This window comes from Sus scrofa, chromosome 12 (assembly GCF_000003025.6).
Source record: "Sus scrofa isolate TJ Tabasco breed Duroc chromosome 12, Sscrofa11.1, whole genome shotgun sequence".
Lineage (NCBI taxonomy): Eukaryota > Metazoa > Chordata > Mammalia > Artiodactyla > Suidae > Sus > Sus scrofa.
Genome location: NC_010454.4, coordinates 55,328,960 through 55,615,558, shown reverse-complemented (window position 1 = coordinate 55,615,558; position 286,599 = coordinate 55,328,960). Strand labels below are relative to the sequence as shown.

The window sequence follows — 286,599 nt, the reverse complement described above, 5'->3', positions numbered from 1 at the left end:
CCAAGGAGCCTGGTGCCTCCAGCTGGCTTGTCCGCCATGAGAGCCTTCTCCCACCTGCAGGCATCTGGAGCGTGTGAGAGACAGAGCCCAGCAGACAGTGTGGGTTTGTGCCTGTGAGTCGGCTGTGTCAAAATACATTGTCTTCACGCCTTTATGCCTCCTAGCGCTGAGACACACAGTTCCTTCCTGGCAACTTGCTCAAAGCTTTTGCTTTTGTTCTTTCCCAAATATGGATTTCATCCAGGAATGAGGAGTTTCTCGTGACCCATGGGACACCAGCCGGCTCTGTTCCAAGTATGTGTCTGAGGAGCGATGCTGTTCTTGTTTACCGTTCCAGAGTCTGCATCCCGTGATGCAGTCGAGCAAACCATCCAAGGACCAGAGCCCTTGACTGTGGCCATGCGTGTGAGACACGGATCCAGGTGTCGGTCCAAGAAGTGGCTCTGAGCAAGGGGTGGGCCGAAGGCCGGCGCTCCAAGCCCAGCCAACCCACTCAAGACCATGTGGCTCAGACTCCGAGCACCAAGTGGAGGTGGGAAGGATTGGAAAGTTCTGCAGTCCTGCCTCCTGCACTTTGCACAAACCCTCCCATCCTCCCACCCCCATGAAGCTGTCGGCCAGCTTCGGCTGGACCACTGCAGTGATAACAAACGTCTCTGAGGCCAGCAGACGTCAGCATCACCTTCCATACCGTGTGCTGCCTCACAGGGAGCCCTGCCTCGAAGCCCCATCACACAGGAACGCCTCCTCCGTGCCCAGCACTGTCCTAAACATTCTGCTTCTGTTAACTGATTTCATCCTTAGAATAATTTGGGGAGGTGGATGCTAAGATTACCCCAATTGACAGATGAGGACACTGAGTCCAGATCATTTAAGCAACCTGTCCGAGGTCAAGGTCAACAGCTGCTAAGAGGGATACTGGGACTCCATCCCAGCCTGCCTGACTCCAGGGGCTGAGCTCTTAGCCCTGCTGTGCTGCCCACTGAGTTTACACCCACCCATAAGACCCGCTTCTGCCTTCTGGAGTCAGACCAAAAAAGGTGGCGTGACTCCCCCTCTACACGCAAAGTATTCAAATATCTGAATGTTGTCTTTCTACCTTCCTTCCCTAAGCCCTCAGCACACCAAACCCTCATCTGCTCGGTCTCCCCACGTCACGGCTCAAATGGGCTCCACCAATCAGAATCTCATTTGTTTTCATACCTAGAATTATTTCACCTGGGGGCCTCTGCCGGCCAGGTCTGCGGAGGATCAACCAGATGTATGTTTCTCTGTCCCCTTTATTTTGAGCCCTCCACAGGGGATCGGAGGGTCTGACATCATCCAGAAAGGATGTTAGTGCCTTAGAACAGAATTTCTCAATCTGATTTTCAGAGAAGACTGGCTTTTTCATTTCCCCAGAGACTTAACAGAACTACTGAGTGAGGAGCGGAAAAAACTGAGTAATAATTTGTACAGCTCCCAGGCAGGAAAGAAGCCACTGCAGTCTCTACCTTCCCCATCACCTTGTTAAGCCCTGGCTCTTGACAGAAGCAGAAGGGGTGGCTGCATTGACTGCACAGATTGCCAGATGCTGCTGATAAACCTCTGACCTACTAGGAGGAGTGTCTCTGCGAGAACTGAGTTTATATTACCCATGGCGAGAAACAACGTGAAGGAAAATAAAAGCCAGCAACCAATCAGGATGGACAGTTGGCTCATCAGGAAGGATGCTGGCCAAGAGGATGCAGTGTTTCTCCCAACTTAATGCTAGCCAGCACAGACCTTCTAATGAGGGAGTTTGGTCAACACTTGGAGAAATGACGCTTAGTAGAATTTTAAATTTCCACAATTTTTCACACACAATGAGAAAAGAAAATAGAGTTCACATCAAAAATATTGTTTTGGTATTGCTCTCTTTTCTCCCTTCTTCTGTCTCATCTTATAGCATCCTTTCCGTTTCCCCTGTGCTCTAAACTTACATGATGATAGGTCTTTTTGTCTTTAAGATCCATTGAGATAGATACTGAGTGTGCCTTTTCAGTCTGGAAACGAATACACCTCAGATGTGGGAAATGTTACTGAAATATTTCTTCCAGAAATTCCTTCATCCATTTTTCCTGTCCTCTGTTATTCTTTCTTTCTTTTTTTTTTTTTTTGGTGGGTGGGGCAAGACCATGGGATGTGGAAGTTCCCCGGCCAGGGATCGAACCTGTGCCACAGCAGTGACAACGCCAGATCCTCTAACTCCCTGTCCTCCATTGTTCTTAACCCTATCAGACTGATTCCCCATATTTCTGGTTTATTTTTTTCTCTCTTTGTGAGGAGTCTCTCAACATCATCTTCCAAAAACCTATGCTGAGTTTTTCTTCTTCCGGCATATTGGTAACTCCCCCAAACTTTCGCTTTCTCATCTAATACTGCTTTTTCAGCATCCTGTTTCTGCTTCCCAGTACAGTATTTTCTCTTGTGTCTCTACGGACATAAATAACAGGGTTTTTCAGGTGCGCCTCTCCTGCCAGGGCTGTTTCGGCTTCCTCGGAGAGTTTTCTTTCTGCTCATCCTCATGGGACAGGATGTCTTCAGGTCTTTTTTGATCCCTGGCACTGAGGTCCCACTAAGCTAACGGGAATCTGTATGTCTGGGTAGAGGGTTTGACGGAGGCGATCTGGCTAGGTCGTTTTGTTTAGAGAGTCCCAATGACTGACTTCAGGATACCTTTCCTCCTGGTCAATCCATGTTCCTGAGACATGACCTTGCTCCCTGCTTCCTGGAAGTGCAGCCTGACTCAGCCTTCCGCAAGCCAAGAGGAGGAAGGAAGCTAAGGGGTCTGATCATTCAACAGATGGTCCTATTCCGTCCCCTATTTTCAGTAAGCTACCCTCTCCACAGCTGTTTCTAGACTCTCTGAGTCCAGAATCTCTCTGGTTCATCTCTCCGAGAAGGAGACCTCTACCCTTCTTCCAGGATGTTGGATGATGTCACCCGGCAGCAGAGATTGGGGCGGGGGATGGGGGGAGTCTTGTCTGCCTCTTTTTTTTTTTTTTTTTTTTTTTTTGGTCATACCCATGGCATGCAGAAGTTCCCAGGCCAGGGATCAAACCCTCATCACAGCAGTGACGTGAGCCATAGCAGTAATAATGCCAGATCCTTAACTGCTGGGCCACCGAGGAACGCCTTTAACCGAACCTTATACAGAACTTTCAACTCTATCTCCCATTTTCAGCTTCCCCTGCATTCCAACTTTCAGGTGGGTCTGGAACCTCCAATTCTGAGATGCTGAAGCTTCTCAGGGCTAATGGTCCTTCTCCTAGGCTTCCTCCAGTTGTGAGCTCAGGGTTCGGAGGTCTCTGCCCTGGCAAAACTGCTACCACCCATTTGCTCTCCAGCTTTTAAAAGTGTTAGTACGGCTACTTCCTCTCCCAGTCTCTTTGTTCTTCAGGTTCCTGCCTTTCTGACCCTTGGGTTTTTGTTTCTGAGGGGGCTCAGGAGGAAAATGTGATTTAAAAACACGTTCCACCTGACTATGTAACAAGAAGCATCAAGCATCCAGTCAAGCCTTTGCTTCCTCCTTCCCGTGGACAACTCACAGGAAGAAAACGGCACTGGTGGTAGCCCGCAGGCAAGGGAATTGGAAGGAGAGGCACTCAGACCTTTCTCTGTATATCCCCTTGGATGTTTTTCGCCATGTGCAAAAACTACCTTTGCAAAACCAATTAACCAATATAACAAAAACAAAACAAAAAACCTTCTGTGGACATCTTCTCTCTATGGCTAGCATACGTTAGGAAAGAGTATTATTGTCACTGCCCAGCTTGCTGCAAAGACATAACTTCAAATCACATGATTTACAGCATGCATAATGTGTACAGTTTCCTCAACCTTGAATCGAGGTTAGGGGGAACGTTATTGATCACCAAGGGCTGTCAGTGGTCAGCATCCGAGCGTGGCCAACATCTTGGTTGATATGCAAGTGCGACCTCTCTTAGTTGAGGACCAGTGTCTGACCTGGCGGCAGCCACTCCTGAGCCTCCCTGAGGCGGATTGCACCACACTCTGTGGTCCCTAGCAGGGCTCACCAAGTAATGACTGGGTCAATAAAAGTGGTATCTTCCATGACAAGAGTTCTCAGTAATCAACTGGGGGAAATGTTAAGCACATCTTTCTCCTACATGACACACACTGGCCAAGGCTTAACTGATACTCAGCATCTCAGATGGTCTCACGCCATGATGAGGTCAAGGTCACCTGACTTACTAATGAGAGAACACTTACAGATGAGTGGCCCCATGAGTTGTCCACCAAGAACCTACAAACACAGGAGTGTCTTCTAAGGAAGGAATCTTGCCAGTAGTTTGTTTTGCTTTCTCTTGGTGAGCATGAGATTTGTCATTACTTTTGCATCTGGTTTTACAAGATTCTCAGCAATGGTGTGACTTGTACCTGCTTTTTTTTTGCTATCAGAGAAGCAGCCTCTGTACTGTCAGCCTTCCCTCCACCAACACACACTTTTAGAAATAAGATCCACATACCACCAGACGGGAATATATTCATCTGTGCTTGTTCTTTGAAATTTCAACCCGTTTAGTGAAAGGTCATAGGCTTTGCCTGCAAATGACACAAAAGCTTTGATGGCTTCACACCACTCCTTGGGACAGACCTCAGAGCACAGGAGATTGGAGTCCAGTGGCTGCCGGGCCAATAAAACTCTGCTTTCAGAGAGTCACCATCAATCATACTTCCTGCCCACCTTTTCCTTTTTCAGTGGCCTGCCCTAAATTAGTGAATTCCTAGAGTTTGGTTACGACTTATTTTTCTAACATTATGTTGAGACCTATAGTATTTCTCTCATAAGTTTCATTCCTGTTTTTAAATAACCTTTTCTAAGAATAGCTTGAGATTTACAGAAAATTTGTGAAGATTATACAGTTTCCATATACTGCACACCCAATTTCCCCTACTGCCAACATCTTACGTCGCTGTGGTACATTTGGCACAGCTAATGAACCAGTATTGACTCATAATTGTTAACTAAAGTACACACTTTATTCAGACTTCCTTGTGTAATTTGCCACATCACACTTAGCTGTCATCTCTCCTTAGGCTCCTCTTGTCTGTAGCAAGTTTCTCCGACTTGGCTTGTCTTTGGTGACCTTGACAATTCGAAGGCGCGCCAATCAGGTATTTCGTAGAACGTCCCTCCGCCAATCAGGTATTTCGTAGAACGTCCCTCCGCCAATCAGGTATTTCGTAGAACGTCCCTCCGTTGGAGATTGTTTGATGTGATGGGTTTGCGGGAAGAAGGCCACAGAGGGCAAGTACTATTCTCATCATACCATACAAAGACTTCATGCTTTTGACGTGACTTACGACTGAGCTGTTAACCTTGATCATCTAGCCGAGGCAGCGTTTCCCTTGTAAAGAGAGGTTCCTTCCCTTTCCATACTGTACTCTTTAGAAGGAAGGCACGAAGCACAGCCCAGGCCTAAAATGTGGGAACTTGTGCGCCATCTCCTTTTATGTAAGTTATCCGCATAAATTTTTTTCTGCACAAAAGATCGTCTGTCCCCTCCTAATTATCTATTTCTTCAACCGCTTACTTACATCAGAACCAACTCATGGATATTTGTTTTATACTTTGAGTGATAACGCAATAATCCTTTAATTATTTTTCACTCAAATTGTTCCAGCTTTGGCCATGGGGAGCTCTTTTATTTGGCTCCTGTCCCTTTGACATACCCAATGTCATTGTGGTTTCTTTGAGCAATTCCTTATTTTCTGGCTCTGCAAGATACTGCAGGATCAGTGTGTGTGTGTGTGTGTGTGTGTGTGTGTAGCAAAAGCATATGTGCTGCAGCTTAGAGCAGCCATTTCTTCAAGGAGCCTTCATTCCTTGTGTCGGGTAGTGGTATTAGAAACCAAGATATGGGTACTGAGAGTGCTCAAGGTTTCCAGGATTCCAGTGTCGTCATTTCCAGGATTCTCACCTGGCAGAGAGGGGAAAAACATGTCTGCACACTAAATTACGCATATATATAACTATTTCTATATGAATCCAAATGTCAACATATCAAACTAAACATGATGTCTCAAACTCTAATCAATGCCACGTGGATCATTCTAGCACCTTCCTCTTGCTTGTCTATAGTCTCCCATTCCAGAGGGGAAAATCTTGGCTCCCACCATCCACCATCCATTTACTTAACTGTTCAGTTCCAGTGTACATGTATAATGGTTACAGAATTGTGTGTCTGTACCCTTTACCAACGAGAATACAGCGTTTATATACGTCTTTTGCCTTTAATCTTACAGATTCCACTAATTCTCAGTTACTTAAGTGAGCACCCATTCCCCTCACCTGACCTTCAAACTCACTGACATGTCCATCTGTTGTGTCAGGTTCACTGATGAACTTATCATTCCTATTAGAGTGCTTTTTACTTCCAGCCTTTTCCTTCTATTTGTTCCTTAAAATTTCCAATTAGAGCTGTTTTAGATTCCTTATCTGATAATTCATTCCAGAGCCTGGTTTTCATGATCATTTTGTCTCTTCAGACAGTATTTTTTCGTGTCCTTTGGCGTTTTTGAAAGCCAGACATGTCATATCAGGTAGTTTCAGCCAAGGTGAACAGACTTTGTAGGTTTTGTTAACCTGGATTGGAGTGTTGGGCTATGTGCAGTGTTTAGTTTTAGGCACTGGAGGCTTAAAACTCCTCTAGGGTTCTTGTTTGTCATCTCTGCTCTTGGCTATGTACAGTCTGTGTCTTGTGGTGGTAACCCATGTCTTGTTTTTCATCTCCACTTCTGGGTCTTGTGGCTCTAAGCCATGGCTACTGTGCTGGAGCCCTACTGTGGTGGGCAGAAGGATGGAGGGAGAGGAGAAGGCACTGTGTTGTCTCCCAGTGAAATCTCTGCCTCTCGGGGGGCCTGCCTGGGGGTGTGGTCTTCACAGGTTTCTCTATTCCTCTTCCTATAGCATAGCATCCCCTCCACCCCCGCTCCTCCCCTTCTGCCCACATATGAAAGTTGCTCTGTCTCCCTGGACATGTGACTCTCTAAGGCTTCAGGATGCCAGTTTGCCCTGGAGACCTCAGCTCCTTGATGGATCCAAGGAAAGGCACCCATCCCTTTATTTGTCAATCTTTTTCTTATTTTAAGGATGACAGTGACAATTTCCAGACTCTTTATATATGAGAGCTAAAACTGGAAGCCCCTTTGTACTATTTTTATACCTCAATGAATCACCATGAGTCACTAACCCACTTTTGTGTGTCTGGGATAAACACAACATAACGTGACTGCGGAAGGCAAAGCAATGAATGTAAACACAGTTGTCCCTCAGCATTTGTGGAGGATTGGCTCCAGGACCCCTCACCCCCAGCCCCCACCAGGACACCCAAATCTGCGGGTGTTCAGGTCTCTTATGTGAGATGGCATAATATTTGATATAACCTACGCCTACCTTCCCATACACTTTAAATCATCTCTAGATCCTTTCTTTGTTTTTGGCATTTGGAGTCCATGGGCAAGGGATTAGACCGAGCCACAGTTGTAACCTATGCCACAGCTGCAGCAACACTGAATACTTAACCCCTGTGCCAGGCTGGGGATTGAACCTGTGTCCCAGAGCTCTGGAGGCACTGCCGACCCCACTGCCACCGCGGGACTCCACATCTTCTCTAGATTCTTATGACACCTTCTACAATGTAAAAGTTAGGTAAATAGTTGCTGGCATGCAGCAAATTCAAGTTTTGCTTTTTGGAAGTTTCTGGAATATTTTTTCAAGTATTTTCGATCTGTGGTTGGTTGACTCTGCAGCTGCAGAAGCTGTGAATACAGAAAGCTGACTGTAATCACAAACGCTCTGAAATTATAGTGGTGAGATAACTTTGTGATTGGCGTTTTAGCCAAGATGGACCAAAGCACATGGTCCTTGTGGTGCTCATGTGGCCTTCAAGGTTGTAATGACTTATGAAGGAACAGGATTTCTAGGAAAAAAACATAAATCACACATTTCCTTCTTGTGAAATACATGTTTTTCACAAGTCAAAAGGAGGTTTCCCCCTCACTAATTTTGCCTCTGAAAGTGCCAAAGCATCTGGGGACTACCTGATACAATCCTGGAAATTACACCGAGAAAGTCCTCATTGGGTAGTCTGTGCAGTTCTCCTCAAAGTGCGTATTCTTGTAAGCAAAGATTGCATTAAGGGGTTAGTCCAAGGAGGCCAGGGGGTAGAAAATGAAGTGTTCATTCATATAGTCATTCATTTATTATTATTATAAAACAGAATATTTTCCAGATACTCTGTGGCCCAGATACACACCCCTTTGGAGGGCACTTCACCTTATAGTAATTATGACATTCGCTCTATAGGCACAGGGCTTACTGTTCAAAGGTCAAATGAACATTCTCTTTGCCTTCAAACAGGATCACTTCTCTCTCCGGTTAAGCATCAAAAAGTCATAATTGTGCCAATTATGGGGTCACCCTTGGCCCCAAATCCACCCATCAACCAGCTCTTTCTTTACCACCGTTTGTAGGAATCACATATAATTTGAAAAAAAAAAAAAAAATCAACACATAGTCGCCACCTTCATTCCCTATCTGACCATAGGAGGAAGGGTCATTTCCTTCACTAAATCTGGGCTCAAGTGTTTTGGGAGAGCAGTAGAGAAACAGAGTCCATGGTCACTGCTCAGTGCTGTGTTGGACACACTCTGCTCCATAGGAGAGGGCTATTTCCAAAGCCGCCCACGTTAGAAGCTCCATGCTGGCCCCTGCCATCCTACCTCCACATTCGAGCCTTCTTTTCATCTAACCCTGCTCTGCTCTTTTCTTTCTTTATGGCAAAATGATGTTGCTTGTATAAATCTCTTTTTCTCTGGCTCTCGACTTCCTGGAGGGAAGGGGTATAACTCTTTCTTATAACTCAAGTCCTTTCGTGTCAAGGTGGGAAGGCATTTTTAAGCTTGCCTGTTAGTATACCAGGAATTATCCGGTCCTGATTCATTTACTGAGAAGTTTAGCTGTATTTGTCTCAGCACATACCTACATACTACATACCCAGCCGTTCTGACTGACCTTGTATCTTATACACACGATGTGGGTCTTCATTAAGTTGTGCCCTTTGCGAAGCCACGGGGCAGAGTGAATGAGTCCAGTCTTTCTGTTCTGCTCACCAAACTGTGGGCCAGAGGCTAGACCAGCCTGAGGGAAGCAGATCCTTTTTGTAATGTATCTTCCCAGAAAACAACAGACACAGCTGATGACATGTGGCCCTTAATGAACTGGTGACATCAAGGAAACAAGAGCTGTAAATAGACCTCAACCACTACGATTAGGAGGAATGGGTTCTGGAAAAACCAGATAGTGGTTTCAAATAATAAGAATGGGGGGGGGTGCTTGTTTTTCAATTTTATCTATAAACATAGATAGGCTGGATGCATATCTACTCACCACTGACCACCAGAGGTAAGGATACCTCTCTAAACACCGATCTTGTTATCTGTCAACCACTAAGACTGGTCTCCGTGGACAGTCTGGTAATCTAATCATTGCCACATCAAAAACGAAAGCTTGACATCCAATGCTTTCCAATCAAAATCATCATCTTTGACAGATTTGCTTCCACTTATTTGGATTATCGGCAACACTTCCATTCAAAATTCCAAGAGCGATTGACCTGTGTGTGTGATTTACAACTAATTTATCCCAGAGGCTCAGCATAAAGCTACATTGCTAAATATTAGACTGCTTTGCAGGAAACATATATTAGCAGTAGGGAAAAAATCAGCTTTATAAGGACTTAGGATAAAGCTACGATCATTCAGACAGATGGATATTTCCATAGAATACTTGGCTAGAATAATGGGATGGAACAGAAGGACCAGAAATAAATCTACACATGGAAGGAAATGTTATACGTAATAGTCTTAGATTTGTGAATTAATGTTGATTATTAACTAATAAATGGGGCTGGGTCTATTGATTTTTCATAGTTAAAAAATGAAACTGGAACCCAACTCACATCATTCACATGGACTGACAGAAAGCCGATGATGCCAAGTGCTGGCAAGGCTGTGGAACAACAAATAGGACCTCTAAAACACCGCTGGTGGCATGATTTTTTTAAACTGCTATAAAAAATAATTTGTTTTTTTCCTAGTAAATTTGCAGACGTGCGTGTACTATAGACAGAAATTCCATTCCCAACCATCTGTCCTGGAACAGTGGTCCTATCAGGCCAAATGTGTTCTTTCAATAATAAATAGTTTCTAACACTCTCCTTACTATCCTTATGAAATTCACAATAATATAACTCATCTACACACATAATTTCAAAAAGTCAACAAAAAACAGAAAATCAAGGACCTGCTGTGAGGGAAAGTAAATTGTGGCAGGATATTTAGCAGAAGGAACTATATCCAGTCACTTGTTTTTTTTTTGTTTTTTGTTTTTTGTCTTTTTGCTATTTCTTGGGCCGCTCCTGCGGCATATGGAGATTCCCAGGCTAGGGGTCTAATCGGAGCTGTAGCCACCGGCCGACACCAGAGCCACAGCAACGCGGGATCCGAGCCACGTCTGCGACCTACACCACAGCTCACGGCGACGCCGGATCGTTAACCCACTGAGCAAGGGCAGGGACCAAACCCGAAACCTCATGGTTCCTAGTCGGATTCGTTAACCACTGCGCCACGACGGGAACTCCTATCCAGTCACTTGTGATGGACCATGATGGAGGATAATATGAGAAAAAAATAGATATGATGGGTCACTTTGCTGTACAGTAGAAATTGACAGAACACTGTAAATCAACTATAATGGAAAAAATAAAAATACAAAAATAAAAATAAATTTTGGCATGATTTTGAGCAATCTATGGAGAATAAGAAAGTAATTTTACTTTCCCTTATAGACAGAAACGTTCTCCTTTGAGGGGCATTAAATCCATGAAGAAGGAAAGAAAATTCTAGAACACTACTTGCTTCTTCAATTAAAGATATTCACGAAGTCATAAAGACATCAACCCAATATCTAACTGTAATTTTAAAAGGAAATGAAGTATAGTAAAATAATACTATTTCAGTGTGTAAGCACTTTTTAAAAAAGAAAATGTAAATTTCTTGTGGTATAATATACGTAACATACGATGTGCCATTTTAACCATGTTCAGTGGCATTAAGTAATTTCACACTGTCAGGCAACCATCACCAAGGTCCATCTCCAGAACTTTTTTTTCCCCTAGGGCCGCACCTGCAGCATATGGAGGTTCCCAGGCCAGGGGTCTAATCGGAGCTGTAGCCACCAGCCTATCCCAGAGCCACAGCAACATGAGATCCGAGCCACGTCTGCCACCTACACCACAGTTTATGGCAACGGTGGATCCTTACCCACTGAGCAAGGCCAGGGATTGAACCTGCAACCTTATGGTTCCTAGTTGGATTCGTTAACCACTGAGTCACAACGGGAACTCCATCTCCAGAACTTTTTCATCTCCACACTCTGACCCTCCATACCTATTAAACAATAATCCCGCATTCCTCCCTCCCCCTGCCCCTGGCAATCACTGTTCTACTCTCCTGGCTCTATGAATTTGACTACTATAGGCATCGTATGTAAGTGGAGCCATACAGTGTTTATCCACTTGAGACCGGGCTATTTCATTAGCACAATGCTTCGAGGTTCATCCATATTGGAGCTTGTCAGAATTTCCTTACTGTTTAAGTCTGAATCCTATTCCATTGTATGTCCATTCATCTATCAATAAACATCTGAGCTGCTTTGACGTGTTGGCTTTGTGAATAATGCTGCTGCTGTGAATGTGAATGTATTAATGTCTGTTTGAGTCCCAGCTTTTAATTCTTTTAGGTACATACTCAGGAGTGGAATTGCTGGATTATTTGGCAATTCTGTTTTATATTTTGAGGAACCAACACACCATGTTCTACCGTGGCTATATCACTTTACATTCCCATGAGCAATGCACGAGGGTTCCAATTTCTCCACATTCTCACCCACACTTATTTTCTGCCTTTTTGATAATAGCCATCCTAATGGATTTATGCGATAGGTCATTGTGGTTGGATTTCTAGTTCCCTAAAGACTAATAATGCTCAGCATCTTTTCATGGGCTTGTTGGTCTCTTCTTTGGAGAAATGTGGATATAATTGTCCTCTTCCCATTTTCAATAGAGTTTTCCAGTTATTATTGTTATTGAACTGTATACGTTCTTTTTTCTTTTTCTTTTCTTCTTCTTTTTTTTTTTTTTTTTTTTTGGTTGCACCTGTGACATACAGAAGTTCCCAGGTCAGGGATCAAACCCGTGCCACAGCAGTGACCCAAGCCACAGCAGTGACAACACCAGATCCTTAACTGACTGAGCCACCAAGGAACTCCAGGGAAATGTTTAAAACCCTGACTAAACTAGCAGAATTACCACAAATGCAGCAGTTGCCAAGGCAGATTGATACTGGCATGTTGAATGGGCAACTTACGTATCACCAGGGGAACTACTGTTGGTGACATGATTTTCCAAAATGGTGAATACTTGGTAAATGTTCTTAACCGAAGTACTTTAAAAAAAAACACACCTCCATGGCAGTTACAGTCTTGTAAAATTCATTAAACCATGCAAAATGTTTTGTGTTTTATGTATGATAGAGTGATATCTATCATTTCTCACCTGAAGCTCGGGCAGGACATGCCAAAGTCACAGGAGATGTCAAGACAAGTCTTTGTTTATGAGAGAGAAAGAAGAAATGACCAAATCATGCGTGGGGATGATGCCAACTTCAGGAATGGTGGCTATCTGCACAGGGAACCATATCCAGTCTTTTGGGACAAATCATGATGGAAGATAATATAAGAAAGGAAATATATGTATATACATAGACACACACACACACACACACACATATGTATGACTGGGTCACTTTGCTGTGCAGCGGACATTGGCACAACATCGTCAATCAACTATACTGTAAACAAAGAATAGTGGCTCTCATTGGGGGTGGGGATGGGCAAGAGGAGAAGGAGACCAGGTAAGAGTGAGCAGGTGTAAACTTCGTTCCTCATGTTCTGTATCATAAGTTGGGCAAGAGCCAACGTGGGAGTTTAATATAGAACCTGCATCCTTTGTGTCTTAACTGTTTTTAAACAAAAAACAAGAACAGAGACTCATGCAGTCTCCGCTTCCAGAGGGACCTGGTTTTGAATCCTGGCTCTGTTACCTACAAGGTGTGCAAGACTGAGTAAATCACGGAACTCTCCTAAATGTTCATTTGCTTTTCTGTAAAATGGGTCTAAACAGAGATGCTACAACACAGGGATGCTGTAGAGTACTGGACTGGCGGGATGCATTTAAAGCTCTGAGCATACCGCCTTGTTCTAGACTAAGAGCCCTATGGTGCCCAAGTGGAGTCCCCTCCATTTAAACATGCCTGATACAGTCTCTTTACAACAGAGCTGATATAGGCTCTGTGATTTTTAGTAAGCCATCCTAGCCAACTGTCTGTCTGTCTCATCCGTGTCAAAATGCACACATCAGCCCTCAATGAAAACACGGCATAGATATACTCCACGTACTTGTCAGATCGCTCTCTGTGGTCCAAATCCTATCAAAACCCTGTTCACGAGAATAGATATTTAGGAAGGATTGCCTGAAGGACATGCTATTCATCTATTCTCTAGGAATGATCAGTTTTACCCTTGGATCAAATTGCACCGTCTGAGAGCTGCATCTCTGGATGGCATCATTCTGACTGTTGTCAAATTTACTTGACAGAATTGAGCTCCTCTTGCTGTTCTGATCCTGGCTTGCACTTGAGGGGCAGCAAGCCAGCAAACTTTGCTCTTCTGTTTCTTGCTGGGATGAAGTCCATGATGTTATTCTCTGGATCAAAAAGTGTTCTCTTTACGAAGACCCAAGAGAGGAAATTTTTCTCAGGGCAGCAAGATGAAAACCTTAAAGAACAGGTTTGTCTTTATCTCATGGACAATACGGCTCTTTTAACGAGTCTATTTCTCTATTTACTTTAGTCTCCAAAAACTGTGCAGCCAATCTGCAGCCCATCTCTGGTATCTCTATAAAGACCATTTGGCATACGTTCCTGAGAAGTAGATAAAATTACCTCTGGACTGTTTGTTCACCCAGAGTATCCCGTTGCCCTAACATTTTCAATGATTTATTTCTCATGCATTTTTGGAAGTTGTCTTTTGTTTATGAAACTCAATAGGAAGGGAGAAAATGGAAAAATGAGAGGCTAGAATAAAGGAACAGCAGAGATATAAATAAGTAATAAATCAAGAAGATAAAACGATGTGCTGTTTATTTTTTCATATTTCCAGAGCACCTTGTCTTGAACTTTACAACTAGTATATAGTTAGTAAATGTTAGAGTTAAAAAAAAGATAAAATCTCTCAGCCTCCAGACCACTCTATTTTCTGCTTGTGGATAGCTAAGTTTGGGTGAGATATAAGAAAAGCTTGATTAACCTCTGAGAAGCAAAAGAGAGCACTTTGATAACTTCCGAGTGACGTCTGACATTTATTTCCTAAATCAATGTCCTAGCCACTCCCCAAACCTCACTGCAATGTCGTCTAACTTATGAAAACACCTCCAGGTGTAAAATATGTAAAATAAATGATTGTAAAACCACACAAGCATCATATATAGAAAGAGAGAGATCTCGCTCTCCTCTGAATTCCTTCAGAACCTACTGTCTTTAAACCTTCATATAACTGCTTGAGATAAAAAAAAAAATAGAGGACAGATAGATAGGTAGATAAATATTTGGAAAGGGAAAAGACCATGCTTATTGATATTTCTTTGCATTCACAAGCATATTAATAATCATGTATTCTCTAGTAAATATTTAAATAGGTAAATGGAAAAAAGATGTTTTTTTTAACAAACTTGCATTCAAACTCTAATTCACAGGCAGCAATGTGAATGACCCTCAAAGGCATTTGCTAAGGGAAAAAAGCCAGGCTCAAAAGGCCACATGCGTGTGCTTCCATTTGTAGAAGATTCTTGCAAAAGCGAAACTCTAAGGATGGAAAGCAGATCGATGGTTACCAAGGGCTGGGAGTGAGACAAGGAGCTGACTGCAGAAGGGCACAGGGGAATTTGAGGGGTAATGGAACACTCGCGAATCCTGAGAGTGTGGTAGGGTTACATGACAACGTACAATGTATTCAAAACATCCACAACCCAATCACCGAAAGTGTGGGTTTTACTGCTTGCAAATTATGCAGAAATTTAAAATAATGAGGAAAAATGTTTGTTTAGCATCTGCTAAAAATACGAAGTCGGTTTATCCTTTTCCTACAGCTAGCGAGTTAATCCAATTCCTAGGCCATCTACCCGAAGGTGCTGCCTCTCCTCTCCAGGCCCCCAGGAGATATGGCGAATCAATTATGACATTTTTCTTTCCCTCTGAAGCAACACAAGGCCTCATGCAGAATCTTCAACAGACCGCCCAGGCAGCCACCAACAGTCCTTCAGAAGTGACTTGAGATAAAAACCCATCTTCTGCCCAGGACCCACGTCATCGCAAACTGGTCTTATCATTTGCTTAGTTACGTCTACTGAGCAAGTGCAGGCATAATGCTTTCAGAGAGTTACCTTATCTTCAGGTGACTAACTTTGTCTTCATCTTAATTTAGCATCTATTTTTTAAAAAAAGACAACCATTTATATTTGTCTATTTCTAAGTATCAGCACAGAATCGCATTTTGTAGGCTACATCCAGATGTGATTTTCTGAAAATGTGTGTGCAGCCCTAAAGATGGAAGAGCAAATGATTTCAGGATGTGACTGTGACACGAGGCAGGAGACCTGGGGACCCAAGAAAGTTCTTTTTTAAGAAGCAACTTTTAATTGGAAGGCCATAGGAAGCAGCAGGGTGAGCCGAGTGGGCTGGACAAAGACATTCCAGATAGAGGCCAGTGCTCAGATCTTGAAGTGGTTGAAAGAATCAGACTTGGCCTAATGAAAGACCACCAGTGTGGGAAGAGAAACTGTCTTAGGAATAGGGAAGCTCAAGCCCAGAAGAGGAGGTAGGTGGGGACCAGGCCCCATAGTCCACTCTGAGGATTTTAAATTTATCCTATAAACTCTGGAGAGCCATGAAGTCAAGTCAAGTTGTCATTAATACTCTGGACCCACAGCCACGATGAGACCACAAGAAAAAAGGACCCCCAAGATGCTCTCTAAAGTGAAATAAAATGAGCAGCATAAGCACCCCTAGCATTCGGGGCCTGTCACTGGCATATCGCTGGTCACCGCGTGTTAATGAGGGATCTGCATGTGTCTTCTCTGGCTTGACCAAGAGCTTCCGACAGTCAGCAACTACCTGTTATGAAGTATTATATCCCCAGGGCTGGAAACACAGTAGGTGCTCAATAAACAACAGTTGAATTGAAATAAAGTAAACAGATGTAGAGCATTCCAAAGCCAATGGCATCTATGAATTCCCTGCGATGTCCAAAAATACTGAGAGAGTCAAAGCTACAGATACATCTACCTGAGGGTAAACAGCTTTTTTGGAGCTGTCATAAGGATATGCTGATTGGAATACGCTAAAGGATCTCTCTGTCATGGTTCCAGCAATGTGGAGAAAAACAAAAGACAACATGGAGATAAAATTACAGGTTACAAAGGATTATTTTTGGAATTCATTCAAAAGCCAAGACAGATACAGCAAGAACATAGGAACAGCCAACTAGTGATAAAATTTCCTCTCGGTGGATCAAAAAAGAATCAGAAAAGGTAACTGAAGCCCAAGAGCAGAGAATAAACCAAACTTCTGAGAAAGGAAAGGGGGTGGGGAATTAGGGACTGAGTTTTAGTGAATCTGGAGACCATTTAAACACAGCATTAGCAGAGAGCAAAATGGGACAGAAGTCGCAACAGAAAGAAGTCCCTGGCAGGCAAGGTAACTGTTACGGGGTGAATTGCGTCCTTCCCAAACTCACATTTCTTTTAAAAAGGGGAAGTTGAGACACAGTGATTCTCACGAAGGGAAGGTGCCACATGAAGAGAAATAAAGAGAAGACATCCATCTGCAAGCCAAGGAGAGCAGCAGGTCCTTCCCTCGCAGCCCCCAGAGGGAACCAACTGGGCTGACGCCTTGATCTTGGACCTCTAGCCTCTAGAACTATGAGAAAATGAGTGTATGTGGTTCAAGCAACTGACAGCCTTGGCAAAGTAACACAGTAATCAGCCAGAAAAATCCTTATTTACTGGAGGATTTAAAAAGTAAAGAAAAAAAGGTAGCTGTCTTAGTAGATCAAGGGGATAAAAAAGGTCTCCCTAGACTCCTATTTGCATGAAGTAGGTTTTTCTGGTGGAACCCCGCTCATCAGAAAACAACAAAGTCGGGGTCTGGAGGGACAATGCAGACTAATAACGATGAATGACAATAAGAGGTCTTATCACAGGTCAGGCACAGCATCGTGTGTTTTATACACAAATTGTCCTTTTTTTTTTTTTTTTTTTTTTGGGCCACAGCATGAGGATGTTCCTGGGCCAGGTATCGAACCTGTGCCAAAGCAGTCACCCAAGACACAGCAGTGACAATGCTGGATCCTTAACCCACTGAGCCAGCAGGAAACTCTCATAGGTTGTCTTATTTGATCCTTACGCCCACGCTCTGAGTAGGGTAGGGTGAATTACTTTACAGAAGAGACTCCGGAGACTCAGAGTGCCCTCCTCTTTAAAACGCCCTGTTACTGGGCGTTTGGAACACCTCACTGGTTGGTCTTCTCAGCCTTCTTTGCTGGCTCTTCTCTGCTCTCTGGCCTCTGCATACTGAAGAGTTCCAGGGTTCAGGTCTGGGTCCTCCTGTCTTCCCTATCTGTACCCACTCCCGAATCGGGGTCCTAGAGTACCAAGGTTTACAAAACTCATCTATGCTGAATTTCAAATTTGTATCTTCAGCGAGATCCCTCTTCTGAACTCCAAATCCATATATTCTAACTGCAGCCTCAGCATCTCCACTGGGAGGTCTAATAGACATCTCACATTCACCATGTCCCAAACTCAGTTCTGATCTTCCTACCCCCAACACTAAAAACAAAAACAAAAACAACCCTGCTTCATCCACAAACAAGTGCCCTGTCTAGATAAATAAGAACTGCATCCTTCCAATTTCGCAGGCCAGAAATGTGAAGTCATCCCTGGCTCGACTCTCCGAAAACCACTATCCCACCCGTCCCTCTGCTTGTGATGCTCTAGCCTAAGACACCCACTTAGCTAATCCTCTTTCTTCCTTGGAGTCCTTCCTCAAATTGCCTTCCCAGTGAGCCCGTCTGACCAGCCCTGTGTAATACTGCATCTGCTCACCCCACATCCCCGAGCACCGCTGATCTCTACACTTCTGGTTCTTTCTTTTCCTTCTTCTCAAGGCACTTACTAACCTCCAACATACATATAACTTTCTCATTGAAGTATTTTCACAGTCTGTCTCCGCTGGGCAGAGCTCTTCATCGGTTTTACGCCCTGATATAGCCCAAGCACATAATACAGCAACTGGTGCCTAGGAAACATCCCACAAATAATTATACATGTTAAATGACTGGAATTATTTGTTTTTCGAGTTAAATAATAAACTGCAATGTCACTGATAAATGATGAACCGGAGTCCTGGATATGCTTGATTTCCAAATCTAGGTGCTTCCTATCACTGCATTTTCTCCTCTCTTTATTCCATGCACCCCCAAACTGGCTGTACATCAAAATCACCTGAGAAGCTTTAATGAAACACTGGATTCCACTCTAAGTTTCATTCAATCAGAGGCGGGGTCTAGATGTCTGTGTTTTTACTCCCCTAAGTGATACTGATGAGCATCCAGGTTTCTGGACCACTGCTGCAGACGTCACCCCCTCGTTGTGGCATGTCTTCCTCCCAGAATTCTTCAAGCACCAGATGGGTGTGTCTGGGAAGAGTTTACTCATCAGCACAGCCACAGTTATGAGGCATCATGAAGGAATAAGCTGCTCCATGTTTATCAGTTTATAAAATTGAAGTCTCCTTTTCTGAACAAGAAAGTTTGTTGTTGTTGTTGTTGTTGTTAGTTTTTTGTTTTTTGTTTTGTCTTTTTGCCTTTTCTAGGGCCGCTCCCGCAGCATATAGAGATTCCCAGGCTAGGCGTCTAATCGGAGCTGTGGCCACCAGCCTACGCCAGAGCCACAGCAGTGCCAGATCCGAGCCACATCTGTGACCTACACCACAGCTCACGGCAATGCGGGATCCTTAACCACTGAGCAAGGCCAGGGATCGAACCTGCAACCTCATGGTTTCTAGTCAGATTTGTTAACCACTGCACCACGATGGGAACTCTGAAAGTTTTGTTTTTTTTTTTAAGTAAATCATTAAAGATCCAACTCTTTCTGAATTGTAATGCCACTTTTTAAAAAACAGCGCATTCAATGTATTTTAGCTTGTTGTTAATCCAGGTTTTTCCTTTTTCCGAGTGTCCCACCTTCCTGGATAATTCCCACCTATCCTTTATTTTTTATTTTTTTATTTTTATTTTTTGGCCATGCCTACGGCTTGCTGAAGTCCTGGGCCAGGGATTGAACCCAAGTCACAGCTGTAATCCAAGCCACAGCAGTGACAACACTGAATCCTTAATCCCTAGGTCACAGCAGACTCCCCTACTCATCCTTTGTGCCTAAGCCCAGGTAGTCCCTTCTTTCGAAATATTTCCCCCAAATCCCACAGACTGGGTGAGGCCCCCCTCCCTCCACTCCCACATTTCTGTGCCTTTTTGTCAACACAACATGTTATAACAAATAACCAGCTCATCTTGCTCCCTACTTTACTGAAGTATCATTAATAGAGACTATTTTTATTTCAAAAGAAAGAAATCCATCTCTAATTGGTTTAAGGAAAAGAGAGAATCAATCAGCTTGTATAACTGCAAAATTCCTGGGTAGATCTGTCACTCCGGGGTTCTAGGCGCCCAAATGACACATTGAGAAATCTGACTCATCTCAACACTGCTGTTCTTCTGCGTTCTGGCTTCATTCTCAAGGAGGCCCCTCCCAGAAGGTAGCAAGAAGCTCCATGCGTTCCAGGCTTCCATCCTGCTTCTTAGCGAGGCTGGCAGAAGAACTCCTCGGCATCAAGAACTCCAGCCAAAGTTCTAGGACGGACTCCCCGGGACTGACCTGGGTCACGCCCCCCCCCCACCCCTGCCCTGCCCAGAACCAAACCCTGGAAAAAGTGAAAATGTACTCTGGCCAGTCTCTGCTCCCCTGCCCAGCGCTGGAGCCAGGGAGTGGGATGAGCCTCTTCCTCCAGAATCCCTGTGGGTAGAGGATGGGAGGCGGGGCGTCCCTTAAGAGGAAACTAACGTGTGATCCTCAAAAGGAGAAATAGATAGGAACAACCGAGGTCCAGTACCCCTGGGCGCCTTGAGAGCAGGGACCTCCCTTCTTGCTCATCCAGACACCTCCACCTCCAAACACGGTACCAACCCACACACAGACAGCTCAGGTTTCCTAACTCCATCAGGGAACAAGGGGATGCACTCAGAGTCATCCTGAAAACCACCCACCATTACCCTGCTTCATCACACACGGGATGGGAACTACGTTATTATGTGGGATACAGGCCCCCGGGATGGAAACAAAGATGCTCTTTTTTGGGGGGTGGGGGGAGGGCACGGAGACATAACCTTCAGCTCCAAACAGGACTATTGATAAAACGACTGTCAGTCTTTTAATTAGGTGTCCCTGGAGACCAGGCCCGGGAAGTTGCAGGATGACAAAGCCAACAGGAGGGGAGTGGAAATGTCACCCTCGTTAGTGGGGTTGTTCACAGGAGGAAGGGCCCACCCAGGGCCCTGGTGAGTGTCAGCGGCAGCAGCTGCAGGGCCCTGGGGGGAGGGGGAGTGCGTTCAACTGAGAAGTAAGACGGGGGAGGGAGCAACAGCTCTGGGCAGAACCAGGCCTCACCTCCCTCCACAAGCCCTGGGGATCCTAAGGACTTTTTTCCAAGGTGATCCTGGAATGGGCACTTTCTGGTTATTGCTTATTTATTTCCCATTTATATTAATGGACTCCTATTATGTGCAACCTCAAACTATTACAGACGCGAGCCCTCTGACCAGGCAGAAGGGCAGGTGAAGGTGCCTTCTGAAATGCTATTCCCTCCCCTGGCCCCAAAATCCTGCCAAGGCTCTCCCCCGCCTCTGCACACACGCCCCAACCAGCCCATGCTGCGGGGGCCAGACTGTCCACCCAGGCTCCCCTCACTGCTCCCGGCCTCAGAGCAAAGGGCCTGCCTGGCCACAGAGCCGCCAGGTTGTTCAAGCTGAGAAATATGTGGCTGTAGCGGGAAGAACACGGTCTCCACCAAAGTCCTGGGTTGGAGTCCCTGCTTTGTCACGAATCAGCCACCGGGTCCAATCAACCCAAGTCTCACCTCTTGGTTTCCCCTCTGTTAAAAAATCAAACAAAAAACAAAACCATGAAGGCTTCTGTATCTATAGAGTCCCTGCCCCAGCACTGATAAAACCTGTGATAAATGAATAAGAGCCCTCAGCGACAGGACCAGAGCCAGACCTGCTGGGTGATCAACTTCCCTAGTTGTGGGAAACAGGATCCAGTTCTGGCTAAGTTAAGCTCAAGGGACACTGGGGTCATATAGGATTAAAGGGGGTTTGGAGAGCCAGGCGTGAGAGAGGCAGAAACCAAAGCAGATCCAGAGCAGCGTCTGGCACCACGCTTGTCCCAAAACGGCAGTGTCTGGCCAGGTCCCCGCCGCTGGCCCTTTCCAGAGTCCCGTCTCTTGGCCAGAGTCATTCATCATCTACTTGCCTAGGCTGGGCCATGGGATAGCTAGACCCCGGTGACCTTTCCACTGGACCCTATCCAACGAGGAGACAACCATTCCTCTAAAGAAATCAGAGGACCCTTGGGGATGGAAATGGGGGTCAAGAATCCAGAAAACACTAGTGAAGGTGGGAGACAAAGTCCGCCTTTATAGGAAGAACTCTTTCTCCATGGATCCCAAGAGGCCCGGCCCCCCAAGGGCACCCATGGAGAGCTTCCAAGGTCACAGCCTGCCAGCTCAGCCCGCAAACAACAGCTCTACCTCCACCTGGCTCTTCACTGCCGTTTGCAGTTTTTCCATGAAAATCAAGAATCCTGTGGCATCAACCGCAGGCCCGTCCCGCCCCGCCCCCGCCCCGTCAAGTAACTTAAGGAGGAATCTTCTGCACAGCTGATGAGCTAAGCAGGCACACAGATAAAACTGTGATGGCAAGGGGTCTATCAAGCTACACTGACAAATAATACATGAAAACGGTGATCTGTGCTGACGAGGGACAGCCTCTCTGGAATTTACAGCAGGTGCACTGGGTATAAGATCAAGGATCTGAGTCTTCATGGGGGGCCTTTGCTGCTTAGCCCCCAAACCAGGTAGCAGCTCTCTGCCACCCCCGTGGCTGCTCCACTCCCTCCATCCCCCCCCCCGCCCCCGCTCACTCCCAAACTATCCCCCACTCCCCCTACACACACACCCCTTCACCCGCCACAGTATTTTTCAGCCTCCCTGTGTGAACACAGCCTCGGTCTCTGAGGCTGCGCCAAGGACCTGCATCTCCGGGTTGAGGAGAACAGACACTCTCCACCCCCCTGGTCTCCGAGGCTGCCCGGGGCCCCTGCAGGTTAAGCGGAGAGAAGATTAGAAATTATCTAAATCACAACAATTCTCCGGCAGCTTTTGTGTGATTGCAGGCTCTGGTGAACCAAACTGTCCAGCTGGGTAATTGAAGGAAACATATTTATTGAAATTCACATGCTTACAGTTATACTTAGCCCCTGGATATCAGCAAAGCTGACCTGAAAGAGAATAAAAAGGCCCTTGCAGCATTCCAAGTAATCATTCCATACAGGCCCTTTGGGGTTTAACTCTCTGGTGGCAAGGGGCAGCTTTGATTTTCCACGTTCCTGGTGCCTCTCAGCTGCTGCCAGCTGCCAGCTGGGCTGCCAGGGCTCAGGCAGGAGATGAAAATAAGAGCCACCACCACTGACATGTCCCCCTCGCGATGCCCGAAAGGTGTCAGCAACATGGCCTTACTTTTCAGATTTCATTTTCTGCTCAGGAAGAAGAGAACTTTGATCAGCGGATGGGTTCGCTCTGAGTGACAGCTGCAGCTAGCAGCAGATGGGTCTCTAGTATAAGCATCTAATACAGAAGAGCCGACCAGGGCAAGGTCACCCCGGGCTCCACACAGCTTCACTGAGACAAGCTGGGGGGAAAAAAAAAAAAAACCTGCGGCTCAGGCAGAGTGCGGGACAGAGGACACAGCACATACAAATCGATGTGCGTTCTTTTCATGTAAACCAGGACTCACCAGCCTACTCACCAAAACACTCAAGGTCATCAGAACGTATCTCCTGGGAGTTCCCAGCGTGGCTCAGCAGGTTAAGAACCTGACTACTATCCAGGAGAATGCGAGCTCAATCCCTGGCCTCACTCGTGGGTTAAGGATCCAGCGCTGCCACAAGCTGGGTCCTAGGTCTCAGATGCAGCTTGGTTCTGGGGTTGCTGTGGCTGTGGTGTAGGCCAGCAGTTGCAGCTCCAATTCAACCCCTTAGCCTGGGAACTTCCATATGCCGTGGGTGCGGCCCTAAAAAAGAAAAAAAAAAAAAAAGACCCTGTCTCCTGCTAGATGTTGGAATCCTTTCCCTAAGCCTCATGCTCTCACCCACAGATGAACTAAGTTTTAATCCATAGACTGACCCATAATCAGGGGGGCTCCCTGTCGTTGGGGTGTAGGAAGCCACATTCGGGGGCTTCAAGAAAGAAGGTCCTGTGATGTCCATCAAGGGCCTTGACAGGAGCAACCGAAACATTTCTGCAGGATAGGTGCTCTCTCTGAGTTCAGCCGTCAGCAGTGTCGCATGATGAGACCTCTTCCTGCTAAAGGAGCCTGGCCCCTGAAGCCACAAAGATGACACCTGACAGGCAGAACCCAACCTGAACAGAGAGTTGTTAAGGCTCTGTGGCACCTTGGTTGGCAACTTAGAAGTCAGTGATGGGATGCCTCAAGTCCAACAGTCAAAAATATATCTTATGGAGTTCCTGTCGTGGCTCAGCGGTTAATGAACCTGACTAGCATCCATGAGGATGCGGGTTCAATCTCTGGCCTCACTCAGTGGGTTAAGGATCCTGCGTTGCCATGAGCTGTGGTGTAGGTCACAGACACAGCTTAGATTTGGTGTTGCTGTGGCTGTGGCGTAGGCGGGTAGCTGCAGCTCTGACTGGCCACTTAGCCTGGGAACCTCCATATGCTGTGGGTGTGGCCATAAAAAAAAATAAATATATCTTGACAACAGTTTATGTAGGTCCTCCGTCCCAAATTTGGAGATTTTTTTTTTTCCTGAATGCCGTGCAGTAATCTCATCTTCCTGTTATGGGTTTTTTAAGCACTGTGCAGCACATTAGGGCTGTAAGCTCTGAAAAAGTCGGGATGCATCCAGAAGCTTGGCACTGAGACTGTTTTCTGGAGCCACACATAATCCTCCCAAACAGGCAACAAAAGACAAGACAAACGCCCAATGACACAAATCCTACTTATTAGGGGACAGTGAAAGTAAATATTGTGACATCGAAAGGAAGGCAGGCCAGAATCACTACAGAGAGCTCGTCTACACACAGGAAACGCAGAATCGCCTTGAGCAGCAACGGGATCTAACCCAGCGTCGGAAAAGGAATGAAGTAGTAGCCAAGGAAGACTTGACTTCAGACACCTACCCCTTAAGGGGAGCCCAGACCCAGTGGTCCCCAAGAAGCAGCACGGGCCTGGGACCGGAAAGGTACTAGATGGAGCTTCGACCTTAACCTTAGCCTGGTTAATCAGGCCTCTCAACTGGTAGTAAAGCTCGTGCTTGCATTCCTTGCAGCAAAAGGGTTTGCAAAGTAAAACAGATCGCATAAATCCTATTTAAGGGACTTACAAGGACAAACTGACTTTAAGGACTTTAGAACATTAATTGTTGGAGTAAAGATGGATACAACCAATTACCAATGGGTTTCAGCAAGTTTTCAGAGCGGGCCTCCAGGGCCTCTACTCAAGAAACATGTTGTCAGCAATTACTGCTGTACAGATCTGAAATTTGGTATGAGAAGTTCAGAGCTTTTTTAAAAAGTAATTCAGGGACTTCCCTGGTGGCTTAGCAGATTAAGGTTCTGGCATTGTCACTGCAGTGGCACGGGTTCGATCCCTGGCCAGGGAACTTCTGCACGCCGCCGGCATGGCCAAGAAAATAAATAGAATAGAATCAATAAACAAATGAGGTTAATAAATAAACAAATAAATAAAAAGTAACGCTGATTAGCCTATTCCCCAACAGAGGGTTTATTCTGATTTAAAGAAGGCGCAGTGGTTAACGAATCCAACTAGGAACCATGAGGTTGCGGGTTCGGTTCCCTGGCCTTGCTCAGTGGGTCAAGGATCCGGCGTTGCCGATAGCTGTGGTGTAGGTTGCAGACGCGGCTCGGATCCTGCGTTGCTGTGGCTCTGGCGTAGGCTGGTGGCTATGGCTCCGATTAGACCCCTAGGCTGGGAACCTCCATATGCCACGGGAGCGGCCCAAGAAATGGCAAAAAGACCAAAAAAAAAAAAAAAATTGCTGTGAGATACCTATAAGCAGTTAAGTTCCCTCTTGAATTGAAAATTTGACTCTTTCCAAAAAACAGGCCTAGGACATCTTCTTAGAGAGTTACATGGGTGACCTGTAGCTATGGGGCAGATTTGTGTCAGCAAGTTTGGGATATCTTATAAGCTCTCTTGTGGGACCAGCCCAGTGAAGCCTGAGTCTGTGGATTTTCGTGGGCAGCAGTTGCCCCTCATTTGCAGGGAATAACAGCTCATCCTGCTGGATGCCAACTGAATGTGTGCCTGGTAGGAGCGCCGATTCATTTACACACCCAACAAGTTCGCGTTGAGCACCTACTATGCGCATAAGCTATTCATGTAAGTGTCCATGAACATGTGTCTATGGCATGTGGAGAGTCCTGGAGGTGAGGGTCCATCTTTAGGGACTGAGAGTGGAATTTAACTAATGTTCTTGGTGGACGGGTATCAATTTCCGCTTCCTGGCAACACCCTAGTTTCCTTGTGGGGAGGCCCTTCTCTCCTCCTGGACGCAGCAGGAAGGGCTGTAACCAGAACCCCACCCTGCCCTAGTCAGGTACTGGCCCAGCCAGTCAGCCTTTGCCTCCTAATTTAACTGAAAGTGTTGGCAATTCCATGCCATCTGTGGACGGCTGTTTTGACCAGACTCCCTCTGAAACAAAACGGTAGCCATACTTCTGCTCTCTACCTGCCAGTACTGATGGGGCCAGCTCCCAGCCTTCCTTCTTCTGTGAATCCCCAGGAGCCTTTCAACACAGTCCCTCCTGCTAAAGTCAGCTACGGCCATGCTCTAGAGCGGGGCCAAATCACCACATGCTACATTCGGCCTCAAGAACCTCCTCCAGCTGAGAAGCAAGTCCCCCCCTGCAAACTCTGTGCATTTTCTAGCAGCCATAAGTCACCTCATTCAGGTCTCCTTCCCTACAATTTTTGCTTTTGGCCACGCCCACCCCCTGAAGAAATTCCTAAGTCAGGGATCAAACCTGCACCACAGCAGAGACAACAGCAGACCCTCAACCCACGGAGCCCCCAGGGAACTCCCCCTTCCCTACAATTTTAGAGGAAACAGGGTTCCCTCCATCCCCCCGTCTAGAAAGCCACCCCTTCACTCAGGAAGGTGATTGATTCATCCAGGTTTTCCTGGTACCCACCCAGTTTTTAAATTGAAAGCCCTGTGTTGTGGGAACTCCCTCAGTCTCAGCAAAGCAGGATGGTGGATCAACCTAACTCAGAGGCTTTCTTCCATCACTTTCCACCTAACAGTGGAAGTTTTCTCCTGCCACCAAATCAGTGGGTCTTTTGCTCTGGTTATGCCCTACTCTTCCCACTCCCTCAAAGATATTAAGGGGTTGTTGCTGCTGAAACTCTGCATCTACAGCCTTAAACCTTCACCCCGTCTTCTCTGCAACACTCACCAGGGATTCAAGGACATCCCCTCTGGGCCGATGTCAGACTCCACACATTCCGACCGAATCCACCCTCTGCTCACTGCTTTCCCATGCAGGTGGGCACTGCCATTTTGGAGGCCACATGCCCACATGGCCGTGTGACAGTAAATACTGAAATGTTCAATATGCCCGCTCCATTCAGAGAACCCCTTGAACGTGTGTACAGGAAGCAGGTTCAGGGGGGTTCATTAGGGCATTATTGACGGGGGCAAAAATGGAAACCACCCAACAGCATGTCAGTGGAGGTGAAGATAGAAAGGAACTGTGGTAGACCTACCGTGGGATCTCGCGCTGCAACTAAAAGAACAGTAACAATGAACTCACACAGCGCTCACTATGTCAGGCCACTGTTCTCAATGCTTACGTGTCAAGAGAAAGGCCTAGAAAAATGCATATCAAAATAGTAACAGTGTGTATCTCTAAGAAGAGAACTGGGAGGTAATCAATAATGATGATAAAGTTTTTATGTATTCGGCAAGATAATATTTGCATCTATTATTTGAGCAATACAAATATATATATATATATATTTTTTTTCTTTTGCCTTTTCTAGGCCGCACCTGAGGCATATGGAGGTTCCCAGGCTAGGGGCTGAATCAGAGCTGTAGCCACTGACCTACACCACAGCCGCAGCAACATGGGATCCGAGCTGTGTCTGCAACCTACACCACAGCTCACGGCAATGCCGGATCCTTAACCCACTGAGCAAGGCCAGGGATCGAACCCCCGATCTCATGGTTCCTAGTCGGATTCGTTAACCACTGAGCCACGTCGAGAACTCCCAAATATATTTTTTTAAAAAGTGATTCTCCCACTCAGTTCCCCACAGCAGCTAACATTGCCATTCTTCTGCAGTCGCTCAGACTCAAATCCATGGCATGAGTCCTGACACGACCCTTCCTTTTATTTTTTCCCTGTAATCAAAACGTTTTCAAGCACCGTCAAATCCTTCTTGAGATGGATGTGGCGATCAGTGTGCTGGGAACGGCTGTTAACAGGCAGATGTTCCCTGAGAGGGAGACTAGATCAGGTGTGTCAGCCTGCACATGGAGAACACACACCTTGTGGCTGGAATCCGTCTGTTCCATCAGCACCCACAGGCTCGGCAGTGGCGCGAAGGAAAGGCAGTCGGCGGGAGACGCTCCCTGGGGATCGGATGGGGTAGGGCGGGGCTTCAGAGGATAGAGAATAAGGCACTGGGGCTAAGCATCTGCAGAGAGGGGGTACCTGCTCAGAATAAGGAAGGTTTTCAAATGTCAGAACAGAGCCAATAGGTCTTTGAGGCCGTCTCACCTGACCCATCACTGGGAGCACGACTTGAAGCCAAGAGCTGTGCCCTATTTTCAGGTGCCCCTAACACTTGGCAAGGCCTGCAAAGACAAGGGGCTCGATAAACACCGGCTGAATGGATAAAGCACACACTAGGAGACCAGAGCCCAAGAGTCACTGGCCTCTGCTATCAGAGCAACGGAAGGTAGAGCCCGGAGTCCCGCCTAGGTGTCCCCATTCCCTGATCCAAGCCCCACCCGTACCCCCACACTGATGCACTCAGCCACTTCGCCTGGAGCCACCAGCCTCGCTTCTACATACAAATCCTTGGCAGGCTCATGCAGGCAATTTTCTCCCATTCCCGTCTTAAGATTCATTTGCAAAGCATGAGTGTTCTCCACCCATCTCAGCAGCCAAATACCAGGGCTGCAGCTGCTCCCCCGCTCCTAGCAGAGGACAGGGCTGTGTGCTCTGTTATGCTTCATCAGCATCGCGTGCAGACTCCATGCGACCCCCTCTGACTGCCTGCAAGGTTCCCCAAGGGCCCCAGGAAGGCAGGAAAGGAGAACAACGCATGCTCATTCGATGACACAACACCGTTCCTCCCACCTTCCCTTCAGCTCTGAACTCCAGGTAGCGAGAAGAATAGAAGCTCAGTTTCTGGACCAGAGGCTCTGGTTGGGGGTGAGGGGCGAGGGTCACACAGACTCTCAAACAAAATACAGTGTGCTCAGCTGTGCTCTCTGGTTCTGAACCCCACAAAGTCTCTCCTTTCTGAGACCACGGAGAGGTTATCATTCAGCCCTAGGATTTCTCCTGTCCTAAGAAGCCCCCTTCCTGCTTCCCCCCCAAAGCCAAGTGCACCGCTCTGTCCAGGCACTGCCAAAGAAAATCTGATTTTTCCACAGGTAGGACCTATATCCCGCATTGCTCAGGGTTCATCAGACAACATACTTGTGTTTTTCCTAAGGTGCAAGTGGGCACAAGTTTTTAAAACTCTCCCATGAGAGGAGAGCGGGAATTTCTACGTTAGATTGAATTATGAAGAAAGGCTGGAAGAGGCGGCTTAGACCCAGAGTCTACTCTTTGGCCTGCAGAGGGCAGCTTCCCCTCCCACGGACAGAGCACGAGCCCCCAGGCCCCTCCCCACGGACAAGAGGCTTCCATCCTGCCCACTCTCACCTTTGCCTCAGGGCTGGGCTTGAGCTGAAGAGTGGGGAAGGCAAAGGGAGTAAGCTCCAGGCAGAACCCAGCAGACCAGTGCTGGCACCCCACTCCTGGCCCTAGGTCACAAAATTCAGTTCTCCGCTGCGGCCCCCAAAGCTCTCACACCTGGGCCCCCCAAAACTCCAGCATCACCCCTCCTGCTTCCTCAACACCCCCACCCTCCAGGGAGAAACTCAGCAGTCTGGAGGCACTAATTAAGAAATACCTGTGAACAGTCTCGCAGACACAGAGAACAGACTTGTGGTTGCCGAGGGGGAGGGGGCGGGGAAGGGAAGGTTTGGGAGTTGGGGGTTAGTAGATGCAAACTTTTCTATGTAGGATGGGTAAACGACTAGGTTCCACTGCATAGCACAGGGAACTAGAGTCATTATCCAGGGACAAGCCGTAATGCAAAAGAATATGAAACTGAATCGTTTTGCTGTACAGCAGAAATTAACATGGCATTATAAATCAACTACACTTCAGTAACACACATTTTAGCAAAAGAAATGTTTGTGTTGCAAAGGCAGCTTGGATACCGACTTAACTGATATTTCAAGAATCCCAGGCTTTGGGGTTCCTGCTGTGGCACAGTGGGTTAAGAATCTGACTGCAGAAGTTCCTGTGGTGGCTCAGCAGTCACAAATCCAACTAGCATCCATGAGGATACGGGTTCAATCCTTGGCCTTGCTCAGTGGGTTAAGGATCCAGAGTTGCCATGAGCTGTGGTGTAGGTCGCAGACGCAGCTCCATATTTGACCCCTAGTCTGGGAACCTCCATATGCTGTGAGTGTGGCAAGTAAAAAAGCGAGAAAGCAAGAGAGAAAGAAAGCAAGAGAGAAAGCAAGAAAGAAAGAAAGAAAGAAAGAAGGAATGAATCCTGGGCTTTATTATGCACAAGGAAGGAAGGAAGAAAGGAAGGGAGGGAGGAGGAAAGGAACTTTCTTAAATTCTAGAGCTGTCTTTGTTTAATTCCTGGTGCTGAGCAGCGCCCCCAGTCCTCCCTGGAGCAGGTTAAAAAAATATATATATAGTTCAGAGTTTTTATACTCCAACAAGATTTTTTAAATTTTTTAAATGATCATTAACTCATTCCCAGTCTGATTTAAAACTCTAACAAAGCCACTCCTCTCTGTATTTGAATATCCCTGCTGCGTGGCTCTGGGGCCCGACGACAGTGATCCCTGGCAAATGTGACAGACTCCACTCTCAGTGGCCCTTATAGAGTTGTCTTAGCTGTTCTTATATTTTTATGTTTCCATACAGCGTATATGGTGCTGGTCCTTGAATGGACAGGAAAACCAAAGCAGTGGAGGTGGAGAGTCCGCGTGTTCTGGAGGGAACCCTCATGGGTGGTTATGCCCACGGACAGCTTTGCAAATCAGCCCCTTTTTCCCTGGAGCTGGATTTCTGCCCTCCTGTGGCAGGGCTTGAAGTGGGAACGGAGGCGTTGAACGCTATGAAAACCCTCAGACTTGAACGATCCTAACCCTCTTGTTTTATTTTTTTATTATTTCTTTTTGGCTGCATCTGCGGCACATGGAAGTTCTCAGGCCAGGGGTCGCACTAGATCCGAGCCACATCTGTGATCTACGCCACAGCTTGCAGCAATGTTGGATCCTTAACCCACTGAGCGAGGCCAGGGATGGACCTGTATCCTCACAGAGACAAGGTTGGGTCCTTAACCCACTAATCCCCTCATTTTAGAGAGGAGTCAACTGAGATCCAGAGATGGGAAGAGGTTTAGTCCTCTTTCCATGACTATTGGTGGAAAGATGACATTTCAAAGTATTTGACAATATTCCACTTACTCACGTATGCCAGTCACCTGCTAGAGACCCGCCTCGGTCAGGTTTTTCTTTTTCAGAATTTCCCGGGCTATTCTTATGTGTTTTACTTTTTTCCACATGAACTTTTTTTTCTTTTTAAAGATCAAATTTATTTATTTATTTATTTATTTATTTATTTATTTATTTATTTTTGTCTTTTTGCCATTTCTTTGGGCCGCTCCCACGACATATGGAGGTTCCCAGGCTAGGGGTCCAATCGGAGCTGTAGCCACCGGCCCACGCCAGAGCCACAGCAACGCAGGATCCGAGCCGTGTCTGCGACCTACACCACAGCTCACGGCAACGCCGGATCCTTAACCCACTGAGCAAGGCCAGGGATGGAACCTGCAACCTCATGGTTCCTAGTCAGATTCGTTAACCACTGAGCCACGACGGGAACTCCCAATCTTTTTTTTTTTTTTTTTTTGTCTTTTTGCTATTTCTTTGGGCGGCTCCCGCGGCATATGGAGGTTCCCAGGCTAGGGGTCGAATCGGAGCTGCAGCCACTGGCCTACACCAGAGCCACAGCAACTCGGGAACCGAGCCGCGTCTGCAACCTATACCACAGCTCATGGCAACGCCGGATCGTTAACCCACTGAGCAAGGGCAGGGACCGAACCCGCAACCTCATGGTTCCTAGTCGGATTCGTTAACCACTGCGCCACGACGGGAACTCCTCCACATGAACTTTTTTTAATTTTTTTTGTCTTTTCTAGGGCCACTCCTGCAGCATATGGAGATTCCCAGGCTAGGGGTCTAATTGGAGCTGTAGCCTCCCGCCTACACCAGAGCCACAGCAGCGCAGAATCCAAGCCGCATCTGCAACCTACGACACAGCTCACGGCAACGCCGGATCCTTAACCCACTGAGCAAGGCCAGGGATCGAACCCACAACCTCATGGTTCCTAATCGGATCTGTTACCACTGCGCCACGATGGGAACTCTGAACTTTTTTTTATCAGACGAGTTTAATACATTGATTGACTTAGTTTCAGTTCCCATCTGAGCCTGAAACCCCCTTAACAGTGACTTACCGCCTCTAAACTGAGAACATATGTTCATCTCGCAAGATTTTTGTGAGATTTACACGAACCAGGGCAGTGATGGGTCCTGCCCAGAACCTACCACATGTGAGATGCTCAATAAACAAAAGCTATCATGATTCTTTCTTTGATGTCCAAATAAACAGCGCCAAAACCATCAAACCTGCCATTACAATTTCACCTAAAAGCAGGGCATTTCTAAGATATGGTTTCCACATCTGCACTCTATCTCAAAGTGGGACTTCCTGTACCCCCAAAGGTGGATAAGTAGGATGGCCCGGGAGAAACACTGAAGAAACTTTCGGCGGATGTGGTTGAAATTCTAGGCGCGGGAGGAAGAGGCAGAAAATTGTCCATACATTTCCTCTTATTCAGAAAAATATGAGCTAAAGCAGGAAGCCCAACTCCTATTGTTGGGCGCAGCAGGGAATATCAGGGGCTGTGTGTGCTGAATACATTTTGTGCGTATTATCTTGTAAAGAGTGGCGAATGTGGCTTCATAACAGTGAGATCAAGCATAGCAAATTTACTTAAATTCTTGGAGTGCATTACGGAGTCACACAGCCTTTCTCTGTATTTCACCTCCAGAAAAGGATTTAATAACCTCTCTGCTTCATTCTTTGAGTAAAAAGCAATGGAAAATGCGTATGAGTGGGTGTTGGGCGAAGGACAAGCTCATTCGGATGCCATAAAAGCAGACAATTGGCACCTCCTGTGAGTGAAAAGACTGGCGTGACTCACGAAAAAAGACCAGTTTGCCCTCTTGCCCTACAAGCCTTATAACCACCCTGCCCGTGAGCTCTGTGCTCACCTGGACAGGTGCCCGCCGGACTGGAGAGTGGGGTGTGTCCTGTCTGAACAGAAGGAGTAAAGACAAACGTCTGAACCTTGACTTTGAATGACTTTAGGGCATAGGCGAGGGCCCGACCCATTGGCAGAGCTTAACAGTTCTTTGATTCACTGGGGCTCAGAACCGGTTAGCTTGCTCCCCTGAAATCTTCTCCCACCATAACTGAAGCAGAGTCACAATACCCAGCAGCCACTCTGACCTCTCTCCGAACAAAGACAGGGTCTAAGTATGGGAGAGCCAGATGCAGGCAGATGTGACCTACACCACAGCTCAGATCCTTAACCCCCTGAGCAAGGCTGGGGACCCAACCTGCATCCTCACAGAGACAACATCAGGCTCTTAACCTGCTGAGCCACAGCGGGAACGCCATGAGTTCCTCTTTTCTGATGAAAGGTCAGCTTATCCTACGGCTGGAAGACTCTGGGATAAAAATTTAAAAAAGAGAGGAAATCACTTTCTCAAACACTGTTGACAGCGTCTTCAGATTTGCAGGAATTTTCCATTTAGGCAGGACTGGTTATTTAACTTGGTGAAGGTTAATGGCTCAGGGGCCCTGAGTCTGCCTAGATCAGTAGTTCAGTCCTGACTACCCATTAGAAAATCCTGGGGAGCTTTTAAAAAACATCAATGCCTGCAGTGGTCCCCCACTGGAGATGCTGATTTAGATGGACTGGGGCGAGGCCCAAAGCATCCATAGCTTCTGAAAGCTCGGCAGGTGCTCCCATGTGCAGTGACTGAGGACAGAAAGGGCGGGGGAGTGCCTTTAGAAGGAGAGGGAGGGCGGATTTCTCACCGCAGGTGTAAACACCGGCCCAGCAGCCCCTGAGCTGCAGGGCCATGGAAATTTATTTATTCTGCAGCTAATGAAGGAAAACAGACATTTCCTGACATTTTCAGTTAGAAGCCCTGAGTGTCCTCATTCACTTAGAATCAACGAGTGCTATTTAAGGTACGACCTAAAGTAAAGGCTGAACCCAGAGGAAGGGGGATCAGAAAGGAGAGCAGCAGACGGCTGGGAGGAGAGTCTCCGTTACTAACCTGCATATCCAGCCCATCGACCTCAATGGACTCGAAATGCAAACAGTGCCTCAGTCTTTACCAAGAACCCACCCATGCCCCCTTGAGCAGCACGTTTCCCTACTGTCCACGCAGACTAGTTCAAGCAGCTTCCGCTGGTTTTCCTTTGGTCTTTTTTGGAGCTGCACCCACAGCCTATGGAGGTTCCCAGGCTAGGGGTTGAATCGGAGCTGCAGCTCCCAGCCTACAGCACAGCCACAGCAATGCAGGATCTGAGCCGTGTCTGCAACCTACACCACAGTTCATGGCAACACCAGATCCTTAATCCACTGAGCGAGGCCAGGGATCGAACCCATGTGCTCATGGATGCTAGTCGGGTTGTTACTGCTGCGCCACAATGGGAACTCCTTCCTGGTTTTCCTTCTCATCCTTGTCCATACTTTCTCTGACTCTGTCACTTCCCTTTTCTCTTTCTGAAATTTCAATGTTGTGTTCCCCTTTCTTTCTAGGTCTGAATCAATTCAGACAAAAATCAGATTGGAACTGCAACATTAACCTATTGTAGATTAGTAAGTCACATTGGGGAAAGAAGCTTTGTCCTTAATAATAAGCCCCCCACCCCCGCCATGGAAAATTCCTTCCAGTTCAAATCTGGGTCTTCTCCCCTCCTCCTGCACTGGGGAGGGAGGCGGGGCATTTATTGCACGGAGAGAAAAAGGATGCACATAAGCCAGGAACCAAGAGAGAAGCAAGGAGACCCAACGACACGTGCAAACTTTCTCCACTTTCAGCATTTGGAGAAGAAACAGCAACGGCGTTGGAAACAAGGATGGAAGTATTCTTCCGAGGAGAAGACAGAGAAAACAGTTCCCTCCTCCCGCAGCCACTACGTTCCCTGTGGTTTGTCTGGAGGATGGTGTGGGGGCACAAGGGAGAGACCTCAAAGCGTTCGCTGGGTGAGAGCAGCTACTCGCCAAGGGCTCTGCCAGAGAAGGAAAGCCCCTCGTGCTCTTCTTCCCAGGACGCGAGGGCAGTCCCCCCCAGGTGGAGAGAATGCATGAAGCTTGCTAATAAATCACGCAGCTACTGCGTCTGGAGACGTGGTTCTCACGAGGGGAGCCAATGCAGTCTGTGCTTTGAGTTCAGTAGCCAGGGAAACGCACGGCCCCTATTCATTCAGCTCCCGAAGCATTGATGCTGGGGAGCTGCAGCAACTCCCAGGAACCCAAGTCCACCGCCAGGAAGACAAGCCGCCTTCCCCGCAACCACAGGCTGGCTATTCACCGTGACTGCGTGACAAGCGGTTCTGCCCTTTCCTCCCCGTTTCAGAGCAGGCGTAATCTTAGCTAAACCCTTAATATGATCATTTGGGGCTTTAAATGGTATGATCATTCTTAAAGAAACGCTTCATTTTTCTGTTCCTAAATGATTTCTCTGGCTCAGAATTGAAACTGCCACATTACCAAAACCACTTCTTTCCAGGTGGCAGGGAAATGATGGACTTTAACAGAATGGAAATGGCCTAATTGCTCAGCAATTAAAAAAAAAAATACAATTCTGTGCAGGCTTCCCCGTCCCCCTTTCTCGGTGTTTTGGGATAAGAGAAGGGCCTCAGCTGGTATTCAACACCCTCCCTCTCAGAACGAAGTAGTCTTTGTCATACTCTTTACAAGGCTTCACGTCCAGGGTCAGCTCCCACAGACACCCCCTATTCTGCTTCCCTCCCTTGCCCCCTCCCCCTCTTCCTTCCATCCTTCTTTCTGTCTTCCTCTGACCCATCAACAGGATTTTTGAACCCCTACGATGTGCCGGCCACTGCTGACCCTAAGGATTTCACAGAGAATATTCCCCGATCTCATGGGGGTTCCGTTCAGAGATCAGAGACTCTGTTCTCAGCAAATTTGTCAAGACCTTCCTGTTCTCTTTCCTTAAAAGAGAAGAGCACTTTGGAGACAGTGTGTACCTGGCCCCTGAACTCAAACCAAGCAAACAGGCAAACAGTGCCCTCCCACAGATAAAAGCAAACTCCGGGGCACACTGCGTCAGGACCACAGCTGGTGCGGTGGTGACAGGGCAGTGGTGGAGGCGTGGAGGGAAACTGCCCTCTCCAAAGCCCCCCAAGTTCAAGCCAGGAGGTAGGCCTCTCTGGATTCCCTCATTGGCTAGGGTGGCCTAGCTTCTTTCTCCTCATGTGAAAAATGAAGCATAATCATAACCCCTTCAAAAAGTTGTTATAAGAATAAATGCAGGAATAATGAATGTAAAAACTTGGCACACTCGAAGGCTCTGATGGTTCTCCCTCCTCTCGCTCACAACTCCATAAAAAAAAAAAAAAGCTCTGAACTGACGGAAGAGTTATGTTTAGCGAGGACAATGTAGAGATGAGGGGTCCTGGGCTAAATGCCCACTTTTTAAGGTACGCGTTTGGAAGGCCTAACAGCTGGCCTCCATCCACAGGCTCCGTTCTCCAAATGGAAGCGAATCGAAGTGCCCAGGAGGAATTAATCAGTCTCTGTAGGACGGGTCTAGGAACCCACACTTTTTAAGTGACATAAATTCCAACTGGTGGCTTACTAAATCTTGTTGATTGATTGGGAAGGCAGTGAGGGGCTGGAGCCTGGCTGGTGGTTCTTTATTGATTGTGGCTTTTAGCCAAGTTATTAAGTGGTTGGAGACCAGGGGGGTTGGATGGAAGTCCCACACTCCCCTCCACCCTCTCCCTCCTCGACATTTCAGCTTAAATCACAGCATTTCCCCAAAGGGTATTAGCTTCTTGCAGACAAAGGGGCCGACTGCATTAAGCAAGACAGTCTTTAGTGCACAGATCAAATTTTCATGAGCTGCGTGGGGTGCCTGGGTTCATACTCAGAGCAGCTCAACCCTCACTTCTAGAAATCCGAGAGGCGCACAGGAGCCTGTGTGGCGTGGGCATTTTGAGAAAGGGCGAGGAAGTCACCTTCAGAAAGGACTCAGTAGATCTTTGGCCTCCGGGGATGGAAAAGTTAAGAGGTACAAAATGCAGCACCCAGAAAGCTTCTGGGTCAGGAGGAAATCAGCTTATCCATACGGGATTTCCCCCTGAACAGAGCCAGCTTCTGTCTGCTTAGCACTGACAAAAGCAATCCATCTATCGGGAAATAAACAAGGGGACCACTGAGTGGGAACTGAAGGCTAGGACGCTCTCATGCAGCATCTGTCGGGCCAGGTCTCTGCCCTGCTTTATGACACCAGGACAGTCTGACACTCTTGTCCTGATGAACCGTCAGTTTTTCACCTGGTCTAATCAGAGTTTCTGGTTTATGCGGACAGGAGGACATATCCAGACCCTCTTCTGTAATTATGGTGGGTCAGATGACCTAGACTGGAGGCGTTAGAAAGCATCTTGCCATGGGGTCTCTCCTTGGACAGCGAGGTTCACACTGCCGGAAGATTCCCCCTTCACTGAGTGTGCGCACAGGGGGAAGATGAAAATGGCACACACACTCACACACATACACACTCACACACACACACACTCACGACCATGGATGGGACCCTGCCCGTCTGGGAGAGGGAGCCAAGGGCCCAGGCACAAAGGGGCACCCCTGCCTCCTGGCTCCAGCGGGAAGACTCGACCTTCAAAGGCAGAATTCTCCAAGGGGAAGACTCCTCCCTCCTCATGCCGAGTCTAGCCCTGGGGACAACGTCACAGCCCCAGAGGACAGAGTGGAAGGGACATGATCCTCACTCAGGAAAACCCAGCCTGAATAAGGGGGGAATGAGTTGGCACTGAACAGAGGGTGGGACTTGGTGATAAAGCCTTAACCATTTCAACGGCACAGTCTGCCCTGTTTGCCTCCATTCTGAAGGATTCCCAGCTATGTATAGCCTCCCAAGGCTCCAGGAGTTAAGGGCACTGGGGACAAAAATCCTGAAGGATTAAGTAACTGAGCCCAAAAGGGAAGAGAGGGCAACAAAAGCCGTGAGGACAGCATTGAGCAGTGGCTGTCCACTGCTGAGCCAATATCCACTAACCATCTCTCATGGCAGGCAGCTTAATTTCAGAGGTAATCTTTCAGTTCTTACAAAGGAATAAGGATTAGAAGACCACCTGCTGACAGGAGAGAGCCTTCCAGCTGCTGAGGAGAGATTTAGGCTTGGAGGGTGTGGCAGAGCCCAGGCCTATTGGGAAGGACTGGGGGAGGGTGGCAGAGACTGTCCAATTGGGTAGGGTTGTCAGTGGGGCGTGGCAGAGCCCTGTCCTATTGGGTAGGGTTGTCAGTGGGGCGTGGCAGAGCCCTGTCCTATTGGGTAGGGTTGTCAGTGGGGCGTGGCAGAGCCCTGTCCTATTGGGTAGGGTTGGGGGGGGGGCATGGCAGAGCCTTGTCCTATTGGGTAGGGTTGTCAGGGGGCTGTGGCAGAGCCTTGTCCTATTGGGTAGGGTTGTCAGGGGGCTGTGGCAGAGCCTTGTCCTATTGGGTAGGGTTGTCAGGGGGCTGTGGCAGAGCCTTGTCCTATTGGGTAGGGTTGTCAGGGGGCCGTGGCAGAGCCCTGTCCTATAGGGCAGGGTTAAGGCCAAAGCCTGAAGCAGCCTGAGTCTCTGTGTGCCTGGTACTGTCAAGCCAGCACAGCGGGATGGCGACCAGCCTGAGCACCTTGTCACCAGGAACGAGAAGGGCGCTGGTGCAGCTTAGATTTGCAGAGCTCACCTGCACCCAGTGGCTCAGCCCAAGCAGAGGGGAAAACCAGTAAAGTGCAGGAAAGGAGGCAGAGAGAGGACTGTGTCCTTCATTTCTGTATTTTCTGTATTCTCAGCACTTAGCACACAACTGGCCAGACCAACTGGATCGCATTAATCCGAGCTCAGATGCACTCTCTGTGTGAACCTGGATTAAGTCTTTATATATCTGAGACTCAGTTTTCCCACCTGTGCAATGGGGTTGATATCATGCGTGTGTGATAAAATACACATGGCATAATATTCACCATTTTAACCATTTTAAAGTATGCATACAATCCAGTGGCATTTAGTACATTGCACAGTTGTCACCACTGTTTAGTTCCAGAACATTTCCTGGAAACCCCACATCCTCTGAGCGGTCCTGCAGCATCCCCTCCCGAGTCCCTGCAAACTCTAATCTGCCGTCTCTCTCTAGGATTTGCCTCTTCCTGATATTTCAAGCAGACTGAGTCATACACTACGCAGCCATTTGCGCCTGGCGTCTTTCACTTAGCACGATGTTTTCTGTTCCTCGGTGCCCTTTGTCAGATCCTTTATAACACACTGGCAAACATAAATAAGTGTTTCCCTGAGTTCTGTGATCCATTCTAGCAGATTGTTAAACCCAAGGAGAAGGTTGTAGGAACCCCTGATTTACAGCTGGCTGGTTAGAAGTGTGAGGGACAACCTGGGACTTGCAATTGGTGTCTGACGTGGGGGACAACCTTGCGGCACCGAGTCCTCCAGAGTCCACACTAACTCTGGGCTGTTGGTGTCAGAACTGCTTACTGGACGGGAGAACCCAGCCGTTTGGTATCAGAGGTATTCTGTGGGTAGAGGGAGAGTGTTCTTTTTTTTTTTTTTTGTCTTTTTGTTGTGGTTGTTGTTGTTGTTGTTGTTATTGTTGCTATTTCTTGGGCCGCTCCCGCGGCATATGGAGGTTCCCAGGCTAGGGGTCTAATCGGAGATGTAGCCACCGGCCTACGACAGAGCCACAGCAACGCGGGATCCGAGCCACGTCTGCAACCTACACCACAGCTCACGGCAACGCCGGATCGTTAACCCACTGAGCAAGGGCAGGGACCGAACCCGCAACCTCCTGGTTCCTAGTCGGATTCGTTAACCACTGCGCCACGACGGAAACTCCGAGAGTGTTCTTTTTTAAGTAGCACCCCACAATAAAAAATTCTGTGGACTAGGACTCAGCAGTAAAGAGAAGAAACCCCTAATATATGCAATCATGTGGGTGAGCAAAAGAAACCGAACACAAAGGGTCAGCCAGTGGATGATTACAATGGATGAGTGCACGTACGGGAAACTCTAGAACCAGCATCACGGACGTCTGGTGACAGAAATCAGAGCCATGACTGCCTGTGAGGCACAGACTGACTGGATGGGGCACAAAGAACCCATTGGCATGAAGGAGAAGGTCTGTCTTGTCTTGCTGGGGTGTGAGTTACATGAGTAGAGACAGTTGCCAAAACACCTCAAAGTATGAGGCTAAGATCTGTGCATTCATGTCTGTAAATTTGATCTGAGTGAAAAATAAAATGCAGTGGAAAAGAAAAGATTGTGAAAGGCCTGATAGGGAAAGGTCTGACACTTCCTGGAAGAAATGTCAGGTTTCCGGTTGGTTCCAAAGGATGAAAGAGGCAGAGATATCATGAAAAGTTTTCCTGCCTGTCCGCCTCGTGTGTTTCCCTCCCATATCCACGTAAGACTATGCGACCTCTGTGGGTTTAAGAGCTGCTCTCCGTGAAAGCAGGACCTGGGAGTCATCTCCCATTCATTAGCAGAGATGTAAGAGGCTTATGCAAATTCGGTTCACAGGACATCAACCAACTCCTGAGACACATCCGCAAGCATCGCTCTGTAACGATAGCAGATGGTGTTCTGCTGATAAAAGTGCAAGACGTGGAGAAAGAAACTGCCAGATCTTACATAATCCATCTAGGAAGGTGTAGAGTAAATAAGCGAATAACAATAATATCAATGGGAGCAAAGCTGAAGTAAACATGCATTGATTGCACATAAATTCCCCAACAGCAGAAAAGTGAGATTAGAAAGAGCATCATTTAAAAGGCAGCATAAATGCACCTCCATAGCCGCACATCACGGCAGGGCCTCGCACCGTGGCCGTGCGGGGAATGGCGATGCCTCATTCCTATTCTCTGATGGTTCCGAAGTGGCTCAGGAAGAGGCTGAAACAAACACCAGCTGCTCGGGCTCTGCTCCCCACCCTCCTGTCCTCATCCCTGTGCTCTGCTCAAAAGCTGGAGTCGAGATAATGATATCACGACCCTGTCTGTGAGAAAAGCTCCCATGGAAGTTACTCTTACTTCAAAACAAAAAGACCGTTTAAATAGAAATGCAAAAGTGAACTTTTTCACCTGAAACCTATACAACGCGTAAGCCTACTCATTGAAAGGGCCAGGGCAAAGCATCTGAAGAGAGACCACACGGGTGGGGGCTGGTCCTGAGCAAGAATCCCAGCCTCCTCGAGACCAATTCTGACTCGCTTCCCTGTGGTCCATGCCCCCCTGCAGGCGTCTCCACGACATTCCAAGATGGCGCCATCACTTGCTGATTCCTGAAACGTCTACACAGGTATACAGATACCTGGTGCGCATAAAATATGATGTCTACTTCCAGGGCTACCAGAAAATACACACGGAGGAATGTCCAAGAATCAGGGCAACTTGAGCACAAACATCCCATCCCCGACCTCCCAAATCACAATGACAATGATCAAGGAAATATAAAAGCACATGGAAATTACACCTGGAGGCTGAGAAAGAATACCACCCGCACACCACACACTCAGTAAGCTGCAGGCTCTGGACGAGGTGCTGGGTATCGTAAATGTTCAGATATTTCTGCTGGATGGAGGGAAGGCCCCAGCCTCCAGACATGCCTTGGAACGGCTATGCTCTTCCCGGGACCTGCTAATGATCAATGATTCAGACATCCTTTCATCCGCTGTGAGCACACACAGTCTCCAATAATTTTTTACTGTCTCACTTTTGAAAATGCATGAAAATAAGGAGTTCCCGGGTGGCTTAGCAGGTTAAAGATCTGGTGTTGTCACTGCTGTGGTTCAGGTCACTGCTGTGGCACAGGTTCCATCTCTGGCCTGAGGAACTTCCACATGCTGTGGGTACAGCCAAATAAATAAATAAAAATAGATACAAAACAATTGAAAGCAGGGACTCAGATATGTGTACACCCATCTTCACAGCAGCTTCACTCACAGTAGTAAAACATGGAAGCCACCCAGGTGTCCAGGATGGATGGAGAAACAAAATGCAGTGTAGACAAATAATGGATTATTATTGAGCCTTTACAAGGTATGAAATCTGGCAACTGCTACAACATGGATGATCCTTAAAATCATTATGCTGAGTGAAATAAGTCACATACAAAAGGACGAACATTGTGTGATTCCATTTATATGAAATACTTAGAATAGTCAAATTCATTGAAAAACCAAGTCAAATAATGGTTACCAGGGGCTGGGGGAGGGGGAAGGAAATAGAGAGTTACGGTTTAATAGGTACAGAATTTCAATCTGGGATGTTGGAAACATTCTAGAGATGGATAGTAGTGACAGTCACCCAACAATCTGAATTTACTTAATTCCACTGAATTATATACAGAAAAAAAGATAGTTAAAATGGCAAATTTTATATTAGGTGTATTTTGCCACAATTAAAAAAAAATGGCTGGCAAAGGATAAATAGATAGTTGAGAAAGACCTCTAAAAGAAAAAGAGCAAAACAAATAAATGTAAATAAGAAACCTGGATGATACAGAGACAACTCAAGAAACAGAAGAAAAATCTATAAATAGTATCTTTAGTGGGGTAAAAGGAGATATCACCCCTATAAAATGCATATTACAAAAAGAATAGTATATTACCAAAATCATTTCAAACACAAAGAAAGGAACTGTTGAAAATTAAAACATTTAATAACAAAAATTCAATAACAGAATATAAAGTTGGGGAAACAGTCTAGAAATGGACCAAAAGATCAAGAGGTAGAAAATAATGCAGGAAGGAAAAGAGTATTTTTCAGAAATTACAACATCAAAATAATTAGACTTCCAAACAAGAGAGAAAATAAAAGGAAATCATCAAAGGAAACAATAGGAAAGTATTTTTCAGAACTGAAAGCCGTAAGTGTCCAGATTAAAAGGGACGCATAAAGTACTCTGCAAGATGAATAGTAAAAAGCCAAATAAGGCACAGTGTTTTGAAATTTCAGAATCCCGGGAATAAAGGAAAGATTCTTAAAATACCCAGAAGGGAAAAAAATAGTACATCATATACTAAGGATAAAAAATCAGAAACACAACAGGCCTCTCACAAGCAACATCAGTTGCTATTACAACATTATAGATAACAGCATTAGAATGTAACAGAGCAAAACCTCAGAATTCTGGAGGGAAGCTTACTGCCAACCTGGAATTTTATACCCATCCAATTTATAAACTGAATATAAGAAAGAGTACAGATGTTCTAAGACCTATACAAGGACTCAAAATTTTCCTTTGGTTGTCAGTCTTTCTTAGGAATCTACCCAGAATAAAAGGAAAGCACTAAACATATCATAGGAAGTGAAGCAGTTCCAGGATAACAGCTGTGCTTTATAGCCCAATGTAAGCTTACATTCTGCAATTAGACTTTTATGTCTCTATTTTTCTTGACAGCTAAGCAGAAATCATTTGCATTATCTCATCTAATCTTCACAATGAACCCTATAAAGACAGGAATTTGCGATCCACATAGTTTAAAGAATGGATAAACTATATGTCAGGGGAAGAAATAAGTTTTAAGAAGATGAGAGCTTCTTTTTGAGATACATGCACCCCAATGTTCATAGCATCACTATTCACAATAGCTAAGACATGGAAGCAACCTAAATGTTCATCAGTAGATGAATGGATAAAGATGTGGTACATATATACAATGGAATACTACTCAGCCGTAGAAAGAATGAAATAATGCCATCTGCTGCAACATGAATGCAACTAGACAGAATCAAACTAAATAAAGTCAGAAGAGAAAGACAAATACCATATGTGTGGTATTCCATTTATATGTGGAATCTAAAAAACAGTGCAAATGAACTTATTTACAAAACAGAAACAGACTCACAGACATAGAAAACAAACTTATGGTTACCAAAAGGGAAGGCATTAGGGATGAACTGGGAGTATGGGATTAATAGATGCACATTATCATATATAAAATAGATAAACAAGGATTTACTCTACAGCACAGGGAACTATATTCAGTATCTTGTAATAAAATATAATGGAAAAGAATCCAGAAAAAGAATATATATATATGTGAATCACTTTGTTGTACACCTGAAACTAACAACATTGTAAATCAATCACACTTAATTTTTAAAATAAATTAGATAATTTTAAAAAGAACTTTTTGATATAGTGAACTTGACAACAATTGGATATATGGACCTGAAGCTTAGGACAGAAATCTAGGCTGAAAACATGAATTTTACGAGGAAAATAAAGGCATGAGAGGGGATGAAACAACCTATGGCAGTCAACATATTTTAAAAATAAAGAGTTGAAAATGGTAAGAAAAATGGTAATGAGTAAGAGAATAGATTGAAACTAATAGAATAGAAACAGTAATCAAGGTATATCAGGAGAAAGAATCCATGACTTGCAGAAATATCAAAAGCTAGCAATGGGGGAGTTCCCATCGTGGCGCAGTGGTTAACGAATCCGACTAGGAACCATGAAGTTGCAGGTTCGGTCCCTGCCCTTGCTCAGTGGGTTAACGATCCGGCGTTGCCGTGAGCTGTGGTGTAGGTTGCAGACGCGGCTCGGATCCCGCGTTGCTGTGGCTCTGGCGTAGGCCGGTGGCTACAGCTCCAATTCAACCCCTAGCCTGGGAACCTCCATATGCCGCGGGAGCGGCCCAAGAAATAGCAACAACAACAACAACAACAACAAAAAGACAAAAGACAAAAAAAAAAAAAAAAAAAAGCTAGCAATGAAAAGATTTTTTTCCATGTAGCTGGAAAATTTAATGAAAGGAAACCAAGACCAAGAGTTGTCTTAGAGAGAGTTGTCTTATGAGAGAAAGAGAAGAAGAAGGAGAAGGAGGAAGGGGAGGAGAGAGGGGAGGAGAAGAAGGAAGGAGAAGAAGAAGCTTCCAGAGAGAAAATGCTATTCAGGGAACCAACCTCCCTGCTAGTCTCAGGCTTTCCACCTCTCCTAATTTCGTCTCACAAGAGGAGCAGGGATTTATCTGACATTTGCATTTGAGAGAAGGAACTAGGCGTCCGGCCCCTACTCCTGTCCATCTGGTCAAATTCATCAGCTATAAAAAGTATTCACCCTGTCTCCTTACCTGCCGGGTGGAAGGATTCCAGCCTTAGGAGGAGATGTGCATAATAAGTAGGCAGCCACCATAACTGATTATAACACATCTTTTTCCAGGGCTGCCTCACATTTAGGTGCCTGCATTACCTCTGTAACTCTTGAGATTGCTACCCCTGTAATAAAGCAATGATGACAGAATCTGAAGTTAAAGAGAATGGCTGTAGATCTGTAAGTACCCATATGGCTAGACCTCAAAGCCAGCTGCTGACTGAAAAAGCAAGGCACAGAATAATGCATACAGTAGGGACTATTGATGTGTGTTTAAACACAATATATTTTCTGATTTACTGTTATGATTCATATGACAGTTTTTCCCCCTTTTCTCTCTAGAACTTTGTAGACTCTTTTCTATACACCTATGTTCTGAATTTCGTGATGATATTACATATGAACACGAGAGACAAACACACTGACCTCACTGAGCTTACACTCTAGGTAAATAAATTACAAATAGATGACTGCATATGCAATATGACAGGACTTTATAACTTACAAAGAATAAATAAATCCTAGCAAAGGCTTCCCCCTTTTTTGGTGATTTGGGTGGGGCAAAACCATCACATATGTGAAGAGGAGGGGTACATTGATGAGGGGAATGTGACACTTCCAAAATGCCTTTCCAAATGGCCCTGTTGATTTATAATCCCACCAACAGTAGGATTATCTTGCCCCCCATTTAATGGAAACACACTATATTCTCATTTCCTCGATTAAGTTGTGACTTGCCTCTCGGTATTGTTTTTCTATTAGGTTGACCAGCTGATTTGTGTTTCTCCTCCAAAGACCCAGTTTCCGGTTCCAAGTTCATCAGTGTCCTCAGGGTGCACTGACCACAGGGCCCTTACTGTAAAGTGCACTTGAAGCTCTCCTCACGCTTGAGTCAATCACCCAAGTTGTAAGTCATGGCTGCTCTGGGCCGGAGCAGGTGACTCACCACCAATAGCTTATTTAAGCCTCACCAATGCTGAAAGGTAAGCGGTAAGTGTCCTTACTGCCCAGATAAGCCAACAGACTCAAATATGATAAATTATTTATTTCAAGGTCCCACAGCAAATAACTGCAAGAGCCAGGATTCAAAAACCTTGTTTATTTATCTCTAAAACCTGTGTTCACCTCCCTTAAACACTCTCCTTGTCAGACTTCAGGAGAAAAAACTATTCTGCTATAGCATTGACTATTTCAAACTTCAACTAAACTCAGATTGGCACTTGACATAGTTCATGTAAATAAAGCCTTTGCAGCTGTCAACAGATCTCAGCTGATCTCCCGGGCTCAATCCACTGCCAAAGCGGTTTGGTCCCTGGCAAGCAAGGTCTTCCTTACTCTCCAGGTTCTAGGTTCACCCTCTGAATCTTAGGCCTTAAATTGCTCTCCATACTAGTTGACAGTAGCCCAGAATATTCCCATAAAGTTTTCTTAAACTGTTGATTCTTTTAAATGCTATAAAACCAGGAAACGTGTCTAAGGGGGACTTTTCTAGCTTCCAACATCATTTTCTTCTACACAAATACTGATGTAAACATCAACCTGTCTAAAACCAAATTACTTGTCAGTTACTCAGGTCCCAGATAAATGGTGATTACCTTTAAATCATGAAAAATGTAAGATGACACAATTATAAAACATTGAAGTTGGAAGGAATCACAGTATCACCCAGTCCAAGGATGACCAATAAAATCCTTAACTGGCAGTGGTGGCAAGGAAGCTGGAATCCCACCTGGGCGCTGCAGGAAGGAGTGCTGTGATTCATTAGCAGTGTCTGCCCTGGACAGTTGCAGGAGCTCCAGCCCCTTGGGGAGCCGTTGGGAAATGCTGATCCACCAGGAACACTAAACCATTGCTGAAATCCACCGGTTACAAGTGATTTCTCCCACTCCCCCCAAAGGAGACAGCACCTTGAAACCAAAATTTTAAAAGCCTATCTCTGCTGAAGCCTCTCACAACTTTCTTAGGCTGTCCTGGTGAACTTAAAATCCCAGTCTATACTTCCCATGATACAGTGCCTTTTTCTCAGAAGAAATTTATTTTATTATACACACTTGATTTTATTTTTGTCTGTTTTTTTAAGGGCACACCCACAGCATATGGTAGTTCCCAGGCCATGGTCAGATTGGAGCTGCAGCTGCTGGCCTATGCCGCAGCCACAGCAACGAGGGATCTGAGCCTTGTCTATGCCTACACCACAGCTCGTGGCAAAGGTGGATCTCTAACCCACTGAGCAAGGCCAGGGACTGAACCCACGTCCTCATGGATCCTGGTTGGGTTTGTTACCACTGAGCCACAGTGGGATCTCCTATTACATACATTTTAAAGCAGACTAAAGAAATCTGAAGAGAAAACAAGAACACATACACAAAGGGAATATTTTAAACAATTTCTCAGTGATTCTGCCTTGCCTTGTTGAAATATATTTGTAAATCCAATTTTTATCAGAACAACAACAATAGAAGATCAGTTGCTTTTACCTCTTCCACCTCTCCAGACAAGTAAATATTGATAAAAGGAAAAAAAAAAAAAAAGGAGGAATTTTAGCTTGGAGGAGGATCAATTAGGCCTGGGGTGCCCACTGCCAGACATGTGAAAAGGAATATGTGTTTCCCTAATCTTGTCCAAAGCATATGTTTTATGGAGGAGGAATCTGAAGCCCAGGTAGACTGAGCTCTATATCCATAAGCATGCAACTAGTTAACCGTGGACCTAGTTAACGGTGGACCTAGGAAAAGAATCCGTTTCTCCTGCTTGCTGGTTTAGCACTGTTAACCTACACAGTTCCACACGTAAATGGCTCCTGGACCATCTACTTAATCACGCTCGTCAAATCCAAGTGTAGGAGGCAGAGAATTCACACGGTACCACCTTGGGCAGCAGCAAGATGTTCACAACCAGACGGGAGGCTGGACCTGCAAACCACAGCTGCAGAGGACGCTCTGCCTTCTTGAGGAATGCCTTCGAGGACCTCTGCGAGTCCCCACACTTGCCACACCACGGCCCTCAAACCTCTCCACTACCCCTGCCAGCCCTGATTATCGACGTCCTTTCTCAAGGGCTGTTTTTTTAAACAAAGAAACATGTCTTCAACACTTCGAGATCATCACCAGGCACAGAGCAACAGAGAACCGAAACTAATTCGGGCTCTTTCCTGCCCCGAAGTCTTTGCCCTTGATGTTCCCTCCAGCGGGAATGTCCCCCTCACCGTTCCCCGCCATCTGTATATGGCAGCTCCTCTCGTCACTGCAAGTCTCCCTTCTTCTTTGTTTAAAAATTGTCGTAAAACAGAACATAAAACTTTCCATTTTTAAGGGTACGATCAGTGCACTAAATACACAACGTTGTGCAACCCTCACTGCGGTCTCTTTCTAGAACTTTTCATTCCTCCCAAATAGAAACTCAGCCAGGGTGGTTCCATGGCGTAACGGTGAGCACTCTGGACTCCGAATCCAGAAACTCATCAAGCAACAAGTTCCCATCCCATGCCCCGCCTGCCCCCACCTCTGGTAACCTCTAATCACTTTCCACTTTCTGTCTCTGAATTTGCCTATTCTAGGCATTTCATGTAAGTGGCATAATTAAATATTTAGCCTTTGGTATTGGCTTGTTTCATGCGGCATAGTGTTTTCAAGATTCACCCACAGCATAATATGTACCAGAACTTCATTCTTGGAGCTCCCCTCGTGGCGCAGTGGTTAACAAATCTGACTAGGAACCATGAGGTTGCGGGTTCGATCCCTGGCTTGCTCAGTGGGTTAAGGATCCTGCGTTGCTGTGGCTCTGGTGCAGGCCAGTGACTACAGCTCCGATTAGACCCCTAGCCTGGGAACCTCCATATGCCGTGGGAAGTGGCCCCAGAAAAGGCAAAAAGACGATGACAACAACAACAACAACAAAAAGAACTTCATTCTTTTTGGCTGAATAATATTCCATGTTATGAAAATACCACATTTTATTTGTCCCTCCATCCCTGATGGACACTTGCCTTGCTTCCGCCTCTGGGCTGCAAATAACCTGCAGCGAGCGATGCAGTGGTACGAACCTCCGCTATCTGGGCCAGTATCCTGAGGTTCCACAGCCTGCAGGACTCGCCGGCTCTCACCCTGGGAGGTGACCGCATTCACAGATGACAGTGACATTCTGTGTCCTTGACTACAGACCAGGCTGAAATACCACCCAAGGAGGAAACGGGGGAATATCAGGATGTGCTAAGGGGGAGGGGAGGGGCACGCAGCACACACACATTTGGTGAGAGTTTGTTGCTGACCTCTGGAAGGGGACCACCAGTCGCAAGGAGAGACGTCACCATGGAGGATGTGAGTGTTTCTCTAGATATGACGAGATGCAAGAATAGGGCACGTAAAATGTTCTCCTAAAAATAGCTGGCTCTCTGAAGGTCAGCGCTTCCAGTTTTCGCAGAACACAGAGGGCCTCACTCCTGATATTCCCCCTCAGCTCTGCTCAGCGGGGACGGGGCTGCTGCGAGTCAGCATCGGCAGTGGCTCATAATTTACTCCATGGAGAGGCTGACGGCAGGTGCCAAACTTCACTTCACAGGGCTCCTCCACGGTCATAAAGTCAACCATCGTTTTGGGAGGCATTTCATGACCCTTTTGTCCCATGGTGCTAGGAATGCTCATTCCCAGGTCTGGCAAAGATTTTGTTGGTAGGCCAGTCGATGTGCTTTTCACTGGACGAGGCCTTTTAGCTTAACAGCAGCTAAAAGTCTCTGGACCACCTGTCTTACTAGTCTGTTATGGTCCGGAAAAATATTCCCTCTTGAGGTATCTTTCCATATCTAGAGTTACTCTATTATAACCATTGATCTAGCATAGAATTATGTATTTAATTGTTAACTGTTTCAAATCTCTCAGTCATCATGATTTTGTGGGAGGCTCAGTTACACATTTGATGATACAAGAAACAATAACCAGATTACACATTTGATAATACAAACGATATAGCCAATAACATCACGAGTTGTAGGTAAATATTCAAGCCAAGGGCATCTCACAGCAAACCCGTTCCTGAAGACGTCATCGACATAGGAAGTGGGTCACTTAAAGCAGCAGGTAGACCTCAGAGTTCACTGTACTAAGACTCGAGTTGCTATCATTTAAACCTGTTGGGTAAATTTTGGTCAGGCTTCGATATGACTGCACACATTCCAATCCTATCGCAGCCCCTCTCTCACTCGCATCATGGTTTTATGTTCTTCGCAGAACACATCACTACATGAAACTGACCGTTTTATTTATTTTTCTTCCCTCCTCTCATCCTCCTCCCCAAAGTACAGTCTGTGGTAGCAGAGAAATTTTCATTATCCACTTGATCTCCAACCCAGCCTCCTAACGTAGGGGCTGGCATAGAGCAGGTGCTCAGAAAATATCTGTTGAATGAATGAACAAAAAGGCAATAACGAAATGCATAGACGGGGCAGGTGGCCAGACTCACTAACTTGCTAACTCCTGCCCCATCCCCTCACCACAGAGCAGGTCACACAGACTCAGGCTTCAGCAACGGGACAAATGACTACGTGCCATGGCTCTTTAGGATATGATGCAGAGTAGAAGTCAGCAGTGTTAAATCCTCAGGGCCCAATATCTACTACATGACATGGCTAAAAGTTGCTCTAACGGCAATGTGAGCAAAAAAACCCAAGAGAAGTACCAGGGAGTTAAAAAGAAGTGGGGAAAAAAAAAAAGGAAGAGAACCTTTGTGTCCTAAAGAAAGGGCTGCTAACGTCCCTCTTACGCCAGAAGAGAATCGCACGTGGGGAAGGGGTCCAGCCTGGGAGGCTCTGGTACCTCCTTCGGCCCCCGATTTAACACGTCTCTCTTTATCCCCAAGGTCAAGGCCCACACACCCTCTTCCGGAGAGAGGATGCTTCCCACGGCTCTCTTCCCTGGGAGGTTGCAGAGAAGTTCAGCTCGTGCACATTCATCCCATCAGTGCTCACGACGTGGCGGCTACTTCCCGGGGCAGGGAGATAATCCGGTTCTGTTCCTTCCCGGCACACAAGCACAAACCATAATACACCACATATGATGTCAGACACAGGCCCCACCCAGCTCAGCATCCTGTCCCTGACACCGGGAGCAAGGAAGGCTTTGTGAGCATGGCCAGTATTTGCTTCACGTGACACAGATGCCAAGTCCTGCTCTGCTCAAAGCTGCATCGTGTCCCGGCTTCCTGCTCTTCCTTTCTCTTGGGACCACCTGCACTGCACCCTTCCTGGTTCCACCCAGATGCCCAGGGGCCTCTTGCAGTGTTCCAGGATGTATGTTGGGAACCGGAAATAAAAAGATGAATCACTTTGCTGTACACCTGAAACTAGCACAACACTGTAAATCAACTATACTTCAGTTTTCTTAATTTGAAAAAAAAAAAAGATGAATGAGTCATGTCCCCCACCCCCTCCCACCCCCCTGTATGATTCCACTGGCAGCAAAGGCAAAGGACCACTTGACAAGAGCAAGTGAAAACTACTCAGGCAGTGGGAAGAGAGTCCCCAGGGCAGATCTTGAAAGAGAAGCAACGTAGAAAGGGAAGAGCATAGACTTGTGGTTGCCAAGGGGGAGGGGGAGGGAGTGGGATGGATGAGGAGCTTGGGCTTCATAGATGCAGACTCTTGCCTTTGGAATGGATGAGCAATGAGATCCTGCTGTGTAGCACTGGGAACTATGTCTGGTCACTTATGATGGAGCCTGATAATGTGAGAAAAAAGAATGTATACGTGTATGTGTAACTGTGTCACCACGCTGTACAGTAGAAAAAAAAATTGTATTGGGGAAATACCAATTAAAAGAAAAAAGGAAAGAGAAGAGCAAAGGATGAGGAAGAGGAAATATGGACACCTTTGTCTATCGGGGAGAAAAGCCTCGGGGTGGAAAGAGAGAGAGGGAGGGAGGGAGGGGGAGAGAGAATATATGAAAGAGGGAATTAACTTTTTCCTAGAGGAGAAAAAAAACCAGGAAGGAAAGGAGTCAGCAGTCACTGCTACAAAGGTTAACTTTGGCGATGAGTAATACCGCCTTCGGATAGAATCGCGAAGGAAGCAAACATAGGTTAGAACAGAGACACATTTCGAAGAACGGGGCGTGCGTGAGATGGGTCACCTCTGATGGTCTCCGTTACCTCCGCAGAGCCCCAGCTGCCCCAAGAGCTGGCGACGAGGAGGCTGACGGCAGTTTGGGTGGAGAGAGTGGAGGTCGGGCGGCTGCTGAACGGGAAGTAAGAGAAGGTCAGCTAGAGGTAATTAAAAGATGACCGAGCAGCAGCAGCAGCCCAGCGGAGGCCGCGCGGCTCATAAATGTGTAATGGAAGCCATTCAGCGTGGTGATGTGATTTCCCCAAGCAGCGTCCAGCAGCCCAGGGCCAGGGAGAGAGAAATCAGGCAGGAGGACTGACAGAGAGCGGGGGGCGGAGGCGCAGCTGTGGAAGGAGGGCGAGCAGAGGAGGGACGAGGGCTCGGATGAGAGAGCCCTTGAAGGGATGGGTGATTAAATCTAGCCTAAGAAGGGAGCTGGGCAAAGCCAAGAGAGGTCTGACAGCCTGCAAAATCAGGTGTCAAATATATACAGCACATATTAAACCATAAGGCTTTGTATTAGTCAAGGTCCTCTAGAGAAACAGAACCAATTCCTTGTAATAAGTCCCATTATAAGGAATTGATTCATGCAATTATAGAAGCTAAGAAGTCCCATGACCTGCCATCTTTGAGCTGGAGATTCAGAAAACTGGTGCTGTAGTTTCATCCCTAGTTCCAAAGCCAGTAAGCCAGGAGGGCCAGTGCCAGAAGTCCCAGTCCATTGACAGGAGAAAGCCAATATCTCAGTCTAAGTATCAGGCAGAGAGAAAAAAGGTAGCTTTCCTCTGCTTTTTTGTTCTGTTCAGACCCATGAATCAATGCCCTCGGGCGCTAGATGGCGCCAACCCACACCAAGGAGGGGCCATCTGCTCTGCCTGGTCCACAGATTCAAACGTCAGTCTCTTCTGGAAACACCCTCACAGACAGCAATGATATTTAACTTGGTATCTGGGCATCCCATGGCCCAGTCAAGTTGGCACATAAAGTTACCCATCACAACCTTGAGAATAGGAGCTCTTATTGTAATCCCTGGAGTGTATGCACCAGGCATTAACTAAGAGCTTTAGGTGTCTGGTTTCATAGAGTCCTCTCTCACTTTACAGAGCAGCAACTACTGCTCCAGGAAGTTAAGTCGCCCTAGACGTCACTCACCCCAAAGCTCATGCTCTTAAACAGCTGGCCCAGGGGGGCTGTGGTGCCAGGTTTCTGAGCATATGGTTTTGCAGGTTTCTGAGCATGTGGTTTTGCAGGCTGAGCCGTGGGATGACAAGGCATAAGAGGGGGGAGTGGGTGTGAATTGCTGAAGTGAATGGAAGTTGAGCCACTGAGGCTGAAGATGTCACAGCAACCTGTGACTGATGAGCTGAACGGCTCAACAGCACAGATGCTGAGGTTGTGCCAGGAATCAGGGACTGCAGAGTCACAGGAAAATGTAACTGCCCAGAAGGGTTCAGGTGAGGAAGAACCAGCCTGAAGCCAACTGGAAAAAGATTTTGCAAGGGCCATGGAAATTCTGAAACTTAGCGAGAAGTGGCACCTCGCTTCGAAGGGTTCCTAGTTGGGTCAGGGGTCCCCAAGATCATCCTCAGGTTCAATGATTCGCCAGACTGGCTCACAGAACTCAGGAAAGCTCTTATGCTCTTGGTTGTGGTTTATGACAGTGAAAGGATACAGACTCAAATCTGCAAAGGAAAGAGGTACACAGGGCAGAGTCCCGGAGAAACCAGATGTGGCCTCCTGATTGTCCCCTCTCAGTAGAGCAGCACAGAAAGGACACAGCCCTCCCTGTAATGACGTGTGAGAGCACATGTGAAGTACTGCCAGCCAGGGGAGCTGACCTGAGCCTTTGCATTCAAGGTTTTTCTTGGAGGTCAATCACACAGGCATGAAACACCTGCATAACTGACCTTGGCTACTCTGTCTCCAGCATTCCCAGAGGTCTCACTGATACAGGGCAGCCCAGGGCCACAGGCAAACAAAGGCACACTTTCACAGTAAGTCACATTGTAGCCACAATCCATCTGGGTGGCCCAAGGCCCCAGGTGTACAAAACACTCTTACCAAGCAGAACACTCCAAAGACTTAGAAAGTCTCCCTGGTCAAGAGCCAGTCCTTTCCTTGGAAGGTGCAGAGTTGAAGCATCCCAAGCCCTCTGGGTTAACCCCTTAGAGCACACCAGAACCAGAGACCAATAAACCAGATTTGTGATGTAAGAGGCCCATTCTGGCCTGGAACACCACAGAGACCTCCAGGGGTCAAGGATGACCCGAGCACTTGGAGGTGACAATTCATTTAAAGCTAGAATGCCATCCTCTGAGTTTTGGGTTCATGTTCAACTGGCTCAATCACTGAGGCTGATCCAAGGACTTTCCTACTTTAGACCATCCTATGTTCTCTCTGATGAAGGCTCAACTCTACCAGTTGACAGTAAAAGAAGCAAGCGAATAAATTACCAGACAACCCTAACGCCCAACCTTGGAAAACAAGAGATAAAGAAGTCCCTAACATCCATGAGGCCTCTGCAAACACCCTGCAGTGAGGACCAGGAGATATCTTCTCTACGCGGTGTGCTGGGATCAAGTTCCTGGGAGCCCTGTGGACAAAACTCTCCCAGACCCAAACGCCAGGCTGAGGAAGCAGCTGCTGTGCTTTGGTCTAACTGTGCAGCGGGTCCACTGGACACAACTGGGATGGCCATCCTTTCGCATCTAGAGGGCACAGCCACCACCACGTTCTCCTGGGCACACAGGCTTGTAAAGAAGTGAAATGGGGATGAGTCAGAGATAGAATCAGAGGTCTGAGTGGATGTTTCTGTTAGCATAGAATTTCTATCATTTCCCTGCACTCTGATATGCCTTTCTTTTTCATTTATGTGAAATTTTACTCTTTTTATTGAAGCATAATGGCTTTACAATATTGTGTTAGTTTCAAGTGCATAGCATGGTGATTCAGGGTTTTCTGCAGGTGATGTTGCATTGTGGGTCATTACAAGGTGTTGGTATGATTCCCTGTGCTATAAGGGACATCCCGCTTGCTTATCTATTTTATGTATAGTAGTTTGAAGGAAGAAAGTAAATGGATCCATGGCTCCTGGCATTCCAGACCATGGACAGCGCTCGGCTCGTCCTCTTCCTGCTGCAGTCCACTCTCAGACTTCGAATCAGATCCCCGCTCCCTGTTTATTGCATACAATGGGTAACGCTTTCGTGGAAGGATAATCCAGGAGAGTTCTGCTGCTTACTCCTTTATCTCTATTTTCCACTGACTCTTCTGTTCCCAAAGCCCCTGAGGGAGGTCGTCACACCAGTGAAGAAGGAAAAAAATAAAATAAATTCGGGCTTAACCTTCACGTTTCAAAATGAACATCTGAACCCAAGGCGGAAGCAAAAGTCTGAGAGAAAGGGCTACTGGAGAGCCAAAGCAGAGCCCATAAAGACCCAGCACAGAACGTTTATTTCCGAAAAAAACGTGGGCAAAAAGAATGCATGGTCAGTTAGAGCCAGTTTTACTACCATTCATATTATACTAAAACCCCCTAAAGTGGAAAAAGGGGGGACTTATGAGTGGTTCCGAGGTGGGGCTTCTGTCCTGCCCCTTTGAGGTTAAGTCTTTGGGACGGAGGAGAACCACAAGGCCAGGAGCAGAAGGAGCCAGCGCTTCCCTGGTTCCTTCTGTTCTTGTGAACAGGGTCCTGGGATGCTAAGATTTCCACCCTTCCATGGAGCCACCGTGATAGCGAAATTGACTGCAGGGTCCAGGGAAGTGGGCCTGCGAGGTAAGGTGAGAGGCTTCATGATTCTCACTCAACCTTTAGGGCTGATGGCCCTCGCGGGTCCTGATCAGCTCATGGAGACGCAGAGTGACCCTTATGTGCCAACCATCAGGGAAAAGAGGAGGGCTCAGACATTCCGAAGGAGCCCTGCGTGGATGGGCAGTGACAGTCAGGACCAATGAGGGCGAGGCTGTGGTAGCAGATACAGAAGAGGAGACGGGATGGCTTAGACCCAGACTCCTGGAAATTAGATGCAATCAGGAAGGAAGGGGGGGGGGCTGTGAACCGAGAAAACCTTGAATGGGTTGAGTTTGTCCTGGAATGACTACAGCTGAGTTGCCACAGAGGGCTGCAGGGAGCTGGAGAGAGACAAAATTCAGTTACGGAAAAATAAAGAGCTTTACCCTTTATTTGGCAACCCTGAGTTGGAAGTCTGTGGAATGAACAACTTACACTATTTTAAACTCCTGAGAGCTCAGAGACGTGAGGAAAGGTAGGTCAGTGATAAGAGCAGGAGCTGTGGGCCGTGTGTAAACTTGACATATAAATATATATAAGTTTTCAATGTGGTCTGTATAAATTCTAGCTTGTCCAGACCCAAATGTAACATCATTCTGACCACAGAAAATGTATAAAAGCGACTGCCCCCAAAAGCGTGACCTGTGGGTATCTGGGTCATCTTTCTGCATCAGGAGTGCAGCCACCCCCCGACCAGAAGACAGACAGGGGGACTGTACCTTTCACAAGGGGAGCTACGTGTGTGCCACTTCCGGGTATATGAAGCCGTCTCAGAGGTGTAGACCGGGCCCCAGATGGTGAGATAGCTACTAGAACAACTCAAGGATCAAGTTCAGACTCCTCAGGATGACAAACGTAGCCTTTCACAGTGGGCCACGCCTCCCTGATCAGCCCCTAGGACTGCCCAGCAGCCCTGGAGCCATGGGGACCCCGCAGGCCTCTAAACCTGCCATGCTGTCCTGCCCCTGGGCCTTTGCACAAGCTTCTCCCTCTGCCTGACGGACCCGGCTACCCCTATGTCTGCTTCATGTCTCAGCTTGAACTTAGCTCTTCCAGAGAGTCTTCCTGAATTTTCCCCAATTGACTTCACTGCCCTTCCATGACCTCCCGTGGCATCCCGAGCTTCCCCTAACACGGCGCTTATCAGGCAATATTTAATTGTCAGGTTACTTACTGCTCCATCTCCTCCACTAGACCGTCTGTGATTTAAGGGCAAAGGCGTGTCTCGGTCATCCCTGTATCCCCAGAACCTCAAGCAGCGCCTGGCGGTGGAAGGCTGTCCATAAAGACTTATTACTTCAACAAGGTGGATGACTAACAGGGAAGGAGTGAGCTGGACTGTTTTAGAAAATCCAAGCTGATTGGCCCACCTCCCAAGGGGAAATGGCCCAAGCACACAGGCATCAGAGTCAGAGTGTTGTGGCCAAAGAATTTGTCTTCCCTTGTTCCCCAGGGGAAATGACTGCTTTGAGCAGCAATGTTATGAACCTGGCTCTTAAAGGAGGAGCAGCCTCCTGGGGCTGGTAACTAAAATCAGCAGATGAATAGACACCTTTTCTGTCCATAAGGCAGACCCTCAGCCTCCCTCTCCCAGAGACCACTGCTCTGAGTCTGGGCTTTGGGGGATTTATTGTCTTGGCATCCCCTGGGATTCCCACGCTGCTCAGTCTTCTCCTGTGAATGCCCTGAATGCAAAGATGCACCTAGAACCTTCTCAACGGGAGACTCTGGCCCAGTCACATCTACATGGAACGTCTGATTTAATCCTCACAAAAGCATTGTGAGATAAAACTGTTGCTCTCAGATTTACAGAGGTGAAAACTGAGGTTCAGAGAGGTTAAATAACTCGCTCAAGATCCCAGCTGGTCAGGGGCTGAGTTGTTCTTGGGGGAGAAAAATAACCTCTGTTAGGAGACTGTTCAGTTTTTCACACTGCTGTCACACACACAAAAAAATGCAACATTCCACTAGCTGTTTCCAAAAGCTCTGGGTGACAAGACACACACACTCACTACGAAAAGTCCAGCAGGTGCCAATTGGTGTTGCTGCAGCAAGAAAGAATAACAACGAGAGCTGTGAAAGTCTCCACTATTCTGGGAAAGAATCGGGCATCTCCCTACTTGGATAACCACAGTATTCTCTCAAACACAAGGTAAGGATTTGAGCCGTCGTTTCCCAAGCTTCTAATTTGAGCTTAAGTTTTCCAGGAAGAGCAGAATATGTCAGTTCGTTAGGTCTTTCCTTAAAAAGAGAGAGAGCGATTATGTAAGTTGTTTACTCTCACAAATCGCCAGCAAGAGTCGGGGCTCTGCTCACCCGCCTGCGCGTCAATATTCCACGACCTCGCTCATCAATCACACATTACTTCACACTCTGCACATGCCCTCAGGTGGCCCTGTGCCCAGGTTGGGTAGCTCACGTTATAAACGCCAGAAGCCGACCCACAATGCCAGTGTCAGAGCCCAAGGAGCACACAGGGAGGAGCTTCTAATGACTCAGAGCACATGGGCTCTGTCTGCAGGGGGCGCCATGACTCAACTGCAGCCAGCGCTTACCCTGTAGGACCCAGAGTCCTTGTGGCTGGGTCTTCTGGCTTTTTGTTTGTTTGTTTGTTTGTTTGTTTTAAGCCAGAAGTCTGGAATTTTACATGAAATTTCCTCATCACTGTGGGAGCCAAATAGCACATGCCTATGGGTAATTTTGCACCCAGTCTGTGACTCCTGGATTACTGCCTGCTGCCATGCTGGCCCCTAGGACCCAGGACTTCTGTGAGCTGAATGGCACAGCCCAGAACCCAAGAGCAGGCAGCCATAGCAGGTGAGGCTGGGCAGCCACGGGGGCAGGGGCAGTAGAAGAGTTTCATGTCTGACGCAACTCGGAGCACAGAGCCAAGGAAAACAGGACCCATCTGCCCCATAAGAAAACTACGATGCTCAACAAGTCCTCATGGTCCCTAGTGTAACATCTTTGGTGATTCTGCTGAAGGAGCATCTGCTTGGGCCACGAGAGAGACACGGCTTTGGAACATCACGACACCTTTTCTCTCAACTCTGGGGGAGGCCAACTACAAGCACAGGTCTTCACGGCGAGACCATGTCAGGTGCAGAGCGAAGCCAGGAGGCCGGGTGCAACTCGGAGGAAATCTGACCGAGGGGTCAGGCCGGCTTCCGAGAGGGTAGCGTGAGGTTTTAGGAGAGGCCGGGCTGACGGGAGAGCGCATGTGTTGATCTCCAGAAGCATCTTTGGTTTCTCGAGCAAGGACGTAGGGGCTCTCCTTGCACCAAGCACTGAGCTGGACACGAGGGACAGAGCCATGGGCCAGGCTAACAATGGCCGCTGGCAGAAAAGAAGAGGGAGCCCCTGAGTTCTGTGCTGTCCGGCAATACTGCCCTTCGGCCAGCCTCGCCCTTCCCCGGGATTCCGCAGGACACCCCAGGGCTCCCTGCCCCCGGAACAGGCCCCCCGCTCCCTTCTTGCCTGAGACACCAACAGGACCGATTCCATCACGCTTCTGCTCTCTGCTCACTTCGGGATGGGAAGCCCTCTTCTCCTAAACTCCTCCCTCACCATCCTTTAAACCTCTGCCCACCGAGTGGCCTGACTTCCCCTACTCCCCCGGTCCTCTTGTTGGCTCTAGAACTCAAGGACCATTATCAGCAAAATCCCTGCAGCTTCAGTTGTGCCTCTAAACACTTTTTCCCCACCTTTCTGTCCTAACAGAACAAGAAGCCTGTTCCAGAACAAGGAACAGAGCAGAAAATTAATTCTAAAAATAATCATATTATTAGCAAAAACCAGTGTTCACATTTACCACATTCTAGGCACCCTTCCAAGTGCTGTACCTGTATCGATCCCATTAATCTTCACAACAACCCCATAATTAAACCCATTACCACCTCTGTTTTCTGACCAGGAAACTTAGGTACAGAAAGGTCAATCAATTAGGTGAAGGTCACAGAGTTAATAAGTCACGGAGCAAGAACAGAGGATTTGAATCAAGGCAGCTGAACGCCAAAGCCTGCACGTGGAACCACTGTGACACACAGCATCACAGAACGGCCTTCGGTCAACGAGAAGCCAGTTCCAAAAAGAAGCAACATGGGCCACGCCAAGGAGGCAGCACTTGGGAAGAGTCCAAAGCCATCTGGGTCTAGAATCCGCCCCTAAGAAAATCTCCATATTCCCCCTAAGGACACAGCTCCCTCTGCAGTCCTCTCAAGAAGGGGCTGTTGTTGTCATCCCCCGACCCCTCGACCCACGGGGCTGGGAGGTGGGATCCTCCCCGCTCTTTATGGGTCTTCTCTACCACCGTCCTCCAACAGGCTGGCTTTAGGATGATCCACCACCAGCCATCCTGAGACCCCGGGCTCGTTCCCGCCACTCTACAAGAGCTGAGCTCCTGGCTCCTCGTGACCGTCTCCAATACCACTTCAGACTTATCGCAGGAATTTCGCTTTCCATCGAGAAAATCCTTGCAGTGCCCTGGACTTCCGTCTGACGACCTCCTCCTCGCTTCCCCTTCCAGCTTCTCCGGATCAGCCACTCCCTCCCACAGCCAAAGCCCTGAGCTTTCCAGGCAGGCCACTCACTCCTCCGTTACCTGATGTGTAAGGGCCCTGCTTTCCATCCACCAGCTCTCACCTTTCGTTTGCCAGATCCAGAAACGACGGACTCCTCTCTACCCTAAGTACCCTGGTCACCACCACCTTTTTCCTAACTCTCTATCCCTGCGTAGCCTCACCTTTTCTTACCCTGCTTATGTTCAAATATGTCTGGTTGTCAGGACTCTCTGGCAAACACTCCAAATCCTTTCTTCCTCTCCAATGCTCACCTGGAAAACACAATCCTGATTAAACTTCCCTGAATCTTCGTCCAATCAGCTGAGCGTGTCCTGAAGAGAAGTTCACAGTCTTCTACCAACACATTGACCAGCCTCAGGGCCTCTGGCCCATACATCGGCCTTCCCCTGAGTTACGGCAGATGAATGGAAAGACTCCTAAGGCAGCCCCTCCGTCTGAAGCCTATAGCCCCGATCTCTTTTCGGCACCAGCGTCACCGATCACCCCCTCTCCTGCATGGCTGGGTTTCCTGTCTTCCTGATCTCTTCCATCAACCACCTTAAAGTGTCTTCCCGCCCCCGGTCCCTTTCAGCGCCCACCCCGTTTCTCTGACCCCGCTTTCCCTTCTCCCTTCCTCTTGAACCCCATCTTCCCTGATTTCCTTATTTCCCCATCACTCAGCAAAGCGGCTCTTACTCAGGTCATCAGTAACCTGCAAGGTGACAAATCCAACGGTCAGCTCTCCGTCTTCACCTTGCTTAAGCTCGGGGGCATTTGAGAGTGTGTCCCTCCCTTCTCCCCAGAACCCTTCTACGACCGGCTCCCAAGATGCTCTCCTCTCTAGGTTCCCTTCTGCACCACCGACGACTCCTTCTTGGTCTTCTGCCCTGGTCCTTGCCCATATCCCAGACCTTGAAACTTCGGAGGGCCCTGGGCTCTGCCCTCGGCTTTCTTTCATCCGTCTACCCTCCTGTCTGGGGACCTCATGCACTCTCGTGGTATTTACACTGATGGCTTCCAAATTTCTATCTCCAGCTAGACCTCTCCCCTGAATTTCAGACATTGCAACTCAACTCTACCTCTCAGACGGATTTCTAACAGGCACCTCAAGCTTTGCATGAACAAAACCCAACTCCTGATTCACCCTCAACACACACACACACACACACACACACACCCATCCTGCATGATCTTCAGTAACTAGTACCTCGGTTCTTCCATCCAAAACCCTGAAGTCATTCTTCCCTCCTCTCTTTTCCTCACTCCCAGCACTCAAACCATAAATCCTGGAGGAAAGGTCTCGTGCACACACTTATTTTAACTCCTACCTGGCCACATAAGAATGAGCCTTGGACCCAGAACACGTCCCTACTCGGAGACTAAGCTCACACAGCCTGTGCCAGGCTTACCAGCTGGAGCAGGAATACCTTTTCCTTTTCCCCACCCCTCCATCACATCACGCCCAATGACTGCTCCCTTGTTCCACCTAAGCATGTACATCAATGGCCCTCAGGCACACCTCCAGCTCTCAGTGCTTCAGAAAACATGGGGGAGAGGTTGTGGTCCTTTCCCTGTGGCACGGGAGGGGTGTGTACAGGTCAACTGCCCTGTGTCAAGGTCTTGGGGGCACTTGAGAGCCATGAAGGATCAACACATACAACTGGATCTGATCTTGCTCTGTCTCCTCTCTACGTAAGTCAAACATTATTCCACCCAGCGCTTGGCGATGTTGTGTTTTCCTTGGTGACTCCAACAACAAGTTCAGTGGGGAGAAGTGTTTGGAGTCCCCCCAGGTGGGACGGTTGCTGGTACTTTGCTCAACACTCTACATCATCTGCTTCTTACCACCTTAGTCTAAGCCACTCTTACTCAGACTGTGACATAAAGCATCCCTGACTCCATCTTTGCCCCTATGACAGTTTGATCACGTGGCAACCAGGAGAATACTCAAATTCTGCTCAAAAGTATAGCCACCCACCATGCTCAGGGTAATAGCCAGGGCTACCAGCTACCTCTCTGATTTCATTTCTACCACTGGAGAACTCGACCATTTTGCATCAGCAACACTGGTCTCCTTGCTCTTTCTTGGATCTACTAAGCATGTTACAGCTTCAAGGTCACTGCACTTTCTGTTCTCTCTTCCCCAAATGCTCTTTCACCAGGTAGCTTCATGACATGGCCCCTCCCTTTTTTCAGGCCTCTGTTTGAATGCCACCCAAACACCGTATTAAGCAGTATTTTTATTCCCAACCCTGGGACAAGAACGGAAGCTCTAGGAGACAGGCTGTGTCTGCAGGACTCAGAACTGCCTGGAATGTGTCCAGGTGAGTTACCGTTATGTGTGATATGAATGGTCCCTGTCCTTGCGGCGTTTACACCCTCGTAGGCAGACAACCACTGAGGAACTGATGACATATAGCTAATCACATTGCTGATAGGTGTTGGAAAGGGTAAGTACAGGACGAGTTAATGGTGTATAACTAGCAGGTTCAAGGTCCTGAGGTAAAAAGGACCATGGTTTCCAGATCCCAAGTTATGTTGACTCCTTAAGGATCAGATTTTTCCCTTATTTATCTCTGTTTTTTAAAAAATTATGGCATAGCCGTGCCCAAATTAATTTGCCCTAGGAATTTCCATATTTGCAAGTATTCACTTAACTAAATAGTTCTGCCTCTGCTTTCAGCTACATCCTCAGGGAGGATGGAAAAAGAAAGAGGAGACTCTGTGTCCAATCCTTTAGCTCACAGCACTTTCAGTTTTCCCCATGGTACACTCAGGCCCAGGAAAAGATGGATAGGAAGGCCTCCAGCACCCTGTCCCCGGAATAAGCCTTCTCTATGTCAGCTTGAGGGTACCAGTAGACACATGGAACAAGAGGAATGGGCTCATTCCATTTGCAACATCAAAACCTCAAGAGTAAGAAGCGTGACTTCTGTACAGTATAGCTCCTAGTGAGAGCTTGATCAAGGGTGGGTGGATGGGTGGATGGATGGATGGATGGATGGATGGGTGGATGGATGGATGGATGGATGGATGGATGGGTGGATGGATGGATGGATGGATGGATGGATGGGTGGATGGATGGATGGATGGATGGGTGGATGGATGGATGGATGGATGGGTAGGTGGGTGGATGGGTGGATGGATGGGTGGATGGATGGGTGGATGGATGGGTGGATGGATGGATGGATGGATGGGTAGGTGGGTGGATGGGTGGATGGATGGGTGGATGGATGGGTGGATGGATGGATGGATGGATGGATGGATGGGTAGGTGGGTGGATGGGTGGGTGGCAAATTGGGAAGGTGTCGGAGGGTCTGCTTTTTTCCCACTCTGGGTCCTTGCCACGCCCCGAGGGACGGAAGGAAACAAGAAGCATCTACTTCAGCCTAGTGATTAGATTCTTGATCCCATATCTCAGAGGTGGGATGCTGGAGAAGAGGACTTTCCACCTGCTCCCAGCAAGCATCATTCAGCCTCTTCTTGGACCTCCTTCATCTTGGATTGACGTCCAAAGATCGTGGGGCTCAGACTAGCTTGTTATGCGACAGTCATCGCCATCACTTGGGCAAAACGGATGCTCAGGGAGCACTCACTCTGTGCCACAGGGTTGATGTTCACGTAACACAGGTCACCTCATTGAATTTCGCCTTCCTCCCACCTTAAAAAATAGATATTTAGGGGGAGGGAGTGGGAGGGATCGGGAGCTTGGGCTTATCAGACACAACTTAGAATAGATTTACAAGGAGGTCCTGCTGAATATCATTGAGAACTATGTCTAGATACTCATGTTGCAACAGAAGAAAGGGTGGGGGAAAAACTGTAATTGTAATGTATACATGTAAGGATAACCTGACCCCCTTGCTGTACAGTGGGAAAAAAAAAATAGATATTTATCATTTCTGTTAGGAAACAGAGACTCAACAGAGACAAACAACATGGCCAAGGTCACAGCTGAAATTTGACAGGACCCAGATTCCCGCCCAGTCTGACCACATCACCACACTATTGCGCCAGTGAGCCCTTCCCCTGTGCCTGATACCGTCGTCTTAAGGGGTCTAATCCTGTCAAGTCTCAGCTCCTTTCTCCAGATGAAAAAACGGAGTCTCAAGGGAGTTATGTATAAATCGCCTGCTCAAGGTCATAGTGCGCGTGAGTGGCACAAGTGGGTTTCATCCAGGGCTGTCTGCAGCATCGCACTTCCTCGCTTTATGGAAGAAGAAAGAGAAGGAAAGAGGCCCAGGAGGAGGAGGAGGAGGCAAACTGAAACGCTGCAGATCACTAATTACTAATCAGTGAGAATGGTGGGACTTGAATCAACACTGCCACCTTCACGAGAGCGTCACGGTGCCTCCGAGAAGTGTCCTGTGTCCCACCCCCACTCTGTGCACCGAGTGCAAAGCAGATTAGGGAGAGTTCCTTTTTTTTTTTTTTTTTTTTTTTTTTTAAATATCTATTTGGCTGCACCCATGGCATGCAGAAGTTCCAGGGCCAGGGATCGAACCCGAGCCACAGCAGTGACAACGCCAGACTCTTAATCCGCTGAGCCACCAGGGAACTCCAAGATTTCCCTTTCCGATGCTGCCTGGGGCTGAGCAAGGTTCCTACTGAGCAAGGACCCTGGGCTGGTCTTTTTCCTAGGGCTGGGCTCACGTCAGGCAGCCTGGGAGCCAGGAAAGGGTGGGGGTTCTGCTCTGCTTCTGGGTCCCGCTCATCCCCAGCAAGAAAAGGATGCCGCCTAAGGCAGCCCCCATTGCCAAACACCTGACCCAGCAGTGGTGATGCTGGCCTGGGGGTGGCCGTCAAACATGGGCAGGCTGGGCATCACATTGACCTTGTTCTCTGTGCTCCAGAGTGTGCTGTTTACGTTCTCACCGGAGGTGCAACTATTCAACGAGGTGTGGAAGCCTGGGGAAGACTGCACATTTTAATCAAAGCACCAAAGGAGCAAGTCTAGATGACTTTACAAAATGTATCTGAGGAGAATTTTGCACAGCAAAGTCTGGGTATCAGGTAATTAAGTGAAAAGGGAAATAACTTCCCAAGGGGTGTAAACAAACACACCAAGTCCGTCTCCTTTCAGTGTTGTGCTGAGTGGGGAAAATGGATTTCTGAGTGGACTGCAAACCAGGGCTCCTCCTTCAATGTCAAGTCAGGCTTTGTGGGGCCCGAGAGCCCCGGGGGGCTAAGCTGTGGGGCCATGGCGCCTCCTGCAGGTTGAGGAGGGACAAAACCACCCTTGGAGAGACCCTTGTCCCAGGCCCTCCAGTTAAAGAGGAAGGGGAAGCCTGCAGCCCTGGTAGGCAAAGTAACATTGTCAAGGTCACAGGGCACCCAGGGGCAGAGCTAAGGCCAGGCACTGGCTTTCTGATTCCCAGTCCTGCGTTACTTGCTGTACACTGGCCCAGTGCTACCCAGAGGCCAGCTATTCATAACACAAACAATAACAGTAACAACGAGCACAGCGATGGCCGACATGGATGCACGTTCACGCCCTGTGCTCTGCTTCACGCGCTGTGTCCATTACCTCACTACACTCTCCAGAGATCTTACGGAGACACTGCCAGTCCCCCAGCTCAGAGGTGAAAAAACAGAAGCAGAAGGAATGTAAGAAGTCGGCCCACAGCTGCACAAGCAGAGAGTGTCACAGGCGGAGATTAGACACAGGGTCCCCGACCTGCCGCCTAGCGGAGCCTGGGCCAGGCCTGGGTTCCACCGTCTCTGGTTCCTGAGAGGAGCCTGGGCACCTCTGCCTCTGGGGCAATGCTTCCAAATCTGCTGTCTGTGTCTGGGACCACACCAATCCCAGTGAGTACTGCTCCCCGAGTTTCCACAAAAGCATAACAAAGACAAACCACCAAACCAGAACCAACAAAACGCGGGATGCATTTAAGCCTGCTGGCAACACCAGGGTCACCAGCACAGGCCACCTCCCCGCGAGCCACTGAAAACCGCTCATTAGACATTTTCTGCAGAGGCCCAGGGATTTGTTTGTTTGTTTTAACTGGTCATCTTACGGGGACTTGTCCCGCGCTTCCCCTGCATGGACTGCGCTGTGGTTTGCCGCCCCAGGTCCCAGCTCCGCCCCCGCACCTCCCTCAAGTCCCTCCGCCCCCTCCTGCCCGCGTGAGGTGAAAACAAACAATTCATTTCCTTGGACATCGAGGCCCTGGGGTCTTGCCTTCTGCCCTGAGCAGCTTTTCAAGATATTTTTTTGGACCGAGGCAATTTCCTTCTCTGAGAGGGATGCTGGAACTAGCTGCTAAGAGAATTCATTATTCACCGTGTGACACCAATAAAGATGAGGTCTCCGCTGGCATTTTTTTTTTTTTTGAGCCCACATATATGGTTATTTGCACATGTGGTTTCTACATGATAACCCACCCAGGAACCAGGGAGTCAAGCGTATTCATTTGTTGTGTCTCCTCTAGAGCTTATTCTTCCCTGGCTTTTACCCCCAAGACCTCAGCAAGATGTAAACTAGATGCTGGCTGAGGCCAAGGCTGACCCTGGCCCCGGGACCCCCTGCCTCTGAGCAGCAGCTCTCTCAGGGCAAAGACAGCGGCAGCCCCGTGCGGGAGAAGCCTCCTCACGTCGATTCTGCCTCCTGAGGATCTAGCACAGAGACTGCAGACAGAAGGCAAGCATTCCTTCATCTGTTCATTCATTCAACAAATATTTGCTGAGTACCTGCCTGCTGTGCTCCAGGTCCTAATCCAGGCTTTAAGAGTAAAGAAGACGTAGCCCCTGAACTCAAGCAGGAGTATGTATCGGAGGTTCTTGGAATGTGGGGTATGTGGGTTGCAGTGAGAAATTGGCCTCAGATCATCTTTCGAGAAAGTACACATACTTTGGCGTATAGTCCTTGGCAGGTAGCTGCACTGGCCTCGAGGCTTCAGGTTTTTCTGCATAACACCCTTGGCCGTGTAGCTTGGCAGGGCCTTCCGCTGTGGGTGGGGTGGGGTGACCTGCCCCAACACTTGGTTTTGAGCTCATCCCCAGACCTAGCTTTGGCCAAGGGGATGTCAGTGAGAATGACACAAACAGGGCTTGCCCTTTGGGCTGGGTCATCGTGCACTTCCACTGCCCCCATGAGAAAGACAAGCCTGGACCAGACCTCTGACCCAAAAGGGAGATGAGAAACATGTGAACAGAGCCCAGATGCCCCAGCAAAGACTGAGCCAGATCAGCCAGTGGCCAGGCATCCCCAGAGATTTAAACAAGCCCATTCAAGATAAGCGGAACTCTAGCTGACTCCAGACACTTAAGTAACAGTCGCTTCCTGTGGGAGCCCATGGAGGTGCTGTGATTGTTTGCAACCTGTTTATTGCCGTGGTTGGTGAGTAACTCAAAAGTTTGAGGGCTTTCTGAAGAGCCTAAAGGTCAGCAGACCCCAAGTTGAGAGCCCCTGGTCTTCCAAAGGACACAGTGAGGGACACAAGCTTTACAAACGAGTAAATCTAAGTGCTTTAAGAGCATCTAACTAGCGCTTGCTTTACCAAGGAGCTGATTTCCAACCTAGGATCTGAAGAAGAGGCAGAAGTGAATCAACCGAAGGGGAAGAGGAGAGGGTCCCAAGAGTGGGATTAGCACAAGAACCTTAAGATGAGGGAGACCATGGCCAGTTGGCCATTCTGGTGGGAACACAAGCATTTCAGCTGAGGTTCTTCCAAAACTGAAAGAGGAGCCCTGAACATTCTCAGTGTTTGCGGATGCTGACGTGCTAAAAGATAAGGATATGCTAAAAGAGGATACAAGAATAGTGGTATAGTTTACGTGCTCTTTGCGGAGCAAACGAACGGTTTTAACACCGGGAGGAAGACGCATTCGTACGGAGAGCTTTTTCTGGGTATAACATGAAATATGCCTAAACACGCCGCTCACGCATGTGAGAGCTGGGCCCAACAGGCTTCCCGCCCCTGACCCCAACCTCATCTAAAATAGAGGGCGTGACGACAAAGAGGGTGTTGGCAAGAGCTGAGACTCAATAATTGCTTGTTAAACTGAATTAAAATGAAGCGAATCATTTTCAGATGTCAACAAGGAGAAAATGAAGCCGGCCTGGTGAGGACCCTCTCAGAAGGCCCCTCATGGCTGTAAACCGGAAAGCCCTCAACCCGAACTACAGGGCGTGGTCCACGGGCCCCATTTTGGTCACCAAGAGGCCCCCAGCCATCCTGCCAGCCTTTCAGAATTGGTCCCAGGTGCTCACTCGCCCGCCTCGAGGTACGGAGGTGACCATGGTATCGCACCGCCACCTAGTGGCCACACCCGAGAAGCCATATTCTCCACCCCTGGGACTCACGAGCCCATCCAGGTAGGTGGGGTCTTCTTGGGAAAAGTCTGCTAGTGACTGACAGCGCTTCAAGTTTACATATATGCGTGTAATATATATATTACATAAGCTATGCTATATATAGATTAGCGTCCATATGAACTACTGGCCCAGAGACGGGCACATTATGCTGATCACATAGGAAGTGCAGTTATTAATATCTTCATTATCATTGCCGTGATGCTGTATAAACACCTGATTCTGAAATTAACTGGGCTGTGGGAACACGGAATTCCTGAAGACAGCTAAGAATCCATCTAGCGGTTACCAGTGGGGACAGGGGAGAGGGGAGGGGCGGGATAGGGGCAGGGAACTCAGAGGCACCGAGTACTATGTATAGAAGAAACAAGCCACAAGGATATATGCTACAGCACAGGGAACACAGCCAGCATTTTATAGCTATAAGTGGAGGATAACCTTTAAAATTGTGAGCCTCTCTGCTGTACACCTGCGACTTACAAATGCTATTATGCATCAACCAACACCTCCTAACCAAAAGAACGCATCTCCCCCTTTAAACATCCAATAAACACATACTAGACACTTAATACACACGAGTTCTATGCCATGTAACTGGGACAGTGTGGAGAATATAGAAAGACAGCTAAGATGGGGTCCCTACGGCAACACACTTCCAGTCCTGAAGGAGAGGTAGGAGGCACATAAACAGCCAGCTCCCACGTGCTACAGGTGCAGCCGGAGAGCTGGCTATGACCCCCGGAAGTGGCAGCGATTCATTCTGACACCCATGGTTCCCTGTAACTCTTACAATAAAGCGGTGATTCTAACCATAATTCCGGCCACGGCTGCCGTCCGCGCTGCCTCTGGGCCTCTCTCCAGCACCTTGGAGAGCTCCTGGCCTCGCAGGTTAATGGTTAACGGTTAAAGCTGGTGAAGTTGGGGTGTAGGTGGAAGGCCAAGGAGGCTTCGGGGCATCGTTTCTGGAGGCAAGGTTCAAGCTGCATGTCCCTGGCCAAGTTAGTTAACCTCACTGTGTCTTAATTCCCTGTTATTAATAGGGAAAAGGAGTCTGTTAATAACAGCACCTGCCTCATGGGGTTGTTGTGAGGGTTGAATGAGTTTATATAGGCCCTTATTTAATTTCTGACATGTATTAAAGCCTTCACATTCTTGTTTTTGTTCTTTTGGCTGCAGTGTGCAGTGGCTTGACGTCAGATCTCAGTTCCCAGGCCAGGGGTTAAACCTGGGTCACGGCAGTATAAGAACCAAGTCTACTAAACCACCAGGGAACTCCCTAAATCCTCATGTTTTTATTACCAACTGTGGTGTGCAGAAATCCTCAACTTTTCAGGAGAGCTGGGTCCAATTTTATAGTCTTTTAGGTACTTTCCATTATTAAAGTTGGGTCCAGCCCCATTTAAAACTTCACTCTCGGAATTCCCTTCGTGGCTCAGTGGTTAACAAACTCGACTAGGTTCCATGAGGATAAGGGCTTGATCCCTGGCCTCACTCAGTGGTCTAGGATCCTGTGTTGCTGTGAGCTGTGGTGTAGGTCGCAGACATGGCTCGGATCCCATGGCTGTGGTGCAGGCCGACAGCTGTAGCTCCGATTGGACCCCTAGCCTGGGAACGTCCATATGCCGTGGGTGTGGCCTTAAAAAGGCAAAAATTAAAAAATAAAAATAAAAATAAAACTTCGTTCCCATATGATTCAGCTCCCCTACCCAACCACTTACAGCACTAGGAACTGGGGGTGCAAGGAGGAGCCTCTCCCTGGCCTGTGACTCAGCAGCAAGGGCAGGAGGAAGGCTCCACCCGTGTTACATTTGACCCCAGGCGTGGACTGACCGGAGGAGATGTGTCTGATGCCGGTGGTCTCTGCGGGGGCAGGATCTTGGCAGAGCAGTGTCCCCGGCTCCCATGGAGAGCTGTCTGGCCTCACAGGACCCACCCCGACGCCTTCTCAGAGGGTGTCTCTGAAGGCAAACCCCGCAGCCCTTCAGCCTCCAGCTGGTGCCTCGCCTCCTTCTCCCGGGTGCCCTCCCATCACCTGGCCTGCCAGGCCAGGAGATGCCCTGCGGCAGGGGCCATCTCGGTCACCACTGTCACATCAGTTCTGGCACATGTAAGGCTTGTCATATTTCACCCTTCTCAGAACAGGAAACAAGCGGCATTACTGTCTCTGGGCAAAGTAAGGAAAGGGACCTTCGCATCTCCCTAAAGGTGCACGTGTGTCGGGTGGGGGGGGTGAGGGGAGGAGCACCCACCACCTGCGGGGTCCTGTTTGGGCCTCGGTGCTCAGAGAGGCTGCTCACCTGCCTGCCCTTCCACTGTGTCTCCAAAACTGTGCTGGGGGGAATGCATTTCTTTGTACCTCGATGAAGCAGTGATGTGGAACAGGTTATTAAAATGAGGCCTTTCCTGCCTCAGGCTTTCGGCCCCCAAAGCTGAGAGCAACGGGGGCCCAGGCGACCCGCGGGTGCTGGGCCATCCCCTCAGGCCTGGCAAAGGACATCCCTGCCCAAAGTTACTTCTGCTGTCACCGGGCCACCGTCCATCTGCAGGCCACACAGAAGGAAGCCGGGAACGAGAGGGAAGCGAGGAAGGCTTTGCAGAGAGGGAGCGGCGTCCCGTGGGGGTGGCTCCCCGCCACAGGGGAGGCCAAGGAGAAAGGCAGTTCACGCACCTCCTCAGGACAAAGGCTGGGGGCTTTGGAAGAACTACGGGGGCGAGGGGACCGCTGGAGACACGCTTCCTGAGGGAAGGTGGGAGCCAGACTCAGGCTTCAGGAGGCCACCGTAAAGAGGCCAAGGCTGAATAAAGGGGCTGCCGGGCTGCCGTGGGCACAGAGGGCACTTCCACTGCAAGTGGGACAAAGATTCAGTGATCAGCCGGACCGAAGCCTGGAAGAAGGAGCCAGCCAGGAACCTTCTAGAAAAAGACCCCGTCTGAAAGTCGGATGGCAAGAATTTTTTAATTGCTTTATTGAGATACAACTGACAGTAGGTGTGTCAATTACATCTCAGGAAAACAATTTTTGAAATTTAATACTCTCAACACATACTTACCGGCAATCATATGTCCCTTATTACTGCACGTATTTAAAGGGTACAAGCGGATAGGCTCACGAAACCCCAAGCAAGATAATGAACGAGTCCACCCCCCCATGTTTCCTCCTGCTCCACTGCCATGAGCCTCTCCTCCCCCCATTAAAAGGCCGTCACTGACCTGCTTTCAGTCACCGTGACTTAGTTTGTGCATTCGGGTATTTCATATAAATGGAATCCTACAGTGTGTACACTCTTTTCTTCAGTCTGCCTCCTTTCACTGGGCGTAATTATTCTGGGATTCATCCACAGTGCTGTGTGGAACAACGGCTCGCTATTTTTTTTTAACTGCAGAGTGTGTGTGAATGTCCCCCCATTTGCTTCTTTGTCCATCTCTTGATGGATGTTTGGGTCGGAGGTGGCAGGAGTTTGACTAAGTGTCCTCTGCTCCATTATTTTTAGAAATATTCTGCTGTCGCGTGTAGTGTTTTATAATCAGGATGTGCGGTAACATTTTTCCAAGGAGGAGGAAGAAAAGGAGACTGGCCATGAGGACTTCCTAGCAGGTGATCTGGGGGGAGGCGTTGAGGGGATGCCACCGGGCGCAGAGGTGTTGAGAGAGGGCACAACCCCAAGGTGGCCTCACCAGCTTCAGGGCCCCCAGAGGAACTCCAGGGAGTGCCACATGGAGAGCGGCATCTGTGCCACCCCACACCCCTGTCACATCTGTCCTAAGGGACCTGTTCTGTCCTTCTCCTCCCGCCTGCAGCCCTAACACAAGAAGGTCCTAAAACACCCGCTGGGGTCGGGGGAGGCGAGTGGGAACGAGAGCAGCAGAAACCCCAGCGCCTTCCCCCACGGCTCACTTCTGAACCAGGAAGAGGCCAAAGTGGCAGAAAGGGAGCCTGGACTGTGTTCATCAGACTGGTTCTCTTTTCCACGACCTGAATGTAACTAAGTAACTTTTTTCCCCCTTATTGTTGTCTAAGAGGGACAAGAAAAGCTATTGGATTGACCCAAAATGTTATCCAGGGGCAAAGAGCCGGTAAAAGTGAGCAGAGGTGAGAAAGAGTGACGTTGTTTTCTGCCTGCGTCTGGCTCATTCATTGAGCCAGTTGCTGAAGGTGGACTGAACGGCACCAGGAGGCTGCAAAGATTTCTGCTCTGGGGAAGATCCAACAGTGGGCATCCGCATAGGGCTCAGAGCCTTAAAAACAAATTTTCTTTGCTAGGTGTCACCTCTTGGTATCTTTGGGGACTCAACTCAAGGCCACAGGCAATGTCACTCTGCTAAGCATTTTGTGGAAGCTCAAGATTGCGGATTTTCAAACCTCAAACAGGCCAGCGTGATGGGAGAAGAGTCTTGGAGTTTATAAATCAGACTGAATTTGATTTCACACATGACAGAGTCCCAGAACATCATGGGACAAAAGCTCCCTCCTTTGTCACTGTTTCCCATCTGATGGTCTCTCCAAGGGCACATGACAATTGCAGCTACTTTCGCCCTTACGAGAGCCCTGTGAGGTGTCCCATTTTACGGACGGAGAAACTGCGGTTCGGAAACGTTCAATGACATGCCCAAGCACACGCAGACACGAAGCAGCAGAGATGAAACCCAGCCCAGGCCCGTCTGACTCCAAATTCCTCACGGAGGCCTGGCTCGATGCTCAGGGCTTTTAATCGGCACAACTATCCTGGGAGATAACTCTTAGCATGCCTACTTTATTTTATTTATTTTATTTTTTTTTTTTATTGGGAGAAATTTAGGTACGAGCAACTATGGCATTTCTTTTTTTTTTTTTTTTTTTTGTCTTTTTGCTATTTCTTGGGCCGCTCCCATGGCATATGGAGGTTTCCAGGCTAGGGGTTGAATCGGAGCTGTAGCCACTAGCCTACGCCAGAGCCACAGCAACGCGGGATCCGAGCCGCGTCTGCAACCTACACCACAGTTCACGGCAACGCCGGATCCTTAACCCACTGAGCAAGGGCAGGGACCGAACCCGCAACCTCATGGTTCCCAGTCGGATTCGTTAACCACTGCGCCACGATGGGAACTCCCAGCATGCCTATTTTACCGCCGAGAAAACTGAAACCTAGGTTTAAGTCACTAATAGTTTCAGCAGAGCTGGGATTTCTACAGTGGCCTGACTCTGAGATTCCACTGGAAACACAAGTGTTAAAAACAAAAACCAAAAAAACCTGCTACGTATGTGAGGGTGTTTTGGGAGCTGCCAATGAGGTTACGTGGGTGCCGTGTCTGAAACTGGAAGGGAAAGACGGTTAAGAATGAACCGTGCTTTCCAATTAGCACACCGCTTTTTCAGCAAAAACCGGAGCCACTTTCTAGAACGTTTTGCAAAGAGCCCCTGATATCTGAACTGGTTACGTCTCCTTGGGGGCATCATTTAAATCCGGCCAGACCGACAAGCTCAGCACTTAATTCCCTCCTGAATCACCAAGGCAGTGATGAGGGGAAGACTCCCAAACTCCTTGAACCATAAAAGGAAGAAAAAGCGTTTCCATCAGAAGCCCAGGGCTGTGGTCACAGCCGAACCCGGAGCTCGCCCTCCCCCGTAGACAGCAAATCCTTTAAAGGAACAATCGGCTGCTCCAAGGGACAGGGGCAAGGCTTGCTGTAGGTCACGGCAGGGACAAAGTTCCCTGGGAATGCTCCAGTCCCTCCCATCACTCAGGCCCTGAAAATCACTGTCCTGGCAGCTCCTCCTTGGCCGACCCCCAGCTTCCCGTACTTGGCTCCCTGGCCCTTATCATTTTACGCAGTGAGAAAAGACAGACAGAAGGAGACCCTGGGGTGATGCCCACTTTAAGAAACAAAAAGACCCAGAAGGTTGGGAAGAAGACACAAGAGAAGATTATGTATTGTCATCATGGCGTAAGGCTTGTTTCTGATCCCTGGTGGGAGGGCACGTCTGCCGCCAAGACCCAGGAAGCCCTCCCTCGCTTAGAGGCATTCTGGGTGCATTTGGGTCATGGTTCCAGGCTACCAAGATCTGGAAGGAAAGGAGGAAAAGTCAGGATGGAAAGTAAGAAAATAGGCATTTGGCACGTTTTAAAAAAATATATCTGGAGTTCCCGTTGTGGCTCAGAGGGTAAGAACCCGTCGATGCAGGGTCAATGGCTGGCCTTGCTCAGTGGGTTAAGGATTCGGGGTGGACGCAAGCTGTGGCGTAAGTCACAGATGCGGCTTGGACAGTGGCTGTGGGGTCGACCGTGGTGGCAGCTCTGATTTCCTAGCCCAGGAACATCCGTATGTCACAAGCACGGCCATAAAAAAGAAACAGAAAAGTATATCTGATTTCACATACTCCTCCAAACAACACCATTATATTTCTGGATGTTACGAAGAAGGAAAGCGAGGTACAGAGAAGCTCCGTACGCGCCCCGGTCGCAGACCCGGGCCTGGAGGATGCCACGCCCACGCTCCTCTCACGGAGGCACAGACTCGGACGCTCCCTCTGTGCTCCTCAGAGAAGGAAGTTTACAAGTTCACTCATTTAGCACCGAAGCCCAAACGAGTATTTGGAAAGAAAGGTAAATGCTGATATGTCGCCTTTTGTCCCCCTTTTGTCAGGCTACATCTAGTGGGCAGAATCATGGCCTCCTCAAAGACAGCTATGCCCTGAACATTAGAACCTGCGACTCTTTAGGTTCCATGCACAAGAGGAATTAAGGATGGAGAAGGAAGGGCAGTGTTGCAGTCACTTGGCCTGGAGATGGTGAGGGCAGCCTGATTCCTCCAGGTGGACCCAATGTCATCACCAGAGGCAGAGAGAGTCAGGGGCAGACATACGACAACAGAAGCTGGGGCCAAAAGCTGCCGCCTTGCTGGCTTCGAAGATGGAGAAAGAAGCCAGGAGATGAGGAAGAAGGACAACCTCTAGAAGATAGAAAAGGACCAGACAATGGATTCCTTCCTGGAGCCGCCAGATACAGCCCAGCCAACCCGTCAGTCTTAGCTCAGTGAGACCCGTGTTGATTTGACTGTCCAACCTTCAGAACTACAAGTAATCAAATCACATTGCTTTGCACCACTAAGTGTTGTAATTTGCTTCAGCAGCAACAGAAAACTCAGACAGCACACGGAAGCCAAATGAGTACGTAAGAAGGTGCCAGCTTTCATGGTGCCGACTATGACGCTTAGAAGATGCCCCGGGCTTGAAGGCTCCCTGACCGCGTCTGTCCGAGACGGCCTGATTGATTATCCATCTCACAGGCTACAAAGGCGTGCTGCATCCGAGGGGTGATCTTGCCGAAGCAAACTGAAACGGTTGTGTCTGTTAGCCGAAAGTCCATCCTAGGTACGAGTGGTTTGGTTTCAGGACACAGAACCCTAGTCACGGAAGCCTTCATTAAAAAGGAATGTTATTTACCTGATGGAAGATAATATAAGAAAAGGAATGTATCTGTGTGTGTGACTGGGTCACTTTACTGCACCGCAGAGACGGGCACGACGTTGGAAATCAACTATAATTTAAAATAAATAAGTAAATAAATAAGGAATGTTCTTTAGAAGCAGAGCGAGACCTAAGGAACCAGAAAACCCCGTGGCTCTCTCTCTCCGGCCTCCCCCTCCTCCCCGCTCTTCTGTGCGTATCTTAATCCTTCTTCTCCTCCGGCCCGCACTTAGCTGCTTACTCCTCTGTCTGTACAAGGCTTCGGCATGGCCACATCCCAAGATGCCGGCTTCCATCCCAGGGACCATCCAATGTGGTTTTTCCCCCACAGCCAACCGATTCGGTCTCCCATCCCTGATCCCAAAGCTCGGAACACAGAAAAACGGATACACCCAGCTCTGATCTGGTACCGGGTTGTATTCAATCCAACTGGTATTCAACCGGAACACGAGTCTGGTATCCTTTCTCGACTCTCGGGCACGACCAGCAGGGAAGAGGTGGCTTGATGTCAAGGCCGGCTGCATCCGAGGCCACGGGTCCAGCAGGACCTTTACGAAGGCATCGGGAGCAGGGAGGAAATGACTGGCATCTTCCGTTTGTCCGCTGACTCTAGGGATGGCCTTATCTTTGGAAGCAGAAATGCATCCTTTCTGCGGCTGAGCTGCCCTCCTCCCTGCTCAGGCCAAATCGAGCCCCATGTGCGTCTGTGACAAGGGTTCCTGTCCCTCCATTCCGTGATTGACATCCTGTCTTTTAATATGTTAATCTATTCAGCCAAGTTACATTCAAAGGTTGCGGGTCTGGGAACTGTTCTGTATCTTCCTGGTGACTTTGCATATTTCACAATTTAACTCTCAAAGGAAATGAATGGCTGCCTGGTTCTTGAAAGAAGGGGCGCCTCACTGTGGGCCCCAAGTTCTGGAAGATTATAATCATTAATAATAATAATCTGAATAACAACAAGCTTATTTAAGGTTTCAGAGTCCTTATGGTAATATAATACCGTAGAGAAGATAAGTGACAACACAGATCTTGAAAATGAGGCTCAGAGAGTGGGAATGATTCAGGCAAGGCCCCAGAGCATCGTGGGATGCTTGGAGTGAAACAAGATCATAAGAAAGAAGTGCCAGCTACTCTATATTTGCCATTTCTCATCCCCACACGGGCCCTTCCAGGTAAGACTTTGCCCAAAGGCCCACAGTTACAGAAGCATCTGACTTGAAAGCCCGGGCTCATCACCAAGGACCCCATCCGTGTCCCTAAATTCCTGGAAGTGCCTTAGATAAGATCCGCCTGTCCATGCTTTGAAGCTCAGCTCAGACACCACCTCCTGCACCAAACCTCCCTTGGCTCTCCTCCTCCACGCAATCAGTTCATCCACAGGTGTCTGCTGAGGGCTGTCCATGTGCCAGGCATGACTCAGACGGCTGAGCATGCAGCTTGGAAGAAACCAGACGTGACTCCTGCCCTGGCGAAGCTCAAGTGTGGTAAGGGAGGCAGGATTAAGTACAGACTGCCAAGGGGGTCCCGCTGCAGAGGGACCGAGGCCCAGCCTGGGTGGCCAAGACACCTGGCCTCCTGAGGAACCGGCACTGATGCTGAGACCAGAAGGGAGAGCACGTGTACATAGGAGGAGAGGGGGTGACGACCCCAACTTCTAATTGTTTGGGTGGAGAAAAAAGACGCCAACAATGAAGCCAAAGAAGAGCAGCCTGAGAGATGGAGAGAAACCAGGAGAGTCAACGCCAAGAGGATGCTTCCAAAAGAATGGAAATGCTGCCTCTGACCCCTCGGGGCCAGGGGAAATGAGTGCATTAAAACAACTGCACTGGGTTATAGTTTTTAATAGTGTCCAGTGCTCCCCTAAACCAGAAGCTCCTTCAGCAATGCTGTTTTCAGACCTTTATTCCCAGCAGTTAGCCCAGATGCCTGGTGCAAAGTAAAGTTTTAGTGAGCGCTGAGCAAACGAAGCAGTATGTCACAGGCAGTCAAAACATTAAAAATTTCTTCTGGATGAGAGAGAAAACATATCGCGGGTCTTGGGTAATTTACAACAAATGAGCAGGGGAGGTGACGGGACCTTTGGAAGGAAATGCAGTCTCACTGCTGTCCTCCGTGGGAATAACTCAGGGTCGGCTCACAGGGACTGTCTCTCTATAACTGCAATGACTTCAGGGACCGCCATCTAAAGAGCATCTTGGGCGCTTGAAAACAATGTTATGTATGTGCCTTTGGTCTTCAAATTGTATTTGCATAATTAAATCTAATTATCTCCAAAGTCAAGGTCTTCTGCAGTCTAATCCTTGCCTGAAATCATCCAGGCTGGGACTTTCTTCTGTTGGTGAAATCTGAGTGCAACTGTATATCAGTAGACATGGCCGGGGATCAATGCTTGACCCTAGCTGGCTAACAACAAAGAGAAAGAAGACTCTTAAAAAAATCACTTTTTTTCTGTTTGCTGGAAATGGAAACAGCCACTAATTCACGAGTAATGCTCTTCCCTAAGCACATGGCTACCATCAGGGGTAATACTTAAAGTATTTAGCCATGGGCAAGTCAGAGGTACAGATGCTCAAAATTAGGGCCTGCCGATGATGCTATGTCAGGGGCCCCCTGCTGGACATTAAAAAACTTAGCTGATGAATGATGGGGGACCCAGGTGAGCAAACCTGCCGCTAGAGCAACAGAAAGGCACCCAGGCCAGGGGTGTGGGCAGGGAGGCAGGTGGCTATTTGCCAGTCAGTACAGAAGCATTTCAGCATTTTAGTAACTGCAATGGCTATACCTTTTCGTACCTGCTTACAGCCAGCTGCGGGGAGCAGCCCAAGGCATGCCAGCCCAGGCTTACACAGAAAGAGGGAACTCTACCCAATATCCTTTGATGATCTATAGGTGAAAAGAATCTGAAAAAGAATGCATGTGTGCACACGTATAACTGAATCACTTTGTTGTACAGCAGAAACCATCACAACCTTACAAATCAACTTACTTCAATAAAACTTTAAAAAATGAAAGAGAAAGAAAGAAACAAACAAACAAACTGTGGTTGGATGAGAAAAGGTTTGGATAAAAGCCCGTAAGCCAGTGGCAGGAGAACTGGCCTTAGACCTCAAGTCTCTCTAGTCCCAAGCCTGATGTTCGATGCTATGCTCTCACCCCTGAATTCTCCCTAGAGCTGTTACGATACACAGATACTTGTCACGAGCGAGTAGACACAACCTGGATTGGTTCAGCCACTGCACGGGTACAACAGCGGCCAGATGGTTAAAAAGAGATGCTTTCCTCCATGGAAAAGCCGTACTGCTGTATTATGGGATCGTTCATTCGAAAGAAAGTTGTTTCAAGGTTCTCCCATCGGACAAGCTCTGAAATGTTCTCCCAGGTGAACCCCACCGTGAGTGATCTGTTTCAGGACCAGGGGGACGCATCGCCGTGCCTTCTGCACACACCTGACGTTCTAGGCATGAGACGTGATAATTAATCGCAAGTTCTGACGAACTCTGATTACAGCAGAGGTTGCTAAGGTGAGAAGGCTCACCTTACAGGAAGCAGTCTTCCTATCTGGTGACAATGCTTGGAGAGAGCAGCACACGATGCCTCCCTGTGCATGAGGCCCCTGCTGGTTATGTTTCCATTGTTAACCCGATTATATGGGTGGAGCAATAGGTGGTCATTTCGTTTCCCGCTCCCTCGGCCACCAGACTCGGGGGCTCTTCGGACGCAATGCAAGGAGTTTGTTCTAGAAAACGTCCAGCTACAACAGAGTCTCCCCTCCTGGGTCCCTAACCACATGTCCCTGAAACCCTGAAGCAGGAAGAGGTTGGGGGGTTGGCTGAGAGCACAGTGAGCCAGAGTAAGGCATGCCACAGAAAGGGGCGTCAGTGCGACCCGGGTTCTCAAAGGATAGCACGGGGTCCAGCAGGCAACTCACCTGGCCTGTCCAGAGGACTTTAGAACTCTTTACCCATGAAGTATTTTAACTCTGCTAATCACAAACATTTCAAATATTTGCCCCTTTTGGATGATCTGCCTTCTGCTTAAACGATGCACTAGTCCCAAGGTTGATATTTCCTTTCAAAGGCAAGAACGAAATCTCTATGGAATCTCGTTACGTTTTAGCCATGGAACTCTCGACTATTTGAGAACCTAGTGAAGGCCAGTGTCTTCTAACAGAAAAAAAAAAAAAGAAAAAAAATTCCTGCCAGCATCTTCATTCAAATTACTGGAAACTACATCCTCTGCCAGAGCTCAATGGCAGAACTATTTTAAGGAAGTGGAGGAAGCGCCCTTTGCATACACGTCTTAAATCATGTGATGTGACGGCCACCTGCCTCACCTGCACAGGTGAGCATCTGGTTCACCATTTCATTGTCCATAAAATGGTACATCTGTCCATTCCTCTCAGAGGGATGAGAGAGATCAGGCGAGCACCCTACATCGTCCAGTGTGGTAGCCACAGCTATTTCCTGTTAAATTAACTAGAATGAAACAAAATTAAAAATGCAGTTCTCTGATCCCATGAGCCACCCTGTCCATGCTCCTAACCACATGAGGTTCGTGGCCGTGACAAGCACACATAGTGAGCACATCTCCGTGACTGGAGAAAGTTCTACTGACATCCCTGTTCTCAATGATACAACCTGGTACAGACAAACAACAAGTTATAGTCCTGGTGCTGCTTCTGGAGGTTGGACTTTTCACACACACACACACACACAGAGGCATCCATTCACACAGGGCCACACACGGAGCACCAGTGCCCAGGAGCTAAGCGCTGGTATTGCAGCACTGCCTCAAAAGCAGTCACGGAAGCAATGAAAACATAATGAAAGCCTTGAAAAGTAGGAGTAAGGGTCAAATAATTATGGGTATACCGCTTTCAAGAAATGTCATCATCTGGACACAAATAGAGAGTTTCATGAACCTTTTAATTACAGTGGCAAAAAGGGATCTGTACTATTTTCCTATAAAATTACCAGCTCTGTTTAGCCATTTATAAAAAGGCATGTTGTCTTCTGGATCCTAGTATCCTCTACGCCTGTTTGGCAGGATGAGGACTCACGGCTGCCAGCGCAGAGGCAGGGGGAGCAGCTACAGGAGAGCTGGACCCCTGCTCACAGGGCCCCGGTGCTCTGGTGTCACACAAGGAAAGGACAGCCATGGAGTTCCCGTCGTGGCGCAGCGGAAACGAATCCGACCAGGAACCATGAGGTTTCGGGTTCGATCCGTAGCCTCGATCAGTGGGGTTAAGAATCTGGCGTTGCCGTGAGCTGTGGTGTAGGTCACAGATACGGATCGGATCCTGCACTGCTGTGGCTGTGGTGTAGGCTGGCAGCTGTAGCTCCAATTCAATCCCCAGCCTGGGAACCTCCATATACCACAGCTGTGGCCCTAAAAAGCAAAAAACAAAAAACAAACAAACAAAAAAAAAAACAGAGAGAGAAGGAAAGGACAGTTATGAATAACGTATCGCTCTTGGGGCTTAATAAAACAGTAATCGATAACAAGAATAATCATATCCAATATTTATCATGTGCCACGACTTACACTAAATGCTTAACATAACTTAGAAACATCAGTGCAGTAGGTGACTGGCAGCATTTACAGATTTTATAGATTGAGAGACTAGGCCCAAAGAGGCTAAGTAACTTGCCTGAGGTCACTCAGTAAAAAAGGATCAGAGTCAAGAATCAGATGTAATTTCAGCCTCCTAATTGCTCAATGCCCAATCACTACGGCCCTCAATGCAGGAAGCCACCAGGGAAGAAGGGGGGGCTCACCCTCGCATTCCTCCCAACCTCAGCTCCATCCAGAGTTGCTAGGGCTCCCCCATGTGGGGGTCGACCCCCAGCCTTTGCATCCAATTCCGCGCATTCTTTTTTCCATTCACATGAACAGATCCCATGCAGGTCCTGGAAGCTGGTTCAAGGCTGCCTGGACAAGACAATTCTGGGACCCCAGGTACCCAGCGTTTGATCTAGGAGCAGAGATAAGCCTTGAACCCCATGGACGGCTTCCCTTTGGGGACAGCGCACAGCTGGAAGCGGGCCATGGAGGGCCCTCCAGCAGCGGCAACCCCTGAGAGCTGGTTAGAAAGGCAAATTATCAGGTCCCACCCCAGACCAACCGACTCACAAACTCGGAGCACAGCCTGTGTTTTAACCAGCTTTCCATGGACTCTGAGGCTCAACTCAGGATCCTCGCTACCGTACAGCACAGGGAACTCTACTCAATACTCTAGAATAACCTATATGGGAAATGAATCTGAAAAAGAACAGATGCGCCTCCACTAGAGCTGAATCACGGCGCTGCGCACCTGAAACTCACACGACGCTGTAAGTCAACTATGCTCCAGTATCAAATAACAACCAAACTTCAAAGAGATTTAAAATTAAACATTAAGATGTTATTTGTAAAAGTGAGCAGCTAAGAAGAGCAGGGAAATTTTAAGAAAGATAGCTTTTAAATCACCAGGGAAATGATAAGTAAGTGATATTTAGATATGCAGTAGGTACCGTTATTATTCCACTTACACGGTTATATACTGAGCTATAAAGAAGTTAAATAAGGTCATGTAGCTTCCATGTGGTGAAACCCAGGATGCCAACCATCATGCTATATGGTCCCTGGCAAAAATGTGTGTGTACATCTATTAGACATCAAGTCAATATCCATCGTATACCAAGAATTCCCATCAATCAATATGAAAAACACAAGCAACTGAAGAGTAACAGTCAATATGAGAAAAGTATATAGAAGCAATTTTCAAAAGAACAAATTACATAAATCAGGAATAAATACATGAAAAAAATGTTCACGCTCCCAAATGAGGAAATGCAATTAAAAACAACTACTAAAGTCCATGAGGTTCACGAAGATTTAAGAGTTCTGACAGCCGACTTGGGTAGTTGTGACAAAGACATTAGGGCCCACAAAGCCTAAAAGCCTAAAATATTTACAGAAAAAGTCTGCTGAGCCCTACTTTCATGCATGGGGCCCAGGACAAGGACCCCTCTTGCTCAGATGTAAGTGAATGACACACAACTTATGGGCCGTCACACTCTGCTCATTCGAGGGCAGGAAAGCCAGTGGTTTTCATACCCAACCACGGTGCATACCACATATACGTGCATTTGTGTACACACATACGTAAATGTGGGCATACACTGGCATACACATATACGTACACATATAAACAAGTAGGACATACTATTAAATATACACATGAAGCATCCCTTTACGTTCAATCCATTTCCTACTGCAGATTGATACAGCAATATTTGAAACACTTTACGTACCATCCCTGGAGTACAGATTCCTAACTAGGGGGCATGGCATAATAAGAAATAGACATTTTGTCTTTGTCCGCAGTTCCTGGCTCGCAGCTCCTGAAAACTTTGAAATTTCTGGAGTGAACAGAGTGTCTTTTGTATGCTAATAAGGTGACTGGGGACCCCCCACCCCCACGTCGACTCAGGTTGGTGGCAGTCTCCAGAAAGATCCAGACAAGATTAGAGGGTTGAAACTTTCAGCCCCATTCCCTGTTCCCCCTTTTGGGGTCAGGGGCTAGAGACTGAGCCCCAAATCAATTGTCAATCACCAATGGCCAGTGATTTAATTCAAATGGAACAGCCATAAAAACCCTGAAATGAAAAGGTTCAGAGAGCTTCTGGGCTAGTGAAGATACTGAGAGGCTGGGAGGGAGGTTTGCTAGAGAGGACACAGAAACTCTGCCCCCACCCCCATCCCTCTACCTGGCCCTGTGCATCTCATCCATGTAGCTGTGCCTTCGCTGCATCCTTTACGGGGAACTGATAAACGGAAGTCAGGTGCTTCTGTGAGTTCTGGCACCCACGCTAAAAAATTATTGAACCCGAGGAGGGAGGCGTGGGGTAATTTGTGTCAGAATCAAACTGAACCGTTAGACACCCAGGTGAGTATCCAGAGACTTGGAGAACATCTCAGAGGGTGCCTCAAATATTCATTTAATCTACATCATTCCAGGAGAAATTACCGCGTAACCTATCTAGATCACACTGTTAATTCAGATGTATTTGGAGATTAGTTCTCGCCGCAATAACAGTAGCCAAAGACCCTGCAAGAATGATCAGAAGTTGCTGACCTTGCTGAAGTCTCCACGAAGTCCTTCTTTAGGTGGGAGATTTGTGGGCACTCAGGGGACAGCCAAGTGTCCCGGCAGAGCTGGGGCAGAGCGGCTCAGAGCCCACCTATAAGACAAACGTTCGACTTAGCACTGATTCGGCAGTTACTCTTTCAAGGCTCATCTTTGCCACCACCTGCTTCAAGAAGCCTCTCCCTTCCTTCCCGGTTTCTACTCTAGGCCAGTCTATTTTAAGACGATCTGCTTTTATATTCTCAAAGCACAGCACATACATATCTGTGTTAAAGTGTGTTTCCCTCTGTACTGGAATTGTTAGTTTCATTGCCTTTCTTTGCTACAGTTCATAGAGGTCACCACTTTATTTCCAGCGCCAAGCCTAAAACATGCCTGGCATATAATGCAAAATAAATATTTGAGGAAGGGATGAATACATGAATACTTTAAATTATTCAAAACCCAGGAAGCCATAATTCGTTCAAATTTTGAAATTGTGGTGACTCTTTTTGGGAGATTGTATTCATCGGCAAACACTGTAATGTTGACTTTTCCAACGTCAAGTCCAGAATTAACTACAAGGCCAGAGGCATTGCTGGGCAAGGACCAATTGAACTTCAGATAGCAACACTACCTAAGCCTCACCACTAGATGGCAGCCGCACCCAAGGAGCAGACGGCTCCTGCCCCCGACCACGCCCGTCCCAGGCTGTCCGGGTCCCAGTCTTAGTCCTTCCAAGGACTCAGACCACCGAGAAGGAGGGCGGTCTTGGCAGGTATTGATGGCTCTAAGAAACACACCCCCCAAAAGACTTTCCTTCCTGCCCCGCTCCACTTTCACTTGTTCTTATAAATGCACCGATCACTTCACGCCCTGGGCTGATGCCCCCATCCCCCATCTCCCATCCCCCTTCATTAAATTCCCACTGCCCACGTGGCTTCCGGATTCCCCACGCAGGGCCAGGCCATGCTGTCTCCACACCACCCGCTCAGTCAATATGTACTGAGAAGGAAAGGGGCAGTACCTCCTTGAGCCCCCAAGGAAATAAGGCGTCTTGAGAACTGTCATGTATGAGAAACAGAAGCAGTGGAGGAGCAAGACAGACAGATAGACAAGGAAAAGGGGTTTCTGGAGAGAAGGAGAGAAAAAAAGATGGAGGTGCTGGAGGAAATGGCCTTAAGAGCATCGCTCTGAGCCCGGAGTGGCTAAGAGAGGGGGGATGCTTGACCAGCCACATGCTGGTTAGGGAGACACTTGACTTAACTGAATTTCTCTAGAGGACAAAGGGGTCAGACCAGCAGCGACTGAGGGCCAGAGTCCCCTCTCTTTGGCCATGACGCCCCTGAGGGGAATGGAAGGCAGGCAGAGATTAATGGGGGGAGAGGGGGCAATGGCTTCTCCCTGGGGCTGCCAGAGCTGAGCAGTTGCTTTGTGTGTCTGTCCCGGGCCCTGGAAAACTAAAAGGTCTCTCCCATCTTGGTGACCTGTCCCAAGCACACACAAAACGCGGCCCTACCTGGTCACGGGGCTACTTCCAGGATGCAGTGGCATGCAGGCAAAAGGGCTCTGTAAATCATAAGGTGTCTGGGGAATGTGCACTTGGCCGTTTATTCCACACCAACTACCCCGTCCTGTCCTAGGATCTTGGGTGATGGCAGACATCAAGACCTAGCCCTCGTAGAAAAGAGGAAAATGCTAAATGGCACCATCTAAGACCTGCTCTTCAGTCTAGGGTCCGGTTTCTATTTCCCTCACAGGAAGGCTCCAGTCATCTGAAGCAGCCAGCCGGGCCCAGGGTGTGGGGGCTCCAAGTCAGAGCCTGGAAGCTTCCGTAGCTAAATGGTGTGAACAGAGGTGGGAACAGCTGCTACAGATGAAACCAAGCTCGGGACTAAGGGTCGGGCCGGCACTTGCGAGGACTCTGCCTTCTGGAGGCCTGACCCTGAAAAGGTGATCCTGAGACAGTAAAGGGTCTGCGAGTGTGGACAGGCATTAACTGGCCTTACGGAACGCTGACATTTCAAGGAAGATCGTGATGGCATTGTGGCTATTGTTTTAAAAAAGAGGAAGGAAGGGAGGGGAAGAGAAGGAGGCAGGGAGGAAGTCCTTATCTTGTACAGACTTCCCTGCATGCAAGGATCCACTAAAGAAGAGACCGACCATGGGTGTGCCGTTGGTGCCATGGACCACTGGGCCAACCGGATAGGGGGCAGAGCTGAGCCGGAGCAGCTGTGAGCTACAGGAGGGGGAATTCGGGTGCTCTGAATTCAGGCAGGTGGGGCCCATGCCTGCTCTCTGCCCCCTCAATACCACAACTGCAGCAGCCCTGCCTCCTGGCACATTCGGGGTCGACTGTCCAGGGCCCAAGCTGGCGTCTCACAACCTCCTCCTCTGTCCTGCTAGGGAGGAGCCTGCAGACCGCACAGCTTCTAACCTGGACACCTTACCCTGACCCGGATCCCCCTAATGTGCATATATCCTTACATGTGTGTGTCTGTGTATACACATATGTACACGGATATCATATACATACACATACATCTATTACATAGGCATGATAGCCAATGTAATCTACTAATTATATATCATATATTGCACTATCATATTAATATGATATTATATGGGAGTACCCATCGTGGCGCAGTGGTTAACGAATCCGACTAGGAACCATGAGGTTGCGGGTTCAATCCCTGGCCTTGCTCAGTGGGTCGAGGATCCGGTGTTGCCGTGAGCTGTGGTGTAGGTTGCAGAAGCGGCTGGGATCCCGTGTTGCGGTGGCTCTGGCATAGGCTGGTGGCTCCAGCTCTGATTCGACCCCTAGCCTGGGAACCTCCATATGCCACGGAAGTGGCCCTAGAAAAGGCAAAAAGGCAAAAATAAAATAAAATAAAATAATATGATATTATATGATAATATATTTATGTTATGATTATGTAATATGTGAATTATATATTCACGTATGATATGTGAATATTTTAAATAAATACGTAGGTGTATCAAGCACTTGCTATATGCATGTTCTTATTCAAGCCTCACAAAAACTCTCTAGCTAGGAATTACCACATCTACTTAACAAATGAAGAAATTAAGGCTCAGAGAAGTTAAGTAACTTGTGCAAAGCCAAATGTGAGGATAGCAGTCTACCAGCTCCCCAGCTGATAGGGCGATGCGGGGGGACCAGTGAATCACAGCACCTGTAAAGGACTTGGACTCTGTCTCCTGCAGAGGAAATGCGGCTGTGGCTACACCACCCGCCTCGCCCTGCAGAGGGTGGGGGGAGGACGCGCAGAAATCTGACCGGAGGGAAAAATGGATGATCTAATTCTTTGCATTGCAAAATAATTCACCCTAGGGTTGCTTCATGAGCCAGGCCATTTGGGTAGGAAGGCAGGGGCACCAACAGCAGAGCAAGTGACAGCTTCAGAGGCCTTCAAGTCATGTTCCCCTGGGCACCCATGCCCTGAGCAGAGAAGGCTCGGCTTCCACCGAGGAAGAAGGAGGAAAAGCCCCCTCAGCTCCACCCTCAGGCAGCCCGGGGCCTGGCCCGGGCCCTCCCGCCCGGCTCTCTGCTCCTCTAGCCCTTTCTCACCATCAGCCTCTGCAGAGCCTTCCCAGGCTGGAAAGCTCAAGTTCATTTCCCAAGATGCCAGGGATGGTAGATGCCCACTCCTGCCCTGACCTTCCGCTTCCGGGGGTCACTCCTGGGAGAGCCCCCTTACAGGCCAGCAGAAGCCCCTCAGGCACTGTTCCGATAGCAGGAACCTGAGACCTCGCTGGCCTCAGGGCACACTCCCTCCAGTCTGGAGACTGGGCAACGCCACACCTGACACCAGCCTCCGGAGCTCCACGGTAACTGGTCATAGAGGTGGAAACCCACCCGCCAGGGCAGTGCTCTTCCTCCTGCCCTTCCTCTCACCTTGATAAGCAACGAGCAACGGCACAGGGCAGGGCCAGGAAGGAAGGGGTGGGCACATGGCCTCACCCCCAGTGCGCAGATGTCTGGGCCTGGGGCCGGGAGACCCTGTGTGCTCACTGGACACCTGGCTGTGGGTTCCTGGCATTTGCCACATAGGGTGCCCACCCATCGGCCTTGGGAAGTTCCCGAGGTAGCCCTGCCATCTCGGAACCGAGGATGTGAAGCGAGTCTACACGTGCCCTCGCCGATGTCCAGAACAAACGGGGCTCCCAGGTTGCACCGCCAAGGCCTGCACTGGACACAGCAGGTGCAGTCACTGAGTGACCCATTTGGGGGGACCATCACCATCACCATCACCATCACACATGCCACCGACCCCGGGATCCCAGGTCTCCCAGCCTGGGGCAGGAGAACCCGCCTAATGCACCTCTCACCAAAACGTGAAGACGGGCTGCAGGGAAAGCCTCATTAATTTTTCATAAGATTCATCTAATAGGGGCTGAGCAGAGCTGAGATAAAGCCCTCTCACAAGTGCCTGTGCCAGCAGCCCGCAAAGGGTTAACCCATTAGCCCACATCCTGGTGAGCTCATCCCCGCGGAGCCTGCTCAGTGGCTGGGATCCGCTGCACACGGGCTCCTGGATGGGGCCAGGGAGCCTTCCTCTGGCTGGGATGAAGAACTTGAGCAGAAACTCATTGCCGGCTTCCTCCCAGGGTGAGCTGTGCGCCATCCCCAGGTCCCCCATCACCCCTGGGGACGTCGAGGACAGTGAGTAAGGAGGGGTCTGTCCCCTCTGCCCTTCCCTCCCTTTCCCCGGAGGAATGAGCTGATTTTCACTTTGCTCTAGAGCGTGTCGAGTCTGCGAACTGGAGTTGGGAGGCAAACCTGCCCAGTCTGCAAAGAGGAGGGGTCTGTGCCTTCGGAGGGCCGGGGGTGAGCCAGCCGCAGGGGCCTGTGGGGGCTGCCCACTGAGAATCATGCCTCAGCCCTGCTGTACAGCATCGAGCCTTCACCCATCAGCTATGGGCAGAAAGGGCTGGGCAGGGACCACCCTCCACAGAGGCAGGAACCAAAAAGCCAGCTGGCCAAGTGCAGGCCATCCTCGGCTCCCAGAGTGCTGGGCGGGACCTCAGACCTAGACGGCCCTCCAGGGGCTCTCATCTGAGAGCTCGGTGTCTGCGGATCCACCTCTCCGGGCAGCAGGTGTAGCAGGTACCCAGGACAGGTGCCAGGAAAACAGGTCTCAGCACGTGGGCTGGGGCAGGCTCCATGTTATAAAGGGGAAACAGGGCAGGCACGTAAACACATGGACAAAACATGCAGGGCAGACGCGTGCCGTGGGGACCACACACCCGGGATGTCACCTGAGCTACTCTGCCCCCTGTTGCTGGGAAGGGCCTGGGCGCCGCCGCATGGCGTGAAGGGGAGGTGAGCGGCCCTGTCTAGGTGGAGTCTGACTTTTGGAGAACATCCCTTCCTAAAGCACTGGGAGCAGGTGACAGACAGCGGCCATGCCCTGGAGACAGCGGCGGCCGTTCAACAATGCTCTGGCCTCTGCTTTATCAGCCAGGCACTAGGCGCCACTCGCCTTATCAGAGGGCTGGGGTCACCAAGTGAATGTCGTGTTGGGGGGAGGCCATCGACTAGCAGGGACAGCTGGGTGGGGCATCGTAGGGATGCCAGTGGGGAAAGAGCATGGAGGCCTCCACATCTCAGGAGTTCCAAACGCAAACCCATGCTTGGGTCTTTTTCAGGAATACTCCTTCGCGTTGTTATCCTCACTTGCATTTTGCCACCTGACCCCTCCACCCCCCGGCCAGACCCTCCCTCTGGGCCGCCCTCCTGGCTGTGAGCCAGGTGCTCTCTCTCCCCTGCTTCCGGTTCTGGCAATTCCCAGAATAGTCCAGCTCCTATCAAGAGGCGAACGCTTGGGAAGGGGCAGTTAACTCCAGCCCCAAGCACAGTGGGGCCGCTTATACCATCAGGGTTGCCAGATACATTACAAAGATGCCAGTTTTGCATTTGCATCTCTCATAAACGACAAATGTGTCTTTGGTATAACGACATCCCAGGGAGTATCTGGAACAATCTTACAAGAAAGGAGCGTCGTTGCTTATCGGAAATGCAAATGTAACTTAGTCATTTTATTGGCTAAATCTGACAACCTATTAACGTGGACGGTGCTAAGTAACGGGAAAAGGCAGGCTCCATCCTTGAGCAAGCACCGAGCAGTATAAAGACCAGGACTGGGGCTCAGGCAGCTCTGAGGCTCAGTTTCCTGATCTGTAAAATGGGAAGGATCATTTGTACCATCTAGTAGAGCTATTAAAAGAGACACTCCAGGTGAAGGAGGTGCCAGGTAGCAGGCATTGTGTGCTCCACTTGGATGCTGGTGGTGGTGGCTTTGTGGCCACTCTGTCACAGGCCTCTTGCTACTCCGCTGGTTGCAGCTCAGGGCCCTCAGCTTCAGCCCCCACGTCCTCAGCAGCTCCACCCAGCGGTGCCAGGCCTTCTGTTCACAGCCACTGTCCCCATTTCAAATGTCCTCCCACTCACTGTTCCCTCAGTGTGCAAAGAAAACCAAAACTCAAAATCATCCCAAAGAGGGCAGGATAGACCCGAACTAGGGTCTGAGCCAGACAGGCTTCAAAATCCCCCTTTTCCTTTTCTTCTCTTTGGCTGCACCCGCAGCATATAGAAGTTCCCGGGCCAGGGATGGAACCTGAACCACAGCCGCAACCCGAGCTGCAGCAGTGACAATGCAGGATCCTTAACCCACTGAGCCACAAGGGAACTCCCCAAATTCCCCTTTTCTATCCAGCTGCTGAGTTACTCTGGGCAAGTCACTTAATCTCTTTGATCCTCAGTTTCCTCCCCTGCAAAATGGGGTAACTACTGTCCCTTTCTCAGCAACTTGTCGGATGAAACGAAGCAATGCAGACAAAGCCCAAAGCATGGTTCCCAACCCACAATGAGTCTGAGAAACAGCAGTTCTGGCTATTGCACAAAAAATGCCAACCCTTTCCCGTCACACACTGGATGCTGCTTCTGCTTTGGAGAAGCTGCCTGGAGTCCCGTGGAGAATTCAGGAAGGCCAGCCAGCAGAAGGCAACCAGTCTTGGCAAGGTGTCCATCCATCAGAGACTGGGAAGGGGAAGCAGTCCTCAGGGCTGCCTCCACCCGGTCCTCATGGCTGCCTCTCGTGCCCCCTAGTTGGGCAGCCCCCCTCTGACCTCCCTAAGAACAAAGGGGATGGTTGACGGTCGGATGAGGAGGAACTGCAACGACGACCTGACGGTGCAATGCTGAAGCCTCCTGCCGCAGCTCCCCTGTTCACGGAAGCATTTTAGGAATGACTGCCCAGTCCTGAGCAAGGCACTCAGCCACCTGCCGGAGCACATAGGAAGCTGAGGAGGAGGCCCCAGGCCCGGCCCAGCCAGGAGCCGGGGAGGGAACGAAGAGCTCCCAGCCTGGTAAGGACAGACACGCATCTGGTCACCTCCAGGGCAACAACCCACTTATTTCACTTGCAACTGCGGCCCATTAAGTGGTGCATTTCAGACACTCGAGAATCTACTGGAGGAAAACTATTTGGCCCTCATTATCCTGGACACTCACTGCTGCCAGCCAGCTCGCAAGATCCTCCCAGCCCTCCCCACCACACCCTGGGAGACAAACATGAGTGCGTGAGAAAAAGCCAGAAAGTTCCCTCCCTCTTATCTGAGACACCGCTTTACCTCATGTGTCAGGGGCCACTGAGCCAGGAAAGGCGGACACCTGGAGCTCCTTGGTGTCTTAGTTGCGTCTGTACCTCCACCTGGCAGAGGGTGGCCCTCAGGGGCTGCTCTGAGAGTGTTTGCTGCAGGATTGGTGAGCGCTGGGAGCTGAGCACTGCGCAGCAACCTGGGAAACACAAGGTCAAAGGCCAAAGGTTGAAAAGATACCTGCAGGCAGGGTCTCCAAATACTTGGCCAATCACAAATACCAGACAAATAGGGAGACCAGCTCTGACAAGACTAAGAGACAGTCCCTTCTGGATTCACTTGTTTGGCCAACCAAACGCAGTCTTTGCTTTGTCCAGGGCCTCTTGGCTCCCTGAAAATCTGTTTTCCTGCAAGAGATGGTGTCTTCCTGAAGATAAGGTGATAACAGTGAAATTATTGTTCTCTCTCCACTCTCTCTCCCTCCCTCACTCTCTCTTCTCCACTTCCGCCTCCATCTCCATCCCTAATCTCCACCTCCACCTATCCTCTCTACCTCCATCTCTCATCTCCACCCCCATCTCCATCTCTCATCCTCACCTCCATCTCCAATCTCCATCTCTTACCTTCACCTCCATCTCTCATCGCCACCTCCATCTCTCGTCCTCACCTCCATCTCTCATCTCCATCTCTCATCTCCACCCCCATCTCCACCTCCAATCTCCATCTCTTACCTTCACCTCCATCTCTCATCTCCATCTCTCATCCTCACCTCCATCTCCAATCTCCATCTCTTACCTTCACCTCCATCTCTCATCGCCACCTCCATCTCTCGTCCTCACCTCCATCTCTCATCTCCATCTCTCATCTCCATCTCTCATCTCCACCTCCATCTCTCATCTCCATCTCTCATCTCCATCTGCAATCTCCATCTCTCATCTCCACCTCCATCTCTCATCTCCACCCCCATCTCCATCTCTCATCCTCACCTCCATCTCCAATCTCCATCTCTTACCTTCACCTCCATCTCTCATCGCCACCTCCATCTCTCGTCCTCACCTCCATCTCTCATCTCCATCTCTCATCTCCACCCCCATCTCCACCTCCAATCTCCATCTCTTACCTTCACCTCCATCTCTCATCTCCATCTCTCATCCTCACCTCCATCTCCAATCTCCATCTCTTACCTTCACCTCCATCTCTCATCCTCACCTCCATCTCTCATCTCCATCTCTCATCTTCACCTCCATCTCTCATCTCCACCTCCATATCCATCTCTCATCTCCATCTCTCTTCCTCACCTTCATCTCTCATCTTACCTCCATCTCTCATCTCCACCTCCAATTCTCTTATCTACCTCCATCTCTCATCTTCGCCTTCAACTTCTGTCCCAAAACCCCGATTTCTCCAAGAAGCACCTTCTCTTCCTTTCAAGATCTCCTCTTCCTCACAACCAGCCCACAGTGCTTCCCCTAAGAGCCAGGTGACTCTCTCACCTCACAGACTTCCCTTTAATATCCCTGACCTATTCTGGGGTCACTTGGCCCCTGGCCCCTCCTTTTCTGGGGTAGTGTGTTTCCTGCCTATACCCCTATCCTAAATCCTCACGTACTCTCACACAGCTTCAGCCATTATCAACATTCTGCTATTCTTGGTTTAACTATAATTTCACCTGCTCCCCAGTCTGACCCACCTGGTGGGTAAGATTAATTAATAATCTTAATTATTATTAAGATTTTTATAGTTCTTTTTTGCAGGTTATGACTCACACACATGGCAATGCATGAATCTTAGTGTACCATATTGCAAAGGGATCCCCAATAACACACACTGATAACAAGTGCTAGAATAGTTCCATCCACCCCAGAAAATCCCAGTTAGCTCCTCCCCACCTCTGCAACCACTGTTTTGAGATTTTTCACCTTAGATTAACTCATAGAAGGTTCTAGAATGTCATCATATAAATGGAAACATACACTCTATGTACTCATTTGTATCTGACTTCTTTCACCCACCCTGTCTATGAGACTCATCCATGCTGTGTGTGTATCAGAAGTGTGTTCCTTTGTATTGTTTCATAGTATTCTACTGTGTGAATATACAAAATGTGTTTATCTTTGCTCTGTCTGTTCACGGACATTTGGGTCATTTCCTGGTTTGGGCTATAATGAACAAAAACCTTCTGTGAATATTCTTAGATAAGTCTTTGGTGAACATAGGTTTTCATTTATCTCGGACAAATAAAAATATCTAGGAGTGGAACTGCTGGCTCAGAGGGAAAGTGTATGTTTAACTTTGTAAGAAACTACTGAGCCTTTTTGCAAAGTGGCTGTTCCATTTTACATCCCACCGGCAGTGCCCGAGAGCTCTGGCTGGTCCCCATTCCCCCTGACACCTGGTGTTGCGAAAGGTTCCAAGTTTCGCCGTTCTAGTGAGTGTGTGGCTGTATCTACCTCCTTGTGGTTTTAATTTGCATTTTCCTATTGAATTTTCATCTCAAGCCCTTTTTCATGGGTTTCTTCTTCATTTATTTGTCTTGCTTTGTAGTGAGTCTGTTGAAATCTTTTGCCCGTTTTTCAAAGGGGGCTGTTTGTGTTGTGATTAATTACATGCAGTAGTTCTTTATACATTTCAGATGTGAATCTTTTGACAAATAGGTATTTTGCTAAAATTTTTCCCAGTCCATAGCTTACTTATTCATTTTCTTCCTAGTAGCTTTTAATGAGCAGGAGTTTTAAATGATGATGAAACTAATTTATTGATTTTTTTTTTTTCCTTCCTTGGTTACTGCCTTCTCCGTCCTAAGAAATTCTACCAACGTCCAGGTCACTAAGATAGTCTCCTTTATCTTCTCCCAAGAGCTTTATGGTTTTAACTTTTATGCTCGGGTTATATGATCCATCTTGAATTCACTGTTTGTAGATGGTACGAGGTGGGGCCAAGTTTCGTTTTTGTCCATATGAATATTCAGGTCTTCCAGCACCATTTGTGCAATGATTTTCCTTTCCCCGTGGAATTGTTTTGGTGTCTTTGTCAAAAATCAGTTGTCTTCAGTTATTGTTTGGCTGGCCGGGCTGGTCACTAGGGATAGTGGTTTGTCTTCCTGGAAGGGCTGGTTTCCGGGGCTGGTGACTGCAGATCACATGTTCTTGGGCTGGTTGCTACAGGTTGAGGGTCAGAGTGTTATTTTTATGCATAGCCTGGCCATTGTCCACTTGTACACTGATTTCCTCATTTGCTAAAACAGTTGCAAGCACACATAAAAGTAGCGAGAGTAATGTAATAAATCCAGACATCCATCACCTGGATTTAATAACCTTCAGCATTTTGTCCTATTTGATCTGGAGCTGGATGTTTTCATGTGAGTCGTGGCATCACAACATTCCACCCCCCTGTGTTGTTTCAAGATGGAGCTCCGTGTGGATAAAGACATTTTCTTCTGTGTCCCCAACACCATACACATTCTAAATCCTTAGTGTCATCTACAATCCAAATCCAAACTTCCCTGAAATAATCCTGAAATCTCCTTGTACAATTGGTTTCTTCTAGTCAGAATCTCGAGGAGGAACCCATTGCATTTAATTATATTTTAAAATTAGCTGTATGTAAACATGTTATTAATCTTTAACCTGCATGCAGAAAAGTAATCACATCATAGTTTATAGCTTGAATAGTACACACCCAGAGAACCGGCTGGAGCCAGGGAGTCAGAGCCTGGCAGCACCCCAAAGTCTCCATCATGCCCCACCCCAGTCACCACCCCCACCAAAGGTAAGTGCCCTCCTAACCTTTAATGGCACAGACTGTCTTACGTGGTTTTGAGTTTGTGTAAATGTCCAGCTTCTCTTGGTCAGTGTCCTGCTTGGGCGCCTGCAGGTCCAGGCATGAGGTTCATTCTTTCCTCCTCAGGGCTGTGTCCCAGACCCGTGTCCCCTCACGGTGCCAGTCTGCAGCCTGTCCCCCGCCCTCAGTGCTGAGCTATAAATACCTCTCCACCCAGGACATCTGCCTCCCACACACCGAGCGTGGCCTCCGGGGGAGAAGGACCCCATTTCCCCTCTAAGTTGCCGCTCTGGGGGCTGAGCCAACATTCAAACTCGGGTGAGTCCAGCAGGTCCTTTGCCCCAGGCCTTCGGCTGTCTCCTCCTTGGGGCTTAGTCCTTGGCCACCTCTGAGGTGCTGGGGACATTAAAACAAGGCGCATGCATTCATTTTGTTAGGTTTCTAAAGCAAACGGCCACAGATGTAGCCACTTGAAACAGTGGACGTTTGTTCTCTCACCAGCAAAAAAATCAAGGTGTGGTCCAAGTTGGTTCCCGGAGGCGCCGACAGGGTTTCGGGATCCACAGGGAAGCGGGGACACCTCTGAGCTGGACTTACGAAAGCCCCAGTCTTCACAAGCAGAGACCCACATGTCCTCCCTCGGGATGAGCATACATGAATGTGAATGTCCACATTCTTTCTTCCTTTATTTTTCTAGGGCTGCGCCCAGGCATATGGAGCTTCCCAGGCTAGGGGGCGAGTCAGAGCTGCAGCTGCCGGCCTACACCACTGCGACAGCAACGCTGGATCCGAGCCACTTCTGTGACCTACACCACAGCTCACGGCAGTGCCGGATCCTTCACCCACTGAGCGAGGCCAGGGATCGAACCGGCGTCTTCATGGATAGTAATCAGGTTCGTTACCACCGAGCCAAAACAGGAACTCCTGGACGCCCACATTATGAAAGTGCGGGATTCCCAATCCCATTTCCTCCCAGGAGACGCGGGAGGGTCTGCAACCGCTTGTTTTGCAGAGTGGGTCCTTGCGTCCAGCGGTCCGGCCTCAGCTGCTGCGAGGGGCGGAGGGGGCAGGGGTGGAGGAAACTAGTTTGACATGAACACTGCAGGAAGCCGCGAAGGCGGCGGACTCGCTCAAGGGCCCTACAACGTGCAGCCGAGTCTTGATGGCGAGGAGGCGGTAGGTTCCAGGGCTGGGCTCGGGAGCACCCGCTTCACCCACCATCTCCTTTATCCCCAACGACGACCTTTCACCCAGGGGCTGATACCCTGCTTTGCAAAAATGCAGCCCTTCCCCCTGACTCTCACCCCAGGCGGGGTGGAGAGGGGAACCCGCTGTGGCCGGAATCAGTAGCCCACTTTCTCAGTCAGCTTGTTGCTGTGGAAGGAATCCCTCTCGTCCCCCTCACGGAGAGGGGTGTTAGTAAAGGGCCTGAGGTGGCCAGCAGGAAACACAAAAGAAGAGGAAGAACCTGGGGTCCTGGGAGGAGGGGCTGAGGGGAAGCCAAGGACCAAAGAGCAGAGAGGGGCCGGGGAGGGCGCTGCCTGCGGAAAGGTACCCCAGCAGGCAGGCAGGGGTCCCCCAGAGCTTGTGGATTCAGGATCCAGGAGGACAGAGCGGCCAGCACCATCCCAAAGAGCAGCGACCGCTGACCTTACTGCCGGGGAGCCACCGGGTCCCCAGGAAGAAGTGAGACTGCATAAGCGGCTCTGGAAAGTGAGGGGGGCGGAAAGGGAAAGGGAAGCGGGGGCAGAGAGGAAGCTGTTCATCTACTCCTGCATTGGATTAAAGACCCACGGACTCCCAGGGAGCAGAGCGCTGTCCTAGAGCCCCTGCAGGCAAGTCAAAGGTGAATCCGGAAGATGCCCTCCAGGAAGGGCAGCTGGGCTCTCCCCCCTCCCCTCCCACCCAAAGAACAAAAAGTGTCCAGCATCAGAAATTCCTTTCCTAACGCCTTGTTGTAAATACATAAGCACTGGCACGCAAACCCGGGTTTCCGACTGCGGAGCGAGAGGTGTTAGGGCCACCCGAAAAGAACCAGCCCCCACGGCTCTCTCTGGCGAAGAAGTATTTCGCAGGTGGGCGGTGCCTCTCAGCAGCTCTGAAATTGCTCCGCACAGGGACCAGGTACCTCCCCGGTGTGGGGACCGGGGATGGGTGAGCTCTGGAGACCGGTGGGTGCGCAGACGGGCTCTGGATGGGAAATCAGAACAGGCAGCCGGGCACCTCTCCAGGCCTCAGAGGGGGAAGGTGGAACTTGGACTCGATGCCATTCATGTGAGGCGGGGGGAGGCGGCATATGGCTACTAGAAGGTCACACTCTAGTGTGACCACAGAGATATCACCGTCTGTGTAAACCCCAGGGTGCACGAACCGGTTCTCCACATGTGGCAGCCAGATGTTTCGAGAGCAAGAACCCTTGCCTCGTGATGGGCTGCCTGGCCTTCTCATCTGTGAAATAGTGTCTTATCGTGAGGTTTCAGTCTGATGAAGGAAGTGTTAAGTGCGGTGTCCGGTGTGTGTGCACACACGCACTTAGGTGTAAGGGATCGCCAGTCACCACTCCAGCAGGCAATGGCACCACACCAGACATCGTCCCACGGCTTTCCATGTCTTAGCTCCTTTAACCCTTTCGAAAACCCTACAAGTAGTATTCCTGTCCCCATTTTATAGAGCAGAAAACCGACGCACAGAGCATTAAGTGACCCGCTCAAGATCACATAGCTAGATAGTGGTCGAGTCTGAAAATAAGACGCTATTTTATAAACTGTAGCTTTTTTTTTTTTTTTTAAGGGCACCAGTGCTCCCAGGTTTAATAAAAGCAGTTGAGTAGGTTAATTAGAGTGATATAAGCCTCTCACCAAAAAAAAAAAAAAAAAATACCAGCTTGAGTGGTTTCTTATTTATGTGGATCTCACATGACTGTCTTTTGGCTTCAGCACAAGACCCCTGAGCCACCCTCCACTGAGAGGCACGCTGGAGACGGAGGTCGAGAACAGGAAGGGGGTGTGAGGACTCCCCTGGCCTGGCCCTCGCTTCTAGCTGGTGCGGGTACCAGGTGTCCAGCCCACAGGAGCCGTGACGATGGAGGATGTCCCCAAGGCTGTGGAGGTTGACGAGAAGTCTCCAGAATCCAAGGACCTGCTGCCCAGCCAGACGGCCAGCTCGCTGTGCATCAGCTCCAGAAGCGAGTCTGTCTGGACCACCGCCCCCAGGAGTAGCTGGGAGATCTACCGCAAGCCCGCCGTCATCATGTCTGTGGGCGGCGCCATCCTCCTCTTCGGCGTGGTCCTCACCTGCTTGGCCTACACCCTGACACTGGGTAACAAGAGCCTGGAGGTCCTGAAGATGACAGGGCCTGCCTTCCTGTCTCTGGGACTCATGATGCTGGTGTGCGGGCTGGTGTGGGTGCCCATCATCAAAAAGAAACAGAAGCAGAGACAGAAGTCAGTTTTCTTCCAGAGCCTCAAGTCCTTCTTTCTGAATCGCTAATGGTGGCCTCCCCCTCTGGCCTCCCATCCGCCCTCTAACCTCAATCAGGAGAAGATCTGATGGCCAACGTCCAACGTCCAACGTCCCCGGCTCCCTGGGGGGTGGGGTTTGCCATAAAACTGATGCAGGCAAGCCCTCTTCCTGGCCCCCTGGGAAAGAGCGAGCTCCCTCTGTGCCGCGGGGGGACACCGCTGGACGATCTCATTTAGTCTCTCTGTTCGCACCGATGCTTCCCCAGATCCTGGCCGCCATCGCCATTCAGGGCTCTTGCCTGGGCCTCTGCAGTCGGGTGGGCCTCATCCGATGCTCTCTGCCAAGTGCTATGCATGATGGGAAATTCCCTGGGCTGGGCGCTGCCCCGAGAAGAAGAATCTCCTGTTTACGTATCTGAGTGCCTGAGCTCAATTCTGCATTTGCTTCCTTCTAGAACCCAGACTGACCAACAGAGGTCCTTCATGGAGGGAAGGAAGCTCTGACCACGGGGTTCGCGCTCCCTGTGGGCAAGACTTGCATTTCAAGAGAGCAGACAATTCACAGTATCAAACATTCCAAGGAGTGAGCAGTGAAGGGGCCGGGGGAAGAAACACTTCCTGGAAGGCACATTTCCCCTGGAGTCAGCTCGAGAAGGTGCTTAACTCTCAGTTGTGCAGCATTCACCCAGAGACAGTGGGGTGCGCGGGGGTGTCAGTCCCCCCCTGACCTCCTAACTCCTTCCCCGTGAATACTCTCCCCTCTAAACTTGACACTTAGAGGAGGACAAGTGCCCATTGCCGCGGCTCCCTCTTTCCCCGGCCCCTGCCTCTACCCCATGATTCCAGAAGAGCCAGATGGAGAGCAGCTGCGGAGGGCCGGAGAAGCTTCTCCCTCCCTCACCACCTCGCAGAGTCAACACCAAGACCCAGGTCTGCACCTGAGTGTCTGAGGTCTCCAGAGATGGGGGTTACTTGAGAAAATCCCACTTCTGCTCTCCCCGCCTCCGCCCACCAACAGGCAAATATTCGGTGAGGACCCTGCTCTGGGCCAGGCCCCAGGGGACAGGGATGAACACCAGATGGTGCCTGCGCTCCCCTTCCTTCCACAATGAGCGACACAGCCAGGCCCACAGGTGGCAGGAACACCTGGGGAGGGGGACATGGAGGGGCAGCTGCCGCAGCCTTGGGCAAGAACAAAGGGAGTGCTGGAGTCTGTGCCACCCAACAGAACCCAAGGAAAGAGGGGAGCTGGCCAGAGGGAAGAAGAGTGGGCAGGCAGGAACCACCGGAGCAGCGCTGGGGCGGGAGGGAGCAGGATAACGTCAGGGAACTGCCGTCAGTCACCTGAGTCCTCTCTCTTGGCTCTGCTTCCCCAAGTGCCTTAGTGCCGCTTCTCGGGCTCCTCCAGGGCCTCCAGGGGTGTGTGGCAGAGACTGGAAGGGGGGTTTCAGAGAGCCCACCAGGCAGAGAGCCCCCGTGAGGGAAGTGCTCTGCAAACCTCGGGCTTCCTGCAGCCCCCAAAGGCTCTCGGGTGACAGACCAGGAGGCTACTGTGAGAAAGCTGGCCAGGCTGCCCAGTGGAGAGCATCTGATAAGGAGGCGAAGGTGTGAGCTGACTCTCGGCTCCTCGCCTTCTGCCCCTGCCCCACTCACCACGACGCCACTATGGCAACCTCTCGCTCTAACCGGCCTCCAGGTAGCTCCATCCTTGAAGGTGATTCCACACCTGGAGTCAGAGCTGCATCTTGTTCCCTCTGCATCATGGGAAACTCCATGGAGGAAAGCACCAGTGACATGGGGACACCCCCTGCCCCACCCACCTAAGGACCCAGAGTCTGTCTGGGGAGCCTGTGGCCTTTCAGCGTCACCCAGAATGATTGCGTCTCTCATTCAGACAGCATGGCCATGTCCTCTAGCCCACCTGTCCCCTGCACCCAGGCGGTCAGAACCAATTATGGGGCCGTTGCAAGCCCTGTGCCATGCACCTGTAGTTCCAGTGCCTCAAGTGACCAGGCTTACAGACTGTTTTCTTTTCTTTGGCATGAACGCAGATTCGGCTTCAGCCCTGCAATGTCACTCTCACACCCTGGATGCTTTCTTACCGGGAAGCAGACAGGGAGGGCTCCCAGCTGGCTCCCCGGGAACCCACACTCCCGCATCCCAGTTCCTCTGCCCACAAGCTTGGCATCTGGGCACAGCTGTGGGAGGAGGGCCCAGGCAGCCACTGGTACCACGTGTGTCTCGGTGGAGCACAGTCTGGGGCTGACTTGACTCTAGCAGGCGTCCAGGGGCTGGGCTCACCTTGGGAGTCCCCAGCAGTCTTGCCCACGTCCCCTGCTCCCTATGCTAGTTCTTCAGACAGAAAGATGAGGAGAGATCCCCCAGTGCATCATTCACCCCCTCTGGGGGCCCCATGGGAATGTGGACCAAGGCACAGGCTGGGGTCATGGTGAGGGGCTTCCGCCAAAGACCATCACCACACAGAAGCCTGAGGAGCAGGCCCAGCCCAGGTCAGATGCGTGTTTGTGGGGAAGAGCATCCCCAGCACGACTCCTCTCGTGCCCCTGGACGGGAGGTCATGACCGGCACCCGTGCGTCCTGCTAACTGGATCGTTATCCCACCCAGAGCTGTTCTGTTTAATCTGAGCGCTAAACGAAGCAACGGGATGTTGAACCGTATTCTGTTTAACAGTGTCTGCTGTGTTTTCATTCTGTTCCATCAGGAATTCCAGACGCCAACGCTAATTTATTCCCCTAAAAGGACCCCCTCGCCTTGGAGCATCCCCGCACGCCCTTCCCCAAAAGTGCCCTATGGGAGAGAGGGGACAGTGTGGGTCTCGTGCGCGGTTCCCTGGGCACCTCCAGGAGCTGATGGCCCTACTGGGAGATGCTACAGAGCACCAGCTCCTGACTCCTTCCCTCCCCACAAGCCCAGTACGAGGCCAGAAAAGAGATACAGAGAAAAAACATTTCCGAAAGAACCCGTGGTCTGGGGCGAGGCAGGCAGCCCCAGGAACCCAGGAGAGCAAGATCAAGAAGGGACGGCAGCCCCAGGACCTCGGTGGCCCCTTCTCCCTTCGGGGCCCTTCTTCCCTCCCCTGGCCCGGGCTCCTCCACGCCTCTGGGTCTTTAGTCCAGACCCTCTCCTACCTGGCTCCCCACCAGACTCACCGTGTCCTTGACTTGCCGCCTGCTCCAGCCCACCCGGGCCCCAAAGGAGAAAGAGAGGATGGTTCTGGGTCTGGACTAGCCACCCTCCTTGGACTCCTGCCCTGAGGCAGAGCCACGACGCCCCCTTCCCGCCTATCCGCCACACCCATCCCTTCGTCACTATCTCCAGCCCTTAGAGATCAGAGGTCCCCAGAAAAATCAAACTCAGAGCCCCAAATGTGTCTGATGTTAAATAGTGCAAGAGAATTGCCTGGGCACGCACTTGGTCGAGTTTCTGGGTAACACCAACTGGGGCCCTAGGGGCTTTGGGGGGAGGAGGAGGGCAGGGGAGGGAACGGGAAGAGGGGGGATAAGTGGCAGCTGGCAAGGACCTCCTGCTGTGGTGTCTGAAGAGCAGAGGAAGCCCGGGAGCTGATTCAGGCACCCAAGTAACTCACTTATCCTTCCCAAACCCCATTGGAGGTACCACTGCCACCTTCTCCCTCTCACAGATACGCCAGACACGGGAACACAGAGCAGGGACATCAAACCACGACGGAGCTCACAGGGGCCACACCAGTGACCCCCACCCAGTTCCTTCTCCCAAGTCTCTGAGGGGCAGCAGAAGGCACGAGGGGTGTTGTACAGAGCTGGGGTCAGCAGACAGGCGGGGCACAAAGCAATCAGGGGCTCGGAATGCCAACCGAAAATGCAGCCAGGCGCTGGAGGTGGGGGCGAGGAAGAAGCTGGCATCCTAAACACCAGGCACCATGCTCAGGAAGATCACAAGGGGGGCAGGGGGGTCAGAGGCAGGAATGGGGTCCCTCGCCGCAGGGTGGTCTGTCAGAGTGGGTGGCCTTGGCAGAGGGAGCCTTCATCCCAGAGGCCAGGCTCCTCTGGGGACCAGCAGGAGCATTTGGAACCAGCTGCCTCTGGAGTGAACTGACCTTGAGAATGGAAGCCACTGCCAAGGACAGCAGAGCAGAAAGTCAGACGAGCTGGCCAACACTGATGACACCCAGGGAGCTACTGGACTGCCGGGTGGCTCTTACAGGAGACCCATATGAAATCGTATCTTACTTTAGTCACCATGTGGGGGTCCGTTACTTGCAGCCAAATAGAATTCCAATGTCCACAAGTGACAAGCCTGGGGAAAGCATTCTTTTCTTCCTCGAAGCCTGAACACTATGCGATGAGAGCCCGAACCCATGTATTTAGAAGAAAAGACTATCACAAATGAATTCCAAATCAGTGCAGTGTGTTTGTCCTCCACCCACAGGAGTCTCTAAGTCCCTAAGGAGAGAGAAGGGAGGGAAAAGCCAGCGAAGCATCTCAATGGGCCCGGACTTCCTGCCCTCTGACCTCTGAGGCGGCAGGGACCTCCCCAAGACTGGGCCGGGAAGGGTGGGGTTCACACAGGGCGCCTGTCAGACTCTGTGATCTGTCAGGCTGTCCCCCCAACTCTAAGAGCTGAGGCAGGGTGGGTGGGAGAGGGCGGTAGGTGTATAGAGGCTTCTATAAAATGAGAACCAGAGTTCCCTGGTGGCCTAGCAGTTAAGGATCTTGTCATTGCTGTGGTGCGGGTTCAATCCCTGGCCCAGGAACTGCCACATGATAGAGGTGCGGTCAAAACAAAACGAGACAACACTAGAGCCATGAATAGGAAGAAACATCTAGCCTCAGTTTTCCTTCTCCCAGGTTTCAATCTCTGCAACTGTCAAAATGAAAGTAACCTAAATTCACAAACATAGAGGATTCCGTACTGGTTATCAGCACAGACTCCAGAGACCGCCCACCTGGGCCCACATCCCAGCTGGTCTTACCAGGTCTTTGACCCTGGACAACTTACCTGATTTCTGTGTGTCTCCATCTGTGTGGGGGGGTGGTAATTAATTTACTTTTAATTAAATTAAGGTAACACTGACTTATTATATACATTCCATGTGTGCAACCTTGTATTTCTATCTCTGTATACACTACAGCTGACTGAGCACCAAAAATTTAGTTGATCTGCAAACAGTTGGTCTCCTTTATCCATTTTTCTATCCTCACCCACTTCTGCTCTGGCAGCCACAACTGTGTTCTCCGTATCCATGCGTTTGTTTTGCTTTGGTTTGGTTTGGTTTGTTCATTTATTTTGTTTTGTTCACTTGTTTATGAGTTTTTTATTTCCCACATGAGAGAAATAATTCTCTACTTATTTTTCTCTTTCCGACTTTTTTTCAATTAGCGTAATACCTTCAAGGTCCATCCATGTTGTCAAAAATGGTAAGACTTCCTTTTTCATGACTGAGTAGTATTCCACTGTGTGTATATGTATATATATATACACACACACACACACACACACACACACACACACACACACATACGCCACGTTTTCTTTATCCATTCATTCACTGACGGGCACTTAGGTTGTCTCCATATCTTGGTTATTGTAAATAATGACAATGATGAACACCAGGGTGTAGCTATCTTTTCGCATTAGTGTTTTTGTCTACACTGCCATCTTTACAACTGCAAACAGTTTCATAAAACTCTTCCTGATCATTAAGTGGAATAACCCACATAAGGCTTTTATGTATTAAGCCCTGAATATTAGTTAGTATTAATGTTTACCAAACTACACAAAGCAGTATATTCTCCTGAATGGTTTTACATAAGGAAAGAATCCAAGTCTATACAACAGGTGTGAGTTACTAGGAAAAAGAGAATTGTACTCTGCACTGTGCTGTCTGGCAAATGGGGGCTTGATGCCAACCAGCAGTTTCATCTCATCTTTTTGACTCCCCTCCGCCTCTGCCTCACAATCAGTCCCAATCAATCATCAAGGCCTAGAATCTCTATCTCCTCAATATCTCCCAAGGACGGTCATTTGTCTTGAGGCCAAGATAAATCACTGTCCAGAAAAATGTATGTTTCCCTTCTTCGTGAGGAGTGAGGTAGCTGTCCCAGCAGGTCCTCATGTCCCAGGGCCCCCTGTGTCCAGGTGTGACCACGAGACAGGCTCACAGGAGCAGAAGTGGCACGTGACTCTGCCGGGCTGCACCTTGCAGGCAGGGGGCCTGTTCTCCTCCAGGCCTGTGTGGAGACGCCAGCATGGGCCAGGAGCCTGAGTCTGAGCCACTGAGGGAAGTGATGGACTGAATGCCTATGTGTCTCCAAAATTCATGTGTCGACCCTTAAACCCCAGAGTGACAGTATTTGGAGGTGGGGTCTTTGGCAGGTAATTAGTTCAGATGAGGTCAGGAGGGTGGAGCCCTCCTACGGGGTTAGTGCCCTTATAAGAAGAAGAAGAAACAGGAGATATTTCTCTCTCTCCCTCCCTACCCCCCACCCCCTGCCACTGCCCCCACCATGTACCCGGGAAAGGCCATATGAGCACACGGCGAGAGGCGGTCATCTGCAAACCAGGAACTGAATCTGCAGCACCTTGATCTTGGACTCCCCCCACCCCAGTCTCCAGAACTGGGAGAAGTAAGTATCTGTAGTTTTTAAGCCACCGTCTATGATATTTTGTTATAGCAGCCTGAGTGACTGTGACAGTAAGGAAAGCTCCAGGAAGACCGGGGCATCCCATGGGACTAGTCTATAATTAGAAGTAAACATCTATTTTCTTTACCTACTGAAATGTCAGGGTTTGCTTGTTGCAGCAGCTAGCACTGCCCACTGGCAGACTCTCCTTGTCGCTGCTTCCACTGGAGCCGGTGTGATCCTTCTGATTACTTTACCAGCAAACTCACTTCCCCACTTTGCCTTGATCTCTAAGCCATTCTGCATCCTTCACCAGGATGATCTTTTTCCCGAATGCAAAATCTTAGCGAGCATCTTCCTTCCATATCATCTCTCGGCAGAGGCTGAGCTCCCCGCTTGCCTTCCGCGGCCTCATCTCCTCCTACCCCTCCCCAAGCCAAGCTCACGCCCACGGAATGTCTGTCAGATCCTCAGCCTCACCTTGCTCCTGTCATCTCCTCTTTGCTCAGTGCTGTCTCTCTGCCTGGAAGGTTCTCCCTCTCCCCGCATCTCAGGGTGTCTGGCTCCCTCTCGCTCCCTCTTCCTTTTTCCCATCACACCTTCTCCTGCCACCAAACTGCTTAGATCCCATGTCACAACAGCCCAAGTCAAATCCAGCTTGAAAAGCAACCACTTATCTAGTAAGAAGCAGTTATAGTCATGGAGAAATCAGAGGGTCTGGCACTAAACCAACCTGAGTTCAAAATCTGATTCCACAATCAAAGGTCTATACTCTGGCTTACAGCACCTCTATCTCTGATTTCCAGTTGTGTGTGAGGAGGATAATTACCCCATCAGGCCCTTATCAGGATTGAATAAGGCAACAGAAAGTGCTGACATGGCACAGCCACAGAGTAGGTGCTCAGTAAAAGGCAGTTATCCTGATCTCTGTCACAAGAAGAGAGGATTTCAGACTAGGAACTTAATGCAGGAATTTCCAAATTCTTGATTAGACTAGACTTGTGCTTGAGCTTGTAAAGCCCTACAAGCGTCCAGGTGGGATTGAGGCATCTGATTTCAAACCAAGAAACACAGCATTTTTGCAACCGAGTGCAGGACTCTCCCTGTAGAATGACTGTAATTATCAGGAAACCTCTTCCCAGACGAATTCACATGTGCACATTTTCACTTAGAATCCATGTAAGAACCTCATCAAATCCAGGTAAGAACCCCAACTCTGAGGACAGGTGCCAAACACTCCACAGGTGCCCACTCACTGGGAGAAGGAAGAAAATCTCCATGTAATTGCTCCTCCCAGGGGAGAGGGCGTGTTCCGGTCCCGGACTGTGCGGAGGAGCCAGACGAGGTAGTGGTGCCAAGGTGTGTGCCCCACGGTCAAGGTCAGAGCAGCTGCTTTCAGGTTCAGCCCAACAAAAGGATGAAAGGGAGCGAGGCTGGTTCCAGGTGAGAAGAGCCGGTCTGGGGTGGGTGTGGCCACCGGAGGCCGGATGGGCTGCTGGAGCCTGAACTGGGGGGAGGAAGGGGAGGCAGGACCAGGGAAGGGCGTGGGGATGGCTCGCGAAGCCTTTTCCCACACGGGTGGGTCTGAAAAGGCAACCTTGTTCCATCCATCCATCCAACAAATACCTCCCGAGCACCTCGGGAAGGCTGCCAGGGCGCCCAGGCACAGGAGGTGAACAAAACAGACAAAAAGTCCTGCTTTCTGGAACTTTCCCCCGTGGAGGCAGGCAGGCCGTAACGAGGACAGCGACAAATGGCCAAGGTGGTGCCAGAGGGTGAGGAGGACGGTGAAGTCAGGAGACAGGGGAGGGGGCGGTGTGGACGCCCCTGCGGGGAGGACGTCTCTGCTGAGACCCGAAGGAGAAAAGGGAGCCGCTGCCTGGCGAGGGTCTGGGGCAGCCGCTTCCGGCCGAGGGAGGAGGTGTGGGCGTGGACGTGCCTGCCCTGGCTCCTCTCCCCCGCGTCCCTCTCGCCTCCCCACTGCGGTGGGACAGCCACACCGACCCCGTCCTGAAGAGGACTTGGTGAGGACACCACGTGCCACCTTGTGGGCTGGTGGCTTTCGTTCTGCTTGTCCTGCTACTCCGGCCGCCCCTTCATCGCACAGAGCCTTCCGCGCACCTGTTTCCTCCTGTCCCCATTCGGCCTCCGTCCCTCTGGGCTGGACAGGGCCTCCCCCAAACACCCCACACCAGCCAGCGCTGCTGAAAACCACGCCGAGCTCTGGCCGACCCATCCCAGCCTGGATGGTCCTGGCATCTCCGCGGGGCTCTCCCTCGACTCGCACACAGCCCGAGTCAAAAGAAATTCACTGTGTTCCCCACACTGTCGCCTCCAAATCCAGTCCCAGGTCCCCTCTGTCAGCGACAGGTAACACCACCAATCAACCCAGACCACTGGGCCAGCCTCCTCCTCCGCAACCTCTGCGTCCAGTCTGTCTCCTGAACACCTGGCACAATCCTCCCACTTTCCATCCCCAGAATCCCTGGGGTGGGTCACCAGCCTTGGACTTGTTCTGCTCCAATCCATTCTCTGTTTATTTTAGCCAGCGCATCTCTCTAAGAGGCATGTGCGATCCTGCCGCCACTCATGGTCCTGCCCCTGAATCACCAGCTGCTCTCATCCCATAGCAAGAGGGAGTTCCTGCTCCTGCACTCAGCACAGCCCCATCCCCCCAGAGCGCCACTCTACCCCAGCTTCCCCACACCCCCACTACTCCCCCTTCACCCCAGACCTACACTGGAGAACAACCTGGTACATCATGCCTCTGCATCTTTCCACATGCTCTGTCCTGCACCTGCACTAGGTGATGCTCTTCTTCTGTCTAGCTGACTCCTAACTCAAGTACCACCTCTTCCAGGAAGTCTTCCTTGAAAGCACCCTGTGGTTGTGTCCTGCCACAGGCCCCACTGATTCTCTCTGCCTTACAGTTAGTGTGTCCTCTCACTAAGAGCTCTGGGCTCCACAGTGTTTGGTAAGTGAATTCATGCTGAGAGTCTGTCCTTAAAACCACCGCGTGTGGGAGTAATAAGGGTCGATAGTACGGCTCTCATTTCTCAGTGAAGAAACTGAGAATCGGAGGCACTTAGGGACGTGCCCAAGGTTATAAACAACCATGTAAGAGGGAAAATGGACCCAGGGGAAAGTCTGCTCCAACCTCCACCCTCACCCCAGCCCCAGCCCCATCCTCCTTCCTTCTCCAGAGTACAAGCGGCTGGGGAAGGACACAGCTCTCGGGGCCTGAGATGCCACAGTTCCTTGTGGGCTGAGAGCAGGTCCCAGGGAACTCAGTGCAAGGCCGGGTGCTCTGAGCTCTGCCCAGGGCCTGGCCCAGATGCCCAGGGAAGCTGAGGATCAGCTGCTGGCTGGGTGGGAAGCAGCTGCTCCGTAGATGCTGCCATAGGTGGGTCTGAGCAAAGGCCCCGTGCCCTTCTGCTCCCCTGTTCCCCAGCTTCCTCCTTGAGGAACTGTCTGTCTGCTCTTAGGCAGCATCACTGGGGAAGAGCCCGGTGGCTGCTCAGAGCCCACAGGCACCGGTGTAGCATAAGCCTCAGGGCTGAACACTGGTCCCTCAGCTAAGAGGGGGGAGATTTGGGCTGGAAGCTGGGTCTCTAGATCCTAAGGCCACAGCACCCTCTCTGGAGGGCCAGGGCACTCGGGAGAGTCAGTCTGGACCTGACCAAAGACAGAAGGTCCAGGTCTTTCAAGAGACAGATGGTACTGTCCGATATGGTAGCCATATCTGGCTACTTACACTTAAATTTAAATTAAATTAAATTAAATATAACTAAACTTCAGTTCCTCAGCCACACTAGCCACATTTCAGATGCTCAAGAGCCACATGTGCCTGACTGCTGCCATGCTGGACAGCACAGATTAGATAGCATTTCCATCACTGCAGAAGTTTCCACTGGACCCTGCTCATCTCTGAAGACACCGCTGAGAACCCACGGGAATTCTTCGGACTGGCTCTACTCCTTTATTACACACATAGTGCACCATACACCATATACCACATACCGTATTCCGTACATGGCTCCGATGCTAGATTCTTCTCATCGCCTCCCTAAATTTGGAAAAGTAAAATTCTTGTCCGTTCCATTTTTTTTAATTTCAGCATTTACCTTTATGTAGCTTTTCCCTTTTCCTACTTTCTTTGATTTATATTGTTTATTGTTTGGTAATTTCTTATGATACATATTAGCTTTTAAATAAATTTTGTAAAAGGACATATTTTAAGTTTCCATTGTGCAAGATGAGTAAGTTCCAGAGAGCTGCTGTGCCACATCGGGTCTGTAGTTAACAGGACCACACTGTATATGTCAACATGTGTTAAAAGGGTAGATCACCACAATAAAAATAAAATGAATAATTTATCTTTTGATTAGTTAAAATATTGTTCGGCCCAAGTCCTTAAATAACTATGCTTTGGCTATCATATGTGAAATTCTGAACTTTCAGTGGGATTTTAAATATTCCACTATAATGGCTTTTTTTTTTTTTTAATCCTCTAGTTAAGGCATTAGCTCACCTGTTGGGTCCCCTCCCCCAGCACATCGGGGACCTTCCCTCAAGGCCAGCACCTCAGATCTGTGAGTCGGGCTCTTGTCAGGGCCCCTGGTGTTTTGATGCTTGCTCCAGACTCTCCATCATTAGCTTCCCTGCTCTCATTCATCCTACAGGTGAGAAACTTCGGGGCCACTCCTCCGGCCAGGCTCAAGGTACTTGCTCAACGCCTCTGGGCCCACCTGCCTGCAGCCCCAGTGGCCGTGGGCTGAGGAGAACAGCCAGCAGGTACACTGCAGGACAGAGGGGAGGCCAAAGCCATTCACTCTCTCGGAGCCCCAGCTGCTGGGAAGATGCGTCAGCAGACTTAACCCTCCAACAGCGCCCAACACAACTGACCGCTCCTTTTCTTCTTGAAACGTTTTCTGCCTTTGGATTCAAGACACAACCAGCCCATGGTTTCCTCCTGTCCCTAAAGATACTCTGCTCTCTCTCTTTTGCTGGCACATCCTCGCCCACCCAGCCAACCACCGGGAGAGCCGCGGCACCCACCCCGGGTCCTCCTCTCTTACTGAGCTCTAACTCAAGGGGTCTTGCGCAGTCTCAGCCCTACCGCCAATGTGTCGCTGACTCACAGATTCATGTCTCCAGCCCGGAGGGAGAGCCCCCAACCCTTGTACCCAAGGCCGTCGTGTCCTAAACAGACCCCCTAACGCCTCAAGCACACCTGGCCCTCTTCCTGGATCTGCCATCTCGGGAGGCACCAGTAGCATCCACTTCACAAAACAGAAGCCTGGTTTTCAACCCTTCCTTTCCCTCATGCCCCTGTTGAGTCTGTCACCTGTGCCATCGACTTCAGTCCCTGGTTATCACTCAAACTGACCCACTTCTAGGCACCCCCGCTGGCATCGGCTTCACCTCTTCCCTGTGCAATGCAACCATGCTCGCCACTTGCCACGTGCCCACTCCTGGCCCCTCCACCCCCTCTGCCCACAGCAGCACGAGTCCTCTTTAAACACACGGATCACACCACCTTCTGCTTCACACGCTCCAACAGCAGCGTCCCAAGGCTCTTGGGAGAAAGACGTTAACATGGCTCCTTATGGCCTTTCCTCCTTTGTCTCAGCCACACTGGTAGTGCCACCCACCTCCACACAGTTTTGCACAGGCTCCTGCTCTGCCCAGAAGGCCCTCACCCCTCCACACGGAGCTGGCCTGCTCATCCTTGGAGCTCAGCTCAAACATCAGTTCCCTGGGGAAGCCGCGGCCCACATCTTTGGCCTGTTCTCAGAGGATGGGGGTCCTCCCCCTCAGACCGCTGGTCTCTTGTCATACTGCCACACGGATGTACCTGCCTGACTGACACCTGCTCTCCCAGCCCTCTTTCCTCTCTCCCCTCTCACGACTTTAAGCTCCCTGAAGACAGGCACTGTACTCTCTTGCGCATCTCTAGTCGACTTTGCACTTATAAAGATGTCTCAGCAGCTCAAGAGAGCTGAGCCCAGCCCCAGCGGAGCCGGCGGTGGAGAGGCATTTTAGACCTGGACACCGGGAGCTTGGCCCTGGGCCTGGCTGTGAGGTGGGGGGGTCATGGACAGCCAAGCCCCGTGCAGCTGCTCCCTGGAACCCTGCAAACAGGCTTTGCAGCTGACTGCTCAAGAGGCCGGCCCGTGACAGCCAGAAAAATGAGGACAGCAGTTTCGAGCACCAAACCCTGCAGATATCTTGGTGGCAATGCTTTTGGATTTACATGACGGGCCCAGCACTTAATTCAGAGCCGAGTGCCAGCAGAAACAGATGGCAACACTGAAGGGTGGAGAAGGAGAAACTAGGAGCCCACCAGACCACTTCCCCTGAGTGCTAAGACTTCAAGGATTATCGTGGAAGCCTCTTGCTTTGGAAGGATTGTGGGGACATTACTTCTGCAGAAACAGAGAGGAAGCAAGAGATGAAAGCCACAAAGGGGCATTGAAGGCACCTGGGCAGAGCTGGAGGAACTCCGGGGAATCACTCTGAGCTTTCCCAATGCCAGGAGTGCCAGGACTTATAACAGACGCTGGGCCGTAAGCAGTGGGTGTTGGGTTACAAGGAGAAGGCAGAGCCACGCCCTGACTGGAAGGAATGCCCAGCCTGGCGAGGGGGTGGAAAACTCCACAAACTACCTCGATACACGTAGCAGGTGCTATTATAAAAGTCAGTGTCCAATTAAAGAGGAACCTGCTTCTTACCCATTAGGAGAAACAGCAAGGGCGGGTGAGGCTGTGGAGAGATGGGAAACTTGCGCACTGCTGGTGGGAACGGAAAACGGTGTGGCGGTATCTCACAAAGTTAAAGAGTTACTATGTGATCCAGCAATTTCACCTGTAAGTACACACCGAAAAGAATTGAAGGCAGGGAGTCATACAGATATTTGTACGTGCCCATTCCTAACGGCATTATTCATGACAGCCAAAAGGTGAAAGAACACAAGTGTCCGTCAACAGATGGATGGCTAAACAAAATGTGGCCCATACATGCAATGGAATATTACTCAGTCTTCAAAAGGAAGGAAATTCCGACACATGCTACAATATGGATGAAACCTGAAGACATTATACTAGTGAAATAAGCCAATTACAAAGAGGTAAATATATCATCAATAAATGAATATATTCCACTCATATGAGGTTCCTAGAGTAGTTAAATTCAGAGATAGAAAGCGGACTGGTGGTTGCCAAGGGCTGGGGAGAGGGGAAGGGGGAGTTTCTGTTTAACGGAGACAGAGTTCCGTTTGAGGAAGACGAAGTTTCTGCAGGTGGATGGTGGTGATGGTTGCACAATGGGAAAGTACTTAATGCCACTGAACTGCACAGTTAAAAATAGTTGAAACGATCGATCTGTGTCGCACATACTTCACTACAACTAAATAACTTCTAGAAATAATTTCTAGAGCTCCTGCTATGGCACAGCGGATTAAGGATCCGGCATTGCCTCAGCTGTGCCTTAGGTCACGGGTGTGGCTCGGGTTCTATCTCTAGCTCCAGGAACTTCCGTAAGTCCTGAATGTGGCAGAAAAGAATAATAACAGTAATTTTTAAGTAAATAGGATTAAGAAAGGAACTAACGTGATCATCCAAAGATGCTCGGGAAAGAGCTGGCAGGGGGGCTGGGAGCAGAAGAAGGAGAAGTGGTGTCCGTATTTAGTGTGTCTCCACCAACAGGACCGGGTTGTAGCCACAGCTCCAGTACTTTCTGGGTGAATGCAGGCATATCTCTCAACGCTGGAGCAGGGACAGGGCTGCTGGCAAGACAAGCCGATGACGGATGTGGATGGGCACTTGTTGGAGATGCATGTGCAGCACAGACATGGAGATATGATTCTCTGTAACAGGGGGAAAGGTCGTCAACCTGCCGGGAGTGATGCTGATGGGCAAGGGGGGAGGATGATGCAGGATGCTCCTGTGGTCTGAGAAGAGTGATGAAGCGTTAGATCAGCCCTGCGAGCAGTAAGACAGACCAGGGGAGAGAGCCAAAGGGTTGCCGTGCAGCACGAAGGGCCCCAGGTTGCAAGTAGATGGATGCTAGAGGCCACTCCGTAGCCCAAGAGGAAGAAGAAAGCGCTCTGAAAATTGTGGGACGCTCCTAAAATAAGAGTGAATGTCCTTCTGAAGATACGGACTCTAGGCTCCAGCTCCGGAGAAAGGAGAACTACACAAAGACTGACCGGAGGTCACTGATTAGCAGCAACATTTTTCTGCATTCTGGCTCTGTACCCCCAGGGCCATGGGAAGTGATTCAGGCTGGCACACAGGCTCATGTTAAAAAGCATGGCTGTCTTAATTCTTATCCAGTCTTTCCTACGGCTTCCAGGACTAAATCTCCAATGGGTGCTGTGAATCTAATCCCCTCTGAAATCCGTGCATCAAGCCCTTTATTTGAGAAAGAGAACAGGCTTCGGGTTCAGCAACTTCAACATATGACAGTGTCTAGTTCAGGAACTGAGGAGTCTGGCCCACAGCCTGGTTTTGTAAATAAAGTTTTATTGGAACACAGCCACACCTTTCATTTATATCATCTATGGCCCCTTGTTACAATGGCAGAATTGAGTGGTTGTAACAGAGACCTTATGGGCCACAAAGGCTAAAATGTTTCCTATTTGGCCCATTAAAGAAAAAGCTTGGGGACCTCTGGGCTGGATTAATTACTTTGTTTTCAAAATATATATTCTTGAATACTTGTTATCTATTATAAGTGATATCAGTTTTCCCCTGATGGTGACAAAAATCAGTTGAAGTAAAAAATCCATTTAAATAAGAAATTCACAAAACATTGTAATATTAACAAATTAAGATGATATTCTATATAATAAATAATAGAAATAGACTAGTATACTACGAGGGGCTGTGGCAGAACCCTGGAGAGAGCATATACATAAGGCTGGAGACACACTCGGTTACGAGCATAGGGGCAGTGCAGAGACTTGAACTTGATGGAGATAAAGAACAGCTGCAGCAGAGACGAGAGGCCGGGGACCCGGAAAGCATCTCATGTGACCGAGGGATCCATCCAGGGTGGATCTGCAGTCATCTAGGATGGGGGAGGGCTCTGCCTGGATCTAGTGGGGCCAGGGGATGGGGGACAGGCTCCTGCAACCAGGTGAAGCCAAGACTGATAAAGGGGAGAGGATGGTGGTGCAGGAGGGTTGGTGATGGGTCCCTTCCCACCTGGGGTTTTCTCTACAGAAACACTGTGGCAGAAAGAATGTACTAAAAGACATCACGGCAACCACACAGTAACGCTTGTCTGTTTCACTGTGCAGGTTCTAAGCACTTTACACTTAAGGACCCACTCAATCTTCACAGTAACCCTGTGAAATAAGGAATTATTTTATACTGAGGACGTTGAGGCACAGAGAGGTCAAGTGACTTTTCCAAGGTCACACAGCTAATGAGTGGCACAGCCTGGTGTGGTTAGACCGGCTCCATATCTGAGCCCTGCCAATCAGGAGATGACTGAGCCGTGGTTATTGTCATTCAAACAGCCAGGCTGGCACTATGACTCTGGGTCAGCTGAGCACCTGGCTGGTCTGTTTCTCTCTCGATCTCAGCCTATCTGTTAGAAGCCTGGTCCTGGAGAAGCTGTCATACTTGTGACATCACAGAGAGATGACAGACCGTGATGACGGTGCCATGGGAGTGACAAGGTCTCAACTAACGCCAGGAGGAGGCAGACGCACAGACCTCTCTGAGCCAAGGGGCAGCTGCCGAGGAGCAGAGATGGAGGAACAGAGGGGCTCCAAGGGACCAGCCCTGGGAGTCACCGATCAATGGTCTGGGCTTCCAGCTGTGCCCTACACACCCCATATATGGTTCAGAAAGCATAACAGCGTACGGTCTCACATTTTCATAATTTTTTCCATTGTATTTATCACTTTCTGAAATGATATCATTTACATACTTTTTTTGGCCTCACCTGCGGCACCAGGAGTTCTGGGGCTAGAGACGGAACCCAAGCCTCAGCAGCAATGATGCTGGATCCTTAACTCACAGCACCACCAGGGGAGCTCCTGTATTGTGTATTATTCATTCTTTGTCTCCCCCACTTTGAATGTTAACTCGATGATGGCAGGTTCTGACTTGAAGCTGCCTGACACACAGCAGGTGCTCAACAATGTCTGTCTAATTCAAGTCCCCCTCGGGCTTCAGCCCAAGCTTCTAAGTGTGTTGGGGTCCGCTGGGGTTATCCACCTGGGGAGGAGGCTGAGCTCCTTGGTGAAGGGGACAGGGAGGTGGGTAGCCTGGCCCCCTGCAGCAAGAAGGCCTGTGTCCTTGGCTTCTCTTCCAGTGATCCAGGCACAACCAAGGCCATCTTGATGTCCCAGGGGCCGAAGCACGCTTCCTGGGACAGTGCACCTGGTCGGTCACCTTTAATATGGTGCTGACTTCCTAATTCTGTTTCTCAAAGCTTGGTTTGAAAGTCTAAACTTTCTTTCTAAGCTACAGCTAAAGTCAAAGGCTAACCCCAAACAAACAACACTTTTTGCTATTGTTACGGGTTGAATTCTGCCCCCTCTGAATTCATATGTTGAAATCCTAACTCCTAATACCTCAGATGAGAACTCACTGGAAATAGGTCCAAACTGAAGGTGCAAAGCGTTAGGATGAGGTCTTACTGGAGCAGGGTAGGTCCCTAAGCCAATACAGTGGGTGTCCTTTTATCACAGCGACCGCACACAAGGAGAATGATGCTTGAACACAAAGGCAATGCACCTGCAAGCTAAAGAATGACAGCGGTGGCCAGGAAACCACTAGAAGCGCAGAGAGTAGCCTGGAACAGAGTCTCGCTCACAAGCCTCAGAAAGAACCCACCCCCTACCCCAGTCCCGCCAACACCTGCATCTCAGACTCGTGGCCTCCAGCACTGGCGGACATCAATCTCCATTGTTCAAGCCACCCAGTTTGGGGTCTCTGTCACGGCGGCCCCAGGACCCCCTCTGCCCTAATCTCCCTGGTGGGGACAGGAAGTTTTACGTAAAAGATACAGCAGAAGGTCAGCATCAATAGATTATTTTGAAACTGTGCTGTAAGGAGTGGTAGGTATCAGCAGCAGGAAGAGTCTGTATGTCTTGCAGGTTCTTCCGCTCTGAGGCCCCCAGGACCCAGACTTGGTACTATGAGTCTCAGGACAGTCCTTCAGGATAAAGGCAGCCTTTGGAAAAGGGCAGCGATGAAAGAGAAGGACAGAGGGGGAACAACAGGGAGGGAAGGGGCCTCTGGCTGGGTAGGCTGGGCCTGAAGGCAACTCGAGCAAAAGTCAAGAAGTGTTTACCTGGTTCCCTGGCTGTGCTTTCCAGACTGACTCTCACCCCATTCGCCTTCGGACTCGGGACATTGCACACAATCCCGAGGGGTTAAGTGTGAATCAGTGTGGTCTCAGCTCCCGACCACTTCCAAGGCAACTGAGAAAAACACGCAGCCAGCGGCCCTCTGTTCCCACTCGCTGCGGGGCCCTGAGCAGGGCACGCGGCCTCCCTGGGCCTCCTTTCCCACACAACTGGGAGGCATCACCTCTCCTTCTCCCTGCAGGCGAGAACATACAGGGGGTTCGAAGTCAGTGCCCTACCTGTGAAATAAGCAGGATGAGTGAGAAACTTTCGGGAAAAAAGCATCGGGGAGGGGGAGAATTTATATGTTATGGATTTTAGGGCTGAAACACGCAAGATGTGGGCGAAGCCAGGTGGCACGGTAACAGGAGGAGGATGCCGATGAGCCCCAGATGTAGAAATTGATAGCCCCCCAGTTCCGGAGGCCCACGCCTGGGCCCCACCCCAACACACATCTCAGGGGTCCAGGAGGCCCTGCCCAGGACCTGAGAGGCAGAACAGGGCAGGACAGCCCCTCCTCCAGACCCCCAGGTCCCCGGGCCCCTGACATTACAAATCCACCAAGGCCACCCTGACTCCTCCCCAGTCATGTCACTCGCCTGACCCAGCGACAACCTGTCCCACCGGCAGTGATGTCATGTTGCTTTGGTCAGGATCATTCCTGAGCTGTGAAACAGGTAAGAAACATCCTGTCTCACTGGCTGCCGCGCTCATAAAGGAGACCCACGTGTACTTCCGTGTGGCTCCAGACGCCGGCTCACTCATTTGCTCACACCCAGCGGGGAGAGGAGGCAGCCTCCTGCCAGCACTGCCACCTGCCCATGCAAATCAGCCCCAGGAGAGCAGCTGGGCCCCTCCCGCTCCTGCCTCCCGGCGATGCTCCTGGGGAGGCCTTGGGGAAGATGCCACCTCGGGCGCTGCGCCCTCCTCCTCGGCGTGGCCCTTCTGTTCGACGCCGTGGGCCTGGTCCTTTTGCTCCTGGGCATCCTCGCCCCTCTCGACTACTGGGACTTCTTGGTCTATACGGGGTCCCTGATCCTGGCCTTCAGCCTTCTCTTCTGGGTCACCTGGTATTCCCTCAACATCGAGGTGCCGCTTGAGAAACTGGACTTGTAGTTCGCTGTGGGCAGAGGAGGAGGGACGCAGGCTTCCTGGGCCGGCAGAGGAGCCGGGGCACGCCGCTGCTCCTGCCCAAAACGCCCCGCCGGGGACCAGGTGAGTGCACATGAGTCCTGACTGGAGGGGTGGCCAGGAGGCTGGGACGAGCAGGGACAGGCCGGGACCGTCTGGGGCTACACGGGCAAGCAGCCCGAACACGGCTCCCCAGCTGGGGCGCCTGTGCCCCTGGGCTCCGGCCAGGGTCCCTCTTCCTCGTGGAAGCTGAAAAGAGGGTCTTCCACAGACCCTGTTACTTCTGAGCCACCACGGACGGTCCCGCCATACAGAACAGGAAGTTACCCCTTCAGCTTAGAGCCTGGAGAAAGGAGCCCGTCTTGGTTCTCTTTTGGGGGGAATCCTTGCTGGGGAGAAAAGCCTTTAGCCCTAGAAGAGGGCGGAAAGTTCCCTGACGGCTGCTCATGCCCTGGCCTTGCATGCTGGCGGCTGCAGGAGGAAACTGAGCAGAACCACCCAGAAGGGCCCTTCTGGTTTGCTTCCTCCCTGCACCTGCCGGGATGGGACACACCGGAGGGGGTCGGGACCTGCCTCCACATCCCCTCTCAGAGCACCTGCCTCCTCTCTCGGCGGCACCCCCAACCCCAGCCTCCTCACTCGCGCCCCCACACAGCCAGCAGCCCCGGGCCCGCCTGGGGGCAGGAAGTCGAGAACATGGCTGACCATTTCGTCCCAACTGGGCCAGCAGTCGTGACTGTGTGTTTCCACAGGGGCAGGTAACTCTAAGATTTTTCACGTGGACGTGGAACCCTGAAGGGTAGAGCTGGTCTGGCCCCCACGACCCTGGATTAGAGATGGCCGGCTCCCCCCAGGGGACCGCAGTTGGAGTCCTGGCAGGTTTGGTCATCGTCCCCTCCTCCCAGCTGGGCAGGGACCTGCACTCAGGCGCAGCCGGGCACTCCCTTTAGAGAGCTGCGGGTGAGAGCAAAGGTCGCTGCCGAGTGGGAAAGAGGAAAGAAATAACCACCCTCGGCCTTTCTGGGGGATTCGTCCCTTGGAAGTGAGGGTCGGAGCAGCGATTTGAAGAGGTTTCAGCAGGGGAGGCCGAGTTCGTCTCTGGCAAGTGAAGGGCAAGAGATGAGAAATCTGAGCACCTGGTCCTGCACCACTTGTGCGCTGGTGACACTGCACAGGGTGCATCATGCCTTGAGCCTCAGGACTCCTATCTGTAAAATGGGCACATGACCTGCCCTTGTTGTTGCGATGGTCACAAAGAGGTAAGGCAGGAAAAAGGCTCTTTGCACACAATGTGGTTCTTACACGTGCCAAGTATTAGGAACGTACAATAGAGGGGAGCAAACGGACCCAGAATTCCAACCGGGGGTAGTAGCCTGCTGTGTCTTAGGAGGCGGGGGCCAGCTTATACTTTGCTTCAGGAAACTTCAAAGCAAGAAGGGGCCCTGGAGTTCCCTTGTGGCACAGTGGGTTAAGGATCTGGTGCTGTCACCGAAGTGGCAAGGGTTTGATCCCTGGCCCGGGGAACTTCCACCTACCATGGGCTCAACCAAAAAAATAAAAGAAGGGACCCCAAATTCATTGGCTCCTTATGAGGCTGCATCCAGCACTGTGCAAGGCACTGGGGACACCGTGCAGAGTAGGACACATGCGGGATCTCCCCTGGGGGCTCCTGTCAGGTGAGAGACAGATGTGAACCAAGTAATTGCCTGATAATAACGTCTGATAACAGTCAGGCGAGGACTAAGCAGAAAGGGAACATTGTGCCTTGGGAAGCTTCGACAGAACGTGGAGCCCTCCCAGGAGAGGCAGGGGCTTGAGCAAAGGTCCTGGGGCAGCAGGAAATAAAAGACAGCGGGGGGACTGACGGGCAGAGGGCAAGGACAGGAGAGGGCCCTGCCTTACAGGGAGGACAGACCAGACGCAGCCTAAGAAACCTTTTAAGGATTTTAGTCATTATTTTAAGAACAATAAGAAGTCACTGAAGAGATGCAGCAGGGGTGGGGACGTGACATAACCGTTTCCAAAAAGCCACCCTGGCCAAGGCACAGATGACGACGATGATGATAATGACGACGGTTTGGGTCCATTTGGGGCGCTAAGCCACCTGCCTAAACAACAAGGGGCCCCCAGTTCAGCCTCCTTGTCCTGCACATCCTCCCGAGTGGAACGGAACGTAGTTCAAGAGCCCAGGGGGTGAAGAGCACGGGCCAAGACCAGGACTGTCTGGTTTGAAGCCAGTTTTGTTCCTCTAGCTCCGTGACCTGAGGCTGGTTAGGCACTAGCTCTGGGGCTAGCAATGTCTCCACACCCTAGTTTCCAAATGTGTGAAATGAGAGGGTGCTAATAATAGCCTCTGCTTCAGAGATGCTGCTCATAACAGCCCCAACTCAGAAGCGAGTGGCAGAGATTAGCAGGTGTTCAGCCCTCTATGAGACCATTCATAAAACACCAGCACGCCAGTAAATCTCTGCCATGAGGCCGGAGCTGGCCCGTGACAGGGGTAGGGTCTTCCTCCAAGACAGACATCCCTGAAGCATGACCCCCAGTTCTGGAAGCAGCCTGTGGCATGAAGACTTTCAGCGGGTATAGAGTGAGGGCCAGGCTTCCGTCTAGCCTCAGAGGGGCAGCCAAAGCTGCGGGGCCACTGTGGTCTCCACGGAAAACAGTCACACAAATATCTTCTTCACCTGTTCAGTCCCCAAACTCCAAGTTCTTCAAGGCCCTAAAGTCCGCTTCATGCAGCCACTGCATCCCTGGCAATGTCTGGGGCTGGCCCAGAGCGACAGGTCACATACAGGGGCTGCCCACCACTTCTTGGATGACCTCAGGCAAGTCTCTTTACTCCCCTGTAGAGGAGGAGGTTCAGTCCCCAGGAGAGGTTTCAAACTGTTCTTTGCAAAGGCTGCTGGGGGGCTGGGGTTGGGAGAGGGAGGGAGCCGGCAGGATGCCAGCAGCCTCCCCCACCCCCACCCAGAGCCGCTGGGTTTGTAGGACAAAAGCTCATGCTGAACTTTCACGTAAGCCTTCAGGTGAAGTTGCGATGCAAAAAGATATTTCTGAAACTGCCTGGACTCAACCACCTTACTTTCCATGACCTTCGGCCTGGATGTCACCTCCGACCACGTTCCTGATTCACGGGCAGTTTGTAACTGGCTCTGCCAGTTCCCTGACTCGCAGAGCACGGCAAAAGGAAGAGCCCGGCTGCCTGAATCCAGAGCCCGGCTTGCCCTTCCCAGCTCGTCCTCCAAAGTCTCAGCCGGATGCGTTTCCTGGGACCCCCCCCCCACCGCTGCCCCCCACAACCCACCCTGAGATAAGCAGGTCACATCTCAAGCAGGAGTCACCCAGGGCAGGGCCACCTGGTCATGACACCTCCAAGGCCCACCAGGAGTTTCGGGATGACTGGCTCATTTTTATCCCTCAACTGTGTACCAAGCAATTTTATCGCGCGGTCCCGGTATTTTCCGAAGCTTTGTTTGCTCCCCGCTCTACTGGCTGGGCCTTTCTGGTAGATAAAGTCCAGGCAAGGGCGGGAGAGGACTCTTGTCCTTTCACAAAAGGGTGTGACACGGCACTGCCCCCACAAACACACACGCACGCACACACCATACACACACACACCTGCACCCCTCCCACCACACACGTCCCCCCAGGACGCACCCCTCACACATCCCTCATGAACCCACCCCCCCCCACACACACCTCTCCCACGGTCCCCGCACACCCACACCCAACACACGCACAGTCTATCCCAGGTTCACTCTCCCCACACCCCACACAAACCCACAATCCTCTCACCTACACCTTCCACACACCTCGAGAGCCCCCGCCCCCGACGTCCTCCCCCACTGCACACGTGTTCACACACACACCCCAACACACACCTAAAGACCTCACACTCACATGGCCTCCACCCTCCATCCACCCTGTTCTCACACACACGCCCTCACACCTACCAGGCACGTACGAGAAACACACACCCAGAGAAGCGAACACACCCACTCCTGCTCCCGCGACCAGAGCCAAAGGCATGGAAGGTGCACAGGCCTGAGCCCGGGAAAGGTAACTTTTCCAACACGCAGCCCCTCCCCTCTATCACGCAGGGGCCGTGGGGCGCCAGGTCGGCTCAGCGCACCTGCTGGAGCAGCAGTGGGGGGAGCAAGGGTTTCTCTATACCTGGAGAATTTTCCATCCAGAGGCAGAGCACAGAAGTGCACGGAAGATGCGAGATGCTTTCCGTGAGAGAAGTGCGGTCCAGCCCGGGGCTCTGAAGGCCCCGACGAGGAAGAGGTCCTCCCGGCTGGCAAGGCAGGGCTGGTGTGTGGCTTGATGTCTGGCCTGGGTCCTGAGCAACAGGTGAGAACCAGACAGGCAGAGCCGGCACTGGGGAAGTGCCAGAGGGAAGGACCGCAGAAAGGGAAGGATGAAAGAGTGGCCCTGAAAGGGGGAGCCGACGCCTGAGACCGGGCTGTGGGCGCCCGCGGCTGAACTTGGAGGAGGGGGGAAGCCAGGTGAGGACTCCCCCACTTGGGAAGTAAGGAGGGCCTTCGGCGGCTTTGGGGACTGGATCGCCACACGGCTGGGCTCTGCTCGAGGAATAGGAACCTGGTGTCACGCGCAGGGTGGGCTGGGGAGAAGAGGCACAGAGACAGGGGACCATTTACGTGCAGGTGGTAGGACTGAAATGATGGCCACAGGGAGGAGGCAGAGGGACAGAGACAGCGTGGCAGATGACAGATGGGCCGGCAAACGTCCCCGGCTCCCTCCGCGGTGGGGGGTGTCAAAGGCTCCGGAAAACACTGCCACATAGAAAGAAGTGGTCAGGAGGCAAGGATGGGCTTAAAACGAGGCATCTTTGTACGTGCAGACGGAGGGTGCCAACAGTACCAAGGAGCAGAACTACCCAACTGGCGATGAGTGTGCAGGCTTTAAACTCAGAAGGGGCATCAGACATGGAGATGGAGGAGCTGGGGCCAGGACCGAGGACGGGATTGTAGAGGCCGGGAAGGTGGAGGGAAGACGGAGAAAATGGGAGGAAGAGGAAGGATGGGAAAACCCCTGGAAGGAGGCGCCCGCATCACCCTAGCATCGCTGTGAGGAGAGCGTTATTATTGCAATTCCCCTTTCCGACTGTCCAGCACAGGCAGCTCGACTCGATACTGTGTAATAACCCACATGGAAAAGAATCTGGAAAAGAATAGCTGTGTGTATAACTGAATCACTTTGCTGTATACCTGAAACTAACACAACACTGTAAAACAACTACACTCCAATATAAAATAAAAATCAGTTAAAAAATAAATTAAATAAATAAAATGCCAAAAAATGTCCCCTTTTCAGATAAGGATGTTGAGGAGCAGAGAGGCTCAGTGGCTGGCCTAGCCTAACGGAACCAGTGAGTGATGGAGCCGGAAGGGGAAACCGGGGTACCTGCCCTATCCTTCAGACCCTTCCCACTAGACCAGGGGCTGGCAGACTACGGCCCATGGGCCAAACCTGGCCCCTCTCTTCTTTTTATAAATCAAGTTTGTTTTTGGCCACACCCACAGGACACAGAAGTTCCAGGGCCAGGGATGGAACCCACACCACAGCAGTGACAACGCTGGATCCTTAACCCACTGAGCCACCAGGGAACTCCTACAAATCAAGTTTTAGGGTGGGCCGGAGCCAGATGGCCCAGCTGGTCTGAAGGGTGCCTTCTTCAGAGGAGGGGCTGCAGAAAATGGAGCAGGACGGCAGGTGGAGGAAAGGAAGCCAGCAGAGGAGAAAAGAGGAAGCGGAGGTTACAAATGGAGGAGCCTGTCTGGCTGTGCCCAGGACGGAGGTGGGCGGGAGTCCAGAGCCCAGAGAGATTAGCTTTGCCCACGAGGGCCGGGGTGGGGGATAGAGATTTGATGAGAGTCTCAGTATTTATAGGGCCAATCACCTATTTTTATGAACTTATTCTATGCTTACAACTCTGTGCGTTAGGGGTTCAGATCCCCATTTTACAGGTGAGAAAACTGAGTCTCAGGGTAGTTTCGGGACTAGCCCACTGTACCTGTGCTCTCTCAGAGCAGCACCAGAATTCAGACCTGAGTCCAGTGGACTCCAAGAACCATGCCTGTTTCACCCCATCCAGGCTTGAGCTGATGTATTCGAATCTTGAGCTGATCCATTTCTTCTTCATTTGTTCAGCCAGGTCCTTCTGCTGGAGAAGCATCAAAGCAGACCAATGCCCTGTCTTTGCAGCACTTCCCGTAGACCCAGGAGGAACCAGAGGCCATAAGACACAGGCTCCCAAAGCCCCACTAGGATGCCCAGGAATGGCCACAAGCGCCAGGCGTCTTGCACGCTCCGTCAAAAGACTGGCACTCCAGATCTGGGCCCCTGACACCACTGCTGGCACCCCAGCTGTTTGGGAGGGTCTGGGAAGCCCCGAACTTTCACGCAGTGGGGCTTTTATGGCAACAGCTCTACTGTGGGCTTGGACACCGAACGAACGAGAAGTCCTGGCCTCCACTGTTCCTCTTGTCAATTTTCCTCACAGAACTACTGAGACCAAGTACAAAAGTCCAAGGGGGCCTCCTGTGAGCAGGTATCACTCGGAATCGCAGCCCCTTCCACCCCTCGGCTCTGGATGGACCGTGAGCCCCGGAGCCGTGGGAGCTGCATGCATCCGCATCCCTCATCCATCTCTCGGTACCGGCCCGACGGCACGCGGCGGCGCATTTCAACATGCTGGCTCCAGAGGCCAAGTGCAGAGCCATGGCTGAGCGCGGGAGGCCCCTCCTCGGTGCTGGACACTGGGCACCACCTGTGCTGCCCGCCCCGTGATAGCCAGGCCACGTGGGGGCTCACACCGAGCTTTAAGTCACATGAAACCCTCCGGGCAGGTTTCGGACCAGCAAGCTCGATTCTGCCACGCTGTCCCTGTGTCACTCACCCATTTCTTGATCCTAAGAGCAGGACTCTATTGTTGTCTTAATTCAATTGCCTCTAGTCAAATGCAACCCAAATACAGCAACTAGGAGGGTCCACCTTCACGGTTCATCAGACGGGCTCATGCCAGTCACCTGTGCTTGAGCTGCCCCTCGAATTTATATTTCTCTGCCCTAATTTTATACTGTTTATTTATGTCTCACCATAAATGGGGACGTGTTCCTTAGAAGCTGCCTTAGATCTTTTATGGTTTGACGTAGCTACCTAAATTAAAACGTCAATGGGCCTTTTGTTTTAACATGACGTAACCGCCTTCTGAGTCTTCATGGTTTCATGGCAACTCCCAAACAGCCAGCAAGAGGGAATTTTCTTCCCATTTGTTCAACCTGCCTCCTTGCAAATCCTGGAATTCCACACTCAGCACAGCCCCTCTGGGAAGGAAACACACAGAGCCCAGTCAATACAGACAGTACATAGGTTATCCTGACAGCAAGGAATCTTCTGGAAGCTCTGTGCTCAGCCACCCGCCTGGCTTCTCAGAAGCAGGCTGGACGCGGGCACCTGAGGGATATCATGAGAGAACATTTCAGATGAGGCATCGAGAAGATGAACCATTCCTTAGGAAGACCCTCGTTGGAGGTCTCTTCAGGAGACCAACACAGGTTTTCACTCTAGAAATGGAACAGGTTTCTGCCTCTTTGGCTGGGAACCAAATGGAATTGTTGGCTTTTGTTTCACAGCAGCCACGTTGTTGTTCAAAATATGCAAATCTTGAGAAGCCAGGATCACGCTCAGCTCAGAGCATCTGCTCACATCTTCGAGGGGCGGGAGGTGCTGAGGCTGCTGGGCGGGAGCAGCCTCCGACGGCGTCATGCTCCCTTGGGGATGGCCTCCTGGCCTACAGCTCCTCCTTCACCCTCTCCTCTGTACAGTGCCTGGTCCAGCTTCTGAAACATCTCCCGAATAAGAGGGCGTGTTTCTGCAGGGCGGGCATCGGATGCCTCAGGAGGATGTGTGCAGAGTAAATCTGCCATTAAAAGTCGGCGGTGAAGTGAATGCAACTCGAGCCTTTGCATGAACCCCCGGAAGTAAAAGGGGGTTCACACAGGAGGGCTTCCTAGAATTTAGCTCCGACTGTCTGGGGGTCCCGGTTAAAAGCCGAACTAAGAAGGCACACAGGCAATGCATGTGCAGGGTGGGGGTGTTCCCTCGGGGCGAGGCTAGGTCTGCAGCTGAGCTTCCGCCAGGACAGGACAGGACAGGACCTCAGGGACCCCCTATGGCACAGAACGAGAGGCCACAAGCGGCAAACTCGAGCCCAGAGATGGCAAGAGTGGCCCTCCACAAACTGCGCAGATCACCTGGGGATCTCATTAAATGCAGATTCTGATTCGGTCATCCAGGGAGGGGCCAGGGACTGTGCATTTCTAACAAGCACCCAGGGGACACCACTGCTGCATTAAAAATAGTGTCTTTAAGACACTTTGCAGAGTGAGGATCTGGAAGAACTCTGTTGTTTTAGAGAAGGGGACCCTGAAGCCTACAGGTTCAAGCAGCTAAAGAGCAGCAGAGCCAGGACCACGGCCCAGAGCTCCAGGCTGTGGGTCCAGCCTTCCGTCCCCACGTGAGCTGTTGACGAGTTCTCCTGAGCCTCGGGCAGAGCGAGCAGGGCTGCGGCCAGGGCAGGTGAGGCACGCTCACACTCAGGTGAGTCATGAACCGACGTGCCTCCCTCTTCAGCCTGGCTGTGCCACATGCCGGGGAGTGCAGTCCTGAGCAGCTTCCACGCTGCTCTGTGTCACCACAGACGCCAGAGCCAAGCAGGATGGAGATGGAGGAGGAAACAGGAGTGGCTGCGTTTCCACCAGGCAGGGTCCCCCAGAGCCCCGCCAGGTCTGATCTGGGTTCGTCCTCCCAGAAAGTTCTCCCAACAGGCGGGGCAGGGGGATCCTCCTACTGCTCTCCACGGCCAGCTCCTCGGCCCCTCCTGCCACCTGCTGCCTTGAGAGCCAGCTGCTCTTTCTCAGTGACCTGACTCGGTTGACTCCCATTCACAAGCTGAGTGACCCTCGCCTACGGGGGAGAGTAACGGTGACATCACAGTCACAAGGATCAAATGCGATGCAGCACAGGCTCTCTGAGACGCACAGCCTCCCGAACACACAGCTTACAGCGTCTTGTCAAAACATGGAGCTGCTAAGCTTGGGTCCTCTCCCCAGATGCCCAGCGACTCCAGGACCTCGGGACCTGTCGCCCATAAAGCTAGTTGCAAGTCTGCTGCTCATAATCATGTCCATGCGTCACACGACCTCGTCCACATGCTTCCCCCAGAGAGAACCCGCAGGACCCGCAAAGCCAGGACAGATGGGAATCTAGGGGCAAGGGTAGGTCCAGCCCCACTGTGCAGCTCCCCCCACCCTGTCCACAGCCCCAAAGCCCCTCCGATGCAACGTATTTCTCGGTGAAATTACAGGGTAGTAGAGGAGGCAGATCAGAAGTGGAGTCCACCAGGGTTGAGGCCAGCTCCGAAATGAAGGACCAAAGAGCCTTCTGGGTAAAGACTAATCCTAAGAGAAAAGAGAGTCAGGCAGACAAGCGTGGCCGCGAAACAAACCCTCAACACAGGTATGCTCCGCTTCCGCCACCTCACAACAACCTGTTTGTTCTCAGGGAAGAAGGACCATAAGAAGGATTAGGCAAGTTTTGGGGAAAACCTGCATGAGATATGGGGGTCCACATGTTATCATTTGGATGCACCCAGCAAGCTCCTGGTTGACCCAAGGATGTCTGGCAAAAAAGTGACCTGGGAGGCACTAAGAGCTGACTGGACCTGGGCATGAGCTGAACGGGCTGTCAGGACTCCCAAATGTGTCTCGGCGGGGCAGGCACACAAGGCGGAGAGCGGCCGGGACAGCAGCAAATCACTCCTTGCCAGGTTACTCCTCGCCCAGTTATCTGGGAGAAATGTCCAGACCTGGAGAAACTGCAAAGCAGCCTAGGGGTGGCAGGGGTCCCCAGGTGAGAAGGGAGCGGCCAAGGACTAAAGGCGGCAGGCCCCGGGGCAGCTGCACCTGCCGTAGCCGCTGCCACAGCCCCCTCCCTCCCTTCTCCTCTCACCACACACTCACCTGGGCCTCCTCCCCTCCGGTCCCAAAGGGGGCCCCACTGGGAGGGAGATCCTTCAGCACTCTGAAGATGGGAACTCTCAGGAAAGGGAGGGGAAGGGGAGGTACGGGTTCCCACAGGTGCCCCCCCCCCCGCATTTCTGCAAGGGCCTCACCATGCCGGGCTGGTGCCCCCAAACTCCCCAAGTCAGCATGCAAAGAGAGGATCTGTATCCAGACCCTGCATTTTACAGGGCAACAGCCTAGACCCTGCTTCCACATCCGGGCACCTGCTGGGCAAGGCTCTAGGACCACGTCCTTCCTTCCTGCCTCTGCTTCCCCCCTGAGCCCAGGGCTTCCACATCAGCCCCCTGCCTGGACTAAGCAGCCTTCCTCCTCTTCACCAGCTTCACTTCCCAGCCTCGGGCCCCACCCCCCTGGGGAGGGGGAGGCCCTCTGGATTCTGCTCACGTAGGGTTGGGTGCTGCCAGCACACAGCCTCCGCTGGCATGTGCCCTCCCCTGACCCCATCTTTCTGACTGGCCCTCCTCACCCCCCTCCATCTGGGGCTCTGGGGCCAGAGCTTCTGGAGCCCACATCCACCTCCCTGACCACAGACAGCCTCCAGCCTCTGACCAGAACCAGGAAGCAGGGACTCTCAAGGTACATCCAGGACCGCAGGTCAGCTCAGGTGGAACTTTCCAGAAGGGGACCACCTCACCCCAGTGTGCCCGCCTGGGTACTGGAGTCCCACCTCAGACTGGAAATGAGGGGGGCAGGGCCCCGCCGTCCTGCTCATCGAGCCCTGGGGGGTTTCTGAAGAGTTTCTACCAGAAGAAGCTTTGAAGCTGAACTTGTACTTGGGGGCTGCCCTCCAGGTGACGCTATTCCCTCCACCACCTCCCTGGGCACAGCCCAGCAAACCTGGAAAGGCCTGGGGTCTGGGAGGAACCCTAAGGAGCCTCTGCTCTTGTGTCACTCCCCACCTACTCCACATCAAGACCCTCCTCTATTATTTCCCCCATATCTCCCATATTGTCTGAAAATACGTTGTCTTCCAAAGAGACTAATCGTTAAGGAATAAGGAATTCATTTCCCCATGATTTATTAATCAAACCCATCCGTAGCTGGGTATGCAAAAAGCAGAAAACAGATGTATTATGGTTTCCATTAGAGTTTTTGAAACATTTACAACAATCCATTACAACCACCGCGAACCCTGGGGATCCGGGGAAGACAGATTCCAGATCTCCACTGCGGGAGTGAACAGAGTGGCAGGAAATGGCCCACAATGAACGAAAGGCTGGCAGGCTCTTCCACCCTCCCCGCACCGCCCCGCTCAGGACTTTGCCCCTTCCAGGAACTCCACCCTCCCTCCGTTTCTGAGTTTCCCCACAGGGCATCTCAAAGACTCCAGAACAAGGCCGGAGAACCCAGAGACGCAGGCGGGCCACGGGCTGCTGCCCCTGCCCCCTCCTGCCCAGCTCCACACCAGACACACCTCCTCCTCCTGAAAACACCTCTGAGGGTCTTCAGTCTCCACCATCAAACGCAGCGGAGCCCCCACAAGACGCCAGGCTAACGGGGGGTGGGTGTGGCTCGTGGGGAGTAAGCCTCTGTTCCCCTGGGTCAGGACAATCTCACACCCAAGCTGCCTGGCCACAGAGATTTTAGCAAGGATTTCAAGCGCTAGAGAAAGAATTTCCTCCTATGGAGCCCCAATTCAAATGCAGATTCAGGGGAGGGTGGAGCTGGAGCCAGTGCCAGTGATTCATCCAACCTTCTTCCCTCAGAGACCAAGGCCCTGCCTCTGCTTCTCCTGTTGCTCAGGACACTTGTCAACCGAGGCATCTCAAGGCAGAGGAGAGGAAGAACGGGCCAGGGAGGGAGCTGGGAGAAGCCTGCCGCTAACAAGAAACTTCTGGAAAACTTATTATGAAAATCCGCATGAATGTTGCCATTTTATCCCACAGTACCTCTGTGCTTGTTCACTATTTTTAAAACATTCTCAGATCTTGCAACACAATTGGCGTTGTTTTACCTGTGGGTTTGCTTCCCCAGCACAATGACACAGACCCCGGAGGGTCAGGCAACCCAGGCGGGAAGGACCCTCACCTCAGAAGCGGTTCTCTCCGAGGGGCACCTGGACACCTGCCAGTCCACCCGCAGGCAGCCAGGCAAGCCCGGCCGCATCCCAGAGTCCCTGCTGCAGATCAGGGAGCACCCGTGTTTCCACGTGTGAGAGCTGAGGCCTCCAGGTGCCAAGTGACTCAGCCCCAGCCACACTGCCTGTTCCTGCACCCACATCTCCTGACCTCTGACCCACTGCTCTTTCTGCCACCCTCTCCTGAGCACCTGCCTGGCGAGCCAGGCAGAAGGGACCGTGATCAGGGAACTTTCCTTGCCTTTTCTGTAAAAGGGACCATTACTGCCAGCACTATACACTCCTGAGCGTTGCTGGTTTGTTTTTGTTTGTTTGTTTGTTTGTCTTTTTAGGGCCACACCCACGGCATAGGGAAGTTCCTGGGCTAGGGGTCAAATCAGAGCTGTAGCCCCTGGTCTACACCACAGTCACTGCAACGTGGGATCTGAGCCTCGTCTGCGAACTACACTGCCGCTCCTGGCAATGCCAGATCCTTAACCCACTGAGCAAGGCCGGGGATCGAACCCACATCCTCATGGATCCTAGTCGGGTTTGCTACCACTGAGCTACAACGGGATCTCCCTGGGTGCTGTTGGATAGGAAGCCTATATAAGGGGCTTTGGGAAAGTCTGGACAAACTGGGGGTGGCTCTGGGTCCCGTGCTAGGAAGGCTTGGGTGAGGCTGGGTTCATGTGTCCTTTCACTCAGCCTATTTGCAGGCACCCAGTACCCACATGGGGGGAAGTGTGGGGGACACTGCGAAGCTGACCCTGAAATGATGATGGTCAACCTGGCACATGAACCGCACCCCCCACTGTGCCTCCAAGGCCAGTGGGAGGCCTCACTCCAGGCTCTTGTGACTGCGAGACCGGGCGCTGTGGCCTTCATGCAGGACTGCAAGTGCCATCACCAACCCCCCGAAACTGGTTCTGAAATGAAACCCACTTACCAGCTGACAGGAGCTAACCGTCAGGGGTCAATCACGTGGGCAAACTCAGACCAGCTGCCACTGGGGGTGGACACTACAGCTCACACGCCCATGCCCTGTGACACAAGTGACTCAAACTGGAAAGAGCCTCAATTCATTACAAACTCATTAATCAATGCTGTTCTGCAGGAAATCGATTACACTTGTATTTCCACTGTCCTTCATCCCAAGTCCCTCTGGGCCTGCTTGACTCACGCTTTTTATGCTGAACTTTTTAAATAGGTTTAGTAGAACTGGTACCAAACAGATCAAAAAAACCCCAAACAAAACAAAACAAAAAACCCTGTTTCCCCATAAACCAAGGAATCTTACAAAGAGAACTCAGACACAGTCTGGAGATGCAATTAAAGTGTAAAAGCCGCTGAAGAGGTGGATTGCCTGGAATGGGCAGTTAAACGCTTCAAACCTGAACCAAACAAGCAAGTCGAGTGGCCTGAGGCTGTGTGCTTACTGCTCACCTTAACCACAAACAGATCCAACTCTGGGTTATAAATAGCTTTACACTTGAAGAGTTTCTGAATGTGCTGGATGGGAGCAGATGGGAGGGGATGGAAGTGAGAGAGGTAGGAAAGGAACCAGATCAGAAATCCAGAGTCCTAGCCTCCCCACCCCCACCCCCGACTACACACGGCCAATTTCCTGCACCTCAGAGGCAGGGTGAGGGTCACACAAGAGAGAGCCACAAACAGCACCCCAGCAATGGGGCTTTAATTCGGAGTGGAGTTGGGGAGTAAGAAAAATATAAAACACCAGTTTGGAGTTCCCACTATGGTTAAGAATCCAACTGCAGTGGCTCGGGTCTCTATGGAGGCGAAAGTTCGATCCCTGGCCCAGCACAGTGGGTTAAAAGGATTCAGTGTTGCAGCAGCTGTGATGTGGATTCAATCCTTGGCCAGGCAACTTCCATATGCGTAGTTGCAGCCATTAAAAACAAAACAAAAACAGGAGTTCCTATTATGGCTCAGCAAGTTAAGAACCCCACTAGTATCCATGAGGATGAAGGCACAGGTTTGATCCCTGGCCTCGCTCAGTGAGTTAAGGATCCCATGTTGCTGTGGCTGTGGTGTAGGCTGGCAGCTGCAGCTCTGATTCCACCCCTAGCTCAGGAACCTCCATATGTTGCAAATGCAGCCCTAAAAAGACAAATCAAAAACAAAAGCCACAGTTTGATGGTAACCCACACCAAGTAGAAAGTTAATAGCTGGTTTGACCCTCATGCAAAGGGTAATGCAAAGTTTCCCCTCATTATTGCAAACACACACACTCACACGCACTCATGCTTGCATCACATGGGGTCCCGCTCCCCTTGCTGGTGACCCTCCACCTCTCTCTACCTTCAGTTGAGATAGAGAAAGCCTTGGACCAGAAACCAGACCTGGGTTCTAGTTTTAATTCTGCAACTTGCTGGCCAATGACTTTGTCACTAAAACTCCCCTGGAGACTCCAATTTCATCTGTAAAATGAGCTCTTGCAACCATCAGGTGAGATAATACATACAATAATAGGTAGCACTGCTTGAGTGTTTACCAGGTGGTAGCACTTTACATGGTTTATCTTCTTGACTAGATATTATAACCCTGCAAGGTCGTTATGATGGGTGATCCAGAGAGGTTGAGACACTTGTCCAAGATTACAGTTAGTGACAAGCATTTGTCAGACTGGACTCAAGCAATATGACTGCAGAGCTCTGTGAGGTCTGTAGAGCATGCTGCAGCTGCAGGACAGCAATGCAAGGAGGTCTTAATCAGTGGCCAGGGTACTGCACCAAAATGCCGGTTCTTGGCTCCTTCCCAGGTCTCAGTATTACCGGTAGGAGGATCTGCATTTCAATATTCACAATGCCTGGCATCCAATTAAAGATTACCAGGCATGCAAAGAAGCAGGAAAATATGACCCATAATGAGGAGAAATATCAACCACAAGAAACATTAAAAAGAAACCTATGTTGGGCTGTGGGATGGAAATCCTGTGAAATCAGATTGTTATGATCATTATACAACTGAAAAAAAAAAAAAGAAAAAAGAAACCTATGTTAAAGCACATCATAATTAATCGCTTAATGCCAAATGGAAAAGAGAAAAACTTAAAAACATCAGAGAAAAAAGATACGTTACATACAGAAGAACAAAGACAAGGATGACAAATGAGATTTCTCATCAAAAACAATGAAAATGAGAAAATAGCGTAGCAACATTTTTAAAGTACTGAGGAAAAACGCTGTTACAGTTCTGAAGAGAAGAACGTGACAGCCAATACTTCTATACCCAGCAAGAATGTCTTTTAAAATCAAAGACAAGGAGTTCCCTGATGGTTCAGCAGGTTCAGGGGTCAGCATTGTCACCGCTGTGGCTCAGGTTTGATCCCTGGCCCAGGAACTTTTGTCTGCCATGGGCATGCCCAAAAAAGGAAGAAAACCAAAGACAAAATAAAGATGTTTTCAGATATTCAAAAGCTGAGACACTCATCACCAGCAGCCACACGCTACGGTCCCACAGGCAGAAGGAGAATTACACCCGATGGAAATATGGATCTACCCAAAGAATGAAAAATACCAAAAAGAGGTACCTCTGTAGGTAAATGCATAAGATTTTTACCTTATTATCTACATCTCTTTAAAAATAATTGTCTAAACAGAAATAACAGTGTAATTACACATATCAAAAATTATGACAAAAATTGCATAAAGGCCAGGAGGAGAGAGTTACAAATGCCCACACCATGACATAATAATTGATAAAACACACAGACAGAAAAATCAACAAGTAGATATAACACATGAACAATATTCCCAACCAACTTGACCTACCTGACATTTATAGAACATTCTACCTAACACAGTCTTCTCAAGGTGACATAGAACATTTACCAAGACAAACCATATTCTGGGCCATAAAACAAGTGTCAATAAATTTTAAACGATTCAAAGTATATAAAGCATATCCTCTCACTACGTTAGGATTAAATTAGAAACCAACCGCCCAAAGATAGACAGAAAGTCTCTCGAATATTTAGAAACTAAATAACACACTTGTAAATAGTTATGATTCAGAGGAAAAATTAGAAAGTGTTTGGAATTAAGTAAAAATGACACACAACATAACAAAATTTATGAGATGCAGCTCAAGCAGAGCTTAGAGAGGATTTATAGTTTCAAATTCTTTATTAGAAAAGAAGATCTCAAATTAATAGCCTAAACTCTCATCTCTTAAAAACCCAGCAGATCAGTGGGTTATGAATCCAACCAGTATTCATGAGGATGCAGGTCCATCCCTGGCCTCGCTCAGTGGGTTAAGGATCCGGCGTTGCCATGAGCTGCGGTGTAGGTTGCAGACGCGGCTCGGATCCTGCCTTGCTGTGGCTCTGGTGAAGGCCGTCAGCTGCAGCTCCGATTTGACCCCTAGCCTGGGAACTTCCATGTGCCATGGGTGTGGCCCTTAAAAAGAGATAGAATAAAATAAGAATAAAACCCCAGCAAAATAAACCCAAATCAAGAAGAAAAGAAGTAATAAAGATGGAGTAAAAACCAGTTAAATAGTAAATATTTTTTAAAGAAATTAATGAGACCAAAAGCTGGTTCTTTGATAAATAAAAGTTATAAACCTCTACCAGCTGGATCAGGGAAAAAGTGAAAGAACACAAACTATCAATATTGTAAGTGAGAAAGATGACATAGCTAAAATTTACATATATTAAATGAATAATATAAATAACTTTATGCCAATAAATTCGACAAATTAAATAAAATGGACAAATTCCCTGAAAGACACTGCAGTGACAAATGTACTGAGGGCAAGAAACTATAGATACCAGAACAGCCTTATATCTATCAAAGAAATGGTATGTGTGGTTAAAAACCTTGTGAGAAAGGTTGCACTGACAACTACAAAACATCGCTAAGAGGAAATCAAAGGAAACTCAAGTCAATGGAAACATCGATCATATTCAAGAGTCAGAAGATTTAACACCGTTAAGTTAAATGGACCTACATAGATTCAAACAATCCTAATCAGAGTGACAACAGGCTATTTTTTTTAATTGACAAATTCATCTATAATTCATACGGAGATGGAGGAGACTTAGCATTACCCGATTTCATGCCTTGTTATAGAGCTGTGATAATCAAGGAGTTCCCACTGTGACTCAGAGGGTTGAGATCCCGACAGAGTGTCTGTGAGGACACAGGTTCAGTCCGATTCGACCCCTAGCCTGGGAATTCCATATGCCACAGGTGGAGCTGTAAAAAGAAAAAAAAAATGTTTTAAAAGCTATGATAATCAAGACCATATGTACTGACATCAAAAGGATAATCAGACCAGTACAACCGAATGGGGTCCAAAATACATCCAAAAATAAAAAATACATTAAGAAATACTTTTTTATAAAGAGGCAAAGGCAATTCAGTCAGGAAAGGGTAGTCACTTCAATAAATGGTATTGGAATAACTAGCATTCCACAACCAAAAAATGAACTTTGATTCGTATTTAACACCTTACATAGGATCATAGACCTAAATACAATGCCAGAAATTCTAAAACTTCTGGGAAAAAAAAAAAAAAAAAAGGTAGGAGAAAAATCTTTGTGAACCTGGTTGAGGCAAAAATATCAAAAGCACAATTCAAAAAGAGAAAAACTTAATGAACTGGATTTTTCCGAAACTAAAACTTTTGCTTTGCAAAAGACATTTTTAAGAGAATACAAAGATAAGATCTAGACAGGGAGAAAATTTTGCAAATTACTTGTCACATAAAGGACAAACCTAAAATGTGTGAAATACCCTCAAAATTTAACAAGAAGCAAGTAAACAACTCCAAATAGGTAAAAGACAGACATGTCAACAGAGAGAAGGGCAAAGAAGCACATGAAAAATGTTCAATATCATTATCCATTAATGGGGAAACGAAACCCACAATGAACTATCCTGACGACAACTAAAATGAAAAAGACTGACCTTGCCAGACATTGGCAAGGATATGGAGCAGCTGCAACTCTCCTGCACTGCTGATGGCAATGTAATATGGCACAACCCCTTTGGAAAAGTTGACGGCTTCTTTTTTTTTTTCTTCTTTTGTCTTTTTGCCTTTTCTTGGGCGGCTCCCGAGGCACTTGGAGGTTCCCAGGCCAGGGATCCAACCGGAGCTGCAGTTGCCCGCCTATGCCAGAGCCACAGCAACACGGGGTCCGAGCCACGTCTGCAACCTACCCCACAGCTCACGGCAACACCGGATCCTTAATCCACTGAGCGAGGCCAGGGATCGAACCCGAAACCTCAAGGTTCCTAGTCGGATTCGCCAACCACTGAGCCACGACGGGAACACCAACGGCTTCTTAAGTAAAGCAAACACGTATCATATGATCCAGCCATTTTAGCCCTAGATATTTACCCAAAGGAAAAGAACATATGTAGCCATACAAAACTTGTACGGAGATGTCTAAGCAACTTCATTTGTGATAGCCCAAAGTCAGAATCAGCTGAGGTATCCACTGGCCCTGCAACAGGAGAAGAGATAAACAAATGCATATGCATACAGTGGAAGAGCACCACTCAGCAATGATGAATGGTGAAGAGAGGCAACAGGGACGAATCTCCAAATGAGGATAATGCTGGAGGAAAGAAGCCTGATGTGAGACAGCACATACTGTACGGGTCCCTCTCTTTAAAACTCAAGAAAACGGATCCCAACCTCCTAATTTCTGCCGAAGTAACAAGGACCTACCGAGCAGCACAGGGAATACTCAATACTGAATTGAGTCAACTGAAGCCACTCAATACTGTGTAATAACCTGTATGGGGAAAGAAGCTGAAAAGGCATGGATATACGCGTACGTATATCTAAGCACTCTGCCGTATACCTGAAACGAACACAACTGTAAGTCAACTATACTCCAATAAAATTTAAATAAATAAATAAAAATTTAAAAATAAAACCCAAGAGAACTGAAATTCAGTTATAGGAACAGAACGCAGATCCCCGGAGGCAGGGCAGGCGGGAAGGGAGTTGGACAGTGAGAGAGGGATTTCAAAATTTAGCCCAAGGATTAAGAGATTAATTGCTTATTTTACTCCCCAGTCCAGACTCCGTGGCAGATACTGCCAACTGACCTTGCTCCTTTCCTGCAAATACGGGCACGTACAACCAACCCACTGACGTTCGTCCTGAGTCCTTCGCCATGGGTCTTCCAGCAGATAACTGAGCACAGGGCTTTGCCTCCGTTTTTGGCACTCATTTCTTCATCCTCTCTGCCAAAAGGCTCAGTCCTTCCCAGTCCAGTTTGGGGTGGCTGGGAAAGGCACCACCTCCCCTTGCTGCAACTGAAGTCCCAGCCTCCCAGAGCAAGGGGACTGCGGAGGAGACCTGATGGCCACAGTGGACCACAGGGGCAACAAAAACCACCTGTGGGCCAAACACCCTGTGGGGGCTGTTTCTGGGGCGATGCCATAGAACTCCTTTGGTAAGCTTCACCATGGCAAACGGCCATGTCTATTTGGTTCTTTGATATGTTCCAATACTCACTGGCAGAGTGAACAATAAACATCTTAAATTAGTCTTTCTTTTTCCCATCCAATGACCATTTGTCTGTCCACCGTTTTGTAGCGCTGTTTTCTACTGAGAGCAGAGATCAGCCTCATGTCTTTTTTCCACAGCCTAGCCTTGCATCACAAATGATTACAGGTAAATTTGAGGACACTGGAGGCATCTTACCTGAAACAGTAAGTCGTGGCACTAGGGAGTCTGGGGGGAACGGGGGCGGGGGGGGGCACTCAAACAGAAAGTGTCAGACCTCTGAGTCCCAGGCAGGTCTTGGGACGCTGCACACGGACTCTGGGGGAGTGGGATCCCCAGATCTTGTTAAAGGGTAGTAGTGGTGTGTTTTTGTGATTATGGGTATATCATGAAAATTCAACTACAGGCTAGGGGTCAAATCGGAGCTACAGGTGCAGGCCTGCGCCAGAGCCACAAGTAACTTGGGATCCAAACCGCATCTGTGACCCACACCACAGCTCACGGCAACGCCGGATCCTTAACCCACTGAGGGAGGCCAGGGATGGAACCCGAATCCTCATGGATCCTAGAGAAATTCATTAACCACTGAGCCATGAAAGGAACTTCCTCTTTGACAAATTCTTGATTAGAGCTCAGGCATAAAATTAGAAGTTAACGTGTATAAAACAGATCAAGAGAGATGATTAGTTTTTTCCTATCCAGTAAATAAGGGTAGAAATAAAAACTGACACTGATGCTTTCTGACTCCAGTATGATTAAGTTCTCGACGGACTGCAGCTAGGGGGAAAATTAAAGCGAAAGGAACAGGATCCCCCTGCTCAGCTCTGGATCATAAAACCCTGGCCATTTCCCACAGAGCTGCACTCCCTGACAATACCCATTTCACCCTTGCTTTCTGCCGTGCTGATGTCTGAAGACAGGCCCTGACCTTTGGGGTGATGATAATAGTCTGAGAAAGGTGTTTTTTTTTTTTTTCACCATGAAAAAGCTAATATAAACTTGATAACCTTGGTGATTTTGCAGGGTTTTTTTTTTTTTTTTTTTTTTCTTTCAATGCTCATTGTGTTTTATATTTGGGAAGCCAGCCCTCCGAAGTCAAACTCCCTCACAGCTTTGAAGGTAAACTTTTTCTTTTATTTCCTAAACACCTCTGAGTCTTTGACGGAAGATAATTCAACAGGTAACTTTTTATTGCCCTGTTGGATATGAACCAGTTTTACACTGAATTGTAAAAAGTGAACTGGCGCTTTTATTTTCAGCCTTCTTTTTTCCACTGACTGCGTAAACCCCAACTTCTCACATCTTAAGTGAACCAGCTTTGTTCTCTCTGCTGATTCCCTCATGTATCAGGTAGCTTTGGCTGTGTAACAAAACCCCAAACTGAGTGGCTTCACGCAAGAGCCATTTGTTTAGCCCAAGATTCTGGGTGTTGGCTGGGTGTTCTTCTGGTCTGGGATGACGTGAGTCATCTTTAATGGGCATGATTATGCACCCAGAGTGAGCTGGCAGAACACTGGGTACCTGAGTGATCTAAAAACCGCCTTGCATACATGTCAGGTGACTGGCCAGCTGCTGACCAGAGCAAAAGGGACAACTGGAACTGCATCTTCCATCATCCAGCAGGCTGGCCTGAGCTTTTTATACAGTAGTTGCTGGTTTCCAAGAGAAGGAAGCGAGGGCAAGCACCCATATGCGAGCACTTTTCGGGGCTCGGCTTGTATCTACTTTGTTATCAAGCCATTGGTCAAAGCAGGTCAGGGGGTGGGAATGTGTAGACACAGGGCGTGTGGGTGAGTGGGAGACGTTACTGTAATGGCTTATCACACCTCCTCCATGAGCTGAGTGAACGTTTGGCACATGCTAACACACAACTTCATTCGAGAATGATGCACTTACAGGAGGAAGAGAGGCCCTAGGGGAACCCCGTAAAAAGCCAGGGGTCAGGGAAGTGAAAAGGCAGCGAAGGGAAGGGACGTGTGCTTCAGGCAGAGGGAATAGAGTCTGCTAAGTCTGGAAGGGGGACAGCAAAGCTTGCTCCAGAAAGCTGCTCACTGTGGCTGGAACAAAAGGCAAGGCTGGGATACTTTGATTCTGAACTCCTGTTTTATTCAGATGCACTTTTATTTAAACATGAAGTGGTAGGCTATCGATGGAAAGGATAAGGAGAGAGAAAATCTTGCCTCTGGGGGAAGGAAGGATTGCTCAGAGTTAAAAGGAGATCTGAGCGGGGAGGGAGGAGAGGAAGCTATCGTGGGAGGGATTGGCAGGGCGCTGGGTGTGACTCCAGGGAGTCTGCCCCAGAAGTGGGAGGGCACCCACGGGGGAAGAGCTGGGGGCCAGGAAGACCTGGGGAAGGGCCTTGCTGTGGAGAGAGGAGAGCTGCACAGGCTCCCAGCCTCCACCCTGCCTCCACTCAAGCCCTGCTTCCTGCTGGGGCCAGTGAGGGCTTCACTTCGACAGCACCCAATTTTCCCAGTGACCCCTTGCCATGGTCCCTATCTGGTACCTCATCTAGTAAACCCCCTCTCTACGCCCTCAAGCTCACGTAAGCCTAAGAGGAGAATCGCTGCAGGCCCAGACTACTAGTGAGACGGGGAACTACAAGGCCCCTCCCACTCCTGTATCTCTTCTTTAGGGTCTGGGGTCGGAGAATCCCCGAGCCTTCCCTGTCATGGAAGATTTTACAGGAGAACACGGACCAGCTCAAACACCTAGTCCCTCCCCCAGAGGCAATCACTGTAAATCGTTCACGTGCGTTTTTCCAAAAGTTGTGTGTGTATTTACACCCCTGAGCTGTGACATCCACAACTATGGATTTCAGGTGTGTTTTCAGACAGTTAAAGAAAGAGGGGGAAAAATCCAAACAGCCTAGGTTCTTATCAGGAAACCAGATGAAAGTTGCTGGGTTGGCTCTCAGAAAGGATTGCGTGATTTTATGCCAAGTAACTAGTGCCTGGAGATCAGGTTCAAAGACAGTGGGGATGAGTGATGCAGCTTCATTTCCAAAGTCGCTCTGCCTTAACCGTGGGAAGAAGTGTCCGTCAGCTTCTACAACTGCCGCCTTGACACCTCCCTCTCCCTCTCCCGATCACAGAGAGGAAAGAAAGCTCAAGCGACTTGCAAGGAACGGGCCCCTGGGAGAAGAAGATGAGACTCTCCCCCTTAAAGGCCAGGCAGGGGAGGGAGGAGCCGAGAAGGCCTGATTGACAGAAGAGCAGCGCCGAGCTAATTCGGTCTGAGCTGGAGCCTAGCAGGCCTCTCCCCATACACTGCCAGCAAGCAAAGCTTTTTGATGTTGCTCTGAAATCTGAGCAGGCAGAACAGACTCCAGGCCCCAGAATGAGGCTGAGGTGACAACTGCCAGAAGAGGAGGAAGCTAAGAAGGAGCCTCCGGGCAGAATGAAGACCACTGCCTCACTGTGCAAAGACAGTGGGAGAAGGGCATTGAAACTCTTGATATGCATGACTGTGTCAGTAAATAACTGTATTGTACTTAAAGGCGGTAAAATCTGTCCCCAAATGATATCCCCGCCGTCCACGCTGTGGATCAGGCACCACCTAGTGTCAGCTCCTGGAATTACAAGCACAGGCATTCTTGGATTTGGCTACGTTGCAAAGCCCAGAGGAGCAGGATACGTGCCCACAGCTTTTCCTTCACCACCACCTTGCTGTGATGATACACCCGCCTCTAGCCTCACTCTCTTGGTCTCTCCCAAGGCCTACCACAAATATGATTTCATCAGGGAAACCAGTAACAACCCGCAGGCTCCCAGAAGTAAGGGGCTCGGGGTCTTTGCTGACCCCACTGAGCTCCAGAGGTCAGGCTTCCCTGTGCCTGGGAGGCAGGTGTGGGCATCCAGGGAGGGCTCCATCCACACCACCCTCTTATCAGGGCCTCGCCAAGCCCCAACTCTGAGTGGCCAAGGTGCCCGTCGGCCCCTTCTCAGGGCCAAGAGGGAATCTGAAATCACAGAAGTCCCTCCCCATCCATCTTCCTCCCCCAGAACGGAAGGATGGATCTGGGGCCTGGCCCTCCTGGCAGAGTCCCATGTTTGCTAACCTTTAATGTCCAGACCTTTCAAAGGTCTCCCAGGGCAGAAGGCAGACAGGTGGGATCAACCACTGACCGAGGCCAGCACATCCGACTGGACCAGGGGTAGAATGAAGTGCCACTTTTCGGACTGCCTCACAAAAGCCGGGTCCCTAGGAGACCAGTAGCTTGACCCCCCCTTTCCATAACCCAGCACTGCAGGGGGCCACAGCCCCCAGAAGAGCACTCAGTGCGGGGGGGCCTCTTCTGTCCTATGGGGAGAGGGCTTCGAGTCTCTAGAAATGCCCTGAAACGCACTACAAGTTCTAACGCAGAACGGGCCCTCTGCAGGGACTTATTACAGATACATCCTGACGCCTCTGTAACAATTCCAAACGTGTGGGCTCTTAGCCCAAACTAGGATCAGTCCAGTCTGGCTGCTGCGTGTCTTTGATAAAACTACCGGACTACTCTAGGCCTCAGTTTCCCTAGCCTGTAAAGCATGGAAGACACAGAACTGTCGTGAGGATTAAATGATATGCGCTGCATGTATAGTGCCAGCATCAGAGCCCTGATGTGGCCGGGCCCAGAGTGGTGCTAAGAATGGGATGGCAGTGGGGTTCCTGCAGAGAGAGAGGCTAGTACCACCAGAGCTTCAGCTTTCTCACTGGCCCTCTCTAGATCCACCCAGGAGGACTTCGGCCCCAGCCACCCCTGCCATGCCCGGGCCACACCTGCACCTGCCCAAGGCACAGCTTGCCCAGATGTGCTTCCCAGGCTGAGGAGCCCTCCGTCCTGGAAGGTCGCCCATCCTAGCAGTCCTGCAACCGAGCCAAGGGGAGTGTAGGAGTCTAACAGGATTACATTAATGAGGTCGTGGCCGGGGTGGCCTGCCTGTTTCTTAGATGGCTGCATTTTCCAGCTGGTGATTTAAGGCAAGCTCTGCAGGATTCAGGCTCATTACCGTGTAATCGAATCTCCTCCCAGACGCCAGCGGAGGCATGGAGAGGTTAAGTATGTTTCCCAAGATTCTGAAGACAGCCAGGCTGCCATCAGAGCTCCTTGGGGACAGTTTTCCGGGATGCTGGGAAGTGTCAGGCCCTCTGGGGACGGCACTTGAGCAGAGAACTCTTTCTGTCAACTGGTGGCAGCCCTGGCAGCTGCTCTGAGCAAGGACTACAGATGAGACGCCACCCCCTTCTCCTCGGCATCCACCCCTTGCTCAGTGCCGCCTCTGGGGCTCAGGCTAAAAGGACGGGGCTTTGGAGGAGTCACAGGAAATACCGCAGACACAGGGGTCCTTCCGCCAGAATGCTGGGGTGCTGGGGTGGAGAGGGAGGCCGCAGGACCAAGTAGTTACGGGCAGGGCTCTAAAACCCCACGCGGCCATTTACTAGCTGAATGACCTTGGGCGGGGTGTTAACCTCTGCATGCCTCAGTTTTCCTCATCTGTAAAATGGCAATGATAAAATCGCCTGGCTCAGAGGCTTGCAGCAAAGGTGTAAAAAGTCACAGGCATAAAACCCCCATGCAGGTGCCTGTGGCTGGTCTCTCTTGGCTTCTGGGCTCTAAGGGCTTGTGCCAGAGCAACAGCCCATAAGAATCCAGGTTGCCTCTCATGCCATTCTTGGAGCGGAGCAGGAGGAGATCAGCAGCATTAGTTGCACATACCTGGGACTCCACATGGATGTGCGAGAAGCCCTTACTATAGACTAGATACTGAGCTGGGTATTTACTCAAAAGTCTAAAGCACACTTGAGAGCATCTGAGGCAGGGATGTATTAGACGGAAACAGGCTCAGAGACTCAGGGAGCAAAGGCCCTTGCCCAGGCTCTTTCACCCACGGTCAGCAGGTGAGGAGGCTGGGGTTTGAACACAGGGCTTCGTAGCTCCACTGTTCATCTTCTTACAAAGTACACTTTGTGATGCTTTAACTGATGGAGTGCCAAGAGAGAATCAATAGGAGGGTAGTTGAAGAGGCTCTTACTCTTCCTCGTCAGGGGAGCACAGAGGTCTCAAGAGGGGAAAACCAACACTCTCCACTGCTGATGTGTTATTTGTGACGGCGCTGCTCTTCTTTCTCTATTCACTGTTAACCTGGGCGTCTCTGTCCTCTGTAGCACTATCCACATTGCTTTGTATGCAAATAAATGGATCATTAGAGACTTTAGGGCCAGCTTCTTTCATGGGTGAAACGGTGGAATGGGGTAAGTACAAAAAGCAAAAGGGATTGGCTAATTCCGGTATTATTTAACACAAGGTTCCTCAGCCTCGGCACTATGAGCATTTGGGACGAGTGATTCTTTGCTGTGGGGGCACGTCCTGTGCCTTGCAGGATGCAGTTTAACCAGCATCCCTAACCCACCTCGCCCCCTAACACGAGCTGCAACAACAACCAAAACTCCAGAGGGGAGTTTGGTATTAAAACTGGGGCATTTTTGACCCAGACATTTCATTTTCCAAGACAAATCCAGGAAAAAACCATGCTCACGATGGCTTTTCACAGCAGGAAGCAGTCGGTTGCATCAAGAAGCCGCATCTATACGGGTGAATCCTATGAAGTCTGTTTAGAAGAATGGCAGACAATGTTTTCCCAACTTGCCTTTCCCAGTTGCAACGGGTTCCTTCCCTCTGGGGGTGGGGGCGGGGGCAGAGGAGGAAGCGGAGAGGCCGGGACAAGAGCAGATGAGACCAGGAGCTTCCCACTTCCTTTTCAGCCTGCCCAACTCCACTTCTGTTTTACACATGAGGCTTATAGAAAAAGTCCCTTGAAGAATGCGTTCCAGAACTGAAAGAGTTTGTGTAAGGTTGCAGAATAGCGTCGTGGCAGAAAGGGCAAGGGTTTAGGAGTCAGACAGAGCTAGTTACAGCCCTCATTCTGCCACTAAACTAGCTATATGGCCTTGAGCAGGATATCTGACCCCTCTGTGCTGTGGTTTCCTCGTCTGTAAAATAAGAATAATAATGGCAGCGAACTTAGCGTTGCTATTGTGAGAACTAACACGTGTGAAGGGCACAGGCCTGAGCACATAACAAGCAACAATGAAGGGTAGCTATTATCATTGTCTAAGGAGATGCAAAAATGCTCACAGATACACTGAACAAAGATCACACACAGCATAATCCTGCTTGTCAGAGTAAAGCGGGTCCCGTGTGAGAAGACGCCTGCGGGAACGCTAGTGCGCTGGCGCTCACGTTTGCTGGGAGGGAGAACTGCAGGCCGTTCGGAGTTACGCCTCTCTGCTTCCTCTCCCAGAAAGTGCTTTTACAGACACCAAGCTCCAGCACCCCCTGGCCTGTGGGAGAGTCGTCCGATTCTGACTCACGTTGCTTTTCATGATGTTCCCACAGTCTAGACAGAGCCAGACTTCACCTTCAGCCTATTTGATGGGCAGGATTTATATCACCTTCAGGACTCATCTCATCTGCTAATTCTGGGCATTTAGGAGATGATATATGGGTGTCAAGATTCGGGACTCATTACATCCAACTGAGCACCGCCTCGTCTCGTGGGAGCTGGGGGAAGGACGCTGTATGTCACAGACGCCAGCATCACATAAGCCCCGAGGACAAGTAACAGGGCGGTGATGAGAGCGCGGATGTGCCAGCCGTTCCTCCTGCCTCTTGTGATGGAAATGCAGCTTATTATGGGATGGCCTGGATATTGCAATGGGAGAGGGAAGATCAGGAAAGGGACCTTAGAATGTGAGGAAGGGCATGGCCTACATGAAACGATCTTGGATTTATCTCTTTCGAGCTGTGCTAAGGACACGTTACCAGCAGCCGTCAAGAGGGCAATGAAGTGGTCTAAGAATCTTCACATCACTGCCACCCCTATCATCTCCACTGCAGAAACACCACGGCTACCGACAGGAGGGTGGGTGTGTGTTTTGCAAGGGACTGGGCGGTAGAAGGGTCCGGATCTTTGGCCAAGCTCTTCAGTGGAACTCTCTGAGAGGACACGTTTCCCACGCAGTAGCTGCTGGCCACACGTGGGAAGTGAGCATCTGAAATGTGGCTCACAGGACTTGGTGAATTTTTAATGTTATTTAGGTTTGATTAACATAGTCTTTTGGGGGCTGCACCTGCAGGATATGGAGGTTCCCAGGCTAGCGGTCAAAGTGGAGCTACAGCTGCCAGCCTATACCACTGCCACAGCCATGTGGCATCTGAGCCACACCTGCAACCTACACCACAGCTCATTGGCAATACCAGATCCTTAACCCACTGAGCAAGGCCAGGGATCGAACCTGCATCCTCATGGATACTAGTTGGGTTGGCTAACCATGGAGCCACGACGGGAACTCCTAATTTATATTTAAACAGCCACGTGTAGCTGGTGGCCACTTCACTGGACAGCTCAGCGTCGTGGTCAAGAACACAACGTCTGGGTTCGGACTGCCTGGGTTGGACTGCTGCTCCTGTCACACTGACTTTGGACAAGTTAGCTAACCTCACTTATCTGTAGGATGGTGCGAGGCTAGCATCTTAGCTTCTTCCGAGATTTGCATGAAATACATACGTGCTGCATATACTGTGTGCTCCCAACAGCTCACAGGAAGTGTCACGGAGCTCCCTGCAGGATTTCCTCCCGCTGCCCCTCCTGGCCACTCTCCACTCTTTCCGTCCCACTCTGCCCTCCCAGGGTTGGCCGTCACAGACCACATCGATGGCCCCCTTGCCCTCTGGCTTCTGGCTGGGTTCAGCCAATGAGAAGCTGACAGGAAGCTGAAGGGCAGAGGAGAGAGGGGCCAGGGGGTTGACCCCCACCCCCCGTGTGGTGGCCAGGCTGTGTCCCTCCATGGAAGGCCGCGGTCCACGGAAGGCCGTGGCCCCTGGCAGGCCTCCCCACACAACACCCTCCAGTTTCTCGTTCCAGCTCCATCTCCTCGCACCTTGGGCCCAGAGGGGTAGGGATTTGCTCCTGGCTGCCCCACCGGCTCTCTTAACTTGTTTTTCTTTCTTTTTAAAAAATTAAAAAAAAATTTTTTTATGGCCACACCTGTAGCACATGGAAGTTCCTGGGCCAGGGACTGAACGGGAGCCACAGCTATGACCTACGCCACAGCTGCAACCACATCTGCTCCTTTAAGCCACTGCACCAGGCCAGGGATTGAAGCCGCTTCTCTGCAGCGACCCAAGCTGCGGCAGTCAGATTCTTAACCCACCACAGCGGGAACTCCCTGAACTGGTTTTTCCTAATGCTGCCCACGCCATGGGAACCAGTCCCTGAAATAAGCTCCCCTCACGATGGAATTGCTTCATTTGAGGGTACCTTCCGTTGTGGCCAGACCTGCAGGTACTATTGTTCCTCCCCTGTTATCACCTCACTACTTCCCATCACTACCACAGGGGGTCTGCATGTCTCCCACTGACAGCCTTTCTCTCTCTGATGGGCCCTAAGTCTTAGTCACTGATCTCAGCTGGTTGGACTGTGATCTCCAGAAGTGGGGAGATGATTAGAAGGAAGAGAAAATGTGTTTTCTCCACCATAATCCCTGCCGCCCGAGGACAATCAGATGCACTCCGCTAGCAAGCCAAAGCCCGAGAACATTCTAATTGCTGCTTTTCTGTGCTTTGCATGGGAATCATGAAAGCCTGAATCCATTATCCCCGTTCCAGTGGGAGCAGTACTCTCCGCACCCAACCAGCCTGCCCGCTTGTCACACCCTAACCACAGCCATCACCGAGGACACAGTTAACCCTGTCTCCCTAAGGAAGAAACACAAGTTCTCTCTGCCGACCTCAGGCCTCACTGGCTGGAAAGATGACCAAGGTCAAGGGGTAGCCGCTGGGTGCTCAGGGCGAGGACCAAGGATGGACTTGAAAGAGATGAGGATGAAAGCTGGAGTTGGGAGGTGCTATTGCATCTCTAAGAGTCTGCACATGTAAATGGCAAAAGAAGTCAACTCTGGTTGATATAAAGAGAAGAGCAGTTGAGCAGACATCAAGTGGGTGCCAGGATGGCCACAAACCCTGGAGAGCCAGGTCCTGGAAGCGGGCAGCTAAGAGGGAGGCTGCCCTGGGTGATGACGCCTAAGGGGCAGCTGGAAGCACTTTACAGTTGCAAAGCGGCCTCCCTCTGCCTCAAGAAGCCCTCTGACATGCCATGTTCTGTGCTCAGACAGAGGGTGTACAGGGGCCAGCCCTCCAGTGTGAGAGACAGGAATGTAAAGAGATAAAACGACACTGAGCCCAGCGTGGGCGGAGGGGTAAGCAAAGGGCACAGAGAGATCAGGGAGAAGAGCCATCTCGACGAGTGCACCTGGTCTCGGGGAGCGCTGGGAGGAAGAGCAGAGCCCCAGAGAGGAGAAGGGGACGAAGGGGGAAAAGGGCATCTCGGACAGTCTTACTTAGTCCTCATGGCCACCCTGAAAAGTAGAGTGGATGGTCATCTCTGTTTAATGGATGAGGACGCTGAGGCTCAGAGAGGTTCGGTAACTTACCCAAGGTCACAGAGCAAAGACATGGCAAGGCTGAGGCTCAAAGCGCTCAGGAAGGAACCCATGGCCTTGGAGCATGGAAGTGACTAGAAATCAGCAGAGGATGTGGAGCCTGGCTTTCACACAAGGGTCTGCAGTGGAAGAGCCGTCTATTTACGGCAGCAAGCTTAGCATCACCAGCACCCACTCCATTCAGTGCTGGCCCACCCTTTCCCCATCATAATGCCTATAATTTCTCCTTTAGAGGAGGATCAGCCAAGTGAGACAAACAATTATCCAAGTTTCAAATAAACACAGCCCTGGGAGCTGAGAATTCTTTGCTAAGCCTTTTCTCAAGTCAGCACAGAGACGACCGCCCCCCTGCGTCTTGCCCCCACCCCTGCCCATGTTCTCAACTGCCCACGACGTCCTCAACCACAGAAGGCCTCTTCCTGAGACACCCTACCTGGGGACATTGTCCCCCCGGCGCACTTCCCGGCCGACTGCAAAAGCGAGCCTGAGACTTTTGTCTCTGTAATTTAATTAAAATGTGTCTGCTTGATGGTGAAGAAAGATACGCTTCGGCACTGTTCACACGTCTTCAAATGCCCTTTTCCAGCCCTTTCATGGATCCCTCCCACCCGCCAAATGCCCGGGGCTGTGCAGTCCAAGCTGGTGGGGGATATGGGCTCATCCAGAAAGGCACCTGCCAGAGTCCCCACTGCCTGACTCGTGCCAGCGTGACCTTCCCCTCGCGGGGCCCATGTGGACTGGAGGGAGACAGTGCTGGGTGCAAAGAGCAAACCAGCAGACACCATTTGCTCTCCAGGAGGAAGGAAACTGCCTCAGCAGTGACGGGTTCCTTAATGGGTGGCTTTGAGCTCACGGGAGATGAAACAAACGGAAAGAGTGAGCAGCAACTGTCTCCGGGGCAGTCTTCCCGAACCCCTCGGGAGACAAGCACCTTCGAAGATTAAGGAGTTGCCTGAAACAGTCAGGACGGAGCTTACCAGGCAGTGTCCAAACAGATCGCTCCTGGATTATTCCCTTTGTCCAGGGTGACTCACGCACCCTCCCCCAGCTGCACCCAGCCCCACCCAGCGCAGACCAGCTGGTCCGGAGGTGGGGAGATACAGCACACCCGCTGGCCTGAACCGTCACCATCCAGGAAGTCCCAAGTCCCCCGTCCCGACTTCAGACCTGGTGCTCAGGACAGCACATGGTCTAGAAAAAGTGGAGAAGGGATTTCCAGGAGGTGCTGAGGTTGACCAGAAACTCAGACCCGGGTCCGAGAGTGCCTGGAGGCAGCCAGTTGGGCGGTGACAGAAAAGGGGGACCAATCCTGGACCCCTCAAAGCCCTCTTTGCCGGTAGCCGTGGAAGTAGCCTCAGCAGGCTCTCCACTTCCCTGTGAAGGCTTCACAGACTGAGCCGTGCTAAGGGTCTCTCACGTGGGAGCTCACAACAGAGGCCCCCCTGCCCTGCCCCCCCTCACGGGCCGCCCGGTAATTTCTCCCACGTGCTTAGGTGTTATGGAATGTTCATAATATTCTATATTAGCTTTTCTGGGCGTGTACGGTTTTCCCAACCAGAGGATAAAAACTCCCATAGGTCAAGGTCCATTTTTAAACGCCACACTGTTACACAGCATGTTAAACTCACGTCTCAACCAACGTGATGGTAAGATACATAATAGAGGCACAGAATACATGTACTGAATGAACAAGTGAGTGAATGAAAGAATTGAGCCTCTGCGTAGCTCTTCTCCTCCCTGTGGTCCTTTCTCGGGGCCTTTGCAGTGCAGAGTTCTGAGGAAGGGCCCTGCCGAAGGGGGCAGGGGGCAGTCTGCTGTCCCCAGCAAGGAGAGCCCGCAGGGTGGCCAGGAGAGCCCGGAGCAAATGGTGACACGGTGTCCCCCAAGGAGCACGAGAGACCCTTTGTATCCTGTGCTCCTGGTCCATGCCCAGCACTCCCCTGGGGCTGCCACAGGCCTGGGCCGTTGCTAGGGAACCACCTCGCTGAGCTTCCAGGGGACACAGGCCCTGAGGTCGCCAGCGGTGAGAAGCCTGTGCCTGTTCCCAGCTCCAGAGACTTGTGACGGGACCAGATTCGCCCTCGCCTGGGCGAGGCGAGGCTTGTTCAGGTGAAGCAATCCACCTCTGGCTGCAGGAGAACACCCTTCATCCCTAAAGAGGGGCCTGAGTGCACACGCAGCGTCCGCCCACCCTGTCCCTTCGCTCGTGAAGGCAGAGCTGGAACTGCGCCCCACATCCTTTTCCTGCCAGCGAGCCTGTCTTCAGGCCCTGGTTACGTGGGGCTGAGGGGCAGGGAAAGGACTCACGCAGGTTCCCTGACTGGAGGTCTGATGGAGCCTGCTGAGCCAGGAACCGCAGGCTGAGGGCGGATGGGAGGAGCCCCGTTGCGGACGGGGTGTCGGGGCTGCAGGCCGGGGAAGAACGTGATCCTGGGCCCAGCAGGGAAGGGATCCCCTCCACACCCTCGAACCCCTGAGCCCCCTGAAGCCCCTCACCCTGCAATCCCTCCTGGGCCCGCTGGCCCATCTCACCCCTGCAGGGCCCAGAACCCAGAGCTCGCAGGATCTCGGGATTTCAGCACTGGACAGGGCCTCGGCAGCTGCCAGTGTTCTCTGGTGCGGCGGCGCTGCGGCCCCACGAGACCCCCCCAGTGCATACAGTGGGTCCCCGTGAAGTGTGAGTAACCCATCTGGGACTCAGGTGGACGAGGGTCCGGCTCTCCGGACTGCCGGTTCCGCCCCTGGACACCACTCCACACCCAGCATATGCACTTCCCTCAGCATCCAGCCTCCTGAGCTTCTCAAACTGTACTGACTCTTTCCTTCACCTATGAGGCTCTTCCTCCTCTTCGTTCTGCATCTTCCTGTTCCAGCTCTCTCTTCCCCAGGAAGCTTTTCTGGACAGCCCACCCCCTGCCCAGGGCCGGTCGGTCCCCACCTTGTCCCCTTTCCTTATTTCGTGGTGCCCATCACACAAATCACTACTGTAGCTAAATGAATTAATGTGTAATTGCTGATTCAATGCCTGTCTCATTAGAATATAAGCTCCCTGACAGTGGGGACCAGAGCAGTCTTGTCTGCAGGGAGCCCCCAACACCGAGAAAGACTACATTGATGAGGAGTGCGCTCGGTACTGTACCGTGTGCTTCTCCAAGCCCTCTGCTCCTGGGCACGTTGTCCTGACTCCTTGGACAAACACCTTGCGCCTAGAAGGCACTTAGTGAGACTCAGGAAGCATCATCCTCTGCCCAGCCCCCCCCCCAACCGACCCCTCCAAACCTAGTCCAAAGTCAAGTGCAAGAGTGGATGATCAACAGCAGTCTGCTGATTGACCGCTACCTGCCTGCCACCTGGCACCCTGACACCCTCCCCCCCCGCCAGAGAATGAAGGATTCTCCTGCTTCCTCAGAGACCGAGGGCAGCAGCGGGGACAGCTCAGGACTGGGCCCCCAGGCAGCACGGAGGGAATTAGGGCAAATCGCATTACTGTGGGTCTCAGGAAACACTGCTGAATTAGAGGTTACAGTCACAGCAGCTGCCTCTTCTTAATTGGACACTAATGCTCATTCTGAGCAATTACTCTATTTGTGATGGTTTCTTAATGTTCAGCTTCTGGGGCCCTGGAGGAAAGAGGCTTGCGTTTCCAGTAAACAGCCCTCTACTAACAAGGCAGAGGAAGGAGCTGCAGAAAATCCCTTCCTGGCTGGACCAGGGGACATGCTTGAGAGAGCCTGGGGAAGGGGCTGGTGGCTGGCTCCCCGGACCCGGGGCCGTGCAAAGGGTGGGCCTATGCAGGCTGCGGCAGGAAGGTCTCCACGCACCAGAACCTTCTCTACTGCTCCCTCACAGCCTCACAGCTGCCAAAGCAGGTCCCTGCTAAGTGCTTTGACAGCATCCGCGACTACATCACACTTAGCGTGTTTATTGTTTTGATCTTAATAGCAATTTCCCCTTTGATTATAAGAACGATGAAGGTGCATTGCAAAAATGAAGCAAAGTGTAAAAGAAGAAAACAGAGTGCATTGCAGATCAGAGCACTTCTCCTTTCTGTTCTATGCACAGGTGCATGCAAAGGTCCATAAATACCTTTTTTTTTTTTTTTTAAATGGGGCCAATCATACCATCCACACTGTTTTTAATGATAGAATGAACATACTTTATGGTCACTGCGTGCGTAACGGCCTGCCTTTCCGGATGAGTTTTAGCCTCACCGTGGGCAGCACTCAATCTCCCCAAGTTCCCAGGTGCACATGGCAGTGACCCCATCAAGGTTAGTGGGAGAGATGGCGCGTCAGTCAGGACTCTTTGGGGCTGCAACCCAATTAAAGTACCCAACTAAAACTAGCTAAAGCCAAAAAAGGAATGTATTAACTAAAAATCCTTGGATGTTCTAGCTTCAAGTGAGACTTGATCGAGTAACACAAACCATGGCATCCGGGACCTAATCGATCTGTTCTCTGTCTCTGTCTCTCCCGCCCATCTTGTCACTGTCATCCTTAGGCTCCTCCTGGTGGCCCAGATCCTCCAGGTAGACTAGATCTCCTGTCCTCACCTCACACGGCCCAGAAGAAGAGAGGAAGTCACTTCTAAGAACTCCAGCATATGTTCCAGGGAGTGCAGGCGGGTAACTGGGGTCATTCTCTCTTTAGCCTAAATTGGGGCCCTTGCCTTTCTCTGAAGCCATCCCCACGGCCCAGGGATGCTAGAGCTGGGGGTGGGGTCAACCCCAGCCAAGCCCCACGAGTGAGGATAGTGAATACATGAATTCACAAAGGAAAACTGAGATCACGTTGAAAGGGAAGGGCGAGGAGAACACAAATGCCCCTAGAGCTGAACGATCACAGACGGCTGGACGCCCGGGCGGGTGCAAGAATGAACGAGCTGCTGAAGAAAGTGCTAATGGTCTCACTCAGAGACGTCGGTGAGGCGGGAGGAGTCTGAGGGAGGCAGGGCTCCATCCCATTTTGTGACGATGGTGGCGCCGAGCTAGGCAGCCCTGTCCGGAGGAGGCGCAGGTGCTACCCCGTCACGGGGCATCCTCTCGGAGTACGTCCCCTCTCAGGCCTCGGTCTCTTCGTTTGTAGAAGGAGCTGGGTGATGTCTTTGCTTCCTCGCTAGACTGGTGATGCGCACCAGCGGCTTCCTCTAAGCAGGGCTCCCCGGCTCAGAGTTAAGAGCAGCTACGTTATCGAGGGCCCACGACGGAATGTGCCTTTTCTAAAGGTTTTATTTTTTACATTTTCTTTGGCTGCACCCCTGGCATGTAGAAGTTCCCTGGCCAGGTAGCAAACCCGTGCCACAGCCACTGCAAGGGACCGTGCCCAATCTTTAACATGCTGTGCCACGAGGGAACTCCTCTAAATGCTTTACACAGAGTTCTTCATTTCATGCCCTCAGCCCTGGGAGGCAGCCTCACTTTGCCCTGAGCTCTCAGCTCACCAACTAGGTGCAACTGTTTACATGTGGCCATGCTACAGAAGAAGAGGTTAAACAGTAGGCGGTGTAGCTGGGGTTTGAACCCATGTAATCCCACTCCAGAACCTGTGCTCTTAGGTTTTCGAGGGTCTCAGTATGGGCTACCCTTTCTAATGTACCCCAAACCTGCAGTCATTTCGGACCCCTTTTTGTGGTTAATATGTGCTGACTTAAAAAATATGCACAACCTAAAGGCTGAGAGGTAAGTTTTACCTGGGGCAGAATGAGGACTGCAGGCAGCATCTCCGAGCTCTGAGACACCGCTCCACAGAGGTCGGGGTAGGGGGGGAAGATCAGTCTGTCTGTGATTTTGGTGAAGGGGGAGGTACATGCAGCCACACACACATTTTGCAGAAGGTCTCTGCTGTCTCACAAAGGTCACTGCTAGTCACGAGGCACAGACGTTATTACCATGAGGGATTTTAGTGCTTTTCTAGATACGAGGAGATGCAAGAATTGGGCTCATAAAATCCTCTCCTGAAAATACCTGACCATCTGAAGACCTGTTCTTCCAGTTTTCCCAGAGCGCAGAGGGCCTCACTCCTGATCTCCACTCTGAGCTCCTTTCAGGGGGTGTCGAGGGTCAGCAGCTGCTGTGGCTCATGATTCAATCCACAGAGAGGCAGTGGCAAGTGCCAGAAAGTTTGAAAACCTCCCGTGTGGGTGCTGGGGTGGGGAGTACGGAGGCGGAGGGAAGTGTCTGGACTACAGGCTTCCAGGGGAACCCTGCCCCAACTCACTCGCCACGCAGCAAGTCACGTCACCCCTCACATTTCCGGTTAATCACCACCAGGGGACCAAACGGTCTCTGGCCATCCCAGGATGCTGCCAAGCCTCTCTGGCAAATTATCTTCTGCCCAGATAGTTTAGAATCTAATAAGGGAAAATCAAAGGAAGGAAGCAGCAAGCCTCCCTCTGCCCTGAGCTCCCAGCTCACCAAGTAGGTGCAGAAGCAAAATACAATGACAGCCACGTCGGTCATCAGCTTGAACCCTTGGGATTCGTTCTTCAGATAGGGTTTCCCTCTCCCCGCCTTCTCTCTTCCCGTCCCTCCCTCTCTCCCTCCCTCCCTCTTCTAGCGCGTATGTTTTTCTCAACCTCCTTCCTTCTGTCTTCCTGCTTTCTATCAGGTATTTGAATTTTATCAGACACAGTTACTATATCATCAACCCAGCAGGCACTCAATATTTGCCGTATGATTGTAGAACTTTAAAATCTCTTTTCTGATAAAAGAATCCTGCTTCTTTCCATGCACTCCGACGTCTTAAAACACATTTAGAACGTAACTCGATTTTTAAACAAGCCATAAGCCAGGTCTCGTCACAGAGATCAAAGGCCCCACTTGCTGCAGGTGGAACGGGGCTGTACACATAGTTCTGCAGAGATAAGAAGGGCCAATATCCAAGCTGAACTAAGGTCAGAACATGACTAGCAGACTAATGACAGGCCTTTTAACCGACTGTTGATATGTATAATAGCCCTGTCTTGTGCCTAGAAAGCTCTGTGCTCTGGGTAGTGATGCTCATTTCAAAGAAATGCTCCCCAGGCAGAAACAGGGAAACAGGAGCCAAGTGAGGGAGGGGCTTGAGGCAGGAGGAGAGACCACTGACCAGGAAGTGAGGGCAGTCATTTCTGGGTCCTGTGACACTAGCTTCCAGGTCAGCAAAGCAACCGACCCACACCCACAATGAACCTGCCCAAGAGATTAAGGATTTTTCCATTCAGCTCCCAACTATGGCACCAGAATTGGGACTCCCCCCAAGAAGTCTGTCCTTTTTCCCCATAAAGGACCACCATTATGGTGATAAAAATCATTCCGTGGGTGCATTTTCCAGGCCAGCACTGAGCTAGGCATCTGTTCACTTGTTCATTCACCTCATACATCTTTTCTGGCAAGCTACTGTGTGCCAGGCTCTGTTGCAGGTGCTGGTGATATAGTGATGGGTAAATGACATAACGTCCATGTTCACGTGGGGCTCACATTCAAGTAGGAAGAGACAGGCTACTTAAAAAGGAGTAAATAGGGAGTTCCCATCATGGCACAGCAGAAACGGATCCAATTAGGAACCATGAGGTTGCGGGTTCGATCCCTGGCCTCGCTCAGTGGGCTAAGGATCCAGTGTTGCCGTGAGCTGTGGTGTAGCTCACAGACACAGCTCGGATCTGGTGCTGCTGTGGCTCTGGTGTAGGCTGGCAGCAACAGCGCCGATTAGACCCCTAGCCGGGGAACCTCCATATGCTGCAGGCGCAGCCCTGAAAAGACAAAAGACAAAAATAAATAACTAGGAGTAAATAAATACACAACATCAAGCAACAAGAAGGACTTAGAAGAAAAATAAAGCAGAGTAAAGGATAGTTCAACGTGTGACTGGGAAGAGGAGGCTGAGAAAGAGTGGCGGTGAGTGACCTCAGAAAGATGGGTGTCCCCTGTCCCCCACCCGTCTGAGGGAAGCAAGTATTTCAAGGAGGCCTGATCAAAAGCCTGATCAAAGTAAATGGAGCTGCAGAAAACCAGGGATCAACCTTGGAATTGACAAGACAGTCCCAGAGAGACTCAGTGATACACCCAGAGCCACGAAAGCAATGAGTGGTAGAGACAGGAACGGACTGTGGATGGATCCATTCTGCCACCAAAGTCATCGCGCCCCAGCCACTCAGGCTCCTCCCGCCACAGCCCCTGAGAAGGCCACCTTGAATTTATCACCCAGGGGATGATGCCAGGGGGCAGTCCTTCTAGAAAGTTAGCTTGATCCAGGTCAAAACATAAGCCTGGCATTTCATTTTCATTGTTCTTACTTCTAAAACTTACTAGGCTTTCCCTCAGCTTAGCTTTAAAATGTCATTGTTTCTAACTAGACCATTGGAAGTTCCCATTGTGGCTCAGCAGAAGCAAATCTGTCTAGTATCCATGAGGATGCAGGTTCAATCCCTGGCCTCGCTCACTGGGTTAAAGTATCTGGCGTTGCCGTGAGCTGTGGTGTAGGTCGCAGACATGGCTCAGATCTGGCGTTGCTGTGGCTGTGGCGCAGGCTGGCTGCTGCAGCTCTAATTCAACCCCTAACCTGGGAACCTCCATATGCTGTGGGTGCAGCTCGAAAAAAGACTGAAAAAAAAAAAAAACAAAAAACATGTAACCAGACCATCAGCGAGCGAGTCTTGAGGACGAACTTTGCCACCCTTGATGCCTACAGGAGGAGGTGGCTGCTGTCTATTGTTCAGCATCAAATTCTATAACCACTCTAGCCAGAAGAGAATCCCACCAGGAGCCTTGTCTTCGAGGTCCTGACAAGGTTTAGTCCCACTTGGTCCCAACTTGCCCAGCCCTTCTCTGTGCCTCAGTGCCTATCATCCTCTTGAAACTAACGTAAAACAACAATGAGCAATTTTCTATTCCTGCATCTTTTTTGGGGGGGGGTTAGTTTTTGTCTTTTTAGGGCCGTACCTGCAGTATATGGAAGTTTCCAGGCTAGGGGTCAAATCAGAGCTGTAGCTGCCATCCTGAACCACAGCCACAGCAATGCCAGATCCTTAACCCACTGAGCGAGGCCAGGGATCAAAACCGCGTCCTCATGGATTTTAGTCCGATTTGCTACTGCTGAGCCGCAACAGGAACTCCTATTCCTGCATCTTTGGATTGTCTAACCAATTATAGTGAACAATAGCTACTTTTGAAAAGAAATTTTTTTTTCTGCAGCTCACAATATTTTACTTTTCAACATCTCGCTACGAAAATTTTCAAACATAAATTTGAAAGTTTTGTACAGTGACCCCCCCAAATACCACCACCTACATTTAACGTTTTTTTCCACCTGCTTTATCCCACCTCTATCCATCTAGTCATCCCTTTGTCCTTATCAATCCGTCTTCTTTTTTGATGCATTATGAAGTTAGAGAAAGATGTTATCAGTACATCTCATCTCTAAACACTTCAGTGTGTATATCATTAACTAGCGTTCAACATTTGCTCAAGAGTTTGTTGTTTCTTATGGCCGTCCCGTGGCATATGGAATTTCCCGGGCCAGGGATCGAATCCAAGCCCCAGCTGCAGCAACCTGGGATCCTTAATCCACTGCACGGGGCTAGGGGTAACACACTCTTGGCCACAGAGACAACACCGGATGCTTACCTGCTGTGCCACAGTGGGAGTTCCAGGAGGTTTTCTTTTTTTCAAGACAACGTTTGCAAACTGATAAAGTAACACATCATCACATGCACACAAACGCTGAATTCGGACAAATACATACACACCTGGGTACCTGAGACGTTCATCAAGATACAGAACATTCGCCCCAGAAAGTCCCCTCGTGCTCTTTCCCACTTGGTTCCCACCCCCACCCAGAGGCAACCGCTGATGTGATGTTTTTTTTACCATCAAAGGCTTTGCCTATTCTAGAATTTCACATAAATAGAATCCTGGAGCATGAATTCCCTGTGTCTGGCTTGTTTAGCTCAGAATAATGCTTTTGCAATTCGTCGATGCAATAGCCTGCTACTGGTAGTCGCTTTTCCTTGCGTGCTACTCGTATCTCATTAACGATGCATCACAGATTGTTTATCCATCCTCCTGCTGATTGCAATGATTATCTTAATAGAAGAAATTATCCTCTAATGAATTTCTAGTTAGGATGCTTCTGCCTTTCTGTTAAGAATCTGCTCATTTTCTGAAGAAAACTGGGTCTGAGGCATGGCTGTGAAGAGCCTCGTCTGTGAAATCAGAAAGCTCTGGGTTCCTGGATCAGTCCCAGCTGTTCCTAACCGGAAGCCCCTGGGCCAGTTATTGCACCCTACTTCCCACATCTGGACACTGGGAATAAAAATATCTAAAGGATGTGCGATGCTGATCAGGACTCGAGCCCTGCCTTCATGCCTGTGCACTCACGTCCAGTAGTTCCCAAAGCCTGCTCTGCTCTACTAAGCACTGGGAGAGCACCGGGAAACACAGACAGGTGCAGATGTCATGGCACTTTCGGTCCAGGGGCTACATGGACACCAAACAACAAATAGCACAATTAGTTGTTTCACTGCCATTATGATCGGTGCTGCAAGGGGAGCTGGGACAGCTGCTGAGGGCATGTGACAGGGTGGCTCAAGGAACTGAGAGTGTGCGTGAGCCACAGTGAGGACAGTGGCGGTGGGGGGGGGAGTGTTCCAGCCATGCTGAGGAGCCATCGAAGGCCTTGTCCAGAAGGTGCTGTGCGTGACAACTGGTGGGGAAAGAAGGGGACAGGGCAGAAGTGGCAGCTGCCAGGCCAGACCTCGGGGACAGTGTTCCAAGTGTGAGGCTTTAACCTCGGAGCCACTGGCAGCCAGGGCGGCGGGGCCACAGGCAGCACACAAGACTGCCAGTTGGGGTCACCTGTTTAGTTCACCTTCCACACTCAGTGCTCAGGACTGTGCCTGGATCAGCTGGAGGGACAGCGGGATGGCGGCGGGGGAGGGAGGAGGGAGGGGTGCCTGCAAGCAGAGGTTTGAGCTGTGGCTGTGTCTTATATGGGTCACTGGCTGCCATGTCCAGTCTGGGTGGGAGGGGGCTCAGCATCTGCTCCTCCTGTAGTGACAATGTACCACCCTTGGGGGCCCTAGAGATGGGGAGGCCTAGACAGAGGTGCCACCAGGGTTGGTCTGCAGTGAGATCCCTCCCGCTGTCCAGTAGATGGCCAGCCTTCCCACCGTGAGGGTAGAGGGGGAGATGTGTCTCCTCTAAGGGGCCCCGGCCCCATCAGATTAGCCCCCGCCCCCCATGACTTTATTTAATCATAGTTATCTCCTTAAAGTCCCAGCCTCCCAGCCTCCCGATGCAGTGGCATTGGTGAGCACATGCTCAAGATGTGCAGTGATAAAGACTCTTCAGAACAGCAAAACTGATGAGGCCTATGGATGTGTAAATGAGCACAGGGAAGAACTCATCAGAAGGGTAAATTACAAAACAGAGAAAGACTGTCAAACAAGTGAGGGGAGAACAGTGAATATTCCAAGTGTCTTTAGTTCCTAAGAAATTCATAAGCAATACGTGTGGAGATTTGGCTGGTTTTGGTGGGGGGAAAGAACTGTAAATATGTAGAATATGTAAATACCTTGGATCATAAAAGCCCATTAAGATAAAACAGCCTGTCTCCAGAAAAGCAGTGAGCTGCGTGAGATGCTAATATAACCGTCCTCACTCTACGAAATTACCATAATGCTTACAGGGCTTTGAAAGTTTCTGAGCTTTGAAAAGAGATGCACAAACACTAACCAGAAAGCGCAACACACACACGCCTCTATTTTTCTGTTTCCTTCTTCCTCCCTCCCTCTCCTTTAATTTTTTTAAAAAAATATGAGTTAGGCAGCCTTAGTGAAAACTGGCATTGGAGTTGCACCTCTCTGGGTTCCAATAAGCCTTCCGGCGCCCACCGTCGAGCTGTGCGCGCTGGACGAGTCGCCCAGACGCCCTGGGACTCAGTCTCCGCGTCTGCGAAGTGTGCATGAGAATACCTACACCTCGCCACGTCTGCGGAGAAGAGAACCCGAGCCGGATCGGCGCTCCTTCCCTTCCCTCCCCCGCGCGCGCGCCGGCCAGTGGCGCCCGGACGACCGAGGGCCTTCCGGGGAGGGGAGGGAAGGGAAGGGAAGGGCCGGGGTGGATCCGCCGCCCGCTCCGCCCGCCCGGTGCACCGGCGCCCCGCCCCGTCCTCGCTGCCGGATCATGGAGCCTGCGGCCGGGGGCTGGGCGCAGGGCCTGTGGCGCGCCTGCAACTGGCTGATGGGCGCCTTCTTCGCGCTGGCAGCCTTCGTGCAGGTCAGCGGCCCGGGCCAGGCGGCGGGAAAGGGGCGCCGGGCCCCCAGTTCCGCCTCCAGGTCCCGTGCGGTGTGGACCAACCCGCCGGCGGGGTCGCAGGGGCGGGCCATCTACGGGGAGGACGGGACTTAGGGTGATGCGTCGGGAACCCCCCCTCTGTCCCCAGCTGAGACACAGATTGTTCACGTGATCTTTTGCTCACACGCTGGAAGGCGCTGGTTTGGCGTGTGTCCCCTTGCAGGGACCTGAGCAGAAGCGGCCCCGGCACCCTTCTAGAAAGGCAGCCTTGGGGGCGGGGCTGAGCACTGCTGGGGGCCTAGGAGAAGAACAAACCCTTCATAGCTGATTGTCCTTTCAAGTCCGCTTTGCAGGCCCTTCGTGACAGCTTTCCTCATTCCTTAAAACACAAACACCCACTCTGCTTCGCTCGCCCTTTTCGGAGCCCTTGTTCAGTTCTTCACAAGAATGTGTGTGTGGCTGTGTGCTCAAGGCACGTGCTGGTAGAAGCCCCTTGCCCCCTCGTGATCTGCTGGACTGTGCCTATCTCCCGTTGGTATGCTGGGTGCCCACGGTAGCATCTGGCCTGTAATGAATGCCTGAAATGAGTAGCGAGCAGACCAGATACTGGAGTGGGCCGGGACTGCATGTCGCTAATGCTGATGTTTTGGCATTGCAGGTGAATGACCCAGACGCAGAACTGTGGGTGGTGAGTATGCCCGGCTAGCCCACATTTGAAAGAACGGTGTAAGGACACACAGTTGAGCTCACTGCCCTCCTCCCTGCTTTGTGTACTTAAAAACTTAGAAAGCCAATTCTTTTTCCTAAAAGGTTAGGAGGAGAAGGATCAGGTTGACAATGTAGGTATGTGAGAGAGAATTCAGAATGTTCCAGAGACACGGGGGCCTTTCAGCAGTATTTCCTTTGAATAAAATGGGCTGAGTACACTTTTCTGAAGACAGAGTAGACCTTCTCAAGGTCAAGTGAACCAATCCTCATGAATTTCTACCCAGAAACGCCAACAAATATTTGACCAGAAAATGGCAGGCTTAACGTTTGTGGTTCTGCTAACTCAGTGTTACAGTCATAAAAGGTAATTAAAGCCCATAAAACTTACAGTATACATTGAACCTATGCTCTGACTGAACCATTCAGAGGAGGGGGAGATCACTTCACACATTTTTTGAAATATCCGGATTTTGTTTCTTTCACTACAGAAACACAAGACTGTACGATATCACCAATGAGGCTGATTTTGGGCTTTGGGATAATGTTGCCTCCATACGGAGGAGCAACAAATGAAAGCACTTGGAATTACATATTTTATTTTGTATTATATGTGGATATAAATATGATATAACCACATTCTAATATTCTTACTGTCCAGATTCACATGCCCCTGCATCAAATCAAAGTGCCTCTTCCTCAGCACTCGGATCCACATCCTTAGTTCCAAGGGTTACTTCCCTGCAGACAGGTCTCACGTGTCCAGCTTAATGGTTAATGTTGAAATTCCAGACGACTGCTACATCTGTCCACCTATATATCACACTGGCTCCTCAATTACAAACGAGGTTCTGCCCAGTGTCTTTCCCTCTAGATCCCACTCTTCCTCCTGAGTCACCACGTCCTCACCAGCAGAATCATTCTGAGTCACCCTTGCTCAAAACCTGTCATGCCTAACATCTCTGTTCCTCACCACTGTCTTTGAGATCCCTTAAAAAAAACAAGAACAAAAACAAAGAACGAAGCAACTCAACAGAAACAGTGTGGGTCTAATTGCTTCTCTATATAGTGTCTGTACATTTTACCCTTCACTTCATACTCATATAACATAATATGAACAGTAATAAGCACCAGGCCCCCACAGACATCCTTCCTCACCCCTTGTTTAGCCTTCCATTCCCTCCCACGTGGACCCTTGAGGGTCCCTCCTAACTCTTTGATCTGCCTCTAATCTCTTCCATTGCTGTATGAGGATGTGGGTTGGATCCCTGGCCTCACTCACTAGGTCGGAAATCCCGTGTTGCCGTAAGCTGTGGTGTGGGTCACAGACACAGCTCAGATCCCAGGCTGCTGTGGCTCTGGTCGGCAGCTGTAGCTCTGATTTCACCCCTAGCCTGGGGACTTCCATTTGTGGTGGGTACAGCCCTAAAAAGCAAAAAAAAAAAAAAAAAAAAAATCTACCAACAAAAGGAAAAAGGACGAGACCATAAGTGGGTTCAACTGAGTCCATTAGTATTTACACTGTGCATTGTTTTTACTTGTATATGAAAAACACTTATTTTCAGTCTCTCTGCTCATAAAAAAAAATCCTCATCTCATTCAAGATTGAGAAAAGCACTTAAATAAGAATTAGCATGGCACCACTACCATGGGAAACCATTACTGGGTTTAAAAGCTGTGTTCATGTGTTTAAAATACATTAACATCAGATTTTAGACCTCAATCTATTAATCACAGATATCTGATATATTTGAATGCATATTAAAAAATCTCTGCCCAACATTTTTTTTCGTCTTTTTTTTTTTTTTTTTGCTATTTTTTGGGCCGCTCCTGCAGCATATGGAGGTTCCCAGGCTAGGGGTCCAATCGGAGCTGCAGCCCCCGGCCTACGCCAGAGCCACAGCAACTCGGGATCCGAGCCGCGTCTGCAACCTACACCACAGCTCACGGCAACGACGGATCCTTAACCCACTGAGCAAGGGCAGGGACCAAACCCGCAACCTCACGGTTCCTAGTCGGATTCGTTAACCACTGCGCCATGATGGGAACTCCTCTGCCCAACATTTCTTAAGGCAAGCACAGTTAAATATTGTAGGATGTGTATGTGTTTAACTTCTGTCTGTCTCTCCCTCAGTAGCTAAGTCATGTAGTTTTCACTGGGGAAAGTAACCCCTTTCTGCTCTAAGTGTAGCCCTTGGAACAACAGCAGCAGCATCCTCTGGGTCACTAGAAAGCAGAATCCTGGGCCCTACCCCAGACCTCTGGAATCAGATCTGCATTTTTTCTTCTTCTTTTTTTTTAAAAGGCCGTACCTGCACTATATGGAAGTTCCCAGGCTAGGGGGCAAATCGGAGCTGCAGCTGCTGGCCGACACCACAGCCACAACAACACGGGTTCCAAGCCGCGTCTATGACCTACACCAGGTCACAGATCCTTAACCCACTGAGTGAGGCAAAGAATCAAACCCGAACCCTCATGGATACTCGTCAGGTTCTTAACTGGATGAGCCACAAAGAGAACTCTGGATCTGAAGTTCTCCAGGTAATGCATATACCTGTGAAGGTCGGGTCTAACCCTCAGCAGCATGACCGTCCTTGCAAATGTCTGCACTGGCTGAAATTCCAGTCCTCATCAGGGACAGAGAGGGAAGATGAACAGTCCACAATCCAGATGCTCTCTCTCCCCAGGGTCAAGACAGCAAACTCCTTAAATTCAGCTCTGACAACTTCCAAATAAACTAAAGGTTTCTAACTAAGCAACACAATCGATGTGGCTATGCAGCTACATTTCTGGGGGAGCCCCCTTGCCTCTACCACCCCCCACTTGCCTTCTGCCCACAACATGTAAGCAACAGGTTTTTCTAGACTCTTGCCTGCTTTGCTGTGAATGAGGCTTAAAAATAGGATCTGGCAGGGCCAGTCTTCCTAACTCCAAACCAACTTATCAGCAGTTTCCAAATGAAGAGCCTGATCTTAGTGGGCACATGTGATTCATACATTGTCGGTAACCTTTCTGTGGTCTCACTTGCAGAGGTGGACCATGGGGCTGGATGGGTCCTTGGGGTTAGACCCAGCAAGGCCATGTAGCTAATTATGGCTGCTCGTGCCCTACTTTTCAAAGGGCATTTTTTTGAAAAGTAGGAAAAGACCATTTAAGCATGGATGTTGTTTGGGAGAGATTAGGAGGTCACTGTGTCTTGAGCCCAAACTCTGCTCAATGCTAGAGCTTGGAAATGAATGTCTTTCCTGGAGCAGCTTACAGATTAGGAGGAAGGCAGACAGGATTATAACCTGACAGGAGTTCTCTTGTGGCACAGTGGGTTAAGGATCTGACATTGTCACTGCCTGCTCAGGTTGCTGCGGTGGTGCAGGTTCAATCTCTGGTCTGGGAACTTCCAAATGCTATGGGTGCACCAAAAAAAAACACAAATATATATATATATATATATATATGTGTATATATATGTATATGTGTATATATGTATATATATATATGTATATGTGTATATATGTATATATATGTGTGTATATATGTATATATGTGTGTATATGTGTATATATATGTACATATGTATATATGTGTATATATATGTATATATGTACATATATGTGTGTATATATATGTATATATGTGTGTGTATATATATGTGTATATATATGTATATATATGTGTATATATATGTGTGTATATATATATATATAGCTTGACAGCTTGACATAGTAAGTAAGTGCTATTAAAGCAGAGGTTATGGCTTCCTCAGCTGTTACTGAAAGCTAGAGGTAAATCCTAAAGCAAGGCAGCCACAGATGCCTCTGACCATTTCTTATACTGGGCATTCTTCTTAACCCACATAATTTCCTCTTTTACCAAAAGGTTGTGTATACGATTCCTGCCGGGCTGACCCTGCTGGTTGGACTTAACCCTCTTGTCACAGGTATGAACCTTCGGTTCTGAATGGAGATAGAGCAAATTTCCTTTTAACAGTAAGAGTCTATCTGCCCAACTCCCAAGAGAAAAATGGAGCTCTCAGGTCTTTCTTCTCATTTCTAATCATCAGAGGAGGCGAATTCTAAGCTAGATCATCCTCACCCATCTTCAGGAAAACCCACTGAGGACTTGCCATACCAAGACAGTCTTTCTCAATTTGGAACCCACGATCTCTTAGGCTGATGTGGAGCAAGAGTTATGCCATTTAGGAGAGAAAGGCTTCCTGGGTCATCGCATTGATTTCTTAAGCCACCAAGCTAATGGAAAATTGGCAACCATCAAACTGCCAACCCTGTGTCTCCACTCAGTGGTGAACAATGTCTACTATGTATTTATACAAATTCTTCTCCCCATATGACTATTAATCATTTTCAGATTTTGAATTCATCAACACCTATGTATCTAAACTGCTTCTTTTGTATAGAAACTGTCTATAAGGTCTGGGAAAAAAAATCTCAAGATTTGTTCACTGATAAGTGATGCTCTCCCTGACCTCCCCATGTAGGTCACAGTAACCCCACCAGGGTCTTGCATGCTTCCGTGCGTTTCCTCCTCCTAGGCTGTAAACCCCTTGAGAGAAGGATCCTGTCCAACTCAAGCCTAGCTTAGACATGGCCAGGAATATGATGGGCACCTAATGCTTGCTGAGTGAATGAAAGGCTGTAAAATAGAGGCTTTATCATGTACTTGTTCTGTAACCTTGGACTCCTTACATATACATCCCAGGTCAGGATACATAGAAAAAACTCACTTAAAATAGCTGGTTTGTGTGGCCCACAGGCCACCTACCTCAATGAGGGGCAAAAACATATCTGCTTCACCTTTTATGACCCTAAAAACTCAATAAACCTTCACTGGACAGTTTCATTCTATGAAAGAGTGTCCTATAACAAGAACAAAAAGATTACATGGCTTATCAACGTTCTCTTATTAATGAGGACTCACAGTCCTGCAGATTACTCTTCACTTTCTTTAAATTCAGCTTCTAGGGGTCTTGAAAGTTCTCAGGGCCTCAGAATAAAGCTAATGATGCCCATCTAGGTGTGGAGAAATCTTGTCCCTCGTGCTCAGGACCCTTGAGCTCTGTTTACACCTTCAAGGTGTATCCGTTAGGGCTCCATTTAGCCGCAAGCAAGGAAAAAACCCAACTCCAATGGCCTGCAAGCTAATTAGGATCCTGTACTGAAAAGGCCCCGGGGTGGTGCTGGCTTCAGGCACCTGTGGTGTCGCAGAACAAAAACGTCCCTGCAATCTTAGTTCCACGTCTACTGCACTTCAGTCCTGGGATCCACGTGGTAGCCCTCCTGCTCAAAGTTCACGTCTTTGCCCCACGGGTGCAACAGAGTCTAGAAGCCACTTCCCTGACGGCTCCACAAAAGCTGGGGATGGAGTTGTTGGCCCTGACTCGGCACCTCTTCATCCCGAGACAAAGGATGGTCACCGAGGGGACGGAATACAATGGTTGAGCTCTCGAAGGTCCAGTCGTCTGGGACACATGGACAGGGAATGTGTGAAGGGTGGATCCCAGAAACAGTAAGGGTCATTGTCATAGGAAGGGAAGATGCCGGGCAACCAAAATAATAAATGTCCACTTAAGTTTATAAATATTGCTTTAACCTCTATGATGTCCCTCAAGTCAAAAGAAAACCCCTCAGCCTTTTCTAAACGCTTTCCCTGAAGGCAGGTTATGGCAAAGCCAGCACGAAGAGACCATTTTGCTCTGGGATGTGATTCCATGATTAACAGCCCCAGTGTGTCTGTTTTTAGGTAGCTTTATTTGGAAGAGTGTCTGTACAATACACATCCTCTTTTGCATCGTGTGGGCTGCCGGCTTGGCATACAACCTCTTGCTTCATACAAAACAGAACATCTTCCACGAGGAAGAAGGCAGGTGAGCAGCGATTTTCACACTATGGAAGCAGTGGGGAAGAACTGAGAGTTCTCTTCCTTTATCTGTGATGCTGAGGAGGATTCAATTCCCCCAACACCATGAGGAGCAGGGAAGAGGTCATCTCCTTTAGAGGCTGAAGAAGCTGAGGAAATGGAGCCAGGATTCAAACGCAGCTCTGCCTGCCATGGTCCACGGCCACTGCATGCTGCATTACAGGTGGCCCCCTTGTCCTGAGCGAGGAGAGCAGATAGTAATAGGCCCGTTTAATGAGTTGAGCTCTGCCAGCCTTTGGAGTCAGCCTTGGTCCAAGCCCAAATCTTATCTACAAGTGTGGTCAGCCTGGCCCTTGTATGTCGCATGTCCTCTCCTCCCTTTGTCACCACGGTTGGCGCTTGACTTGTCACCTCTTCCTTTGCTCCCACCCTTGACCCCCTGGCCCGAGAGTCCCCTTCCTTTCCTTTCCATCCCACTGCTGACATCTGCCGACAGCACGGTTTAGAGACCTGGAGGTTAAGCACCACCACCACTGTGGTGCGAGATGCTGCTTCGTTACAGGCCCCAGTCCTCGGGGAAACTAGGTCAGTGAGCTGACGACGGGAACACAGATCAAATGGTCTGAATCACCTCCACCAACGTGAAACCCACGAGGTGTGGTGAAATCAAAGTGGGGCTTCCAGGGGTACTTAGGCAACTATGATTATTTTCTACTCTTATGTGAAAGGTATGTCCTTTTAATACGTATTTCTGGAAGCATATACCCACCACAAAATCATTAGACAGACTGCACATAATTCCTCTCCACGAACACGTGACCCAATCCCCTGCAATGTACTTAAATTACTGATGTCAGCTCAACCTGCCTAACACTGACCCCTTTAAAACAATGTAAAAAGACTGCCTGATCAAATCTGGGACTGTCTTCTTGGCTGAAGTATTCCTCCTCATGACATGAAATAAGTGACTTTTCTCTGTTTTGGGGTTTTTTTTTTGTTTTGTTGTTTTTTTCATTCACCTTTAAGTTGGGAAACAGTCATGAAATTCATACCTGCCCCATAAGGTGAAATTTATTTTCATATAGGGCTTTAAAATACCTGAAAAAAAAAAAGGAATTTATGAATCACAGCCAGACTTGAAAATATTCTGTACATGCTATATATCTTGAAGGAAGTCATCTGACAATCAGCAGAATCAACTGTCAGGGAGAAAATGGAATGATTTGCATTTCACTTGCAGCCACTTCAAAATATGAAATCTGTGCTATTTTATAGGGAGCTGTTTGGTCTGGTGATTATCACAGCATGGATGAGCCTGTGTCACAGTTCATCAGAGTAAGTTTTCAACTCATCAATTAAAATCAGATGTGTTCAAGGTTGGTCAGATCAAGTAGGCCAGTGAGAATCTTGAGACAGATGTAAAGAGGAATCTTCCGAAAGAAATGTTTTCTTTTCCTAATGAAAGCTAACAATAGTTTTTTTTAGTGTTTCACGGTCATTCATACTTTTACGGATACGAGTTTCCCGTGTGGCCGAGGGTAACCATTGGGAGTGGCCAGTATAAAGGGTGTTTTCCAGGGAGAAGAAAAATAATTTCAAAAGGAAGCTTGGAGGAGTTCCCGTTGTGGCTCAGTGGTAATGAACCTGACTAGTATCCATGAGGATGCGGGATATGGCCTCGCTCAGTGGGTTAAGGATCCGGTGTTGCCGTGAGCTGTGTAGGTCACAGACATGGCTCAGATCTGGCATTGCTGTGGCTGTGGTGTAGGCCGGCAGCTGCAGCTCCAATTCGACCTCTAGCCTGGGAACTTCCATATGCTGTGAGTAGGGCCCTAAAAAGGGAAAAGAAAAAAAAAAAAGGAAGCTTGGAGATTTAGGGAAGAGTGAATAGCAAACAAAACGTAAAACTGTGGGTACATATAAGTGAATATTAACTTTATAAACAAAACTAGGTTTAAACATATAAAAATAAAAATGTATGACATCTATAGCATATACACTGGAAGGAGACAAATAGAACAGAAGTGCTCGAATGTCCTTGAATTGTCTGGGAAGAGTAAAATTACCAATTTATAGTCGACTTTAATAAGTCAAGGCATAAAAAAAAAAAAGAAAGGCTATTGGAACATCAAAAAAATAAAATATAATAAAATAAAATATTCATTGAAAAAAATTTTAATTTCATAATAGTTATTTTTCATAAAACATACTTTTAAAATATTTTATATAATAAAGGAAAGTATCTAAGAAAAAAAATAAGTCAGGGCCTTATGTAGTAATCCTTAGGGTAACCATTAAAAGAAAAGAAAACGAAAGGAGTACAAAAGGCAGGAAAAGAAAAGAGAAAAAACACAGGACAGATAGGGAAAACAGGAAGCAGATGTTTAGCGAATAAACTCAAATATAAGAGAAATTACATTAAATACAAGCATCCCAAATATTCCAATAAAGATTAAAAGGTTTTCAAAATGGATAAAAAGATTAAAAACCCAATTTAATAATGCTTACAAGAGGGAACCCTTAAGTGTACAGAAACAGAAAGACTAGAAGTGGACTATAACGTCAGCATTAGAGGAAAGGAGGACTCTTTTTAGTAATTAAAAAAAAACCTTGTTTCAATTTTTATTTTGAAATAGTCAAGCATATACAAAAGCAGAGAGACAAATACAATGAACTCAGATATACTCGTTACCCAGCTGCAGTAATTGTCATTATAGATCCCATCTCGCTTTATCGTCACTGTCCTCTCACACTTAGATCATGCTGAAATAAATCCCAGACATCATATTGTTTTATACTTAAATATTTCAGTATGTATCTCCAAAAGATAAGCACGTAAAACATAACCACTCTACCACTATCACACACAAAAAACAAAAGAACAGTAATTCTTCAGTATTATGAGTCTTTCAGCCAGTGTTCACATTTCCACAGTTGTATTATAAATGCTTGTTCCTCTGTGCTCTGTATTTCCGATAAATCGGTGATCTAGAGGCTTGGCCAGATCCTGGTCCTCTTCTTCTTTTTCTTCTTCTCATCATCATCACCACTAAGCAAGACCACTTCATGTGGTGTTATGTACTTCCATCATACTGTACATAATATCTAGCTGTTTCTCCGTAACGTTAATATAAAATCTTTGATGACTGCTGCCTAAATCCGTTAATTCATTTGAGGTGCAAAATGGCAACACTCTAAATTATACCACTTGTTGATTATTGTCTGGAAAACTTCTATAAAGTCAAACTTCTATTTATCAATTCTTTGACTATTCTGAGATACAGTCCATAAGAGGAAAAAGTTGATTCTCTATATTAATTTACCAGTTTTCAGAATAATGAGTTTTTCTCGCCTGGACATCTCCCAAAAGTGACTACTGTGTTTGGCTGATTTGTGGTTTTAATATTACCATTATAAAGTCATGGATTTCAACACAGGTAATGTTTTTCAATCCGTGGCAATTATTATCTTTATTGATGTGTTAACTGTCCCATCTTTGACCAGTGGCACTGATTTAGACTGGCTCTGGAATTCTGTTTGACATGACCCTAGTAAGCTTTGATTGTTTTCCTGCTTTCTGGTATGACAAACTGTTCCAAGCTAAGATTTGGAATCAACCTGGAATCGACTGTTTCTTCCAAAAAGCCCTCATTACTTTCAGTAGGTAATGATCCTTAGAGGTCAATATTCGGGGCACAGTTGGTGCTCACTGCTACTGGGTTGGGTTGGTTCTTTTTGGTAGAGAATACTAGGAAATCCACATATATGTGCATACACGTGTGTGGGAGGAACAAACATATATGCATATATGTTACATATATGAAGATATACATTTAAAGATAAAACATATAGGTATATTTATATATATATATATATTTACTTTATGAGTTCATATTGATCCTAGCAATTCAAATTCAAGAACACAAGTTTTCATTTAACCTTGTCAGCAATCTTAAATCCGTATTTCCTTTGAATCATGTCAAAAAAATCTCTAGCCTCAATGACTTCAACATAACTCATTTGACTCATCCCACAATATAAACACAATCTCAGAATAAGAATATGATTACTAAAAACAGGTGTTTTGTTTGTGTTGCTGCTGCTAAGGAACATCTCTCCAAGGGGGAGACACTCAGGTTACTTGGAATACTCAGTCTGTGTGCTAATCCCACTAGGTGAATACGCAGTTAAGCTCATTTATTTCATTTTATTTTCGATTTCTAGGGGTACTTTATTAAAAATAGATTAATTTTGTTTTATAATTATGTAAAATATCCACATGGTTCCAAAGTCAAATCTACAAGACAAGGGACATTCAAAGAACTCCAGCTTCTCTATCCCCTAAACATCCTCCCTTTCTCTGTAGCTGAACCTTTTTTCACTTTTATGGTTTATCCTTCCATGGTTTCTTAGTGGAGCAAATACGTGCACTTATTGGTACTCCTGCTTGTCTGAGATAAGCAGTAGTACATTATACACAACTGTATTCTTGATTTTCCCCTTACTACTTCCTGGAGATCATTCTGTGGTAATATAAAGACTTTCCTTATTCTGCTGATGGGTCCACAGTTCATCCCTCCAGCCCTCCGCCATTCAGATTATATTCAATCTTTTGGTGTTAAAAATAATGCCAACAGAGTGTACTGCCAAAATGTTGAATTTTTTACCAATCAGATAGTTGAGAAATGGGTAGTTTTCATTTGTATTTCTCTTAATAGGAGCAAAGGTGAGCATATTTTCATATGATTAAGCCATTTGCATTTCTTTTTCTGTAGATGTTGGTTCATCTCTAAGAGATACAGTTTAAACAATTTCTAAGGTTGTTGGTCTTCTCCATTTTTAGAAGCTCTTTACAAACTAGGGCTAGTACCTTTGCAATATAATCTAACAATTTTTTTTGGCAGTTTCTTACTGTCCTTTTACTTTGCTTATGGAAAGCATACTTTGCCATGAAAAAAAAATTTTTTTTTTAATGTAACCAAATTTATCAATCCTTTTCCTTACTGCTTCTGGATCTAGGGTCATAGTTAGAAAAATTTTCCTTCCTAACAGGCTGTAAGTAACTTACCTTTGTTTTTCCCTAATATGTGTATGGTTTCAGTTTTACATTTAAATCTTTGAACTGTTTAGAATTTATCCTAATGTAAAGGTACAAAGGATGGATCCAATATTATCTTTTTCCCTTTTGGCTATCTAGTGATCTCAACACCACTTACTAAAAGTATATATAACTAATAACATAACCTCAAAATAGATAAAATAAAAATTGACAGAACTTAAAACTGAAAAAATCTATAATCACCTTGTGAGACTTTAATACTGTTTTTTCAGTCGCTAATAGAACACGATTAAAAAATCAATAAATATATAGAAGACCTGAGGTACACGATAAGAAACTTGACCCAATGGGCCTATACAGAACACCAGCACCAAGAATAGCAGAATTCACATTCTTTTCAAGTACATATTGAATAATCACACAAAAGACTTTATGTTGAGTCCTGAAGTCTCAAAAAATTTCAAAGAACTGAAATCCTATGGAGCATGTTCTTTGACCACAGTGCAATTAAGCTAGAAATCATTAACAAAAATAATAATTAGATAATCACCATACATTCGGAAATTAGGAAATACATCTCCAGATAACATTTGGAAGAAATCACAATGAAAACTAGAAAATGTTTTGAACTGAATAAGAATGCTACATATTAAAATTTGTGGAATGTGGCTAAAAAGCATGCTCAGAGGGAAATTTATAGCCTTAAATATATATATTAAAAAAGAAAAAGAAAGGCTGAAAATCAATAAGCTAAGCTTCCAAGAAGTTAGGAATTCTTCAGTTGAAGAAGTTAGGAAAGGAACAGTAAATTAAGCCCAAAGAAACAAGAAGACAATAAACCTAAAAGCAGAAACCAATGAAATGAAAAATCAACATTAAAAAATAAAGGATTAAGAAGGCCAAATATTCATTCTCTGAAATGATTAATAACACTGATAAACCCTGGCAAGACTAAAAAGGGAAAATAATTAGAGTGAGAGCGAGGAAGGGGAGGCATAAATAACAATAACAGGAATGACGAGGAGAAAGTTACTACATATGTGATAGACATTTAAAAAATCCTAAGAGGATATTATGAACAAATTTTTGCCAATAAATTTTAAAATGTAGATGAAATGGACAAATTCCTTGAAAGAGATAATTTATCAGAACTGACACAAAAAGAAATACTCAAAATGGTCCCATAATTATTAAAGAAACTGAGTACATAATATAAATTTTTCTTAAAAGAAAACTCTAGACAGATGCCATAACTGCAGAATTCTACCTAACATTTAAGGGCGATACAACGCCAACCTCCAACACACTCTTCCAGAGAACAGAAAGAGGAGAAACACTTTCCAGTGCATTTTATGAGGGCAGAATAACCTGGATACCAAAACTGGACTAGAACATCACCGGAAAAGAAAGGAAAGAAAGAAATCACACAGAAATCTCACTCATGAGCACAAATGGGAAAACCCTAAACTGCTCTTAGCAAATCAAGTCCTGTGATATATGACCCAAGCACCAAGGCGGATTTATTCTAGGAAAACAGTTAAACATACGAAAACCAACTAATGTTTTTCACCACAATAACAGAATAAAAGAAGAAATAACCTGTTTTCTCAATCTATGTTGATAAAATTCAACATCCATTCAGGATAAAAGCTCACAGAAAACAGATCTAGAAAGGAACTCACTCTGATAAAGGGAGGGTGTGTGCACCAAAGCACTCAGGGGTGAGCTGAAAGCTTCCCCTTCAGATCAGAAAGGAGACATGGCCTCTGGTGCCACGGCTACTCAACACTGTTCTAGCTCTTGTCCCAGCTAATACTAGGGCAAGAAACAGAAATAAAAGGCTCAGGGATTGGAAAGGAAAACTTGAATTTTCCTTATTCCTGGATGATGTAATTGCATATGTAGAACATAAAAAAAGAATTTAAAAAGTGATTCAAATCAGTGATTTTAGCATAATTGCTGGATACTAGGTCAATATACTGAAATGAGCTGTATTTTTCTCAGCAAGTAACAGAAAATGATAAAAAAAAAAGTTACTATTTATAACATCAAAAAACCAACTCCCCAGGAATAAATCTAACAGAGATATGCAAAATCTCTACATGCAAAATGATAAAAATAAAACATGGGAGAAATTAAAGAAGACCTAAGTATTAAAATAAAGACACCTAAATAATTATCCTATGGTAGTGTAAGATAAATCCATATTGGCAAAGGATAAACAAACGAAACGAAAAAGAATCTAGAAACAGATCCGTATTTATATTGCAGACCCTTGACTCAGGACAACGGAGCACTCCAGGGTGGCAAAGCAAGGCAGCCTTTTCAATAAACAGCACTAGATCGATGGAATACCCACATGGAGAAAAGTGCAACAACCCATATACCTTACAACTTTCACAGAAATCAACTGTAGGGGGATTACAGATCTAATGTGAAAAGCAAAACAGTAAAACTTTTAGGGAAGAAAACTTAGTATTTTGAAAACCTTGAAGAGGAAAAGTTTTCTTTAAAAGGACACAAAGATCTTTAGGAGAAGGTCCATCTTAATATGGCTTAATCAATGACTTCAGTTCCTGCAAAGACATCATTAAGTAAAGCAGGAAAAGCCACGTGCAACACACATTAAAAAGCCAAGAATTTGCAGTAAGAACATAGAGAGAACTACAAGAAAGAATATTTCAATTTTAAAAAGAAAAAGAAAAAAGATTGTACAAAAATGGAATGATCTATTTTACCAAATTCGATCTTATTTGTTACCAAGGAAATTCATAATTTCATTGGATTTTTATTCATAACGTTTGCATGTCTTGACAGGAATCCAGCTGGTGGAAGAATTCGCTTGGCCATTGCTATCGCAGTTGCTCTTTTCCCATTTATCTCATGGGTCTACATATACGTCAACAAGGAGATGCGGTCCTCCTGGCCAGCTCACTGCAAGACAGTCATTTAAATGACACGAAGAATCCTGTTCTTAAAATGAGGGTTTGCAATTTTCTTATAAACACGGTTGTAATAAGCCAGTTTCTTAGGGGTTTATTTGAGGTGATTTCAATTAATACTAGAGATGATTGAAAAAGAAAAATCCTAAGAACTTTTTAAGGCTGCCTACAACACAGGACTGGATGGGTCTAGGAAGAGACATGTGTCTGACATTCTGGGGTGTCATAGTGTAGTAGAAAAGGCAGAACAAATGTTAAGAAACAGAATGCTGACTTAGCTTTATCACTGTCCATGTGACTCTGGCAAATACATAAACCTCTTGTGGGTAATTCCTTATAAAACAGGATTAATACCAGACCTCCGACTTCTACAGCTGCAAGGATGAAACTAGATGAGAGCACTCTGAAAATACGAGGTGCTGCACGGAATAACCCAGAGGGAAGCAGGGGTATAGAAGGATACAAACAGGCGTTCAAAAGAGGACTGTACATTATAGGGCACTGGTACAGTGCCGTGAATTAAATGAGGACTCCAGGCGAACCAAGTGAACAAGCATGTCTTGGAAAGAAACCCAAGTTAGCCAGAAAAAAGGAATCTGGGACTAAGAAAGAAAGAAATAGGGAATATGAAGTACATGATAAATGAAAAATAAGACTAAAATCTATACGCCTATTTTTTTAATGAAAGCCAGAAATTACTCTGGCAAGACGACCATCTTCGTGGCTACACTGTGGAGTGAACCAGAAAACGTGTGTGTTTGGAACACTTGTTAGAAGTCTGTTTGGAACAACTTGCCTGTGTGCATCCACTTCAACTGCAAATTTTATATCTGAACACAGACCAAGTGTTGCCAATGAAAATCTAGTGACCAAGTAAATGGATGATAAGTTTAAAATACACACCAGATTTTGAAGACTTGGTATAAAAAGAAGGTAAACAATTTTTGTATTGATTACATGTAGAAATAATGTTAGATGTATTGGGGTACATAAAATATATTATTAAAATGAATTTTACAGCTTCTATTTACTTTTCTAAATGCGACTGCTAAAATATTTCAAATTACTAACATGGCTCAAGTTATAGCCCTGTTGTGCGGTGCTGTTTTAGAGCATATGGATGGCAACTCTTTTACACATGCCAGCATCCAACTCCACAGTCGATACCATTTCATGAGATTTAGGAAATATTTGACTCAAAAAAGTATTAGTGCCAAACATATATCAAGAAAGTGAAAATCAGTCTGGGAGCTTGTCTCTTCATTTTTTATTGCCTTTAATACGACATTAAATAGTCTATAAATATTTGTTAAACGAGGTATGCATGTTCTTTGTTTTAAACAGTAGCCACGGAAGAATCAGAAATTCTCTATCAAGATTTCGATGAGGGTAAAGGGAAAAAAAATCCAGTTGATGTTAAAGTGAAATGTATTTTAGGGGTCAATGAAGTACATATAAAGGATTTCAGTGTTCTGGTGTATATCAACCTTGCACGTTTATGGTTTTCATTCCTCCTTTGGTGTAACTATCAGTCAGACATAAAGAAACAGACTTACTTGCAAATTCTGCAGAAGGGCCTACCCATTCTCCAATTAATGTTTGACTCTGTGCTTAAAAGCCTCTAATGTTCTAATTAAAAATAAAAAATAATGTTCAAGATAAACTTTCATCATGTCTGCATCTCCCACATCACTCTACGAATTCTCCGACGATACAGTTCCTTTTGTATCTCCATAACCACACAGAAGGCACTAACTTGAAGAGAGTATTACTGAAATTGCTTTTAAACTTTACTTTTCAGTTGAATGTAAGTATTATTCCTAAGTTTAATGGTTCTATCTTGAGTCAAACCCTGTCTTCCCACCCCTACAATCTTTTCTCTTCCCAGTCACTCTCCTGCCTCAGCCTCTCAGTATCCACTGCCTGCACGACACATAATTTCATCACATACTCCCTGGCTCAGAAACCAAGGGTTCCTCACTGCCTGACAAGTTATGCTCTAACTCTGGGCTCGTCCTTCAGGACTCTGCACCACGTAGCCCTAGCCTGTCCTTTTCCTGCTTTATTTCTTGCCACCACCAGCACCACTTTGGTGAATCCTCATAGCAATGCTGGTAACTCCCAAACGCAGCATATCCCATGGTGCTTTGCTATTCTGTCTACTTGAAACGCACCTCCACGCCTCTTTAGACCACTTTGCTTCCTTCTTCAGGGCATCCCTCTCCCCTCCAAACAAAACCAGATTCCGCCTCCATGTTCCCACAGTTCTCTCTTCCCACATTTGTGTCCAGGGTTGTGGATCTCTCTTAACTCATGGAAAGGCAGTGAACACAGGGAGGGGATTACAGTCATCTCTGCAGTAGATGCCCAATCCTACTCCCTGGAGCCTATGACTGTGACCTCACAGCACAAAACGGACTGCCCACATGTGCTGAAGGATCTTGAGATGGGGAGATGATCCTGGCTTATCTGGATGGGCCCTCCGTGTAATCACACGTATTAACAGGAAGGCAGGGAAATACGGCTTCCTAGACAGAAGAAGAGAAAGGGATGTGGCAGCGAAGCAGCAAGAGATTAGACAATGCTCCCTTGCTGGCTGTGCAGATGGAGGAAGGCGCATGAGCCAAGGAGTACAAGAGATGCAGCTCTAGAAGCTGGAAGAGACAAAGAGACAGTCTCCCCTGGCGCCTGCTGAGAAGGCATGGCCCCACAACACCTGATCTCAGCCCGGCGCAAACGACCGCAGACTTCTGCGCTCCAAAACTGCAGGAGAACACACATACGTCCTTTAAGCCACCAAGGTGTGGTAATATGTTACAGCAGCCAGTGGAAACTAACAAACCTCTTACCCCCAAAGTGCCTCGGCACTCAGCAGGCACACTTATGTCAACTAGTATTGGTTTTTTGTCTTCCTGATTTTTAGGCCCTGAATCACACTTTTTTCTTTCTTTTCTTTTTTTTCTTTTTTTTTTTTTTAACCACCTAAACAGTCCCCATTTGCCATCGGGTGTTTCTGCAAATAAGCCTTCAAATATATGACAACTCAACAAGACATGTTCCATTTGTCTATAAAGGGGGTCAAGGCTAAACTTGTTCACCTAGTCCAGGGCACACAGCACCCGCTGGGGGCCCAGACGGGAAGCTGGCCGGCATACAGCTGCAGCGGCACTGGGTCCTGCTTTGGCTGGAATGCTAAGAGGTCAGCATGGGAGACCACACGTTCACCTGTGTGAATGCGGGCGCCATTCATTCACATGTGAAGTAACTAGTGATTTTTTTTTTTTTTTTTTTTTTACAAAACAAGAATTTAAATTTGTAAAAATAAAAATACGATGGGTGCTCTGAGCAAAAAATGTCCAAAGCTCATTCACACAGCTGGGTAAACAGAAACAGTTTACCTGAGCTTATTTTATGGATTTTTTATTATAAATTTTATGTTACATAGCTAATGTAGTGAATGAATACATTCTTCTTATAAAAAGTAAAAAAAAAAAAAGAAAAGAAAAGAAAAAAAAAAGTCTTAGGTAAGGCCAAATAGAGTCTGTTTCAAGGGACTATTATCTCCCACCTCAGTTTGCTACTTTCATTCATTTTCTTTCCAATTTCAGCACGGGATATATTATCCAAAAATGACATTTCAGAGTATCTTCTGAGCTAACACACACTGAAGCCGGTTACTGCTATTTGTTGCAAACAGGATACTAAACAATGAGACTGAGTATCGGGGGGCGGGGGCATAACAAAACCACAAAGCTACGGCACTACCTTTCTATAAAAGTAAACAAAACACAATCGGACTAACGAGGGAAGGCATTTTCCTTCTTGTAATTCATAATTCTGTCCGGGACTCTGCCCTCCCCTCTCAGCACCATTCTGTCAGGATAGACATGGACTGTGCCAAAAGCCTGGCTGCTGGGAGCCGTTTCGATAACCCCTTCCAGGTTGACGTGGTGAACACCAAACGGATCCTCAGAGTAGCCACCATCATGAGTGTGGCCGGCGAAGAAACACACCACACACTTGTGAGACCAAATGACGGCCAGGGCGTCTCTGTAATTCCAGGCCAGGCACACACTGTTCAAGGCCTCGGGGAAAATGGGAAGATGGCCTGTTAGTTAAAGAGAAGAAGAGTTAAGAGCCAATTAAGAAGTACCTTTCACCAAAAAAAAAAAAAAAAAAAAAAAAAAAAAAAAAAGGCTAAAACCTCTCGTACTCAGGACAAGAAAACCTATCTTGCTACTCATTATGGACGGAGACCAGAGAGAATCCGCACACACGAGAAACGAGATGATCTCCAGCCGTGTCTCTGGAGCACAGAGAAGGGAGAGGAGAGGCCACTGTACAGGTGGAAACCCTGAGATCTACTGCCGGCAGGGTCTCGAGATGTCCCAACACCCGGGAAGACGGAGGGCGGCCCAGGCGGGGGTCTGCCACGGCAGCCGGAGAGCAGGCCGATGCTGCTGGGACCCAGTCTCGAGGATTTCCCCACGTGAACGCGCGTTGCACGCAGAGAGAACTCCTTCTAAATAAAACAGTTTAGGGATGGGGCAATGGGGTTTATGTTATTTATGTAAACACTCAATGTATTTTTTCTTTTGTCTTTTGGGGGCCGCACTCACAGCATATGGAGGTTCCTAGGCTAGGGGTCGAATCGGAGCTGTAGCTTCCAGCCTGCGCCACAGCCACAATGACGTGAGATCTGAGCTGCATCTGCAACCTATACCACAGCTCACGGCAATGCTGGATCCTTAACCCACTGAGCGAGGCCAGGGATCGAACCTGCAACCTCATGGATACTAGTCGGGTTCACTAACCTCTGAGCCACAACGGGAACTCCCCAGTGTTTTTTTAAAGAACTGACATGCCATGAGATCAGGATGGCCACAGACATTTTACAGGTGGGAAAACTAAGGTCAAGCAGGGGACATTCACACTAGGTTCCACAGGAGATACTGGAAGTAGAGCCAGGAGAACTTCAAATTCCTGGTGCCAAGACTCGTATGAGGGCATATCATACACCAGGCCATGGTTTTACTCTGAAGTGGAGGTACGCTAGCTCACTGGTCTTTGCTTCTCCCCACTAAATCACTTTCCTTTTTCTTCTGTTATTGTTTGATTTTATTCTGAATATTTTTATTCTGCTTAATTTCTATTAGTTTACAATACAAGCAAAATAGAGGCAATAACATGTGCATGCAGAAACACGCGCACACACACACAAACACACTGACAACCACTCTTCAGGTTGTGACAAAGGCCGCAAGTCCAAGGAGACTGTGTGGGGTTCCAGACCTAGATGCCGTGCTGGATTCATCCACCAAGTCCCTGTAGCATCTGATGCATTCAGTTGCTCCCTTCTCCTTGAAATGTAACCAGAACACCGCTGTCCCCCTCCATTTTCCCCAACCTCCATGGCTTCGGATTCTCACTCTTCTGTGCTGCTTCCTCACTCTGCGGTGTCCTACCAGGAGGGCCCAGAGGCTTGGCCTTGGGCTTCACTGCTCTACCTACACCTACTGGTTTGGTGAGCTCTTAGTACTTTATGTAGTTTTAAGAATCATCCGTATTCTTTCAACTTACACATTTATACATCCAGCCCAAAATTCCACTCTGAATTCCAGACTCATATGTCCATACTGCTTACTCAACATCTCTGCTGATGTGTAACAGGCACCTCAATCTGACAGGCATCTGAAACTTAATATTTTCAAACCTGAATTCTTTACCCCAAACCCCTCCTACTGCAGTGTTCCATATCTCAGTTAAATAGCAATTCTGTCCTTCCAAGTGCATGGCCAAAACGTGAGTAGGCCAAATACCTCTGAGTAGCCAAAATGAAAGGGAAAAAGCAAACAGAAACAAAAGAAAATGTCCATGAGCCACTTCAAACATTTCCAAAGAACATCCAAGGCACTCAGCTGTGGAAGCTTTGTTCACCCAGTTTCTGAGCTGAGAACAAAACGGAATCTACAGAAGAGGTGCTGATGCAGACAGGTACATGGACAGAAGTGAAAAGATGGGAAAAGCATGCAGAGACAAGGAAAGGGGACTCCAGACTCAGCAGCTGTATGATTTGAGCTACGTAGTTTAATCTCCTTGGGTTCAGTTCTCTGATCTTTAAAACTAAAAGGTTTGACTATATGATCTCTAGGTCCCTTTAAGCTCCAGTATTCTCTCAAGTAACAGGTCATCCTGGCAGTGAAAACCAAAAAGCAGAGACAAGACAAGAAGTATTGCATTTTTGAGACCATTTATTATAGAGCCAAACAGTGTCAGGTCATGCCTACAACCCCTGAAGGCACCTTTTGTTTTCTAAGCCTTGAATGACATTTGATGTTCCAGAAACATCCCAACTCCATCTCATGTTTTTACCCATCGGTGAAAGATTAGTAAGTAAAAACTAGATATAGTTTTATAAAAAAATATAACTTTCTATTATCAACTATCTAAACAGTCTGTCCTTTTCAGAGAGTTTCCATGTTCACCATTTCACCTGATGCAAGAATGAGAAAATCGCAGGGGTTTTTGTGCGTTTTTCGTTTTTTTTTTTTTTCCCGCTTTTTAGGGCCACACCTGCAGCATGTGGAAGTTTCCAGGCTAGGGGTCGAACTGGAGCTATAGCTGCCGGCCACAGCCACAACAACATGGGATTCCAGCCATATCTGCAACCTACACTGGCTCATGGCAACGCCGGATCCTTAACCCACTGAGCGAGGGCAGGGATCAAACCCACATCCTCATGGACACTAGCTGAGCCATAAAGGGTACTTCCGAAAACTGCAGTTTGTCATTCAGCATTTGTCCAGGCTCTCACAGCTCACAGAAACAAAAGCCAGGATGGCACCCTGTCCCTGGACCCTCAGTCCAATCTTCCCATCCATCAGGTCACATCAATTTTAAACATGAGAGCTAATGTCGGCCCCCAAACCAAGTACACCAGCCATACTGCAAATCCGAATTCTGCTCTTCGTGTACGTGTGTGGGTGACATGCACACATCTATATCTGGGTGGATTTTAAGAACCTCCAGATTCCTATAACCTCTGATGGTAGTATGTCTGCGAAACATGATTCTAACAAAAACAAATTTTATTTCCTTGCAATAACATGGTGGACACAGTTACAGACCTGCCAGATGAGCCTCCTGTGACACCAGCTCTGCTTTCACCTGGGCAGCAGAGGCCACTGCACCCACAGGTAGGTCTCCTGAGGGTGGGATGTGGTCTGGGGCCTGGACTATATATATACGTTTCATATATATACATGTATATATTACTATATACATACTTCTACAGAAATTGATCCCATTCGGGGAAATTCTACTCTGAAACCTCAAAGGCCAACTCACAGGCTCCAATACATGGCAAGATGTTTTTGTTATTTTTACAATTCTTTCCTGACTCAGGCTTAAATGTTCATTTTATATTCAGATTGTTTCTCAATGAAAAATTTTAAACTTAGCTTTCATTTTATAAAAAGGGACATCCGATATTAAAGACTGTTTGTATGCTTTAAAACCTAATTAAACCCACGGTCTGAAATGTTCATGGAATCAAATCATTAAATACTTACTCACAATCACCACCTTTTCTTGGTTTTTGTCAGAGAATGTAAGAACTTCATTCAACCAGTTCAGCTGTTCTTGGCTGAATCCTCCATTAAACTGGACAAACTGGGGCTCAGAAAGTCCTGAAATGAATTCAGCAATTTAGACCCATCAAATGTCAATTCTTCCCTCACGTGGGCGTTCAAACTTAGCTAATGTGGGGACCCTTGTACTTTTCTTTAGGAACATCTGGCAGCAGATTGACCTAAAATAGGAAACTGCGAGCACCTAGAGCAACGTCACACGGCATCTTCCTCCTAATCCCGACATGTCTCTGCTCCCTCCCTCCCTCCCTCCCCAATGAAAATAAAACCGACGGTTGAACCATGGCTACTGAGCCACTCCAAAACCACCTTCTACCCCAGCGCCCTTCTGGGTTCTTCAGTAACAGTGTCTTACTCTGCTTTGCACCTTCATGTTTGTTTTTCTGCCTTGAACACTGCCCCACCTGCTCTTCCCAAGGGATGACTCCTTCCTGTCATTTAAGTTTCAGCTGAAATGCTTTTCTCCTCAAAGAGCCGATTTCTGGCCACGTGGCTAAAATGGTAGCCCTGGTTCTCTTCTACAAGATGGTACTGTATCTTCTTGGTGGCATGTATCACTATCATTTATTATCTGTCCTGCCCACTTTCTTCTCGTTTCTTCCACCCCATCCGTAAAGGAAAAGGGTGGTATTGTCAGTATTGCCTACAGCCCTGAACAGCTGCCCTGGAAGGAGTGCCCGGCCCAGGTGAGGTGCTCAGATTATCTGTTCCATAAATGAACCTTGAACCAGCTGCCACCAATCCATGTGCCATAATGCTTGTGAGCAATCCTGACCCTGAACAACAGGACAATATACTTTTACCTTCATCGTCCATCTTCCTGCTGAATAAAAGGTAGCTGGAGAATTTAAAGACAATGCATTAGACTCTCAGCTCAAAGGAATAATTCACCTTGAGGACTATTCAATTCCGCATTTGGGTTGTGCTCCTTCAGCATCTTCAGACACTGCTGGTATTTTGGAGAAGACTGATCCACGCCCAGGACACTCATGTCATAAGCATCGAGTAAAATGAACCGGAATTTGGGGAATGGTACAAAATGGTAAGCGTAATAATTCTCTGAAGGCACGGTCTCAGGATGATGAGCTATCTGGTCTTGCAGGAACTTGCTGTTCAGTTTGGAGTGTGTTAAGTAGTCTCTGCTGAAGTTGTAGAACTCATGATTCCCCCATGTGTGGTGAACTGGGACTTTCAGCGTTTGGAACGTGGTCATGACACGTTCTAGCGCCTTTTCCGACGCTCGGTACTGCGCATTATATCCGTCAATGACGTCTCCAAGCTGAAGGACACAACAGGGTGTGCTGCTTTCTTTATTCCAGTGTTCAATAGCCCCCTGTAAGTGAAGAAGACTGTGTCTGTAGTATCTCCGTCTGTTTCCTTGGAAATTATAGCCATCTTCTAAATCAGCATATTGAATATCGGCTATAACTCCAAAGGAGAAGAGAAGTTCTGAACTCTCACTTAGGGGTCCAGGTTCGGGCTTATCATCCATAACCTCCAAATAGCTTTACTTTCTAAATAAAGTAAATAAAGTAAAAAAAAAAAAAGAAAAAGAAAAGATCACTAAGTTATAAACAGCTTAATTTTCTAACTGGACTGAAGAAAATGGTAAAATGAATATTAAATGTAAGAGTTAATCCACTAGGTTGCTTGGTACAAAGAAATGCGTTAAATCACTAAATGGGCTTTAGGGTCTGATGGTCTTAGGTCCAAACTACCAAGTCCTCAAAATGCTTCAGTTTCCTTATCTGTAAATAGATGATACCCTCTGTTCTGCAGAAGAGCAACAGTTTTCAAAAGGGTATTATCTATTAATGAACAGCATTCTAATTCTAGTGAAGTCAAATTCAAATCTGATGTAATTTATAATTTTTAACAAATATACAGTAATCCCACACACACTTTCTTCCATAAACATCAAAATAATTCTATCAAAAGTTCGGGGGTGGGGGAGTTGTACATGACATTCATTTACTGTACTTTATATGTTAGTTCCCAGGGTGGGAATATTGTGTCTGACTAAATCTTTTCCCTTTGCTGATAGGTAGGTCACCTGAAATAATTTTCTCATATTTCTCATATTTGAGAGGAGTGATTTTAAACAGATATGAGAGGAATAATTTTAAACAAAAAAGTCCAGCACAAAAACACAAAAACCATGACACTGATGTGACTATTTTTATTTCTGTGAGTAGTGGTTCCTGGTTCTTGAATAGTTGGATTCAAATCTGACCTGTTTTTAAAAACCTGAATATAGACTCCCTTTCTCTATAATCCAAACAGGAAGTGCATCATCATTTTTCTTACACAGGATCTCTGCCCTGTCTCAGCAGCCAACAAGTGCAAGGACTTGAAAAAGCTATTATTTTATTAGATTGTTTACAATTTAAATTTATAAATTTTGGAGTTCCCGTCGTGGCGCAGTGGTTAACGAATCCGACTAGGAACCATGAGGTTGCGGGTTCGGTCCCTGCCCTTGCTCAGTGGGTTAACGACCCGGCGTTGCTGTGAGCTGTGGTGTAGGTTGCAGACGCGGCTCGGATCCCGCGTTGCTGTGGCTCTGGCGTAGGCCGGTGGCTACAGCTCCGATTCAACCCCTAGCCTGGGAACCTCCATATGCCGCGGGAGCGGCCCAAGAAATAGCAACAACAACAACAAAAAGACAAAAGAAAAAAAAAATTTATAAATTTTGTAACATCTTAAAAGAGCCAAGAACACTAAGGATTGAAATAAAAATCAAAAGCCAAGGTCCTAAATCACCAACTATTCTTGTTATAAGGGCACAGTGATGGTCCTGTGGTATCTAGATTTTTTTATATTACTCAGTGAATTTATTACATTTATAGTTGTACAATGATCATCACAACCCAGCTTTATAGCATTTCCATCCCAAACTGTGGTATCTAGATTTACTAAAACCTAGTTATTTCTAAAATTTCATGTGTAACTTCTAAAATTACTTCCAGACTCCTAGTCTCCAGTCATTTGCTGAATATTCCTACTAAGGTCTTTTTCACCCTCTACAGACGCATGAAACCCTCTCAGAGGTAGAGGTAACGTCACCATCAGCAATGAGGGCCGGATTTCAATTCGACACTTTTGAGAATTAGGGGCCTCTTTTCATTCTAAAACCACTGTTGCTAATGACATACTTTCTATATGATCTGCCCAATTATAAGCTTAATTTCTTCCTTAATGTGGTTGAGTATAATTAGCCCTAAAACAGCATCAGAAAAACAGATGGAAATCCTGAAAAATGGCTTGGTGTTGGTACATTGTTTTCTCCCATTTGTTCCTTTCTTGCTGCAGTCCTCATACGAAAACCCCACTAAATACCAAGTCCGTTAATAGGTAGGAGGGTGGTATAGATGAAATCATCTGAGTTGAAAGGTGAACTGAGATACAATAAACAAAAAACTCATCTCAGCTGAGAATCTCTAGTCTTACCAGGTTTCAACTATTTGGGATTCCAAGTATAGACTAATAGGAGAATCAAGCCAGAAGATAATTTTGCAAGTTTTATCACTGGAATATACTTAAGAGAAAACAATTTCTGGGAACGCTTTTAAGCTCCGGCCAAACAATCTAGTTCATTTTTTATCTTTAACTCAGCACCATAGTACATACTGTGGAATTCCTAGAGGGCATTTAGTCCGAGTTAATTTGGTCTTGTCTGGTAGACAACTGTCACTGCCAACCCAGCATTCACTTCGTGTTCTGGTCACAGCATCCCAATGTCTCTTTAGGAATGTCCCCAATCCTTGCTCTCAGTTTGTGTGGTTTGATCTCAACTTCCTGGCTGGGGAAGGGGAAGGGCAGACACGGGACCCAGGCCTGGCCAATAAAAGCCCCTTTTCCCTCTGGTCAGTTCATGGTAAGTAAGCATCAGCCCTGGGACTTCTGCTGGAACTGCCAACAAAACTACTGGAACTACTTCTGCTAAACTGATTAACTAAGACTGGAGCTGCCGGCGAAGTTAACTGAGAAGAAACCCAACCTAGAAAGAAGCAAATGTGGCTGATGGAAGGGAGTCAAGTTATGGAAACATTAGTTGTATACCTGGATGCACCTGTCACTGCTAGAACTACTCCTGGTCACTTAGTTCTATCAGTCAGTAAGTCTCCTTTGAGTAAAGCCAAACCGAACTGGCTTTAAGAGTTCTGTCATGCGACGACACCTGAAGCCCTGTCGGATACAGCTTCCATTGGAACAGTTCAGGGAAACTCCAGGGTTTACCAAGATTCGCCAACTTTTTAAAGAAAGTTAGGCAATGTGAGAGAAAGACCAGGAAAGACCACACACTTCAAAGCAGTAATGTGTTCTATCGTAGAAAAGAGATCCAAAATGCTGAATACTCACAGCTTTTAAAGATAAGAAACATGCAATTTTATTAAATGAAGACATTATTTTGACTAGCAGAAGCTTATGCTGTAAAGCTTCGGTTAAAGGAAAGAGACAAGGGAGGAGGACAAGGCCGTAGTCAAGGGAAGACGACTGCGATCAGCAGTGAGTCAGGGCAAAAAGAACCAAGTCTTTTTTTTTCTTTTCTTTTGGACACAACAGCATGCAGCGGCTTCATGTGGGACCTCAGTTCCCAGACCAGGGGCTGAACCTGGGCTGCAGCGGTAAAAGCACCGATTCCTAACCACCAGACCACCAGAGAACTACCAGATTCTTTACCGTATAGTTCAGGGAGAGGCCTGGGAGCTCAGGAAGATTGATGCTAGTGGACAGAGAGATCAAAAACCCAAAGACCCCTCTAATGGAGAGATTTAGAATTAATAAGCATTCCAAGAGTTCCCGTTGTGGCTCAGCAGGTTTGACCCCTGACCTCGATGAGTGGGTTAAGAATCCTGTCTGCCACAAGCTGCAGTGTAGGTTGCAGATGTGGCATGGATTTGGTGTTGCTGGGGCTGTGCTGTTGGCTGGCAGCTGCAGCTCCAAGTTGACCCCTAGCCAGGGAACTTCTATATGCCACAGATACGCCCTAGAAAGAAAAGAAAAAATGCACTGCAGTATCAAAGAAGTTTTTCAAAAATACTCCCCAAGCTTCACTAAATACACACAAAAAAGTAGATGAATAGAGGATAACTATTAAAGGTAGTAACGGGTCCATGCGGTTTAGTCTCTCTACTTTTATGTATGTTTTTAAATGTTTATAATATAAAGTTTTTTAAAAAGTATTCTTGGGAGTTCCCGTCGTGGTGCAGTGGTTAACGAATCCGACTAAGAACCATGAGGTTGCGGGTTCGATCCCTGCCCTTGCTCAGTGGGTTAAGGATCCGGCGTTGCCGTGAGCTGTGGTGTAGGTTGCAGATGCGGCTCGGATCCCGCGTTGCTGTGGCTCTGGCGTAGGCCGGTGGCTACAGCTCCGATTCAACCCCTAGCCTGGGAACCTCCATATGCCGCGGGAGCGGCCCAAGAAATAGCAACAATAACAACAACAACAACAAAAAGACAAAAAGACAAAAAAAAAAAAAAAAAAAAGTATTCTTGGAATTCTCTCGTAGCTCAGTGGGTTAAGGATCCAACATTGTCGTGAGCTGTGGTGTAGGTCGCAGATGCAGCTCAGATCCCGAGTTGCTGTGGCTGTGGTGTAAGCCGGCAGCTATAACTCCGATTTGACCCCTAGCCTGGGAACTTCCATACGCCGAGGGTGCATCCCTAAAAAGCAAAATAAATAAATAAATAAATAAATAAGCTCAAAGCCTAAGCCAGAAGCATCTCAGGGAAGGGATGGGTGAGCCAAGTTCTTATACAGACCCCATGGGACAGGTGGCTGTGGAAAGAGCCTTGAAACTCATGCCAAATATTGCAGTAACAGAAAAGTGAGGCAAGAGAATGTTTGTGGCTCCATGGTGCACAGGGATCTGGACCTGAGATGAAGCAAATGAACTGTGGGGCCACAAAGTTAGGTCCAGCTGTCCTAGTCGAAACAGCCTAAAGTTTACGTACAGGCCAAAATCTGATCAGCAATGTCACTATTAATAAAACAAGTATCAGATGATATCATCTATGTTTTGTCTCTTTCAAGAAAAGTATCTAAATTGGAAAAAAACAAAAACGAAAAAAATTATTTGGTGATCTTGGTGATTTGAGAGTAGTAATAAAAGTCTGTCAACCAAAAAACAATGCAGGAGGCTACAAATAAGAAAAGAGTTTGTGCAGTCTTAAGAATTGCAATTAGGGAAATTCAGATTTAGGTAAATCTGAAAAGAGTGCTCCGTGGAAGAGAAAGAGTCACAGGTTCAAAAACACAAAAAGCCACAGAGTTGCCTACTGAGAACTATGATCCACGCTGATGCAAGTCAGGAAATAAGTCCTTAAGGAATCAGGAATTATTCCAGAGTAGGGAGTCTGATAAGTATTTCCAGCACGTATAAGTATTTCATATGTAAGTATCCAGGACTTATAAATACTTACATTTCACATGTAAGTATCCAGCATATATACAAGTTATTTCCAGCACATGTTCTGGATGACTCCATTAGGACAAAAAGTGGTCAAAAGGTCAGGTTCCATCCAGGCTGAAACGTACATAAGCCACGGTGGCCTCAGTGGCCTCCCTAATCCACTTCAAAGGGTGCTCCTAGCAATACTAACACCATGCTGATCTCCCTTTCACAAGCAATAGGTTTACACTAGACAGAGTTTTAGGTATCTTTTTAACACTAAAGTTTTACGGGTCGCTGAAGTCGGGTTCAGAGGTTATCAGCAATTCATCCCATGTATAGTCATAAAACACCCACCTTCAGTCACGAACTGTTTTAGAAGCCAGTATTTTATTTAATGTTATAAACGTAACATGAAGAAACTGTATAAAAATGCTTTGGTAAACAAAAGGTCACGAGGCTATTAAAAGAATCACTCTGGCAAATAAAAGTCAGGAGACCACCTGAGTAAACACTGAATTCAATTTATGTGATAGCTTGTCTGATCAATTAACCTACACCTAAGCAAAGAGGTCAACGATAATTTTATACGCTTGCTGCCTGAAAAAGCAAGGTACTATTGTGTCTGTCAATTTGAGGAATAACTTCTCCCTGGGGAAACAAACATGGAGAAAAAAGAGGTGGGGGGAATCTTAACCATAGCCAAAGGATTTTAGGTGCTGAGCAAACATTTAGTCTGAGCAGATATTCGAGAGAATTCCAATTCAATTTGAGAATCAAGAAACAGAGTAAGAACAGACTACAATCTCCCCCTGTTAATGAGCAGAGAAGCACACTGGCTAATGATGCCAGTTCATACAAAAGACCATGCTTCAGCGTCAACATCAGCAGACACTGGCTGCTTCAGCTCATTGGAAGCCCCCCCCCCCGGGGGGGTGTCGCTCGGGAGTGGGATCAGAAGTTAAGGAAGAAAACTAGAAGGCGATTTTCTCCCCTCTTTTCTGAATTTTGCAACTCTGCCAGAGGTGGGGAGGGAAGAGGCTAAGGCTGCAGATGTTAAGACAAAAGCCAGGGCAAGAAAGAATGAACGCGAGTTAAACTTGCACGATGAATGAAAAATAAGCCTACGAATGCTCTCTGCCTTATTAATAGAAGGCTAACAGATATATAGGCGTATATAAATCACAGGGCTTACGCGAACAAGAGGAGCAGTCCCAGACCAAGAACCCATCCACAAACTTTCAACCACCAAACTGAAGGGGGCAGGGAAGTCGGCGGAAGCATTTTAAGGAACTGGAGCCCAAGGAAATTAAATGAAGGGCTGGGACATGACGCGGTATGGACACTACTTTGTACAGTTACTGCAATTTCCAATTAGGTTAGGTTATAACCTGGGAATAACTGGACATCCCAGGCAGTTTAGTCATACTTGACTATCTCCGTCACTCTAACCGCTCAAATAGCCTGATTGGCAATTAAAAAAAAAAAAAAAAAAGTCAAACGTTATTTCAGGTGTTACGAGTCCGCTTCTGCGTTAGGGGTGCAAAGCGGACAACCACCTGCCGCCAGGCTGGGCTGGCCAAGGGCGCCGGAAGGTGGGGACTGGGGCTGACAGTATCCGGGTGCCGTTTTTCTTTCCCGGGGGCGCCCGACGGGGGAGGGGCGACTAAGGTCACCGAAGCCCCGGGTCGCCGAACCGCCCTCAAGACCGCTCCGCCCAGGTGAAGCCGCGCAGCCAGACCCCGGAGCAGCCAGACCCCGGAGCATCCCCGCTCCTCCAGGCCCTGCAGCCCACCCGGCCAGCCCGCGCAGCTCCCGCCCAGCCCGGGCCGGGCCCGCCTCCAGCCGCGAGGAACCACCTACCGCACGCCGGCTTCTCGGCGAAGGGCTCCTTGACTTCGGGTTAGTTGAACGCGTCACCATCGAGCGGAGCGGAAAGAGCGGCTCTCCCTCACTTCCGGAGGAAGCGGAAACGGCGCCGGAAGTCGAGGGCGGGTCAAAGGAGGCGCGGTCTCTCGAGCTCATGGCGGGGCTGCTGCTCGCGCGCGGTGGGGTATTGCGGCCTCCGGGCTGCAAACTTGGGTGTCTCTTTCCTCACGGACTCGGGGTTTACAGCCCGGGGGAGGGCACTGCGAGGGTCCTGCTGGCGCGACTCTGCGCTCGGCCAGTGGAGACATGGCGGCCCTCGGGGCTCGCTAGCCGCTGGCTGGGAAGCCGGCCCCTCAGCACGGAGAGACCGCCACCGCCCGGGTCGTCGGGTCCGGAGCTGAAGGGCAGCAGAGACCCCACGCGCCCCTCGAAGCCCGGGGTGAGTACACACCTGGAGCCTTCCCTGTCTCCTCGCTGCTGTCAGTCAGCCCTGCGGCCTTCCCTTCTCTCTTGGCCATAACCTCAGAAACCCCTCGGCCTGCCCTGGGGTTGCCCTCGACGCAGCTGACTTACTACCCAGGTCCGAGATCCGTCCCGCCTTTTCTTCCGGTGTGGCAGGTGTTCACAGCCTCTCCCCTTGGTCAGATGCCTGGGCTTAGCTTTTAGTTAACTTTTGCGCCAAGAAAAATAAGTTTACGTTTTTCTTAGGGAGCTCTACCTTAAGTTTTCCATGATTGAGGAGTCAGAGCATTTTTATAATTTCTGCCACTTCACTTCCCTTCAGAAGCTCGGTTTGTATGTTGAAATTGAGCAAAATGAGGGTCGAGGTTGCGTGTCTTTTTTCCTTTGGTTTTTCTCGGGTTCTAATTTTGACCCCCAAAGAACTTAAGAGCCACTACTTTCTAGTGATAGGTAAGAGGCGTGGTTTTGGGAGCTAGGGGAAAGTTAATGAGTTATCTTACTTCTCTCGGGACTTGGGAAAAAAGTACCAAGAAATAATGATGCAGTTTGCAAGAAGTTCCACTTTTAGGTCTCCTCTGCTTTGGCTTTGTTACTGCTGGAAGTCAGAGTTAGGTTAACCTCCCAAATTTATTTGGTTAATTAATTTCCGCGTATTCCTAATATCAGCACAAGCAGGTAATTAACTGGTTTTTAAGCTAGAAGTTGGGATATGGGTCACAGGTGGTAACAATCATGGTCCTTGAGCTTCGGGTTGTTTTTTTTTTCCCTCCATGTGAAAAGAAGTAAGGCCCTTTGTAATTTGTTTGGAGCCCAGGTGAAACTGCATCCAGGGAAACTTTCCATATTTTCTCATCCCGAAGTAACATGAAACATCCTGCCCATTTAACAGCATCAAGGCCTGTGTGTATGTATATTAAAAACTACTGTCCTAAATTTAGTGTGATTAGATGTTTGCATCTTAACTAGTATTTTTATTTTTGAAATCTGTGCCCAGTAGCCTGTTTCCTGGAAGTCTTTAGCCATCACCTTTGCTATTGGAGGAGCTTTATTGGCTGGAATGAAGTACTTAAAGAAAGAAAAGACAGAGAGTAAGTAGATAGCATCTGGTCAGATCTGAATAAAATCCTTCCTGGCTATGGACTGGCATCTTTTTGTTGTTTTTAGGCTTTTTATCTTGAAATAATTTTAGATTTACAGAAGAGTTGTAAAAATGGCAGAGCATTCCCGTATGTCTTTCAGTTGTCTTCTGATGTATTCCTTAGATAACCATGGCTCATGTATCAAAAACTGAAACATTAAAATTCATACAATAGTATTCACTAAACTACAAACTTAGATTTCACCTGATTTTCCTTTGTCTTATCTGTTCAGGCACCACTGTCTAACAATGTGAAAAGCCTAATTTTGGGCAAATTTGAATATAGGTGTTAAGTCCAGAGGGTACAAAGATGACAAAGGTGCAGTTCAGCTATTGAGGTACACATGACAGTGAAACAGACATAGAAGTAAAGGATTTCACTAGATAAGGTTCCACCGGGCCAGAGGGATGCTCCTGGTGCTCTGAGGTCCAAAAGTAGACTCAGCCCTTCCTGCAGACCACAGAGTATCCAGCAGAGGGACAGGCCAGAGAGAGAGAACCTGGTAGGGAGATGCCAGGAACTGCTCTAGATTAACACTTGAAGTGTTTAGAAATTGTTTACAAGAACTTTATGTTTTAATGAATATTTCAGGACTTTTAAGATTGGTTTTAGAAGTTGTAGCAAATCAAAGTATCACTTAATCTGTTTTGATTCTTTAGAGTTCCTTTAGATGCCATTATACAAAGGACAATGTTTAAATCTGGGAGAATTCATAGGCTTTAGAACCTTAGGAATATAAGATCGATATTGATATATTTAAACATTTCAAGCAGTGTTTTATTGATATTTTCATATTTTAATAAGCAGTTAAGTTCTTTTAGTTTCAAAACTAAAACTGAAAAACTGGTTAAGTAGTGGTAGATTGAGTTCTAGAAAACCCAAGGTTCTTTTGACCTTAGTTTGTAATTTCACCTTCAATTAATATCAGACATTTTGGAGCGTTCCTGTTGTGGCGCAGCAAAAACGAATCCAACTAGGAACCGTGAGGTTTCAAGTTCGATCCCTGGCCTTGCTCAGTGGGTCAAGAATCCGACATTGCTGTGGTGTAGGCTGGCAGGAACAGCTCCAATTAGACCCCTAGCCTGTGAACCTCCATATGCTGTGGGTATGGCCCTAAAAAGACAAAAAAAAATTTGTTTTTAATTTTTTTAATTAAAAAAAAAAGTTTTGTCTTATAAAAACTTGTATTATGGAACAGTATTTAAAATGTTCCTAAATTATTTGAGAGTATTTGCTGACATGATGCCTCATCATCTCCAAATACGTCACTGTTTCTTTCTCCTACAAGCAAGGACATTCTCCAATGTGCCCACAGTGCTACCAGAAAAATCAGAAAATTAATGTCAGTATGTTACTACCGTTCAATCTTCAGGTTTTGCAACTCAGTGCCTTCTCTTTATAGCAGAAGGATCCACTTGAGAACCACGCCTCACACTGAGTTGTCTGGTCTCTTTCCATCTGTAACAATTTTCAGTCTGCCTGCCTTTCATGACCATTACAGCTTGGAAGACTATAGGCCAGTTACTTTGTGTAGACTGTCCCTTAGTTTGGGCTCGTGTGGTGGTTTCTCATGATGAGGTTGAGGATGCCATCTTCTCGCTGCATCTAGTCAGGTGCCATGTGATTTCACTTTGTCCCAATGCTGATAAAGTTCAGTTTGATCCCTTGATTACTGTCAGGCCTCTCTACTGAAAATGTAATTAATGTATATTTTGTGATGTACGTTTATATACATAAATACTCTCTCTGTGTCTGCATGTAAGTACTCTGTTTCCCATCAAATTCTCAATTCATTTGTTATCAGAATGGACACGTGATTTCCTATCTAGCCTGTGAGTTGTAATCCATTATTCTTTTCATTTTGACACCCACATTGTCCCAGATTGATTGGTCAGGGGGACCCCCTTCCAGCAGGCTTCTTTTTCTTTTCCAACATGCCTCCAAGATTCCTCAGGTTCTTCCTTCATTCTGGCACAGCATAAGGTGTTCTGGTTCATCTGTGCTTTCTCTGTCCCAGCCCTGATATCAGCTGTTTCTCTAAAAAGCCCCCTTTTCTTTTGGTGGAGTACGATATTCAGAAGTCAGGACATGAGCTTATTGCACTTGGATTGTGTCTGTTCCTGGGTCCTCCCAGTGGGCAGAGCTGGGAAAGAGATGGTCGTATTTATATCTATGCTTATTTCTGTATTTATATGTTTTGAAACCATAAGTTCATAGCTTACCTCCCATTTCTTTCAGTACTTAAAGCTTCATTCTAGTTTTGGTTTTCTCTCTTTCCGTTGCTCCAGTTCCTCTTCTGTTTGTAACTCTCTTTGATATAGTTACTAATTTGATCAATCCCCTGTATGTAACTAAGGTCCCATTACTGCTGTCCTCTCCCCACGCAGCTACCCTCCTCAGCGCACTCAGGCTCAGACACCCACTTCCGGGCCACCCACCTCACCCACTTGGACTCAGACATTCTGCTCTGCCGTGCTCCTCCCCCACCCCATCATGGGCACACCTAAGGGCTAAGGATTGAATTGTTCTGGAAGAGGAAGAAATGTTTCTACCACTTGCTTTTATTATAGTCCTTACTATATATAATAGTATCTTAGTGTTTTGTGCTTATTTCTCTTAAAAGATTTTTTTATAAACATCTTGAAAAGGGTATTTTCTCCACATTTTGGGCCCTCAGTCATTAGTATGGTATGAACCATAGATCTGGCATTTGAATACCTGTGGTTACACTGACTTTTTTTTTCTTGGTGTGTGTGTGTGTCTAAGAGCTGGAGAAGGAACGGCAGCGAAGTATTGGAAAACCTTTACTTGGGGGCCCGTTTTCCCTCACGACTCACACCGGAGAGCCCAAAACTGATAAGGACTACCTGGGTCAGTGGGTATTGATTTATTTTGGTTTCACTCACTGCCCTGATATCTGTCCAGAAGAACTAGAGAAGATGATTCAAGTCGTGGATGAAATAGGTAAGAAAGCCATCTCTTATTGTAAAAAGCGTGTGTTTACCTGAGGGCCTTAGTGTCACCATGCTTTTCACATTGTAAGTTGGTTGGTGAAAATATAAAGTCTCGTTGTTAGGCTTGTTTGTTGCTGTGATTCCTGTGACCTTATGCTCCACCAAGGGAAGCTGGTTTTGATGCTAAATATTAAGAGTGTTTAAAATTTTCAGGCTGGTCTGGGTCTCCCGGAACTGCCCAGCTACTGTCCCTTTCTTTTGGTCCTTTCCTTCACTGGCTGCCAGTGCCCTTCCCCCAGTGACTAGGAAGTCTGTGGTATAGTCTGTGACGTACATCCTTCCTCAAAGGGGTTGTTCCAGGATATTCCATCCTAAGTAGTAGTTTACCATGCCCTTGAGAATTGGGGGGGCGGGGGCAGGACCCCACACACACTGGATTGGATCAGGAGACAAGATATCCACGTGATGTGATTCTGAGTAATAGCATGTATGCCCTGGTGCAGGTATTTGATCGGGTGTTTATCTGATCACACCATAGATGTGCGTGGGTCTGCTTTTCCTTTCCCAGCATGGACATCTGTGTTACCCTAATACCTTGCTGTAGCATTCCCTACACACTGCTCTGATTGCTGCTTGTCTTTCCCTTTAGAATGGAAATACCAACTAATGAGAACTTTTTTTCAGATAGTATTCCAACGCTGCCAAATTTAACCCCGCTTTTCATCACCATTGACCCAGAGAGGGACACAGAAGAAGCCATCGCAAATTATGTGAAAGGTGTGTTTTGTTCTAATACCTCGCATCTTTTCCAGTGTTTGAAAGATAGGCTCATTTGAACCTTGCAGTGCCTTGTGAGATAGGACAGAGAGTGCTGTCACCAGTTTCACAGGTGGATAAAAAGAGGCTCAGAATCGTGACTGACTGGTAAGAGAATAAATAAGAAAGAGGTCTCTGAATTCCTGGTGCAGTCAGGGCCCTTTCAGTTTCGTCCCAGAGGAAGGATTGAACTTGGTCTTCATATGTGAACAAAGGAAAGAGAGCCTTGACTTGAGAGGACACATCGCTTCTGATTCCCGCCCAGTACCTCATTCTCCCCTTTGTCAAACTAGGATAAACATACATCCTGAGAGTATGTTCATTGTGAGAGTAAAGAAAATTGGCAAATATAAATATAAACACATTTTGAACTCATATATTTTATAAATCTAAAGTATTTATTTTAGATAAACACACTTATAGCGGTTAATGGGAGAGTTTCATTCAAATATCTCAACATGCAGCTTAAAACCGATTAGAAGATAACTTTTGTAAAGACTGTAAATTATGGTAGAATTAAGGGTGAATCTTTAGGTGCTTATGAGCTGGGGCAATTTGCTTAATTTCTCTAGGTTCAAGTTTCTTTGGCTGCAAATGTGAATAAAAATCTGATCAGATAGGTTTTGTTGTTATACTAATATGTGGCACATGGGAGCTTAGAAGTCAGGAATTTTAATTATAGTGAAATTGATTTAAGCTACTGGTCAGAAGGAATAATGAATAGTTTCTATTCATTTTCGTTATATGACAGCTTCTAATGCACATTCTCTAAAACTGAGTTATTTTTCAGTGTTATTTAGCACAGGTATTGAGATGGAGTTAATATATAATAAAGAGCACATGTTCAAAGTGCATAGGTTGTTACCTTTTGTCGGGTGTGTGCACTCGTGAAAGCATCACCACAGTCCAAGAGTGAACATTCAAATCACCCCCTGCGCTTTCCATGTGTCCCCGCTAATCTCTCTCCTGTTCTCCCTCCCCTGCCCCCACTTCCTGTCTCCAGGCAACTGTTGATCTGCTTTCTGTCAATATAGAGTAATTTGCATATACTGGAAGCTTATGTAAATGGAATTATACAGCATGTTCTCCCCCCCCCTCCCTCTCTCTCCCTCTCTCTCTCCCCTTTGGCTTCTCCCCAGGCATGTGGAAGTTCCTGGACCAGGTATTGATTCAGAGCCACAGCAGTGATAACACTGGATCCTTAACCCACTCAGCCACCAGGGACCTCTGTTCCTTTTTTTTGAAAGGCGTCCGTCCGTGTAATTACGTTGTGGTTCAGCCACATTGCAGCATGTGTCTATAGCTCATTTTTCATTCCTGAGTAGTATCCCATTGATGGGCATTGGAGTTATTTTCAATCTATTACAAATAAAGCTGAGAAGAGCACTCATGTACACATCTTGGTGTGGACACATGATCCTATGGTAGGAGTGGAGCGGCTGGGTCATGTGACAGGTGAATGTTTAACTTTCTAAGAAACTGACAGACTTTTTTCTAAAGTCATGCATTTTTACATTCCCACCAGCCGTATATGAGGGCTTCAGCAACTCCACATCCTTTCTGCACTTAATAGGGTCGGTATTTCTAATTTTCGCCATTTCAGTAGGTGTTAGTGGTTTTCATTGTGCTTTTCATATGCATTTCCCTCATGACTTTTTTTAGGGCTGCAAATGCAGCATATGGAAGTTCCCAGGCTAGGGGTCTCATCGAAGCTGCAGCTGCCAGCCTACACCAAAGCCACAGCCATGCAAGATCTGAGCCGCATCTGTGACCTACAGCTCATGTCAACGCTGGATCCTTAATGCGGTGAGTGAGGCCAGGGGTCAAGCCCACATCCTCATGGATCCTAGTGGGGTTCGTTACTGCTGAGCCATGACGGGAACTCCCTCCCTCAGACTCTTAATGGCATCTTTGCATACCGTTATTTGCCACCTGTGTGTCTTCTTTGGTAAAGTGTCTCTTGGCATCTTTTGCCCATTTTTATGGGGCAGTTTGTTTGTTTTTTACTTATTTACTTATATTCCTGATACAAGTCTTTTATCAGGCATATGATTTGCAGATATTTTCTCCCAGTCTGTGGCTTTTCATGTCAGCCATGTCTTTTGAAGAGCAGTTTTCCATTTTAATAAAGTTCAGTTGATTAGCTTTTTCTTTTATAGATAATTTGTTTCGATATGAGAAATCTTTGCCTAATCCAGGGTTACAAAGGTTTATTTTCTCATTGAAGTTTTCGATTTTTTATTATTTAAACAATTTTTGTCCACAGTTTGCAGGTTTGTCAGAAATTTGGGCAACAGCATAGTTAATTGCTAAAGCAGTGAAAAAAAAAAAAAAAGCAAGAGAGCTCCTATTGAGCCACAGTTAAGAACCCATCATAGTGTCCATGAAGATGCAGGTTCCATCCCTGGCATTGCTCAGTGGGTTAAGGATCCGGCATTGACATGCTGTGGTGTAGGTCACAGACACGGCTCAGATCCTGTTTCGCTGTGCCTGTAGTGTAGGCCGGCAGCTGCAGCTCTGATTCAACCCCTAGCCTGGGAACTTTCGCATGCCACAGATGTGGCCCTAAAAAGCAAAAAATAAAATAAATAAAATTAAATGTGTGTCAGAATTCCCTGGTGTCCTTGCAGTTAGGAATTCTGCATTGTCACTGCTCTGGCTTGGGATCAGTCCTTGCCCAGGAACTTCCACGTGCCAAGGGTGCTGCTAAAAAATAATAATAATAATAAATAAGTAGTCATACTGGCAATTATTTATTATCACATATCAAGCAAACCATAAATATCCCCAAATGAGTTATCATCTGTGTTGCCACACCTAATGGAAATACCAAAACCTTATGGTAATATTCTTCCACAGCACATACATATCATGGTTGATGATATGATCATTTCCAGTTGCATTTGGGGGGATTTTAAAATATTTAAGTTGGTATGTAGAAAATTACTGCAATTTGAACAACTTTTTAAAAAGATTTGGATGTGCCCTAATGCAGACTTCACTCACCTTCTCTTCATTTATTCATGGAGTGGGAAAGTAAAGCCATTTTGCTTTTTCACTGTCTGAGCAGTTTTTCAATTTGGAATGAATTAGTCCAAGGAATGAAAACAGGCTTCTACCTTTGGAAGAAGGTACTGCTGTTAAATGATGGACTCTCAGCTTGGTAGTCTGATGAATCCACATGTTTCAAGTTGACTTTCTCCAGCTCACATAAATTCCAGAAACTTAACAGCAAGTGCATGCTGTGGGATTATGTGCTGGAAAATGAGATAACAAATGTCTTGGCCTGGTATGAATTAATCGTCAGCAAACTTCGCATACGATACAATGGAAAACCTAACGGTTAATTCAGGATAATATCTTTAAATTTTAGCATATCGGAGTTCCCGTCGTGGCGCAGTGGTTAACGAATCCGACTAGGAACCATGAGGTTGCGGGTTCGGTCCCTGCCCTTGCTCAGTGGGTTAACGATCTGGCATTGCTGTGAGCTGTGGTGTAGGTCGCAGACGTGGCTCAGATCCTGCGTTGCTGTGGCTCTGGCGTAGGCTGGTGGCTACAGCTCCGATTAGACCCCTAGCCTGGGAACCTCCATATGCCACGGGAGCGGCCCAAGAAATAGCAAAAAAAAAAAACCCATAAATTTTAGCATTATCTCGGAACTACATCTAAGTATTTTAAAACAACTAAATTAGCAATAAATGTGATTTAAACAATTAGAATATATTCCCTTCCGCTCTTACAGATAAGATAGTCATGAAAGGATTTGACTTACTATTACAAAGGACCGGCTTTTGGTTTCATTGCCCTTCTCTATTAATATCCTATTTTCAGTTTCATTGATTTCTGCTCTGATTCTTTTCTTCTGAGTACTTTGGATTTAACTGCTCTCTTTCTAGATCCTAGGGTGGAAGCTTAATTGATTTTATATCCTCTTTTCTACTATATGCATTCAATAAGGTGTGTTTCCATTTTTATTCAAAATACTTTTAAAATTTCTCTTGAGATTTCTTCTTTGACTCATTTAGAAGTGTGTTTAATTTCCATGTGTTCTGAGACTTTCCAGATATCTTTTTGCTATTGATTTCTAGTTTAATTCCAGTGTGATCTACCTTGATGAATCTAATGTTACAGAGTAGAATTTCCTTTGAAACATGAAGAAATGTTTAGGAACTCCCAGGAAGAAAGTGACAGTAGGGCTGCTTTATAACCAATACTGTTCTTCGAAGTAGGAATGGTTGTTTTCTTGCTTTTTCTTTTTCATTGTCTCTCTTTTTTTATTTAGAATTTTCTCCCAAGCTGATTGGCTTGACTGGCACAAAAGAAGCGATTGATCAGGTGGCCAGAGCATTCAGAGTGTACTACAGCCCTGGCCCCAAGGATGAAGACGAGGACTACATAGTAAGTAAAGGCCCAGCTTTCAACCCCTGGGCTGGCTCCCAGGTCCCAGATACTCATCTGGCTTTAAAAATGAAATGTAATGACAAGGAAAGGTAATCTGAGATTACAGCAGATACCTAAGAATTACGGGTGTTTGAAAGGATGGTAGAAGTGTGTATGTATGTATTTATTTTGAGGATGATTATATTCTCATAGTTTAATTATGAACTGCATTTTTGGGTTGAATGATGAAGACTTCTGAAAAGCAAGAGAAAAAGCCACAGGCAGGTTGACTTTCTGTAAGGTTTCCTTTCATATCAGCTGTATGCATCTGCATAATTGTGTGTTTAGGTGAATTTGCAGCTGTTGTGTTCTTCAGAATTAGGAGTTAATTCTGGAGCTCTTACGTGAAAGAGCCGACCTCGCGTCCAGCACTGCCCCGGGGTCCCAGGCTCCTGCCCACGTCACCTTGTTCCTCCTCTTGGCAGTGGTTTCACAGTGAGGCTCCAGCAAAGGGAGTGAGCACTGCCCCTACCCACCCTGTGTCCTCAGTATGGACAGTTTTTCCTATCGCATGAGGAGTTGGCATTATATTGTTTCAGGTTTTTTGCCTCAGTTGTCATGCTCTAATTTCTTTATGTTGGTTGGACAAAGTGATTCAACAGTCATAAGAGCCTTTCCAACCGCAAAGCTGGTTTTGAGGAAAGAAAGAGTGTCAGGACCCCTGAGTCGGTGATCCACCAGCAGTGCCTCCCCTGCTCCTAACCACCCCCACCCCACCCCAGGAGTGATGTGCAGAGGGGCCGTCTCACTGTGGTGCTTTGTCTCTGTGGCCCACTGTGGCTTCCCCATCGCCTTTGAACCTGGAGCACATCGTGTGCCACTGTAGCCTTTGGTGTACATTAAAAACAGGTTTCTGGTCCCTTCGCCTCAAGCCCATATGGTAATCTTAGTTTGAAGTTCTGTTGCCTCACAGACTTAGGGGAACTTGAGTTCATGGGAGCTAAAAACAAGAAATAACAGCATTTTTCTTTTGACCCTAAGTTTAAGGAAAGTCGAGGTACCCTGTTTTGGTTTCCTTTGGTAGCACCAGCAGTGTGAGAAGAATGAAGGAGGGCAGAGAGGGAGCCACGGAAAAGGAGACCTTTTCAGACTTTGTGACTTTTCGATAAATGAGAGTCGTATTGACTGGTTTTGAGTTCAACTTGTAGTGGGAGCAGTCAAGGTAGTCTGACTTCCAGTGTTGACTAGTTTTATTAACTGGTTTAAATACATACAAATGTAAACTAGGCAACGCTTTTTAGTCTTGTGTGTATAGCTCCTAATTCTAAAATTAAAATAAATTTTACAGATCAGACCAAACAACCTATAAAACTCTATTAAGACATTGTTTTAACATAACAAGAAATATTTTGCTGAAACCAAGGCAGTGCTCACCACAAAGACTGTGGCTTGGGTCAGATAGCTCTCAGATACTGGACTCTGCAATCAGCTGCCACACTTGGGGTTTCTATTTAAAATACTTTGAAACCTTTTGATTGTGTAGCCTATGTGGACTGATTGGTCCTGCCTCGACAAGAATGTATCTTTTTCTTGTCTGATCTTAACCAGTAGTGTTCAGCTAGGTATCAGTGAGCTCATAAACAAAAAATCAAACACAATTTTGAGTATTTTAGATTGGTACTCGGAAGGTAGTCATGCAAATAATATGGAATGTGGATATAAATTTTTTTAATCTTAAAGATTAAAATGTAAATATTTAAGTCTTATGGGGATTCCTTAGACCTTCCATCCAGACCCCATTTTGAGACGTACTGGTCTAAGGCTGGAAGAATGTGATGTTCTGATGAGTCAGTTGACTGATACGCATTTGCTAAATCAACCAGCAGGGGGAGACACTCTCCAGCTTCTGACTTCTGTCCCTTGAGGTCACAGACTTTGATCCACAAGATGGTATGGGAAGCTTTTCTTACGACTTAAGGACATGCAGAGAGTGAGGGAGTACTTGAAAGATGGAGATGTAAAGGAATGAGGTTTTCTTAACCTCAAGCAATAAGCAACAAAAGCGAGCATCTGGCTTTGAGTACTAGTGGCGTCTGCAGACCTGTCCTATATGTAACCCAGGCATGCTGCACATTTAAGATTCCATCGAAAGCTAAATGTGCATATCATTGCATTGTATGTGTAAGATTACAGTATTTTCTAAGTATTAATTAGTAAACACTTTTGAAAAAGATTATAGCTTTCAAACTTCAGAAAGGATGTTCAGGTTTATTTTGTCTTTTTGCCATTTCTTGGGCCGCTCCCATGGCATATGGATGTTCCCAGGCTAGGGGTCTAATCGGAGCTGTAGCCGCCAGCCTACGCCAGAGCCATAGCAGCACAGGATCCGAGCCGCGTCTGTGACCTACACCACAGCTCACGGCAACACCGGATCCTTAACACACTGAGCAAGGGTAGGGATGGAACCTGCAACCTCATGGTTCCTAGTCGGATTCGTTAACTACTGTGCCACCACAGGAGCTCCCAGATGTTCAGTTTTACTCATAATAAAAGAAATGTGAATTGTATAACGTGATACCATTTTGCACCTGGCCAAATATATTGTCAAAATCTAATTTAGGAAAAGAAAAAATACTACAGTGTTGGAGTGAATTTGGAACAGCTGGCACTTTCATGCATTGTTGATCAGAATTAAGCTGATATGCCTTTTCAGAGGCCTTTGTCAGTATCATCACCATTAAAAGTGGAATACATTTTAGGTTGGAGACTCCAATGGGGCAATTACTCTGCAGGTATAACCTACAGCATTGTTTGTTAAAAGACTGAAAGCCAGGCAGCTGTTTTTCAAAAGGCTGCTATATATGTACTGATAAAAAATAGTGTCCAATATATTGCTAAGTGAGAAAATAAGTCCAGTGTGTTGTTACTTCTGTGTAAAAAGAAACAGGTAGATGTAGACACATGACTTACTGCAAAGGGTTTCTCTGGAAGGCTACGGAAGAAACTGGGGGCAGTGGTACCCTCTGAGGACTGGGGGTCCCTGAGAGTCTGGAAGGAGTGGAGACTTCATTACATTAGTTCACTCTGTGTTCTTTCATTCTTTTTTACATGCACACATCATCTTTTCAAAAAATAAAAATTACAAATATATGTATGTACGTATGTATATGTACAAATGAGCATGTTAGAAACACTGCCCGTAGCTCCCCAGCATTCCCAGTACGGGCGGCGGCAGCGCAGGGGTGTGAAACGGTTGTGGGCTTTGAAAGGCGGCAGGTCTAGGTTCTCCGAGTGCTCTGGCGGTTCCTAAGTACGTAACTTGCCCTCTGGAGCTGGTTTGTCATTTGCACAGGAGTATGATACCTGCCTCCTGGGTTGAGATGACTTGTGAACGAGCTTGTCAGTGAATACGCATTTCCTTTCCTAGGAACTACTAGAACTTCACATTAGAAACAGAGGGCAGTGTGCTCACCAATCAGCGACCACTGACAAGTTTGACAGTTTGCATAGAGCAGCATTTTCATTATGTGTTAGAAGGTGATTTAGAAGAAGAACTCATGAATTAAGCCCAACACACACTGAAATTCTGTTTTTTATGGAGGAAAGAGAACAAAGAATAGGGAAAAAAGAAATTGGGAGAAAGGAGGTGTAAGCTACAGAGTAAGGCTTGAAGAGATCTGACTGTGTACCCAACGTTCAGAGAAACGCAGGTCCCCTTTCCTCCTGCAGCGAATTACTCTCAGGCCCCTGAACCCACCAGCTGTCTGAGCTCTGGGTCTGCATTCTTTACTTACGTGAGCAGGCACGCGGCTCTTGCATTTGCTGTCTCTCTCTGTGTATAAAGGCACCATAACCTCGCAGACACGCCATGTGTGTGGGGTATATTTGAGGATGTCTCCAGTCTGGTATGTGTGCACATTCCTGTCTTTCTCTCTTGCCAGATAGCAATCAAGCCTGGCATACATTCTAAGGATTCTAAGTGCCACGTCTTATGCTCATTTGAAATTGGATTTGTGGAAGCACGTAACTAAAAAAACTGAGGACTGATCTAAACCTTAGGTCAAGCTGGGAACATTTTAACAACTTCGCCAGGAAAGTGAATAGTGGATTTAAGGGGACTCCTTGGAGATGGAGCTTGCGGGGGATTCATTTCAGGTGGGGTTGCTCAGAATCATGTGAACGTTTCCTAGGGGAGATCACTTGTTTTCATGTTTCCATTTAAATCCCATCAGGACTAAGTACTGTGTTAAACATGATACATCTAGTGCTCAGTATTCTGGTTTCTCTCATGGTAAGCAGAATTTAGGCCATTGGATCATAATTGTTTCTTCCTAAAATATAAAAGAATATCCCCAAGAGCCTAATTTCTCACCAACACTTTTAATCCCATGTGCTATCTCTTTATGATAAATGTAAGCTCTTCCCAAGCAGGCATTGCTAGTCCATAATCGCCGGCTGTTTCATGAAGGCCAGCAGCAGCCTTTTCTTAGACGTGCCTTCTCAGAAGTTGTGTGGGTGAGTGTGAAGACTGAACCAAAAGAATCGCAGGTTCTAGTTCTAGCTGATGTTGTCAAGCAGCAGTCAGGCCACACTTCCGGAACACAAAAGATTTTAGATTAACTTGCCTTCGTGAACTTACTGTCGTAGACTTGGGCTCGCTCGTCAGTGGTAGATGCTACACAGGTTACTTACCAGTCACGTGAAGTCTCTCATCCTGCAGCATTTATTCAGTAAAATAAGCAGCTTATTTTGGTGACCTTTTGTCATTTCCCCTTTTCTCTGCAGGTGGATCATACAATCATAATGTACTTGATTGGACCAGATGGTGAGTTTATAGATTATTTTGGCCAGAACAAGAAGAATGGAGAAATAGCTGGTTCAATTGCTGCGCACATGAGGAATCACAGGAAGAAGAGCTAGCCAACGCAGCGGGCCATGCCGCGTTCTCCTGCTGGAGAGGACAGCAGCCTCGTCTTCCGGAGGAGCCCATACAGTCGTGTGTATTATATGTGCAGCCTGCAGAATGGCCTGCAGACCGGGAGACTATCTGCATTTTGGACAAGGCCTGTTACCCTTGGGTTCAGCCAGGATGGATTTTTGGAACCAAAAAGACTACATCCAGAAGTCTCCCAGATAATCACCTGGGGAGCAGAGGACCAAGTTACCATGAAGCCAGCAGAGTGGGCCTCAGGGGAGGACGGAGCCAGAAAAGGCACAGCCAGGGCGTCTCCCCACGTGAGCAGGGCTCTGGTCAGCTTGCTGCCTCTCCCATGTCTTGGACCCCTACTCAGACAGGTTGTGCTGAATTCCCAGGAAGAGTGTAACTTCCATAGTGCCCTTGGCTTTGCTCTTCAAGCTCTTGGTGGCTGATAACGATTTACGCTCTCTGACATTCATAGTTGATCTTTATGCTTGAAAGCATTAGCACAGTCTTCCTTGTTGATGAAAATCACTGTCAGGTTTGCACTGCGTCCCCTTGTCAGCTGGCGCTGATTTTCTCAGGAGGAGGAAACCTAGTTCTGGGGCAGACCATTAGGTCGGTTTCCCTTGGGGTCCTTCGTGTGGTTTTTATCTAAGTGATGGCTTTCAGGGATCTGCCACGTGGGTGTAAGGATACGGATGATTGTCCTGGGTCTGAAATAAAGGTGTGCTTAGTTCTGCAGCTTGGACAAGCATGACCTTTCTCATGGGTGCGTAGATGGCAGCACACAGCTGTCAGGGCTGAGACCCTTGGACTTGGGGCAGGTAGGTGGGTACCTGTTGAAGTGCAGGTTCCCGGGCCCAGAGCTGGGGACGGATGCAGAGCCCTGCGGTGGCTGTGGGACCAGGCCTCAAGAGACAAACAGTCTCTTGAGGGGTGGAGGGTGGATTGATCTGGGTGTGTGAGGACGTGGCTCATCTTCTGGCAAGTCGGCCTGCCTGGTGCTGGCACAAGACATCCGGGAAGCCGCTGGCTTTGCTTCTGAATCTAACCTCCCTGGTGTCTGGGCTTGACTGGCGGCCGCCCTTCTCCACCCCAGGCCGCCTCAGAGCCTCGGAGTGTCTCAGACTCGGGCTCTCCTTGCCCATCACTCTGTTCCCCGTGCACATGACACGGCACCACCTTTGGTTTTCAAACTCTCTTCTCAGTGCTTTGGATAAATCTACTGCAGATGATTCTCAAGGTATGTGAAGAAGAAAAACCCAAAGGCTAGCAATTCTGGGCTGTACTGCATCCCCTCAATTCACATACTCCTGGACATTCTAACCCCCGTGCCTCGGAATGTGGCCTTACCTGGAGATAGAGTGTCTGAAAGGGTGATGGAGCTAAAATGAGGCCTTTAGGGTGGGCCCTCGTCCAGCAAGCCTGGTGTTCTTAGACAAGGCGACTGGGACACAGGCAGAGAAGACCATGTGAAGCCACGGAGAGAGGCGTCCAGAAGCAGGCCCGATGGCACCCTGATTGGGGTTTCCCCCCAGAGCTGAGAGTAAAGGTCCTCCGTTGGAGCCGGGCTGTGGAGCTCCACCGCAGCACCCTGGCAGCCTCCGGCCGTGCCAGTCTCCTTTTAGGCCCGATAATTAAAAGTACAGGATTTGGTTGATAAAAACGTCAACTCAGAGGGGTTGGTTTGGAATGGCTTTTCTAGGAACCTTGTCAAGAAGATGAGGAACTTAATGGAAGACTAGTTTCTTGTTTGAAAGAAGATCTAAGTATAAAATGCCAGGCATTTAAAAAGAGGGTCTGTTTTAAGCCATGAAACATTTGTGTGGATCACTTTGCAGCAGCTTTGCTCCAGAGAAAATTCAGCCTTCATTCTCAGCTGTTGCAGGTTAGAGCTTGTGTCGTGATCCAAAAAAAGGAACAAAAGCTTTTGAAGAAAGCTTTCATTTGCTCATCATTCCAGTGTCAAGCTTAAAGGCTTAGAAGCAGAGAAAGGGACTTCGGAGATGACATCCAAGTCTCTCTACCCACGAGAAGAGAGTCCCAAAGATAGGTATTGACCGCACTTCTGAACCCAGACTAGTCCCAATTACTAGTCAGGTCCCTGCCTGTCCCGCTACTGTGGGAGTTCATGGTGGCCTTGTGGATTCGGATAGGACAACAGGCTCAACTCAGCTGAATCACGGGAGATTTAAATCAAGGCTGCCTTTCACACAGTCGTCCGCAGACCGTGACCTGGGTGGATTACGTGTTATGCTGGACTCTTCAGTGAGATTAATGTTTTAAGAAAAGGCACTTACTTGAAAATTATAAGAATGCTGACCACGCAGCAGGCACAGAAGTATTTACTGCATCCGGCTGTCCATGAGGCAGCTGATAACTTCAAGTGCAAGAACTGGGATTCACTGAATACCAGTAAGATGCCTGTGTGGGTTGGGCAGCTAATGGGAACCCAGTAAATGATTTGAAATTGTGAATGTATCTGCATAAGATATATAAAAGCATCTTTTATTGTTTTTAAATATAAGGATAAAAGAAATTTTTCTAATCACCCCTACTGTGCCAAATGACTTTTTTTTTGCATATAGCACAACTTAAAAGTGTGTGAGTGTGTGTGTGTGTGAGAGAGAGAGCGCACGCACTACCTTTAAAAGAGCAGGACCCACCCTATCATTGTCCATCCACTGAGCATGAACATTTTACTCAGTTCTAAGTTACATTACTCTAAAGATCTAGGTAGTTACTCCTGTTCAGTAACAAAGTGTAATTAACGTCTGTAGTCATGTGTCCCAAATATCACCTTTCAAACTTAGATTATTGGTACTTCTCCCATAGTTATACCCTAAGTGGAGGAAGTTGGGTGTACAGAAAAGTAGAAGACATCTTCTTTGGATTTTGTTCATTTTGTCTTGTTAGGACTGCACCCAAGGTGTATGGAGGTTCCCAGGCTAGGGTTGAATTGGAGCTGCACCTGCCCGCCCACTCCTTCGCCACAGGCAGCCATGCCAGATCCTTAATGCACTAGGTGAGGCCAGGTATCTAACCCACACCTTCATGGATGCTCATCGGGTTCTTAACCCACTGAGCCACAGTGGGCATTCCAAAAGAAGACGTTTTAAAATCCGCCGTTGTTCCACCACCAGGAAACTGTTTGGATGCATTTTCTTTGAATCTTCAACATTTTTCTTCTACCAGAATCCACCCGTGTGTTCCTTTAAAAAAAATTAGGCATGACAGGTGAAACCCAAGTTTCTTTGACCACCAGTCCCCCACCTTCCTCATAGACAAGTGGTGTTTAGTGTTGGTGTTGCAGTGTATTAAGGACCCACTCAGTCAAAACACCAAGTCAAACGTGGTACTACCATGACTGGCACAGGTGCTGCTTGGTTTTTATGTAACTTATTTTTGTTACATTTCTGTAGAGTTGCTACATTATTGAACTTGGTAAATATTGAAGGTAGCCCCAAAGAGCTTCCTGTTGCCAAGATTAGGTAGTGGATTAACCGGTAGTTTTCAGGGCAAACTTCATTTGCTCCCTCCCCCTTCACGTCGTTTCAGGTGTGTTGGAGAAACTTCGTTCTTGGACAGGAGTGACATGGAGCTGGGGCGCGGCCAGTCGCCCTCAGCACTGACTGGACTCCGGACCCGGGCTTCTCCCTGCAGGTGAGGTTGGTTTCAGCGCGCGCACACAGCCTGGCTCCCCTCCACCATGTGTTGCTCCTAAGGAACTCGATGCATTGAAGCCAGCCTGGTTTCAATCCGGATGATGCTCAGGTAACCTCCGAATCCTCACTTTTCTTTTTTTTTTTTTTTTTTTTTTTTTGTCTTTTGTCTTTTGTTGTTGTTGTTGCTATTTCTTGGGCCGCTCCCGCGGCATATGGAGGTTCCCAGGCTAGGGGATGAATCGGAGCTGTAGCCACCGGCCTACGCCAGAGCCACAGCAACGCGGGATCCGAGCCGCGTCTGCAACCTTCACCACAGCTCACGGCAACGCCGGATCGTTAACCCACTGAGCAAGGGCAGGGACCGAACCCGCGACCTCATGGTTCCTAGTCGGCGAATCCTCACTTTTCTTACCTGTGACCTGGGCATGTGCTAGCACTGGTTAGGGGTCTGTGTGAGTGTTAGATGAAGCTCTGTGGAGCCCCACGCAGGCCCCAGGGAGTGGTGGCTGCAGTGCTTTGGCACTTGCTCCACAGGTGGTGTCAACAAGTGGGTTTGGTCATGAGTGTTTTCTACCCTCCTCCTGCTCCCTCCACATCAGGGGGCCTTGCAGTGACCTAATTTCTGAAACGCCCACTTCTGTTCCCCTACCCAGTACACATGCCTGAGGTCTTTGGTCTCCTTGCCTTAATGAACTCTCCACACCTGCTTTCTTAAATGGGAATCCAACTTGGAAAAAAGCCTGGAAAAGCCAGATTCACACCAGAAACTTTGGGGTGTTTGGTGCAACACAGGAATAGCAGGGAGTGAGAAAAGGGCATCAGCAGGCCGCTTGGCAGGGTTCTTCTTCAGGGCCCAGGGGGCATAGGGGCATAAGCGGTTGATGTTCAAGCAGCTCTGAGTCACGGAGGCAATCCTCCTTGTGCCAGGTGTGACACTCAGGACAGCAGGTTACTGAAGGGCTGCCGGCCTCAGCAGGAACTCGACAGGCCTAGCTGCTCTGTCACATTGTGACCGTTTCTCATTGACCTGAGGGACCAGTTGCTGTCTCTCACTGCTCAGATCTTCCTGGGGCCTAATTGCTCCGCTCTGGGCACAGGTGGTTTAATTCTGTGCCATTTCTGCCTGTGCTCGTCTCACGAGGTGTTTACTTGCCTTCAGTGGGTCCGGCCACATGTCGTGAGCAAGCGTCTCCTCTGGTCCCCGGACAAACAGCCTGAAGATGCTTTGCTCAGTGGCCTGCAAGCCTGCTCGTCATCATCACACATCCGCTATGTGCCAGGCCCTGTCCTTGTGCTGGGGACTCGGGAGGGAACTGAACCAAGCCCCTGCCCTGGGGGAGCCCATCTGTCGTGTGATGGGCAGACTCCACGGGTAAATGCATAAAGTGGTGTCCGAGTCCCGAGTGCTGGGAAGAACAGTAAAAGAAGGTAAGGGTTTGAAGGGACCGGGGATGTGCGTGCATCCAGGCGACGACAAGGAAGGGCTGTGTCAGGAGGTGACCATTTGGAAACTGGGAGTGAGCCACGCGGGTGTCCAGGGGAGCCTTCCAGCAGGGGACCCCAACCCCAGAGTGAGCTTCATGCACTCAAAAAGCGGGGAACCCAGCATGGCAGGGGCCGAGGAAGCCGGGAGAGAGGGCAGGATGCTGGAGAAGGGGCCAAGAGCCACATCCCTCACGGCGGGGCCCCTGGCTGTATCTCCAGTGTGAGGCGGCCCTGGAAGGCTGAGGGCAGAGCCTGGTCTGATCTGTCTGCCGGGCGCCCGCCGTGACTGTTGCTTTGATTCACCTAGGAGTCTGGGTGCCCATGTCAGCCCTCCTAGGGAGTCGCGAGAGTCACTCTCTGTGTCCTGTTCCAGGAGACCATCGCTGTGGGTATGTAATTGAAGGAAAACGTGTTTTCTTTTTATCATGGAAAATTGCAAACATACTCAGAGTGGACTTGAGTGAATGTGATGTGCCCATCACGAAGCTGCAGCTACTCAACCTGGCTGACCTTGTTTCACCCCTACCTCCACCTGCTCCCTCCCACCCACCCGATTCCACGTGTGAGCGCATCTATAAAAGATGCCAACTTGGGCTTTTAAAAACAACCACGATGTCATCACACAAAAAGATTTATTTCTGCTTAATATCATCAAATAATCCGGTCAGTGAAAAGTCAGGTTTATAATTGGGGCCCTTGCTCTCACGGAGCTGTGACCTCATTGTGGCGGGGTGTCCTGTCCACACCGCACGTGTGACTGTGTTTGCACCCAGTCAAGAAGGACACGAGGGATTTAGGGTGAGGTACCCCTGCACCACCCTCTACCCCTCCACTCGGGGGAGGTGGTATTCAGGTTGGACGGGTACTGATCCCAGCTTGGGTCCTCTCACCCACGTGCCCGTTAAAGCCAATCTACTGACAGCTGGTTGTGGTTGTGAAGGGAATTGCAGTGTTTATCACAGGGCGCCAAGCAAGGGGTCCAGGCAGCTAGTGCCCCAAAGGCCCCAATTCCCTTAACTTTGATGGCTTTTAAGGACAGGGTGAAGGAGAGGGGTTGTGGGCTGTGCGGCCAGCTCGCGGACGTTTCTCCTGCTTGGCTGGTGGTGAGGCTCTTGGGAGTCAACACCTTCCTTTTTAAGTTCCTAGCTGGTCTGGGGTCTGCCCGTTTGTGGGCAGCACTTCGGTAACTTCCTCCACTGCTGGGGGTTTGCGTCTCTGCAAAACAGCTCAAAGGACATGGCTCGGTATTACCTGCAGCCCCCGAGGAGGAACTACGGGCCCTTTACTTACTTTGTTCATTGGCTAAACCATTTCTGTTTTGTGTTGCCTGACTCTTTTCCTTTCTGCATTGTCCCGCTTCTCTGGTTAATTTTGCTCTTTGGAACTCTGGGAAGGCTTAGGAAGCTAAAGTTTTTTTCTGCAGACGAGGCAAGCAGAGGACATGTTGGGCTGGGGGGATCTGTTCCAGGAAAGCCTCGTGGGTTCCTGCTCTGCTACAGGACTAGGGTAGAAGGACGAATCCACTTGTCTTGGGGTTTTGGGGGTGGGGGTTGTGGGGTTTTTGGGTAGAACAGGGATAACTGCGGACACGATGAGCTACGGCGAGAACAGGGGAAACTAATCTACGGGTGTCGTCAGAACAGTGCTCACCTGGGGCCGGAGGTGGGCGGTTCCTATGAAAAGGGCAGGGGGCACTTCCGGATCTGGGAGAGGTTGTGTAGCCTGATGTGGGTGGTGACTTAACAAGGCCTAAGGTGATGCATCTGGTTGTGTGGGATCTGTAACTCCAAACGCGGAGGAAGGGAAGAAGAGTTCCCGTGAGGGGCAGGCTCGAAAGAACAGTGTGAAGTGGAGGAGGCATCGCCCATCGCTCAGAACCTCGCCGCAGCTTGGACGGGACTCACAGGCGTCCAGCTCCGCCAGGCGGCAGGTAAGCGTGGGCTGAGCGGAGACCGCGAGCTCTGAGAGGGCAGAGGCGGGATAGGGCCGCGGTGGGCCCGGGGGGTGCGGGTGGTCAGGGGAGGGCAGCGGCGCCTCCTCCCCTCTTAGAGCTGCCAGCGGCTAGCAGCTCCAGAGACGGCCAGCCCGGGGACCCAGCTGGCCCAGCTCCGGGAGGCAGAGAAGTTTGCTCAGGCTTTGGGGGCTTTCTGGGGCCCAGGACACTGAGCAGGGAATGAACCGAGGAGAGCGTGGCACGCTTCTCGTGGGCGCGATGAGCCGCACCTGGCCGTTGTCAGTTAGGCTGCGGCGCGAAGGAATCCTGCGCCCGACCAAGCGCCTCTTTGTGGACTAAGCCAGGGCACTGCCTTCATCCATGAGCCATGTGAAGTATTCCTGGGTGGGTCGAAGCTGGGGGCCCACTGTCCAGCCTCCATTCAGGATGACGCAAAGCTGAATTCTGTAGAGGGGTGGAGAGCCTCCCAGTCTCAAGAGCCTCGGGCTCTGCACCTGCTGGGCGCCAAGGTCTCTGTGATGACCCTGAGGTTGTCATCAGGGTGGCAGGTGTGGCAGAGACCAGTACGTGCCCACCATGCAGAGAGCAAGGGCCCCAGGGAGACCTGTGTGAGCTCGCAGCAAAGCTACTCCCAGGCCTCCCCTCCAGCCCTGCCACACGCTCGGGGCCCTGGACCGGCAGGACCACACACCTGGGAGCTTACTTGAGAAGCAGAATGAGGCTCCATCCAGATCTCCTGAATCAGAATCTGTTTAGCAAGATCCCCACATGATTCGTACGCACATTAAGGTTTAAGGCCAACTGCTCTACAGCACACGGGCTTTTCCCTTCACGCCACAGAGCCTGCTAATTGCCCTCGACAGAGAGGAGAAAACATGCAGAATCATGAAGTAATTCATCTTCCCCTGACCAGGAAGTTTTTAAATTAATTTTGCTTCATGAAACATACCATTTGAAAGAGTCCGTCAAGTAAACAAATTCCATTTTATAGTAATTATTGGACCACTCAACTTTAAACATTTTAATCAAAGACAAGCTGTCAGAGTTTCTGCTCAGCATCGGATACCAAGGGTTTCTCCACTGAGTTGTTATAATTCCAGCAAAAAGCAGAGGTATGCTGTCTGGTTATCCTGTGAGGCCTTATTTGAGCTAAATGTAGTATTTCCACGTGAGCGTTTTCAGCTCCTGAATTGAAACCAGATGGAGGGCCCTCATGCTGTCAGGCTGATGAGAACGGCAGTGAAGCTGAGAGAGGCTAAACCTGCCTGCTTCCTGGTCAGCTCAGACTCCAGAAGGGCTCCCTTGGTTGCAGAAGCGAGTGGCGTCCCGAACCCTAGGAGGGTCAGCTTCCAATCGTAAGGGGACAAGACAGTGTATAATCGTTATACACGTGACATACACCTTAATAAACTTGAGAAATTTGCAGTAGCATCTTTGGGGAGCTCAACACAAAGATCCCAAAATTAACCTGGAAAAAAAAATTCAAGGAAGGAAAGACACAGGAAAATAAGGGGAGATAGTAAAAATAAGAGCACGGAGAAAGGACTTGCCTTGCCGATATTAAAATATATCACTGGAGTTCCCGTCGTGGCTCAGTGGTTAACAAATCCGACTAGGAACCATGAGTTTGTGGGTTTGATCCCTGGCCTCACTCAGTGGGCTAAGGATCCAGCATTGCCATGAGCTGTGGTGTAGGTCACAGACGCGGCTCGGATCCTGTGCTGCTGTGGCTCTGGCGTAGGCCGGCGGCTACAGCTCCAATTCGACCCCTAGCCTGGGAACCTCCATGTGCCACAGGTGTGGCCCTAGAAAAGACAAAAATAAATAAAAATTTTAAAATACATATATATCACTAAGCCATTATGATTCTGTTAAAGTGTAGCGCTTACACAGCATTTAACAGATGGATCAAATCATAAACGTATAGTAGCAGATGCATGTTTTATAAAACTCCTATGTAACAAAGGCAGGAGTATGTTGTACTGGTGGAGATTACTAAAAGCCACCATTGGAACCGAATAAGCTTAATGAAATGAAAATAGAGATTCTAATGCTATAGTCTCCTTTAAAATGAACACGCAGGTTGCTGGGGACAGCACCGCCCACTCTACCACACAGTCACCCACCACCCACTGCAGCCTGGAGCTGGCCAGGTCACAGCTGGACAGGTCAGAGCCACACTCTGGAATATGAACAGAGGGACGCTGTGCCCCCCGTCAGCAGTGGGAGCCTGAGCAAGAAGGTCATGACAAAGAGGGGCCAGAGTGGCCACCGGGCGCCGTGTGCAGAGCAAGAAGCAGGTGGAGTGAGTGGGGGCCTCAGAATCCTGGATTAGATAGGCCTCCTCCAGTGTATCTGCATTTACTTAGGCATGGTATACGTTTGGCAAGCGGTTGTCAGGGATGGCATATAGAGAAAAAGAAATCTGAAAGGATGAAATAGCAAATAAATGGTATCATTAGCCCAGGTGATGGATGCATGGGTCTTTTAAACTGAAGACATATTTTATACATCTTATGTATGTTCTCCTTTCCTATAAAAATCTAAAATGTATATGCACGTAAGTAGAAAGGCTAATATTTTCTCCCCACCCTCCAGTGTTGTGTGTGCTCCGGAGTTTGCGGAGACCCGTGCTTTAGCGTCCCGGGCATCCTCAGTTTCGATCTACCCTACATCCTCTCTTGCAGTACCCACCACTCCATCCCACCACCTTTCTCTGGAGGTTCTGAATGAGCTTCTGTTTAATCCGTAAAGGACGGATTAAAATAGTAGAAAAAGCTTTTGTAAACATGACACTAAAGGCAGAAAGCATAGAGCAAGTCATTGCTAGACTTGATCAAAGTCGTATATAACGGAGTTACTATGCCTGATGAGGAATGTTTACAAATCCGTGAGGAAATAGAGGATGAGCACCGCGAAAGGTAGGGCTGAGCAAAGGACATACGGATTTCAGAAAAGAACATCAGCTAGTAGCCATACACACACAGCAGGGCTAGTGATCAAATAATGCAAACTAAAACAGTGGGATTTTTGCCTTTTGGGTTGATAAACATGCTTCAGAAGGTTACCCACTAAGGAGGAGGGTCTGGAGAAACAGAGCTTCACATGAGAGCTGGTGGAACATAAAGTGTGGCGGCCTTTCTGGATGGCAGTTTGTCAACACAGAGCAAGGTTCCTCTTCCATCTTTGTACATTTTATCCACGAAAAGACTCATAGGTTTGCGCAGAGAGTTCTTCATTGTTTTTGTAGTAATAACAGAAATAGTAGATAATAGAAAGCAACCCACTCACCCAGCTATAGGGGATCCTTAAGACACCCAACTGTGGGAATAAAAAACCATGGTATATTTCCAAATAGCATGAAAATGGAGCAGCTGATTGCATGTTTAATGATATGGAAAGTTATCCATATATATAAGTGAATAAATAAGCCGTAAACATTTGATCCTATTTTTTGTATAAATACAACAAAAATACCAGAATCTTAATAATGATGATTATTTTCTAACTTTTGTGGATTATTTTCTAAATATGCCTAAAAGAATACATGTTTTATAATAAAGAGTCATTTTTAGGAGTTCCCTTCGTGGCGCATTTGTTAACGAATCCGACTAGGAACCATGAGGTTGCGGGTTTGGTCCCTGCCCTTGCTCAGTGGGTTAACGATCCGGCGTTGCCATGGGCTGTGGTGTAGATTGCAGACGCGGCTCGGATCCCACGTTGCTGTAGCTCTGGCGTAGGCCAGAGGCTACAGCTCCAATCTGACCCCTAGCCTGGGAATGTCCATATACCGTGGGAGCAGCCCAAGAAATAGCAAAAAGACCAAAAAAAAAAGTCATTTTTAGGGAAAACAATCCTAGCATCAGGAAGACAAATAGTTTATCCCCACATCAATTTTGATCAAACAGCAGTTGCTTCCTGGACTAGAAGAGGGCAAAACTGTGACCAGTCTCCCGGGGTGTGTGCCCTCCTCCACCGACAGCTTCTCCCAGGATCTGGGAATAGGCAGTAGCTGCCCCGGTCTGGCGCCTCCAGCCAGGACGTGGAGATGCTGGGTTTATTGCTGCTGCCTTGTGGGAGAGACGTGGCCAGACTCAAGCTCCAGATTCCTGCCTGGGCAAGTCCAGGAGGAAAGGCTCTTGGTAACGTACTGTGCTGGACGTTCACCCTGCACCTGGTGCGTGAAGGACACCCAGCCGCCTCCCAACCCCTATATGTGCTTGGAGGATAAAGCCTGCTTTCATCCAAGTGGGTCTCTCTGGTGCCTTAAATCACAGAGGATAGTCGAGCTGAAGAGGATGTAAGGGATCATTTGGTTCAACTCCTTTTTAAAAACAAACAAACAAAAAAAAACCAGAAGGAAACCGAGGCCCAAATATTTGAGACCTTTTCACTTGTACAAGGGAAATGTTCTTTCTCCCAAAGGGTGTTGTTAGGGGCCTGTTGAAGCAGTAGGACAGCTTTGTGCACCAGACTCAGAGCAAGGGAACCACGGTCTTCCCACTTCGCTCTTAACACTGGCCAGTGTTCCTCACTGAGTCACAGTTTCCACATCAATTAAGTGGGATAATTCCACCTGCTCTGCCAGCCCCCTGGGATTTTTGTAAGGCTCACATGAGGTAAGGAGCAAATAAAACACTTGCAATGTACGCAAGAGGTTACTAAAATCTCTGATAAATGAAAGTTCTCAAAATAGAAAAAGATTAACATCCCTAGAGAAAAAAGACAAAGGACACAAAGGCTATTCATAGAACAACAAATAACCAGTAGCAACAAGATGAGGTTCAGCCTCCCTCATAATAAAAGCAAATAAGGGAGTTCCTGCTATGATGCAGTAGGTTAAAGATCTGGTGTCGTCCCTGCAGCAGTGAGGGTTTGATCCCCGGCCCAGGAACTTTCATATGCCATGGGGTAGTCAAAAAAAAAAAAAGAAAAAAGCTAATCAGGTATCAGTGAGTTACCTTGTTCACCTGTAAAACTGGCACAAATGAGTGATGATACCCGGAGCTGGCAAAGATGTGGGAAAGAAGCCCTTACACAGTGAGAGGGAGGAGCTGTAAATGGAAACAATCCTTCAGATTAATGAGGTTATATGTACCAAAAGCATTAGGCTCCATAATCCTACTTCTGGAATTTTGTCCTAAGGAAATAATTGGATAAGTATTCAAAGAGACAAGGATGTTTCTCACTATAATTTTAATACATTTTTATGCCTTTATATATGTACATTCTTTCTTCCATTTTTTAAATTATAGTTGATTTATAATGTGCCAATTTGTGCTGTACACAAAATGAATCAGTCATATATATATATATATATATATATATATATATACACACACACACACACCCATTTTTCTATATATTCTTTCCATCATGGCCCATCCCTGGAGACTGGATATAATTCCCTGGACTGTACAGCAGGACCTTGTTATTTTTATCATTGTTAAATGTAATAGTTTGCATCTTCTAACCTCAAACTCTCAGTCCATCCCACTCCCCCTTGGCAACCTCAGGTCTGTTCTCTATGTCTGTGGGTCTGTTTCTGTTTTGTAGATAGGTTCATTTATGTTATATTTTAGATTCCACATATAAGTGATATCATATGGTATTTGTTTTTCTCTTTCTGACTTACGTCACTTAGTAAGATAATCTCTAGTTGCATCCACGTTCCTTTGAATGACAGTATTTTGTGGGGTTTTTTAAATGGCTGAGTAGTAGTATATATATGTACCACATCCTCTTGATCTGTTCATCTGTCTATGGACATTTAGGTTGTTTCCGTGTCTTGGCTGTTGTGAATATTGCTGCCAGGAACATAGGGGTGCGTGCATCTTTTTGAGTTAATAGTTTTGTCTGGGTATATTCTCAGGAGTGGGTATGCTATTTTTAGTTTTCTGAGGAACTTCCATACTGTTTTCCATAGTAGCTTTACCAGTTTACATTCCCACCAACAGTGTAGGGCTGTTTCCCTTTTCTCCACCCCTCTCTAGTATTTATTTGTAAACGTGTTAGTGATGCCCATTCTGACCAGTGTGAGGTGTTACCTCATTGTAGGTTTGATTTGCATTTCTGTAATAATTAGTAACATTGAATATCTTTTCATGTGCCTACTGGCCATCCATATGTTTTCTTTGGAGAAATGTCTAGGCCTTCTGCCCATTTTTCAATTGAGTTTTTGTTGTTGGTATATGAGTAGTTGTATGTTTTGGAGATTAAGCCCTTGTCTGTTGGATTATTTGCAAATATTTTCTCCTATTCTGTAGGTTGTTTTTGTTGTTGTTTCCTTTGCTGTGCAAAAGCTTGTAAGTTTGATTAGTTCCCATTTGTTTATTTTTGTTTGTATTTCTAGTGCCGAGAGAGACTGACCTAAGAAAACATTCATACTGTTTATGACAGAGAATATTTTGCCTCTGTTTTTTTTTTGGTCTAGGAGTTTTATGGTGTCATGTCTTAAGTCTTTAAGCCATTTTGAGTTTATTTTTGTGCATGATGAGAGGGTGTGTTCTAATTCCCTTGCTTTACACGCAGCTGTCCAGTTTTGTCAGCACAACTTGTGGAAGAGCATGTCTTTTTTTTTTTCCATTACATGTTGCTTCATTTGTCAAAGATTAATTGATCATAGGTGTCTGAGTTTATTTGTGGGCTCTCCCTTCAGTTCCATTCACCCAGATACTGTTTTTGTGCCAGTTCCACACTGTTTTGATTACTGTAGCTTTATAGTATTGTCTAAAGTCTGGGACAGTTGTGCCTCCTACTTTGATTTTTTTCTCTTCAGGATTGCTTTGGCAAGTCTGGGTCTTTTATAAAGATTTCATATAAATTTCTGGATTATTTGTTCTAGTTCTGTGAAAGATGTCATGGGTAATTTGATAAGAATCACATTAAATCTGTAGACTGCTTTAGTAGTATGTCCATTCTAACAATATTAATTCTTCCAATCCAAGAATATGAGATGTCTTTCCATTCCTTTGAATTCTCTTTCATTCCTTAGTTAGTGTTTTATAGTTCTCAGTGTTGAAGTCTTCCACCTTCCTGGTCAGGTTTATTCCTACATATTTTATTTTTTTTAGTGTGATTTTAAAAGGTATTGGTTTTTCACATTCCTTTTCTGATATTTCACTGTAGTATACAAAAATGCAACTAATTTCTGAATGTTAATCTTGTATCCTGTTACTTTGTTGAATTTGTTCAGATTAAGTAGTTTGTGTGGAGTCCTTAGAATTTTCTATATATTGTATCATAAATATAATGATGGCTTTACCTCTTCCCTTCTAATATGGATACCTTTTATTTCTTTTTCTTGTCTGATTGCTGTAGGCAGGGCTTCCAATACTACGCTGAATAAAAGTGATGAGACTGGGCATCCTTGTCTTGTTCCAGATTTTAGTGGGAAGGCTTCTGGCTTTTCTTCATTAAGTATCATATTGGCTGTGGGTTTGTCATAAATGGCTTTTATTATGTTGAGATATGTTCCATCTATACCCACTTTGGTAAGAGATTTTTTTTTTTTAATCACGAATGGAAGTTGAATGTTGTCAAATGCTTTTTCCACATCTATTGAGATGATCATGTAGTTTTTTACTTTTCTTTTGTTAATATAGTGTATTCCATTGATATGCATATGTTGAACCATCCTTGTGAACTTGGTGAATCCCACTTGGTCATAGCGTGTGATCTTTTTTATGTGTTATTGGTTCAGTTTGCTAAATTTTTGAAAATTTTTGTGTCTATATTCATCAAAGATTTTGGCCTGTAATTTTCTTTTTTGGTAGCATCTTTGATTTTGGTTTTAGGGTGATGGTGGCTTCATAGAATGTCTTAGGAGTGTTACCTCCTCTTTAGCTCTTTGGAAGAGTTTAAGGATTGGTATAAGTTCTTCCTTGTATGTTTGGGAGAATTCTCCTGTGAAGCCATCTGGTGCTTGGCTTTTGTTTGTAGGGAACTGTTTTGTTTTGCTTTTTACATATCCAGTTTCATTTCTAGTAATCAGTCTGTTTAAGATAGCTATTTTTTTTATTCAGTTTTGGTGGGCTGTATGTTTCTAGAAAGTCAACCATTTCTTCTGGGTTGTTAAATTTGTTGGCATGTAATTGTTCATAGTATTCTCTTAATTTTATTTATTTTTGGTATTTCTGCAGTATCAGTTGAGATTTCTCCTTTTTTTTTTTTTCCAATGGCTGCACCCATAGCATATGGAAGTTTCTGGACCAGGATCGACTCTAAGCCACAGCTGTGACCTATACCACAGCTGTGGCAACACCAGATACTTTAACCCATAGCACCAGGCCAGGGGTCAAACCTGTGCCTCTGCAGTGACCTGAGCTGCTGCAGTCAGATTTTTAACCCACTGTTCCACAGCAAGAACTTCTTTTTCATTTCTAATTAAGGGATATATATATATATATATATGTTTTTTTGTTGTTTTTGTTTTTGTTTTGTCTGCACTGCTCATGGTGTATGGAAGGTCCTGGGCCAGGGATTAAACCTGTGCCATAGTAACAACTCAAGCTACTACAGTGACAATGCTGGATCCTTAACTTGTTGTGCCACGAGAGAACTCCATTCTTTTTCATTTCTTATTTTGTTTTTGGGTTTTCTCTCTTTTCTTCTTGATGAGCCTGGCCAGAGGTTTGTCAATTTTGTTTACCCTTTCAGAGAACCAGCTCTTGGTTTTATTGACTTTTTCTATTGTTTTTGTTGTTACTGTTTTGGGGCTTTTATGGCTGCACCTATGGCATATAAAAGTTCCTGTGTTAGGGATTGAACCCACGCCATGGCAGCAATCCAAGCCACCACAGTGACAGTGCCAAATCCTTAACCCACTGTGCCACAAAGGATCTCTCTCCCTCTGTTGTTTTTTCAATCTCTATTTTGTTTCCTCTCTGATCTTTATTATTTCCTTCTGCTGACTTTGTTTTTTCTTCTTTTTCTAATTCCTTTAGGTAGTAGGTTAGGTTGTTTATTGTTTTTTAAGGAAAAAACAAGGATGGCTGTGTACTTCCCTTTAAGAACTGCTTTTTTGGCATCCCATAGATTTGTTGTTGTTATTGTTGTCTTTGTCCTTTTAGGGCCGCACTTGTGGCATATGGAGGTTCCCAGGCTAGGGGTCTAATTGGAGCTGTTGCTGCTGGCCTGCACTGGAGCCACAGCAATGCCAGATCTGAGCCACATCTGTGCCCTACACCACAGCTCACGGCAACGCTGGATCCTTAACCCACTGAGCAAGGCCAGGGATCTAAACCCACAACCTCATGGTTCCCAGTCAGATTTGTTTCCTCTGTGCCACAACAGGAACTCTGCATCCCATAGATTTTGAATGGTTGTGTTTTCATTGTCATTTGTTTTGTTATTTTTTAATTTCCTTTTTGATTTCCTCATTGACCCACTGGTTTTTTAGTAGCATATTGTTCAGTCTGCCTGTAGTCAGTTTTTATCTCATTTCTTTTCCTGTGGTTGATTTCTGGTTTCAGGCCATTGCACTCAGAGAAGATGCTTGAAATAATTTCTATACTCCTAAATTTCTTGAGGTTAGTTTCATGCCCTAGTATGTGGTCAATCCTGGAGAATGTTCTGTGTGTACTCGAATGTATATTCTGGAGTGGGGGCAGGGGGGTTGGATGTAATGTCCTGAAAATGTCAATTATGTCTGTTATATTGGGTCATTTAGGATCTCTGTTGCCTTATTAATTTTCTGTCTAGAAGATCTATCCATTGATGTGAGTGGTGTGTTAAAGTCTCCCACTATTATTGTATTCCCATCCACTTCTCCTTTTATGTCTGTTAGCGTTTGTTGTATGTATTTCGGTGCTCCTATGTTAGGGGCATATGCGTTGATGAATATAATATCCTCTTCTTGAATTGATCCTTTTATCATTGGTGTCCTTCATCTTTCTTTATGGCCTTTGTTTTAAAGTCTGTTTTGTCTGATATGAGTATTGTGACTCCTGCTGTTCTGTCATTTCCATTTGCATGAAACATCTTTTTCCATCCCCTCACTTTCAGTTTATGTGTCCTTTGCCCTAAGGTGAGTCTCTTGTAGGCAGCAGATTGTAGACTCTTGTTTTTTTAATCCAGTCTGCCACTCTCTGTCTTTTGATTGAAGCATTCAGTCCATTGACATTTAAGGTAATTATTGATACATACATTTACTGCCACCTTAAACCTTGTTTTCTAGCTGATTCTGGGTTTTTTTTGTTGTTGTTCTTTTTTCATTTTGTGGTTTGATTTCTCTTTATTTTATGCTTGTGTCCTCTTCTTTTTAGTTTATGTGAATGTATTGTTTTTGATTTGTGGTTGCACTTTTTTTTTAAGTGTGTTAACTCTGCTTTATCTGCTTCCTTTAGACTTCTATATAGTCATATAGGCTCAAACAAATTGTTAAAAAAAGAATCTACATTTTCTTCCTTACATTTTATTATTTTGATGTCCTTTTTCACATCTTCATGTTTATTCTTTTGCTGTTCCTTGCATTTATTGTTGCTTTCACAAATACGTGGTTTTTTTTTTTTCTTTTCCTCTTCATTTTGATCTGAATACTGGCTTAAGTGATTATTTTCTATTTGTGATTTCTTCCATTCTGTATCTTCTTACTTCTTTCCTATTTAGAGGAGACCTTTCAATATTTCTTTTAGGCCAGGTTTAGTATTACTGTATTCGTCTAGGTTTTGTTTGAGAAATTATTTTGTTTATTTTGCTGTTGAGGGCCACACCTGCAGCATATGGAAGTTCCCAGACTAGGGGTCGAATAAGAGCTGTAGTTGCCAGCCTGCGCCACAGCCACACAGGATCCAAGCTACATCTGCAACATACACCACAGCTCACAGCAATGCCAGATCCTTAACCCACTGACTGAGGCCAGGGATCAAACCCGCATCCTCATGGATGCTAGTCAGGTTCTTAACCTGCTGAGCCACAAGGGGAACTCCCTTGTTTGAGAAATTATGTATTTCTCCTTCTGGTTTAAATAATAATCTTGCTAGATAGATTATTCTAGGTCGTAAATTTTTCCCTCTTAGAACTTTTAATATATCTTGTCACTCCCTTCTGCCCTTAATATAGAGAAATCAGCCAATAGCCTTATGCGGGTTCCCTTGTAATTAACTCTGTTTTTCTCTTGCTGCCTTTAGAACCCTCTCCTAGCTTTAACTTTTGCCATTTTTATTATAATTTGTTTTGGCATAGGTCTGTTTGGGTTCATCTTGTCTGAGACCCTTTGTGCTCCCTATATCTGGATAGGTTTCCTTCTTTAAATTTGGGAAATTTTCAGCTGCAATTTCTTCAAATCTGTTTTCAATCTCCTTTTCTCTTTCTTCTCCTTCTATAATCCCTGTAATGCACAGGTTGGCATACTTTATATTATACAATAGATCTCTTATGTTGCTTTTTTTTTTTTATTTGGCTTTCTGTCTGCTATCCTGATTGGGTGACTTCCATTTTTCTATCTCCCAAGTCACTTATTTATTCTGCTGTTCATTACCTTTTGCTCAAGCTTACATCTTGGCAAATGGATTTTTAAATTTTTCTTGGCTCCTCCTTACAGTTTCTAGTTCCTTTTTACAGCATTATGTCAATATCTGCTCTTAATTCCTTCAGTATTTTCATTACCTCCTTTAAAAAAAAAAATGTCATAGCCACAGCCATGGCTTATGGCAGGTCCAAGGCAAGGACTGAATCTGAGCCATAGCTGCTACCTGCTCCCCAGCTGTGGCAGCACCAGATCCTTTGACCCACTGCAGTGGGCCTGGGATCGAACCTGCACCTCTGCAGCAACCCTAGCCGCTGTAGTTGGATTCTTAGCCGACTGCACCACAGCACAGGTCCTCATTACCTCCTTTTTGAACTTGGTGTGTCAGGCCAAAGAGGACTGTTTTATTGTTTTCTATTTAAGGGGAGATCTCCTGTTCTTTTAACTAGGAATGGCTCCTGTGCTCCTTCATTTTGCTTATATTTTTCTTACTCTAAGTTTAGGGGAAACAATTATCTGCCGTCGTCTTGGAGGGCTCTTTATATGCGAGGGTATCCCTGGGTAGCTTGTGTGGGTTTAGTACTTTTTGGCAGGAGGACTGCTCTTCATTTGGATACTTGCTGTCTCTTTCCTCAGTGTGCACAGGCTGTTCCCTCCTTGATAGGGAGTGTGCAGGTGCACAGACTGTGCATGGTCCCAGGGAGGTGGGGTCGATGGGTGTCACCTGAGGGCAGCATCTGGTTGCTGGACCCTGGACAGTGGCAGTGATCCTCAAGGAGGTGGGGGTAGTACCTGGCACCTGGTCACAGGGCCCTCCACAGTGGCGTCAATACTCCAGGGGGCAGCAGGCAGTGGTGGGCACTGCCCACCTCTGGAATTTGAGATGGCTACAGCAGCCTGTGCCCACCCCTGTAGCCCACACAAGAGGTACCCTGCCACGTGAGAGCCTACCTGTGCAGAGAAAGAAGTTCCTGTGGCAGTCCCACCACCCGTCCTCCATGCTCCATAGCAATGGAGCCCAGGCCACCTCCCACACTCCCTCGGCTGTGGCCCACCACTCCCTAGCCCCCTCAGGCTTTTTCTACACAGCCAACCCTCGTCCCCTCCTAGAGACTGACCTCCAAAGCCCGAGCCTCAGCACCCAGCACCCGCTGCAAGTCGGAGTGGGGGGCCTGCTGGGCAGGGGCACCAACTGTCACGTGGCTCTGCTCAGCTTTGCCCTTCTCAAACCGGCTGCTGCACATTGCTCTGAGGCTTTGGGACTCCCCCTCTGTCCTGACCTCCCCACCAGTTAGGAGGCCTCTCAGTGTGAGGGTTCTTTCCTCTTCCACAGCTCCCTCCCAGGAGTGCTGGTCCTGTCCAAATTCCTTTTTTTCTCTTTTTCCTTTTGTCCTACCCAGTTACATGGAGATTTTCTTGTCCTTTTTGGAAGTCTGAGACCTTCTGCCAGTGTTGAGTAGATTTCTGTTAGAATCATTCTACCTGTAGGGGTTTTTTATGATGTATTTGTGGGGGAAAGTGATCTCCTTGTCCTACTCCTCTGCCATCTTGATTTTGGGCTCCACTATGATACTTTTAAATGAGGGATTTATTAATTGCAGTACCTCTGCATAACAGGATTGTGTGGTCACATTAAAGATGATAATGTATTGGGAGTTCCTGTTGTGGCTCAGTGTGTTAAGAACCCAACTGGTATCCATGAGGATGCAGATTTGATCCCTGGCCTCAGTGGGTTAAGGATCCAGTGTTGCCACAAGCTGCAGTATAGGTCACAGATGTGGTTTGGATCTGTGTTGCAATGGCTGTGGCATAGGCCGGCAGCTGCAGCTCCAATTTGACCCCTAGCCCGGGAAATTCTATATGCTGCAGGTGCAGCCCTAAAAAGACTATGAATAAATACATACATAGAATATGATGTACTGGAGTTCCCACTGTTGTGCAGTGGATTGGAAATCTGACTGCAGTGGCTAGGTCGATGTGGAGGCCCAGATTTGATCCCCAGCCCAACACAGTGAGTTGAAGGATCTGGTGTTGCTGCAGCTGTGGCTCAGATTCAGTTCCTCACCTTGGAATTTTCATGTGCCATGGGTGTGGCCATAAAAAAATTTTTTTTAAAGATAATGTGCTAAAAATAATGATACCACCACACACACAAACACACAAAATTCTACAGGTTAGCATCACTGGTGAACATAGATGCAAAAATCCTCAACAAAATATTAGTAAACTGAATCCACCAATACATTAAAAGTATTATACACCATGATCAAGTGGGGTTTATTCTAGGGATGCAAAGATTCTTCAGTATCCACAAAGCAATTGGCATGATACACCACATCAACAAACTGAAGAATAAAACCCATATGAACGTTGCAATAGATGCATAAAAAGCTTTTGACAAAATTCAGCACTTGTTTTTGATAAAAACTCTCCAGAAAGTGGGCATAGAGGGAACCTATGTCAACATAGTAAAGCCCATATATGACAAATCCACAACGAATGTCATTTTCAACAGTGAAGAGCTGAAAGCATTTCTGCTAAATTGGGAACAAGGCAAGCGTGTTCACTCTCACCACTTATTCAACATAGTTTTGGAAGTCCTAGCCACAGCAAGCAGAGAAGAAAAATGAATAAAAGGAATCCAAATTGGAAAAGTAGTAAACTGTCATTGTTTGTTATGACATGATACTATCATAGAAATTGTAAAGATGCTACCAGGAAACTCTTAAGAGCTCATCAGTGACTTTGGTAAAGTTGCAGGATACAAAATTAATACACAGAAATTTCTTGCATTTTTATATGCTACCAACAAGAAATAAGAAAGAAAAATTAAGGGAACAATCCTGTTTACCATTCAATCAGTGAGAATAAAATACCTAGGAATAAACCAACCTAAAGAGACAAAAGATTTGTACTCTGCAAATTGTAGGATGCAGATGAAAAAAAAGTCAAAGATGATACAAACAGATGGAAAGGTATAGCATGTTCTTGGGTTGGAAGAATCAATATTGTCAAAATGACTGTACTACCCAAGGCAATCTACAAATTTAGTGCAATATCTATCAAGCTACCAATGACATTCTTCATGGAATTAGAACTAAATACTTTAAAATTTGTATAGAAACACAAAACACTGTGAATAGCCAAAGCAATCTTGCAAAAGAAAAATGGAACTGAAGGAATCAGGCTCGCTGACATCAGACTATACTACAAAGCTACAAAGATCAAAACAATATGGTACTGGCACAAACAGAAATACAGATCAGTGGAACAGGATAGAAAGCCCAGAAATAAACCCAAGCATCTATGGTCAACTAATCTATGACAAAGGAGGCAAGAACATACAATGGAGGAAAGACAGACTCTTAATAAGAAGTGCTAGGAAAACTGAACAGTTACATATAAAAGAATAAAATTAGAACATTCTCTAACTATACAAAAATAAACTCAAAATGGATTAAAGATCTAAACATAAGGCTAGATACTATAAAACCCCTAGGGGAAAACATAGGCAGAACACTCTTTGACATAAATTATAGCAATATTTTTTTGACCCACCTCCTTGAGTAGTGAAAATAAAAAACCAGTGGGACCTTTTGCACAACAAAGTTAACCCTGTGTATACATATATACACATATATGTGTGTGTGTGTGTGTATATATATATATATGACAATTCACAGAGTGGGAGGAAATCTTGGCAAATGAAGCAACTGACTAGGGATTAATTGCCAGAGTACACAGATATCTCATGTAGCTTTATATTATTTTAAAAAATGGGAGTTCCGGAGTTCCTGTCGTGGCACAGTGGTTAACGAATCCAACTAGGAACTATGAGGTTGTGGGTTCGGTCCCTGCCCTTGCTCAGTGGGTTAAGGATCCGGCATTGCCGTGAGCTGTGGTGTAGGTTGCAGACGCGGCTCGGATCCCACGTTGCTGTGGCTCTGGCGTAGGCCGGTGGCCCCAGCTCCGATTCGACCCCTAGCCTGGGAACCTCCATATGCCGCGGGAGCTGCCCAAGAAATAGCAAAAAGACAAAAAAAAAGTAATAAATAAAAATAAAAATGGGAGTTCCCATCACGGCTCAGTGGTGATGAACCCCACTAGTATCCACGAGGATGCAGGTTTGATCCCTGGCCTGGCTCAGTGGGTTAAGGATCCACAGCGTTGCCGTGAGCTGAGGTGTAGGCTTGGAACCCACACTGCTGTGGCTGTGGTGTAGGCCAGCAGCTGCAGCTCTAATTGGACCCCTAGCCTGGGAACTTCCATATGCAGCCCTAAGAAGACAAGAAAAAAAAATACAACCCAATCTGCCAAAAATGAACAAAATATCTATATAGACATTTCTCCAAATAAGAGAGACAGGTGGCCAAAAACATATGAAAAGCTGCTCAAAATCACTATTAGAGAAATGCAAATCAAAACTACAATGAGGTATCGCCTCACACCAGTAAGAATGGCAATTGTCAAAATGTCTACAAACAATAAATGCTGGAGAGGGTGTGGAAAAAAGGGAACGCTCCTACACTATTGGTGGGAATGTAAATTGGTGCAGCCACCTTGAAGGACAGTATGGAGATTCCTTAAAACACTATAGAACTACCATATGACCCAGTAATCCCACTCCTGGGCGTATATCCAGAGAAGACCATAATTCAAAAATATACATGCACCCCAGTGTTCACTGCAGCACTATTTACAATAGCCAAGACATGGAAACAACTCAAATGTCCATCAACAGAGGAATGGATAAAGATGTGGTACATACACTTAGCCATAAAAAAGAACAAAATAATGCCATTTTCAGCAACTTGGATGGACGTAGAGATTATCATACTGAGTGAAGTAAGTCAGACAAAGACAAATATCATATCAGTTATATGACCTCATTTATATGTAGAATCTGAGAAAATGAAACAAAAGAACTTATTTATAAAACTCACAGATTTCAAAATCAATCTTATGGTTACCATAGGGGAAACCATGGTAGGGGGAGGAATTAGAATGGGAATGACATATACACACTACTACATAAAATAGATAATTAACACGAATCTACTGCAGAGCACAGTGAAATCTACTCCATAGTCTGTAAAAGTCTATGTGGGAAAAATAATGGATGTGTGTGTATGTATAACTCATTCAATTTGCTGTACACCTGAAACTACTACAACATTGTAAGTCAACTACACGCCAATGTAGGTTTATTTATTTATTGGTCTTTTTGTCTTTTTACGCCTGCACCTGCGGCATATCTAGATTCCCAGGCTTGGGGTCCAATCAGAGCTGTAGCCACCAGCCTGTGCGACAGCCACAGCAATGCCAGATCTGAGCCACATCTGTGACCTACACCACAGCTCATGGCAATGCCAGATCCTTAACCCACTGAGCGAGGCCAGGGATCGAACCTACGTCCTCATGGATGTTAAGTCAGATTCGTTTCCACTGAGCCATGATGGGAACTCCTCCAATATGTTTTTTTTTAAATAATGATGTAAATCTAAAGTCCCTGACGTGGAAGGATGTCCACAGTCTATCAAGTGAACACAGATTTGGTTAAAGTTGCATTTCTGCATGATAGGATTTTGTTTTTACAGTATTAGTTGCTTTAATAAAAATATAGAAAAATAGCTACTTTTTATTTTGAAAAGACAAATAATAATAGGCATATAAAATATTTGGAAGTTATATACAATAGTGATTGTTAGCTCTTAGTGGGAGATTATGATTTTCTTGTATCTTTTATTTTCTATAAATTAAATTTTTATATGAATATTACTTTTATAATCAGAAAACCTTGGGAAAGGGAACATTTTCCCACGAGGTTGGGTGGCCAAATCATTTCTAAATTAACTCTTCACCCGTTGTTATATCCGGTTTGCTGCAGAACCCACTATTTGCTTTTCTAGAGTTGACAATCCTGCTACAGGGACGTGCCCCGTCCTGGACTCATGTTTTCGGCAGATCCCCCAGCCCAGTCCCGTCCAAGTGATGGGAGGAGAAGCCGTGGCACTGTCACACTTCGGGGGAGGGCGTGCTCCATGCACAGCGCACACGGGAGTGGTTCCCGTTGTTGGGAGCAGGTGAAATCAGGTACGGAGGACCTGATGAGGTTATTGGCAAAGTGGCAGGTGCCATGAGGACAGGACGGTCATGGCAGGGGGAGGTGACAGCCTGAGGGAGGGCCAGGTAGTGGCCCTTACAGTGCTCCCTGGAGAGGGTGTAAGGGACAAGGTGGGCATGGCGGCCAGGGGCTGCGAAGTGGAGGATGGCACCTGGTGTGAGACACCTTTGAACTGCCTTGTAAGAAAGCGCCGCCAACCCTGCCTGGGGGACCCAGGCCCCTGGTGGGCTCGTGTCCAGGTCTGAGACAATGAGAAGGTGCCTGGGCATGGCTGAGAGGAGAGGAAATTAGAAAGCACCTCGGCATGACCATGGCCGACAGAAGAACTTGGGCTCCCTGGTGGGAGGGCGGCGAGGGGAGTCTGGAACGAGGGGGGTCAGTGGAGAAAGGTGCTCTCCCACCCCGCCCCCCAAGCTGGGCCGCTCGGGTGGCTGCATTTCTCCTGGGAAGCAGGCAGGTCCTGGAGTCTGCGTTTAGCCTGACAGGCAGTAAGCAGAGGTGGCAATGAAGGGATGGGCCAGGGCAGGGAGGCCACCTGCCCACCCAGCTCCTCCCTGAGTCCCTGCACTTCCCCTTTTAGCACGAACCACAAAGGTCAAAGTTCAGAGTTCATGGGTTAGTGCACAAGCTGCACCACTTGGCTCCCATTGCCTAGCACAGACCTGAGCGCATCCTCAGGGGCCTCTGCTTGAGGTGAGGGGGTGAAGACTGTGTCAGCCGACCTGGAGTCTGGAGGCCACGGAGACCAGATGAACAGGGACACAGCCACTTCCCTGCAGAGACCGCCTGGGCTGATGGCAACCGCAGACCAGAGGCCCCTCCCAGCCCCCCAAGATGGAACATGAGGTGTCCCCCTCCCTGCATTTAGGGCAGGTCAGGGATACAGGAAGGAGAAGGGGCCACAGGCAGCCTTTTGAACTGACTACCGAATAATGCTAAAAAGCATTCTGGAAGCCTCTCACTTCTTATGAGATGACAAAAGTTAGTTTCCTCCTCTGGACATGGAAGCTTGAAAATGAATGGTGGCAATGACATCTTTGCCTGCTCCTGTAATCTAGGAAACTGGCACCTGCTTCATGAGGACAGTCTAGCAGGGGGTGGCATCAGCCAAGGGATGCCATGGAGTGGGGTGTGCCCAGCGTCCACAGCCCATTACTGTGAGGGGAGAACAGATGTCATGACGACATGGCCCAGTTCGTCTCTATTCAGGCATTTTCATGCGTCCTCCTGATGAGAATGGTAAAATCAGAGAAAGGCGGGAATCCAGGGAACCTAGACTATTAGTGACCCATTTCTCAGAGGAGGAGACTGAGGGGGGTGGAGGGAAACATGGCCAAGCTGGGCCTGGGCTGAGTGGGGCCCAGCTGGTTCTCGCCTCCCACCCCTCGGAGCCAGAAGATGCTGCTTCTGGCCCCAGCAGCTCTAATGCCTGGTGTTCTTTTCTTCATCCTGTGCCTCCTACCCTTCCCCTGCCATGTTATAGCCACAGCGTAGGGACTCCGAGGAGGACAGCCCTGCCACCTGCTTCCCCCCAGGGCCTCTGGGCTCCTCCAGGGAAGGTGTCTCCCTCCCTCAGGAAGGGGCTGGTCAGTTGGGGTGAAGGTCTGTGAGTGTCGGCGTGGGAAGGAGCTGAAGACGTGATCCGACCAGCGTTCCTACTCCGGGACCTTCCTCGAAATAACCTGGAAAACCTATGGGAACCCCCACACCCAAGTCCAGCTGCCAGATGGGGTCTGGGTAAGAAACCGCGTCTGGTTCTGCTACTTCAATTTGCAAGAGAAGCCGCCTGGCCCCATCCTGTCGGCTTCAGCCACTGCTGTTGGAGGCCCTCCTTGGGGCCTTTCCTTTTCTCCAGGACCCCCCAATACACACCTGCTGACTCTGGGTCCTCTTGCCCTTTCCGTCATGTTTGGAGGAGTATATGTGTGCTCCGAGACCCACCTCTTCACTCCGGAACCCCTTCATTCTAGGCTTTTCTTCTGTCTGCCCCCGCCCCCTGGAACTCCGATTGGCTGGTTCTCAGCCGCAGGCCTGCATTAGAATCCAGAGGCGCTAGAGGCGGGAGCTTCACAAATCGTGCCCAAGCCTCGCCAGTCCTGGGGGCAGGTGGGGCTGGGGGCCTTTTTGCCTTTACCTCCTCTCCTCAACTTTTGATCTGAACTTGTTCAGCCTTAGAGAACACAGATCGACCCTCTCCTTCTAGTCACCTATTGCTGTTTTTGCCATATGTATCTGTGCACATGCATTTCTTTTTCTCTTCTTTTCTGCTGACCCATTTGAAGGTTGCTGCATAAGATGCTGTTATCTCTCGGTGTTTCAGTTTGAAATGTCTGGAAACAAGGTCATTGTCCTACGGAGCTACAGTCCCGTTTTCACACCTAGAACGTTTCCTCTAACATCCCGTTGCGTTCGAATCCCCAGTTCGTCCCCTTCCCTCCTTTCCATCCGCTTTTCCAGTCTTGCATCCGACCAAGGTTCATGTGTTACATTCGGCTCTCTCTCTGTTGTCTCTTTTAACCTAAAAGAGATTATTTTTAAAAGGCAGCGTTGGTTCATCTTGAACTGTCTATCTAGCCCAGTGCTCTTACAGAATGTCCTACATTCGGGATCTGACCGCTGCTTCACGGTGTCACATCCTTATTTCTCTCTGCGCTCCGAAGTGGTGGGCCAGGGCTTGAAAAGGTACAGGTTAAAAGGTTAAACGCCAGGTGCGACTGTTTCCGGGGGGCTCGTGTGGCACATCCCACATCAGCCTTGTCAGGACAGCGGGCCGTCCGTTATTCATCATCCGCTTAAGTTAGCAACTGTTCTTCTCCCTAAAGCCCTTCCACGCAGTGATTTTAGCGCCATCGACGATCCCTGCCCGGATCGGTTACGGTATCAGGGGTGGCGAAATGATCGTTTTCCCCATTTCCCGGTTCTGTCTGCATTTATGAGCACATCCCCCTATGAGGAGGAAGAGCTTTCCTTCCTGGCTGCGCCCACCCCACCTGTCACTTCGGGACTCTCGGATCATTTCCCACTCAGGGGGTGCTATTTATTTAAGTAATTCTTTCAAATGCTCACCGATTCAGATGAACAGGTCTAGTTCAGACGAACATTATGGGGTTTTTCTAACCTTCTTTTATACTGGTTATTTTTTTTTTCCTCTTAGAATTAAAACTTTGGTTCTTGCAAAATGAATACTTGTTTAATTATTTGTGTTATCTAAAAATAGAAATTGCTTCAAATTTTAATCCAGATTACAGCTAATAATAAACCTACCGAGAAAAGTTCCCATTTCTTAGTAGTTCTGTGCTTTGAATACATCTCACAAAGAATGTATTGTCAGCATACTTTTCAAAATTGACAGGAATTAAGTCTTTTCTAAATGTGATTATGTTATTAATTTGGTATACATTAGCTTTTATTTATTTATTTATTTTGGCTCTGCTCACGGCATGTGGAAGTTCCTGGGCCAGGGATCGAACCCAAGCCACAGCAATGACAGCTGAATCCTTAACCACTAGGCCACCAGGGAACTCCTACATTAAGTTTATTTGTTTTTTTGTCTTTTTTGTTTTGGGCATGCCCACAGCATGTGGGAATTCCTGGGCTGGGGAGTGAAGCTGCAGTGACCTGAGCCACAGCAGTGACAAAACCAGATCCTTAATCTGCTGTGCCACAGGGGAACTCTTATTTGGACTTTTTGTATTCAATTTTAGGAATTTCTTTTTTCCTTCCTTTTTTTTTTTTGGACTGCACCCACAACATATGGAAGTTCCCAGGCTAGGAGTCAAATCAGCTGTAGCTGCTGCCACAGCATTGTGGGACCTGAGTCCTATCTGCAACCTAGCCAACAGCTCATGGCAATGCCGGATCCTTAACCCACTAAGCAAGGCCAGGGTTGGAACCCACATCCTCATGGACACCAGTTGGGTTTTTAACCCACTGAACCACAATGGAAACTCCCAAATTCATTTCTGAATAGGCCATTTACATGGTTCAAAAGTCAAAACCGCATAAGAAGGCACAGCTGTCATGGTTTCCATTCACCCTCTATGGGAAACCATTTTTCTTAGTTTCTGGTTAACCTTTCTTAGGTTTCTTTTTGCAAAAATGAGCAAATACTTATAGCTATTCCTGTACCTTCTTTCTAACACAAAAATTAGCCTTCTGTGTACCCTGTTCTGGACCTTTCTTTTCTCACTGACAGTGTATCCTAGAGATGACTCCATCTCCATTTACAGAGATGGTTCTAATTCTTTTTCACGGCTGCCTCGCTCTACGGCCACATATTCAGTCATGAGAACCAAGCAGACTGTGTTCGATAAGCTTCCTATTCATCAGCACTTGGGCTGCTGTAATCTTACGCTGTTGTAATTTTGCCACAATAAATATTCAGGTGCTTACAGCATTTTAGTATTTGTGGACATAGCAGTTGCTATGCAGTTTTTCACCCACTAGAAAAGTATGAGTATGTTTCATCACAGCTTTTGCCACCAGAATGCTTTGCCCAGTATTTGGATTTATTCCATTCTAATTAGTGAGAAAATGTGGTTTAAATATGCAGTTCTCTTAAAATAATGAGCATTTTTTCCCCACGTTTAAAGGCCACCTGTACATCTTTTTATGTGAGTTTTCTTATTCTTTATTTGCCACTTGTTTCCATCTGAGTTTTTTGGTTTTTTTAAAAATCCTTCTCAGCGTCTAAGAATTATTTAGGGAGCTCCCCGATGGCCTAGTGGTTAAGGATTTGTCATTGTCACTGCTGTGGCTCAGGTCTGATCCCTGGCTTGGGAACGTCTACATGCTGCAGACATGACCAAAATGTAATAATAATAATAACTTATGTATTAAAGAGATTGGCCCTTTGTGATGCAAGTTGCAAGTGTTTTCTCCCAATTTGTCATTTGTTAATTTTTTTTTCGTAAAGTTTCTTTTCATTGTTATGATGTTGTCTTTCCTTTTTACAGCCCTGAATTTTGAGTCATGCTGGCCTCTCCCACTCCCAGATTGGAAAGGAGTTCATCCATGTCTCCCTTTAGTACTCGTTTAATTGCTTTACGTGTGAGTCCGAGACGTTTGTTATTGAATGTGTGTGTGTGGGATGGGGTTTGGATCCCAACTTACCTTTTGCCAAATGGCCATCCAGTTGTCCCTCCAGCACTTACTGAAGACTCTGTCTTTGCTCCGTGACTTGAAATACCCCCTTCATCCTGAATCAAATTTCCATATGAATTTGGGCCTTTTCCTAGCCTTTCCAGTATGTTCCTTTGGTCAGACTGTCTCTTCCTGCACCAGTATGACATTCTCCATTATGTAGACTTTATTGTGTATGTTATAATATCTGATAGGATGTCCTGCCTGTGACTTTTTGTTTTTCAGGGTTTTCTTTATTGCACATGCATGAAATTGAGAGTTAACTATTTGGCTCCAAGAAAAAAAAAGTTGTTTTTATTGAGATTGCATTAAATCCATATATGAATTTGGGTATAACTGACATCTCTGTGGTGTTGAATCATCCTATCCACTAGCAAGGAAAACCTTTGTTTTTATCTTTCGGTACTACGGTAAGGTTTTGCACATACCTTGTTTATTCTTCAGTATTTTATTTGTTGCTAATGGAGTCATTTCTTTCATAGGAGGAGGTCATAGCTTCTAACTGGTTATGCAGAGTTTTTGTTGTTGTTTTTTTTTAACAGCTCCTCAGGCGATTCTAAGGCATTACTCAGATTTGAAAAGCACAACTTTATTTTATTGAGGTGTGGTTGACCAGCAGTATTGTAATAGTTTCCATGTACAGCAAAGTGATTCAGTTATATATATATTTTTTTTCAGATTCTTTTCCCTTATAGGTTATTAGGAGATATTGCGTATAGCTCCCTTTGCTCCACAGTAGATCTGTACACCCACAGATACACACATACACACCTCACCTTCTGTATCTGCCAGTGGACACTTACGTCGTTTCTGTGTTTGGGGTATTATAAATAGTGCTGCTAGCAACAGTGGGGTGCAGGTATCTTTTCAGATTATGGTTTTGTCTGGACATATGTCCAGGACTGGGATTGCAGCATCATACGGCAACTCAGTTTTTGGTTGTTTGGAGGATTCTCCATACTGTTTTCCATTTTCCATTCCCAACAGTGTAGGAGGATTTCCTTTCTTCCACACCCTCTCTAGTATTTATTATTTATAGACTTTTTGATGATGTCCGTGCTGACCCATGCATGGTGGTCCCTCATCGTAGTTTCAATGTGCATTTCTCTAATAATTACTGATGTTGAACATCTTTTCATGTGCCTATTGGCCATCTGTATGTCGTCTTTGGAGAAATGTCTATTTAGATCATATGCCCTTTATTTGTTTATTGCTTTTTAGGGCCGCACTCAAGGCATACAGAGTTTCCCAGACTAGGGGTCGAATCAGAGGTGTAGCTGCTGGCCTATACCACAGCCATAGCAATGCAGGATCCGAGTTGCATCTGCAACCTACACCAGAGATCATGGCAACCCTGGGTCTTTAACTTGCTGAGAGAGGCCAGGGATCGCGTCCTTGTGGATGCTAGTCAAATTTGTTGAGCACTGAGCCACGACGGAAAGTCCATTCTGCCTTTTTTTTTTTTTTTTTGTCTTTTTGCTATTTCTTGGGCCACTCCCAAGGCATATGGAGGTTCCCAGGCTAGGGGTCGAATCGGTGCCACAGCCACTGGCCTACACCGCAGCCACAGCAACGCGGGATCCGAGCCGCATCTGCAACCTACACCACAGCTCACGGCAACGTCGGATCGTTAACCCACTGAGCAAGGCCAGGGATCGAACCCGCAACCTCATGGTTCCTAGTCGGATTCGTTAACCACTGTGCCACAACGAGAACTCCTGGCAGTTGACTTTTATCAAATGCTTTTTCTGTATTTATTGAAATGATCATGTGGTTTTTGTCTTTTGTTGACATGTGATTTGTGTGTGTTGAACTGTACTTGTGATCCTAGGATGAATCCAACTTGATCATGGCGTATGTGGTGTTGGATTTGATTTGCTAATACTTTGTTAAGGATTTTTGCATCTATATTCATCAAAGATATTGGCCCACAGTTTTCTTTTGGTGCGTCTTTGTCTGGTTTTGGGATCAGGGTGACGGTGGCTTCATGGAATGACTTTGGGTGTGTTCCCTCTTCTTCAGTATTTTGGAAGATTTTGAGAAGGACCAGTATAATTCTTTCTTCCTCAGGGAAGCTGTCCTGGACTTTTGTTTGCAGGGAGTTTTTTGTTGTTGTATGTTTTATTACAGACTCTATTTCACTTCTGATGATTGGTTGGTCTGTTCATGTTATCTATTTCTTCTTAATTGAGTTTTGGCAGGATGTATATTTCTAGAAAGTTGTCCATTTCTTCTAATCATCCGTCCTGTTGGCATGTAATTGTTCACAGTATTCTCTTATGATTTTTTTATATTTCTGCAGTGTTGGCTGTTATTTCTCCTCTTTCATTCCTTATTTTGTTTATTTGGGTCCCCTTTCTTGAAAAGCACAACTTTAAATGAAAATCCAGTGTTACCCTTCAATTTTAAGGTTAAGGCTTAAATCTTCATCCACCACCATGGCTCCAGTTGGCCACAGAGCTGTCTGTTCTCCATCCCCTCCCTGTGGTGACCCCCTGGTGACCTTTGGCCTTTACCTTCCACAGCCTCATGCCCATGGCGGACTGATCTGCTTGCCTCCTTCTCGATGGCATTGTTCAGAGGCGTGCATTACTCTTCATTCCTGTCCCCAAATCCCCTGGCAGGGCCCTGGGCCATGCCTGCCCTTTAGAGCCTTCTTTCCCTTGGAATGCCCGTCTTGTCCCTTCCCTCTCCGAGCATTCTTCCCCGCTTCAGTCATGTCGCTCCATGCTCCCAACCACAAGGGCCCATCAATCTTCTGAATCACAGGCCAACGAGGGACAGCAGCCACAGCCGCCCCACCCCAGGTAAGGGACTGTCTCCGCTTTGCCAGCAGCTGTGTCTCCAGCCTTCTCTCGCTCGCATCTCTAGTCCTGTCTCTGGCCTTCAGTGTGTGTGGAATCCTCTCTTCACCTGCTCACGTTCTGGCACCAGCTCGCTACAGATTTCACGTACAGATTGAGGCTGGACGTTTTCAAGAAGTTTGCTCTGACATCACGAACTTGTGGCTCCCGTCGTAATTCCGGAACCACCCACTCCCCAGACTGCTCGCGTGTAGACAGCGTGGTGGTTCGCAGCGTGGCTCTGACATCAAATTCAAGTGCCTCATAATCCTGGATGGTTAGTACCACGCCATGTGCTTATCTAAGTGTATCTCCACAGCGTCCGTAGTAGAAATTGGGGAAAGTGGATGTTTGTTACAGGAGAGTTGTGAGCACGCTCTAATTTCTACCTGGGGCTCTGAGCACTGGTTCAGGACACCCCACCCTTGGCCTCAGGCTGGGAATGGTCTTGGCTCAGAATAACCAGGCTCCCCACTTGCAGTGACACCTAATCCCCCTTGAGCGGGACGTGGAGAAGGCCCTTGATCCCAGAGGCATCTGCTGCGAGGCTGACTTCATGCCCTGGCAGAGGGCAGGGCTGCAGAACTCAGGGTCCACATGCGGAATGGAGGCAGATGGCACAGGAGGAAGCTCAGGCTCCAGGAGGGGCCCAGCTGTGCTCTGGTCAGCGCCTCCCGAGCTGCTCGCATTCTTGAGACAAATCGTTTTCTTCCAGCATATCCGGGAGTAAAGGTGGCTCTCTGTCCAGGCCTGGGGGTCAGCTCTAGATGGGTGATGGCCGAGAGAACAGGGCTCCTCCTCTTCCTGGAAGGCTGGCTACTAACACCCTGGGAAGTCGTTCTGCTCATCAGAGGAGTCCCACACCAGCTGGCCCAAAAGCTGCCTGTTTAAGCACCAAGAGGTTCTCTTCTTTGGATGTAAATCTTTCTAAAAAATACATATATATTTCTTTCTGCCTCCTCAGGTCAATAAAACCAGTGTCCAATGTGATGTACTCAATGCCATCAAGAGGACCAGTCGTAGTGGGCAGCAACACACAGAAGCAAGCCTTCAGTCTCCAGCGAGCTACATGCAGCACCAGGCACAGCGTGCCTGACATAATATCCAGCCGAATGCACGTAGCTGGTCTGCCAGGCAGCTCTATCACCCCCATTTTACAGATGAGAAAGCAGAGGCTCAGAGAAGTCAGGTGCAGTGCCAGCCATCACACGGTAGCGAGAGTGAGCGCCAGGTCCACAGCCGGGCCCGTCTGGCCCGACGTGCCACAGCCTTCAGGCTGCAGTTCCCACGGCCCCTCCCTCCTTATGGGTGTTTTCCGGGCGACCTTGCTTCCGGATTCTTGACCTCCGGTTTTACGGCTGTTTCCTATGTGGTGGTTATTGCCGCTGCTTCCACCCTCAGGGTTCTCCTGGCGAGCGGAGCTCCCTGCCTACCTCAGACCCTCGTTCCATGGCCTGGGCAGGCTTCTTCCCCTCGTGCCTTCCAGCCCCTCATGTGCAGAAGCAGGCCGTCAGGCAGGTGACCCGAGACCTCCCAGCCGAGCCTCTGTGCTCGTGGAGGACGTGTGACGGAGAGAAGGAAGACAGGCCGGCTGACGGGGGAAAAGCTGGGGTGGGAGGCCGTCAGCCTTGAGCTCGCCTTGGGCTCAGGGATGCGACGTGGCTTCACGCTTGACAAGAAGCTCAAAGAAATCCTGTGTGGAAAACGTCCTCTCGGTGTCCCGGAGGTGGGATGGATGTGGTTGTGCAGAGGTGGGTGAACCGACGCCAACTAAAGGTCAAAAGCAAGCCGGCCCCAACCGCGGCCCCTGGTGTTTAAGAAGGGACCGCCAGCACCCTTCCCCTGACCACCCAGCACACGTCACAGCCTGAGACGTAGCCAGGGCCCCTGCACTGTCCCTCAGCCCCAGGGGGCTTGCTAACATCTCTGCTTCCAGGTGACATGCACCTGTCCTCACCAGGCCTCCCAGGATGGCTGGCCAATGGCGCAGAGAGTCAGGCCGGCGCGTCCCTGGGCAGGGAGACCACGCCCCTTCAGGACCGGAGGGTCCTTGAGGAGGGTCGAGCTCTCTTCTTGGACGAGGAGGATTTCTGGGGGAGGGGGTTTCAGTCCCAGCGGCGGGGGTGGGCGGTGGGGCGTGACATGTAGCATGGCAGGTCCATGCTTCCTGACTTTCCTCCTGATGGCCACTTGCCTACCTGCCTTGATCTAAAAATCACCAAAATCTCAGACGTAATCGAGTCACCATTTATCCAAGAAACTATCGAGGGTAAAGCTGCAGCTTCCATTTCTTTTGATTCTTCTTCCAGGGTTCTGCCTTGGGCCCAGCATGCAGTGGGTGTTTAATTAATGCCCCTGCCCCTCGGGGACTGCAGCCCCACTCCCCCTGCCCCACCCCCAGCCCTTAGAGTGGCCTCCTGGCCCGCGCTGCGTGTGGCTATGCTGGGAGGGGGCCGTTCTTATTCTCCAGTGGGGACGGCTGACACCAGAATGAACGACAACGGGTTACCCACAGGCCACGCTCCCAACGGTCTGTCAGGGAAAAAAAGGGAAAAACAGACATAAAGTGGAATAAGAATGGGCAAACGCTTCAGCCATACCCCTCTGTGCTCCTAAGGCTTTATTTTTCCAACCCTGATTTAGAAACAGCCATGCTCGTTAGACGCCCCCTCACCCCCCTTTCTCTGCAGGCCCTGCCATCCCCCCACCCCCGCCCCGGCCAGCAGCTGGTCTTTCCTAATTGGTGACATGTCTTAATAACTACAGGTCCTTGAGCAGCTGTCACTGTGGCTCCTGGCTGGTGGGCTACCTCCCTCTCAGTCATTTACTCGTTGGTCCTACTGGCGCTTAAGACAGAGGTTTAGTTAATGACGATCCTAATAATACAGCAGGAGGACTGCTGTTGTTCCCCCACAAGTTGTACAATCACACATTCCTGCCACAACCCTGTGTTGTAACAAAAGCCTTGCTCAAAACTCCAAGAGGATTTAAACTTTTCCGTCCTTGGCTTCATCCCTTTGCCCACAGGCCGAGATTCTAGGTCCCCGCTGTCCCAGAGACCAGGCTCATCTCCAGCCGTGTGGCGCCTGTGGGATGGAGCGAGGGCTCCCGGCAAGGCTGTCCCATCACTGAGCCGCCGGTTCAGAGAAAGGCATCCCAAACTTCCAGCTTTCTCCAGCTAGGATCCTGTCATTTCTATATATACCTCTCTCTTGGCAGCGGCAAAAAAAAGTGAGGAAGGAGCTGGTCCTCACTTGTGGTGTCGGTCACTCTCTTTCCAAATATAGAGAAGGAATGAGTGGCGGGGTTAGCAGGGGCTATAAAAGCCCGCGGGGAGCGCCCCTTGTAGCTGCTCTGTGGGCGGAGGAGAGTCACAGTGCCCCTTGTGCGGGTCCTTCCCATCTGAGGCTCAGAGGCTCGTGTGGCCCTGCCCGGCTTTGGTAAGGACCAGACGTGCGGCTGATTCTCAGCCCCTCCCCGCCTCCAGCATCCCGCTTCCTTCACCTGTTCTCCCCCGCCCTCATCCTCCAGAGCCCTCTTGGGCAGGGTCCCTGCGGATGCTCTGTGGACCACTGCCCGTCACCCCGGCCCATGAACGCTGCCACCTCTCTGACTTGTACAGAGGCCAGTGGGCCTGGCCGCCTCCCCACCTGCGCTGCGGGCCTGCGGTGTCTGTCCTCTCAAGGCCACGCTGGCTGTGCATCCGTCGGCTTGTCTGAGACTTCACCCTGCCTGCCCACAGAAGACAGGGGGCCTGGCCCTGGCTTGGAGGCACAGGCTTTTCAAACAGAGCTTCTGTCCTGACTGCTCACCTCTGAGGAGGAGGCACGGCAGACAGAGGGTGGTGCCACCCGGGCAGGAGGGAGCCAGGTCTGGGGCGGCTGGGGGCTCTCCTGCCTTCAGGGCTCACCTGTGGGCCAGGTCCCATTTGCTCCTCCAGCTTGTCTCTGGGCCAAGGCTCTTTTAAAGTTATTCGTCCTTTCTCTTCATTTGGTTAATTGATTAAGGCCCATTCAGAACTGAACCAGACACTCCCACGTCTCCTGACCTTTTGTGTATTTATTGCAGGTCTGATTTCTCACGGCTGCTGCTGTCTGCTGTCCTCCTGCGGGTGTGACTCTCAGGTGAGAAAGCAGGTCAGGTCCCCTGGCTCAGCCATCTCCAGGGTACTGGTCCCCCCCCCCGGCCACGGCCTTGCGGCGAGCAGGACAGGTTAGGCTGGAGAGGAGCCCCAGGGAAGGCTGCCAAGCAGATGCTGATGTGAGAAGCCGCTTGTTTGTAGAAGGGACTGAAGCCGGTTTCCAGGTGGGAGATGGAGCCACCCTGAATCCGAGCGGTTCCAAAACTCCTTAGCTATTTGCCCTTTAACACGCTCTTTGAAGAATGTTTGCTTTTGAGAGTGTTTACCTTTACGTCTTCCCTCAGCAACCCCTGGCTTTTACAGAAGAGGAAAGCGGGGTCCCAAGAGCTGCACCCACCTCTGGGCACTCTGCCCGCCCCAGCCCCGGCTAACGGGGGAGCTTGGATTGCGTGCATCCCGTGTCCTCTGCACAGAGGAGCTGCTCAATGAAATGCACCCATTTGATCCCCGGGGGCTGGATGGCGGCGGCCTTGCTCCTGGGCTCCGCCTGGAGGGCGCCTGTGGGGTCAGGGCTGGAGTCTGGCCCGGGGACTCACTGGGGGGTCCCTTCCAGCCGACACCATGAGCAGCGACACTGAAATGGAAGTGTTCGGCATAGCCGCTCCCTTCCTCCGCAAGTCGGAAAAGGAGAGGATCGAGGCGCAGAACCAGCCCTTCGATGCCAAAACCTACTGCTTCGTGGTCGACTCGAAGGAAGAGTACGCCAAGGGGAAAATTAAGAGCACCCAGGATGGGAAGGTCACGGTGGAGACCGAAGACAACAGGGTAAGCCCGGTCCCTACCCTGCAGGCCAGACAGACACCCTCTGTCACCCGCTGTGGCTGCCCCGCTGTGTCCACTGCACACCGGCCACTTGCAGATGTGGCTTGGGCACCAGAACACCTCCCTGGCACCAGTGACACTCACTGGGCATCACTCCCTTAGCTTCCCGACAAAGCAGAGGGAATACCGGCCTCGGGCTGCAGGACGGGAGAATCCCCTGGTTGTGGCTGATCAAAGCCATTCCTGTTCAGGTGCTTTTGTCAATGTTTGTGACACTCTAGGTCAGTGGGGACCAGCTCTGTGGGTCCTATGCGTGTGGAGTTGGGAGAAGTCGCCTTTGATAGCCTAGGTTTCCCCCAATTCTTCTAGCAAAAGCTCCCTAGGGAAGTAAAGCTACCTAAAGGGGGTCGAGGGCCCTGGTGGACCACAAGCTCCATGTGAAGTCGCAGCTTCCGCACACCAAGAAGGCGAAGGGCAGCGCCGCCCAGCGCCCCGGCCCAGGCTACTGGGAAGTGCTGGGAGGAACTCCGGACTTCACACGCCTTGGAGTCTAGACGAGAAGACCCTGGAAATGTTCTAAGAAAAGTTAAAAAGAAGAGGGAAAAAAATCCCAGAAAGAAAAGGAAATAGCACTATCAGGTTGGACGTGAAGGGAGAGGGCACTGAAAACTGCCCTGCGATGCTCCCGCGCACGGACGTCCGGAGGGCGGCTCGGTCACTGCAGCCAAGAAGGGCTCTCGGAGCCGCAGGGGAGGCAGGAACTGGACGTGATGACGGGCGCCTAAGATGAGCCGGGCCTCCCGGGGCGGCTGGTGGCATGAGTGGTTTAAGTGAATTCCGGCTTGAAGGCAGGATTCCTGCCACCTCACCCAGGGGCAGGACAGGGAAAATGACCTTCTTCAGAGGAGGGAAGGGCAGGGCCAAGCTCCACGCCCCCATGCGGGGTCCTTGGGGGCCAGGGGGCTTCTCTTCTCGAGGGATGCGCAGAGGGGCCCACCGGTGCCTGCAACCCCCGCTCTGCTGCGTGGCTCCTTCCCCTGGCTGTAACGGCCTGGCCCCAGAAAGGGCGCCGGGCTGGGTTCTCTTTCACGAGCACGGGTGCAGGGTGTGAACGGGCACGATGTGGGCTGGGGGCTGGGCAGCTGTGTTCAGAGACACACTGCTGGCTCACTCTGGTGCCTTCTCCTCAGTCCCTGCCTCAGGGACGCCAGTGAACCTGCTGTGTGGTCAGTAGGTGGCAAAGACCAGAGACTCTGGAGCCGGGTCTCGGCCCAGCCGGCATTACTGGGCTGAGGGGTTCCTGCTGCCTCCCGGGCCTGCGTCCTTCCCCACCCGCCCACGGATCCCTTCTGCTGTCCGTCATCCCGCCCTCTCCTCAGGCCCGGTGGAGACAGGAGGAAAAGCCCCCAGAACGGAAGCAAACCGCACGCCGTTACCACCACCCCCGCCGCCCCCAGCCCGTCCCCTTGAGTTCTATCCTGTGCCCACACTTTCTGGTCCCGGCGTGGAGGCAGGTTGCGCAGAGAAGCGTAGGCGCACAGGGCACCCTTTCCCTTTCAGACCCTGGTGGTGAAGCCGGAGGATGTGTATGCCATGAACCCCCCCAAGTTTGACCGGATCGAGGACATGGCCATGCTGACGCACCTGAACGAGCCGGCCGTGCTGTACAACCTCAAGGACCGGTACACCTCCTGGATGATCTATGTCAGTGCCCATGTGTGCGGGTCCTGGGGCTCCGGTGGCGTGGGGTGGAGCTGCTTAGGCGGCGGGTGTTTGCAGGGTTCGAGTGTGACTCAGCTGTTCAGCTAAGGGGGGACGGACAAAGGAAGGGGGATGAGGGTGCTGGGAGATGAGAAAGGGGGAGATGCAGGGGCAGGGAGGAGAGAAGCTGGAAGGGGTGAGAGCCAGAGGCGGGCATCAAGGCTGGGGTCCCCGTGTCATCACCCACCAGCCCTGGGAGGTCAGCTGCGCCCCGCTGGAGTCTCAGCTGCCTCATCATAGAGGCAGATCGTGTCTCGCCTCCTTGACAAGTTTCTCATGAAAGTGAAATGAAAGGCAAAGGGCGTTACAGACCAGACACACACACCTCCACGTGTTACGCCCCCACAGACCTACTCGGGCCTCTTCTGTGTCACCGTCAACCCCTACAAGTGGCTGCCGGTGTACAACCCCGAGGTGGTGGAGGGCTACCGAGGCAAAAAGCGCCAGGAGGCCCCGCCCCACATCTTCTCCATCTCCGACAACGCCTATCAGTTCATGCTGACAGGTGGGTCTCCAAGGAGAGAGTCTCGGGAGGTGGGCAGGGCTCCATGTAGTGTGTGCCTCCACTCGACGGACTGGAGGCTGGAGCTGCTGAAAGAAGAGGGAGTTCCCGTCATGGCTCAGCAGAAACGCATCTGACTAGCATCCATGAGGACGCAGGTTCCATCCCTGGCCTCGCTCATTGGGTTAAGGATCCAGCATGGCTGTGGCTGTGGCCTGAAGCTAAGCTCCTGTTGGACCCCTAGCCTGGGAACCTCCACATGCTGTGGGTGCAGCCCTAAAAAGACTTTAAAAAAGAGGCCAGATATTTTTGGGCCTCGAAGGCCCTGGGGAGGAGTTTAGATTTAATGGAAGCATGTGGGCCAAAAGCAAAACCGACCATTTCATATGGTTCAACCGAATAGGATGAGAAGCCAGCTGCTGGTTGGAAGCCGGGGCTTAACCTCCGTGAGCCTCATTCTCAAGAAGGGGTGTCTTCCAGCTCCCACCAAGGACTGCACAGGGTATTAGGAAAGGGATGGTGCAGTGACCTCTCACTGCTAGAGATGCGGAGAACTGGGAAGCCTTTTATTTTTATTTTTTATTAAATTTTTTTTAAAGGGCCACACCTGAGACATATGGAGGTTCTCAGGCTAGGGGTCCCATCGAGCTGTAGCTGCTGGCCTGCAACACAGGATCCGAGCCGTGTCTGCGACCTACACCGCAGCTCACGGCAATGCCAGATGCTTAACCCACTGATCGAGGCCAAGGATCGAACCTGTGTCCTCTTGGACGCTAGTCAGATTCATTAACCGCTGAGCCACGACGGGAACTCCAAAAATTTTTTTTGGAGTCTTTGATGTGCATTGTTATTTCTAGCGCACAGCAGTGACTTGATTATACCTATGTATCCTTTGTCAGTCTTTTCCACTGTGGTTTACTGTAAGATATGGTAGGCCCCGTGCTATCCAGGGGGCTTGTTTATTCTGTATGTAGTGGTGGGATCTGCTCATCCCAAACTCCCAATTTATATCTCCCCACCTTTTTCTTTGGTAACCATTAATTTGTTTTCTATGTATGTGAATCTATTTCTGTTTTGTAAGTAAGTTCATCTGTATCATATTTTAGATCCCACACATAAGTGATGTCATCAGGTATCTGTATCTTTCTTAAGTGGTATGATGACCTTTAGGTCCGTCCATGTTGCTGCAAATAGCATTATTTCATACTTTTTCATGACTGAGTAATGTTCTATTGTATAAATATACTACATATCCATTTATCTGTTGATGAACATGTAGGCTGGAGAAGCTTTTTTAATTTTTAATGGCTGCACCCACAACATATGGAAGTTCCTGGACCAAGGATTGAACCCAAGCCGCAGCTGCAGCAACAGCAGATCCTTTAACCTACTGCATTGGACTGGGATCGAACCCACGCCTCCACAGTGACTCAAGCCACTGCACAGCGGGAACTCCGGGGAAGCTCTATTTACATTGCCATCAACTCTATTTTATCCTTTTCCTTTGGCAGATCGTGAAAACCAGTCCATTCTGATCACGTAAGTATCCAAGGGGTCACAGTTTCATAGTTGCAGTTTCACAGTTGTGGCTCTTTGCCCCAAATGCAGAGGGAGAGATGCCACTTGCTCTGATCTGTTCATGAGGAAGTACCGAGAGCGAAGTCTGTGAGGCAGAGACGGGCGGGGGACGGGCAGGAAGGTGTGTGAAGCCTCAGGAGGGTGCCGTCCCATCCAGGCCAGCTCCCTGGGGCCCCTGCCTCTCAGAGTGATGGGTGTGTGTCTGATGTGGCTCAGGTGACATCTTTGGGGCCTGTGCACACTAACGGGACCTGCTTCTTTTGTTTTTTCCGCGGCTCTGACAGCGGAGAATCCGGGGCGGGAAAGACTGTGAACACCAAGAGGGTCATCCAGTACTTTGCAACAATTGCCGCCACTGGGGACCTCGCCAAGAAGAAGGACTCCAAGATGAAGGTATGGAGCGAAGGAGGCTTGCTCGGCCTCCATGGCCAGCCCTCGTCACCACTTCCAACAGGGGGCATGGGGAGGCCACACCCCAGCTCTTCATGGAAGGGACAGCAGGCAGCAGTTCTCCTAGACAGCCCAGCAGGGGTCCATCCTGCAGGACCAGACCCTGTGCTTGACTAGAACATAGGCCCCGAGACTCTAAGAAAGGTGGGCTTGGGGGCAGCTCGCACGCAGCAGCGTTACCCACCACCTGGAGGGAACTGTGGCTCTACCTGCCTTTCAAAACATACCGACAGCAGCGTGAAAGGAATACGGGCCCCACCTCACTCCCTGGAGACTCGAGGCGTCGAAGGGTGGGCGGAGGTTTGAGTCCGGACGCAGGAGGGCCGCATGGAACAAAACGGCAGGAGGGCTTTGGGCGAGACAGTGGGGAGGAGGGGATGGGCCCCAGGCTGGGAGGTCGGGAGGGACTGCGTCACCCACGGGGGTGCGGGCGGGCAGGGCGACGGAGCCCCCCGTCGCCATCCAGCCTGGCGCTCCCTGCCCCAGGGCACTCTGGAGGACCAGATCATCAGCGCCAACCCGCTGCTGGAGGCCTTCGGCAACGCCAAGACCGTGAGGAACGACAACTCGTCCCGCTTCGTGAGTCCCGTCCAGCTGGGGTTCTCGGAGGCCTGGAGGAGCCTGCAGCCCTGGGCTGGACAACGGAAGGAGCCGCAGCCACGGGACAGGCGCAGACAGAGCAGCAGCGAGGGGGGGAGAGTGCAGGGAAACTGCGGCCCGGCCTCCTGTAGGCAGGCCTGGCAGGGAAGCCCCGAGGTCCCAGGATGAGGAAGGACCGCTTGGGGGGGGGGTCCTGGCAGAGTCAAGGGACCCCCAGAGGGTCTGAGCAGCTGCGGGGGTGGGGATGGGGCGGGACCTGGAAGCTGGGAGGCCAGGAGGAGGGTTTGGGCTTCGTGGAGACAGGAACTGAAGGATCCCGTAAGAAGGGAGTGATGTGGTTTGCTGTGCATCTTGAACAGAACCTCTCCTACGTTCTCGACCGGCTGCGCGGGGCGGCTGGGAGGCTGTGTGGAACAAAGGGGATGGGAGAGGGGGACACACGACACGTCACTGTTCACGTGGCCCAGGAGGTGGGCAGAACACCTGGTCTCCCCCCACCCTCCCAGGGCAAGTTCATCCGAATCCATTTTGGTACCACCGGGAAGCTGGCCTCCGCAGACATTGAAACATGTGAGTAGGTTCCTGGGATCGGAGGGTGCCAGGACACCAGGGGAGCAGCGGGGAAACAGCCCTGCGTTTGTGCTCCTAGATCTGCTCGAAAAATCGAGAGTGACCTTCCAGCTGAAGGCTGAGAGGAGCTACCACATCTTCTACCAGATTCTCTCCAACAAGAAGCCGGAGCTCATAGGTGAGGATGTCACGGGGTCGGGGTCAGGGGCGCTGGGGGGCTCGGCCTAGACGAGTGGACCAGAGAGAGCTGCGCAGAGGTGGCCCGGCAGCCAGCAGGGGAGTTTGCTGTCGAAGTGGGATGGGGCTGTTTGGACAGTGACAGGCCACTTTGAAAAATGGGACTCCAGTGGCCCGGAAAAGATTAAGCCACGGCTGCCTTGCGGGCTGCTTGATGGAAACCTGCAGAGTAACAAAGCAAAGCATTCAGTGGTCCCCTGGCGCCCCCTTGTGGCCCAGGTCCTCTTTGCTCTCTGGCGCTTTTGCTCAGACTTGTGGGCCCTCGCCTGGAAACAGGCTGCAGTCTTTCAGTGGTTTTTGGAAAAGACTGTGATTCTACCAAAGATCTCCTCTCCCTCCAGGGCTCTGTCCTGGCCCACGCTCAGCCAGCTCCCCTCCTGAGCTCCCCCAGCCTCCACCAGTGCACCCAAGCTGGGGAATCTAAATACTCTCTCTGGGGTTCTTTTGTTTTTGGTTTTTGTCTTTCTAGGGCCACACCCACGGCACATGAAAGTTCCCAGGCTAGGGGTCTAATCCAAACTGTAGCTGCCACACCACCTACACCAGAACACAGCTCACAGCAATGCCAGATCTTTTTTTTTTTTTTTTTTTCTTTTTCTTCTTAAGGCTGCGCTGGCAGCATAAGGAGGTTTCCAGGCTAATGGTCTAATTGGAGCTACAGCTGCCAGTCTACACCACAGCCATAGCAATGCAGGATCCAAGCCACATCTTCGACCTACACCACAGCTCACGGCAACGCTGGATCCTTAACCCACTGAGCAAGGCCAGGGATCGAACCTGAAACTTCATTGTTTCTAGTCAGATTCTTTTTCTGCTGTGCCACGAGAGGAACTCCAACGCCAGATCTTTTAAGCCACTGAGTGAGGCCAGGGATCGAACCCGCGTCCTCAGGGATGCCAGTCGTGTTCGTTAACCGCTGAGACGGAAACTCCCTCTCTGGGTTCCTAACCTCCCTCAGCAGGGGGGGCTGCAGAGTCCTCCCTGGATTGCATATTCAGCCACAGCCTGAGTTTTGAGAGGCTGTTTAAGAGATTTCTAACCTATGCTCAGTTTGGGCCCCAGCAGCAAACGTCTCAGCCCGGGATCCAGGGCCTCAAAGCCACCAGGGGACGCTTCCTTTGCAGCCACTGACCTCCTCTAACTGTTGGTCATTGCAGAGCTGCTGCTCATTACAACCAACCCCTTCGACTACCCGTTCATCAGCCAGGGCGAGATCCTCGTGGCCAGCATTGATGATGCCGAGGAGCTGCTAGCCACGGATGTAAGCAGAACCGGGAGAAAGGTGGGGGCTCCTCCCTGCCACCTGTCACCAGGGTCAACCTGCTGACGGGCTGTCCTTCAATCCCAGAGTGCCATCGACATCCTGGGCTTCACCCCAGAGGAGAAATCTGGACTCTACAAGCTGACGGGCGCCGTGATGCACTACGGGAACATGAAGTTCAAGCAGAAGCAACGGGAGGAGCAGGCAGAGCCGGACGGCACGGAAGGTACCAACCCGCCGTGACAGGCCATGCGCCACGGGGTGGGGGGCGTCCAGCTGAGCTCCCTCCAGGCCACTTTTGAAAGCGAGGAGACCTTCTTTGCCTGGAGAGGTGACTGTCTCCAGGGCTCAGCTGCCCATGCTCCATGTGCAGAATCACTACAATGGTGCCGTTTCACATACAATGAGGAGGGACCAGGGTTTTCTGGAACCCAATGCTGCCTTTTCATAAAATCTATCACATTCTCTGACTCAGCTCCTACTGGCCGCAGATAAGCAAGGTAGAGACACGGAATGTAATACACTTGGAGCTGAGCCGAGCTGAGCGTGGAACCATTTAGAGGATTTTAGGAGGGTTCTTCCGCTCTGCCAAGCATCGGGGCTTCCCTTGTAATCAGCCTTCTCTTCTTGCCAGTGGCTGACAAGACAGCCTACCTCATGGGCCTGAACTCTTCGGACCTCCTGAAGGCTTTGTGCTTCCCCAGAGTCAAAGTTGGGAACGAGTATGTTACCAAGGGCCAGACCGTGGATCAGGTAAGGGACTGGGGCCAGGCCGGGAGGGGCGCGGGCACCCGGTGGCCCCTGCCTCCAGACGGCGGCTGACCCCTCCCCCGACAGGTGCACCACGCGGTGAACGCACTCTCCAAATCCGTCTACGAGAAGCTCTTCCTGTGGATGGTCACCCGCATCAACCAGCAGCTGGACACCAAGCTGCCCAGGCAGCACTTCATCGGCGTCTTGGACATCGCGGGCTTTGAGATCTTTGAGGTCTGCATGCTCCTGGTCGCACGGCTTTGCATGGGGGGTGGTGTTCCACCTTTGTGTGGTGGGGCCGCCCACGCCGCCTACGGCAGTGCCTCTTGGAGGAAAACTAGAGGGAGGCGGGGCAGGCAGAAGAGCCTGCGGAGGTGGGAAAATTTAAGAGTAGGGAAGACGTGTGTCAAGTGGGATTTTTAAAACGTCACCAAGTGGGTAAAAGAAAAAAATCCAATGCCATTACTGACAATAAATAGGGAGAGCCAGAAACAGAAGAAGCTGACAATAAGCCAGCCATGCAATCTTTTACATAAATATCCTACGGGCTCCGGGTCGGAAGCACACAGCCTTGCCGATTTACGACGTGCAGTGAGTAAAGGTGGGCTTGACGTGTGTGAGGACAGTGAGACGTATAGACGACCAGTGACAACGAGGGCTGCAGGGAAGAGGCCCGGGCCCTGGGACTCGGGAGAGGGAGAAACATCTTCCAGCTGGAATTTCAGAGAAGATGCCAAGGAGGAGGTGTGATCCGAGCCAGGCCCAAGGGTGTGACCACATCCGAGAGCACAAATGAGTTGGCGGGAGCTTGAGACGACAAGGAGGAAGGTCGATGGATCTTTGATCTTGTTCTGACTTTTCGTGTGAACATTATGTCTCGGTGTTAGTATAACAGCCTGGAGCAGCTGTGCATCAACTTCACCAACGAGAAACTGCAACAGTTTTTCAACCACCACATGTTCGTGCTGGAGCAGGAGGAGTACAAGAAGGAAGGCATCGAGTGGACGTTCATCGACTTCGGGATGGACCTGGCCGCCTGCATCGAGCTCATCGAGAAGGTACTGCTGTGTGCGTTCGGGAGCCTCCCCTCGAGGCCCCGCTCCCCGTCCCTGCAGGTCACGCTGACCCGACATGCTCTCTGCCTTGGTCCAGCCCATGGGCATCTTCTCCATCCTGGAGGAGGAGTGCATGTTCCCCAAGGCCACAGACACCTCCTTCAAGAACAAGCTCTATGACCAGCACCTGGGCAAGTCTGCCAACTTCCAGAAGCCCAAGGTGCTCAAGGGCAGGGCCGAGGCCCACTTCTCCCTGATCCACTACGCGGGCACCGTGGACTACAGTGTCTCGGGCTGGCTGGAGAAGAACAAGGACCCCCTGAACGAGACGGTGGTCGGGCTGTACCAGAAGTCCTCCAACCGGCTCCTGGCGCACCTCTACGCGACCTTCGCCACGGCCGACGGTAACCGACCCCCTGGAGCACCGGGGATCCGTGTCCTCCCTCCGCTCAGCCCACAGGCCGAAGCACCTGTAGGCCTGCTAACAGCACACGCCACCTTTTCTTTCTTCCAGCTGACAGCGGAAAGAAGAAAGTTGCCAAGAAAAAGGGTTCTTCCTTCCAAACCGTCTCTGCCCTTTTCAGGGTAAGAAAATACACATTCATTTGCTTGTGATGGGTTCCTGTCACCTCGAAATGAGCAGTGTAGAGATGCTAAACTTGGTTACTTCAAGCGCAGTGATGTGGGCTTCATCTGGTTACTGTCCCTGAGTGAGGTGCGTGGCGGTATGATGATATATAAACGAGGGCCCACGAGTGGAGGGCCAGACTTTAGCTGTCAGTTTACACTGCAGCTAGCTGGACTGGCTGGCCTGGGAGGCGAGGCCTCGGTACAGGCTTTCCAGCTCGCTGCAGGGACACAGGCAGTAGCAGCCCCCACGCCCGGTGGAGCCGGGTCTTCCCTGGAGTTGATCTCAGAGGGCATCCTGCACTTGGCTGGTCTCCGGCTCCCTGGGAAGCAAAGGACTAGCACATGGGTGCTCTGCCTACACCACTAGCCCCAGGACCATTAAATGACAGAGTTAAATAACGTCTTCATTCCTTAGAATTCATGATAAATTTAATTTTATCTTATTTCTTTGATACAATATGTCTCCACGTTTGCAAAAAGGCTACAACCAAATTTGATCTTTTTCTTTTAGGAAAACCTGAACAAGCTGATGTCGAATTTAAGGACGACTCACCCTCACTTTGTGCGCTGTATCATTCCCAATGAAACCAAAACCCCAGGTACAGCACTGCTGGCTCGGGAGGGGTGCTCAGGTTTCGGGACTCCTGTGTGAGGCTGACGTTTGTCGCGCCCCTTCTCAGGGGCCATGGAACATAGCCTGGTCCTGCACCAGCTGAGGTGTAACGGCGTGCTGGAGGGCATCCGCATCTGCAGGAAGGGCTTCCCCAATCGGATCCTCTACGGGGATTTTAAACAAAGGTGTGTGAGAGAAATGTTCTCCATGCGTCTCAGTGAGAGGGGTCAGTGCCGAGGGCTGAGAGGGAGAAACACTGGTATGGGAAGATCCACCTGGACACGACAGTTATTAAGGACCTTATGTCACATGGTCACCCCCCCCCGCCCCGGCCACGTACGTGTTTCCTTCTCCCACACAGGCTCAGGAGCTTCTCTAACACGCAACGTGGCAGAAAAAGACCTGGCCAGAGGGTCAGGAGACCTAGATCCAGGCCACTCTCTGGCCTGGGGCCAAGGGCAAGTTTCCTTTCCTCTCTGGACTGTGGCCTTCTTGCCGCTTGGAAGAGAGGCCCGAACCAGGAGATTCCCAGAGCTCGTGTCTCTGAGTTCCTGCTGTGGCGCAGTGGGGTCAGGATATCTTGGGATTGCTGGAAGGCAGGTTCCATCCCCGGCCTGGCACCCTGGGTTAAGGACCTGGCATTGCTGCAGCTTTGGCTTAGGTGACAACTACGGCTTGGATCTGATCCCCGGCCCAGGAACTCCACATGCCTCGGGGTGGCCAAAAAAGAAAAGGAAAAGGAAAATAACCCACCCCAAAGGCCATGTCTTTGCTCATGGTCTGCGATCGGTCCTGTGTCCCCAATGGCAGATACCGCGTGCTGAATGCCAGCGCCATCCCCGAGGGACAGTTCATCGACAGCAAGAAGGCGTGTGAAAAGCTGTTGGCGTCCATCGATATTGACCACACTCAGTACAAATTCGGACACACCAAGGTAGGGCATCAATTCCGACAGCTGCTGGCCCGGGTCCCCGTTGGCCCCTCCAGAAAACTGACGCCAGCCGTCCTCCTCCTTCGAGGTGTTCTTCAAGGCCGGCTTGCTGGGAACCCTGGAGGAAATGCGGGACGACCGCCTGGCCAAGCTCATCACCCGGACGCAGGCCGTGTGCAGGGGCTTCCTCATGCGCGTGGAATTCCAGAAGATGGTGCAGAGAAGGTCGAGTGGGGTCTTGCTCAAACCTGAGCTCTGGGGGGGCCGTGGGGGGGTCTCTCCCAGCAGCAACCGCTGTTTTGTTTTCAGGGAGTCCATCTTCTGCATCCAGTACAACATCCGCGCCTTCATGAACGTCAAGCACTGGCCCTGGATGAAACTCTTCTTCAAGATCAAGCCTCTGCTGAAGAGCGCAGAGACCGAGAAGGAGATGGCCACCATGAAGGAGGAGTTCCAGAAAACCAAGGAGGAACTCGCCAAGTCAGAGGCAAAGAGGAAGGAACTGGAGGAAAAGATGGTGACTCTGGTACAAGAGAAGAACGACCTGCAGCTCCAAGTACAAGCTGTATGTGTTCAGGATTTTTTTTTTATTCTCCTTCTAATTATTATTTCTGATTATTTCATAATATTTATTTTGGGGTGAGATTTTTGCTTTTTATTTGGGATGCTTCTTAAAGGACCTCACATATAACAAAGTAGTGAAATGTCACAGACCTTATCTTTAAGTCATTAAAGGAAATCATGATTCTATTGGTTTTTTTAAAGGAAAGTGAAAACTTGTTGGATGCAGAGGAAAGATGTGACCAGCTGATCAAAGCCAAGTTTCAGCTGGAGGCCAAAATCAAGGAGGTGACTGAGAGAGCTGAGGATGAGGAAGAGATCAATGCCGAGCTGACGGCCAAGAAGAGGAAACTGGAGGATGAGTGCTCAGAACTGAAGAAAGACATCGATGACCTTGAGCTGACACTGGCCAAGGTTGAAAAGGAGAAACATGCCACAGAGAACAAGGTACACTCTTTATGGGTCTTTGCAGCTTGACGTGGTCATTGCAAACCCCACTCGATCTCCTCTTAGAATTGCCTGTGGCTTCTTTTAGGTTAAAAACCTTACTGAGGAACTGGCCGGCTTGGATGAAACCATTGCGAAGTTGACCAGGGAGAAGAAGGCCCTCCAGGAGGCCCACCAGCAGACCCTGGATGACCTCCAAGCTGAAGAGGACAAAGTCAACTCCTTAAGCAAAATCAAGAGCAAACTGGAACAGCAGGTGGACGATGTGAGTGAGCGGTGCTGACTGGGAGGCCTGGGCTTCAGGTGGGAAGAGCCTAGGAATCCTCCGGTGCAAAGCGTTGGTTCTCAAAAAGAAACGGTGCCCTTTGCAGCTGGAAAGCTCCCTAGAACAAGAAAAGAAGCTCCGGGTCGACCTGGAAAGGAATAAAAGGAAGCTTGAGGGCGACTTGAAGCTTGCCCAGGAGTCCATACTGGATCTGGAGAATGACAAGCAACAGCTGGATGAAAGGCTCAAGAAGTACGGCCTAAAAGCACCGGGTTTAGGCTCCCAGTTCCCAGGCATCATGTCCTCACATGCTCCAAATTTCCCTTCCCAGGAAGGATTTTGAGTCCAGTCAGCTGCAGAGCAAAGTGGAAGATGAGCAGACCCTGGGCCTCCAGTTTCAGAAGAAAATTAAAGAGCTCCAGGTAGGCGGTATCTGGGACTTGTCTTTGACACGTGGGGCGTGCACCGTGGGTGGCGTGTCTGGCACACGCCATTCAGAGCAAGCTGGGCGGGACCCCCGGAAGCGTGGCTGTCCTCTCAGCTAGGCTGACGCGGTAGTGAGAAGCAGTTTTTCCATAAATAAAAACATACATAGTGGAAGAACTTCAGGTCAACATGTTGTTGGGATGGACGCTGTCCTGGGTTGGTCACTGTGGGGGTGATGCCCGCGCTGAGGCAGGGAAAGTGGCATCAAAGGCGGATGGCAGAATGGGCGCACCCTCATGGAGGAGTCCAAGAGTTGGTTGTTCTTATGGGGGTGGCAGCCGGCCTGCTGGTGACATGCCAAGTCCAGAGCCTTCTGGGACGACCCGCCCTCACAGGCTCGAATCGAGGAGCTGGAGGAAGAGATTGAGGCCGAGAGGGCCACCCGCGCCAAGACGGAGAAGCAGCGCAGCGACTACGCCCGGGAGCTGGAGGAGCTGAGCGAGCGGCTGGAGGAGGCGGGGGGCGTCACATCCACGCAGATCGAGCTGAACAAGAAGCGCGAGGCCGAGTTCCTGAAGCTGCGCCGGGACCTGGAGGAGGCCACCCTGCAGCACGAGGCCACAGTGGCCGCGCTGAGGAAGAAGCACGCAGACAGCGTGGCTGAGCTGGGGGAGCAGATCGACAACCTGCAGAGGGTCAAGCAGAAGCTGGAGAAGGAGAAGAGCGAATTCAAGCTGGAGCTGGACGACCTGGCCGGCAACGTGGAGAGCGTGTCCAAGGCGAAGGTGTGGCCCGGGCCCGGTCCTCTGATCTCCGCGGCCCTCCCGCCGCAGCACTCACGCCACTGCTGCCTTTCCAACCCTGCAGGCCAACCTGGAAAAAATCTGCCGCACCCTGGAGGATCAGCTAAGCGAGGCCAGGGGCAAGAACGAGGAAATCCAGAGGAGCATGAGCGAGCTGACCATGCAGAAGTCCCGTCTTCAGACGGAGGCCGGTGAGTGAGGAAAACGGGGAGGAGTCACCCCCCCCCGACACCCACGGGTGGGGCCGCTGGTCAGAAGTAAAGGCAGGATGTGTTTGGGGGAGAACCTAGGGAAGCAGCAATTTCAGGAGAGAGGCAGTCAGCCTAACCCACGAGAGGGCCATTCAGTGTCCCAAGGAGGACAGCAAATACCGAGAGTCCAGGAGGGACGAGGGAGCAGGGGACCCTGATAAGGATGGACTCAAACGACTGCTTGGTTTGCGTGCTTCCACCGTCAGTATAAACTCACATCAGGAAAGAGCCTGGGGCGGAAACCGAGTCCCGTGAGTCTTCTACTTCTTCCTGCATGTAACGCAGACTTGCTGTCTGCCATCGAGCCCTTTAAACAGTCGAGAAAGAAACAGAGCCAATCCGTCCAGGCTCCTGGGTACCAAAGTCTGGGGGCATCACCTGGGGCTCTGACCCCAGCACTGGCCCGGCAGCGCATCAGCACGAGAGAACCAGGCCTTTGTAGCAGCTCCACCAAGACAGGAAGTTTAGTCACCACTTCTGCCGTGACCTTGGACGTTCACCTCTGGAGTCCTAAGGCCCCTCCGCCCCTTCTTTTCCTCTCACCGCGATAGAAGCACATAAGCCAGAACCACCACAGCCACCCAGGAGTCAGCTTCACGATGCGAAAGATATCAAGTCCTAGGGGAAGGCAGCCAAGGCGTGCGAGGCCTCCCTTAATTGACGACCCAGTAAGCAGCGGCGAACACCAGCCACCCAAAGGGCTGGTGGGAGCTTTGAGGTGGTGACTTTACAGTTATTTGCAACAAGTTTTATCGGCAAAAGTCACTCCACGCGTCTAGAAGTTTACAGTGATATCAGGATGTGTTTTCAGTTTTCCCTTCTCATGGACACATCTCTTCAGCCCCCAGAAAGGACCACACCTAAGTTTACTCTGCCCAGACCACAGCACAGCGCCTTACCCCCCGAGGAACTCCGTTGAATGAAGGAATGGAACGAAAATATTTTCCTTTTGGACATAGGTGAGCTGAGTCGTCAACTCGAAGAGAAAGAGAGCACAGTATCACAGCTTTCCAGAAGCAAGCAAGCGTTTACCCAGCAAATAGAAGAGCTCAAGAGGCAGCTGGAGGAGGAGAGCAAGGTGGGTGCCCTGAGGGCCCTCCCCTGTGCGGGCCCTCAGTACCACCTGCAGAAACAGGCAGCCGCGTCAGCAGGCGGTGGCGGTGGCAGTGTACGGGGCTCTCATGCACTGGGCCCTGAGATGCTAACCCACGGGGGCTCTCCTCTTTCTTCCACAGGCCAAGAACGCCCTGGCCCACGCTCTGCAGTCCGCCCGCCACGACTGCGACCTGCTGCGGGAACAGTATGAGGAGGAGCAGGAAGCCAAGGCCGAGCTGCAGAGGGCGCTGTCCAAGGCCAACAGCGAGGTTGCCCAGTGGAGGACCAAGTACGAGACGGACGCCATCCAGCGCACCGAGGAGCTGGAGGAGGCCAAGTACGCAGCTCCATTGGTCCGAGAACCAGGAGTCCCCGATGATCAAGTGACAGGGGCGCTGACTTTAGAACCACCCGGGAGGGAGTCTGGGCCTAGATGTTTCCCATCTCTTCTGTTTAATGCAGTGCTGTGCTGTTAGAGGACCTGGCATTAGCACATTTCATGGAGACAGACGACTTTGATCTTGGTTAGAAACCAGGCGGGTTATTGATCACTGATTTTCAGCAGACAGGAAATTCTCCAGGGCTTCTGAAAGCAAATGGGTGTTTGAAGCACAGAGATTAGCGATTCCAACGTGATGAACCGTGACGTTCGGGAGGAGGACTGAGCCGTAAACAGCATCTGCTTCTCTTTCACGTTCTTGAAGGAAAAAGCTTGCTCAGCGCCTTCAGGATTCCGAGGAGCAGGTGGAGGCAGTGAACGCCAAGTGTGCCTCCCTGGAGAAGACCAAGCAGAGGCTGCAAGCGGAGGTGGAGGACCTGATGGTGGACGTGGACAGAGCCAACTCTCTGGCTGCTGCGCTGGACAAGAAGCAGAGAAACTTCGACAAGGTGCCAGCTGGGCTTCTGCCGGCGGACCTGCGAGTGGGAGCACCGGGGGTCGTGGTGCAGGAGGCCGGGGTCCCATCCTGGCTCCACCCACCAGCACTGTGACCTCGGCCGCGGCCCTGCGCTCCCCTGGGCTGTAGTTTCTGCATCTGGAAGTGAAATGGGAGTGGGATGGGGGTGGAGGCCCCTCTCAAACACGGTCCCTGGAGACAAAGCCCTTCCTACCGTGTTGTCCACTCCCCAGCGTGCTTGCTCCCGGATCTGGCTGGTCGCTCGGGGTGGCTGATGTGGGACCCAACTCGGGTCTCCTCTCTGCCTGGCAGCCTCCCCTGCCGGAGCACCGGCCAGGCTGCTGTGAACTGAAGTTTTCATGAAATATTTAAAAGTGCGAGGCCGCTTCATTTTAGGAAAAGGGCGTTTAGGCCCAGCTAATTCCTTCTCAAAGGATCCACTTGCTTTTTGGGGTGGCCATTGTTTTGTTACTGACCAACTCCTGGTCTTGAGTATGTTTATGGGACGAAACCTTAGTTAGTCCAGAGTCAGGAGCAAGGAGCTGGTGGGACCCGGCCCAGGGTCCCCGATTCTCAGGGTGTTTACCTTCATGTTACACTGGGTTGGAAGCTTGGAGGGGGAGCAGAGGAGTGGATGGCCCACCCCCGTGTTCCAGGTGCTCGCCGAGTGGAAAACAAAGTGTGAGGAGAGCCAGGCAGAGCTGGAGGCAGCTCTGAAGGAATCCCGCTCCTTGAGCACCGAGCTCTTCAAGCTGAAAAATGCCTACGAAGAAGCCTTAGATCAACTTGAAACTGTGAAGCGAGAAAATAAGAACTTGGAGCGTAAGCAGTTTGTCTGAATCTCCCTTCGCGCTGTGGCCAGAGCGCGTGCTGGGGGGTGTGATAGGTCACTCGCATGCAGAAGCATTTGCCATTGGAGGGGCTGTTTCTGAGTCTCTTTGTAAGCAGCTTATCTCTGGCAAGCAGCATCCTTAGAGCAGGAACGCACTGGTTCAAAGCACAGGGTCAGTGCTTCTGCCTGGAAGCACGTACAAAGGCACTCACTCGATGCAACCAGAACTTCTCTCTTTGCAGAGGAGATAGCAGATCTCACAGAACAAATTGCTGAGAACGGTAAAACCATCCATGAACTGGAGAAATCAAGAAAGCAGATTGAGCTGGAGAAGGCTGATATCCAGCTGGCTCTTGAGGAAGCAGAGGTGAGCGGAGGGCCGGGGGCAACAGACACTACGACCTCCCGACCCCGTCCGAATTTCACCTCTGTCGATGACAGGCCCAAGGCCGGCTCCCTTCCCATCAAGTCTCATGAAATAACTCCTGTGAATCGTCTTGCACTTACTGGAGAAAGTCATTACATTAAAATAGGCCTAAAAATGAGATATTATAAATGTCTTAGATGAACTTAAAAATCTGTAGAGTGCCTTAAGGCCTCAAGAAATAGGATTTAAATGTTATTATCATTTGATAGTATAATAACAAATAGCAACAAATCATTCTATTTCTGCAGTGAAGGTAAGTTAGGGGTTTTTAAAAGATCGTTTCGAATATGGCAGAGTTAGAGTATGAATGTCCCACTGACGCTTTATCACCCCAAGGGTGGTGGAGCGGGCTCGTCTCCATCACTGGTACTGTGTCTGTTTTTGTCCTTCAAAGGCCGCCCTTGAGCACGAAGAGGCCAAGATCCTCCGAATCCAGCTGGAACTGACCCAGGTGAAATCGGAAATCGACAGGAAGATGGCTGAGAAAGACGAAGAGATCGAGCAGCTCAAGAGGAACTACCAGAGAACCGTGGAGACGATGCAGAGCGCCTTGGACGCCGAGGTGCGGAGCCGCAACGAGGCCATCAGGATCAAGAAGAAGATGGAGGGGGACCTGAACGAGATCGAGATCCAGCTGAGCCACGCCAACCGCCAGGCCGCGGAGACCCTCAAACACCTGCGGGGCGTCCAAGGACAGCTGAAGGTCTGGGGGGGCTCCCCGGTGGGAAAGCGCTCCCACCTCCACCACGCTCGCCTCCACCTCAACTCATGTTCCCCTGACCCTCGGGCTAGGACACCCAGCTCCACCTGGACGACGCTCTCCGAGGCCAGGAGGACCTGAAGGAGCAGCTGGCCATCGTGGAGCGCAGAGCCAGCCTGCTGCAGGCCGAGGTGGAGGAGCTGCGGGCCTCCCTGGAGCAGACGGAGAGGGCCCGGAAACTGGCAGAGCAGGAGCTCCTGGACGCCAACGAGAGGGTGCAGCTGCTCCACACCCAGGTATCGGGGGGTAACGAGGGGGGCGGGGGGACCTCAGCCTCACACACGCCCAAGTAACCCCTGCTCTGCTCACCCTAGAACACCAGCCTCATCCACACCAAGAAGAAGCTGGAGACAGACCTGATGCAGCTCCAGAGCGAGGTCGAGGACGCCAGCAGGGATGCGAGGAACGCCGAGGAGAAGGCGAAGAAGGCCACCACCGACGTGAGGCTCCCCCCGCCCTGCGCAGCCGCCAGCTGCGATAGCGAGACAGCGCCCAGTAGTCAGGGCGCAGCCTCCCGGGCACGCATGGTGCGAGTTTTCCAGAAGCGCTCCCCACCTCCCTGGAACTTAGCATGTCTCCCCCTGCACGTTTAAACAAAGAACGTAGCACAGATAAAAAGACCAGAGGGATTGTGTTTCCTGTGCCAGTGGAGAGGGGTGCTCTTCATTCCTTCAACATAGGTTGGTTCCAAATTTGAAAAATGAGACCTTGGGATCAGAATGGGGTCAGTATCCCACCAAACGTCACCTTCGAGGAAGCTGGCTTCCCTCTGGCCGGTACTCAACCTTCCTGCTCGCAGAGGCCTGGGCCTGTGCCCACGGCTGCCACAGCGCCACCTGCTGCCGGAAGGACAGCACTACCTCGTGCCGGTCCGGCAGCGCTCACACCCCCATTCCTGAGAGGCCTTCCCTTAAACTCGCCCCCTACACCCGTGACGCTAGTCACCACCTCAGCACTCTCTAAGCCTCGGGTTCTGGTGACAGTGAACGGAGGAACTTCCTGAGGGCGGGGGGGTAGGTCCCAAGGAGGCTAGTTTAAGAAAAGGAAAGAAACCATTTCCCACGCAGCCCTTGCAAGTTTCCCTTCTCAGCTCATGTCACATGCCTGGTGTAGCCCGCCTCAGATTCCACGGTGGCACGGTGGCCTCAACCGTTACCTCACCCATGTCCTTTGTCATCAGCACGGCTCTGTTCCTCTGGGTACCAGATTCCGACAGCTCCAAGCACTTAACCTGTGTCTGCAACTAAGTGGGTTGATGTGCTTTTCAGGCGGCCATGATGGCCGAGGAGCTGAAGAAGGAGCAGGACACCAGCGCCCACCTGGAGCGGATGAAGAAGAACCTGGAGCAGACGGTGAAGGACCTGCAGCACCGCTGGACGAGGCGAGCAGCTGGCCCTGAAGGGCGGGAAGAAGCAGATCCAGAAGCTGGAGGCCAGAGTGGGTACCTGGGGGACGGACCCCAGCAGCAGCACAGCTTCCCGGCCTCTCCCGGTCGTGCTCTAGCCCCAGACTAACGTCCCAACCCTTCCTCCAGATCCGAGAGCTGGAGTTTGAGCTTGAGGGGGAGCAGAAGAAGAACACGGAGTCTGTCAAGGGCCTCAGGAAATACGAGCGGCGGGTCAAGGAGTTAACTTACCAGGCAAGTGGAAAGAAACGCCCCGGGCACTTTCGCTGTGAGGTGCAAACACGACAGAGTCCTCTCTAGAAACCGGGGACCTGGAGCATCTCGGCCCCCTCCTGTCTAGGAAGCTCCCCCTGTGCTCTCTTTCAGAGTGAAGAGGACAGGAAGAATGTGCTGAGATTACAGGACCTGGTGGACAAACTTCAAGCGAAGGTCAAGTCCTACAAGAGGCAGGCGGAGGAGGCTGTAAGTGAGCGCAGTCCTCGCGCAGCGCCTCCCGCTTCGGCCCCCGAGCTCTGGAGAGGCGCTCACCGATCCTCCCTGCCCCGGCTCCTTGGTTTTAGGATGAACAAGCCAATGCTCATCTCACCAAGTTCCGAAAAGCTCAGCATGAGCTCGAGGAGGCTGAAGAACGGGCTGATATCGCCGAATCTCAGGTCAATAAGCTTCGCGCAAAGACCCGAGACTTCACCTCCAGCCGGGTACGTGGTCCCCCGGCACCAGGTGCGGGGCGGTGGTGCTGCGGGAGGTGTGGCTCCTGGGGAGGAACCTGCTGGGAGGAAGACATTTCTGAGATGGAAGGGACCGAGGTCAGTCTCAGGCTCAGGAAAGGAAAGGATTTGCTTAAAGCCACCCAGCTCCGTAAGTCACAATAAAGCGCCGTCCTGATTATCACATTTTAAATCGACTATACTTCAATAAAAGTTAAAAACAAAAAGCAAACCAAAAAAACACACAACGAAAAAACAAAAAAACTCACCATCCTGAAAAGCAAAGGCGGGTCCCACAGTGAGCTTTCGGCGCCCTCTGCTGGCCAGTCCCCGTCACTGTACGTGTAGGTACGGGGACGCCCGCCTGTGAGTGGGAAGCCCCGCAGAAGGGGCTCCTTCAGTCTGAGGGCCAGTCTCAGGATGCAGGGTGACCGCTCCGCGTGTGCAGTCGTGTATTCTCCTGAGATCCAGAGAAGGTCCCATGTCCCGCTGAGCTATGCAAGCAGCAACCCCAGATGCTCGCTGGGGAGGGAGTGGGAGAAATTCTCTCTGCCCTGTGACAAAGCTCAAAACGCCCACTTTCTCCCCAGATGGTGGTCCATGAGAGCGAAGAGTGAGCGGTCCTCCTCTGGAACAGGACAGAAAATATGCAAAATGTGTATTTTCATGGTTCCTGACCCTTCATTTCCATGTGACTGCTTTTCACATGCAATAAACCTTGTCTTCAGTTTGGGGCTGTTTTGCTGTGTTTTCTCTTCTCCGGGCAGAAACGGTTCATTGTTTGGTGATGTTTATGTCCGGTGCTGAAATCTCGGTAAGCAGGTGGCCTGATCAATTCAACTGGTGTGTATGTGTGGGAACAGAGATGGCTTGGAGTTTAAATTTGAGATTAGATCAGAAATAAAAACACTCCTACTAGGTTAACCACTGCTTGGGTAGAGGAAAGGTGCGGGGAGGGGGGAGGTTGGACAGAGTCTCCAAGTGACCTGAGGGAAACATGAAGGTTTGCAGGGGTCACCTCATAAGGCCAGGGCCAGAGGCCCCCACGTCCTCGCCTGGAACCTAGGAAGTAGGTCAGGCAGCGCCTCCCACAAGCGCTGTGCCAGCAGGGTACACAAATGAATCAGATATGGTCTGGTCCCTCCGAAAACTCAGTCCAAATCTACCACTGACTTCTTGGCTCAGTCTGCACTAGTTCAAAGCTGCACAACCTTATCCAGGGTAACCCCATCTTTACTGTGAGAGAGAAAATACGGCAGGAAATCAGAATAACTCTCTAGATGACCTGCAACTGGAAACAGCATCTTCAAAGCTGGGATCCCCGGTTTGTTGTCAAAATTAAACTTAACAGAAATAGTTGTCAAGTTCCCTCCTGTATCTGACACTAGACGGTTAGGAGATGACTCGGCAGGAGTTAAAGACCCAGGGGAGTTCTGGGCCTCCCGGGTTTGTCATTCCACAGAAAGGCCACTATAGATGTCGGATGTCACTGGCCTGTCAGTGACAGGGTAATCCTACCTCAAAGACCATGTCTCTCTGACTCGCTCTCAATACTTGACGGTAACACTGGGACCAAAAAGTGGCATACGTCCCCCTGGTGGGGGCTGGTGCTGAGAGGAACGCACAGCAACCAGAACAAGCCTGGGCCAGGCCCTGGCCTGAGGCTGGGCCAGAAGGGCGGCAGGTGCTCAGAGCCTCAGAATTGACAAAGCCAGCTACAGACTGCCTTCTGCACACAGTGGGGGGCAGGAAAGGCAAGGGAAGCTTCTCGTTACAGAGGGACTCAAACTGGGGGATAAAGGAGGAATGAAAGACCTGGAACATGACTATGCTATGAATTACGGCCACTAGTGTCACAAAAATACGACAGCCAGACATGAAACGCCTCCTGACAAAAGTACGTACGCTACTGTCCAGGAAGAATTCCTGCCCAACAGTCTCACTTGGGTCTGGTCCAGACCCTAAATTTGTCCACCAACTTATAGGACAAAGACGCCAGGATATGGAGAACTCAACAAAACATTTAGTTTTTCCAATATGTAAACTGCAAGGGAAAATACATTAAAGAAATGGAGGGGGAAATTATGGATTAAAAGAGACACAGACTTCTTGCATATACACACGTACGCCCCCAGCTGGTCAAATTTCATTACTGACTGGATATTTGATGATGAGATGGGATAGCCGCTCATTTTCAAAGTAGTATTTAATTATGCTTTCCAAAATATTCCTTAGCTTTTAAAAACATAATAAAATACAGATAAGGAAGAGGGGGGAAAAAGGCAGGTCGACAGGGCCATCTTTGAAGGAACTTGTTTTCTAGAATTCAGACAAAGACCTGATGAAAGAGGTCCCTGATGCATTTGATACAGAAGCAGGTCACAAAGGTAGGAAACCTCGGAGGCTGGAGGACCTGACACGGCCACACACAGGCCAAGTGCAATATTTCACCCAGAGGAGGAGGAAATGGGTTCTAGGAGCGATCCGTAACTGTATTAGGCTCTGATTTTGTGAGGATAAAATGGAACAATTCATTTTCTGTGAGTCTATCATAGTGTGACTGGATTTTCCAGTGTTAACTTATGCCATGAAGCAAAGGACGCCCGTGATACAGAAAAGATAAGCCCTGTACGAGGAAGGAAAATGGAAGCACGCACCTCATTCCAAAGCAGGCCCTGCCGAGCGCCCCCCTCCTCCGTGACCCCAGCAGGAGGGGAGGAGGGGGCATCAGACCGGTTGCCGAACTCCTTCCCCCTGCGCTCAGCTCACGCTCAGCTCATGAGGACTCAGCCACAACAAGAGGAGGCGGGCGGGTCAGGCTTCCTTACAGATGCGGCAGAAACAGAAGCAGAGGTGGGATTCCCTCTAGAGCCCCACTCCCTTCCACCCCACAGCGCCGCCTCCGCCTCCGGGGCAGCCCGAGCAGAACTACCTCCGGGAGGGGGCTGGGCCAAGGTCCCTGAGGCCTCGACAGATACAACCAAAGCGGACAGGGCTTGCTTTCTGACTGTGGCCTGTGTCTGTCAGCAGGCCTCCCACTAGAACCCGTCTCTGGCCACCAACTCGGCCCAATTCAGAGGCTCCCCTCAGGCCACGTGACCAGTGAGTAGGGACGCGGGGGCCTGCTCCTGGGCAGTAGCTCCCAGTTCTTTTGCACGAGAGCCCCAAACAGGAGGGCAAAACAGGGCAAAGGTCCCTGTTTCCCACTAACTTCTTACCACCTCCAGATTAAGGGCCAGTTCACGTCACTTTTCCTTCTTCTGAAGAGCCTCACTTAAAAATTTTTTTCCCAGTGTTTAGACACAGAACTTATTAATTTCCCCCCTGTAATTCTCATACTCACCAGAAAACTCTCTGAATTCTTTACTGAGCCTCAAATCTCTTGGCACTAGACTTCCATTTTTCATTACCTCTTATAATTTTTTTTTCCCTGGGGCCGCTCCCGCAGCATGTGGAGGGTCCCAGGCTAGGGGTCTAATCAGAGCTATAGCTGCTGGCCTTCGCCACAGCCACAGCAGGATCCAAGCTGCATCTGCAACCTACACCACAGCTCATGGCAACACCGGATCCTTAATCCACTGAGCAAGGCCAGGGATCGAACCTGCAACTTCATGGTTCCTAGTAGGATTCGTTAACCACTGCGCCACGATAGGAACTCCACCTCTTATAATTTTTTAATTGCACAAGAAATACATGCTCAGGAGTTCCCGTCGTGGCTCAGGGGAAACAAATCCAACTAGGAACCATGAGGTTGCAAGTTTGATCCCCGGCCTTGGATCCAGCGTTGCCATGAGCTGTGGTGTGGTCACAGAAGTGGCTCGGATCTGGCATTGCTGTGGCTGTGGCCGGTAGGTGCAGCTCCGATTGGATCCCTAGCCTGAACCTCCATGGGTGCGGCCCAAAAAAAAAAAAAAAAAAAAAAAAGCAAAAAGAAATGCTCGACACAGGACTAAAACAATCTATCTGTCAATGCTGAAGGGCCGGGCGCGGGGACGGCAGACTCCCTTTATTTGGAGGCGATGAGATCCTGATTTATGATTGGTGGGGCCCCCTTCTTTAGGACACGGAAGGGGCTCAGCTCTAACTGGAGCAACACGTCCTCAGGGTGACAAACCGCTGTGGTCCGCAGGCCCTCCTGCTGGGGAGAGCGGCCTTGCCCTTCTCGCCTGGTCACCGCGACAGCTGAGCGCTTTAACAAAGCCGAGTGTACCTAGACGTGTGGGCTGAGGAGGCCGCCCAGAACACGGAGTCTATGCCCGCCCTCCCAGGAATCCTCCTGCTAAAACCAGCTGAGGCTGAGGGTGCCTGCGGCTGCTCGCCGGGGCCAAGCCGGGATCTGGTTACCCTGAGCAAGGCCAAGACATGCCGGAGGCCCTCGTGCGCCTGGTGAGGGCAGCTGGGCCCAGGAAGGCACTGATTATTTTTAGCTAAGTTGTTTCAAGCTTTCCGTGGCAGTGAGAAGCAAGAAGCCCCGTCACCTGGGCATTTGGGGGCCTTCTCCATGTTTTAGCAAATGAGAGGTGGCCCCAAGGACCCCTGAGGAGGCCCAGGGGAGCAGGTGACAGAGGCCCATAGGTCACCTTCACCAAGAGCCCAGCTTCCAGACAGAGGGGCATCTTAGATAAAGAAAATGGACCATTGTCGTCCACAGAGGGTTCCTCAGTGACCCAGAGATTCAAAAATAAATGAGACAGAACCTTGAACCTCAAGGACAATCAAAGAAATCTAAGTACTGAGATAATGATGGAAGAGAAAACAGAGGAAACTGAGGAAGGTGACAGGGTGACACACTTTTAGAGTCAGAGACCGAAAGAAAGTCAATCCCTTTAGCAGTGAGCCACTGCTCTGTACACAGCAGGTGCTCAGCATGTGCTGAACTGAACTCCCAGTAAGAAGAGAAAGCGGTGGGGGATGCTGTGTGACCCTGGGGAAAGCCAGTTCTTCTGACCTTCTGCTCTGCGTGTCACCAAGAAAGACGTCACGACAACCCAGCAGCCGAGACCCACGGATGTGGGAGAGGTGCTAACAGGCACTGGGCTTGCGTGGCTTCCTGAAGCAGCGGGTGTGGGCATGGCTGGGCACGGGTCGCAGGGGCTCGGAAGCCTGAAGACAGAGTCGAGTAGCAGAGGAGGCCCTTGGGGGTGAGGCGCTGCCGTGGGAAGCCGGTTTTGAGGCTGCACGTCTCAGGTCTCTGTTCCTTTCTGTACCAACTCATTCACCTGTCATTTACAGCTGCCCACTGCGTGCCCAGGGACAGGAAACAGGCAGACAGAAGTCCCCAGGAAAGCCAGGCCAGGAAGAGGGAGCAAGAACTCTGCTTTGAGGCCCCAAGGCTGAGGGCGGGTGGCAGGCCAGACATTTCCAAATACGGCTCAGCCTCAGCGTGGGGCCGGATTAGCATCCGCAGCAGCTGCGCCTATTTCGGGCCTGGGGTCTCAGCCCCTGGGGAGCAGGTGTGGGGACGTGAAGAACAGGCGCTTACGTGGGTGTTTATTTGGGGGCGCCCTGGCCTCATGGCCAGGGGCCAGAACCAGCCCCCAGCTGGAGACCTACCATCTCCTCCTCCCGTCTCCCCTCCACCCCCAGGCTTGCTTGGGAAGCCCGCAGAGTGGAGCCCAATCAGGCCCCTTCTCGCCACTGCCCCGATGCCCACAGCCAGGTGGTGCCCGACGGTGCGGATGCATAGGCCAGACATCACAGTTCTAAAATACACTTCCCAGATCATTCCTACGCCAGCCCACAGGGCAGCGAGGACGGGATGGCCACTTTTGGAAAGGAGTTTAAGAGGACACGAGTTTTCACCTGTTCAAGGGATTTGCCTTGAGTTCCACAGTAAATCCAGCCCACGAGAGGGTCTTAGATCACGAGTGACCTATAGATACACACCGAGTCGAGGTGCTGTGGCCACCATCAACCCCCCATGGCCAAGAGCGTGCAGCCCGTGGGCTCATTCTCACCTTGTGAGTGGCTCCATGGGACGAGGACATGGGCCTTCCCCAGGGGGGAGCTGCTTTGGCCTTAGCAGCGCCTGATGCAATCAGAGGGAGCTTTAAATAGGGTGTCTCCCTGCCCCCTGCTTCTCACCCATCTCCCTCCCGAGGGGTCAGAGTGGCACCCACGGCGCTGCCCCCAAGCCTAGAATCAGTCCTGTCAGCAATGAGGGACCCCCAACAGTGCCACAAACCGGGATTCAAACTCCTAACCCACGGCGCTGCCCCCAAGCCTAGAATCAGCCCTGTCAGCACTTCTGAACCCCAAACAGCTCCACAAACCGGGATTCAAACTCCTAACTCTGACCCCAGAACACTCCTGCTGCCCAAGTGGCTTGGTGCTGACACCCCAGTGACGCCCGCCCTGTCCTGCCCGTAATTCTGAGCAATCTACTGTCTCCGTTTCAGTGGCTGGAACTTGGGTTGAAGATGAAGAGGGCTTTTGTTGTGGCTCCAGCCACATCTCTGTAAGGAAACATCAAGAGCAGTTCTACGTTTTAAATCATCCTGAGCTCCTGAGATAAAAACAGTTTAAATATTAATCATTCCAGCAAAAGGCAGAAGCAATTTAGACAGGTCTCCTTCTGCCTCTCATGGCTGTACTGAAACCCTTCTTGGGTTTTGCAGGCTGGTGACAATGGAGACATGGGAGGTAGGGTCCACTCAGGTCCAAAGCCATCTGCCCCAAAGAGCACAAGTTCAAGGCAGCCAGAGTCACAGCCAAGTCCATTCAAGTTACCTGCTACGGCCTCGTCCTCCTGAGTCCTCCTATTTGACACGCACTAATTTGTCACTGCTCTGTCCAGACACCATCGGCTGAGCACACACGCCCGAGACCGACCCTCCACCTAGGTGCCGGTTGGTCGCAGCCCACGGAGTGGCCCTCCTCTGCTCCTCCGGCCCGGCCCTCCCCCAGGGCCACCTGCATGGGTGGAAATCCTAACACATCCGGGCCTCTTGGTCCTCTGCACTCACCAGTGGTCCCGCACACGTTCCCAGGGGCACGCTTTTACTCCGTCACGTGCCCAAAGCTGCCTTCCTCACTCTGCACCACAGTTCCTACCCCAATAGCTTGTATTTTGAACACATACACACACACGAATTTAGTCACTGGAAGTGCGAGGGGTAAGAAACTCTGACCAGTCTCGACACTGCTTACAGTTTCTCTCACCAGCCTGGGCAGCTCGCTCTCCAGGTTTCAGGTCCTCACCCAGAAAACGAGCCATCAAGAACTACCCCAAGGTTCCTAACCCAGCTGGACATCAGACTGCCTGGTGTACTTTGTAAAAACACACAGAATTTAGCGTTCTACCCCAAAGAATCTGACGCAGTAGGTTGGGTTAGAGCCTGGGGATCTGCCATTAAGGCTCCCCTGGGGATTCTAATGATCTCCCTAAACTTCCAGAGCAGCTGTTTAAAGATTCAGATTCCTGGGGTACTGTTTCTGCTAGTGTGGAAAGGGAATACCCCACCCTGGAGGTACCCAGCCCGCAAGCTGCCTCGAGCTTCCCCACTGCCTGCTACATCTGTTCTCACGCCCCCGGCTTCCCGGCCTCCACCGCCGCCTGTGCAAGTCCCCAAGCCGGGTTTCTCACACGGGAGTGGCAGCCCCTCTCAGTACAGCCTCTGCCTGGGCACCTCTGGTGCTCAACCAGGAGTTCCCCACTAGGTGGCAGCACTGCCCTGCCAGCTGCCACAGCCTCCAGCAGGGATTACTGCTCTAGCCTAGTACCACAGTTCTCCAGGTGCCAAAGCTGCGGGAAAGTGCAGGTGAAAAGTGGGAGACAACGCCCCCTTGGCCCTTTGCCGGTGCTCTGGAAGACAGGCCAGGGCAGGACCATGCCACACTGCAGACCAGGCAAAAGCAAGAACCACTGATTCCACTCTGTCTTAATGTAGAATGTTAACATTTTGTTCATCATGCGTTCTTTTGCATTAATTTTGATTTTTAAAAATATTATACTGAAGCATTATTAATCTTATTAATGATCGAGTTTCTTGCTGCCTCCTTAAATTTTGCACTCTCTTGTCTCACCCTTGTCCCAACCTGGGCCAGAGCAGCGTGGCTTATGCCCCCGTGTCTCGAGATGTTTCTGCTCTTATGGATGGATGGCCCCTTCTCTGTGAACTCCAGACACTGGGCTGGGGCTGATCTGAGGGCAGATGCCTGGGTCAGTTCACTGTCTTGGCAGAAGCCCAGGTCTTCTTAGGCCAATGCTGCCTCATGAGGCCCTCAGTCTCCCTGTGAATCCTCTCTGCCAGGTTCCCAAAGAGTCCTGTATCCCAGAATTGCCACAGCCTAGCCACAGGCCAAAACCCCTGCTACTGCAGGAGACCATCTCCAGCCCGAGTCCCACGTCTCACTGCCTTCTAGAGGATTCCCTGCCCTCTGTGTGGCCTGAAGGAATTCATTTCATGAGGGAATCAAATGCCTGCTGCTCCCTCCGCTCCCTCCTGTGCACTGTGCAGGCTCCTGTTTCCTCCCTCTCTCTGCTTTTGGGGGGAATCCTTTAATTTTCTCTCCCCTAATGAGCTTGTATTCTCTATAGCTTTTGGTGACACCTCTTCTGATGCTTGGGCTTCCTTCTGTGGCCCAGGAACCCCCTGCAGTGAAGCAGAGACCAGGACACGAGCTGGCCATTGAACGGACAGAAATGGCAGCGTCAGAGCACTGAGCCACTCCCTCTAGATTATCTGGGAGCTCTAAAAACCCCCAGGCCCAGGCCACACCCAACACCAATTAAATCACACCCTGGGGGTGCCATCCTTCTTCCAGATCCTGCTCCCCACCCTTCAGGCAGGAGTTTGTAAAGCCTCGAGCTGAGAACCCAGGAACGGATGGATTAGGCTGGGCAGCTACTGAGCCAAGGCCGCCACCTACAGGCGAGAGCAGGCACTGCTGCCCTCTGGAAAGACGCAGATGGGAGGGACCAGAGCGACATTGGAGGCTTTAGGACTTGAAGCCACCTTCTAATGAGGCTACTCCTGCCCCACCAGTGAGTCTCCTGTATAAACTTCCCAGTGACCTCCAGTCAAAGCCCCTTCAGAGACGTCTCACTTCCACAAGCCATTCTCACAGATGGGCAGCCCCGACAGGCTTGCAATGTGCTTTGACATGCAGCTGAAATCTGCCTTGAGAATGCGGCTCCCCTGGCCCGGGTCTGCACTCTGGAGATGACACAGAATAAACCCACCCTCCTGACTCTTCAGGGGTTGTAAAATAGCTACCAAATTCCTTTGGATCCCTGTTTATCAAGGCGAAAGAACCCTGGCCTGGATGTGCAAGACCAGCAATATCCCTTCATCATGGGGGAGACCCAGAATTTACTGTAAATTAAATCTAAAGAGAGAAGTGACACATATTTGTTTTAAAAGTATGTTAGTGCAACATAAAATGGTGCCCCCACCCATTCTACTCCCTCTCATTCCCACCATCGGGGGCAGAGGTGGGAGGACTGCCGTTGTTAACAGGTTGGGGGCACCCAGAATTGAATATCGTGTTCTTGCAGCAAGAGTAAAACCTCCCCTTTGGCCTCAGTTTACTCATTTGTAACTTGTGAATAATTAGAGCCCCTTTCCTAGATTATAAACTAGCACGACACAAAGGCCTTGCAAATGCCTGTCACATATTGTTTACTAAGTGGAAGTTCTTCAGGACTAACTGAATTGTGTCTCAGACTACTGGTGGAACCAGACCGAGGCATGAAGTACGTTATTTTCCCAGATTTTTGTACTCACATCACGGCGGGATTGGGTTCATGCGGGTTAGTAAGATCAGACCCCAAGCCCAGAGACCCAGAGCATCTGCTAAGAAGTTGTAAACAAGAGGCTCGGGAAGGAATCCTTTGAGCCAATGTGCATTTGATGGCTTTTACCACCAGAGGGCAGTGCTGGGTCACTTATGGAGGGAGTGCTTCCTGGTCCGCAAATGTGGCCCCACCAAGCACAGTGGCTGTGGGGTACCTCAGGTCTGGTTATCTCCAGTGCAGCTGGGGGCGTCCTCACTACCAGGGTCTGAGTCCAGCAGGGTGCCCTGCTAGCAGATCATCCAGAGCTGGACGCCTCCTCCCTTCCCTGCGCCATCTGCAATTCAGGGCCACTTCTGTGCTTTCAGCTCGGATCTCACTTCCCACACCACTGACTTCTCTCCACTCGCTCACCTGCACCCCGCAGGTCAGTCCTAAATCAGAGCATTTCCCACCAAGCCTAACCTGAGGACCCTTCTCAGCATCCCCTGTGCGGAAGTCGCTACCAACTGCTCAGACTGACACCAGAGAGTCGGTCACTCCGCAGGCATTTCTCGCATCTGCTGGGCACCAGGCACCCTTCTACTGCCATGCATTCCCTGCCCAAGTCAGGCCCAGAGAAGGGCTGGCTCCCCGGACACAGAATGAATTGTCTTAGTCTCCAGATTCACTGTGACCCAGAACTGCTCTCAGCAAGAGTGCCCCAAACTGTTATCCTGACAATGAGCCAGGAAATCTCCAGTTCCTGTGACTTACCTCTGGTCAGACTCTGCCATGCTCTCCTGGCCAAGTCCACTTCCTGTCATCCTGACTCAAACCTCAAACCATCCTCTAAGTCTGGCCCAGACCAGAAACAGTGTCCCCACAGTTAAATCCTGCCTCTTCACCCTATTTCCACCGAGATAAAGAAAATACTTACAGGACCGTTCAGAGGGCAAATACCTCTCTGTGTCAAACAAGCAGACGTTCTTGGACTTGGCAGACAGGTGCCCGCTGACTTCGGGCCTGCCCTGCCCCACCCTGCCTGGAGGTTTGCATTCAAGAATGTTCTGATTATTCAGGCTCTTAAGGAAAATTAGGGAACATGTTCTCTCACAGTTATGCAATTTCAGAGAAAGGAAAGAGGATAACGTCCCCGATGTGAGGGCTGCAGACTATTTTCAGAAAGGGGAGGAAGGATACAGGGAATCAAAGGGTTTAGCACCGCATAAACCAGAGAGATCATAAAATACTTGTGGGGGATTTACCACGAAGACGGAACTTAGCGGACGGAATGATACAAGATGCTCAAGATAGCAATGAAAGAACAGAAGGGTTCATCCTGTTTAATTCTCCGGGAGAAGGAGAGAAGCACACCAGCGGCTTCACACTTGAGTTACGCTGTGAGCCTGGGTCAAGAGAAGGCATGAGACTTTGGGTCTGATCTAGTTTGGATACTAACGGTCCAGCTTTGCAGCAATGAAAGACCCAACCAGAAGGGAGATGATGGTTAAAATGAGAGCTAAAAGCCCAAGACAAGAAGTCTCCTGGTGGCCTGGGCCACGGGCCCTCCAAACGGGCCCTGGAACACAGAGACAACCAGTCTGGAGGCCTGGTGTTCCTTGAGGTCATCACAAGCATACTGTCAACGACAACAAGCCTAAACTATCCGGAAAAGGAAAAACACTGTTAACTCTGTTCTGCTTAAGGAACAAAAGAGTGCATATTATATAATTCCATTTATATGAAATGTCCAGAATAGGCAAATTTCTATAGAGGCAGAAATAGATTAGCGGGAGTGACAACTTCATGGGTATGGAGCTTCTTTTGGGGGGTGGAAATGTTCTAAAATTAGGCCACGATGATGGCTGCACATCTCTGTGAATGCGCTAAATACCACTGAACTTTTAATAGGTCAATGTTGTCGTATATATATCGTATACACGTATATATATATATCGCATATATCTCAATAAAGCTGTTTAAAAAAAGAGAACAGGAAGGTATGTAATACCACGTATAAATGGTCCATTAGTAATTATTCTACACTTAAACAAAATAAAGGAAGTGGAGTCATTTACCTAGAGAATTCACAGTGTGGAAAGTTTCATTCTCAGACAATGATGGAAAAATGAGGTGTTCCTATATAGCCAACAGAATTGAATTCAGTAAAGAGATTGGAGAAAGAAAGTATAAAACATACCTTCATGCAAGAGGATGACAGACTCTCAGAGAAGGGACTCAGATCATATGATCATTTGGATATAACATCTTATTTAATGGGTGGCGAAGCAGTCTGAAACAGTACAAAGGTTGACAGTAAAATAAAAAATAATGTCCCTTCCTACCCCAGTATTCTTCCCTGAAGTAATCAGTTTCCAGTTTCTTATATATCCTTCCATAAAGGTTCTCCTTTGTGTGTGTGTGTGTGTGTGTTTGTGTGTGTGTTTTCTGCTTTTTAGGGCCACACCCACAGCATATGGAGGTAACCAGGCTAGGGGTCTAATCGAAGCTACAGCTGCCAGCCTACACCAGAGCCACAGCAACACCAGATCCAAGCCACATCTTCGACCTACACCACAGCTCATGGCAACGCCGGATCCTTAACCCACTGAGCAAGACCAGGGATCAAACCCACATCTTCATGGATCCTAGTGGGGTTCAATACCACTGAGCCATGAAGGGAACTCCCACAAACGTTCTGTTCACATGCAAATACCTAAACACACACTCGCAGGTGCACACATGTACACAGCCACCCCCACACCTTGTGGCGCAATTAGACTGTGAATGTAGGAAGAAAATGGAAATCAGTTTTAAGGAAGAGCTTCCTCAATGCAAGAGCTAATCCTCAAAGTTACTCTACTATTTTTATAAGGTGGAAGCATTGGCTTTAATTTAAGCACACTAAAAAACAGGGGTTAGGAGTTCTTGCTGTGGCACAGCAGGTTAAGGATCCAGGGTTGCTACAGCTATGGCGTAGGTTGCAATCCAAGGCCTGGAACTTGCATATGCCACAGGTGCAGCCACACAAACATACAAACAAAAACCAAACAAACAAAAAATAACAAAATAACAAAAACTAACGGGGGCAGCAAGTGGGGAAGCCTGACAAATACAATCCTGAAATCCAGGATGTGGCAACCTATCAGCACAGGAGGAACTGAATGACACTCACATAGCTCATCAAGTTGAAACTGAGCAGGACCCTGTGAGGTCTTCCTGGGACCAGACTCCCCTGTGCCCCCTAACTCTTGTCTGTAAAAAAACGTTAGCCTCTGAGGCCCTCCCTGACGTCCAAAGAGCAAATTTAATCAGAGAAGTGAGAAAATGCAGAAAGAAAAGAAAGCAGTCAAGCAAGACAAAATAATAACAGTTTGGCCATAAAACAAACTTGAGGACCTTTAGTTCCTCCTCAAGGGCTAGAGATCACTTCCTGAGCCATAGCCTTGAGTTGTTTTGCAGACACTAAAGCCCTCACCAGGCAGAAGACGTTAACTGCACGCTGACCTCCAGCGTGTAGACCCCAGACTCGTTGGAACCAGAAGATTGGAACCTCATCATCAACCACTCAGAGAATTATGCGCAAGCTGACGTCACACCGGCAACCCTCTTCCTCACAAACACGCCTCTCTGAAAGCCACAGGGGGCTGGGGTCTCCTGAGCATAAGGGGCCTGCTCTCCTTGCTTGGCGCCTTGTACTTCCCTGCAGCGCAGCGCAGTGTCGGGGGACTGGATTGGCTGTGCCGCTGGAGAGCGGACCCAGGTTCTGTGCCAGAGCCGAATCTGCGCACACAAAGATGCAGAAACATACCCATAGTTTAGTTTGGACATGCTTGCAGCCTGTTTCATACTTTCTCTAGAAAATTCCAGCACCACCTGTGCAACACAAATACATCTAGTCTTAGGTTTATCTGGAAGTTCCCCAATGATACCGTTGGTGGTGGGAGGGAGGCGACATGCGGTGTCGGGGGGGAACCATGGCTGACACGCACGGATGGAAGCTCAGGTCTGTGTGAGAAAAGTGAAGCTTTGGCACGAGGCGCAGGGAGGTAGCTAACTCTGCATATTGAGACGAAACAGTGGTGCTGCCATCAGGAGCATCACAGCAGCGTGATCAGTAGGTACCTCTGTAGGGAAAAGGCAACACGACCACAAAGCTCAGCACAAAGTATGGCCTACAATCAACCACAACCTGAAAGGGCAGTTCAGCAGGGAACACACAGCTTAGCACAATAACAAAGTTATGCACTTAAATTTTTCTTTTCTTTTTTTCTTAGGGCCACAACCAGTGGCATATGGAAGTTCCCAGGCTAGGGGTCAAATCAGAGCTGTAGCTGCCAGCCTATGTCACAGCCACAGCAGCACGAGATTTGAGCCTCGTCTGCGACCTACACCACAGTTCACAGCAACGGGGGATCCTTAACCCACTAAGCGAGGCCAGGGATTGAACCCGCAACCTCATGGTTCCTAGTCAGCTTCTTTTCCACTGCGCCACGATGGGAACTCCCAAGGCCATGCACTTGAAAGGCAGCACTAAAATCCTTGCGACCTCCCCTTGAAGACTCCTCACCGTCCGAAGTATTTTTAGTCAGGGTAACTGTAGAAGGTGGACCATGCACTTCAGTTCTCAAAATAAGACTGCTCTTGAAGCAAAAGGTCAGCAGATGCCATCCCCAAAAGTCACACCTGCCAGAAGGATGGGATTAGCTGTCTTCAAGACAGCTTTCCAGAAGTAACCCATCTTGCAGAGAGATTTGGAATGACCTTGCCGAGGAGATTAAAGTGCCTGTCCCAAGTATGTCATGAGCAAGCAGCCTAACTCAAGGCAAAATAAGCGAGCACTCAGGAGATGGTGTGTTGTGGCAACGAGTGTAAACGTCAGGGTGACTATTTGAAAAAGGAAATGGGAAGATGGAAATCTGTCAGTGTGTCACCAGGAGGCCCCACAGGTACTTTGATTCTGGATGATTGATCCTGACCCTTTACATAAAAATAGCCTTAAAAGAGATGAAGGCCAGGCCATGGGGTCATCAGACTTGATAGAAACAGCACTGAAGATGCACCTTTTGTTCTGTACTCACCAAGTAACCTTCTGACCCTCGTCACCAGGAAGAGAGTATACTGGGACAGAGACTGGGACTTTTTTTTTTTTTTTTGGTCTTTTTGCTATTTCTTTGGGCTGTTCTCGCGGCATATGGAGGTTCCCAGGCTAGGGGTCGAATTGGAGCTGTAGCCACTAGCCTATACCAGAGCCACAGCAACTCAGGATCCGAGCCGTGTCTGCAACCTACACCACAGCTCACGGCAACGCTGGATCGTTAACCCACTGAGCAAGGGCAGGGACCGAACCCACAACCTCATGGTTCCTAGTCGGATTCGTTAACCACTGCGCCACGACGGGAACTCCTGGTTCTACTTCTTAGACTCAGCGGAGATCCCCTGAGGAATCAATAAACTGGAATTCTGGTACAAAAGTCAGGCTCTTGTGAGTTTAGTTACTCATCCCTGACCACATGATTAAGCCTAGATGCCCTTATAAAGTCATATTCCTGAACTTTGATTTATTCTTCTCTCATCCAGCGTTTATTGACCATTTCCTCCACACCAAGCCCTGGCCCAGGACCTGCTGAAACCCAGATAAAGGCCATGGTCCCTGCCCTCAGGGACCTTCCAGCCCAATGTTGACCCAGGCCTGGACGATGGTTAAAAATCAGACGAGTTATGGCAGAGTCTGAGGGGACGTGAGCCTCCTCTGCTATCACCGAATCAGTACTTACTTTTCCTGGGATCAAAAAATCAACTCATCTTCTACCTGGGAGGAGCCTCAGACAGCAGTGTATCTAGTGAGTCTCCACCTTGCCCACATACAGCTACCTGGAGAAGCTGCTAAACACTGAGTCAGGGATATTACCTGAGTTGATCTGGAGAGGATGCTGGGAGATTCAAGGGTAAAGACAGGGCTGAGAATCACGGATTCAGTCCAACCCTGTGTTTTCCGGGTGGGTAAACGGAGACTCAAGGAACTGAAGGGACAGGCCCAAATCAACACTCACTTGAGTGTGGTGCTCACGGAAATTCAGTGACTTACTGCCCTTACGCCAGGCTATGCTTTGCTCAGCTGATGTCTCCTAAATGCAGTTACTGCATGTGATTGTCACAATATGGGCCACAGACACATGCCCCTTTATGTACTTAATATTTTCCTTTAAAAGTAAGGATTTTTTAACTTAAATGCTCATTTTAGCCTTGTCCTCAGTAATAAAATGTATGAAATGTGCCTAGGAATTAATAACAATTAAAACGCAACAGACATAGCCATAGGCCACCTCAGTCCATGCTGCCTATCACACCTGGTGGCACTTTGGGACACACAGGGCTGAGGTGCTGGCAGCATCGGGAAACCTTGGAAAGGCCTGGGACAGGTGCTGTACACCTTTACAGCAGGTACTTCATAGGGCTGAAGAACTGGGGGAGCACAGGTCCCAGGTGGCAGCGGGTCCCCATGGGTCTGCCAGGGCTTGGTGACACTCAGATTGGGAGGACGGACTCCTGACAGGGCTGGACTGAGGCAGGGCAGGGACAATGACAAGAGGAATTATTTTACCTCTTTAGGAAGGCCACGCGTCACTGGGAATCAACAGACTGTTAGAATAAAGCTGCCTGTCTATCACCTGGAATCTGCTGACGCCAACCTGCTGAAACTGATCTAGAAGGAGGGAAAAAATACCATCATGGGTGCTCATCAAGCAAAGGCAGAGGGCCACCCTTCAGCCTGCTTCCCAACAACTCAGGATTCTAAAGTCATCAGCCTATTTACCAAGACTTATTTTCTTGTTCTAATAAGCTTAGGAGTTCCCATTGTGGCTCAGCAGAAATGAACCTGACTGGTATCCAGGAGGACACAGGTTCGATCCTTGGCCTTGCTCAGTGGGTTAAGGATCTGGCGTTGCGGTGAGCTGTGGTGAAGGTCCCAGATGTGGCTTGGATCTGGCGTGGCTATGGCTGTGGTGTAGGCCAGTGGCTACAGCACCGATTTGACCCCTAATTTGGGAAACTCCATGTGCCACAGGAGTGGCCCTAAAAAGAAAAAATAGAAATAAAATAAAATAAGCTTAATGATCTTGACGTCTTGTTTAATACATTCTAAATTGATGTGCAATATTCCAAGAGAAAAGAAAGAACAAGAAGCATACTCACCAGTCTCCTCCTCAGTTCAGCTTCGGGATGAGTTAGTTCTTCGAGTTCTGACCAATAAACTCTTCATAATCAAGGCTTCGATTTAGAGGTTTCCTAGTTTTCAAATTTGGGAGGAAAAGTGGTGAATGAAAGTGGAGAATTCATGATCAGCTGAAATGAGACGACTCAGAATCATTATTAAAACCAACCTTCCTGAAGAAAACCTAAAACTTTGCACGTTTCTCTCTCTCATGCTCAAACTTTAAAGGGTGCTTCAGCGACACGGCACTTGTCCTGCTAGGACAATCCTAAGGTGTGCTCTGGTTCAAGGTCAGTGCAAAGATGTTGAATGCAGTATTTTTTTTACAATGGGAAGATTAGAAATGTCTTGAATCAATAGGGGAATGGAGAAATAAATGCAGAAAGTCATACTATATATGATATAGATAATATAAATATATAAAATAATGGGTATAACATATACTATATGTAATATATATTAAAGACTTTTATTTATAAATTACTTTAATATATATTAAAGACTTTTCTTAAAGACTTATTTTGTAATATACAATATATACTATATATAATTTATAAATATATATAAAGTCATATTATACAGAATGGCTATAGAGCAATGAAAGTGAATGCACCATAGCTACACATATCAACTTGGATAAATCTCCAAGATAATTATGTACACAGCACTATTTTGGTTTAGTTTTAAAATATAATGATGTCTAGGGCGTTCCCCTGTGGTGCAGTAGGTTAAGGATCTGGTATTGTCACTGCAGCAGCCTGGGTCACTGCTGTGGTGCAGGTTCAACCTCTGGCCCAGGAACTTCTGCATGTCTTGGGCATGGCCAAAAAAAATAATCGTGCATAACTGTTTAAAGATATATACACAAAATAAAAGTACAAATCACTGGACAGGAAGATACATACCAGCTTCAGAGAAAGAGTTGTTGCTGAGATGAAGGCAGAGGATATGTAACTGCAGTCTTTAATTATTATTACTATTGTAATTATTTTTAAGGATCTGAAGCAAATACGGAAAAATAACATTTGTTAAATCAAACTGTGGGTCATGGCTATTTGCTAAATTATTTTCCAGTCTTTTCTGTCTGCTTGCAATTTCACAGTTGAAAAAAAAATTATTTAAGCTATTGAAGCTCTGAATGAAATGCGCATTATCTGCATTCAAATGGTGGAAGCATTTGCTTGTGACAAAAAGGCCTATAAGGCCCATGTTGGACAAATGTACAACCCAACTTTTGCAGGTAGGCTGGCACATGCAAAATTGGCAGAAAGGATTCTCTAGAGAGTTAAAAAAATACCATTTGGTATTTTAATTGTATAAAGTCTGGTGAAAGTTCTGATTCACCAAACTTTATACAATTAAAAAGTGAATTAAGTGTTTCACTTAATGAAACAGTCTTTAAAAAAAAAAATGGCTGAAGTTCACGTCGTGGTGCAGCAGAAACGAATCTGACTAGGAACAATGAGTTTGGGGGTTTGATTTGATCCCTGCCCTCGCTCCGTGGGTTAAAGACCCGGCCATGGGTGTGACCCTAAAAAGCAAAACAAACAAACAGAAAACATAGTGAAAAGTTTTTAAAAATTTTCTTGAGTTTACTTTAAAAAAACAACAAAGTAATATACATTTGTTTTAACAAGCCAAACAACACATTTGTGTATTTATATATTACTATAAAATTAACATATTTATACATTATCTATTTTATATATATTCCATATCTATTTTATCTATATTTATATATTAATATATATAATATATATATGTGTGACTGGGTCACTTTGTTGTACAGCAGAAATTGGCGCAACATTGTAAATCAACTATACTTTAATTAAAAAGTTTGTAAGTCCCATCTCTGTTCCAAATCCACTTCCATCTCACCAATTAACCAATGTGAAATTCAGATTTATCACTTCTTTCTCTATCAAATTTTATAAATTATTTTGGGACTTTTCAAACCAATTCAATTTTTATCATGGAAAATCATTTTTTATCATTGCTAACGCCACCCATCGTCATTTTAGAAAGTACAATAAAAACATTTAGATGGGTGTGCATTTTAATTCACTATTTGAAAAAAAACAATACATATTTAAATCTCGAATCAAAGGTTGAGAGCAAACTCCATCTGCTGGCTTGGAGATGGCCAGCTTCTGGAATGGTCGTTCGCTGTGAAAGGACCTTAATGATCCTGGGGGAGAGAGACGGCCAGAACGGTTTCCACTTCAGGGGTCTTTTGGGTTGGAAAGTCACCAATCACACCCCGAGGTCCAAGGTGGGGCACCACCCTTGCCCCCAAAGTCCAGCAGGGGGTATGGTCAGAAAGGACGCTCCCCTCCTCCACAGCCAGGCCTCAGCCCCGCCTGCTTCCCGCCTTCCTAGCAGCCCCCTCCCTCTTGTCACTGCCCTTCTTTCTCCTCTGTCCTTCCCTCCCCGAGCTCCCTTGCCCCACTCCTCCCTTCCGCACACGGGCCAAGGGTCCGTGTCACTCACCTCTTGAGTAACTGGAGCCCTCCAGCTGTCTGGGTCCCGGTTTGGAAGGACATCTTAGCACTGGGGACAGCCAGCTCCTCAAGGTTTCATCTGTCAGAGCAGGAGGCTGACTTGGTTTCTTACAAGAACGTTGCTAGAGCAATAAAAAGTTATCTTAGGTACAGGGGAAAAAACTCTTCAAACTGCCCTGCTCCATTCCTGGGCCCTCCATTTCAAAGTAAAACTCTCTCCTTTCACCGGTAGGGGCCTCACCATGGAGGCCTGGAGGACAGGCAGCGGAAAAGCTTCAAGGCAAAGATTCAAAGGCAGAACTCTCCCCCCAGGAAGAGGAAGGCCAGGAGACAGTGGGGGGATGGTGGGAGGATTTTGGAACAGGAGAAGAGTATGAATTTTAGGCAAGAACAACCACTGACCTCTGCTTGTGAAGCGCTTCGGAGACTGGGGGGAGGGACCTGCCTGGGTGCCTGGATGGTCTCTTCTCTTTCTCTTGCTCCTTCCTTCCATTGTGTCTTTCTTTCTTTTCTATTTCCATTTCATCTCAAATGCTCTTCTCCAAAATGGATTATTTAGAAACAGGTCGGCATCCCCAGCTTTGCCCTGAATTACTCGAATAAGCTCTCATGGGACAATTTCTGGTGTAAAAAGTCAACAACTCCTATAGAAGGTATAATGCCAAGAGCGAATCCTACAGTGAATGTGGAATCTGAGCGATAACGACGTGTCCGTGCACGTTCACGGAGGTCGAAAGTGTGCCCTCTGCAGGGGGATGTGGATCGGGGGAGGCTGTGTGTGTCTGAGGGCGTAGGAAGGATAGGGCATTCTCTGTGCTCTCCACACAATCGGCTGTGGACATAAAATTGCTCCCCCCAAAATCTATTAAAACTTGTTGAAGGGAACAATCACTGTCAGGAGGCAGGAATGCACCCCATACCCAGCAGTGCAACGCAGCTGCTAAACAAAGACAAAGGGGAGAGAGACAAGGACTTTCAAGACAGTTCCCAGAGCCATACCCGCAGGCACCTAGTCAGCTGTGGGGACAAGGAGCCTTGGAGGGATGGCACTGTCCCTTGCTTGGTGCCAGGCACCTCTGGCATTATCACTTTACACAGGGAGAGGCAAGAATGTGTTTATCATCCGAGGCCTGTGCTCTCCTGCCTTGATCCCCACAGGGGAAGAAATCTGAGGAAGAACGAGCCTGCTGGGCCTCCCCGCGACACGGCAGATCTGGCCGAGAGATGGGCCGAGGCTGTCAATCCCACCGGGGCTGATATCAGAAACCAAGTGATGGGTCCTTTGACCTCAGCTGATCTCCCCCGCCCCGGGCTTCGGTGCTGACCCGCCCAAGGGAGAGTTACTATCGACGTTCCTCACCAGACGTTAGTATTAATCTTGGATTATTCTGAACTCAACGTGCTGAGCACTTACGATGGGCTGGACATGTGTTGACTGCATCACGTACATTCTCTTCCTCGTTCCTTCTGAGCCTCGTGAAGAAGGTGCTATTTTACCCCTATTTCACAGATAAGGAAACTGAGGTTGAGGGAGAGTTCATCTTCTAAGGCCACGGCTAGAGCGCCTTTTGGAGCCAAGAATAAAACTCAAGTCTGTCACTCCCCAAAGCCCAGGCTCTGGTCTCCCCGACCCTGTTCTCTGGGTCTCAGTACTATTATGGGTAAGAACGAGTGGGAGAGCCCTTTGTATGTGTGTCACAGTGTCCAGAACTGGGTAACTCAAGAGCCTATGTCTTCTGTCTCTTCGTGTGTCTCCAGATCCTTCCATGTTCGCCTCCTGCCACTCCCCGCAATGACCAAACTTCTCTGATTCTCCACGGGGAGAGTTCACCCATGCACCTCCTGCAGCTGGGAACACACCTTTTCTATTCTCTGTCTGGCAAAGTCCCCTCCCAAGAATAAATCTCAATGTTGTCCCCTCCATAGTGAAATCTCTCCTGGTCTTGCAAGAATTACTTTTCGTCTCCCCACCACACTAGGTCAGACCGCAACCCTCGCCCCTGCTGCTCTCTATTAGTTGTGTTCATGTGCGTCGTCCCCGCCAGACTCTCTGGAGGCAAGAATTGCTCCTCTCCTCTTTATCCCACTCATCTCTACAGTGAGAAGAACTGGTACTACTAGACCTCCTCACACTGGGTGCTCCAAGGATCCCGTACGAGTGAAGGCAGACAGCGAGTTCAGAGGGGAAACTGACTTGGGCTTTGGAGATCACTGTTAGTGTGGGATTCGGTTTGCATGTGCAGACTCTGGGGCTCACAGCTACTGCTTCGTATTACCCAAATCACAGAATTAAAGGCAAAGGCTAAATCAGCCCATTGAGTAAACCCTCAGTCTTAGCTTTTAACCTCCTAGCTGTGAATTTTATTTTTGTGAAAAGTAATTCTTAAAAAGATGGAAAGTATGAGGAGTTCCCATGGTGGCTCAGCAGGTTAAGAACCCAACTAGTATCCGTGAGGTTGCGGGTTTGATCCCTGGCCTTGCTCAGTGGGTTAAGGATCCAGCATTGCTGTGAGCTGTGGTGTAGATCGCAGACATGGCTTGGATCTGGCGTTGCTGTGGCTGTGGTGTAGACCAGCAGCTACAGCTCTAATCCAACCCATAGTCTGGGACCTTCCATATGCTGCACGTGTGGCCCTAAAAAACAAACAAACAAACAAACAAAAAAAGATGGAAAGTATGTCCTTAAAACTGGGTTCTTTGATGACACATAAAGGTCTAATGGGAAGATTTTTACTCAGAAGAATTCAAGGAGACTTTTCTTATCTACTGACTTCTGAGAATCAAACAATGCTTCCTGGGACTTCTTAAGAAAGACGGAAAATTTCTTCTTCTGAAAAAGAAAAAAAAAAGTAACCAGATAGAAATAAGTTTTATTGTAATTATGTGACAAATAATCATCTTTCATGATGTGCCCCCATGCCGATAAGAGGGTCTTTCCAGCTCATTCTAAACTGGGCTCTATATCCATCAGAGGCCCTGGACTGTGCTTACACTGGGCACTCTGCTTGGCTGGCCTGCAAGCTCTCTGGACTCTGGTCCTGGGAGGCAGAGACCTCTAAGGTTAGAGGCTGGATGATGCTTTGGAGATGTGACTTGTGCAGCAGGGAACACTGGGGGAACTGAGCTGCCAAACTGGCCCCTAATTCAATTTGCAAGACAGGGTGTCAAATGATGAGATCCAGTCCTACCGCGGGTCTGTCTAAGCTCAAAGTGTATCCCAGGCACTGCCCCCTTCGATAGAAATTGTGAGGAGGTAAAAAGGCTAAGCCAGGAGCAGGGACCCTGCTGTTCCTCCCCAGTCTCTTCTTCCCACCCTCGTCCGGTATATACCAGCAGTCCTACAACAAGAAACTCTGACCACTACACCAGGTCAGTGCTGGACCTGCTATTTCAGGCTGAATGGTGAGAAGGAGAACCCTCAGCCCAGGCTACCTGGGGTGGTGCACAGAGAAAGCTTAGCCCGGCTCATGAATCCCAGGACAAGCTGCG

General features: G+C 48.7%; 6 protein-coding genes across 14 annotated transcripts; 5 read left to right on the top strand and 1 right to left on the bottom strand.

Annotated features, from left to right (window-relative positions):
• Nucleotides 89,269-102,268, top strand: PIRT (phosphoinositide interacting regulator of transient receptor potential channels). Of its 2 annotated transcripts, none has more exons than XM_021066282.1 (2): nucleotides 89,269-89,402; nucleotides 99,055-102,268. In XM_021066282.1, the coding sequence occupies exon 2, from the start codon at nucleotides 99,200-99,202 to the stop codon at nucleotides 99,605-99,607; it is 408 nt and encodes a 135-aa protein (XP_020921941.1). In that variant the 5' UTR covers nucleotides 89,269-89,402; nucleotides 99,055-99,199; the 3' UTR covers nucleotides 99,608-102,268. The 2 variants fall into 2 exon arrangements, with proteins under 2 accessions (XP_020921941.1, XP_020921942.1); XM_021066283.1 differs by lacking the exon at nucleotides 89,269-89,402 and adding an exon at nucleotides 93,645-96,436.
• ADPRM (ADP-ribose/CDP-alcohol diphosphatase, manganese dependent) lies at nucleotides 91,419-192,467 on the bottom strand. Of its 7 annotated transcripts, none has more exons than XM_021066275.1 (4): nucleotides 191,599-191,783; nucleotides 184,235-184,676; nucleotides 183,266-183,382; nucleotides 91,419-92,537 (listed from the first exon to the last, which is right to left on the bottom strand). In XM_021066275.1, the coding sequence occupies exons 1-4, from the start codon at nucleotides 191,758-191,760 to the stop codon at nucleotides 92,380-92,382; spliced, it is 879 nt and encodes a 292-aa protein (XP_020921934.1). In that variant the 5' UTR covers nucleotides 191,761-191,783; the 3' UTR covers nucleotides 91,419-92,379. The 7 variants fall into 7 exon arrangements, 6 of the variants coding, with proteins under 6 accessions (XP_020921934.1, XP_020921935.1, XP_005669302.1 ...); XM_021066276.1 differs by lacking the exon at nucleotides 91,419-92,537 and adding an exon at nucleotides 167,700-168,791; XM_005669245.3 differs by lacking the exon at nucleotides 91,419-92,537 and adding an exon at nucleotides 170,281-171,441.
• LOC110255888 (extensin-like) lies at nucleotides 121,780-125,926 on the top strand. The gene is made up of 2 exons (XM_021066278.1): nucleotides 121,780-124,526; nucleotides 124,880-125,926. The coding sequence occupies exon 1, from the start codon at nucleotides 121,809-121,811 to the stop codon at nucleotides 122,751-122,753; it is 945 nt and encodes a 314-aa protein (XP_020921937.1). The 5' UTR covers nucleotides 121,780-121,808; the 3' UTR covers nucleotides 122,754-124,526; nucleotides 124,880-125,926.
• On the top strand, nucleotides 160,647-177,360 carry TMEM220 (transmembrane protein 220). Of its 2 annotated transcripts, XM_003131997.5 has the most exons (6): nucleotides 160,647-161,099; nucleotides 161,776-161,805; nucleotides 165,696-165,756; nucleotides 167,577-167,700; nucleotides 168,969-169,028; nucleotides 175,570-177,360. In XM_003131997.5, the coding sequence occupies exons 1-6, from the start codon at nucleotides 161,007-161,009 to the stop codon at nucleotides 175,703-175,705; spliced, it is 504 nt and encodes a 167-aa protein (XP_003132045.1). In that variant the 5' UTR covers nucleotides 160,647-161,006; the 3' UTR covers nucleotides 175,706-177,360. The 2 variants fall into 2 exon arrangements, with proteins under 2 accessions (XP_003132045.1, XP_020921938.1); XM_021066279.1 differs by lacking the exons at nucleotides 165,696-165,756; nucleotides 167,577-167,700 and having other exon boundaries at nucleotides 160,928-161,099; nucleotides 175,570-175,856.
• On the top strand, nucleotides 191,439-208,829 carry LOC100517855 (protein SCO1 homolog, mitochondrial). The gene is made up of 6 exons (XM_003131996.4): nucleotides 191,439-192,043; nucleotides 193,064-193,154; nucleotides 195,972-196,169; nucleotides 196,844-196,936; nucleotides 201,258-201,373; nucleotides 206,141-208,829. The coding sequence occupies exons 1-6, from the start codon at nucleotides 191,759-191,761 to the stop codon at nucleotides 206,273-206,275; spliced, it is 918 nt and encodes a 305-aa protein (XP_003132044.1). The 5' UTR covers nucleotides 191,439-191,758; the 3' UTR covers nucleotides 206,276-208,829.
• Nucleotides 242,323-264,407, top strand: LOC396711 (myosin-3). The gene is given in 42 exon segments (XM_013981330.2): nucleotides 242,323-242,396; nucleotides 243,025-243,080; nucleotides 243,651-243,862; nucleotides 245,420-245,563; nucleotides 245,969-246,125; nucleotides 247,634-247,661; nucleotides 247,985-248,093; nucleotides 248,637-248,729; nucleotides 249,257-249,320; nucleotides 249,400-249,498; nucleotides 250,715-250,818; nucleotides 250,906-251,044; nucleotides 251,453-251,571; nucleotides 251,656-251,805; nucleotides 252,459-252,629; nucleotides 252,724-253,030; nucleotides 253,141-253,211; nucleotides 253,768-253,855; nucleotides 253,937-254,054; nucleotides 254,680-254,803; nucleotides 254,889-255,025; nucleotides 255,110-255,365; nucleotides 255,566-255,808; nucleotides 255,897-256,073; nucleotides 256,180-256,325; nucleotides 256,405-256,495; nucleotides 256,895-257,284; nucleotides 257,367-257,493; nucleotides 258,513-258,631; nucleotides 258,789-258,985; nucleotides 259,353-259,536; nucleotides 260,201-260,366; nucleotides 260,619-260,743; nucleotides 261,198-261,506; nucleotides 261,596-261,799; nucleotides 261,878-262,003; nucleotides 262,832-262,935; nucleotides 262,937-263,000; nucleotides 263,098-263,202; nucleotides 263,335-263,430; nucleotides 263,529-263,666; nucleotides 264,266-264,407. Coding segments are annotated over 40 exon segments (5,820 nt in total). The 5' UTR covers nucleotides 242,323-242,396; nucleotides 243,025-243,080; nucleotides 243,651-243,658; the 3' UTR covers nucleotides 264,293-264,407.

Coding starts and splice junctions, on each gene's coding strand:
- PIRT (XM_021066282.1), top strand. CDS start 99,200: ATGGAGGATGTCCCCAAGGCTGTGGAGGTTGACGAGAAGTCTCCAGAA.
- LOC110255888 (XM_021066278.1), top strand. CDS start 121,809: ATGTCACCTCCGACCACGTTCCTGATTCACGGGCAGTTTGTAACTGGC.
- ADPRM (XM_021066273.1), bottom strand. CDS start 191,760: ATGAGCTCGAGAGACCGCGCCTCCTTTGACCCGCCCTCGACTTCCGGC. Junction 184,677..191,598: donor CGCCGAGAAGCCGGCGTGCG/GTAGGTGGTTCC, acceptor CTTCACTTACAG/GGGGCTATTGAACACTGGAA. Junction 179,803..183,265: donor AGAAAAGGTGGTGATTGTGA/GTAAGTATTTAA, acceptor TTTAACTAACAG/GCCATCTTCCCATTTTCCCC.
- LOC100517855 (XM_003131996.4), top strand. CDS start 191,759: ATGGCGGGGCTGCTGCTCGCGCGCGGTGGGGTATTGCGGCCTCCGGGC. Junction 192,044..193,063: donor CGCGCCCCTCGAAGCCCGGG/GTGAGTACACAC, acceptor TGTGCCCAGTAG/CCTGTTTCCTGGAAGTCTTT. Junction 196,170..196,843: donor TCAAGTCGTGGATGAAATAG/GTAAGAAAGCCA, acceptor ACTTTTTTTCAG/ATAGTATTCCAACGCTGCCA.
- TMEM220 (XM_003131997.5), top strand. CDS start 161,007: ATGGAGCCTGCGGCCGGGGGCTGGGCGCAGGGCCTGTGGCGCGCCTGC. Junction 161,806..165,695: donor CAGACGCAGAACTGTGGGTG/GTGAGTATGCCC, acceptor TTTTACCAAAAG/GTTGTGTATACGATTCCTGC. Junction 165,757..167,576: donor ACTTAACCCTCTTGTCACAG/GTATGAACCTTC, acceptor GTCTGTTTTTAG/GTAGCTTTATTTGGAAGAGT.